The sequence below is a fragment of the Microtus pennsylvanicus genome, chromosome 13 (assembly GCF_037038515.1).
Source record: "Microtus pennsylvanicus isolate mMicPen1 chromosome 13, mMicPen1.hap1, whole genome shotgun sequence".
Taxonomy (NCBI): Eukaryota; Metazoa; Chordata; class Mammalia; order Rodentia; family Cricetidae; genus Microtus; species Microtus pennsylvanicus.
This window is the reverse complement of record NC_134591.1, coordinates 72860472-73138810: the sequence shown is the minus strand read 5'-3', so window position 1 is coordinate 73138810 and position 278339 is coordinate 72860472. Positions and strand designations below refer to the sequence as shown.

At 49.5% G+C, this 278339-nt stretch overlaps 10 protein-coding genes and 1 pseudogene across 15 annotated transcripts; 9 read left to right on the top strand and 2 right to left on the bottom strand.

The window, feature by feature from the left end:
• The first annotated feature begins 13862 nt into the window (after positions 1-13862).
• Efhd2 (EF-hand domain family member D2) lies at positions 13863-30620 on the top strand. Its single transcript, XM_075946577.1, has 4 exons — positions 13863-14251; positions 26868-27015; positions 27994-28128; positions 29032-30620. The coding sequence occupies exons 1-4, from the start codon at positions 13950-13952 to the stop codon at positions 29161-29163; spliced, it is 717 nt and encodes a 238-aa protein (XP_075802692.1). The 5' UTR covers positions 13863-13949; the 3' UTR covers positions 29164-30620.
• Positions 30621-34470: 3850 nt separating this feature from the next.
• Positions 34471-42850, top strand: Ctrc (chymotrypsin C). The gene is made up of 8 exons (XM_075946185.1): positions 34471-34537; positions 35620-35711; positions 35795-35892; positions 37192-37317; positions 39129-39265; positions 40736-40881; positions 42213-42365; positions 42775-42850. Exons 1-8 carry the CDS (start codon positions 34498-34500, stop codon positions 42787-42789), a joined length of 807 nt encoding a protein of 268 aa, XP_075802300.1. The 5' UTR covers positions 34471-34497; the 3' UTR covers positions 42790-42850.
• Positions 42851-56647: 13797 nt separating this feature from the next.
• Positions 56648-68636, top strand: LOC142834279 (chymotrypsin-like elastase family member 2A). The gene is made up of 8 exons (XM_075946576.1): positions 56648-56707; positions 57037-57131; positions 60966-61063; positions 61448-61576; positions 61897-62033; positions 64256-64401; positions 65303-65455; positions 68543-68636. Exons 1-8 carry the CDS (start codon positions 56668-56670, stop codon positions 68558-68560), a joined length of 816 nt encoding a protein of 271 aa, XP_075802691.1. The 5' UTR covers positions 56648-56667; the 3' UTR covers positions 68561-68636.
• Positions 68637-69199: 563 nt separating this feature from the next.
• Casp9 (caspase 9) lies at positions 69200-84937 on the bottom strand. Of its 2 annotated transcripts, none has more exons than XM_075946573.1 (9): positions 84581-84937; positions 81812-82211; positions 79469-79503; positions 76879-77055; positions 76424-76513; positions 76105-76252; positions 72329-72508; positions 71740-71849; positions 69200-69879 (listed from the first exon to the last, which is right to left on the bottom strand). In XM_075946573.1, the coding sequence occupies exons 1-9, from the start codon at positions 84710-84712 to the stop codon at positions 69790-69792; spliced, it is 1362 nt and encodes a 453-aa protein (XP_075802688.1). In that variant the 5' UTR covers positions 84713-84937; the 3' UTR covers positions 69200-69789. The 2 variants fall into 2 exon arrangements, with proteins under 2 accessions (XP_075802688.1, XP_075802689.1); XM_075946574.1 differs by having other exon boundaries at positions 81812-82208; positions 84581-84893.
• LOC142834249 (large ribosomal subunit protein eL43-like) lies at positions 81390-81684 on the top strand (annotated as a pseudogene).
• Positions 84938-86908: 1971 nt separating the features above from the next.
• Dnajc16 (DnaJ heat shock protein family (Hsp40) member C16) lies at positions 86909-117638 on the top strand. The gene is made up of 15 exons (XM_075946572.1): positions 86909-87253; positions 88832-89001; positions 93412-93478; positions 95111-95444; positions 100595-100779; positions 102452-102556; positions 103177-103335; positions 106080-106210; positions 107113-107296; positions 109977-110159; positions 110298-110374; positions 111572-111652; positions 111757-111855; positions 113124-113294; positions 113925-117638. The coding sequence occupies exons 2-15, from the start codon at positions 88850-88852 to the stop codon at positions 114298-114300; spliced, it is 2304 nt and encodes a 767-aa protein (XP_075802687.1). The 5' UTR covers positions 86909-87253; positions 88832-88849; the 3' UTR covers positions 114301-117638.
• Positions 117639-117912: 274 nt separating this feature from the next.
• On the bottom strand, positions 117913-130146 carry Agmat (agmatinase (putative)). The gene is made up of 7 exons (XM_075946575.1): positions 129827-130146; positions 127575-127777; positions 124471-124519; positions 122870-123065; positions 120981-121160; positions 118739-118823; positions 117913-118150 (listed from the first exon to the last, which is right to left on the bottom strand). The coding sequence occupies exons 1-7, from the start codon at positions 130108-130110 to the stop codon at positions 118077-118079; spliced, it is 1071 nt and encodes a 356-aa protein (XP_075802690.1). The 5' UTR covers positions 130111-130146; the 3' UTR covers positions 117913-118076.
• A 21316-nt stretch (positions 130147-151462) lies between these two features.
• LOC142834273 (protein DDI1 homolog 2) lies at positions 151463-195128 on the top strand. Of its 3 annotated transcripts, XM_075946571.1 has the most exons (10): positions 151463-151835; positions 160857-160986; positions 164513-164749; positions 166727-166853; positions 170815-170942; positions 177537-177665; positions 178684-178787; positions 181732-181921; positions 184777-184839; positions 187173-195128. In XM_075946571.1, the coding sequence occupies exons 1-9, from the start codon at positions 151698-151700 to the stop codon at positions 184791-184793; spliced, it is 1200 nt and encodes a 399-aa protein (XP_075802686.1). In that variant the 5' UTR covers positions 151463-151697; the 3' UTR covers positions 184794-184839; positions 187173-195128. The 3 variants fall into 3 exon arrangements, with proteins under 3 accessions (XP_075802686.1, XP_075802684.1, XP_075802685.1); XM_075946569.1 differs by lacking the exon at positions 184777-184839; XM_075946570.1 differs by lacking the exons at positions 151463-151835; positions 160857-160986; positions 164513-164749; ... (2 more) ...; positions 177537-177665; positions 178684-178787 and having other exon boundaries at positions 181848-181921.
• A 10681-nt stretch (positions 195129-205809) lies between these two features.
• On the top strand, positions 205810-257327 carry Plekhm2 (pleckstrin homology and RUN domain containing M2). Of its 2 annotated transcripts, XM_075946567.1 has the most exons (20): positions 205810-206012; positions 230749-230855; positions 231027-231136; positions 231604-231703; positions 232219-232306; positions 234805-234991; positions 236495-236554; positions 248205-248433; positions 250391-251227; positions 251365-251434; positions 251563-251653; positions 251884-251948; positions 252279-252367; positions 252937-253069; positions 253288-253478; positions 253971-254036; positions 254663-254822; positions 255040-255219; positions 255298-255418; positions 256373-257327. In XM_075946567.1, the coding sequence occupies exons 1-20, from the start codon at positions 205953-205955 to the stop codon at positions 256504-256506; spliced, it is 3078 nt and encodes a 1025-aa protein (XP_075802682.1). In that variant the 5' UTR covers positions 205810-205952; the 3' UTR covers positions 256507-257327. The 2 variants fall into 2 exon arrangements, with proteins under 2 accessions (XP_075802682.1, XP_075802683.1); XM_075946568.1 differs by lacking the exon at positions 236495-236554 and having other exon boundaries at positions 205811-206012.
• A 2289-nt stretch (positions 257328-259616) lies between these two features.
• On the top strand, positions 259617-264877 carry Slc25a34 (solute carrier family 25 member 34). Of its 2 annotated transcripts, XM_075945881.1 has the most exons (5): positions 259617-260173; positions 260809-260874; positions 260958-261110; positions 261877-262011; positions 263018-264877. In XM_075945881.1, the coding sequence occupies exons 1-5, from the start codon at positions 259775-259777 to the stop codon at positions 263198-263200; spliced, it is 936 nt and encodes a 311-aa protein (XP_075801996.1). In that variant the 5' UTR covers positions 259617-259774; the 3' UTR covers positions 263201-264877. The 2 variants fall into 2 exon arrangements, with proteins under 2 accessions (XP_075801996.1, XP_075801997.1); XM_075945882.1 differs by lacking the exon at positions 260958-261110.
• A 150-nt stretch (positions 264878-265027) lies between these two features.
• Tmem82 (transmembrane protein 82) lies at positions 265028-269401 on the top strand. Its single transcript, XM_075945880.1, has 7 exons — positions 265028-265195; positions 265283-265592; positions 265769-265841; positions 266000-266174; positions 266876-267293; positions 268471-268661; positions 268916-269401. Exons 2-7 carry the CDS (start codon positions 265505-265507, stop codon positions 269039-269041), a joined length of 1071 nt encoding a protein of 356 aa, XP_075801995.1. The 5' UTR covers positions 265028-265195; positions 265283-265504; the 3' UTR covers positions 269042-269401.
• Positions 269402-278339: the final 8938 nt, after the last annotated feature.

Genomic DNA, 278339 nt, shown 5'->3' with positions numbered 1-278339 from the left:
CTCTCCTGCACCCATAGTGATCTAAGGGATACACAGGAGGATTGCTGGGGCTCGCTGGCCACCAGCTCAGATCCTGGGTCAGTGAGAGACCCTGTCTTGGTGGAATAAGGTTAAAGTAATGGAGTGAGACACCCACAGCCTTCTCTGGCTTCTGCATCAGTGCATACACGAGAGCTCACATCAACACACATATGCACACATCAAACACACATACACACATGCACACACAAGCACGTGTGCACACATCCACACATATGCACACATCAAACACACATACACACATGCACACACAAGCACGTGTGCACACATCCACACATATGCACACATCAAACACACATACACACATGCACACACAAGCACGTGTGCACACATCCACACATGCACACATCAAACACATGCACATGTAACTGCATGCACACATATCCACATACATGCACATATCACACACATACACACATAAGTACACATGCACATATATGCACATATCAAACACACATGTACATACAGGCACGCGTGCACACACATGCACACACAAGCACACTTCCACACATATGTGCTGCCCACACACCAGAACTGAATAATTTTATTGGCCTTTGTCCTCAAATGCCACGCACTGTGCCCCCGTGTCTGCGCTCTGTGCGCTGGCACCCAGTTCGCGAGCTTCAGGCAAGGGGGCTGGAGGTTAAAATACACAGACACAGACAGACAGACAGCAACATGGGTCATCCTTGAATTCCCCAAGAATGCCCCCTTTATTGTGTTCAGGGGCAGATTATATAGAGATAGCCATGCCCCAGCCAAACCCACCAGAAACCACTCTCCTGCCATCAGGAACTCCTGAAGGTCTCGTGCTCAGAGCAGCTCTAGGCACTCAGATCAGGGGATTACAAGAAATTCAGGATCTGGGGTCTCACTGCTCCCAACACTCAAACTCCCAAACAGCAAGTTTTCATCCAAAAACCATTCTAGATCACTAAATTAAGCTGCAGTCAGAGCAGCTGTCGCATATCTGAGAACCAAAGCCTGTAAACCACACCCTGCTTCTCTATTGTACATGTGCATAGGATTTGCATGTGCTGAAGGTAAGCATGTAGGAATCTACTGGATTCTAGACTACTCAAGGGTCATATTAGCCAGGATGGTGGTACAGGTGTGTGATCTCAGCACTCAGGAGGTAGCTGGGCATGAGGATTGCAAGAGTAAAGTCAAGCCTAGGTTACATAGTAAGTTGAAGGCCAGCCTGAGCTATGTAGGAAGACCTTGTCTAAAAAAGAAACGAAGGAAGGAAGGGAGGGAGGGAGGGAGGGAGGGAGGGAGGGAGGGAGGAAAGAAGGAAGGAAGGAAGGAAGGAAGGAAGGAAGGAAGGAAGGAAGGAAGGAAGGAAGGAAGGAAGGAAGGAAATTGTGTGTGGTCGGTGAGATATGGCTCTGTAGTGAGATATTGTCCAGCATGGACAAGACTCTAGGCTCATTCTCCAGCATCACGAAGAGAAAGGAAGAAGCGGTGTGGGGCGGGGGGTGGAAGGAAGGAGAATGGAAGGAAAGAGAGAGAGACGTGGTAATATTTTTTTCTCACCTTTACAGCTGACCTCACTTCCTGACACCTGCTTTCCCCAGAGCAGCAACCCACATCAGATTTGCTGTATCATCAGCCAAAGCGGATGGTTATAGCCAATTTCCCTCCTGGCTCAACTGTAGAAGACTGATTATATCCAATCTGACTCCCTCCCAGTTCAACCATAGCAGACTGGTTATAACCAGTCTGACTCCTCCCCAACCTCTTACCCAGTTCAAGCTGGGCCCATCAGCATCAGCATTTGGAAGTGGACACTGAGATGCTTTTCAGGTCCTCAGTGAGTTGGAGATTAATGGTGATGCAATGCTATCCCAGGGCTGGAGCAGCCAGGGTTCCACTTGCATTCAGAGAAAAAGAAAGAGCAGATTCTCTGGAAGGGAAAGCCAGAATATGTATATATAGAGAGAGTCAAGGAGCCCCAGAAGCCCAGAGAGACAGCATGGGGCCAGTATAAAGAGAAGCCACTGGGAAGCAGATCCTATCTCTGCTTGGTCACTGTGTGGTCATCTCCTTCCTCTGCAATATAGGCTAAAAGCTGAACATCTTGGTTTTCCCTCCTCCCTTGCAGCTAGAACGTACTACACAGAGCTGGACATTGTCACAGATGTCAGAGTCGCGAGAAGGCTTTGCTTCTGAAAGAGAAGGAAAAACATGCCTTCAAATAACAATAGAGTAGAAAGGAAGAGGGTCTGGGGGCACCTGGTGGCATCCGTGAACTCTAAGCCATGACTGGGCTGCCTGTCTCTGGACTTTGTCCCCACAACTGAAACCAATGTAGTCAGGTGCGCGTCTGCTCCGGAACAAACCACCCGAAACTTGGCAACATAAAATACCAGATATTATGCCTCGTGATTGCACAGGTCCAGGGAGGCCGATGCTCTGCCGACTACCCTGGATGGTTACAGTGGCCTTGTTTACATGTCTGCTTCCTGACAAAGCCGTGGGTTGGGGTAGCGATTCTCAACCATGTGCGATGCCACTAATCAGAAAGAGGGTGGAGGCTGAGGCTGCCAAATACCCCACACCTCGCAGAACCATCCGCTAATGCAGAGAAGCAAGTGAGACTGTGAAACTCAGCCTAGGGAGGCCTTGGTGGGGCTTGTTGCAGCTCAGTGCACTCTCCCGTCCTCCCAGAGGACCAACAAGGCTCACTCATGTGGTGGTAGCCACGGGTTCCAGACAGAAGCTGTGGAGAACAAGTTTCAGCACGTGCCTCTGTAGTCTCTACCTGCCTTGGGTCTGTTCGTCTTCCGGTAGACAAAGCCGGAGTTGGTACAGGAGGGGCTTCACCATCCTCCCTTGCCATGTTGCTGTTATTTGAAGCTGAGCACATGCCCAGCTGGACCACAGGAGAAAGCTACCTTGCTTGGAGGTCACTCTCAGATCTAGTTCCTTCCCTACTAAAGAACAGCTGGCCCCAAGGCCTGCCTTTGGTTTCCGCTGGGGCCAGATGCCTGGGTTCTGTTGGGTCGATGGTTTGTTGGTCAAGTGCTTTCTGTGCCCACATGACGACCTGAGGTCCATCCCCAGAACCCACATAAAAAAAGTGGGATGTGGACTTCTAATCCCAGAACCATGGGGGTGGATGGAGACAGGCAGATACCTCATGCTCCCTAGCCAGCCAGAATAACCTAAACAGTGCATTCCAGGACCCAATCTCAAGTCACAAGAGAGGGGACGCCTAAGAGCTGACACCTGAGGCTAAATAATGACCTCCACACACTGGTACATACACACACACACACACACACACACACACACAGGTTCCTTGGCTGCACACAGGAGAAGCCCAGGAACATAGTTAAGTTATTTAAAGGCGTTGGAGTGAGTTCGAGAATAGAATAGAAAGGTTAGCCACACAGAAGTGGAAGCTCAGACAGCCCAGAAGTGGCTTTTCGGCCCCGTACACACACTGGTGGCTCTGAGATGTGCCAACAACGTGACCTTGGATATGCGAGTGGGTGGGCTCGGCACGACTAGAACAAGTTGTCTTCGTTCCTCCTGCTATGGCGCACATCTTCTTCTGCCTTGCTGGTGGCAGCCCGTGTGGAAGCCCGGAATCGTGACTCCGCAGCTAAGGTGGCTTCTCTCGCAACTTGGCAGCATCGCCAGTGCCTGCTGTTGCAGAAGCCAGAGTCATGAGACGTCTGGGTGAGAAAAAAAAAAAAAACCCTAGCTTCCGGATCTTCATCTCCAAACCATGCTCCTAGGAAGAACTGTGGTTTCTGATCTTGGGCAGCGGACTTAGAGGGGTAAGGAATACGGACAGGAGCCGAGGAAACCGAAAAACTGCAAACACTAACTGTGGCCCTCTCTCTCTTCTCCTGAGCAGGAGGCCAGGACGGAATGTTTCAGCTTATCAAGCTGGCCTGGTTTCCATCAAGATACACGGCTTGCATCCGTCCTCTCGGTGTCTCCGGTTATTTTGGGCCAACTCATGACCTTATGTGGCTGGCTTTTTTTCTTTCTTCCTTTCTTTCTTTTTTTTTTTTTAACGTTTTTCATTGCCCATCTGTTCCCAGGAATCCATAGCCACGCCTCCATGCCATGATGGACACATTAGCAGGTTGTTTTGAGTCTCATCTCACTCTTAGCATAAACAGTTCCCCTCCCTAAGACCCCAAGATCTGGAAGCAGAAATCTTAGCTTCTGTTTAACTGGGGTCTTAGATCGGAGAAGCGAGTTTCCTTTGACTGGTAAGTCACCTTTAGAGGGCAACAGATCCTGCTATGGGCTGGGAATGTTACTGTGCTAGCCCTCCTGGCTTTGACTTTTGCCCACTTCACATTGTAATCTATGGCTTTTTAAATTTATTTTATGTGTGTGAGTGTCTTTTTGAATGTGTGCACACCATGTGCAAGCAATGGCTGTGGAGGCTAGAAGAGGACATCGGATTCCCTGGCACTGGAGTTACAGATGGTTGTGAGCAACCAGGTGGGTGCTGAGAATTGAACCTGGGTCCTCTGAAGAGCGGTCACTGTTCTCAACAGCTGAGCCATCTCTCCAGTCCCTGATCTATGGCTTCTTAAAATGTTTATCACTTAGATGTAAACTGTTCCCACCTGTGCAGGAGCCCGTGGCGATCCAAAGAGAACATCAGATTCCCTGGAACTGCAGTTGTGAGATTCTGGATGTGGGTGCTGGGAACGGAACTCTGGTCCTCTGTGTGAGTGGCAGGTGTTCTTAACCACTGAGTCATCTCTCCAGCCCTCTGACCTACTACTTTAACTGAAGGAAATTAGAGTCATTGATGGGGGGGGGGAGGTATGTTCCAATGACAAGGTCACTTTGATGGTCACATGATCAGCTTTGTCAGGGTAGTAACTGGGCATTCTCTCAGGAGCTGTGTGTGGCAATGACCCTCTCCTGGCAGCTGGAATCTGATAACTAACGACAATAACCACTTTTTATAGTGTCCTTGGGACAGGTGACACCACAGGCATGATCCCACTCCTCCCTCTGTGCACAGCTCCTGCTTTGCCTGTGAAATGAAGAGTCCATGGTAGGTGAGTAGCTTGCCCAAGGTGGCTCAAGCGAGTGTTCGGGTCCAGACTTCTTCAGTATGCCATTTTACTTTGGGAAGTCCAGGCCCCCACTGTTTGTACATTGATTGGTGGAGACAACGTTAACCAGTGAACAAAAGCCTGTTCTATAAAAAGTCATACACGGTCTGCCACGGCGTCTCCACAAACACTATTTCTTTCTGTCTCGGGGGCAAGGAGGTACATGGATGAGCATGGCTATGTTTCAGTAAATCTTTATCTATTAAAAGGAGCAGAATTCCCAGTGCTCGTGTTAAAGTGTCTTCAAGGCTAGATGATCAGCTTGTGCATGGCCACGACCCGCTGTGTGGCTGGCCACCAGGTAGCTGCATGATGACCGTCTTCATCACGAGATGGGTGAACAGCATGAGATGGGTGAACACCACGAGATGGGTGAACACCACGAGATGGTTAAACACCATGAGATGGGTGAACACCACCACGAGATGGGTGAACACCACGAGATGGGTGAACACCACGAGATGGGCGAACACCACGAGATGGGTGAACACCACGAGATGGGTGAACACCACGAGATGGGTGAACACCACGAGATGGGTGAACACCACGAGATGGGTGAACACCACCACGAGATGGGTGAACACCATGAGATGGGTGAACACCACGAGATGGGTGAACACCACGAGATGGGTGAACACCAGTGTCTTCATCAATCACTCCCTACCTAACTTCGACAGGGTCTCTCACTTAGCCTGGAGTCGTTAGTTTGACTGAACAGGCCGGCCTGTGAATTCAGGCATCCTCCTATCTCCACCCCCACGGCACTAAGATGATAGGCATGAGACTCCTTCCCTGTTTGACCTTTTTTATGTGAGTATTGAGTTCCGGTCCTCCCACTCACATGGCAAGTCCTTTACTGCCTGAACCTTCTCGCCAGCCCCCATGGAGTGTCACTTTGAGCAACAAGTGTACCTCCAGCGGCACTAAACATGTCGCATAGCTTTTGTGCCCGATCCTCTCAAGAACTCCAGGAGAGCCAGGGATGATTATGGACACATGGATGTAATCCCAGGATAGGGGAAGCTGAGGCGAGAAGCACATCCAAAGTTCAAGGCCAACCTAAGCTCTATAGTGAGTTCAAGACCCACCTGGGCTGCCTAGAGAGACCCTGGAACTCCCAGAGGACCAAGCCCATCCATCCCAGTGCTCTGGGCAGGCACAGGCCCTAACCATGCATCCATACTGCCTTTACCCTTAGTCATCTGCACAGAAGCTCTGCCTGACCTGGAAGAGTAGGCACCCCCCTACCCCACCCCTGCACCCCACTCCCACCCAGCCTGAAGGGACTCAACCCTCAGACTCATGCACCTCCTGGTGTCTGCTGAGTCACCCGCTTCCTCCATTAATCTCTTTAGTAGATTGCTTGTCCCAGACACCGGATTACATCGCCTTTCACCTATTTCTGCTTTGGTCCACTATGTGTTAATTCTACAGTGTCCTAAATTCCCAGGTGCCCCTGCGGTGACCACATGCGGTGTTTACCAGAACCTTCTCTCTATTATTATTCCTTCTGTCTGCTGAGCAGAGAGCTACTTAACCTCTGGGTCACAGTGATGCCCAGAGGCCAGCATATCACTGCCCCAACCCCATCTGATGGGAGACAGCAAGGGAGGGGACACTTGAGAAGCTTGTGTTCAGAGGTGTCGCTTCAGCAGCTTCTCTTTCTTGGCAGTGACCTTGAGACCTAAAAGTGGGCCACTGGATGCTCTGATTGGGACATTGAGAAAACACCCAGTGTGTCTCCAATCTTGTCAGGACATCAAGGACCATCACGTTTTCACTCAACAAATACTCTCCACCCCCTGATCCCCACCCACCCCACCCCCGCATTCACTTCAGGCTAGGCTGGGTACTATGCCGGAGCTGAGGGGAAGGGTACAAAGGCGACAGGGAACTCTGGTTGGGGCCAGGGCATCAGCTGCTTTATCAACCCTCGCGATGGTTAGTTAAGTGCTGGGGCCCAAAGTAACGTCGCTGGAGAGCTGTGACCTTTCCCCTTTACTCTGTGGGGTCCCAGGGAGTCTCCCAATTCGGCTCCTACTCTATCTACACCAGGCTCCCGTTAGCCTAGAACAGGAAGAATCCCGGGCCACACCCGGGGGCCAGCACGCTTCACAAATATGTCTTGATGAGTTGCGTCGCTTTCCCAGAGTAGCTGGTGCCAGAATAAAATTCTCGATCTTATGCCCATATTCGTACCGTCTCTGGAAGGAGTCCAGAAGGGCGCTACGGTGCCAGAGGAGCTAGGCTTTGAGGTACCTTTTCCTGGTTAACATACACAATTGTCTTAAAGAATGAAAATAGCTAAGTGTTGTATAAATAAACATCTGTTCACCCAGTCAGGAGTGAATGACAACCTGAGGTGGCCATTCCACTAATTTAAGCTCATGCTACTTGAGGAACCAGTGAATTTATTGAAGTTACAGGCGTCTGGGTGGGGCGGTATTTACAGGCGCCCTGGATGACTAAGGGCCTGCTTAGCTGGAAAGGCCACCAGGTGAGGACTAGGGAAAGCTGCAACCCTGGAGGGCACCTGGAAGCAGCTCAGCCGGCCCGAGTGCCCCTTCCCCGGCAATTGTTTACTGTCCTTTGGGGAGGAGCCTTGAGAGCTTGGAAGCTGTCTTTCCAGGACTCCTAAGTCTGTTTACTTCCTGGTCTCCTGAGCCCCGCCCCCTCCCTCCAGCCAGGAATGCTCAAATCGAAGGAAATAGCTGCCCACACTAAGACGTGGGTCTCACTCAGCTTGAATTTAGACTTTAACTCGCCTGTGACTTAAAATCCTCTTTGGGGAATGGCAAGGTGGTTCAGCTGGCAAAGGTTCTTCCTGGCAAAGCCTGCAACTTCAGTTCAGTCCCCAAGGCCTACGTAGTGGAAGGTGAGCTCTGACTCCACCCGGCACCATGGCACACCCTCCCTCCACCACCACTGTTCTGATTTGCTTTCTGTTGCTGGGGTTTATCCGGCTTGCTCATCCTGATCACTATCCATCACCGAAGGGAAGTCAAGGCAGGAACCTGGAGGCAGGCACTGAGGCAGTGGGTTGGACCCTCCAACATCAATAATGGGGGGTTGTTTGTTTGTTTGCTCGATTTGTTTTTTGTTTGTTTGTTTTGAGACAGAGATTTCTGTGTAGCCCTGGCTGTCTTGAAACTTGCTCTAAAGATCAAGCAAACCTCAAACTCATAGATCTGCCTGCCTCTGTTTCCCGAGTTTCCAGGCCAGATCTACATCATCCCAAATTCCATATTCCAATGCAGAAACAGTATCAGTTTTTATAGCTGTACAGAACAAATAGTCTCATAAATCAAGGCAAGTTTAAAACACATTGGTGGGTCCATCATCAGAGAGGCGGGTACGATGAGATGGGGAAGCTTTCCTATTGGTTCGAGATGCTATCTGATGACATCTTGGCTTTTGGATGGGCTAGTAGTGGGCTAAGTTACTAGATTCCAAGAGGTTGTTAATCTATTAGTCACAGGATGTTAGTGTGGGGTTTCGGGAAGGCTGAAGGAATGGCCCACAATAAAGTGACTAGCCTTTGGACCCGCAACATTCCAACCTCTCTGCAGAACTATAACCAGTCCTTCAGTCTCTGCAGACACAGCATTGCTCCAGCAGATTGGTTCATAAAGAAATTCCTCAGCTGATGCTCCCTCCTCCCAGACTCGTCCAGATTTGTGTCAAAATGATAAAACACCAACTCAGCACAACCACCAACACCCATATATACATGCCCATACACATGCATGCATACATACACGCACACACATGCATATATAGGTGTGCACACACACATACAGGCAGGCATACATGCATACACAAATGCATGTGTATATACATACATGCATGTTTACATGCAATTAAAAACAATCACAGCCTATTTGGACCTATGCAACTAATTCTTCTTAGCAATTTTGAGGATAAAACACGGGGACCCATGCATGCTAGGCAAGTATTCTACCACTGAGCTACACCCCCAGCCCATATGCAAGTATTCTGAAATGCCACCTAGTTTCTCAAGTCAATTCAGAATCTCCAATGTGACTCCAAAGGAAAACTATGTACGTGCGCAGTCTTCTAAAGATTTCAAATAGTTTCCACTACGGCCTCCCTTTTCTCCACATAAGGGGGCCTTATCTCCCTAGCTGACGCCAGCTACTACCTTCACCGTGCCCATTGAACGGCCTCCAGATGCTGCAGGAGACTGCAGGGACTGTGACCCTCACTCTGCTGTCACCCATCGCCAGAGTAAGAATTGATGGTGTCCCTTGACTTCTAAGCATCCCTGGTCTGTCAGGGGCTTCCTGGTGACTGGATGTTTATGGTGATGAATTAGAACGCTAGCATTCCTGAGCCTCCGGCAAACTGCACACAGCTTACTCTGACCCACTCTTATCTCCACAGGCCTCACTAATCCCTCTCTTGATTCTCCAGTATCTCGGGGCTGAAGGGACCACCCAGCTCTGTCAGACTCCGGAATGTGCCCAGTGGTCATGCCCTCTCTGGTCAACCCAGAGCCCCTCCCAACCCTTTCTTGTTCCTCTCTTCTGTCTTTTCTGGGTACACAGGCATGCCCGGGGGCATATGTTTAAGTGTGCGTGCGTGCGTGTGTGTGTGTGCATGTGTGTGCGCGTGTGTGTGTGCGCACGTGTGTGTGCATGTGTGTGTGCGTGTGTGTGCATGTGTGCGTGTGTGTGTGCGTGCGTGCGAATGTGTGTGTGTGCGTGTGTGTGTGTGTGTGCGCACCCATGCACTCACATGTGTGATATTGAGTATCCCACTCTATCTTGATGTCTGATTCCCTGGAGCTCTTTTTTTTTAAAGTGTGGATGCTTGGGATTCGAACTCAGGTCCTCGAGCCTGCACTGTTCCTACCCACTGAGCCCATCCCTTCTCTTTGTCAAACTGCTGTTGTTTTTCTTAACATGGCTTCGCCGCTCCCCAGAAGACAGTTATACAAGCAAATGTGGGAGGCAGAAGAGACATGTCAACGATGACTAAGGCTGCCTCGCTCCCACTTGCGAGAGTGTCAGAATTGGCTCTCACTCGCCCAGCCTCTTGAGAAATCCTTCGCTGAGGGGGTGACTGTTCCTGAAGATCATTCTTTCTTCATGACCAGATGCTGGAATGTGCCACCAGAATAGATCTTTCCTGCTGCCAGAATCCATGCTCACCTCGAAGAAGTCACGGCCGTTGTGACGGGACTTCCTCTAATAAAGAGTCAGCTGGTATTTCCTGGAAGTTCCGTCTCCAGTCAGAGCCCATCAGTCACCTTTGCTATTGCTTTAGTTTCTAAAGCGGGGGGGGGGGGGGGGGGCGAGGATATGCTTCCAAGGAATCCAATGACCCCAAGAAGAAAGAAGGATGTAGCCTCCTACTTGTGCCTCTGGTTCGGGCAGGAAGTTCACCCAGGACTGGGAGACAGGTCAGACGGTGAAGTATTTGCCATGTAAGTGTAAGGACCTGAGTTCGATGCCCAACACCCTTTGTAAAGAGATTATTCTGTAGTTTCTAGGTCAGTGAGAAACCCTGCCTCAAAATACAAGGTGAAGAGTGCCTGAGAAACACAGCCAAAGTTGGCTGTGTCCTTCACATGTGCACACACGCGCGCACACACACACACACACACACAACCCAAGAGTTGTTTATAGGGCTTTCCACGCTGGGTAATCTCAGTCCTCAAGGGGCTTAAACCAGAGGAGTTCTGGGAGTTACAGGCCAGCCTGAACTATCCAGAGTGAGACTTTCATCTAAAATACAAACACCTCTTGGGATGGTTCAGCAGGTAAAGGTACTTAACTGAGTGCTAATCCTAGTACCATCATGAAAGGAGGAAAATAACCCTTAAGAATTGTCCTCTGATCTCCACAAGTTCAGCTACACACACACACACACACAGTATTTTTTTTAATATTTATTTATTTATTATGTGTACAGCATTCCTTCCATGTGTGCCCACAAGCCAGAAGGGGGCGCCAGGTCTCATTATAGATGGCTGTAAGCCACCATGCGGTTGCTGGGAATTGAACTCAGGACCTCTGGAAGAGCAGTCAGTGCTCTTAACCTCTGAGCCATCTCTCCAGCCCCCACAAGAAGTATTAATAAGGGTGCCCAGCCTCCTTTCTGAGGATTTTACCTATGTAAGCACAGTGGGATGTTAACTAAAGTTTAATGTACATGTGTATCTTCAAAGATTTCCAGCTCGAACCCCAGAGTTATATGCATGCTTTTCAAGGCAGCAGCCCCTTCCCATGATCTCACCACAGTGCAGTCAAACAGAGGCAAAACTGCCCCTAATTAAGACACGGCCTTGTCTGACAGAGCTAGGAGATGTGCTGGGAGCATAGTAGACAGCCGTGGTGATGGCAGCACCCGAGAAGCCGCAGCAGGAGAATCTCCTGTTTGAGGTCTGCACAGACCACATAGCAAGTTCAAGTCCTTGGACTACAAAGTGGAATTCTTTCTCAAAAACAAAACAAGACAAAAGATGGGGCTGAGCACATGGATCACATGGTAAAGTGATGCCCAGCAGACTCAAAGCCCTGGGTTCAGTCTCTGGCATCATATAAACAGGGTCCGAGGGCACACATCTTAAACTCCCAGCATATTTAGGAAGCTGAAAGATCAGAAACGTGTCATCCTCAGTTACACAGTGAGGTCAAGGCTAGCCTGGGCTAAGTGAAACCTACCTAAAATAAAGTCATAGGTTTAGGTAAACAGGCTTACCAGAGCTTTGAAGGTCACCTACCCACTTTGCAAGGACTGTTGGCACATACCTAGGCACTCGCAGTGTGATTTAAATATTCAAATCTTTGCCCCTCCCACCTCCATTCTTTGTTCCTGTGAAATCAGTAAACCCTGTTCCTTCCCTTCAGCCTTTTCACAAGCAAATGGATCAAAACACACAACACTATCAACAGGTAACTATCTTGGTTTTTAAGGAAACAAAATGGCAGGAGGATCTTTGTGAGTTCGAGGCCAGCCTGGTCTAGTTCCAGGACAGGCTCCAAAGCTACAGAGAAACCCTGTCTTGGAAAAAAAAAAATCTCTTAAACATAGCATCTTTATTAGACTTAACAACCTCACACTGAATCAAAATTTTGCATTTTCTAAACTATAGATTTCTTCGGGCGTCCATTTTATTCTTTCAAATACCTTTTCATTCTACAATGTTTCGAACGCATCCACAAATATTGATTGATTGTCTTCCTCTGCAAGTCACCTTCTGGGGTGTTCTCTGTCTCCACAGCATTGCCTTTTTAGCCTGCCCTCCTAGTGCTTTCTCTGCACCTTGTCTGTGGGAGTGGACAGTATCCGGGTCTCCAGGATCGTCCTAACATCTCAGAGAACAGACACCCCATCTGTGCCAGAGACTCTTGACTCCAGAGAATAAGGCTTTCCCAGGTGCCCCCAAAAAGCAACTTTTTGGACCCCGGTCCCAAAGGGCCCAGGTGTCAGGCTATGTGGGGCCTGGGGATCAGCATTATAGCTAGTGCCCCTGCAGTTGGCAACAGAGCACCTCAGCTTTGGGGTTTCATCCACTCGTTTGTTGAGACAAGGTCTTCCTATGCAGTCCTGGCTGGCCTAGAACTCCTGATGTAGACCAGGCTGATTTTGACCTTGCAGAGATTGCCCAGCCTCTGCCTCCTGAGTACTGAGTCTAAAGGCTGCACCACCATGCCCTACTCAAAGATATATTTTTAATTATGTGTCTGTAGGGGGAGGTGGTCCGTGCACAGGTGTGCAGGTGCATAAAGAGGCCAGAAGAGGGTCTTGAATCCCCTGAACCTGGAGTTCCCAGGCCTTTGTGACTTGCCATCTCTTACCCCCAAACCCCTATGTGGGTGCTAGGGACCGATCTTCAGTCCTCTGCAAGAGCAAAAATCACTCTCAACAACTGAGCCTTCTCTCCAACCCAGGTTGGGGGTTTTGAAGTGACCCACTAGATGACAGAGCCAAATCCTCTCTGAACTCTCCCTTTCCAGCGCCCATTCCTGAGCCTTTGGGGAGGAGGTATCTCCTCAGTGACTCCCATCAAGGAGGCTACATCAAGATCTCTCTGAAATCGCTCTAAGGTGGAGGCCCAGGCATCACCCAGAACAAGCAGCTATGTGCTGAATCATCGCGGAACAGGACGAGCCCCTTCCCCTTTCCCAGTTCTTTGGGGACCTTTGAGGACTTGGGTAGGGTGCCACCTCCTTTACAGTAACTGCCCCACCCTTGAAAGATGCCAGCCATTCTGACTCTGGGGACAATCTCAACTGGACTCCAGCGCCAGGGTCCACCTTCTTCAGATTCCCGCAACCTTATCAAGAACACCCAGTGTTTCACTACCAGTGTCTCCATGGCAACCGACAGGGTGTCAAGAGACACAAATGGTGGGGATTCCAGAGAAGGGGTTGCGGGGAGCGCCCCTCTCTAGTCCTAGAACACACATCCACCAAACGGATCCTTTTTCCCTCCCGCAGGATTGGGACACTCCCCACCACCAAAACAGGTTCTTTTCAGAGGTCTCCCGGGGACTCGGCGGTCTCCCAGAAGTCACCAGAGGAAAGCTGATGGTTTTTCACGGCGGGGAGGGGGGCGATGATGAAAAGCTGGGGCGCAGGATGCACTTGACCCCCTCCCCAGGGACCAAGAAAGACTGGGCGCGCAGCTCGGGCGGCAGGAGCCGGCCCAGGGGCGGGCGGTCCCCTAAGTCCCACCTTCGGGGCGGCGCCTGTCGGCGGGGAGTGTCAGGAAGAGGAAGAGCGCGGCCGGCTGTGCTGTGCAGAGCGGGGGCCCGGCCGAGGCAGCTGCGCGCGGGCCACCATGGCCACGGACGAGCTAGCCAGCAAGCTGAGCCGGAGGCTGCAGATGGAGGGCGAAGGCGGCGAAGCGACCGAGCAGCCGGGGCTCAATGGGGCGGCGGCGGCAGCCGGGGCTCCCGACGAGACTGCCCAGGCGCTGGGCAGCGCGGACGACGAGCTGAGCGCCAAGCTGCTGCGGCGCGCGGACCTCAACCAGGGCATCGGCGAGCCGCAGTCGCCCAGCCGCCGCGTCTTCAACCCCTACACCGAGTTCAAGGAGTTCTCCAGGAAGCAGATCAAAGACATGGAGAAGATGTTCAAGCAGTGAGTGCCCTCGCGCCCGGTTCCCTGCCACCCTAGACCCGGCCTCGGGCCCGAACCCCAGCATCCCCAGCCAGGCTCCCTCAGGACCCTGACTCACCAGGGTGGAGAACTCTGCCGCCCTTTCCGGAGGGCCACGAGGCTTCCAGACCCGCCACCCCAGCGCTGAAGTGGGTCTGGGGACCTCCCCCCATTTCCTGGCTCTGGCAATGACCCCCTCCTGGTGATGCTGCCCTCAGGATACCCCACATGGGTTGGGGACACCCGAGGTTCCTTCCAGATAATCACAGGTCCCTAGCGAGTCCCCACCAACACACAGGGTGCCTCTCACTATTAATGTTACTGAACCTACCACCCGACACCCACACACACCGAGAAAGGGCCGGTGTCTTCCCTTCCTCTTCCATCCCACTTGGACTCCCTATCCCCAAAGCGGTACAGGCGCCCCAGTGCCTCTCAAGGGGGGCCGTCCCGTTCTCGGCATCCGCGCCAGGCATATGCCTTTTACTAGGGTCCCTTGGTTTCTTTTGCTTAGCTCTGGTAGCTCTAGTTCTGGGTTGGGACTCACTCCCCCCCTCCCCCCGCACACACACCAAATTATTCTGTTTACTTGCTGTGGTGAAAAACCCTTCAGCCCTTCCCACCCCCTCCCACCCACCCTGTTGACCAGGTCCCATTTCCTTAACACTCAGGTGGGCTTGCTAGGAAAGGGCTCCTCTGTCCCTGTCCCCCATCTACAAACATGTAACTCCCCTATTATCCTTTCAGGGCAGAGTCCCCTCTGGCCTTAGACCCCCGCCATACACTGTGGGTGCACGTCTCTTCTCTCCGTACCCCTACACTCATCGGCCATGCAGTGATGACTCCCGCCACGCTTTCTGCCAGAAGGCTGCCCTCTCCTCAGCAATAGTCCCCCCCACACACTTCTCATACAATCCCTGGCACCCAACCTCTCTCTGGGCAAAAAGGGAGCCCCTTGCTCTGTGCCCTGCCTAGGGACTCCCACCCCTACCTTCCAGTTCCTATGATTCCAAGCTGTACCCTTACCAGGCTAGAAGGATGAATGCCCTCTAGACCTGTGGGCTCAGCCATTCCACATCCCACAAAATCAAGCAATGTGGCGGGGGGGAGAGAGACAGTACCCATGGGGGTAGGGATGGTGCCAGTGCCCCTCCATATGCCGGCCATCCCTACTTCCTGTCACATCACCTACGGTTCCTGGAAAGGGAACGGTCAGTCCTATAGGTACTAGACCGGAGTGCATGCCAGATGGGGCAAAAACCAGCACAGCTGAGCTCTGGGTGGCGTCCGCAGGGAGCCCTAGAGCCGACAACAGTGGGCAGGTAAAGGATTGGCAGCCCCACCCAGTGGACAGTGCCCAGACACCAACCAGGAAGCCAGGAAGGGGGCGTTCCCTACAGCCAGGGTTCAGAGAGGTTCTTCCCACTTCTCCTCCACACCCACAGCCAGCCCTCCCGTGGGAAGAGGGTTAGGTTCCCAGCCCTGGGTGACTAGAAGCCCCTGCTGTTACTATAATGCCACCCCAGACCTCTCCATGGAGGTTAAAGGCTAGAGGACACCCCTGCTTCAGGCTCCACTGAATCCACACTTGCTTTTGAACCCGAGGCCAGCTGTGACTTACAGGTAGAGCTGCCCTGTGGGGCAGTCCAGAGGCCGTTCACACGTATCGTAGATTCCCGAAGCGATAGGGTTGAGAAGGAGCTCACGCCTGCCTCCCACCAACCCCGTGACCCGGGATGGTTACATCACCCTTGCAGAGATGGAGTCCAGCCACAGACTATTACTTGCCAGGACTTCACAGTTCCAAAATGGCAGGATCAGGATTCGAACTCAGACCGGCAGCTCCAAAAGCCATGGTCTGCCCTTCAGACTTTTCTGTCACAGACAGATACCTGTGTCAGTGTCTCGAAATATACCCCAACACCCCTTTCTGTGTGTGTAGCTGACTTTCCCCCGTGTGGCCGCCACCAGCCCATTTTCCCCTACTCCTCAATCACTCTTCTCTTGTGTTTCTATAGTATTCTTATCCCCCAAACCATAGCAAAGTTTTGGGAACCCAGATACCCCTAAAGAACAAGCTTGAGAGAAATAACTTTGGTGGAGAACCAGTAGGGAGAATGGTCTGCAAGCTGTGCGCTTGCAAAGAGCCCTCAATTTCCACAGGCTGTTTTTGGGGGAACGAGTTTGATGGAGAACTTCTGTGGACTCCTCAGAGCTGCCTCCTGGCACTAGCTGCTTGCTGGGTGTTGGGAGGGGTGGCAGGGCAGGAAGGGACCAGACAACTGGACCTCAGGGGAAGGAAGTGCCACTCGCCAGAGTCCCCCTGGCTGGGGCACAAAGCTGCTGATGTTGTATTCAGGGAAACAAGGCCTTACTGTGCCCGTTGAGCCCAGCCCAGCCGAATCCCGGCTGGGAACCACCACAGAAGGCCTCTCCAAGCACAGAAGGCTTGTTCTGCTTCCACTGTGCGAGTGGCTGCTGCCTCCTGGGGCCCAGCAGGTCCCAGGATCGCAGCCAGGGCTTGGTGGAGAGCAGGGGGGCAGGGAGGAGAGGAAGTCGGTGTGCCTGGGAAGCGAAGATGGCTTTTCTTTGGCAGCCACAGCTAGGAGGTATCGTCCCTGGACCTCAGTCTACCCAAGTGCAAGGGGGAATAGGTGGTGTGCTCTTATGTTCCAGCCTTATTCCGTCAGGGTCTTGAGCCTTGATGCTCACCAGAACTTCTGTGCAATCTCTTGGTCCTTCTATTCAGTGTGGATGAGCAGATGTGCCCCTAGGTCAGTCAGTGGTGGAGGGAGAATGGGAAGAAACAGCAGCAGGCTCTGCCATCCGCCACATTGCCAGCTGACTCCAGCCCTTCTCCCCATTTTACAGACAGGGAAACTGAGACCCAGGAAAGAGAAATGGCCTGCTTAGGATTATAGGTTTTCCTGAAGGTAGGACTTAGAGATGACACTGGCTGAGTTTTGCCTGCCGCCAAGCATAGAGACCGTGTATCTTAGAGCCTGTAGCCTTTCTCTCTCTCTCTCTCTCTCTCTCTCTCTCTCTCTCTCTCTCTCTCTCTCTCTCTCCTCTCCTCCCTCTCTCTCTCTCTCTCTCTCTCTCTCTCTCTCTCTCCCCTTGCCACCCTCTCCTCCCCTCTATCTGCCCACTCATTCAGAGTTGTTTCTAGAAGCTTCCAAGGCAAAAAAAAAAAAGATGTGGAACAGACCCACAAAATTTCGGGGATGGCTACCCTTGCGCTGACAGCAGCCTCGGGAGAGCTCTGGAGGGTTCTCTCTGTAAGCTGACACCTGCCTGCCTTTCAGGCAGCCATGTAACTGTGAATCTGCTGTAGAATCGGAGGAAGGTGCCCTAGTTCCTTGTCCTGCCTGGCCCTCACTGGCCCTGTCCCTCTGCCTAGCCTCCTCCCAGCCCGCTTCATCTCACGACCCCTTGCGTCAGGCAGGATATCTTCCCTTTCCTTCTGGCCGCAGCTTTTCATCACAAGCTCCTGGGGCCACTGTCCTTCCCTCTCTTCCCTTCCTGCAGGCCTGGGTGGCCGCGGACCTAACCACACGTGAACCTTGAGCACCTTACTTAACCCTTTCTGGGCCGCTTTCCTGATCCTGATAGTGCTTTCAAGTCTCAGCCAAGTACCTGGCACAGAATCGATACTTACTAAGTTACTGGTATCACAATCCCAAGTCCAGCATATGCCCTGGCTCTGGTGGCGGTCATCAGCGCTGACACTGAGGTAGCTCGAAATGAGCCTCTGACTGCCTCCGCTTCCCCCCAGCGGAGCTACCAGGCTGTTAGGCTGGCAGCCGTCCTTTGCTTTGGGCTAGAATGACGGAGATCCAGCCCATGAACCTCTTTCCTCTGCCCAACAGACGCTCTGATTGACAGCTACATATTGCTTTGATAAATAACAAAAATAGAGAAATGAATGCATTATCACTTAATTACGTGGAAGGCAGGTGGCAGAAGAAAAGGGAAGAGCAAACAGCAGCCCTCGGAGTGGCACAAAACTGGGACACAGCCCCTTGTCACCCAGCTGGGCTGCTCTGGGCAGGGTACAGGGCCTCTGAGCCTCTCTTTCTCCTGGGCCTGGAGGACCTAGCTGGCCAAGTGCTAAGAATTGAGTGTGTGAAACCAGAAACAGCACAGACAGGGTCTGGGGACTTTTAAGGTCATGAGTGGTCTTAGAAGACAGGGGTGCTGCCTGCCACCCCACATCTAGCTTCCTAAGTTTTTGCATATGCAAATTCCAGCCAAGGGCCTTAGAGAACCTCATGGGAGTCTGGCGGAGGGCCAGTCATGGGAGGCTTTTGTATTTTTACCCTCTGAAAAGACTGCAGCCTCTTGTGGGTGCTGTCAAGCTTAAGCTGTCCCAGGTCCCTGGCCTTATTAGAGAGAGTGCCTAGGGAACTCACCTGTACCTTAAGGGGTCAATTTAGACCACAAGCCTCAAAGGCTGAGTCACTTGACACAAATCCTGCCTGTGAGTTGTGTGACTAGATCCAGGAGGCTAGTGGGGTGGGGGTGGGTGTTGATCTTGCAGAAGTCAGAGCATAGCTTGGTGGGGGTTGGGGTGCCTCAAGCCCCAGGGAGGGAGGATTCCCAACAGAGGGCCCCTTCTTTCCTCCCACTTCCCCTCTGCATCTGAGTCACCTCCCCTCCCCCACCCCTTCTGGGGACTTCCTATCTGCCCTCTTCTCTCTCCTTCACACTTTCGGTCGCCTGAGGTCCAGGCTCGGCTTCAGCTGGAAGAGTCCGGGCTCCAGGGTCCTCAGTGCTGCCAGAGGCAGGTCAGTGGCTGGTTCTGCAAGGCCAGCCCGGCTGAGGTGTTAGTGGCTTTGCAGCCTCGCAAGGACAAGTCCCCACACCCTGCAGCCACTAACTTCCTTCTGGCTGCCCGGCAGCCTTCCTGATGGACTTCTGCTTTACTAGAAGAGAGGCTGCGGAACCAGGCAGGTGTGAGGAGCTGGGACTGGGCGGACAGTACCGAGCAGGAAGTTCTTACTTGGCTGATGAATGGGGCCACTACTGACCCACAGGGTGCCAGGACACGAGTTCTCCTCTTCTATTAGTTGTTATGATTGTTGTTTTATGTATACGGGTGCTTTGTCTGCACTGGATTCCCTGGAACTGGAGTTATAGACTGTTGTAGCCTCCGTATGGGTGCCGGGAATAGAACCCAGATCCTCTGCAGGAGCAGCAAGTGCTCTTAACCACTGAGTCATCTCTCCAGCCCAGCCGGCTCCCTTCTTAATACTTTCCTAACATCCCTGCAAGATCCCCACCACCCACTTCACAGGTAGGGAGACTGAGTCTCAGAAGATTAAGGTCCCATAGCTAGTGAGTGGCAGAGGCATCGCTTCATCCTGGGTCTGACTCCGGACCCTGATTCCTCCCTCACGGGATCCATAGACCTTCAGCATTGTGCCCTAAAGTGGTCAGTTCAGAATATGCCTCTCCACAAGTCTCCCTGTGCGCAAGGGCCTCCCCAGCCTGGTGGAGCAGGCCTGTCATCCCAGCTGCTCAGGAGGCTGAGGCAGGAGGATAGAACATCCAAGGCCAACCTGTGCTGCAAAGTGGGTTCAAGACCAGCCTGGGCAACTTGGTGAGACCTTAGCATGCATGAGGCCCTGGGGTTCGTCCCCAGTACCACTAAGGAAGAAAGTAACAGGCTCCTGCCACGTCCGTTACGGGTGACTGTAGGGTGGCAGGTGATTTTGTCTGTCTGAGCTGTTCAGGAATAAGATGAATGGAGTCAGGCGTATGTAACCCCACTCACCAGATTATATTAGGCATTAAGTAACGGTCTCCACGATCACTATCATAAGTGATGATTAAGGGTGGGTGGGAAGTAGAGCAGAGACAGGAGGCTCCCACGTTGTTACCTCGGCTCAGCCTGTGGGTGGTGTCAGACTTGGGGTTAAGACAACCCTGAGCCACCACAGCCTCCAAGCAAGTAATTGTCAGCTCGGGGACTCTCGTAGGACCCTCAGGCTCTCGGGAAGCCTAGGGCTGGAGGACTGGGAGCATGGCAGCCTGGTCCCTCCCTAAATCCCCCTGACTTAGGTCAGGCAATCAAAGTCACATTCTACTCTAAGGAGAGGAAGGAGAAGTGATGCTTGTCTGGCTTTTCCCATGAGTCAGTCAGTGGGGGTGGGGACATGCCATGCTGTCCCTGCTGAGCTGTCCTTCCTGGGACCCACCTGCACTTCCCATAGAGACAAGCAGGCAGGCCCAGGCTGGCCAGAAGAGCTAGCAAGGTGTCACTTACCCTCAAGGATACCTTCCCATCTCTCAAGATAGAGAGGCTGAGGAGCCACTGAGACCCCCTCCTACACAGGATGGGGGAGGCCCCAGAATACAGCCACTTAATGGTTAGAATAGAATTAATAGGTTTGAAGCGTCTGTGGTTGCCCCTTTCTATTCATGATTACACTTATTCCTTAATAATCCTGAAAATAGATATTCATGATGATAGTGTAGCACATAGACAGGGGACCCCGAACCTATAAACAGCACCCCTTCCGCAGTCTGTCCTGTGGCCCCTTGGAGCCAGCCAGCAGCACAAGCCCGGGCTGGGTGCCAGAAGGGACAGAATGTAGTTCCCTGTGCCCCTTCCCTTTGCTGGTGCGAGAGCTGTGATAGTGGCTTTGCATCTCAGCCAATAGGCAGGGATGGGGACTGGGGGGGGGGGGAAGCAATCAATGCGATGCGTCCAATGGCAAAAGGAACAGTGAGCCTCCTGCTCTCGGAGGTATTCAAGACACCAAGCGGAGAGAAGTGCACGGGCATTTGGCCCTTACTGGGGGAGGGGGCGTGGTGAAATGACCTCCGCTGCACTATCCTTTGCAGCTCTGGAGCTCTCCCACGAAGGTCTGGAAGCATCGGGAGCTAGCGCGGTTCTTATCACATTTGTACCCCGCTGTACCCGTGTCCCCACCGACCTTGGCCCGTGTACTTCCTTTCTGTGTCTCAGTCTCCTTGTCTGTTGAAACGGGATGTCTGTACTGGGAGTCTGACACAGCACGCTTGGCCCAGGACCCAGCATATGGTAAGGTGTTCATCAAAGCCTCCACGAAGGATAACCTTGTGACAGGAGCCCTGCCTGGTCACTGGAGCCAGGCGCTGCCCACTTTGGTGACTCTGGATGAACAGAAGTTAGGGAGGGGAGAGTTGAAGCTAGGAGGAAGCCAGCTTCTTTATAGGACCACAGTTAGGCCGAAAGACAGGGTCTGCCTGGGTGGCAGCTGTAGGGAGGGTGATGGGAGGGATTTTTGTCGCTGGCATCCGGGGCAGCAGCTGCTGAGTCCTCCCCTAGTTGAGAACTATGCAGGGGGAGGCAGGCAGGAATGTGGGCCGGATGCCAGGCCCGCAGCCTCCCTCCACTGCTGGGAAAAGGTGCTGAGCTCCAAAGCCTGAGAGTTTCGTTGACAGAATTGGGTGACATTGACCCTTCTGGGCCAACCTCCCCACCTCACCTACGTACTTGAAAAACGTGAGACTCTTCCCACCCCAGTGGTCCAGGAGGAAGAAGGAGGCAGAAGGATGGGACGAGCTCAGCTGGTAGAACCCCACCTGCTGTGTGACTCTGGGTTTATCACTGCCCACTCTGGTGGACCAGGCTATGTGGATGAACCCTGAAGGGCTAACCTTTCATTTCCTGGATCCGCTGAGCTTCAATTCCTGCTCAGAAGGGCATTTAGGGTAAGTGGCCTCCCCAGCCAAGGTCTCGGGCTTCACTGGCTTGGAGGCATGGGGACAGCCACCACCGTCACCTCCCTTTCCTACAGACAGAAAGCAGGGAGATTTGGAACTGTGCAGCTTGAGGCTCCTTCTCCTTCAGCTTAGCCAGACCCCTAAGTCAGGCCTAGTAGGGGACAAGTAGGTTACAGAGGAGGGGAAATTCTGGGGAGCCCCTTTGTCATTATCCAGACAGATACACCTCCCACCCACCCCCACCCTGGTCACTTCCACCTAAGCCTCTCCTCCCAGCCCTGCACCATCAAGCCCTAAGCAGGGGTTCTTTTTTTCTTTGTTTTTAAGACTGCCCTAGCTGGCCTTGAACTCTCTTCTGTAAACCAAGCTGACCTCAAACTCACTGCAATCTTCTTGCCCCTGTCTTCCAAATGCGCACGCACCTGATCCTAGATATGTGTGTATCTATGTACATTTTATGATGCAGTACCCCAGAAGGCCAAAAGAGGGAGTCGGATCCTGTGGAGCTGGAGTTAAAGTGAAGAGCTGCCTGACCGGGATGCTGTGAACCAGACCCTGGTCTTTATGATCGAGCATCAATGCTTTGGGCTCCAGGGTGGCTTTTATTATTCCATTGTTGCTGCCCTTTTCATAGTAAGGGAGTGAGATGCTCAGTGCAGTATCTGGTGCGTGATCTTGATGACATTAACAGGTTTTAGGCACCTACTGTGTGCTGGCCACTTTATAGCAGCCTTTACCCTTTCATATCCCTAAAGGCAGGCGATAGCATTTGGTTATTATTGCCAATTAGTGTGTATTAAGTACCTGCTACGGGCCTGGCCCTGTGCTGAGTCAGCTTGAACCATCTCCCAATTCTCGCCTCAATCCCAAAATGAGTTCTTTAATCTGTATGTAGGAATGGTGGAGGTAAGGGTCGTGGGGACAGGCGGCCAGCAAGGCCACCCAGCCAGCAGAGGCAGAACTGAGGTTTGGATTCGATGTGAGCATGCAATCAAGTCTTCAGTCAGGCTAGCCCTGCCAACCCAGCCTTAGGCCACATCAGGACTTCAGGCACATCACAGATGTACATGTTTAGGGTCTTTGGGGGAATGGTCACCTCCCCCAGGACCACCTCGCACCAGGCTTCTGGCTCTATGTCACCTGGCTGAGGACTGGTATTTCTTTTGGAACTGTTGCCAGCTCCTGCATTGTCCCCCAGGGACTGGAATCTGCCTGGGTTGGAGCCCAGCCCTAGTAATTGATTGACCTTTTGATTGATGTAGACTGCGGTTTGGGGCCTGGCCTGGCCCAGTCTGAAGCTGCCAGAAACCAGGGAATCCACAGCCCGACTTGACATACAAGTTTAGATATGGTGTATGCTTCCTTTAGACTGAGTTGTTCTGGCTTTGAAAGAAGCATAGACCCTTGAATGTAGGTCCAGCTGGGGACCCAGAAAAACAAGGGACATGTGCCTCCCAAGCTGGGGTGTGAATCCCAAGCTAGTTCCCTCCTCAGTGTTCTTGCTCCCTGTCCTGACCAGCTATGATTGCTAAGCATATGAAAATAAAGTGCCTGGCACGTGGTGGTTCCTTGGCAAGATAACGAAATCTCACTGTGATAGATAGCTACCATGCAGAGGTAGCTACCCTTGAATGGACTCTTTGCTGAGGGTTTGGCATCTGTGAGCCCAGGTAGTTCTCCTGGTAACCAAGAGGCACCATGACATCTAGGTTTCTCCACTACGGCCCAGTAACATTTAGGACCCCTGACGGTTAATTTCAATTTGTCAGCTTGCCACAATTTAGAATCCCCTGAAAGGGGACCTCAAGGAGGGATTGTCTAGGTTGGCCTATGGGCATGTCTATAGGGGACTGTATTATGCTAATAGATGTGGGAAGACCAAGTGTAGGACTGGGCCTCACCACTCCCTAGGTTTGGGGTTTTATTTACATAACAGCATTATTTCCTTCCTGTACTTGGACCAAAAGCAATTTGAGGAGAAGAGGATTTATTTGGCTTACACGTCAATATCATAGACCATCATTGGGAGACAGCAGGACAGACCTCAAGTAGGAACTTGAAGCAGGAACCATGGAAGAATGCCGCTTCCTCTGGTCCCTGCTCAGCTAGCTTCCCAATACAGCCCAGGACCACAGCCCAGGGAATGGCGCCGCCCACATGGGCTGGGCCCTCAATTAGCCACCAGGGCAATCCTCTCCAGAGAGACCTGCAGGCCAATCTGATATGGGCAAACCCTTAATTGAGATTCCCTTCTCAGATGACGCCAGGCTGTGTCAAGTTGACAATTAGCGCTAACTAGGGCAAGTAGGGAAAATGAGCGGAGTAGCAGCGAGCGTGCCAGCGTGCGTTCATCCACTCTGCCCTGCTGGGTACCATGGGGCCAGTAGCTTCAAGCTCTTGCCTTGACTTCCCCAGCCTTCGTGGCTGTAACCTGGAATTGGAGAAAAAAGGCCCCTTTCCCTCCCAGCTGCTTTGTGTCAGGCTGTTTTAGCACAGCCTCGGGAAAGAGGCTAAGACAGGGTCGGACCGTTTCTTCTTAGGATGCTGGATGCTGTAGGCATCTTCGTGGGTGTTTGTTCAGTAGAACCCATGACTCCAAGAATGGGTCTGGATGGTACCAGATGTCCCTCAAAGGACACGCATTCTGCGTTGTGCTGAGGGGGAGCCCAGGCCGTCTGACATCAGAACTATGATGTGCCCTTCACTGGGGGGCTTTGTAGTGCCAAGGGGCACAGAGGAGAGGCATCCTTATGTCTTGCCCTGGGAAAGGCAAGCCCCTCATCGGGCACTCCTCTTGTTAAAGGCACGCAGCAGGTACCCAGCCCTCCACCACCTGCAGACATCCCGCGGTGACAGAAAGGGTACCCAGTCACCTTGCGGCCCTTCCTGCTGTGGATGGAGGCCATGACACCCTTGCCTGCCTCACTGCCACCCCACCACATCCTCTCTCACACTTGCCCCCCCCCAGCAGTCCCTCCGCCCTCAGGGCCATCTCGCCTGCCTGTCCCCCGCCCAGCCCTCTCACTCTGTAGGGAATCCATGGTCCCGTGTTCTCTGTGCTTCATTACTGACTCACTCAGGCATGAACTATTTATACCCCTCATACGGATGCTCGTCTTGGCGTTCCCGGCAGACACTGTTCTGCACGTGGCTGCGGGACACAGGAGGAGGCTGGGCAGAGACAGACAGATTGATAAGTGCATCAGCCTAACAGGCCTGGGATACCAGCCCAGCTCCTTTACTGCTGTGCGACCTTGGCCAGGTCAGTTAGCCTCTCTGAGCCTCTGGTTATGAAAAGTGTTAAAGTAAGCACTAAAGCTCCCACCCAAAAGGCTGTTTTCAATTCCTGGGGGCCGTTAGATGTCTCCAGTTGGGCGTGGCTGTATGTAACTGGTGAGGGATGGGCGGCTGGCTCGATCGCGTCTGCCCCCACTAAAGGGAAGCCCATAGATAAGAGGGAAGGCACTCAGTGTCTGTAACTGAGTGCCTTGTGTCAGACTGTCGTCATCTGTCCATCTGTCCAGCTGACGGCCTCGGGTACCAGAAAAGCCCCGCATGCCGCCCTGTCCCAGGAGACAGTCACCCTGACAGGAAGACCCGATGGACCTGCAAGCAAAGCCATTGCTTCAGGTGTGGGCAGCACTTTACCAGTTAGGGAATGAGCTGGAGGCCACTTCTGGTCACTCACAACACAAGGAGTGTGGCCATAGGGAAGGGACACTTAGACCCTGTTCTCACCCATCCCAGTCTCCACCACGCTGTTGGTGGCAGAGGAAAGAAGGGAAAGGCAGGGACAGGCCTCGTTATCAACTGGTTCTGTGCCAGGCTGCCCAGCAACCCCCCGCCACTCCCTGCAGGCTCCCAGAACAGCCCGTTCCTGGACACACCCAAGGCCGCTGCCCCGCTGTGACCATGGCCTTGCCTCGCCTCCCTCCTGGCACGGGACTCCACGAAGGCCACTGAGACTCTTGGCTCTGGATTCCTTCCTGAGTCGCTTAATTCAGCAGTCTGAGCACCTATCGGGTGCTTCTCACTCTCTCCCCTGGAACCTAGCATGAGCCGGAACAGAAGTCAGATCCATCAGATCCCCTTGTGAAGGGTGCGGTGTGAAAGGAGTCGCTGGTCCCATGTGAAGGGACGTGGCTTTAGTGGTGGGGCGGAATGTGCACCACAAAAAAGTAAATAGTGGGGCATGACGGCGCACGCCTGCCTGTAGTCCCAACATGTGGGAGGCAGGGGCTTGCTGTAAGTGCAAGGGCAGCCTGGGCTACATAGTGACTTTCAGGACAACCGGGGATGCATAGTGAGACTGTGTTTAAAAAAATAAGAGACCACCTTCCACGCCATCCTCTGACCACTGGGAATTATTTTGCACTCTCTGCCCGCCCACCCCACACACACATACAGGAGACAGTTGGCAGTGTTGGCAGGACATCTGGCTGCGTCGCCCAGGAGGGCTCCTTCTGTGACCATTCAACAGTGCACAGGGCAGCCCCCAGAGCAAAGAGCATCTCAGCCCCAGCTCACAAGGGCCTACCACCTTACTGGAGGCACAGATCCTGGAGGGTGAGCCTGAGACACCCCTCAAGTGCCTGTAGAGGTTCCTGGACCAGATAGCTGGATCCACGGGCATGGTCGAAGCTCTTCTTGCTTCCTGCTCACCCCACACTCAGGACGGGAGGCGGTGGCTTCCTCCCTCAAGCCTCGGGTTCGTGTGAGAATCAGCATTGTTTCAAATACAGGATGCTGCCCCAGCATGTGGTAAGGTCCCTTCCAGCTCTGATAGGAAGACACTGACCACTTCCTGGATCCCAGGCTTGTGGCCTCCCTACATGGTCAGACGTGAGGCACATCCTGGTACCCTTAAGCCTCTCTGTGTCCACAGGTATGATGCTGGCAGGGATGGCTTCATCGACCTGATGGAACTGAAACTCATGATGGAGAAACTGGGGGCCCCCCAGACTCACCTGGGCCTGAAGAGCATGATCAACGAGGTGGATGAGGACTTTGACAGCAAACTCAGCTTCCGGGAGGTGAGTTTGTCCTCTGCAGACTGCTCCCTAGCCTACCACACCTGAGCACTGGGTGGCCTTTGCTATGGAATGGCACTGTCATTGAGCAACAGACTGTGGATACCTGATAGCTATGTGAGGCTTGCGAGGCATTCTTGGCAGGTGTCCTCCTGCCAAGTGCCAGGATTATAGATGTAAGCCACCACAACCAGCTGTTTTGGATGACTTCTATCTACCCAGCTGAGTTGTAGGAAAGGCTGCGTAGTCTGATCTAGAAGGGGAGGCACCTGGGACGCATGCTTGGCTCAGAGGAAAGGGAGTGGTGCCTGCTACCAAGCTAGGTAGCCTCACATTCTCTGAGGCAGAAGCTGTGGGCCAGCCTATTTAGGAATTGGCGGGAGGGATGAAGGTCAAAGCGTGACGGCTGTGGTCCTAGGTCCTGAAGAGCATGGGTTGCGTATTTGGGGAGACGGGTGCTCAGGGAGCCCTGGCCCTTACAGCTTGCAGGAGGTCGGGGAGAGAGGAGGTGTCACGGGCTTCTTAGGGTGCCGGAGGTGACAAGAGGCCTGAGAAGAACATCAGCATGGCCATGGGAACGGGTTGGGGTCAGAGCATCCATTCCCATCTGGCACTTAAGCCTTTTGCCACCTCCGAACCATCTTCCAAACCACAGAATGGGAGCGAGCCCCCCACCCACCCACCCAGGCTTTGGGAATGAAATACAGTGCAGATTTATGCGGGGGAACCGTGGATGACAAACAGGAGAGGCAGGCTGAGCTGTGGGTGGGAGCTGGGTGTGGTCCTTAGCTGAAGGCCCTGGCGAGGTCCACCAGGAAGGTGGGACTGATGGGGACTGAAACCCAGCTCTGGCTCCCAGCCCTGCCGGTGAGCACATAGCTCTGCCTTTCTACAGAGATCTGAGCCCAGGCTTGGGTGTGGCCCGGGACTTTGGTCCACTCGTACCTTGCTGACCCCTGACCCCGCGTCTCCCCTCCACAGTTCCTTCTGATCTTCCGCAAGGCAGCAGCAGGGGAGTTGCAGGAAGACAGTGGCTTGCACGTCCTGGCCCGCCTCTCGGAGATCGACGTCTCCACAGAGGGCGTGAAGGGTGCCAAGAACTTCTTCGAGGCGAAGGTGAGGAGCCAGGGACTGCACGTGGTCCAGCTATGTAATGGCACGGCTCAGACTGGGGACTGGCTCAGTCCCTCCCTATCCCAGTTGAGCCAGCTCTTGTGGGGTGTGCAGGGCTAGGGGCTCTTAAAGAGGGAGACAGCCAGCATTGCTCCCTAGACACCCTGCCCTGTCAGCCCTACCCTGGAGGAAGCCGGGCAGGGGTGGAGGGGGTCCTCAGACCTCATATATCTGTATGTACAACACATGCATAGATGGGGGGACACATTGGGTCCAATGACTCCTGAGTCCTGCCCACCCAGGCCCCCCACCTTTCCTTAGTTCTCTTTTCCAGACTAAGACCTCTGCTTCCCAAGGCTGCCCTGCCTCCCCTCTTTCAACCTTTGATAGAGATGTCAGGGTCCATCAGCAGACCTATATGCTCACCTTAGGACAGGACATCAAGTGCGCCATTCCTGCCTGCAGAGCCCGGCACTGCTCTGCCAGTGACTATTCTGTCTCTGTCTCTGTCTCTCATTCTTTCTCCGTCTCTGAGGGACAGGGTCTCACACAACCCAGGCTGGCCTTGAACTCTGACCCTCCTGCTTCTGTCCCAGCCTGTGCTGGGATCACAGGTGTTCAGCACCATGCCCCATTTTTTTTTTTAAGTACAGCTCAAACCCAGGCCGTCATGCATGCTAGGCGAGCATTTTACCAGTTATACCTTATCAGTGTGTTATTTTACCTTTCCCCCACGAGCCCCTGGGGTCAGTCAGTGTGTGCCAGGTTCTGTGTGGAGAGAGACTGAGGCATGGAGGGGGAACCATGGCTCACGTGGACCAGTGTCGGGGAGCCTGGGGCAGAAGGTGAGCAGCTCCCAGGGGTGCTGTGGACACCGCGTCCCTGACCTGTCACCCTCGCTCCCAGGTCCAGGCCATCAATGTGTCCAGCCGCTTTGAGGAGGAGATCAAAGCCGAGCAAGAGGAAAGGAAGAAGCAGGCCGAGGAGGTGAAACAGCGGAAAGCGGCCTTCAAGGAACTGCAATCCACCTTCAAGTAGCCAGGGCCGAGGCCGAGCCCCAGCCCTGCCCAGTGTGCAGTCTGGGGGCACGGATGGGCACGGGAGACCTGTGGGAGACAGGCCTGAGTCCTGGTCTGTGTGTGCCAGGACTACTACTAAAATCTAAACTGTACGTGAATGGATCTCACTGAGGAGTCTCCCCGGTGATTGGGCCAGTCCCTGCTCCCTCCCGCTGTCCCTGAGGCTGTGACACCAGACACCAGCATCCTCTGTCTGGCCACCCTGCTGCCTGCTCTAGCCCAGTTCCAGCCCATTCACCATGCCCCTGCCTTGTCTACCAGCTACTTTCTCCACCCACCCACCCTTAACTATAGGCCGCCCGCCCTGGGCCTTGATGGCCCCTTCCTAAATAAGGACCAGCAGAGAGAGTCAGTCCTCTCCCCAGGACTCTCCCTTTCAGGCCCTTCTCTGCTGGGCGTGGAAGGACTCCTGTTTTGATGAAGAGATCCAGGTCCTAGCCCTCTAGGCTGATATGAATCTGGCTAGAAGTGGAGGGACTCCTATTTTGATGAAGAGACCCAGGCCCTAACACTGTAGGCTAATAAAAAAAATGGGGCCCAGGCAGGGTGAAGGCCACTGAATCTACCTCACAGGCTGCACTCTGCTAGGCATGTCGTGGGGACATGAGTGACAGGGCTCTGTGGGGAGGGGCAGCTATGTCCATTTCTGACACCCTACCCCGAGAACAAGCTGAGGGTCCCAAGGGGCTGGGGTGGGGTGCCAAGGGATTGGCCTTCCTAGGGACCTCAGCACTCTGCCTCAGAGTGCCTGATGTGTTTGTGTACTGGGACAAGGGCACAGGGCTGGCACCCCCTTTCACACGTATCCTTCCCTGCGTTTGTCACCAGTGACAACGCCCGCCTGTCACGCCCACCCCTAGAACGCATGGGGGTTCCCCAAGCCCACCCATCGCCAGGCAGGCCATAGTGAAGCGTGTGCTGTTCGTCCGTAGCTCCCATGTGCTTGCTCACGTGTGTGTGTATGTGTGTGTATGTGTATCTGTTGCCGTGTTGGTGAAACTGTGACGTCACCCAGTCTTAAGTGAACGGCCGTAATGGCCGCGTTTCTGCAGCGTTCAGTGTGCCACCGCTTTTGGAAGCCGATGACTTTATTTTACCACAGCTCCAGGAGTCCCCAGTTCCCCCTGTGGGACTCGCAAAGGTTTTATTTTTTCGGCCTTAGCACCCATGAGAACCAGAGGGACCGAGCCCAGCCCAGCCCAGCAGCTATGGCCCTGGCTTGTGTTTGCCTTAGTGGATATGTTTATACAGATGGATATAAATTCCCTTTGCTTTTGGCTTTTTGCATTTTATTTTTTTGCCCTCCCTCTCACCACCTCTCCCCGCTCCGCTCCCCTCAAAAGAAAACAGCTACTTCTTCATTCAGTGGTACGATTATTTTTTTTAACTAAAATGAGATAAAAGTCTATATTCTTATGTGTGTGTGGTTTTTGATGGCTCACTGGAGAGGGCAGAGGATGGGACAAGGATAAAGGTCAACTGGATTTGGGCAGTCATGTCAGGAGCCTGGGGAGGACTGTGAGGTTGGGCCCTTAGCGCCTTTGAAACACTACCAGTCCAAACACAACGTATATTAAACTCATTTCATCCTGAAAGAAGCTCACTGAAGGGCACTGTCTTTTAAAACCCTTTTAAAGAATGGGGGGTGGGTTGGAGAGAGGTTAAGAGCACTGGCTGCTCTTCCAGAGGATCCAGGTTCAATTCCCAGCAACTACATGGTGGCTCACAACCATCTCTAGTGAGATCCAGTGCCCTCTACTGCCTTAAAGGCATATATGGAGATAAAGCACTCATATACATAAAATAAATAAGTCTTTAAGTAGATAATAGATATAAAGAATAGGGAGGCCTAAGGTGGCCAGGCACACAGACCAATTGGAGCTAGCCCACGGCCCGTGCGTGCCACCTGACCCCAAATGATGACCAGGACCAGATGTGGTGCATGCCCCTCAACCCAGCCTTCTCAAGCCTGAGTTGGCCTGGACTACACTGCAAGACCCTGTCTAAAGAAACTAAGAAAATCCTCCGGAAAGAGGTTCAGAATCAGTGAGTCCCCATGGTACAGATACCCACCATGCTCAGCGTCCCTGGAGTGGGGGAGAGGCTGCAGTGGTGGCACCAGCAGCTGCCCCTGTGGCGCCCGTGGCATCCGGGTCCCCATTGCCAAACATGTAGGTAGACCGGTCTTTGCAGACTTGTGGTCAGACAGCCTAAGCAGAGTGGGGGGACGTTTCTGATTTGTCTACATTCTTCTGCCCCCATGTGGCTATGCGTGGAATTGCAGCATCAGGTGGCCCATTGCCCCTTTCTCAGTCTGGCTGACTTTATAGAATATCAAAGATGACCAGATATTAACACAACCACTCACAACCTCCTGGATGGAAAAAGTTGTCAGTTCTTCCCTTAAAGAAGAAAGCTTTGTTTCCAGAATTGTTCAACAATTCAGGGTTTCCTGGCATTTATCTGTGAGCTCTTGTCCTCTATACCCCTTGCACTAGGGATTCCCTAACTTGCTAGAGCAGTGGTTCTCAACCTTCCTAAGTCTGCCACCCTTTAACTGTGATGTATGTATGAACTAATTCTGCTCCTGTTATGAATCGTAATGTGTAAATACATGATAGCAGGGTATCTGATATGAGACCCCTGCAAAAGGGTTATTTGACCCCCAGAGGGGTCGCAACCCCGCAGGTTGAGACCAATGTGCTAGGGGGACAGACTCGGGTGGGGGAAGGCGACAGAAAGAGACCAGCTTCCATTCAAACTGCAACTGTACTAGCGACGAATGTGAACTCTGAGCCCTCAGAATCAAATCCCAACAGGCTGACTGAGCCTCGGCTGTTGGGGACCGCAGCCTTAGCCTGCCAAGACCCCACCCCACCCCCACCCATGGCAGAGCCCTACAGAGAAAGCCCGCTGAGAAATGAGGAGGCCTCAGATGACCCGTTCCCATGAGGGACTGCTCCAGAAACCATCCCTAGGGCACCGGCCTATCATGGCAGCACTGGAGAGGTAGAGGCAGGAGGATCAGGAGTGTAAACCAGCTGGGTTCCATGGCCCCATGTGGCAGGAGAGAACCAACTCCACCAAGTGGTCCTCTGGCCTCCACATGTACACTGTGGCGTGTACATGTATGCACACGGAAATAAATGTAATTTTAAAGTTTTTTTTAATCCAAACAAATGAAAAACTTCCCAAGGTCCCATCTTCTCACTACACCTCTTTACCAGGTCCCAGCCACCCAAATCTCCATTGCTTTCCCAGATTCTCCACTGAATTTGGGTTTTGTTTTGTTTTGAAGACACGGGGTCTCAACATGTAACCCTGGATGGCCTGGAAATCTCTGCGTAGACCAGGCTGGCCTCAAACTCTGAGCTCTATCTGCCTCAGTCTCCCAAGTACTGGGGTTAAAAGTGTGTACCGCCACACCCAACCCCACATTGAACTTACCACTCTACCTTGCTGATCTGAAACTTTTCCGCGAACCCCAAACTCTCTCTGAGGCCATAGTTCTGCCCTGTGGTATTGGAGGAAAACCCTCACCAGCCCTTCAGCCTCCCCCACTTAATGAAGCTCATTCAAGAGGCAACAGCTGCCACCAGGCTTGTGGAAGGAAGCAGAGAATCCAGGCCCCTGTCACTAGCACCTGTCCCTTTCCCGGGCTCTCCTCCCTCACAGCCTTCTCTGGAGGTCACAGCCCCACGCAGTCACATATCTTTAGTGGTTACTTTTCCATTACAGCCTCTGACCCTGAGATCCTAGGTCCTGAGAGCCAACAGCGGGTGCTGGGAATCAGAGATATGGTGGGAAACAGTGGAGGGACCTGATGCCTTCAGCACCCCCAGTTCTCCGGCTTCTTCTGAACATGGGATGAGCAGAGCGGAGACCTCACTGCATCCCATCCACCAAGCTCCCACCTAGGATGGAGCTCATCTGCTGTCTTCCCCAGGGGACACGTCACCCTGGCTGCCAGGGAGCTGCCTCCGGCGCACAGGGCACACACATAGCAAGTGCTCAATGAATCTTGGGGTCGTGAATGAACCCATTCATGTTTTCTATATGTATAGCTTGCCAAATAAAACACAAACACATCTGTAAAGAGACAAGTCAAGCCCTATTCCAGAGTCACAGGAGTTCCACCAGCCCCCTATGATAGCAATGTCAGCCCACTCAGTATCACAGTGTGGGCCAAGGCTAAGGGAGTCCTCCCTCTAGCCACTCCCTGCAGCAGAGCCAGAGACCAGAGGGCCAAAGTAACAGCTGCCCACCCCACCAGCTGCTCTTGAGAAAGGGCTGCTCACAGGCACACTGAAGATGCCCAAGGGCAGTGCCAAAGCCCTTGAGAGGCCCAAGAGAATGCTTTTGATTTCTTTAAGATCATCAAGAGGGGCTGGAGAGATGACTCAGTGGTTAAGAGCACTGGCTGCTCTTCCAGAGGACCTGAGTTCAATTCCCAGCCACCACATGATGGCTCACACCTATCTGTAATGAGAACTGGTGCCCTCTTCTGGCCTGCAGGCATACATGCAGGCAGAATACCGTATACATGATTTATTTATTTATTTATTATGTATACAGTGTTTCTGCCTGCATGTATGCATGCACCCCAGATCTCATTACAGATGTTGGTGAGTCACCATGTGGTGGCTGGGAATTGAACTCAGGACCTCTGGAAGAACAGTCAGTGCTCTTAACCACTGAGCCATCTCTCCAGCCCCATAAATAATTAAAAAAAAAATCAGCAGGAAACAGAAATGGCTCAGTGGCTAAGAGCATTTGCTGCTTTCACAGAGGACCCAAGTTTGGTTCCCAGCACCACACAGCAGCTCACAACCATCTGCAACTCCAGTTACAGGAGGCCTGATGTCCTCTTCTGCCCTCCTCTGGCACCAGGCACACATGTGATGTACAGCTATACATGTAGGCAAACATTCACACACATAAAATCATCTTTACATTTAAAATAATATAATAATAATAGCGATAATAATAAATCTGCAGAAAATATACAAATTGAGTCACAATCATCTACAAAGGCAGACAGCCTGGAGTTTGGACCAGTATTCTGATGGCAGATAGAGGCCCTGTGGATTCATTCCACCTTGGAAACCCCATACTTCTAGCCAACCACAACTCCTGCCCAAATTAAACAGTAATTACCAAGGTCAGGAAAAGGCCTTGTCAGAACAGGTTTGTCCCCAGGCTGAGGTCAGGTGGGGCCCTCACCCCCCCACACACACTTAGGCCTATAAATGCCCAGCCTGCCTCCACACCAGCCAGTCCTGAGCGCCTCATCATGCTGGGAATTACAGTCCTCGCGGCCATCATAGCCTGCGGTAAGCTTGGGAGTGGGGACAAGCTGCATCCAGTGGACTGTAAGATCAAGCTGGCCTTGGGGTATCCTCTGCTCCCCAAGAAAGGCACTTTGGGGTCTTGTGTGGGTTCAGTTGCTGACAGTTAAGCCACTTCCAAACTAGTAGGTGCTGGAGAAGGGAAGAACACCCTCTAGGGAGTGAGGCTTAGACCGGAGGCCTGAGCAAGGGCCCCAGAGGTGCTTCACCCTGCGTCTACTCCAGGGGGCCACTAGGCCTGCCTTTCCCACCTCTGTCTCCCTCTTAGGGTTCCTTTGCTCTCCCACTTTGGTGGCGTTCTCCCAGATTACAAACTGAGGGGTTCGATAGGCTTTGGTTTGGTTTTGGCAAGTGAGAGCCCTTTATCAGGTGTCAAGCTGAGCTCTGTAGATACAGGAGCAAACTGGACCATACACAGCTATCAGGTTTGTCCAAATTTCCATTCAACAGTGGGGGCACAGAGGGCCAGTGATGCTCGGGCTCACGTGCTGGCTGCCAGCCAGAATGCCAGCCCCATCTCCTCACCTCAGAGCCATGTCTGACTTCCTAGACATGACAGTGTGGGACTCCGTGTGGCCCACACTGAATGCTCCCCCCATGCACGCTGCACACAAAAGGCCTGCTCCTTTCACTATAGGAAGCATCCTTCTTCCTTCTGTGTGGCTTTTTTTGTTTGTTTGTTTGTTTGTTTTTCGAGACAGGGTTTCTGGGTGGCTTTGGAGCCTGTCCTGAAACTAGCTCTTGTAGACCAGGCTGGCCTTGAACTCACAGAGATCCACCTGCCTCTGCCTTCTGAACGCTGGGATTAAAGGTGTGCGCCACCATTGCCCGGCTTGTGTGGCTTTTTTAATGTGTCATGTGGCTTAATTCTCAGGAGCCGCGAAGATTGGTGTTATTCTACACACACACACACACACACACACGGTGAGGGGCACTGAGGCCCAGACAGCTAGGGGGACTCTGAGTAGAATATGAGCCACCACCACACCTGAGCTTCCCACCTGCCCCTTGTGGGGGGGGAGGCACGACACAACAGTCTGCTTACCTTCACGCCCCTCTCTCCCCAGCCTCCAGCTGCGGGGATCCCACCTACCCACCCAACCTGTCAGCCAGGGTGGTAGGAGGAGAGGATGCTGTCCCCCACAGCTGGCCGTGGCAGGTAAGCACTTCCTGAGGCAGCCACAGAGGTTGGAGGGATAAGGCTGGGGATCCCTGGAGGGCTGACGTGTGGCCCTTTTGCAGATCTCTCTGCAGTACCTCAGGGAAGGCGAATGGAGACACACCTGCGGGGGCACTCTGATCACCGAAAGACACGTCCTCACCGCTGCCCACTGCATCAGGTGAGCGGGGACCATCCCGAGACCCGAGTAGCTAAGGCTCCAGGCACTGGGCTCTGTTCGCTGCTTTCCTCTACTAACCCAGCTGCTCATTGATTTGGTTGAAAACACTTCCTGTGCACCTACTATGTGCCAAGAAACAGCAAAGGCAACAAAGCCAGCCTCCGGGGCTATTTTGTCGGCATGTTCTATTCCATTGTTCTAGCAGAAAGTAGAGCAATAGATGAACAAGAAAATATGTAACTTATCAAACAAAAAGGAGGCTGGAAAAGGGGAAGGGCACAGGTGGTTTGTGCTCAATTTAAAAGAAGATAACCCAGAACTAGGAGGGAGGGTAAGACAAAGGGAGGGAGGGAGGGAGGGAGGGAGGGAGGGAGGGAGGGAGGGAGGGAGGGAGGGAGGAAATCAAAATAGCAAAATAAGGGAGCTGGGGGTATAGGTTAGTTGGAGCTCTTTCTTAGCATATACAAAACTGTGAGCTGACTCCCCACGTGTGATGGGACCTGTAATCCCATCAGTTGAGAGGCAGAGGAAGGAAGAGTCGAGGTTAAAGGCTGTCCTGGGCCGGGATATCCTTGCATTTGAGGCCGGCCTGGGCTAAAAATAAGAAAGGGGGTGGAGAGTGAGGAAAAAGAGGGAAGGAGGAAAGGAGAGAGGAAAAAAGAAAGAAAAAGGAGAAGGAAAGAAAGAGAGATGGGTCTGGGAGAAGGTCTCTCTGAAAGAGCAAGGACACAAAAGGAGGGAAGGAGGGAGGCCGTGGCTGATCTGTGAAGTCCAGGAAGAGCCTGCCTGAAGGAGGCACCTCTCTTGAAGCTTGGGAAACACTGGAGCAGCCTCCTGCTGGGAGCAGAGTGTGAGGCCGGGATGGGGGTGCCAGGGTGTGTTTGCAAGGCTATGGGGGGGGGGTGCTGTTAGCCGCTGTTTTAGGAGGTGCAGAACAGTCAGGGAAAGCCAGGTGTGGTGGTGCTGGCCTGCCATCCTAGGGCTTGAGAGCCTTGTTGTAGGGAGGACAGAGTCAAGCAGGAGTCACTCAGGTGGCTACTGCCATGTGGAAGCCAGAGGAAATGGCGACTTGGCTTCTCCTAGTCTGCCAGTCTAGGGCGGCAAGGCCATACCTGACCCAAGTCCCTGGCTATAAGCCATAGGTCCTTTCTCTCCTCTTACATGGGGTCGATGGGAACAGACACTAACTACTCCCTTTCCCACAAAGCTCTGCTGCAGCAAGAGGACCAGGTCACCAAGGCTCTCAGTTTCTGGTTGGCCCTGCCAGAAGCCACTTGACGTCTCTTTTCCCCCTTCTAGCAATACTTTAACCTATCGCGTGGCCCTGGGGAAGAACGATCTGACAGTGGAAGATGAGGAAGGTGCCGTGTACGCAGATGTGGACACCATCTACGTCCATGAGAAATGGAACTCCTTCTTGGTGAGGTGAGTGTCAGTCCTGGGCAGCTGGAGCCACAGAGTCGAACCCCTGCACTTGGCATGCCCAAACCACAGGGTCACAAGATGGCACCCATTCAGTCCTTCTCAGTGATCAAAGATTAGGATTAAGTACACAAGGGATCTCTATCTCCAAGACCCCCACCAAACTCGTCTAGAATTCACCCAGCCAGAGGCTGAGCCAAGTGTCACCCAGAGTGAGTGCCCAGCACATGCGCAGACTGCAATAGACATCTAAGCCTCACGACAGACAAGGAACTAAAGCTCCGAGAGGTTAGGAAATATAGTCCATGTGGAGTTTGGTGATACAAGCCTTTAGCCCCAGTTCTGAGGAGGCAGAGGCAGGTGGGTCTCTGAGTTCAAGGCCAGCAGTTGGGTCTGCTTAATGAATTCCAGGATGGCCAGGGCTACCTGGAGAGAACCTGTCTCGAAAAAAACAAACAAACAGTGAGGCCACCAGTGGTGGTATAAATCCTTAAGCTCAGCACTCAAGAGGCAGAGGCAGGTGGATCTCTGAGTTCGAGGTCAGCCTGGTCTACAGAGAGGTTCAAAGATGATAGCCAGGACTATATAGAGAAGCCCTGTCTCAAAAATCCAAAAAAAAAAGAAAAGAAATATGTCCCAAATCATATAGTCCAGTGCATGTCTGCCTGGGTCACCAGTTTTCCTGCAGCAACAGAGACTATTTAAATGAACCTGCACACACCCCTGCAATTGCTTGCTACAGCTCACTTTCCAGGGGGTCATAACCTACAGTTCTGAACATTTCCACTCTGTTATGCTATCATGAACTGGCACATGAGGAAGATGCCACACCCCAGGGGACAGGTGTGCCCATTAGAAGGAACAGCTGGGCAGGTGGCTGCGTGGCTAGGAGCACCTGCTGTGTGTCTCAGTCCAGATTTCTGTTGCTGCAATAAATACCATGACGAGAAAGCATCCTGGGAAAGAAAGGGCTTGCTTCATACTTCCAGGTAACCGTCCATCACTGAAGGAAGTTGGAGCAAGAACTCAAGCAGAGCAGGAGTCAAGGCAGGGTTTCTCTGTGTAGCCCTGGCTGTCCTGGAACTCGCTCTGTAGACCAGGCTGGCCTCGAACGCCAAGATCTGCCCACCTCTGCCTCCTGAGTGCTGGGCCACAGTCAGCTGGGCCCTCTCTCATCAGATGAATCAAGGAATGCCCTACAGACTTGCCTGCCTATAGGCCAATCCTATGAAAAGTGCTTTTCTTGCGGGGCAGGAGTGGCTCACACCTTTAATTCCAGCACTTGGGAGGCAGAGGCAGGTGAGTTCAAGGCCAGCCTAGTCTACAAGAGCTAGTTCCAGGACAGGCTCCAAAGCTACAGACAAACCCTGTCTTGAAAAAACAAAAACAAAAAAAAAATTGCTTTTCTCAATCAAGATCCCTTCTTCCCAGGTGACCCTAACTTGTGTCAAAATGACATAAAATTAGACAGCATGCTGTACGAGCTTGAGAACCCGAGTTCAGATCCCTGGTGCCCACATGAGAAGCTGCGTCTGGCTGGGAGAACCTCTAATCCCAGTGCTGTGGGAGGTGCAGACATGGGGATCTCCAGGGGCAGCTGGCTGTCCCCAGGGAATAAAGTGGGGAGTGAGAGAGCAGGATACCTGACATCCATCCACACGTGCACACACACACACGCACAGTCATTTGTCCTCCAGAGTATCCACCAGCTAATAAGCCGCTAGGAGGTCTTTATGGGGGAATCTCTGGCCACCAAGGCTCGACACCCAGCACCACCTTCTACACACTTGCCAAACTTCTGCTTTGCATTCCAGGAATGACATTGCCATCATCAAGCTGGCTAACCCCGTGGAGCTGAGTGACACCATCAAGGTGGCCTGCCTCCCAGAGGAGGGTGTCATACTGCCTCAGGACCACCCCTGCTACGTCACTGGCTGGGGTCGCCTCTGGAGTGAGTACAGCCTGGCCCCGGGACATCCCCGAGGCTTCCTGGAGGAGGCGCCACTCAAGATCAGCCTGTCTCCCACGTTCTCTCTCTGCCTGATAGTTCCATAGATTTTAAACCTTTGTGATAATGACAGTTAATATTAATTACTCAGCCCAGATCATGTGACAAGCATGTCACAAGTGAATGTGTTGGGAGATACGAGGATTAAATAGGCTAGAACTCATCAAGCATTGAAGAGAAATGTGGCTCATTGCCTCAGCCACATAAGTAAGCTAAAACAAAAGGCAGGCTTGATCATGCAGGCCTGCCTGTGATCCAGAACTTAGAAGGTAGTGGCTGGAGGATCAGGAGCTCAGGGTCACTACATAGGGAGTTTGAGGCTAGCCTAGGCTACGTGAGAACCTATATCAAAATAAGAAATAAACTAACCAACTAATTAAAACCATCCTCTTAGGGGTAGGAGGCTAGTTCTCACGGCCAGCCAATGTCCAAGCAGATGTCAGCTGAACTAGATGGTTAAATGGAAATTAAAGCTATGCACAGGCTAGCTCTTAAGGACATCATGGGCAAAGAGAACCTTCAGATATATGCAGCTAAGATGGAGTTCTGGAAGGAAATGACAGTTGAACCCTCAAGATCCTGAGGCAGAGGGATCACACAGGTAAACCTGCCTCAGTACAGAGTGAGTTCGAGACCAACCTGGGCAACTCAGGGAGACCCTGTCTCAGTACAGAGTGAGTTTGAGACCAGCCCCGGCAACTCAGGCAAATCCTATTTCAGTACAGAGTGAGTTCGAGACCAGCCCCAGCAACTCAGGGAGACCCTGTCTCAAAACTAAGAGTTTAAAGAAGGCTGGGTATACGGCTCATTGGTAGACTGCTTGCCTAGCATACTCAAAGCCTTGGGCTTGATCCCTAGCACAGCAAAACAGAAAGGGAGTAAAAGTCAGACTCCGGGAAAAAAAGCAGCAAGAGAGAGAAAGACACCATGTAACAGAGCTCATGTGGAAGGTTGTTTTTTGTTTTTTTTTAACAGAAAGGAAACATAAAAAGCGGGACAGAGAGGGGGGAGACTGGTCTCTGGAGACAGGAGCAGCAGAAGAGAAGAGAGATGGGCAAGGGGGAGGAGACAAAGAGATAGATAGAGAAGCAGAGAGAGAGAGAGAGAGAGAGAGAGAGAGAGAGAGAGAGAGAGAGAGAGAGAGAGAGAGAGAGGAACAGAGAGAGAAAGAGAGAGATGGGAGATGGGCAGGGCCTTTTAAAAAGGGAACGTAGTGAATGTGCCCAGGAGGCGCCCTTAGTGGCTGCAGCTGAGAACTCCGTGAGAACTCCAAGGGCAGGCCAGTACGGACGCCTGAATACTAACACCAAAACCTGCCTTTGCCAAGTCCCAGTCTCCTGCTGGCTGGAGGCCAGAGCTACGGCTGGGCTGAGGGCACAGGCTGACTCCCTGACACGACTGCTCTCTCCCCAGCCGATGGTCCCATCGCTGATGTGCTCCAGCAGGGCCTGCAGCCCATCGTGAGTTACTCCACGTGCTCCAGGTGGGGCTGGTGGTTCCCCTTGGTCACCAAGTCAATGGTGTGCGCTGGGGGTGACGGCGTCATCTCAGCCTGTAACGTGAGTGTCTTGGCACCATACCAGGGGGCGGCCGGGAGGTGGGCAGAGCAGGGTGAGAGGGAGCCAATCAAACCCCTCCCTCCAGAAAGCCACGCCCCGAGGGACCCTGCAGGCCTAGGGGAAAGCTGCCACTCCAGCCCACTCCTCGCTGCTCACCCCCAGTGCATGGGAACAGGCAGGGGGATGGACGTGAGCGGCTCAACTTCAAGCCCCAACAGAGCCGGCAATTTGGTGGTCTGCCGAAGTGTTCTATAAAGTGGGGGGCAGGGGAGAGGTGGCTCAACGGGTAGAGGGGACCTGAGTTTGATCCCCAGAACCCACGTGGTAGAAGGAGAGGACCGACTGCCACAGCTGTCCTCTGATCTCCACACTGCCCTGTGACATGTATGCATGCACATGACATAAATGAAAACGAGAAAGAAAATGGGGCCGGGGCTGGGGAGGTGATTCAGTTGGTAGCGGTTGCCTTGCAAGCACAAAGACCTGAGTTCGAGTCCCAGAACTCACGTTGTAAAAATGCCAAGCGTGGTGGTGCAGCTGAATCCCAGGGCCAAGGAGGTGGAGATACGAGAACTCTTGGGTCTCACTGGACAATGACTCTAGGCCAGCTGGCCAGCTCCAGGCCAAAGAGAAGTACAGCTGAGGATGGCATGCAAGGGCATCTTCTGGCTCCACACACATACACATATATCTGCATGCACACTGGCACGCATACCTGCATCCTCACACACACACATATACATACATGCACACATGCATACACATGCATACATCAAAAAAAAAGAGGCCGTAGAAACCACTTCACAGAGCCGCCAAGAGACTAAATGGGTCTATAGCAGCATGAAGTAGCTTCCCTTCAGGTTTCATACATGCTCCTGAAGGCTCCGAGGTGCCAGTCCAGGGAGACGGGGTCTCGGAGTATGACCAGAACCACAAAACATCCAGGACAATGGGGGACTGTCCATTCTGAAACAGATAACCCTCTCCCCACACCAGCCTCCCTACTTTCCCGGGCCTCTTCAGGGTCCCCAGCCTCCTTGACTCTCTGGCAAGGTCACAGAAGCTTACACACAGTGACCTGAACAATAAGGGAAACTGAGGCAGAGTAGGTTGGCATCATCCCAGACCACAGCAAACCAAGAGCTAGTTGACACTTCAGAGCCTCACAGAATGACTCCAGGCAGTCCCTACGCTTTTTCTGTAGATATCCCTCCGGCTAGTCTGAGGCCTAAATAACAGATAGAGAGGTCAAGGGCCCAGCTCACATCCCCCCAGCAGCCAAAGGCAGCCCTGAGGGAGAACTGGAGCTGAGGCCTGCTGCTCTGTTGCAGGGAGACTCGGGTGGCCCACTGAACTGCCCAGCAGAAGATGGGTCCTGGCAGCTGCATGGTATCGTGAGCTTTGGCTCCTCTCAAGGCTGCAACGTAGCCAAGAAGCCAGTGGTCTTCACCCGCGTGTCTGCCTACATTGACTGGATCAATGAGGTAGGTGTCCCCTGTGCCCCTGAGCCCACTTCCTCATGTAGTCTCTCCTTCACTGGCCCACATTCAAGTTCCATTCTTCCACTCACTGAGAAACCCTAGCTGAATCCTTCTTGGAGTAGGCCTCGAGTCAGGAATGGGAATGGGGGTGTCACAGAGGGGGCATGCGGGTGGCCACATAAAGGCTTGAGGGTGTAGGGACAGAGGCATCCTGGGCAGGGCTCCCAATAGGTATAGGATATGTTCTAAGCCCACATGGACTATGCTCTGAAAAGCTGGGAGACCCAGAGCCTTTGAGGAGAGACCAGGCCTGGCCATGTCCCTGCTGGGAACCTACTACCTCGAAGCGCCTTGTTCTGCCCCAGAAGGTAGCAAGTCCCAGAGTCACTCATAATGGCTTCTCTTCCACCAGAAAATACAACTGTGAAGAGCTGGTTCCAGAAGTCTTGTGCCCCATCTCCCAGCAGCAATAAAGCTCCTTCCATGAACGCCTGGGTACATTTGTTAATGCCTTCCGGGGGTTCCCGGGTCTCTGCACACTGAAAAAATACACCCTAGACCAAGCCATAGAGACGTGTCACTCATCAGCTGGAGGCAAGCAGGTAGCTTGAGGGGTCAGAATTAAAGTCTATAGCCTCCAGCTGGCAGAGGGCTCCTCAAGGCCAGGTCACAGGAAGATGCATGGATCTCAGAGACAACCACTAATTCCTAGGGACGAGCGCCCAGCAGGTTCCTCCTGCCCAGCACAGTCGGGAGCAGCTGTTTTCTAAGTTGAGGCCACCTCCTCTCTGGTGACTCTAACTTGTGTCAAGTTGACACAAAACCAACCAGCACAACTGACCACTAGCCACCTGGCACCCAGACACATCACTGTTAAGCCACAACCTTTCCTTTCTTGTTCATCCCTGAGAGGATACATTAATAAGAACAATAGAATGTAAAATATTCCAAGTATTAAAAACCCCAATCTTTACAAATTCAAACACTTTAAAATTCAGTCTACCTAATTTCCAAAGTCTCTTTTAAAACCTAGAATCTTGCTGGGCAGCGGTGGTGCGCACCTTTAATCCCAGAACTCAGGAGGCAGAGGCAGGTGGATCTCTGTGAGTTCAAGGACAGACTGGTCTACAGAGCAAGTTCCAAGACAGGCACCAAAGCTACACAGAGACACCCTGTCTCAAAAAACCAAAACAAACAAACAAACAAACTTAGAATCCCTTTAAAATTCAACTATGGGCTCCTATAAAATCAAAAATAAATTTGATGCCAAATAAATACATTCTTACCCCAAGAGGGAAGAACCAGGGCACGGTCACAATCAAATACAATCAAAGCAAAGCAAAACCAAACTCCAATTATAAATAACTCAGTACCCAGTGTCCAGGATCCACTCACCATCTTCTGGATTCTTCCAAAGGGTTTGGGGTCACTTCTCCAGCTCCGCCCTCTGCAGCACACACAGCTTGTCTTCTAGGCTCTTGCTGGCTCCACTCCACTGCTGTCCTTGGTGGTCACCCCACGGTCAGGCATCTTCAAAACGCTGGGGTCTCTGCTGCAACTGGGCTGCACTTTCACCAGTGGTCTTCCCTGGGCTCCCTTCATGGTGCCAAGTCTCAGCTTCTCTGCCGGACCCCTTCAATCCTGGGCTGAGAGTGCATCTCTACCAATGGCCTCTCCTAAGCTGTCTTCAGGGACTCTGTTGTAAAAAGGAGCGGTGGGTGTTGTTCCCGCCTCCCGGCTTCCGGCCTCCTGGCTAGCTTTACCCGAAATAATTACACGGAAACTGTATTCATTTAAACACTGCCTGGCCCATTAGTTCCAGCCTCTTATTGGCTAATTCTCACATCTTGATTAACCCATTTCTAATAATCTGTGTAGCACCATGAAGTGGTGGCTTACGCCCGTCTGGGGTCAGAGAATCATGGCATCTGCCTGACTCTGCTTTCTTTCTCCCAGCATCCAGTTGGGTCTACTCCACCCACCTAATTTTCTGCCCTATTAAAAGGCCAAGGCAGTCTCTTTATTTAACCAATGAAAGCAAGAGAAATACAGAAGGACCTCCTACATCAGGACTCTAACCCTGCCACACGGTGCCAAGCCTTAGCTGCTCTCCATGGCCCTTCACATCTTCAAAACCAGCACCATGGAGTGACTCTTACCCTACAAGTCTGGCTGCCAATGAGAGGTTCAATCTTGGCTATGTCTGGAATACAGCTTCTGTGTACTGACTCTCAGGAAATATGTTCCTGAGATTTTAGCTCAACAATGCTGGCCTCCTCTTAATCACCATTAAGTTCTCAGCTCCAGCTGACCAGCGTCAAGCGTCCCAGCACAGCAAAGATTTCACTTCAGTAGCTCTGTATCTTGTTCATCGCAGCTGGTTCTTCAGCCTCAGCAAACCAGAACCATGAAAATCCACCCCACCCCCTGCTGCCGCCATTTTGGTTTTTCAAGACAGGGTTTCTCTGTGTAGCCCTGGCTATCTTGAAATTCACTCTATAGACCAGGCTGGCCCTGAACTCAGAGATCCGACTACCTCTGGACCCAGAGAATCTTAATTCAAAAATAACAAATGGCCCTGATCAAGTCTGTAAATTTCTCTCTGCAACTTCACAAATCAGACCGCCATCATTTTGGCTGCTCCCAATGTTCTCGTCTTCCGAGCTCCCATAGAACAGCCCACTGAGATCTCAACCTCAGTGACTTCTCTAGCCAAACTTCTACTCCTTCCACAAACCTCTGCAAAAGCCGTGACCCCCCCCCCAAAAAAAAAGCCGTGACCCCTTTGGAGGGGGTTCGCCTATCAGATATTTACATTATGATTCATAACAGTAGCAAAATTACCGTTATGAAGTAACAACAAACGATTTTATGGTTGGGGGTCACTACAACCTGATTTTTTTTTTTTTGAGACAGGGTTTCTCCATAGCTTTTTGGTTCCTGTCCTGGAACTAGCTCTTGTAGACCAGGCTGGCCTCGAACTCACAGAGATCCACCTGCCTCTGCCTCCCGAGTGCTGGGATTAAAGGCGTGCACTGCCACCACCCGGCTTACAACCTGATTATTAAAGGGTCGCAGCATTAGGAAAGTTGAGAACCGCTGCCCTACAAGCTGGTCTACAGCCTGGTTTTTTTTTTTTTTTTGTTGCTTTTATTTTTGAGACAGGATTTCTCTGTGTAGCTCTGGCTGTCCTGGAACTCCCTCTGTAGACCAGGCTGACCTCGAACTCACAGAGATCCACCTGCCTCTGACCCCCAAGTTCTGGAATTAAAGATGTGTGCACCACAACCAGCCCCTACAGCCCAATCTTATGGAGGCATTTTCTCAACGGAGGCTCCCTCCTTATAACTGTACCTTGTGTCAGGTTGACATAAAACTAGCCAGCACACTGTCTACTGGGGCTGCACCACAGCCTCTGACCTCCTCCTGAGAGCCCCTAGTTACAACTACTGATTAGTCCATTAGCTGCCCTGCTGTTCCATCAGGCATCAGCTGCTGGAGGCGGGGACTGTGATGGCCTCCCCTGCCCCAGGGTGCCACTCTCAGGAGTGTCCTTTGTTACTCAGAAAGTGATAGGGTGTAAGGGTCCCCAGGTTCAGAGAAGATCCTTGCTCTGCAGTAGACAGAACACTCTGTGCACACGAGGGTATGTGCGTGTGTGCATGCATGCATGTTCAGAAACACACACCAGGGGAACAGAAATGAGTTACCTTAACCAGTATCTATTGGCAGTGGAAGTTCAGGAGGGATTCCTAGAGGTGGTAATGCCCAAGCTAGTTCTTTTTTTTTTTTTTTTTTTTTGGTTTTTCGAGACAGGGTTTCTCTGTGGCTTTGGAGCCTGTCCTGGAACTAGCTCTTGTAGACCAGGCTGGTCTCAAACTCACAGAAATCCGTCTGCCTCTGCCTCCCGAGTACTGGGATTAAAGGCGTGTGCCACCACCGCCTGGTCCAAGCTAGTTCTTAAAATTGGAAGTGTCCTAAGAGTATTGCTGGCTGCTTGACCTGAGCATCCTCAGAAACCTTTCATGCCTGTCTCTATGTGGGCGGTGATACATGCTCAACTCTTGCTGACCCCAGGTTCGTTGCAGGTAGGGAACTAGGGGAATCGGTTTTGGCCAACAGAACATAATAATGAGATAATCTGATGTTCAATGAGCTCTGTCCCTGCGGGTTTTACATTCATCTTATCTCCCCAGCCCAGGCAGGTGAGGCTGGCTGTCATCACACACACCCGCTTTGACAGATGAGAAAACAAAGGTCAGAATGAACTAGTGGCCTTCCAGGATGGCTTAACTAGAAAGTGGGAGAGCTCAGACTCAGACATTGCTAATCTGGCTCCAGAGTGCATGGATCGGAGCACAAATGTAAGGAGAAGGAAAATCGTCCCTGTGAGGAGAACCAACACACATTGAGGTTATGCCTTGAATACAGGCTCCATGGCTGGAGCTGAGGCAGCCATCCTGTGGCCGTGTGAACTGCAGCAATACCAGCTCAGGCCTTGTTGAGCTGATGCTGCAGAGCTGAGGCCAGCAACCACTCCCCTTCAAATTTCGTTGCTGTGTGAAAAAAATTAAAATAAATCTTGTGGGGGTCCACAGATCCACTCCACCTTGACTGAAGGCTTAAGTCTGCTCTCAACCTTTCAAAGTTACTGACAAGAGGTATACTGACAGAATAGGCTACAAACAAGATGTAGGGTGTGGTTACTTGGTGTTTTGGATATTAAGATGGCCAATAGAGGTGGACCTGCTCCACATCAGCCAAAGGTCAGGGAATTCAAGCCTATTCCTGCTCCTTCAAGGATATGACAGGAGGTTTGACCCAGGGAGTGGCTGCCTACAGGATGCTTGGTCTAAGGTGTGGTCCTTACATGTCCCACCTAAACAACAGAATACGTAACTAAAGGATACTGTTACTTGATATTTCAAGTATTGAGGCAAGTAATTGTTCTGTTTGCTCTTCGTGTCATGTTAGAGCAGTCTTTTGCCTTCTTCCCCCCTTTTTGGATTGGAGTATATAAGCATATGGAAAGTAAACACTCAGTATTCACTGGATAGCCCTCACGGTTCTATCCTATGTCTCTGTGTTTCTTTCATATCTCTGTTGTTCCTATGTAATTTTTCCAATCCACATGCCCCTACCCTGGAGTGTGTGAACCCCGTGGAGGCAGCACCCCAACAGATGCCCCCCAACATGTGACTATGACAAAATCTGCATTTGTTTTAGCCACTGTCATTAATGGTCTATTTCTTTCTTCTCTTTAGATGGGATCTTTTGTATAGCCTTGGATGTCCTGGAACTTCCTATGTAGACCAGAATGGGGCATGGTACTCACAGAGATCCACCTGCCTCTACCTTCCAAGTGCTGGAATTAAGGCAAGCCTGCACAGCCTGGCTACCTCTCAGTTTCTTGCAGCTCAACACACTCCTAACGGGAAGCAGAGCAGGGAAAGGGGAAAGGGGAGGGGGTCCCCTTCCCGAGCAAAGCCACAGTGAAAGCCTGGAAGGGAACTCTAGCAGCTACTGTTGCTAAAGCATGGTGACTATCTTGAAAAAATACACTCAGTCAGCTAGTCATATTAAACAGGAGCCACAGGCCTGGGGAGCACTGAGTTCCAAGTTGGCCTCAGAGACAAGGTGAGCCTGTCTCCAAACACAGGGAGAGTCTGGAGAGATGACTCAGAGGTAAGAGCACTTGCTGCTCCTGCAGAGGTCCCAGGTCTGGTTCCCAGCACCTATTGCAGTCCACAGCTTCTGTAATTCTAGCTTCAGGGGATCCAGCGCCCTCTGCTGGACCCCACAGGCACCTGCACCCATGCTGTACACATACAGAGGAGCTTTCAGAGGAATTCTACAGAGAAACTGCTGTCCAAGGGGTCACAGATGACTACCATGGAAAGAAATGAGCCAAGGTGCTGAAGAAGAAAGAGGCCAGCGCTGGTGCTGAGGTTGAGTGCGCAGGGGATGGAGAAGAAATCCAGCTATAGGGTGAACAGTGCAAGAGCACAGGCCACTCGTGCAGCCTCGGGATTGGCTGAGTACGGTAGACTGACAGGTTCCTGGGTTCTAGGTGCCTGTGGCTTTCTGGAGCTTCAGAGGGGTTTCCCCCGAATGAGCAGACTCCAGCTTCAGTCCCATGTCACAAGTTTAAAAACCTCACAGCTGCTGGGCAGTGGTGCCGCAGGCCTTTAATCTCAGCACTGAGACAGAGACAGGCAGACCTCCAGATTCGTGAGTTCAAGGCCAGCCTGGTCAATAAGAGCTAGTTCCAGGACAGGCTCCAAAGCTACACAGAGAAACCCTGTCTCGAAAAACAAAAACAACAACAACAACAAAAAAAAAAACCCACAGCCTTGGGACTGAAGAGATAGATGACTCAGCAATTAAGAGCACTGGCTGCTCTTCCAGAGGACCCAGGTTCAATTCCCAGCACCCACATGGCAGCTCACAATTGTCTGTAGCTCCAGTTCCAGGGGATCTGACACCTTCACACAGACATAAATGCAGACAAAACACCAATGCACGTGAAATTAAAAATAAAAATTAAATAAAAACATCTCACAGCTTAAGGTCTACTTTGCACTTGGGTGAATGTAACTGCTTCATGCAATCTACTGAAGAAAGCCCTTGAGAAAGTGTCACATTTTCCGGTTTGGTGACCCCAATCCGCTTATGGTGCCCGAAATTCAAGGTCTAGGTTAAATAAATCATCTTCCCTGAAAAGTTCATGTCATAACCTCAGAATCTATGAACATGGAAGCTCCCGGGGCAAAGGAGGATTTTCAGATTTGATTTAGAATCTTGAGATGGGGTAATCCGTCTGTGTGTAAGTTTTAGCATCACCGTGAGCTGGCAGAAACAGTCTACGGAGGGGAAAGATTTGCTTTGCTTACAGTTTCAGAGCGTTGTGGCAGAAGGGCACGGCTGTGTAGCCAATATCCTGGGGAACACGGAGCACAAAGGAACAATAACAGGAACTGGGTAGGGAAAGACACAACCCTTGGGGATTTAACCCCTAAATACCCACCTCCTCCAGCCAGGCCCCAGCTCCCCCAGTCCCACCTCCTCCTAAGTGCTTACTGAAATCTTGAATCCACAGATGAATAAAACTGTGGAGGAGGCCAGAGCCTGCTTGGCCAGACCCTTTCCAAAAACGTCACAGACACGCCCAGAGGTGTGCTTCCATAATCTCTTAGGTGACTCTCAAGCCGGTCAAGACGACAGAACTGACCATCATAGCCTGGGCCCAGCGTAATAAGTGGGGTCCCCATAAGGAGGAGATAAGAGTCACATCAGAGGCTTACAGATGAAGGATGACCCTCCCCCAGGAGGTCAGTATCAGGGAGACATTAACACGGAGGAGACTCCACAAGACAAGAGATGGAGGTGGTTACCAGGAGCTGGAAAAGGTCCTGATCAGTGGTTCTCAACCTGTGGGTCATGACCCCTTTGGGGATTAAATATTAGATATCCTGCATATCAGATATTGACATAATGATTCATAACAGTAGCAAATTCACCGTTATAAAGTAGCAACGACAATAATTTTATGGTTGGGGGTTAACCACAACACGAGGAACTGTATTAAAGGGTCGTAGCCTTAGGAAGGTTGAGGACCGTTGGTCCAGATGGACTCTCTCTGCAGCTTGCAAGAGAAAACCAGCCCTGTTGACACCATGACTCGGCCCTGTGGGATAAACTGGACTCCCTGTCTCTAGAACTTAAAGATGAGAAATTGACATGGTGTGTGGTGGCTGTTACCATAGCCAACGTAACACCAGGCACCACTGTGCCTGACAGAAGGAACCTGTCAGAGTCAGGGATAAAGGAAGGTCATGAAGACTCCCTGGGGCTACTTGGGTGATAACAATATTAGACAACTTGGTTGAGAGGCCATAGACTGGTGGGTGGAAGTGAGGAGGACTGGAACTCGGGTTTTAACTGCCCCCCCCACCCCGCGCTTTGAGACAGGGTCTCTATTATATAGCCCCAGATGTCCTGAAACTCACTATGAACCAGGCTGGACTTGAACTCACAGAGATTCACCTGCCTCTGCCTCCCAGTGTTGGGATTAAAAGTGTGCACTATAACCCCCAGCTTTATCCCCCATTTTCCTCATGGTGTTGATGAAGAAACAGCATTCACCTCAAAGGAATAAAATGCATGGTTTATTTTGGAACCAAATAGGAGTGGCCATGACCCAGGAATGTAGGTTTGGGTCTCCTCAAATACCATGTTCCAACAAGATTGCAATTCCATGATCTTTTTATAGTAACAGAACAAAGAAAGCCACAAATTAAAACACTGTTCAGTTCAAACATTTTGGTGGTGACGTCAGACAGGTGGGTTATAGCAAGATGGGGGACTCTGCCTTAGGCCTTCACTGTTATTCAACAGCCCTTCGTTTCTGGTAGAAAAGTAGGATTTTGTTAACTTAATATACTCCGAACAGTTTTTATCTGTTTGTCAGGGTGCCAAGGCTAGGTGGCAGCAGGGTATTTGTTTAGACACAGAGCTGGGGCGAGGAATGGATATTTAGTAGGCTAAAGACCACACAAGATACACTTAGCTGTGTTCTGGACCTACAACCTTCTAAAGTCTCCACATCTGGCTGATCAGTCAGCCAGATACAGCTTCTTTCTAGGAACTCACACCGGGTTGAGGGGTGACTGGCTCTGGCTGGAGAGCCCTGTGCCATTACCCATGATGCTGCTGTGGGTAGGAGTGCCAATTGCTCTGACTCATACACGCTGAGAACCATCACCACCAGCTTATGTCAGCCACAGAGAACCCTGACCACTATCCCTTCTAGAAGAGAACCTCAGGCTCAGAGAGGCTTAAATCCCCACACAACTAGGAACAGGGCACCAAGATTTAAAGTCCAAATGCACAGCTGCGCCCTGGATAGCACACTATTCCACCAGGAGCCTAAAGCCACACAGACCCCCTTCAGCACAGAAGTGTTCTAGTTACCAGGGAGGGAGTGCGGGTGGCAGGGAGCAGCAAGGAGTCTAGAGAGACAGAGGAAAAGAATTACTGCTTCTCGTGGAGCAATGGAGCAGTTCAAGGTCACCCTCAACTATAGAGCAAGTTATAGACTAGCCTGGACTACCTGAGATCCCCATCTCCAAAGATAGGTAGGTAGATGGGTGAGTAAGTAGGTGGGTGAATGGATGGATGGATGGATGGATGGAAAGACAAACAGACACACACACGTAGGCAGATCATTGGGTAGGCACGGTAGTGAACGTCTATAATAACACCATTGGGGAGGCTTAGGCAGGTTCTAGGATACAGGGTGAGATCCTTGTCTAAAAAAGGAAAAAGGCCTGGCAGTGGTGGCACACGCCTTTAATCCCAACACTAAGGAGGCAGAGGCAGGCGAATCTCTGTGAGTTCAAGGACAGCCTGGACTACAGAGCTCGTTCTAGGACAGTCAGTTTCACAGAGAAACTGTCTCAAAAAAAAAAAAAAAGAAAGAGAGAGAGAGAGAGAGAGAGAGAGAGAAAGAAAGAAAGAAAGAAAGATGGGAGCTGGAGAGATGGCTCAGTGGTTAAGAGCACAGCCTGCTCTTCTAAAGGTCCTGAGTTCAATTTCCAGCATGGTGGGTTTACAACCATCTGTAATGAGATCTGGTGCCCTCTTCTGGCCTTCACACATAATAAATAAATAAATCTTTAAAAAAAAAGAAAGAAAGAAAGAAAGAAAGAAAGAAAGAGAAAAAAGAAAAAGAACAAACAGGACGAACACCTCCCAGGATCTGGGATTGCAGGTGTGTGCTTTAAGTATCCACTGGATTCTTGGTTATTTAGTGATTTTTTTAAATTGCTCTTGTGTGTATACAATATGGGAGGTGCACACAGGCCACATGTGGAAGAGGACAACTTTCAGGATTAATTCTCTCCTTCCACCTTTACACAGAAGTGTTGACCCACTAAGCCACCTTATCCAGCCTACATAGTGAGTTTAAGGCCAGCCTGGGCTAGATGAGACCTTGCCTTACACACATGCACATACATATACACACACCCACATAAACACAGGCACACACCCAACTAAACACAAACATGCATACACACAGAGGCACATACAAATACATACCTACCTAACACAGATACATACAGACACATAAACACACACATGTACACAGACATATGCAAGTGTACACACAGATATATATACATTCAAGAACATATATACTTATATACTCACACTTGCATATAGACACTAATACACATATATGCATAAACACACATGTATTCATAATACATAAATACATACATAAGTAAATACACATATGCCCACTCACACAAAGAGACATACATACATACATTGATATGCATAGAAACACATATACATGCATACACACAAAAAACACATGTATTTAAACACACACATATATCAATACACACATACATATACATAGGGAAACATCCATATACATATAAACATTCATACACAAACACACACATGCTGATACATATACACATGCATACATACAAAGACCACTTAAACACACAGAGACATACACATATAGAGATTCATACACATATGCACACACTTAAACATAAACTCATATACATGCAGAAAGACATGCATACACATAACACACACACACACAACACACACTGCTTACACAGTTCCCCTTCTGAGAATCTAAGGAAATAGGCAGCCAGAGTCAGGGATTAACATTGACTCTGAGACTGTTTGCTAAGGAACGGTGAAATGCTGCATGCTCTAGTGCCAAGCCAGTATCTCACCCCAGATGATGTTTGGCTTCAGTTGCCGAATCCGGAGACCAGAGGTCCGGTGGGAGTTCCGAGCTTCCCATCTGCTCCAGCATTGCTGGCCCCGGCGACAAGGCCAGGCCAGAACCTCCAACCAGCATGCCCACACAGAAACGCCCACGCTGAGCCCAGGCCCAGAGCCAGGGAGCCAGCCACCTGGTTTCTCAGAGTAGCTGTTCTGACGGAGTCAAGAGCTGGTGAGAAGGTCCCATCTGCAGGACTGCTCCACCTGGAGAAGCTCAAGGTCACACAGACCAGTTTAGAGCTCACTGGACAGCCAGGCTATCCCACAGTGCAGCAGTGGGCTGTGGGATAGATGGAGGCTGCAGTGGCACCTTGCTGTTCCCTCTCAGCACAGAAGCCAGGATTGGATTCATGTACAGTCCAGTCTTAGTCCCGGGAAAGTGGTCTGGGGGACGCCCTCCCTGCCGAGACTACGGATGGAGCATGTGCTGTAGGCCCCACCAGTCCCGAACCACATCCCTTTCCCTAGCAGGCCCTGGGTCCTAGGGAGGTCATGTGACCAGAGGCAAGCCCAATCCGCTTGTTGGGAAGAACTACCTTAAATTCTCATGAAACAATCTGAGGCTACAACCACAAAATGGAAAGGAAACAACCGAGCGGCAACTTGACTTGTTCCTGGGGTACAACTGGCAGTGGGTTGAGACATCTTTGGTTGTCAAAACTGGGGATGGTGTCTAAGGCGTGGGACCAACAACACTTTGAAGGCTCCTACAGTGAGACGCCAAGCATCGCTAGAGAAAAACGCAGCTGGTGGAGAAGGCACGCAGCTCAGTTAGTGGAGTACTTGGCTGTCAGGCATGAAATGATTTGGGGCTGGAGAGATGGCTCAGCAGTTATGGATGGGGGCTGGAGGCAGAGTTCAGGAAGCGGGTGCCTGACTAGCATGTTCAAGTCCCGGGCTCACATTGAAAGAGATGGAAACTGAACGTGTTTGTGGATAAACAACACCCCTCAGGAAAAAACCTGCCTTCGTTGCCCAAGGTCACCATGGCGAGCTCATGGCTTGTGCCAAACTGCTGTTTGTTCAATGGCTTTAACCAGAGAAAAACTATTTTGATATCAGAGCCAACCCCCAGAGGAGAATGCCACCTGCACTTTGAACTTTAAGGCAAAATTGACACTTCTAAAATGGCTGCTTTCACGACCCTAATGACCATAATAAAAGGTCCTCCCGAGTACAGGGCATTAGGGGTAGAACTAGAACCAGAACACAGGATTCTGCACCCAACACCCCTCATCTTTGCCAGACTCTTTTGCCCTGAGTTTGCCACCCACACAGTAGTCCCAGAACTGTGCCGTCTGGCTTGCTCACTTCCTTTCTTTCTTCCCTTCTTCCCTCTCTCCCTCCTTTCTTTCTTTTTTGAGATAGGGTCTCCCGTAGCCCAGGCTGAAGTTGCTGCATAACTGAAGATGAACACCTGATGCCCCTGCCTCCATCCACAGGAGCCCTGGAATCACAGGTCTGAGCCACCAGGATCTAATGCTCTGCAGGGCTTCGCTACATAAACAAACACCCCTGAACTACATCTGCAGCCCCTGTGGTTGCTTGCATGGATTACATGCATTAGTGATCAGCTCTGAGTCCCCCGTAACTGTGCATTAAGGAAAGAAATGAGAGCACTTCCCCCTTGAAGTCATTGAACCAAGAGTGAGTCCAGATTTGAATTTTCTACTTCATGCTCCCCGAGACTTCTATCCTTTGTCTGTTGCCTGTATGCGTGTGAATATGGGCCTGCCTGGAGGCTGTGTAACTCTCTCTGTCCCTGTGTCTGTTTGCCCCTGTGTGTGAGACTGTCTCTTCTGTGTCTGTGTGTTCTGTGTCGGGGTGTCTGTTGTTGGATGACTGTGTCTGTCTGTCCCTCACAAAGGGTTTCGCTCTCTTTATTGAGTTATTGAGCAGTACAGAAAGCATCACATGGGGGAAGAAACTGGATACATTACTGAAATATTTTTTGTTTGTTTGTTTGATTTGATTTTCAAGACAGGGTTTCTCTGTAGCTTTGGAGCCTGTCCTGGACCTCTCTCTGTTCAAGGCTGGCCTCAAACTCACAGTAAGCTGCTTGTCTCTGCCTCCCAAGGGCTGGGATTAAAGGCATGTGCCACCACTGCCCAACTTGTTACTGAAATCTTTAGCAGAGTTTTACAAGAGGCTGAGTATTTGGCGCCAATGGATTCCAACTGAAACCTGACAATAAACATCACTGTTTATCAACCAGTATCCATAAATGGATGCTCTCAACCTTGGTGTTAGATTTAGAAAGTTTCTTTCTTTCTATCTTTCAATTGTCTTTTTTTGTTTTTAGTTAGTTTGTTTCTGTTTTGTTTTGTTTTGCTTTGCTTTGCTTTATTTTTTGAGACAGGGCTTCTTTGTGTTTTCTTGGCTGTCCTGGAGCTCACCCTGTAGAACAGCTAGATTTGAACTCAGACATCTGCTTCCTTCTGCCTCCTGCCTCCTGCCTCCTGTGTACTGGGATTTACCTGTGCCCCACGCCCAGCTGGGCCTGAATCCTTTCTTAACTAAGAAACTAAGGCCCAGAAGACTGACAACTTGTCTGAACTATGGCCCTCTGAGGTCACTGGCAAGGACTTGAGTCCAGGTCTTAGGAGCTGAATTCCAGAGTCTGGAGATGGAGTTAAAAGCATATACTACTTTTGCAGAGGACCAGAGTTTGGTTCCCAGCACCCACATCATAGTTCCAGGTCCAGGGAATCTGATGCCCTCTTCTTTTTCTGTGGGTACCTACAGAACATGAACATACTCACATGAACATACTCGCAATCTCAGCACACTTGGTGATTGGAACATGACAAGTCCTTCATTGTCCTGTGCCTTCGGGATGCCCAGCAGCCTCTCTGTTCTCTATCTTCAGCTGCCAGTAGTACCTGGACCCAAGCCATGACAACCAAAAACGTCTGCAGGCATCATCAAGTGTCCTCGGTGGTTAATCCAACCCATTGGAGAACCACTGGCCTGCAACGCTGTGTGCTCCCTAGGGTGATTTAATATTTCCTTTTGAAAATGCAACTCCAAGATCAAGCAGTAGTATTCTTCCTCCCCTAACATACAGCACAGTCCCTTGAAAGCAAATAGAATCTACATCTCTGTTGGTGTTGGTGTTTGGAGGTTGGGGGGCGTTGGTGAAACAGCCTTGTGTAGCCCAGACTGGCTTCAAGTACACTATATAGTCATGGATGATCTCAACTCCTGATCAACCTGCCTCCACCTCCCCAGTGCTGGGATTCCAGGTGTGTGCTGGCATACTCAGCCCAAACCAGGCTTCCATACCTATCTTTGCTATGTTTCTCAGTGTACTTCCATGATGATAGGTGGAAGGAAATGGAAAAAGAAATATTTGGATTCCAGCCCTTTATTCCACTGAACTTTGGGAAAATCTCCACCTTGCACACACTCCTTCCGATTCTCCCGCTGATAAGTCCACTTATAAAAACGAAGCTTAGCCGGGGCCAGACCTACAGACATCCACGGAAGCACCATGATCAGGACCTTGCTGCTATCTGCATTGGTGGCTGGAGGTAACTTCTGTCTGGTGAAACTGGGACCAGACACTCTCGACTTGTCTTGAGTGGCTGTCCCCTCTCGGGTTGGCCCCTTAGTTATAGGAAGCTTGAAGCAGGGTGTGATGGCACACTCCTATAATCCCAGCCATCAGGAGGCTGAGACAAGAGGATCACAAATTTAAGGCCCACTTCAGTTGCCTGACAAATTCAAAGACAAGCTGGGAACTGGGATGAAGTACTGACTGGCGGACCTATTAGATCACCCCAAAGCAAGGGTTTCCCGCTGGGATTTGGGTATGTCCACACACACAATCCCCAACTGGTACAACCCTCTCTCTTCACAGCTCTCAGCTGCGGGTATCCCGCTTTTGAGGCCCAGCGACAAGTGAGCAGAGTAGTTGGAGGTGAAGAAGCCACACCCAACAGCTGGCCCTGGCAGGTGAGTCAACCACACGTGGGTCTGATATTCAGACAAACATGAGGACTGGCGGAAATACCGAGGGCAATCTGGGCAACTTCACCAATACAATACATTCCTGCAGCCTTGGCCAGTTTGGAGGTTGAGAGAAAGGTAACTTCTCCAGAAGACTTCAAAAAGGAGCCCCCAGATGCCCACTTCTCTGAGACACACATTTGCAATGCTTGCTGGCGCATGGGGTTACTCTGTGAGGCAGTAGATGTCTCTCCTATGCAAATATTCTTTGTTTGAATGGACCAGTCAGGGCTGTTTATGCATATTAACTCTTAATTACACTGTTACCAATGAAAAAAACTGTTTCCTTGCACTGATAGAATCATAGTGCTGTCAAAACTGAAATTTGGCACTGGCACAAATGACTAGATCTTTCATAGGACATGTGTGACCTTTAAAATGGGTATTTTTTTTTAAATCTCTTACCTGGCATAATTTGCACTTAGTTGAAAAGTTGGCTGTAGAAGAGAATTTTGTTGCTGTTGATTATTTCGAGACGGGATCATAGGTCTGTAAGACCTGACTTAGAAAACCATACCCAACACCAAACACATGTTTTTATATGTATTGTTTTTGTGGGTCTGGGTTTCTCTGTGTAGCTCTGCCTGTCCTGGAACTCGCTCTGTAGACCAGGCTGTCCTTCAACAGAGATCCACCTGCCTCTGCCTCCCAAATGCTGGGATTAAAGGCACATGACACCATTGTCCAGGCTATTTTACATTTTAAAAAAGATTTATTTATTTATTTTATGTATGAGTGCTCTAACTGCATGTACACCTTTATGCCAGAAGTGGGCATCAGATCCCACTAGAGATGGTTGGGAGCCACCATGTGGTTGCTGGGAATTGAACTCAGGTCCTCCGGAAGAGCAGCCTGTGCTCTTAACCATTGTGCCATCTCTCCAGCCCTGTTCTACATTTTTTTAAATGTCAGAAGCACGTCTGTTTTAAAATAGCTTTCCTGGGAAGCTGGAAAGAAGGCTCCAAAGTGAAGAGTACTTGCTATTCTTTCAGAGGCCCCAGTTCAGTTCCCAGCACCCACGTAGCAGCTCACAACAATCTAGAATTCCAGTTCCAGGGCATCCAGTGCCCTCTTCTGGCCTCAAAGGGCACTAGACAAAGCACATGATGCATATACATACATAAAGGCAAACACTCATACACATAAAATAAAAACCAGTAAGCATTATCTTTTTTAAAAAAATATTTATTTTCAGTGTTCTGCCTGCATGTATGCCTGTAGGCCAGAAGAGGGCACCAGATCTCATTACAGATGGTTGTGAGCCACCACGTGGTTGCTGGGAATTGAACTCAGGACCTCTGGCAGAGTAGCCAGTGCTCTTAACCTCTGAGCCATCTCTCCAGCCCCAAGCATTATCTTTTTATATTCAACTGCTTATTTATTTATTATCTATCTAGATAGAGTCTAACCATGTAGCTCTGGCTATCTTGGAACTCACAATGTAGACCAAACCGGCCTCAAACTCAGAGATCCACCTGAGCGCTGGAATTAAAGGCATGTGCCACCACTCCCATCCTAAGTGCTGTTTGTATATGTGGAAGCTCTTTCCGTAGGTCACATGAGAAGTAGTTCACGGTCCTGCTGGCGTTGCTGCACGCAGCTGCCTTTGCTCACATGTAAAATGGGCATGAGAAGCAGTAAACGGTGCCCTGTGGGGTCACAGGAGTGATGAGAAGCGACTCTTGTGCTCAGCTCAGAAAGATGTGTGACACACGGCAATGGCCACAGTATCTAAATACTATTCTATTGGAATTATCAGTGATGTTGAGAGCCCTGCCCAAGTGGTCCCTATTTTCCTGATAAAGGAACTGGGACTCTGAGTGGTCACATAACAGCCCAAAGCCACCCTGTTAACTTGGGAAGAGTCAAGATTCAAATTTGATTCAGAGTATGTAGTTCAGTTGGTGTTTGGTAGTTCTGGTTAGATCTGCATTGCCACATAAAACTTTGGGCATGGCGGTGCAGGAACATAATCCTAGTATTTGAAAGGTGAAGGCAGGAAGAGAGGCGCTCAGGGTCACCTCCGGTTATATAAAGAATTTGAGACCACCTTGGGATATGTAAGATCTCAAGCATTTTTTTAAAGCAACTGGTTTTTTTGGTCCCCTCCATGCTACAGGAAGCTATTTCTTTCCTTCCTTCCTTCTTTCCTTCCTTTCTTTTCTTTCAGTTTTTTTTTTTTTTTTTTTGGTTTTGCTTGTTTGTTTTTTGAGACAGGGTTTCTCTGTAGTTTTGGAGCCTGTCCTAGAACTCACTCTGTAGACAAGGCTGGCCTCAAACTCACAGAGATCTGTCTGCCCCTGCTTCCCCAGTGCTGGGATTAAAGGCATGTGCCACCACTGACCAGCAGGAAGCTACTTCATTAATTCTCGATAAACTCACCTTCAAAACCAAAAGCAATGGCTCAGTCCTGGCTTTTCTGCCCATGAGAAAAAAGTTTCTATCCACAGGGAAATTTTGTGTATTTTAGATTGGAGCAGAATCCTTTTGAGTATCTTTCTTCATTTTATTTATATTTTAGTTATACTTTATTTTTATGTGCATTTGTGTTTTGCCCCATGTATGTCTGAATGAGAGTTCCTGGAACTGGAGTTACAGAAGAGCTATGAGCCGCCATGTGGATGCTGGGAATTGAACCCGAACCTCTGGAAGAGCAGTCACTGCTCTTAACCGCTCCATCTCTCCGGCCCCTCATTTTGTTTCTTTTATTGCATTTATTTGCCAAGTAGGGACTTACGTATGTCACAACACTCGTGGATGTCAGAAGACAACCTGCAGAAGTCAGTCCTCTCCTTCCGTGCGGGTCCGCATGGGACTGAGCTCCAGTTGTCAGGGTTCTTCCCTGAGCTCTCTCCCATCCCTCGTGTGTCTTTCTCAACCATTGTTGGGTTTGGGGCAGTACTGGGAATTTAACCCAGGGTGCTGCTTACTGATTTCTCTTCATGGCTTGCTCATGCTGCTTTCTTGCACAACCCAGGACCAGCTGCCCTGAGGTGGCACCTGCCATGGTGGGTTGGGCCCTAAGTATCAATCAGGAAAATGCCTGTATCAATTTCTCTATAGGAAATCTGATGGAGGCACTTTCTCAATTGAGGTTCCCTCCTCTTCCCAGATGGCGCTAGCTTGTGTCAACTTGGCATAATACTTGCCAGGACAGCACGCGTGTGCATGTGTGCACTGTTCTGGATGGTGTTGTCATAGAAACTTCATGGAGAAGGTGGCATCAAGCAGAAACCAGTAGGAAGTGGAGAAAGTTATGCTAACAGATTGCAAATACAAAAGCCCCGAGATTACATATCCACCTCCATGTCCTATTTAGCGATTTTTTAAATTTATTTTGTTTATCATGGATTTGTGTTCATTTTTGTTGCTGTTTTGAGACAAGGTTTCAAGTAATCCAGGTTATCCTGGAACTTGGTACAGAGCCAAGATTGTCCTTGATCCTCCTGCCCACACATCCCCAGAGCTGAGATTATAGGCATGAACAACCACAGTTTTGTGCTATTTTTTTCTATAAAGCATTAAAATGCTTTTATAGTAACTAGGTTTGGTGACACACACCTGCAGCCCCAGCACCCAGGAGGTGAAGGCAGGAGGATCAGGGGCTCTAGGTCATTCTTGGCTATGTCCCAATAGACCCTGTTTGTTGGGGAGGAAAATGTTTTATCTTGATGGTTTGGGTCTGAGGATAGACCCTTAAGCACGGGTCTGAGGGAAGTGCCCTGCCCACCTTGCCTTCCTCCAGTGCCCTCCCACAAATGTGCCTGTGCTTCCCCCCAGGTCTCCCTGCAGTACCAGTCCTTGGGGAAGTGGTACCACACCTGCGGAGGCACCCTGGTGGCCAACAACTGGGTCCTAACAGCTGCCCACTGCATCAGGTAACTGAGCACCTTTCCCTGCTCACCCAGCTGCTCACCCTACCATCAGTGACACTCAGCCCTAGAGCAAGGATCCCTGGATCCGTGTACTATAAAGGAGCCTGGAGAACCGCAGCTAGCCTGGCTGACGCATAGGCGCAAATCTATGCCTCAGTGTTGTTGAGTTCCTCTGTCCATAGGTGACACACACTGAGTGCCTTAGGCCAGGAGGATGTAGAGGAGGGAAAAGGCCAGCAACTCCCTTCTCGGGAGTACCAGTAATGGTTCTGAACAGGGGACTGTTTCCTTCATGGCGCTCTGCACTGGGGACACTCATGGGGTGTTTGTTCACAGAGGCTAGGGAAAAGTAGTCACTGACCTGTCTTGTCTCTCTGCTCCTCACAGCTCTTCCAAGACCTACCGTGTGGTGCTGGGCCGACACAGCCTCTCCACCGCGGAATCCGGCTCAGTGACTGTTCAGGTCTCCAAGCTTGTGGTCCATGAGAAGTGGAACTCTAACAACGTTGCCAACGGGTATGTTCTATCCCATCTGGCGTTCTCAGGGATGGAGTTGGTAGTTGCACCGAGAAGGGTCAACCCAACCGTCCTCTGCCCCTTCTGTATGGAAGGGAAGGAGCTCCCTCCTCCTAGAGATGGAGCCACCCCCCGTAGCTGCTGGGGCCCATGTGGGAATGCTGGAGTTACCAGAGAAAGGAGAAGCAAAGGCTTGCGGGAGAGTCTGCTACCCTGCCTGTGGGGGGCCAGCCTGGGATGGTACATGGGAAAATGACAATGGTTGCAAACAGGCAAGCAGGAATAGCCAACACCCTTGTTCTACCTTTCTTCTGACCCAGGTATGACATTGCCCTGATCAAACTGGCCAGCCCAGTGACCCTGACTAGCAAGATCCAGACAGCTTGCCTCCCAGCTGCTGGCACCATTCTTGCCAATAACTACCCCTGCTACGTCACAGGCTGGGGCAGGCTGCAGAGTAAGTGAAAGCAAGCAGGCACCTCCAAGGCCTGGCAGGGAGAGGGGGTGGTGTCACCTCTGTCATTGGGGTGTTTGACTGCCTTGGAGGGGCAGGCTGGTGGAGACTGGAAAGGACACCTGGTTCAAATCCCAGCTCTCCCACTATTAGCTATGTGATGCAGGCATATTACTGAGCCTTTCTGGTGGCTTCCTCATCTGTAAAATGGGCAGAGGACAGCAGGAGGAGGGAGGGAAGGTGGGGAAGCAGCTGTACATGATTAACGAGGTGCAAAGCAGAAGTCCAGAGAAACACTCAAGACACGGTAGCCCCTGTGCGTGAGCTGTCGCTGTCACTATGGTGAGGTGAGAGGTGTACAGGTCACACTGTGTATTTCGTGTGGCCCTATAGCCCAGAATAACGCATCCTCTGTGACCTCGGGCTTCTGGAGATCAATGAAATCCCACAGCTCTCGGCAGAGCCTCTTCTCACTGGCTAAAGCTGAGCCAGGTTTGATTGGTTAGTGTTCTGCTCACTGGTGATTGGTTCAGGAATGTCACCTGACTCAAGCTAAGCCAATAGGAACGGGGACTAGGGAAGACTCTTTCCCAGCCATTTTCTCCTCCGCAGAGAGGACTGAAGCCCGTCTACCAAGCAAGGGAACAAAGGAGAGGCAGGGAAGTAGCTCAGGCTTCTTGGCTGTACCCGCCTAGTTCCTCATTGGTAAAGTGGAAAGTATGACAAAGAGCAAAGATGTTTGTGAAATGCTCTGGACCCCGGAAAGTGATAACCAAGGGTCAATTGCGTGCTAATTAGAGCAGTCTTGGGCAAGACCCTTAAGTTCCGTGGCTTCCACATCCTGTCAAACAGGAGTAAATGCTGCCGTGAGGACAGCCTGTTTGGAGAGCCTGGTAAAATGCAGTTGAAGGATGCTGATGAGGGCTGGGGGACAGTTCAGCTGGTAAAGCGCTTGCCTTGCAAACATGGGGACCTGAGTTCCATCCTCAGAAGCCATGCTAAGAAGCCAGGTGTGGTTGTGTGTACTTATCATGCCAACTCTGGGAATGTAGAAACAGGTTGCTCCCTGGGGCTCCCCATTGGGAGCCCTAAGCTAATGATAGACCCCGACTCAAAAGAGGGATGGCCCTAAAGCAGCAGTTCTCAACCTGTGGGTCACAGTCCCTTTCAGGGAGGGTCACATAGCAGATATCATGCATATCAGATTCATTACGATTCATAACAGTAGCAAAATTACGGTTATGAATTAGCGATGAAAATAATGTTATGGTTGGGGGTCACTACATGAAGAACTGTATTAAAGGGTCACAGCTTTAGGAATACAGAGAGAGAGAATGAAAATGAACTTTATCCTGGCCAACTGTGGCAGTGATGTGGGGTCATGAGGAAAATTACCTTCATGACAGAATTTTCTTTCCCAGCTAGAAGGCTCCAGATGGCTTCCTGTCTTAGTTAAGTAAGAGTAACAGAACCAACTAGGTGTCAGGAACATTCCAGAACAAGGAGTCTGAAGCCTGTAAGAACCATAAACTTGCCAGGCGATGGTGCGCATGCCTTTAATCCCAGTGATCGGGAGGTAAAAACAGGCAGATCTCTGTGAGTTTGAGGCCAGTCTGATCTATAGAGTGTGTTCCAGGACAGGCTCTAAAGCTAAACAGAGAAACCCTGTCTTGAAAAACAAAAACAAAACATAAGCTCTCTTTCAGAGAGTCTTTTCTGCCTCGTTCTTCTCCGCGTCTAAAAAAAAAAAAAAAAAAAGGCATCCACAGCCCACAGCTCTCTGGCTTCCATCTCTTTATGCCACAGCCTCCAAGAAAGGAGCCCATTGGCTTTAGCTTGAGTCAGGTGCTGACCCCAGAACCAATCACCAATAGCCAGCATACAAGCCAATTGAGGGCACAGTGCAAACTAACTTGGCCACCTCCACTGCAACCTTGTAAGTGGGAGAAAGTTGCATGGACCAGAAAGAAAGGGGCGAACAGAAATCTAGGCGGTGATGCTTACCCACCCACTCCACCCCTGTACCGTATGTACGGCTGGCAAGCTCCAGGGACCCTCCTGACTCCGTCCCCACCCCCACGGCCACACTTGACTCTGTCCGTGAGCACTGGGGATCCGAACTCAGGCCCTCAGGCTTTCATGGCGAGCATTTAACCGACAACCCCACTGCCTCCTTTTTACTCGGAGTCTCTGCCCACTCTCACCTTCTCTCTGGTCTCATTCAGCCAACGGGGCCACTCCTGACGTCCTGCAGCAGGGCCGCCTGCTGGTTGTGGACTATGCCACCTGCTCCAAGTCTACCTGGTGGGGAAGCACCGTGAAGCAAAGCATGGTGTGCGCTGGTGGTGATGGTGTGACCTCCAGCTGCAATGTGAGTATCCACCACTAGGTGGCCCAGTCTACAACCAAACATGGCCAGGATGTGGCAGTGGTGGGGGTGGGGGGTGAAATGTTGGGGGTATCCTAGGGTCCATCTTCTCCCTCCCTCCTAGGGCAGGAGCCTTGCAAATGGTTCTGGACCATTTCAGAACCTGACCTTTGTTCTCAGTCCCCAGGAAAGATGGTTTAAGCTCCCTCACCCTGTCTTTGCCTAACAGCTAGGAAGTCTTGAGTGTTTCCTTGGATCTCATCCAGGTCTCTACTGCCATCCCACTGTAATGGCCCAAGGTGGCCCCTTGGGTAGCTCCTATAGAAGTCTTCTTAGAGACTGTGGCACGAACCGAAGGTCTTGTTATAGGCAGATTCTTCTGAGGGGGAAGGGATCCTCACACCTACAGTCAGTGCCTGGCCTGCGCAGACCCCTCACTCCATGGTCTCCTTCGGGCAAGTCTGAGCCTCTAATACTCAGTTGCCTTCTCCAGTGAACCTGAGAAACTCAGACTGGCCTCACAGGCTTGAAAAGACAAGAGGCACAGAAAGTGCCTAGGTGCAGCTTGGGGCACGTACCTATCGTCCCAGCACTAGGGAGGGTGAGGCAGGGGGATTGCTGCACCTTTTAGCTCAGCCTGGACTACATGGAAAGAACCTGTCTGGGAGGAAAAATGTGAGCCAAGCCGGAATCATAATCCACACCTGTAATGCCAGCATTTATGGGGCTGAAGCAGGAGAGCCAATTGTGAGGCTGATCCCCAAATAAAGATATGCCAGCTCCCGTAGACAAGGTACCACAACCTGGGACCTGGCTGGCCTCAGAGGATGGTGATCAACAAGAATATACTAAGAACCCTGCCCCCTTGGGCATCCTCCGTTCACACCCAACTCTGGCTTCCTAGGGGGACTCCGGCGGACCACTGAACTGCCAGGCATCTAACGGCAAGTGGCAGGTTCACGGCATCGTGAGCTTCGGCTCCTCTCTGGGCTGCAACTACCCCCGCAAGCCATCCGTCTTCACCAGGGTCTCCAACTTCATTGATTGGATCAACACGGTAAGCACCACCAGCCCCAAGCCCGCAGTCTGCCATGAGGCCTGTGGGGCTTCCCAGGATCAGCAAGGGTTATCTCATTTCTTCTTATGGGTACACAGGTCCAGCCTTCACCCTCCAATGCAGTCAGTGGTCATATATGTTTACAAAGTCCACAAACCCAAAGGTTTGAGACCCCTACAGCCTTAGTTGTCAGCACTTAGTTCCCCTGAAGAGTGCTCCCCCATCCCCACAAGATGACCAACTGTCCCTATCTGCCCCCTTTGGACTATTCAGTCCTATGTTGGGCCACTCCCAGGCAAATGGGACCGAGTCCTTTCCTGGAAGCCCAATTTCCTTTTTACTATAACAAGCACAAATTATTAAAAGAACAGTAGGGGGAATGTAGGCAGTACAGTGTAAGCCTTTCGAGTACCAAGACCTGAGTTCAATACCCAGAATCCCTGTAAAAAGCCAAGCATGGTATGGTAGCCCATGCTTGTAATCCCAGTGCTGGGGAGGCAGAGACGGGAAGATCCCTGAGACAAGCTGGCCAGCCAGAGCAGCTGAGGACACAGGCAGCAGTTGGGGGTAGCAGCCAGAACAGTGGGAAACTGGCATGCTCAAAGGATGGAGGGAGAGGGAGTCTGGGGAGGGATGCCAGGGAGGGAAGGGTTCTGCCCACAGGGTGTATTTTAATTCACTCCTCTGTAGCCTCCCCTTTGGTTTGTTTTCCTGTAAAATGGGATTTGAACTAAACGGACTTCTCAGCAGGAACAGCAAGGATGGTGGCACTTGTGACAGAGTCCATAAAGTAGGGAAGTTGTCATTGTCTCATTACCTCCAGTTCAATCTGCAGGGAACCTTAAATTGAATTGGATTGTTAGAAAACCAGATATGAACTGGCAGCCATGCACACGGGGAGAGGGTGCTGTCCAAGCCAGCCTGAGACTGCTTCCAGGCTTGCCCACTCGTCCTTGCCAGCTTCTCAGTCATCTGTGTGCTGGTTCTGGTCGGCCCACACTAGACTTAGCCCCAGAGCATCCAAAAAAAATTGTTAAAGAGCTCAGAAATGGATCAAGGAGATAAAGGCTCTTGGTGAGAAATTTGACTGACGGCCTAAATTCAAAGCCCAGCCAAGTTGTATTTCAATTTCCATACTTGTGCTGTGGTACATACGCACATACACACATACACATACACGCACACACATGCACAAATACATGCTTCTTTTTTAAGTAAGTTAGAGAATAAAAACCAGAAAATCAAGAGGGTTTTTTCCATTTTGGTTTGTTTTGATTGTGAACTGGGGAGAGAGACATGTCTAAGTTTTGGCAGAGGGAAATCTAAACTCAGTTTAGAGCATTTCAAAGGATTCTCAATGACTGGGCAGAAAGATGCTAATGGGTTTTGTCTCGGGCAGATTCTGGGATCTTTTGTGGCCCCAGCTGCTGCCGTCAGTCACTATGCAGCTGAGCCTGGCAGCACCTTTGGGACCTAAAGCATGACTTGTTGTCCCAGCACCTGCTGTTCCCAGCCACAGCCACAGGCAGACAGAGCAGGGCAGATGGCTGCGGGTGGGGGTGGGGGCCGTCAGGAAGGTCAAAAAGGGAAAGTAAACCTTGCTGGGCACCTGAGCAGAGCCTTTGCGTTCTCAGGAGAGCAGTCAGTGTTGGAAGTCAGGGATTAGGGATGGCGGCCAGCAGGAGTAGGGAGCTGAGGAGCCAGCTGTCCCTGGAGGAGCAATGGGAGCCTCAGAGGGTCCCAGCCCAGGGCCGCACTGTGTGTGCACATGCAGCCTGAAGTCTCAAACAGCTGCAACCCTGAGGATGCTGGGAGCACCTGTCTAGACAGCCTTAGGTGATGAGCCAAGGCCAGCAAGCTGCCAACAAAAGGCACAAATGAGATCAGGCAGCCCGAGACATTCACCCTCTCAGCAGCTGTCCATTGGAAAACGTCAGCCTGGATGCTTGAGCAATCACAGCTTTATTGTTCTGTCCTGAAAGGAATATATTTCTTTATTTAAAATATTGCTTATAAAAAGAATATAGGAGTTATTAAGTAAGCAGGGGAGATCTCACTTTAACCTGTGTTCCCATTTTACAGAGGGAATCACTGTGAATTACATGCCATGTGCTCTTCTGGGTTTCGTGTGCATATAAGACAAAAATATAAAACAAAACAAAAACCTGTATTGCCAGACATAATCAAAACATTTAGCCTGGAATGGTGGCAAACACCTTTAATGCCTACATTTGGGAGGCAGAAGCAGGCAGATGTCTGTGAGTTCAAGTCCAGCTTGGTCTACAAAGTGAGTTCCAGGACAACCAGAGCTGTTACATAAAGAAACCCTGTCTTGAAGAAGAAAAAAAGCAAAACCAAACAAACAAACAAGGGATGTTTCACCATTCCGTTGTAATGCCTGCACTGCTGCGGTGAGCAGCCTTGGACAAGCCTTGGACTCTGCTGAGGGGCTGGGCTATAGCAACCGGCAGCTCCACTGTGTATGGAGACTGAATGTTAGAATGTACAGGGAATCCCAGCACAGGGGAAGGTGAGAGGGTCGGGAATTCAAGGGCATCCCTGGCTACAAAGCAACTTTGAAGCCATTGTGGGCTATGAGAAACCTCATCTCAAAAAAAAAAAAAAAGCCCCAAGGGCTATTGTGCAGCTCCATGGTAGCGTAGGTGTGAGACCCCAAATTCCATCCCAGCACCAAAACCAGACACATCCAAAAAAGTATTTGATCCGCTAATTGGTCTTGGAAACAATTAGCCCGGTGTAGTGGTGCACACCTTTAATCCCAGCACTGGGGAGGCAGAGAGAGGCAGGCAGCTCTGTGAGTTCAAGGCCACTCTGGTCCACAGAAGGACTTCCACAACAGCCAGAGCTACACAGTGAGACCCAGTCTCAGAAAAACAAAGAAACAGATTGCACCCAAAGCCACACCAATCTGTACATTTGTCATGCACTCATTAGAGATGCGTGGCCTCTGGTCCTGAGGCCCCAGCAGGACTCCAGGTGAAGATCCCTCTTTACAGGTTGGGAAAGCCATGACTCCCTGAGAATCAGCCATCAGGGTAACCTCACCTTCTCCTGTGTGTCCTGCAGGTGATTGAAAAGAACTAAGGGAAGATGGCTCTGGGGCTGTCACCTTGGAAATGCAGTCACATGGAAAGCAGTAATAAAGTGACTCTATGAATCACATCCTGGTATGATCTGTCTTATTAACCAGACGTCCTAGCCTCAGGGCCCGGAAAACAAAGCCCTGGAGGAGCATGGTGCGATGGGGCATGCTATAATCCAGTGCTCAGGAGGCATCAGGGATGCGCTACACAGAACCCAGCTCAGAGATAAACCCTACCATGTGAGCTCAAGTGGATGTTCCACAGAGCAAAGACTATCAGAAAGAAAAGAAACTAAGTCAAAGTCAGGATAGCTATAGAGACCCCAGGGGCAGCACCTTCTCCAGGGAAGGCCAGCATTTCACCATTGCACGTCACTGCCATCAGGGGACAGGTTCACTTGGCAAGGAAGACACTGGGAGACAGCGGTGGGGACTCAGGATAGCCGAGCTCTGTCCAGGTGTCTCCAGAAGGGTAATCATGGTCCTTCAGACAGGAGACTTTTCATGGAGACTCCGGGCTCCCCCCAAGTCACCTCCTGGACTCGGGCAGGGAACTTAGAAGACATGGAGAAACACTCAGGAAAAAAACCAAAGTCTCCTTTATAGGGAAGAACAGACAACAGGAGTGGGGACAACGCAGGCAAGAGGAAGACCTTTGGCCTAAGATTTATTTTTTAAGAATAAATGATACAATAAAGAAAGAACGAACCCTTCTGGAAACTTCAGTGAGACTCAGAGATCCAGGTGTTCACACTGGCCCGCTGGACTGTGGGTCTGAGCCCCAGACCCCTGTGGGCTGTTATGTCCCCTAGGGCACATGTGACAATGTCTGAAGACATTTCTGATTAGCAGAACTCAGGAAGGGTCTCCTGGCAGCTGGCAGGTAGAGACCAGAGATGGTGCAAAACACCCTGTAATACACAGGATAATCCCATGACAGGATTACACCCCCCACACGTCAGCCGTTCAGCGGCAGAGAAGCCCTTGCTCTAGAGAGGGCCTGGGGTCACCGATGAAGAGGCCAGGTGGCATCCACAGCACACTCTCCCTCCACCACTCTGCGTCTCTCACCAACCTGGAAGCTGCTAGGAGCCTGTCTGCCACACAAGGGGAAAGAGCGGCCTGTCCCAGTTCCAAAACCCTGGCTTTGCAGGACAGACCTGGTCTCAGCCACCTCCAGGGTATGAAGGTTTAGGGAAGAACAATGAGGCAATGAGCAGCCCCAGCCTCATTAAGTCCTGAAAAACAGTTTCTTCCGGAGGAAGTTAAAACAGCCAGGAATCTGCTTATAAATTCCTTTCTCAGAAACAGCATTGGCAACCTGCAAAACAGAACCACAGGGGGAATCTATGAGTTCAGTGCCCTTGTCTGAGGCCATAATTAAGGGGGAGGGCACTGAAGGGGCGGGGCCATCAGAAGGCCTCCTGGGTGGCTTATAGAACAAACAACACAGCTACTGGAAAAGAATGGAAAACTCAAGTTTTCCAATACAAAACTCAATTCCAATCAGACTGAAAGGCTAGGGGTAAGAAAGATGGCGGCGGAGGGGTTGGGAGGGGTGTAGAACAGGGGAGGGAGGGGAGGACGGGACCCAGAGACGTGTGCTGCTGCTCAGCTCCCCCTACCCTGTAGGGCCCCACTCAGGACCAGAAGTGACTCCTAGCCCCCCGGAGTGTGTACCTGAGCAGAGCAGTGAAAACCCACAGGGTCCTCGTTGTTTGGAGCATTATTTAACTGGGCAGAGATGTGTTCCATGTGTTTCTGCCACAACTCTTTAACTATGTAAAGATGTGTTCCATTTGTTTCACCTTGCCTGCCTAAGGCACCTGACTGAGCTAATAAAAAGCTGACCTGGCAAAGCTAGGCAGGGGAGGGAGAAGTGGGCCTGGTGGGCAGAGAAAATAGGGAGAAGAGAAGAGAATGAGGGAGGAAGAGGAGGAAAAGTCAGCCAGCAGGCACGAGAAGCAATGAAAGTAAGGTACACTGACGGAAAGAAAATAAAAAGCTCCGAGGCAAAAGGCAGATAAAGAGAAACAGGTTAACTTAAGTTAAAAGAGCTAGGCTGGGTCGAGTATTCAGAACTCATAAGAAGTCTCCATGTTATGATCTGGGAGCTGGTTGGTGACCCAAAAGAAGGGAGCGAGTGCCCCGAGTTCGCTGGCTGCTGCAGAGCAAGGCCCCGCCAAGCCCCTTCCCTGTGCATTCATTCTTGAGTGTGGGAGCCCGCAGTGACTCTGTTTCCATCTTGACTCAAGGTCAGAGAGTTCAAGCTTGTCAAGGCCAAATAATAGGGTGTCTTGTCAAAGGCAAGGCATGGTCACTACCTCTTTTGCTCCTCAAGGCCAAAGAACAGGATGTTTGAGCAAAGGCATGGTTACTAGATGTTTGGAGAATTAAAGAGGTGATTACACTTGTTTGTTCCTTGAACCAAGGGGAGGAAGTCTTGCCCTCCCCTTTTTGCTTTGGGTATAAAAGGGCTATGAGTAATAAATTCGAGGCTACTCCAACATTCACTGAGAACCCTCCAGAATCTATCTTCTTTTTTCTTTCTTAATTCTCACCCCCTGTTTCAGGTATCGCTTGACAAGTTGGTGGGTCCCAACAATTAGGCCTCCAGGAAGGGGACACTCTAGGACAGAATCACAGTGCTTGATGGTCAAGAGTCAATGACATTGGGCTCTAGATGGAGCTCAGTTGGGAGGTTACTTGTCTAGCATGCATGACATTCTGGATTTCACCCAGAACAACTGGGTGTGGTGGTGCACAGCTGTTAATCCCAGCACTCGGGAAGTAGAGGCAGGAGGATCACAAGTTCAAGTTCATTGCTCACTACACAGCAAGTTCTAGGCCAGCCTGGGCTACATGTGACTCTATCTAAAGAGAGCATGTTGGGGACTGCCACAGGGTTAAGGGAGAGGCACGTGGTCAGGGTTCAGGGTACCATGCTCTTGCCACTGAGCCACCCCACCTGGCTCTTAGGACACTCCGTCACCTGGGAACCAGGTGTCAGCCTGGGCACCTGTCTCCAAGGAAGCAGGGGAAGATAGCACTTCGCCAACAGGACGAACGTCATCACCATGCCCACGTTCCTCACTTGAGAGGCAAAGTGCTCCCCGACTCTCAGCCAGGGCCTGCTGCCCTGCTCTCCAGGCCTCTGCGCCCCTCAGGAAGAAGGACTCACCCTGAGGAGGAGGGACTGCAGGTCTTCAGAGCGAGCCCACTGCCCCAGGACGCCGTCCAAGGTCTCAATGTACCAGGAGCCACTCTTCTTGTCTCTCCAGGAGACAAAACCTGCAGGAGAAGACCGAACTCTGTCACCCAGCAGAGAGGCACACTCGATGGCAGGGTATGCAGGCCACAGCCAGATCCACACTGTAGCTCACAGTCAGGTGGCAAGGGCGGCCCTATCCCCGTGGCTCCCTGAGCAGCTGTGGCTCCCATCTTCTCCCAAGAAAATCAAGGTTCTGGGAAGTCGGGGGTCTCAAGGTCAAAGGATGCACCCAATTGCCCCCTTACCACCACGCAGCCAACACTGTGCTGAAGGAAGTGCCAGCCCCATCCCTTGTTTACTCTGCAGCAACCCCTAAAGGATCACTGTTCTGAAGCCTTGCCTGCTTCACCCTGAGAAGGGGCTCAGGAGAAAGGAAGTGACTTGCCAAGGCCCCGCAGGCTGTACCCAGCAGAAACAAGACTTCAGGACATAGCTGCCTCCGGGGCTAGGGGTGGGGGCATCCCTGGGAAGGTGGGATAGGATAAATGAGCTAGCTCACCTGGGAAGGTGGAATAGGATACAAGGATGTCACTGGGAGTGGGCAAACTTGACACGGCATCCAGCTGGTCACAGGTCCTTGGGCCTTCCTGGTATGGGACAGCATCTGGCTCAGAGTCACTGTCAGAGGCCTTGCCTTGAGAGGAAGTACAGGCCACCTCAAAGCCGTGGTCTTTCTGTTCTGCAATAAGCAAAAATAGACACCCAACGTCACTACACCGTAGAAGCACTATAGCAAGAGGTGCTTCTCCTGAGAAGGGAAAGGCCTGGTCCTGAGTTCTGCCAACACTGGAAGGAAATCGAAGCTGGACATGGCGAAGCACACCTACCTTGTTTCCAGACAGGGTCTCGCTATGCAGCCCTGGCTATCCAGGAACTCACTATGCAGACCAGGCTGGCCTTGGACTCAAAGATCCACCTGCCTCAGCCTCCCCAGTGCTGGGATAAGAGGCATAAGCCACCACGCCTGGCAGAGTATTTATTGTTCATTGTGTGTGGAGGTATGTGCACATGAGTGCAGTGCCCACAGTGGCCACTAGAGGGTAGATCACCTGGAGCTGCAGTTACAGGAAGCTGCCCAATGAGGTTGCTGGGAACTGAACTGGGTCCTCTCTGCAACAGTATATGCTCTTAACTATGGATACATCTCTCCAGGCCCTGGCCTTGACTTCTGCTCGCCCTGTTTAGGCTTCCCAGATAGCTGAGATTACAGGTTTGTCTTTTTTTAACTACCCTAATCATTTTATGGTTTCCCAAAGAGGAAATCCAAACTATACCAACCAGGGGGACGACAAGATGGCTCAGTAAGGACATGCATTCGCTGCCAAGCCTGGACCACACAGGTCCAGTGCCTTCGTGGATACAGGAAGCCCTGATGAGAACTGACTCCAAGTTCCCTCTGATCTCCACGAACATGCATAAGTGTGAACATACAAAGTTTTATGTGTGTGTGCCAAAGAGATTTAAATTTACACCATATTAAAACCTTTAACTGCAACTTTGTGGCAAACATATACCCCAAATAAAGAAAACCAGTCACAGGTAATCAAATCAGTGTTAGCATGCTTACCTCCTAAACCCACAATTTCCTAAGGAAATAATTCAGGTGCAGCCCATGGCCCACTATGGAAACCCCTGCATAGTGTGAGCTGAAGGCCATCACCCAAAGGGCCGTTGTCGGGAAACTGACATGGGAAAGAGGAAAGATCAAGTCAGAGAGGGACACCAGTCACATCTCTGTTACACACTTTACCCATAAAGGGACTGATCCCCCGTATATCATACAGCAGGTCCCCTCAGCACGAAAGCCCTCAGCTGCTGTGGTCAATGGTGTCACACCCACAACACCACACCAGTTACCGGCTCTGGGGAACTTTCTCAAGCCTGGTTCTGTGCTACCTCCTAACGAACGGGAGCTGACATGATGCCTCTTAAATTAGAATGCTAAATTTGAAAACAGCATCAGTAGAGTCACCAAAATCCCGGGCCTCATTTGCAGGTGTGTGAACAGGACATCCAGCCAGGCTAGGGACAGGGAAGTCACTATGTTTCCATTCTTAGGTGACATGGCACCACCAGGTAGCAAGAGCATTAAACAGCAGGTCATACTTCCTGGTGGGAACACAGCTAGACAAAGGGAGGGTAGATAGGATCTTATGTAGCCCAGGCTAGCCTGAAACCATTTTTGGTCTCTCTATGTAGCTCTGGCTGCTCTGGAACTCACTATGTAGACTGGCCTAGTCTGGAACTCACAGAGATCTGCCTGCCTCTGCCTCCCAAGTGCTGGGATTTACCTTGCCAAGGAAGGGGGGCAGTTAGGGAAGACTTCCTAGAGGCAATGACAGTACATTGTAGCCGAGAGAAAGAGGAGTTGGGGGCTGAAGGGATGGCTCGGTTGGTGGTAGCACTGGCTGCTCTTGCAGAGGGCCCCGCTGTGGTCCATATGGCAGCTTACAACCACCTCTAACTGCAGCTCCGGGATCTCATGCCCCCTTCTGGCCTCCACCGACTTCTGCACACTTGTGGTGCACAGACATACATACATGCAAAATACCCACATACATAAGACTTAAAAAATAAAAATAAAAAAGTCGCTTGATGCCAGTGGTGCACACCTTTAATCTTAGCACTTGGGACACAGAGGCAGGAGGAGCTCTGTGAGTTCGAGGCTAGCCTGGTCTACAGCGTGAGTTCCAGAAAAGCCAGGGCTATACAAAGAAACCCTGTCTCAAAAGAAAAGAAAATAAATAAAAGTCTGAAGAGTTAAGACCATTCACGTATGTGGGACCAAAACCCTACTTGCTACTGAAACCAGTGAGATTGGGAGAAGTAAAAACTGTGGCTGTCCCGGAAGCTGGCATCCCGCTCAGCTCTGTTCCTAGATCCCTCTGTCTTCCAGGGGTCCAAGTTGGAGCATCATCACAGAACACATTGGATCAGGAAAAGTGTAAACAAGAGGGCATCGCCATGACCCAGGAGCCCAGCGCTGCTTCTCCCTCCATGTTGTCCATATTCTGAGGAAAGAACCCTGGCAGCATGAGGTGACCCTGGGCCCGGAGGTAGGGTGGGGGGAGTGTGGGAAGGGAGGCCCTGGGACAGAATAGCCAGAGTTCCTAGTTGTCATTATCTAGTCTAACACACTAAACGACTGGTATTCATTTTTGTTTGCAGATGTGAGTGTGCATGTGTACGTGTGTGTACATGTGTATGTGTGTTTGAGTGCACTTCTGAGCACATGCATGTGGGGACCAGAGGACAATATCAATGTCCTCCTCAATCACTTCCCACCCGCTGCCCAGCAAGCCCAAGAGTCCTCCTGTGCCCACCTCCTGCACTGGAATTACAGGTGGGCACTGCTGTGTCTGGCTTTTCCGTGGGTGCTGGGGCTCAGACTCAAGAACGCCCCGTTTTCATGGCAGGCTGATGTGGGATATTCTTCTGTATATATGTTGCTTTCATTTATTTTATTTTATTTTTTAAATGCTGAGGATAAGATAGTATTTTTTATACTTATTTATTTATTATGTATACAATATTCTGTCTGCATGTATGCCTGCAGGCCAGAAGAGGGTACCAGACCTCATTACAGATGGTTGTGGCTGGGAATTAAACTCAGGACCTTTGAAAGAGCAGGAAATGCTCTTAATCACTGAGCTATCTTCCCAGCACCCATTATTTTATTTTTTATGTTGCTAATGAATAAAGCTGTTTTGGCCAATGGCTTAGCAGAGTAAAGCTAGGTGGGAAATCTGAACAGAAATAAAGAGAGAAAGTAGATGGAGTCAAAGAGATGCCATGTAGCTGCTGAAGGAGAAAGATGCTGGAAAACCTTACTGGTAGGCCACACCCTATGGCCACACATAGATTAATAGAAATGGGTTAATTTCAAGATGTAAAAGCTAGCTAGAAATATGCCTAAGCTATTGGCCAAGCAGTGTTGTAATTAACGTAGTTTCTGTGTGATTATTTGGGTCTGGGTGGCCGGGAACGAACGAGCAGTCTCTTTCTACAGCAAGCATTTTACAGATGGAGCTATCTCCCTGCCCCACTTTATCTGCTTTTACAGAAACTCTGGGGCTGACGTCATCCAGGTCACACGAACCTGTGATGTCACTGTGCTGAACTCCTTAGATGATGCTGGGCTTGCAGCATCTAGGTGGAAGTCCTGCTATCCACTACTGTGTGTGGAGAACCCGCTGGACACAGCGAGCAGCTAGTGAGGGAGGCAGCAGGCAATGGCTCCTTATCTGTGCTCCGGAGAAGCTGAGTGTCACTTACCGCCACCACAGGCCTGGATGAAGAACAACTTCGGCTTCCCTCCCAGGCTAGGGCAGCCAGTCCCATTGAAGATGTTCACAATTTTCTCGATGGACACGGCGCATCCATCTGTGCCATAGACGGCACCCGGGAACTGCAGGTGGCTGGCCTAGAGGACAAGGCACCCTGGTTACAAAAACAAGATTCTGGGTAGAAATCCAGAGGCCTCTCCCAAGGTTTTGTGTGTCAATATTCAGAAGGCTGTAGGTGAGGACATCCACTAACAGAGACGGAGCAGGGCTACTGCAGGGCCTGTCAAGGATCAAGAGAAGCTTCCTACCTGGCAGCCATGAGAGAGGATGACCACCACAAAGCAGTCCAGGGCACGGTGGTCCCGTTGTGCCATCTCCACCAAAGCCGCAACCATTTTCTATAAGGGAAGACAGCAGGTAAGATGGGACCTGCAGGGTCCGGCCTGAGGCCATGACACAGCACTCTGCTCCCAATTATAGAAGTTGTGATGGACACAGTCAGAAGATGGGTACCATTTGAAGGAAAAGATGCTATGCTTGGTCACCGACCATTTACTCCCCACGGCAAGTCTATGAGAACAGTTACTCTTGCTTCTAAACAGGGAAACTGTTTAGAAGAGGCGTAAGAGGTTAAGGGGTAGGCACAGAGAAAGCCAGGTCGCAGACTCTCTAAGTCTGACGCTACGCTGACCATGCCACTTCCCACAGCCCCATGGACGGAGAGGCTTGTCTGGAGAATGTCCCTCAGGGGACAATGATTTACCTTGGCAGTCAGGTCATTCTTCACCTCCACCATGAAATGCAGCCAGCGGAAGCGGTGCTGAAGCTTCTCACAGTCCACGTGGGAGCCAGTGCGCGTGCTGAGCCCCGAGGAAGGGTGGAAGTTCACATTGTTGATGATGAGGCAGTGGCCACAGGGGTCCGCAGCCAGGATGTATGCCTGCACAATGAGTTTTCAATATCATGGAGGGGGTTGTCTCAGTGCACTCCAAAGGAGAGGTCACGACCCCTGGTTCTCCACTTATATGGTTGAGTCTGGAGAGCCGGCAAAGGGCATCGGTGAGCTCTGTAACCCCCAGGACCAGCTGGACAAGTACCAGGTGAGTCCCTGCATACCAGAGAGAACTGAATGCCATCTTACAATTCAGGGATGGAAAAATCATAACCCAGGTAGGTGGCTCCTATACATAATCCCAGGTAGGTTTGGTGGCACACACCTTTAATGCCAGCATTTGAGAGGCAGAGGCAGGGAGATCTCTGTGTTCAAGGCCAGCCTGGTCTGCAAAGAGACTCTGTCTTAAAGGAACAAAACAAACTCAAAAAAAACAAAAATAAAACCAATAAAACATATGCAATCCCAACACCAGAGAGGTTGAGGAGGAAGATTGCCACAAGTTCTGAGTGAATTGGGGGCTTTATATTGAGTTCTAGAACCTCTTGGACTAAATAATAAACCCTTGTCTCAAAAATACAAAAATAGGGGGCTGGAGAGATGGCTCAGCAGTTAAGAGCACTGGCTGCTCTTGTAGAGGACTGGGTTCAATTCCTGGTGCTACATGGTAGCTCAAGACTGTAACTCTGGTTCCAGGGGATGTGACACCCTCTTCTGGCTTCTGTGGGCACTGCACATATGTGATACACAGACATACATGTAGGTGGAACACACACACACACACACACACACACACACACACACACACACACTAATAATTCCTTAAAAATAGCAAAATAAAACAAAACCCAGACACATTCGCCCCAAAGGGACTTTAAACACCGTGCAACTTGGTGGCACTGACCCAGGGCATCATGAGTGGTATATGGTTGGTTCTGTCACAGCAGTCTCTGGCCAGGGCCTGCCCTCTAATTTAAAACAGCTTTTACCCCAGGTTCAGACCCTTGAATGCTGTGGGATAACCCTTCCATATGCTATGAATATATGTTGTTCTCATTGGTTAATAATAAAAGCTGTTTGACCAATAGCCAGGCAAGATATGGTTAGGTGGAACAATCAAACTCAGGACTCAGATGAGGAGGGGCGGAGCAGGGAGTGACCCAAGCAGCCACCCAGGAATCAACATGCCAGTAGACTGGTAAAAGCCAGGGCCATGTGGCAATACATAGATTAATACAAATGGGTTAATGTGGGCTGGGCAGTGGTAGCTAGTACTACTACGACTTTATTTACATCTTCTTTAGTGTATGCTTACTTATCTTTCATGTAATAACTAGGAAACAATTTGTAAAAATATTCCAAATAAATTTATATAATTTTTTGCAATAGGATGGTGGTTGCTAATACTACTAAGACTTTATTTACATCTTTATTAGTATATGCTTACTTATCTTTCATGTAATAACTAGAAAACAATTTGTAAAAATATTCCAAATACATTTATATCATTTTTCTGCAACAGAAATATTTCTTTAAAAATCTTCCCCTAATTCAAGTGATATCAGAAAATCCTTCTTAACATACTATGGTAAGCTATTAGTTGGAATTATAATGTATATATAAGAGAATGACCAGTTATGTATATTTTGTAATATTTATTTTATACAGTTTTTTTAAATATTTATTTATTATGTATACAATATTCTGTCTGTGTGTATGTCTGCAGGCCAGAAGAGGGCACCAGACCTCACTACAGATGGTTGTGAGCCACCATGTGGTTGCCGGGAATTGAACTCAGGACCTTTGGAAGAACAGACAATGCTCTTAACCTCTGAGCCATCTCTCCAGCCCTATACAGTTTTTTTTTTAACATTTATTTATTTACTATGCATACAGTGTTCTGCTTGCATGTATGCCTGCATGCTGAAATGGGTTAGTTTAGATGTAAGAGCTAGTTAGTAAGAAGCCTGAACTGCAGGCCAAACAGTTTTCAATTAATATAAGTTTTTGTGTGATTATTTGGGACTGTGCAGTCAGGACAAGAAGCGCTACCATCGTTTACACTTGAACTTCCTCTTCCATGACCGTCCATGGGTCTGACCTCTCTATCTCAATATTCCTCTGCCTGCCTTTTCTCTCCCCAGCGCAGGCTCTGCATAGTAAGTTGCCTTGTTCCCAACATGAAGAACTACAGCAGCACCTGGGAGTGTGTAGATGGCAAGGACAGTCTGAGTGACTTGGCTGGAGTCACCCAGAGGATGCAGCCCTTCTTTAGCTTTGAACTTTGATTTTACAGGGGCAGACGGGCAGGGTGGGTGGGACAGAGTGCTCCAGCTGGGGTCAGGAGCCACGGAGTGTGGTGACTGTAACCAGACTTCCCCAGCCAGGCAGGGTTCCTCAGCTCCTGCTCAGCCACAGGGAAGGCGTGGGGAAAAGAAACTCTAACCACATAAGGACTTACCATATCTGCACGACCCTTGATCTTCTCTGGAGCACCTGAAAAACAGGGAAGAAGAAATGTGGGTGTTGGGGTTCCGCTGGGAAAGGCCCAAGGAACTGTGAAGACTGCTCTCACAGCAGGACTTTGGAATAGAAGTCAAGGACACAGCCACCATGGAAACGTGTCCCAACGACATTAAACACACACATACTTCCACCCTTGAAAAGAGCCCAAGAACGTTCACTAAGGTCTTACTCAAAAGCCTCAAACTGTGATTCAGCCACTGGTGGGGGAGGGGGCCACCCTAAAGAGAAGCCAACTAGTGATACACACAACGCCCAGAGAGCAGGAGGCTATGTTAAAAACAAACAAGCCAGCCACTGAAACACAGACCACATAATTCCACTCCTACATAAAAGGAGTAAGGGAGGAGGGGTAGGATAGAGAGACGGTTCAGCAGATAAGAGTAATGGTTGCTCTTGCGAAGGATCCAGATTCGGATCCCAGCAAACACATAGTAGTTCACATTCATCCTTAACTCCAGTTCCAAAGAATCTGGCATCCTATTATGGCCTCTGTGGGCATCACACATGCATGCAGTGCACATACATGCATGCAAAACATTCATTCATATATATATATATTCATATATAATATGTAATATTATATATATATATATATAATAACAAATAATCTGTACGAGTTCCTGCTCCAAGTTCATGCCTTGTATTACTGCCCTGATTAGTCTGGAACTCCAGGACCAGGGAATCTGATGCCCTCTTCTGGACTCTAATGGCACTGCATTCATGTGCACATACCCACATATAAGTACACATAACTTTTAACTATACAATAAAAATATGATCTTAAAGGAAGAATAACCTGCTGGGCAGTGGTGGGGCACACCTTTAATCCTAGCACTCGGGAGGCAGAAGCAAGTGGATCTCTGTGAGTGCAAAGTTAGCCTGGTCTACAGAGCGAGTTCTAGGAAAGCTAGGGCCACACAGAGAAACCCTGTATCAAAAAAACCAAAATATCTGCTCTTACGGGTCCTGGATACAGTTCTCAGTATCCATATAGCGGTTCACAACCACCTGAAACTCTTAGTTCCAGGGGATCTACTTCTGTGAGATTCTACTCTCATGTAGTACACATAAAACACTCAGGTGCACACACCGCACACACACAGAATAAATGACTTCAGGTAATTCAGAACAGGAACTGCTGCCACCTAGCAATGAAGAACGAACTGTAGGCCTGCACACCACCGCAAATGAAATGCAGATAAGATGGGCGAGAGATGTGGACTCAACAGAGCTCCTAAGATACAATTTCATTTTCACTGATATACAAGGACAAGCAAAAGGGACAGATGCCGATGAAACCAGAATGGCAATTTCCTCAGCTGCAGAAGTGGGTACTGACTGGAGACAAGGTCTCCTGGGATACCAAAACATCCTGTAATGTGATGGTGTGGGTGGTGGCAAGCTGTGTGCACACACATGCAGGAAGAAACCCTCCATCCTGGATGTATGCATTTCCCTGCGAACTGTGACCTTGTCATCTCTGGCAAATTATTTCGCTTTCCTGCACCACTGTTTCCTTGCTTACAGGGCTGAATCTAAAGGTATCCGCCTTGCGGGGTTGCAGGGAGGTCGGAGTATACATCATGCAATATGTATATGTCCTCACAGCCTCCCTACACCTCCTGCCAGGCGTGGGTACTTTCAGTCATCCACCAGAACCAAAGGCAAACCCTGAAAACAGCTCCTTCTGGAAACACTCGGAGAAACAAAGAGTAGCCACAACAAACTCTTGCTCTAAAGATGGGCTGTCAAAATTGCATCTCCTAGAGACTGATTGGAATATTCCACTCATCTCTTATGAGCACTCATTAGGACAATACTAGAGCTCTCGGGGCCTGAGCTTAGGTTCCAGAGACATGACTACATGCACCAAGAAAGTCGGGAAAGTTGGGAAATATGGGACCCGCTATAATGCCTCCCTCTGGAAAACGGTGAAGAAAATTGAAATTAGACGGCATATACACCAAGTACACTTCCTCGTTCTGTGGCAAGAACAAGATGAAGAGACGCGCCGTTGGCATCGGGCACTGTGGCTCCTGCATAAAAACTGGCTGGTGGGCCTGGACCTACTTCACTTCTGCCATCAGAAGACCAAAGGAACTGAAAGACCAGCAGAAGTGCTACTGTTGTGACCTCCCTAGCCTCTTATAAATGGGTTAATTTACACACAAAAAAGATAAATACTAAAATTCTGAATCTCAATCCACCAATTTGTACCCAGAGTCACATCCCAATAACCGTATCACACCTACCCACCAACCATTCTCTCAGTACTCACAGACATCATGGCTTCTGTCAGAACCAATGTCCACTGGCCTGGGAGTTTCTGGCCTGAGAACCTCTGGTCTGAGGCGAGCAGGCCAGAGTTCTTCTGGCCCCAGCACCACAGGTGTGAGGTTTCCCTGGGCAGGCTGAGATGTGTCCAGCTTCACTACTCTCTGCTCCTTTGGTGTGAGTCCGATTGGTCCCAGGACCACAGGCACCAGGTGGTCTAGGGGTTTAACAGCCTCTGGATCCTGCTTGGCTGCTTGCCAGCTAGTTCGCAAGAATGAAGCCAGGGTGTCTTGGCCTGTGTCCTCTAAGCAGGAGATGAAGAGAGGAAGGGCCTGCCTCCCTCGGGTCTCAAGATCGGTGACCAGCTGCCTGGCCTGATCCCGCCGAGACCCAGAGCCTGCCTGCTGTTTGGATAGAAAAACCAGACAGACACTCATTATCCAGAGACATTCATTGGCTCCCACTCTGTCTCCCACTTCTCTAGCGTTAAGGCTGGGGCAGGTGGGCAGAAACTCACTCAGCAGTGCATTGAAAGCATGTCGCATGTCCCTCTGCAGCCTTTGCTAGTCTAGTCACTGCAGTGCTTCCAAGACACCTACTGTGTGTCCAGCACTGTGCTGAGTGCTAATTAGTCCCACTAAAAGGAGGAAAACGGTGGCCAGCGGCTTGCGCAAGGTACATAAATTTTTCTAAATTTGTTTTTAATTATCTATTTCATCGCATTGGTGTTTTGCCTGCAAGCATGTCTGTGTGAGGGTGTCAGGTCTCCTGGAACTGGAGTTATAGACAGCTGTGAGCTGTTATGTGGGTGCTGGGAATTGAACCCAGGTCCTCTGGAAGAGCAGTCAGTGCTCTTAACTGCTGAGCCATCTCTCCAGCCCCAAAATCTTCTAAATTTGTTGCTAACATTTAAGTAAGTGAGGGAATTAAATGCAGAAATCAAGATTCCTAGCCTCTCCTTTTTGGAGGAAAGAGGTTTTGTTTGGAATGGGGGCAGGAAGCTTTCATTTTGGTTTGGGGGAGGGAAAAGTTCTCAAGTAGCCAAGACTGGCTTTCGACTTCCGTGAACTTCAGACTCTCCTGCTCTTGCTTTGGTTTTGCTTTAAATATTTGTGAATGTGTGTGTGTACATGTATGTGTGTGCATGTGCACCAATTGTGTGCCAGGTGCCTGAGGAGGCTGGAAGAGGGAGTCAGATCCCCTGGAACTGGAGTTACAGACAGTTGAGCTGACATGCGGGTGCTGAAAACTGAACCCATGTACTCTGCAAAAATGTTCTTAACCACTGAGGCAGCTATCCAGCCCTTGCTCTTGGTTTCTGAAGACTGGACCTCATGTAGCCAGGCATAGGTAGCCAAGGATGGCCTTGAAAACCTGATCCTCCAGTCTCTACCTCCTGAGTGCTGGGATTCCAGGTGTGTGCCACCACCCCTGGAACCAGCCTTTCCTTTCAGTCTGTCACAGCTGACACTAGGCCAGGATACTTACAGCTCTGATCATACTTAGCTGGAGAAAGGAACAAGATGAAAAGCTGCTGGGGCCTCCCTGGGCAGTTCAGCCTCTTAATGTGCCTTGTAGGCTGGGACTTTCCCTTCAAACCACTTCTCTTAATCAGCAGTGTTCTTAACGGAAGTCGCTCCTAATACTGATTTTATTTATTTATTTATTTATTCATTCATTCATTCATTTATTTATTTATTTTCAAGTCAGGGTTTCTCTGTAGCTTTGGAGCCTGTCCTGGAACTAGCTCTTGTAGACCAGGCTGGCCTTGAACTCACAGAGATCTGCCTGCCTCTGCCTCCTGGAGTACTGGGACTAAAGGCCTACACCATTGCTGCCAGACTGGTTTTACTATTAGTTGGTAGTTAATCATATGAGTCTTGTCCACCGTTTTCTATTTCTCCTTCACTGGACCAGACCAGGTTTCTGGATGATAATACAGATGCTGGAGACAGCCTTCTAGGCAGTCCCCAAGAAAGAGCCTGCCATTCATAGCCTCTCAGAAAGAAATATTCCCTTTTCAGACCTGTGGTGACGGGGTCAATTGGGACAAAGTGCTAAAGTATATTTTTTTCTTAGTTTTTCGAGACACAGTTTCTTTATGAAGCCCTGGCTCTCCTGGAACTCACTCTGTAGACCTAGGCTGGCCACGAACTCAGAGATCCGCATGCCTTTGCAAGTGTATTTTTTTTTTAAGATCAAATGTTTGGTTTTATTCCTCTATGCTACTTACATCAAATCCCTTTTTCCTCAAAAATCCTTTATACAGCATGCACTTGATACATAAAGGCCTGACAAAAACAGACAAGGCATGCTGCGTCCGGGTGCTGTTCACTTCACCTCTGTTGTCTCACTTGCTCTAGGATGACCACTATTCCATTTCACAGTCCAGGAAACTGAGGCTCAAAGAGTGTAAATGACTGGTACAAGGTGCCAGTGCAAGGCTAACGTGGGTGCCTAGGACGGTAATGGTAGAGTCTAAAAAATACACGACTACTTTATCGAGAGAAAGACGAATACTAACATAGTGTAGGTTACAGTCGCTTTAGCAAACACTCCGCAAGAAGTGCTTAGGGTTTTTCTATTTATTCTTCTGGACTCCATAAGTCCAGATAGGGGTGCCACGCCATGGTTTCCCATGATTGCGCAGGGAGCAAGGCAGGGAGAGGAGGGGAGGAGTTCGGGGACGGCGCCGTCAGCGAATATCTTCACAGCCTTCGAGCCCCCACCTGCGCCGCGGGAAAAGCTGGGAACGCAAGGAGGCGGGGCGCACCTGGATATCCTCGATCATGTCCCGCGTGAAGAGCTCTCGACTAAGCAGAGCATCCCAGAGCTCGGCGACCTGCAGCTCGCCAACCAGGCGCACCCGACATCGCCGCAGGAGCTGGCGGTCCGCTTCGTCCATGGCGGGCTGCTTGCGGGACCCCGGGTTCCGTCCGCTTCCGGCCCTCGGGTTCCGCCCCGGCACCCACGCCCCGCCCCCATACCACCCTAGCAAGGGATCCCGCCCCGAGGAGGCCCTGCGAGCCTGCAGTCACCTCGGCCTCGACACTCCGCCCTGCCCCAAAGCCGATCACGCGCACACTCGGCTCCGCCTCCCCAGCCAACTCATAGCACCCCGGCCACCCTCTCAGCCCCATCTCCCCAGGCTGCCCCATTTCCCCCCTCCCTCCTACGAGCCTCGGCCACGCCCCGCCCCTGGAGCCCCGCCCCGACACCTTCGCCACGCCCCCTTAAGCCCGCCCCGACACTTACACCTCACATCTTAAGACCCGCCCCATACAATATTGCTCCTCCCCTAAGACTCGCCCCTACGTCGACGTCCCTACTAACCTAGACCTACACCCGAGCCCTACGTGCTCCTTCGCTCCGCCCCTATGCCCGCCCTCCCGCCTCTTGGATCCGCCCCCATTCTGCGCTCAGTTCCTCCCCTGGTTTCGCACTCAGGCCCCACCCCCCATCTTTTTCTCCTTGAGGTGCTAGGGTCTAGTACCTAGTTTTGCCCTCAGCTCCGGTTCCTGCTCCCCGGCCCCGCCTCTATCAGACACCAACGTAACATTGCTCCGCCCCCTTTGTCCACCCCCACGTGACTTTCCATCCCGCCTCCCTCCCACCACCACCCCCTCCGCGTTCCTGCCACGCCCCCAGGACTCCCCTAGGGTTATAGGTTCTGCGGTTTTGATGCCTTGCGCCTTTCGTCAAAGCAGTTGTGGGATCTTCCCTCTGCCCCCTTGCACGTAGTGATTGCTCTACCAAAATTCACAACGACCCTACGTCTACAGACACTCAAAAAGGTCACCTACTTACTGGCAAGAAGAAAGCCATGTGTAGAGGTCTGGCCCACATTCAAGACCTTTGCTGCTGGTGGCTTTTCTGTAAAGCCCCATCCTTGCGGCTAATAAAACCTCCTTGCCCACTACTCCCGGTGTCGCTTTGGACTATCGTGACTCACACAGTGAAGCCCACACAGACTTCCATCTCCCTCTCCTCTCCTTCTCTCCCTACAGCCTCCTTCAGAGAAACAGGAATCTAGTCCTCATTTCTTCCAGTTTCGTCCCGCTCATTTCACGTATCAAAAGTAATTTGAGCATTGTGCTTGCCACTTTATACTCCTTACGTTATTTGTGTTGTTTATCCCTGCCACATTCCCGACGGGAAAACAACAGCAACAAAAAGCCTAGCATGAATAACTCCATATTGGTCTGTTGGGGGCTAGTGCAGGAGCTCAACCCGAAATAACCAACTTCTTATAGGTCACTTGAGCAGCAAAACCTTGGGCACGGAATGCAAGTAGAGCTCTATCATTGAGTTTCACTTATGGACAGGGGGTGTGGAGGTGGAGTAGGTTTTAGCTTTACTTTTTTTTCCACTTATTTTGCAAATATTCAAATATTCATTGGTAGCTTGTGCATGCCAACGTCTGTTCAAACAGTGTTATAGCGCTGAACAAGACAGGTAAGAGACCCTTCCTATAGAACTGACATTCCTGGAAGAGCCAAGCGACAGACGATGTAGAATAAATAAACAGGATATAGCTGGCATGGTAGTGCACACCTTTAATCCCAGCACTCAGGAAGCACAAGCTTCTCTCTAAGATGGAGGCCTACCTGGTCCACTTGGCGAGTTCCAGATCAATCAGGGAAACACAATGAGACCCTGTCTCAAAAACAAACAACAAAACTAGCACGCAAGATTAAGTGATAAAAGCAAACAATTACATAAGATCTCAACACGAGGCATGGAATAGAAAATAAATCCCCAAGAGACTTCGGTGGCTGGCCCAAAAAAATTGTCAACCTTATTCACCAGACCCCTTTCCCAGGGCTTGCTTAAGTCCCATTCTAGAACATTATTGCGTTGATAAACAGAATTTGGGCAAGTCTTTGGTCCGCACTGAGTCTCAGTGCATGGAGAGATGGACTAGAAAGCATCCCTAAGGTCGGTTCAAACTCTGACGCTCTAGGATTCTATGAATAGGGTTAAAGTGAACTGGGACCAGCGACTGCGTCCCCGTCCTAGCAACGGTTGCTAGACGTAGGCCACCTTCTGGCCACCAGTGGAAACCCCTCCCCGGTTCCCGGAGGTCTTCTTGGCATCCCGTGATGCATAGCGACTCCGCCTCGCTAGAAGGCACGTTCTGGCCTCGCTGGTCAAGATCGAGCCTTCGGACCCTGCCGGAGAGCGCGCTCCGTTCCTATAGCAACCACGCCACATCCACGTGCCTACGGTGAAGGGCAGGGGCCAAAAAACTGGCCTAGTGCGCGGCCTAAACATGGTCTTATGAGTGCATTCGGAGTGCGGTGTCTTTAACTGTCACGTGACCGCCCGAGCCTGAGCCCCGCCTCTTTCTCCTCCCCAGGTGCTCCGGTGTGGACTGGAAGCGCCGGCCCCGGCGGATTCACTGGAGCACGGATCCTGCGGCCGGTTGGGCCGGTGCCCTTTCCCGGTAACTCCTTCCCGGCGTGACGCGCGGACGCGGCGGGGCCCGACAGGGCTCGGTGATCTCCCGTCAGCTCCTCCGCGTCCTCAGCCCGCGCTGGGCCCTGGGGGACCGGGGAGCCGACAGGAACCGGGGCGGCGCGGGAGGGGGCCGCCTCCCGGAAGGTCGCGACCCGAGCTGGCACCCGAGGCGAGCTTGGTCCTGCGAGGACCACCAGGGAGCCGCCGCCTCCTGCCTTTGGGGGACACCGATGGCTACCTGTTGGCCAGTGCGTCCGCTGCACTGAGGCCAGCCCCCCTGGAGCTGGAGAATGTCAGCCAAAGAACTTCCCCACCGCACCCAGGCCTTACCCACCTTACTCTTCCCGACCCTCGCCCGTGAATATCCTTCTAGGTGCTAGTGTTCAATCCTACCCTATCAGCAAGAACACAGGTTTAGGTCCTAGAGTGGTGATGGATAAGCACCCCCAGTCTAATCCCAAAGCCAGGTGAACTCAGAACAGGTTGTTCTAAGGGAAAAACTGGCCTGCTTGTCGATTTTACTTAGCATGGGTGCAGTTCTAAACAGCGACCCGCTGTCTGTGAAGACCCCCCCCCCCCCAACTTGCATTTGTCAAAATCCACCCTCCTGAACCTTAACACTGTGAGGTCAAGATCAATGGGATCCATGAAAACAGTGTATGGTATAAAAGATCATAGCCTGTATGTGTTCCCAGTACCACACCATCTCATTAACCAAGGTTATTCGAAAACCCACATAGAACTCAACCCCTCAGCTGGGTTGGAGTTTAAACATTTCAAAGTCATACCTATTCAGGTCTTTCCTGTTCGTTGTCTTTAAGCAGAAAACTAAATGTTTTCTTAACCACTTTTTCATATCTGAAGTTTCCATGGTCAATTGCTAACCGGATTAAAGAACAACTTCTCATTTTCTTGTTTAAATGAACATGGTGAAAAAATAATAGCAGTCTTACTGAACATTACTGAGCTCAGTTATTTTTAAGATGTTTTACATTCATTTTATTTAGTGCCCAGAAATGCCACAATGATCCCAGACTGTAATTTAGTACATGATAAATCGCATGATGAATTTATGAGTTTATTTACTCAGTGAGCTACTCTGAAGCCATTAATTTTAACTTTATTGTCAGGATAGATGAAATTGTGCATTTGAGATGTAGTTTCTTGGTTATCCTTAATATATTCTCACAGTTGCTACTTATTTTAGCTCATTCATTTTCAGTGTTTTGTTTTGTTTTGTTTTTCAAGAGAGGGTTTCTCGATACGTTCCTGACTATCCTGGAACTCTCTCTGTAGACCAGACTAGCCTTCAGCTCAGATATCTCCCTGTCTCTGCCTCCTGGGTGCTAGGATTAAAGGTGTGCGGCCACCACTGCTCAGCTTGTTTCTGGATTTTTTGTTTGTTTGTTTGTTTTTAAGATCTGGTCAGCTAGATTGACACCGTCCCATTTTTTAAAAGTCTTTTTAAATTCTTACCATTATCTTTATCTCTTCACCTAAAAAAAAAGCAAGGCCGTCCAGGTTTCTGTCTCTGGAACTTACAGCTGCCTCTTAATCATTTCAGCTCTGGGAAGAAAGAGAGATGGAGGTTTCCTGGCGGTTCTGGATAGTTCTCTTTCTGACCCTGCAGGGTCTGTCCGCATTGGATTTTGACCCATACCGAGTCCTGGGGGTCAGCCGCACCGCCAGTCAGGCTGACATTAAAAAGGCGTATAAGAAGCTCGCCCGGGAATGGTATGTGAAATCAAGAACGGAAGTTTAACATATGCTAAGCAGTCAGCAGGTGGTTTGTCTGTGTCTATGTTCAGCAGACGTAGTTGTCTATAGTGTTGGTGTTCAGCTAGCGACCCATGTTCTGTCAGTGCTAGTAATCACAGAGCTTGTGCTTACTTTGACACACACCCTTCAAGAATGTTATGGCTTAGAGTCCTGTTAGGATATTATGTAATGTTAAAGTAAGATGTAACTTTGAAACCAGGGGTAGTGGTGCACCACGTTAATCCCAGCTCTTAGCGGTAGAGATAGGCAGATCTTTGTGAGTTCGAGGCCAGCATGGTCTACAGAGTGAGTTCCAGGACAGCCAGGGCTACGTAACCCTGTCTCAGAAAAAAAAGAAAGAGAGAAAGAAGAAAAAAAAAAAAAAACAAGAAAGATAGTAACTTTGATTTAAAAAAAAAGTAGTTGGGGCAACCCTTGAGCTGATAGTTCTGGGTTCTGTTAGAAGCAGAATGAGCAAGCCACTAAACAGCACTTCTAGATGGCCTCTGCATCAACTCTTGCCTCCATGTTCCTGCCCTGCTTGAGTTCCTGTGCTGAGTTCTGTGGAAGAAGTGAAATAAACCCTTCCTTCCTCTTGAGGAAAAAAAAAAGTAATCAAACTGGACATGGTACCCTACACTTATGATCCCAGCACTTGGGAGGCAGAGGCAGGAGCCTCACCCACTCTGAGTTCAAGTCCACTAGAACAAATGAATCAGGAAAGGGAAGAAACCGACAGTGATGTGATCAGCAGCCGTGCGCTGCCCTTCCTGTCACGTGATATTTATAGTAATTTTGTTGGTTTGGTTTGGTTTTTCTGAGACAAGGTCTCTCCTTTATTTTTTTTAAAAAATGTCTTCTTTTTTTATATTTTATTTATTTATTATGTATACAATATTCTGTCTGTGTGTCTGCCTGCAGGCCAGAAGAGGGCACCATACCTCATTACAGATGGTTGTGAGCCACCATGTGGTTGCTGGGAATTGAACTCAGGACCTATGGAAGAGCAGGCCATGCTCTTAACCACTGAACCATCTCTCCAGCCCCCGGTCTCTCCTTTTTTAAAAAATATTATTTTGAATTCTGTGTATATATCAGAAGAGGCTGCCAAGTACCTGGAGCTGTGAGTTGCTGATGTGGGTGCAGGAACTGAACTCAGGTCCTCTGCCTCTGTGAGAGCAGCAATTGCTCTTAACCACTGAGCCATCCCTCCAGCTCCATAAAGCAGTTCTTAATAGGTATAAGTGCTACAGGAAACATTATACAGTTCTGTTCTCTAAATCTCTAAGCTATAGAAAAGTTTAGAATAAGTACTTTGGCCTCCAATTTTAAGAGGAGATTCGAGAACCAAGTGTAATTACTTTAAAAAAAATAAAATCTTAAAGAGAGCTATCAGATTTTTTTAGGGGGGGTGGGGAGACAGGGATCTTTCTATATAGCCTGTCTGGCCTAGATCTTGCTGTGTAGACCAGGCTGGCCCTGAACTCACAGGGATCCCCTGCCTCTTGAGTGTTATGTGTACTCATGAGAACTATCAGTTTTATCTGTTGTTTTCAGGATTATCATTAGCAGAGAAGCAATAAGTGTGAAACTTTCTGAGGCAAACCTCTCTGAGGACAGCTTCAGCCCAGCCCAAGAGTCACAAGTGCTAAGCAGTTGCAGAGAGAGTGACGGGCATGGTGTTTCTGAGCACCTACTGCATGGTCACCTCTGGGTTCTGTGTCTCATGGCCCCCGTTTGATTAGCCCGTGAAAGAGGTGTTTGAACCCCATAGACAAATGGAAAGGTCAAAGCTCAGAGTTGGTAAGCCTGTATTGCCTTTGACTTTGTGATCATTTGCCCATCTGTGCATGAGTAAAGTTGAGCACGTTAGAGCTTTGGCGGCAAGGAGTGTCCAGTTGGGCAGCCACAAAGCTGCCCGAAGCGGATGAGTCTGTAATCAGGCCTGGCTCTGGCTGGCACCATTTTTCCTCACTAAACAGATTTAGCTTAATTTTAAACTAGTTGTGGTAAAGGTCAAAGGTCGTTTATAATGTTCTGAACATGTATTTGGGACTATATTCATATCGTGAGGACTCTAGAATTGGATGCTGAGAGCAAAGCGCGTTGTCCACTAATGCATGGCCTCTTTCCAGCAATTCTCTGCCAAACTGGCTTTTAGTAATATTTCAGGGCCATGCCTCGCTGTACTTAAAGCAAAATTGACAACCCGCGGTTATTTCAGAAATAGCAGCCTCTGGATGGGATGTCTAGCCTTGGCTGGACAGAATGGTGGCCTAAGGAAGTGGGACCTCCTGCAAGAATGCCTTGTGCTGTAAAAGGTGTTGTGTCCCTTCTTCCTGCTGGAGTCTCCTGGAATAATTCATGGCCGTACAAATGAACAGTGCTGGCTCTGTGCATTGAAATTGTATTTTACCTGCGTGTTTGTACCATCCTCCTGTTCTCCGCCGTTTGGGCCCTGGCAGTGTTTTCTCACTTTATTCTGTGTCCCCTCTAGATGGTTTCATAGAAACACTGAAAGTGGCGTCATGGCCCCACTTCACTCCAGAATAACTTGAGGAAGAGGGAAATGGTTTCATAGCAACACCAAAAGTGCCCTTATGGCCCCATTTGACTTCTAGAAGGAGCCTAGGCAGGGGAAGTGGTTAGCAGTCGACTATATTTTGCCAGGTGCTTTACTAAGTATTTCTTAGACCTCACAAAAATTGTTACTTGCTTTGTGAAACCATGTAAAATGACTTTTTTCTGTCAGGAAAACCATATTCTCACCCAAGAATTGTATTATCATGAGCACTTTTATTTGCCATCCGTGTTAGCAGAGTACCAAGGCCCCCAGGAAAAGCAGATTGGCGGAACATGGTTCGCTCAGCCAAGGCGCATCAAATCTGCCTCATTCTTGGCCGAAATTACTTCTTCCCGTCGTCATTTTATTCCTTTAGAGGTCATGCTGACAGTCGCTTGAGCCCATGTGCAGTACTGTCTTCACTATGAAACGGAAAGTTTGCCTGGCGTGAGGCAGCTCGTGAGTCTGTCTCACTCCCTGAACTCAACAGTGGACAGTGCTCCCCTCAGGCTGAACTTTCCTGCTCCAAGTACTTGCAACTTTGAGAGGTCCCCCGCCTTCAGGAAAGCACTCTCTATCAGTGCAGACTGCCTTCTGAGGGTCTCAGTTAACCTGTCCTGTCCAGCTGCCTCCGACACTGCCTCGGCCTCATGCAAAGCCCCTCCTCCCCTTCCTGTCCTGGACAGCTCCTTATAGCTCCTTGAGTCTCCTCATGTCAAGTCATTATTTGCAGGCTCGCACAGCTCTGTCCACTCATCCTCGAACCAGAGTCTGAGCATTAAAAGCCTTTTATTCTGGTCAACCAGAAACATGCTTTGGAGCCCCCATCCCATCCCCTTAAGTCCTGCTGTTTCCGGTGTGCCTACCTTGCATTGACTTTTTAACCTCAGTAATATTTATGCAAGGACTCAGTGGGTAAGGGCAGAGTGGTATCCAAATTCCAGTCACTTGAGCTGGCATTGGCAGCACACACCTTTAATTCCAGCACTCAGGAGGCAGAGACAGGTGGATCTCTGTGAGTTTTGAGGTCAGCCTGGTCTGCAGAGTGAGTTCCAGGACAGCCAGGACTGTTTCACAGAGAAACCCTTGTTTCGAAATAAGAAAAAGAAAGAAAGAAAGGAAGGAAAGGAAAGGAAAGGAAATAGAAGAATATGGGGTATAAAGCACTCACATTCCTGCTCGAATAAGCTGATTGAATTGTAGATGATTTATTCAGTACTTTTGATGTGTTCTGAGCCTTTTCCACTTCTCTGTGAGTTGTTTTTCTTCTCAGAATGTTTGCTAGAAGAAATTTCTTAAGACTAGTGGATGTGATTATATAAAGAGTGAATGGGTCCAGGCTTGGTGGCTCACGCCCTTAATTCCAGTACTTGGCGGGGGTGGTGGAGCAGAAGCAGGTGATCTCAGTGAGTTTGAGGTCAGCTTGGTCCACCAAGAGAGTTCCAGGACTGCTAGGGCTACATAGAGGGACCCTGTCGCAAAACAACAGCAAAGAATAAATGGGGCTGGGTATGGTCGAACAGGCCTGAGATCCCTGCTGTCACAGTGCTGAGGAATGAAGATGAGGGTGCAGATGTGTCTCCTCGGGAGCATGCTGCAGGGCTCTCTGGCGCTTTGAAAGTGTGCCCAGCTGGAGCATCTTAAGAGAAAATTGCCTGAGTTAAAGTTGCATTTTTTTATGCTCATGTGAAGCAGCTGATTGTTTCTACGTTAGGAAGCAGTGCTAAGCAAACCACCTTCCCTCGCTAGTGATGAGCTGTGTATGTAAGGTGATAAAATGATCATGTGTGAACAGTTCTCACTGTCTGCCGTCTGCGTTTCAGGCATCCTGACAAAAACAAGGACCCTGGTGCCGAGGACAAGTTCATTCAGATCAGCAAGGCCTATGAGGTACCGTGTCAGACACTCCATTGCCTCCATTAGTGCCTAAAAATGGGGTGGAGGGACTGGGGAGATGGCTCAGCATCTCAACCATGTAAGCAGGAGGTCCAAAGTTTGCATCTGCAGAACCCACACAAAGGCCTGATGGGCTTAGCAGGCCATCTGCAGTTTTAGTGCTCAGAAGGCTGAGAAAGGATTCCCAGGGCAGCTGGCCAGCTAGGCTCTCCTGTGCTGAGAGCTCTGGGTTCAGTTGAGAGACTCTGTCTGAGTGAGTAAGGCAGAAAAGGGCATCAGCTTTGGCCTTCCTCAGCCCATGTGTGCACACACATGCAAACAGAAATGCAAACACATACACAGAACGAAACAAAAGAAACACAGGTGGGCACGTTCCCCACACCTGATCCGGTCTCCTCATGATAGAGAAAGTGGCTTTGTCCCCCGCCCACCACCACCATGTTGAAGCAGGTGCCTGAACATTTCAGCCCCTGGAAAACCTGACCCACTTTGAAAGCTTTAATTAGAATTGTGCAATTACTCAGGATAGATGTCTGCTGTGATTGCAGAGTCACACACCAGTTTGCCTGGTTACACAAGGTTACAAATAACTTTAAAATACATGATTTTTGGTAAGTCTCCAACATGTCACCTTAAATAACATGGCCTAGAATACATGTAAACAGTGAGTCTCAGGCCACCTGATTTGTTGGGTAATGTGCTCTAGCCAGTAGTGCTTAGGCTGTATGAGTGACTCATCATCCTAAAACATTAGCAGATTGGAGTCTTCAAAGTTAGGTTTCAGTAAAACAAAGTCAGTGGTAAAATGGCTCGGTGGGTAAGGTTATACCTGCTACCAAGCCCAAAGACCTGTGTTCAATCCCCAGGACCCCAGTGCTGGAAAGAAAGAACTGACTCCTGCAAGTTGCCCTCTGACCTCCACACCTGTGTCCTGGCAGGCATTAGATAAGCGTAAATGCAAAAAGCTGAAGTCGGTTCATGCATGAGGCCCTGGGCTCTGCTCTTTGGTTACCTTTTAGTTGTCAAGCATACCATACCTTGGTCCAGATGACTTTAACTGCAAGGATACAGCCAGGGTAATATTCTGTGATGGATCCTGGTGATGTCATTGTCGGGTCTTATTTGTTACTTCTTTACTAGTACTTACTGAGATTGGCGGCCTTAATATCAGCATGAGTGTGGAGAGCTCAACAAATGAAATTTGAGGTTCTAATGTTTCTATTCGGAGGTTTTATGTGTGTGTGGTTTGTATTTTGTGAGCTTACATGTGTCACAGCATTCATGTAGTGCTCAGAGGAAAGCTTGCATGAGTTGGCTCTCCAGCCATATGGATTCTAGGGATGGTAAGGTCATAATCTCCTCTCTCCTTCCCTCCCGTGCCTCCTTGCTGGAGGTTGAACCCAGCATCCCTGTTATACATTTATTAGAAATGTACTTCTTCTGTCTTTCAGGCTGCTTATAGAGAAGTCACGTGGGGCTGGGGTGTGGCTCAGCGTAAAGGGTTTGCCAAGTGTGCCCAAGGCCTGACTTCAGTCAGGCCTCAGTCCGGAAAGAAGAGAAGAGAAAGGAAAGTACTTTGATAAACCACTTCCTCCTTTAGACTCCTTGTCATCTTCTTGCTTATAGATTCTCTCCAATGAGGAGAAGAGGACGAACTATGACCAATATGGTGACGCTGGTGAGAACCAGGGCTACCAGAAGCAGCAGCGCGAGTATCGCTTCCGCCACTTCCATGAGAACTTTTATTTCGATGAGTCGTTTTTCCACTTCCCTTTCAATTCGGAGCGGCGGGACTCCATCGATGAGAAGTACTTGTTGCACTTTTCACACTACGTGAATGAAGTGGTTCCCGATAGCTTCAAGAAACCCTACCTCATTAAGATTACCTCGGATTGGTGCTTTAGCTGTATCCATATCGAGCCTGTCTGGAAAGAAGTGGTCCAGGAATTGGAAGGACTGGGTAAGTCGTTTCCTTTTTAGGATACGTTTATACAGGAGGTGACGCTTGTCATGCTTTTCTTTTCTTTTTAAGACTTGTGTGTTTTGTATGTATGAGTGTTCACCCACATGTATGTGTGTGCATTACATGCACACAGTGAACATGGAGACCAGAAGAGGGTGTTAAATCTTCTGGAACTGGAGCCAGAGGTCGTTGTGAGCTGCCCTGTGTGCACTGGGAACTGAAGCCAGGTCCTCTGCAAGAGCAGCCAGTGCCCTTAACCCCAGAGCCATCTCCCCGCCCACCATTCTTAAATTTGGTGGGCTGTTGGAGAAAGGGAATCATCGGTGTACTTTCTTTTCCCAAGCCCAGAATGATTGATTTTTGAAGGATGTTTATGGAAAAGGAGATGTAGAAGCTACTTTTCTTTTTATTTATTTATTTGGTTTTTTTTTTTAAGACAGGGTTTCTCTGAAGCTTTGGAGCCTGTCCTGGAGCTAGCTCTTGTAGACCAGGCTGGCCTCAAACTCACAGAGATCCACCTGCCTCTGCCTCCCGAGTGCTGGAATTAAAGGCGTGTGCCACCACCGCCTGGCCACTCTTTTTATTTTTTAAATGTGTATGAATGTTTTGCCTGTACATATTTCTGTTCCCCGCTTGGATGCCTGGTCCCTGAGGAGACCAGAAGAGGGTGTCAGAGCCCCTGGAACTTCAGTTACAGAAGGTTGTGAGCCTTCATGTGGGTGCTGGGAATCAAGCCCAGGTCCTCTGCTAGAGCATCAACACTCTTACCCACCAAGCCATGTCTCCAATCTCTGATTTCCTAAAGGCATACACCACCATGCCAGACTCTTTTTATTATTATTACTGTTATTGTTGTTGTTTATTTGGGCAGCAGGGGAGAAGGCTGGTGCCATGGTGCTCATAGGGAGGTCAAAGGACAACTTTGAACAGTCAGTTCTCTCTTTCTACCTTTATGTGGACCCTGAGGACTCAACTCAAGTTGGCAGTGTTACATAGCAAGCGCCTTTATTACTCACCCATCTTGCTGGCCCACCACTGTCCTTTGCCTGATTGATTTAAAGCTTTATCTACGTAGTATCCAAGTCTCTCATTAGAAAGGGCAACTAGCTGAATGTCTCCACCCTAGTGCAGGGGCTGATAATAAAGCCAAACTAATTTCCGGCCCATAAGCTCAGGAACCAAAGGCTAGGACTGCTCCGAGCAGTCCTTACAATGGTGAGGATCACTTATGAGAGGTCCGAAAAGGAAAAAAAAAAAAAAAACAAAAAATTCGAACAGTGTGAAAGGACCACTCTTAAGTGGCCCAAAAAGAGAAAACAAAAAAATCTGAACAGCGTGAGGATCACTCTGAGTGGTCTGGTCACGTTTTTAGCTATGGGAAGCAACCAGAGGTGAATGTGAGCAAAAGCTGACTTGGGGAAGGGAACCTTACCATTTGCAGCGATGGAGCAGGCAGAGAATGTGTCCTCAGCCGGCCCGCCCATGGACTGGAGGGAACACCAAGAGAGCCTGGGCGAGTCACTCAACCAATGTTATTCTATTTTAAGATACGGTGTGGGGTCCCACAGCCTGTCCCACAGGGGCCCAAGGTCTAGGCGGGTCCTGTTTGCAGGGGGTGTGCGGGGCTTGTCTCTTAAAGGGACAGGGTACCCAGGTGACAGGCAGGGACCCAGATCATAACATTCAGTATGCTCAGGACCCTGGGTGCAGTCACCTGGAACCACTGTGCTGGAAACAGTAAGCTATGGAGAAAGAGAAAGTGAGTGGGATTCAAGGAATGCTGGGAGGGGTGGGGGACGACACACGGACACAACACAGTTTTAATATGGGCTGATGTAAACCTTCTGAGAAGGACTTGAAGTCAATGAAGGTGTTAGCTATAGAGACACCATTGGGCCAGGGCCAGGGCCAAGACCCCAAAACTGTAGCATCCTTGATTAGTCTAGGCTGGAGCAAGCTAAGAACAAGGAGATGGAACCTGGGACCATATCATGAGTCCATTGTCCTTTTGTAGACTGTGGTTTGATTCCAAGAAGAGGGAGTAGGTCTTTGCAGGGTTTAGACAGAGGCGTGGTGTGATTCACGTAAAAGGAACAATCTGGTGATTATGTTAAGAACAGGAAAGACCACTTTGGAGGCCATTGTAGCTGCCAACCAAGAGGGATGAAGAAGCTATGTGCTGTGGTGCACACCTGTGATCCATGCACCTGAGGAGCCAGAGGCAAGAAGATAGGGTGTTCGGGTCAGCCTTGGTTACAAACTGAGGTGGAAAGAGGGGGTAGAGGAATGCTGCCTTGGCATCTTCTGAAGAGAGACCCAGGAAGCTGGCTGGAAGATTCGATGTGGGTGTAAGGGATGACAAGGGTGGCTGTGTGGTGGGAGAAATGGAGCTGCCATGTTTGCAGTGGTGGAGGCAGTGGTGGAGCTCTGTGGGAGGAGACCAGTTTGGTTTCAGGTGTTTGACACTCAAGTCTCCCAGACACCCCAAAAATGTCTCCTTTCTGCCTGTTAATCTTGCACTTAAGAGTAGCTGGCCCTAGCCGGGTGATGGAGGCGCATGCCTTTAATCCCAGCACTCGGGAGGCAGAGGCAGGCAGATCTCTGTGAGTTCGAGGCCAGCCTGGTCTACAAGAGCTAGTTCCAGGACTGGCTCCAAAGCTACAGAGAAACCCTGTCTCGAAAAACTTAAAAAAAAAAAAAAAAAAGAGTAGCTGGTCCTTCAGATAATATGGTTAAATGAAAGAACAAGAGAAGACAGGTGTTAAGCGAAACAAGTGTTAGGTGAAAAAGATTACCCTGCATAAACCTTATTATTGCTATTCGCCTGTTTGGTTGTCTTTTCTTATTTTGTAGGTGTATTTGTGTCTAACTTGTGTATGTGAAATTCCAGAGCATGTGTGGAGTGGGCAGAGAACAAATTCTGGAAATCAGTTCTTGCTCCACACCTTGTTTTAAGGCAAGGTCTCTCTTGGTCCCACCATGCTGTGCTCCAGGATAGCTGGCCCATAGGGGTCTTGCTTCCAGTACTTTCCCTACGTGCTACAGATCTGAACTCGTCACTAGGCTTATGTGGCAAGCTTTATTACCCACCAAGCCATCTCTTGGCACCTTCTTTCTTGATAAAGAATTTGTAGCCGTGCTGGTGACACACACCTTAAGTTCCAGCATTCAGGAGGCAGAGACAGGGAGGTCAATTTGAGGCCATCCTGCTCTACATATAAATTTTAGGCCAGCTAAGGCTACATAGTAAGGCCATGTCTCAAAAAAAGAAAAAAAAATTGTATTCTTAGAATTCTTTCAAATTATTATCTTATATTAATAGGTATTTTTCCTGCATGTATATCTGGGTTTTATTTTTTATTTATTTGAAAAAGGTTGTCAAGGTTTGAATAAGAACGTCACACATTGACAGACAATGGTGGTGCACGCCATTAATCCTAGCACTCGGGAAGCAGAGGCAGGCGGAACTCTGCAAGTTTGAGGCCAGCATGGTCTACAGAGCTAGTACTAACACAGTTAAGGCTACACAAAGACACACTGTTTCAAAAAAAAGAATGCCACCATAGGCTTATATATTTGAATACTTAGTCATCAGGAGTGACAATTAGGAACGATATAAGAAATACAGATTTTTGGGCTGGATTGGATTATTAGGAGTGGCCTTGCTGGAATAGGAGTAGCCTTGCTGGAATAGGCGTGACCTTGTTGGATGAAGTGTGTCACTTGTGGGTAGAGATTTCAAAAGGCCAACTCCAGCCCAGGGGCTCTCTTCCTGCTGCCTGGGGATCCAAATGTAAAACTCTCAACTGCTTCTCCAGTACCATGTCTGCTTGCATGCTGCCATGCTCCCTGCCATGACTACAGTGAACTAAACCTCTGTACTGTAAGCTAGCCCCGGTTATTTAAATACTTTCCTTGTATAGGAGTTGCTGTGTCGTGGTGTCTCTTCACAGCAACCGAATAGTGACTGAGATGCAGGGTCTCTCTCTATAGTCGTGGCTGGCATGGAACTTGACATGTAGACCAGGCTGGCCTCAGACTCAGTGCTGGGATTAAAGGTGTGTGCCATCACACACAGCCTAGTGTGTACATCTATGCACCACATGTGTACCTGGTGTCTGAGGAGGCCAGAGAGGGTGTCTGGTCCTCTGGAACTGGAGTAATAGACAGCTATGAGTCACCATGTGGATGCTGGGAATTGAACCTAGTTCCCAATGCAGCCAGTGCTCTTAACTTCTGAACCATCTCCCCAGCCCAAGAATCTGTATTTCTTTTTTTTTAAAAAAAATATTTATTTATTTATTATGTATACAATAGTCTGTCTGTGTGTATGTCTGCAGCCCAGAAGAGGGCACCAGACCTCATTACAGATGGTTGTGAGCCACCATGTGGTTGCCGGGAATTGAACTCAGGACCTTTGGAATTTGAAAGAGCAGGCAATGCTCTTAACCTCTGAGCCATCTCTCCAGCCCAAAAATCTGTATTTCTTATATTGTTCCTAATTGTGTTGGAGGGGGTACACATGCAACAGCAAGGATGTGGAGGTCAGAGACAGCACTGTGGAGGCGGTTAAGTAATGTGTATAAAAGGAAAATGTCTTCCCAGCAGTAAGATGTGCCCTTCTTCTGTTGATAAGTCATAGGCCATGGCGCTGGGTGGGACACTGTAGCTGAGTCATCAGCCCCTTAGCCTGTTCACACATGTTTGTTTATGGGTAGGAACATGGTGTACCAATTCTTCTCTCTCTTACATTTACTTAGTAAGTGTGCATGCATGTGTGTGTGTGTGTGTATGTGCCAAAAGTGTTCAAAGGTCAGAGAGCAACCTGCCAGAGTCAATTCTCCTTTTATCTTGTGGGTTCCAGGGATGGACCTCAGGCTTGGCAGCAAGTTCCTTTATTCCCTGATCCATCTCTCTGGCCCTCTTTTTTTCTTTTAAAGCATTTTCTCATGACCTGTTCCCAAAATTAGGAAAAATAGGCTTTTGATGTTCCGGTTTGCAACTGTTTGTAAATATTACCAGATTGTGGTGAAAGAATGCTAAACAAGCTATTAGAAAATTACCTACTCCAACCCAATTGGGTTTCACTTCCCACTGTAAAGGATTCTTCTCAGCAACACTTCATGGAGCTCTTCCATGCTTTTCAGGTGTGGGGATTGGTGTCGTCCATGCTGGCTATGAAAGACGCCTGGCCCATCACCTAGGAGCACACAGCACCCCCTCCATCCTAGGAATCATCAATGGGAAAATCTCCTTCTTCCACAATGCAGTGGTTCATGAGAACCTACGGCAGTTCGTGGAGAGTCTTCTTCCAGGGAACTTGGTGGAGAAGGTGAGTGTCCGCTGAGAACGGGCTGCCAGCCGGAACCTCCCAGTCTTCACTCTGGACAGCCAGGCATTTACTGTTTCCTAATCATATTGATAAAACCTGGGAGACTGAAGCAGGGCTACAGAGCCGAAGAAAGGTCACTCTATTAACAACCAGCTCACAAGTGTTATCCCAGGAGCCTGATCTCATGCCAGGGTCATGTTTCCTAAATAACAACACAGTTAGATCACGTGATAAGATTTATGGATCATGCATTTGTTCATGTGTGTGTATTTTTCTGTAAAAATACTCAAACCAGATTTCATTGAGAAAAGATGAATTACATTTGGTTTTTATATATTTAAGGATCACAGCTACCAAAACTACCAGACTCATTAAACCAAATATTACTTCTGGAACTTTAGAAGCTGCTGAGGAACCAGTGGTGGTGTCTTGCACCTTTAATCCCAGCACTTGGGAGGCAGAGGCAGGTGGCTCTGAGTTTGAGGCCATCCTGGTCTATATAGCAACTCTGAGTTTGAGATTAGTTTGGTCTACATAGCAAGTTCCAGGACAAGTTTTCTGCATAGAGAAAAAAAACAAAACAAAAAGTAAAATCTCAGTGAGAGCCAGAGCCAGCTCAGAAGGCAAAGGTGCTCCCTGCAAGTCTGACAACCTGAGCTGATGCCTGAGGACCCACATGGTGAAGGAGAGAACCCTCTCCTGCAGGTTGTCCTCTGACCAACACATGCATGCATAGCTCATGTACCTACATGTACACAAGGTAATTAAGTGTAATTTTGTTGTTGTTGTTGTTGTTATTTGAGACTTGGGTCCTCTTCTAGAGTTGCAAGAATCTCTCTCTAGCCATTTTTACAGGGCCTGTGCTACATTGCCTTCTGTAGGAGTACAACTCTGAAGGGCTGATGGTAATGCCCTGGGTTCAATCCCCAATGGTAGAAGAACCAAGTCACCCTGTAATGAAACAAAGACAAGACTCGGGTATAGCTGAATGGTAGAGCACTCACCTAGCCTGCAGAGGCTGTAGGTTCAATCCTCAGTACTCCTCCCAAAACAAACAGAAAAGGAACCAACTCCAGAAGTGATTATGATATGGTCAGTATTCTGTCACTCAGTGTGGTTATTGTAATCTGTAAGAGTTTATAAACAAACGGTAGCTATATCTCCATTCTTCTAGTGGTTTTGTCTAATTAAGACAAAACAATTAGTGACAAAGACAGGCAGATCTCTGTAAGTTTGAGGCCAGTGTGGTCTACATAGCAAGTTCTAGGACAGCCGGAGCTACATAGACCCTGTCTCAAAAAGACAAGATGATTAGTTATCTGCATTTTTTAAATAAACAACCTCTTTATACATATTTAATTGGTCTCCTGACAGCATTATAATACAGTTGTTAAGAATTAAGTATTGGGGCCATATAATTGCCTCAGCAGTTAAGAGCACTGGCTATTCTTCCAGAGGATCTGGATTCGGTTCCTAGCATCCACATGGCAGCTAACACCCATTGGAACTCTGGTTCCAGGGGATTTGATTTCCACTTCTGACCTTTGTGAGCACCAGATCTGTGTGTGGTACACATACATATATATATAGGCAAAACATTGATATACAAAAGAAAAATAAATCTTTTTTTAAAAATTAAATATGGCAACTAACCTTCTATTTCCAATTTAAGGTTACAAATAAAAATTACGTGCGATTCCTCTCTGGCTGGCAGCAGGAGAATAAGCCTCACGCCCTCCTGTTCGGCCAGACGCCGGCGGTGCCACTGATGTACAAGGTACTCTCCCCTACCTCATGTTCCTGTCCGGGAATCGTAGCCCGTTGCCTGCTTGTCTTTTGTATAATTACATATGGAGCATCTCTAATTTAAGAATCCCAAATCAGAAACTCTTGAACATCAACTCGATGTCACCCACCCCTGACCTCATGTTGCAGGTCATAGTCAAAACAAAAGCCCACAATTACCTTCATGCTGGGTGGATAAGATGTGTGGAGCATACAGACTGTTTTATGTTTAAGTTTGGTGCTATTCCCAAGAATACTTCATTGTGGATATGCTAATATTTCAAACTGGATAAGTCTGGACCATTTCTGGTCACAAGTGTTTCAGATAAGGCTGCTCAGTTTGTGGTAGTTTATAGACACACACACACAGGCAAAATTTCAGCATAATGATTATTTTGTTTTATCTCTTGAGGAAATTAGTTGTGTTTATCTTTGCTCGGTTTTTGTGCATAGAATAAATACCTGAAGTGAATGTTTGAGGCTGAGAAAGACCTCGCGGGGATCCATGTGCTGACAGCTCACCCCCACCATTGACATACCCAGAGCCCACTTGCTCTAGAAGCTGGATGCCTCACTGTCCACTTATTCCCTTCCTCTCCTGTGCCCTCACAGTTGACGGCTTTTGCGTACAAAGATTATGTGTCATTCGGTTACGTGTACATGGGCTTGAGAGGTGTGGAAGACATGACCAGGCAGTACAACATCAATGTCTATGCCCCTGCCGTGCTGATCTTTAAAGAGCACATCAACAAGCCTGCTGATGTCATCCAGGTATGTGAGAACCCCCTCCTGTCAAGACCGCCTTCACCGCACCTCAGCCTAGTGTGAACAAGCTTTATAGTCCCAGCAGGGAAGGATCATTCTCAACTACATAATAAGTCTGAGGCTAGCCTGAGCTACAATGAGACTTTGTCTCAAAGAAAGAGGAGGGAAAGGGAAGGGGTGGGTGGAAGTGTTCCCTGCCTAGCTTGGCCGCCTGAGTTCTCCCCTGGGTCCCCTGTGGTGGAAGGGGAAAACTAACACCTAGAGGTCATCCTTTGACCTCTGCATGTGCTCAGGCACACCCAGGCACTGCACTCAGGAATAAATCAGAGAAAGATAAAATTGAACAAAGCAGCAGAGAAAAGGAAGAACTCATTTGCCATTTCATTGTACTGATGCACTGAATTTTGCTGGTTATTTTATGTGACACAGTGATGTTTGGATTTAAAAAAAATCATTTTATCTCAAATGGCATATACCTGAAATTGCAGTGCTCTGACGGCTGAGGCAGGAGAATTGCTGGTTTGAGAAAAAAAGGTGTTTGTTGGTTTGGGGGAATTTGTTGTTGTTTTTTTTTTTTTTTTTTTGGTTTTTCGTGACAGAGTTTCTCTGTAGTTTTGGAGCTTGTCCTGGAACTAGCTCTTGTAGACCAGGTTGGCTTCGAACTTACAGAGAACTTACTCCTGCCTCTGCTTCCCAAGTGCTGGATTAAAGGCGTGTGCCACCACCGCCCACCTTAAAAGAGGATGTTTTATTTGCTCAGCGCACATTCTCTCTTGCCTGCTGGGTGGTGAATGTGGCGCTGGCTGGGCATCCGGAGCTGTTAGACTGTACCTAACGTGCTTCAGTCGGGGTGGATAGACCTAAAGGCGATCTCCAGTCTTGTAGAATAGCAGTGTGCCACACTGGAAATCAGGAAGGTTCGTCTGTGGGGCAGACCCAGATGGGAAATGGCTGATAGGGACCGGAGAGAATGAGTTCATCTTAGGTATGCTGAATTAGAGCTGTCTATAGCAAAGACTGGCGGAGCTGACCCTTACACAGGTGGACAGGGACAGCTTAGGAAAGACAGGAGAAAGCTGGGCTGGATGGAAGTGTTTAAAATCTCAGCACTTTGGAGGCGGAGAAAATGAGAATTCAGAGCTAACGTAGGCGGCAGTAGAAGGGTGCTGTTGCAGTAGCTTAGGTAGCTTGTTAGGTGCTTGCCTGGCAGACACAGAGCCCCAGATCGGACCCCAGCACTGCAGAGGCCAGGCGTGGTAGTGCCGGCCTGTGATCCCAGCACTCAGGAGGTAGAAGCAAGAGGAAGGAAGTTCAAGGACACCCTCACCTAGGGAATTCCAGGCCAGCCTGAGTTACTCAACACCCATCTCAAAATTCTTTAAAGAGGTAGGAGGGCAACAGATACAGCATGGAAGGTTGTGAGTGTGTCAGTGAGTGGTTGGTTTTTGAAGATTAAAACCTTTTTTAAATTTATATTTATTTATTTTTGTGTGTCTGTTCATACTCATGTATGTGTGGAGGTCATAGGACAGCTTTTGGAAGTCAGTTCTTTCCTTCCACCCTGTGGGTTTGGGGAATCAAACTCAGTTCGTAAGGCTTGGCAGTAAGCCCCCTTACCCACTGAGCCCTCTCACTGACCCAGAATCTACCTGTCAGTTCACCCTTCTTCATCCTTGTGAGACAGCATCTGTTACACTTTCTCTCTGCTGATAGAAGGAACACAGTTGGTTCTCAGGACTGACTTTGTATCATCCGGCAGCTTTGCAAATGTGTCGTTAGCGTTTGATAGGTACACTGTGGTCACCTGAGGCTGGTGGCGGTTTCGCTGCTCCTATGTCATGTCTGTCTTCTAAACCACACAACAGAGTGATCAGTGTGCAGTTTTGTGGTCTGCATCTTCATTCTTAGTAAGTGTGCAGAGGGCTGGGATGTCACTGAGTGGGATCGCTTTTCTAGAGCACACGAAGCCCCACGTCATCCGTCCTGGCACCACACAAAGTGTGTGCCTGAGATTCCAGCATTAGGAAGGTAGACGGGAGGATCAGCAGTCCACGAGCTGGGTGGGGAGTGGGGGATGGGTAGAGCGGCACATTGATGTAATTCTAGCCCAGAAGCAGACAGATCTTTGTGACTTGGAGGCCGTTTGTCTATATAGCAAATTCCAGGCCAGCCAAGGTGGATGGTAAGACCCTGTCTCAAAAAAAGAATAAGAGCTGCCACTGTTTGGGTATTTTGTTTCATTCATTTGACCAGTATTCTACCACTGAGCCACCTCCTTAGTCCCAGGATTTATTTTGAATTGTTAAGTTTGATACAGATCCTGAATGGAAATATATTAGTGTAAAATTCAAAGGCCGGGCGTGGTGGTGCACGCCTTTAATCCCAGCACTTGGGAGGCAGAGGCAGGCGGATCTCTGGGAGTTCGAGACCAGCCTGGTCTACAGAGCTAGTTCCAGGACAGGCTCCAAAGCCACAGAGAAACCCTGTCTCGAAAAACCAAAAAAAAAAAAAAAAAAAATTCAAATGATTGACTTCTCCGAGCTGTTGACGTAAATGGTATGCAGTCACGTAGTAGAAACCTCTTGATTTTCCCCTGAGCATGACCTAGCTGTATCATCACCTCCACCTGAGTTATCCATCATCTCCATACGTTTCTTGCCTGGTGATGTTGCCGTAGGCAGGGTCTTCATAGCTTGTGAGTAAAGCCCATTGGCAGTGTGAAGACTGAGTGCCTGTTGGTGTTTCTCCAGGCTCGAGGGCTGAAGAAGCAGGTCATTGAGGACTTCATCGCCCAGAACAAGTACCTGCTGGCAGCCCGGCTCACCAGCCAGAGGCTCTTCCATGAACTCTGCCCTGTGAAGCGGTCTCACCGACAGAGGAAGTACGAACTCTGGGCTCTCCTCCTCGCTGAAGTGGGAGGGAGCAGTGGTGTCTTCCTGCAGGGCAGTTCAACTATGGTGGGTGAGGTGCCTTAGTCTAGGGTACCCATGCCGAAATAGTAGCATGGGCCACCCTATCTAGCAGATACCTGGAGGACTAGTGGGATGACTCCGCAGGTACAGGCACTGGCTGTCAAGCCTGACCACCTGGGTTTGCTCTCTGAGATCATGTGACGGAAGGAGAGAATTGATCCACACGCCCCCAGACACATACATTTTCATCTGCCTGGCATCTCATTATTTTATCATGGCCACTCTTGAGCAGGCTCCCACATGTCCCGTAGGGTTTCTGCTCCCATCCGTTCCCTTATTCTTCTCTCTGTTCTCCACACATCTACCATAAATCTCTCCAAACCCAGGCCACATCAAGTTGCTCCACCCTCTTTTCCTCTCCCACAGCACTTCATTCAAGTCTGCTCAAACATCAGGTGGCATTTCCTGGTCTGCATGAGCGTGACTTCCGCCCCATACCAGCCTCTTCTGTCCTCTTTTTCTCACTGCACTTACCAGTGCTCATTATGTGTGTGTCCATGTGTCTGGTGTCTGTTTTCCCCACTAGAACAAGGTAGGGATGTTGCCTGCAAACTCAGTAAATGTTCGGAGAATAAATAAATGAACGCTGGGCTCCCATCAGAACCTTGCAGAGGCAGCCCCTTCAGAAGGAAGTTTGGTCACCTCTGCCCTAAGATAGATTCAGCCAGCCCTTCCTGGGAGAGGAAAACAGGACATAGGGCTTCTGAAAACTTCCTCACATAGACAGGTCTCCTCTTTCCTTAGCAGCCCTTGCCAGGCCTGACCCTGACCGGAGATTGGTTCTAGGACCTTCTCTCTTGTTCCTGTGCAGGTACTGTGTGGTTTTGCTGACTGCCGAGGCTAGCAAGCCAAGCAAACCCTTTGAAGCCTTCCTGTCATTCGCATTGGCAAACACTCAAGACACGGTGCGGTTCGTGCATGTCTATAGCAGCCGGCAGCAGGAGTTTGCCAGCACATTGCTACCAGACAGCGAGATGTTCCAAGGACAGTCAGGGGTAAGCCAGGGCCCCCCAACCCTCACCCACATCCCTCCTGTCTTGGGAGTGCTGAATACAGAGTGCAAACATCTGGAAACCTCTGAGACCAGACTGGAGTCTTAATCAAACCTTCATCTTTCACTTAGCCACATCCCCATGTGGGCCCCAGTCCTCCCTGGAAAGCAGCCTTCCTCTGGTCTGGCGCCATCCCAGCTGAGCCATCTCGGCCACTTGCCATGAGGGAAGGTTGAGGTGTGTCAGCCTTTCCCAACAACTTTTCCTAGGGTCAGGTGTGGAAGTGTAGAACTCTAGAGGCCCCGTTGTCCAACTCTCAGGCCCCTGCTAGCATGCTTGGAAACCTCTCTGTCCTCACATGCTCTGCTGGCATCATCACACACACACACACACACACATCCCAGAAGCCTACGGTTCTTTCTGGAGTGAGGATTGGAGTTTGGTGATAGAGTGTTTGCCTGAAATGTGCGAGAGCCTGGGTTTCATCCCAGCACCCGGAAAGGAAAGAAATGACCACCTTCTCTGTTGTCATTCGGTTTTCATAGAAATGCTCTCTGCAAAGCCAAGGCTCCTTAACTGTAACGTTGTGTCAGATGCTGCCCTACAAAATCTGTTGAAAGAAAAAAGGTTTAGAATTTTGACAGAGGCTTTGGAAAGTCACCTTAAGAACCATTACTCTTGCTAGGTGCATCGGGGATATGCCTGTAATCCTAGCACTCAGGAGGTAGAGGCAGGATAACAAAATTTGAGCTCCTGTCTCAAAAAAAATTTAAAAAATAAAACAAGCAAAAATTAGACTGGGAGGTAGGTCCATGGATAAGAATACTGGCTGGAGCTGGAGAGATGGCTCAGAAGTTAAGAGCACTGACTGTTTTTCCAGAGGTCCTGAGTTCAATTCCCAGCAACCACATGGTGGCTCACAACCATCTCTAATGAGACCTGGTGCCCTCTTCTGGCATGTGGGCATACATGCAGGAAGAACCCTGCATACATAATTAATAAAGTCTTTTTTTAAAAAAAAAGAATACTGGCTGTTCTCAGAAAAGACCTGGGTTCTGTTTCCAGCACCCACATGGAGGCTCACAATTACCTGGAATTCCAGTTCAGGGGATCTGGTGTGTTCTTCTGGTTTCTGAGGGTTCCTGAGCGCACATGGTACACATAAACTGATACAGGCACATACATTACACATAAAAATAATAAATATATTTTAATACTATTTTTGAGCTTATTTAATTACATTTCTCCCTTCCTTTTCCTCCCTCCAAACCCTTTCATATACCCCTTGCCACTCTGCTTCAAATCCATGGCCTTTTGAAAAATTGGGTTGCTATTGCACGTATATTTGTATATACATATATTCCTAAATATGACCAGTTTGCATATTACTACCTTTATATTATGTTTTCAGGGTTGACTGTTGGGCACTGCACAACCAATTGGTGTGTTCTTCCCTGGGGAATGCCACCTCTCCCATTCTATGAATAGATTTTTTTTTTAAGATTATTTATTATGAATACAGTGTTCTGTCTGCATGTATGCTATAGGCCAGAAGAGGGCACCAGCTCTCAGCACAGATGGTTGTGAGCCACCATGTGGTTTCTGGGAATTGAACTCAGGACCTCTGGAAAAACAGTCAGTGCTCTTAACTTCTGAGCCATCTCTCCAGCTCCAGCCTTTAATCCCAGCACTTGGGAGGCAGAAGCAGGCGGATCTCTGTGAGTTCGAGACCAGCCTGGTCTACAAGAGCTAGTTCCAGGACAGGCTCCAAAACCACAGAGAAACCCTGTCTCGAAAAACCAAAAAAAAAAAAAAAAGCAAAAATTAATTAAACTATTGTAAGAAGACCAAAGTTTGAGATATCTTGAGCCTGGGAAATTGAGGCCAACCTAGGCAACATAATGAGAGCTCATCTCAAACAATATTAATTACTGCACTAAGGATGTGGTTCAGTTGGTAAAGTGCCATCTGGCGTGCACAAGGCCCTGGGCTCCCTGCCTGCTGCAGTTTAGTCGGGGATGCTGGTGAGATAGAGACAAGCAAGTCAAGGGGCTTCTTCACAAGAGCATAGTGAATTCGAAAAGTAATGGTGCCTCTTGTCAGAGCGCAGGGTCTCTTACAAATTACTGTAAACACAGGGCTGGACAGATGGCGCAGCAGTTAAGAACACTGACTGCTCTTCCAGAGGACCCAGGTTCAATTCCCAATACCCACAAAGCAGCCCAGAACTGTCTATTAATCCAGTTCCAGGGAATCTGACACCTTCATAACAGTGTACATAAAATAAATTTAAATAAATTATAAAAAAACAAATACCATAAACATATCAGTATTTGCATTTTTGCTTAAGTGCTGACCTTGTGAGACCCTTTTGTACGGCTCTGGAAAAAACTACAGACTCGTGCCTTTAACCACAGCACTCAAGAGGCAGAGGCAGGCAGAACTCTGAGTTCAAGGCCAGCCTGGTCTAGAGAATGATTTCCAGAACTGACAGGGCTACACAAGAGAAACCCTGCCTTGGAAAAAAAAACAAACAAACAAAGAAACACTGGCAAGTGCAGCTTACAGTTTTTTTTTGTTTTTTTAATGTATAAGATCTAGGTGTGTGAGTCCAGACTGAGCCTCCCGGGGTTGGGATTTCTGGCATCATTCTATCCTAATTGTTCTTCTCCTTTTCTCCCAGGTGTCCATCTTGGAGAGGCGAAACACAGCGGGAAGGGTGGTATTTAAAACCCTGGAAGACCCCTGGACGGGCAGTGAGAGCGACAAGTTCATCCTTTTGGGTTACCTTGACCAGCTTCGGAAAGATCCGGCCTTTCTCTCCTCTGAAGCTGTCCTTCCTGACCTGGCCGATGAACTTGCCCCTGTGAGCATCTCAGTTGGGAAAGATGGGCCATCAGGAGGGACAGGGTGGACAGAGCAGGGATCCAAAGAAGTTGTGGAAGGAAGTGTGGGGCCTCCCTCTGGGCCAGGTCCTGACCACTACCTGTTTCCTCTCTGGCAGGTGTTTCTTCTCCGCTGGCTCTACTCTGCTTCTGATGCCCTCTCGGACTGGTGGGAGAGCCTACTCCACAGTAACTGGTAGGAGCCTCTGGGGTTCCCAGTGACAGTTTCCTTTTCCTTTTATTTATTTATATATTATGTATGCAACATTCTGCTTCCATGTATGCCCACATGCCAGAAGAGGGCACCAGATCTCATTATAGATGGTTGTGAGCCACCATGTGGTTGCTGGGAATTGAACTCAGGACCTCAGGAAGAGCAGCCAGTGCTCTTAACCACTGAGCCATCTCTCCAGCCCCAGTTTCCTTTTTCTTGCTTTTCTTTTTAGTATTTACTGACTGGTACCTCTTGCTGGGGAGGAAGGACCACCCCAGCTGTCCTCCCTGTCAGCAGAACTGATATTGGTCTTTTCGCGGCATGTCTGCCACTCAGCGCAGGGCCTGACACGTAGAGCCCAGTGTGTACATTCACAGATATGTCCATCCATGACCCAAACAAACTTGGGGAGAAAACAGCTTATTTTGGCTTATGAGCGAAGGCAGGATCTAAAGCTGAGACCACAAAGGAACACTGCTTACTGGCTTGCTCAGCTATTTTTCTTACACTGCTTGCCCGTGGGTGGCACCACCCACTGTGGGCTGGGCCCTCCCCTGTCAATTAGTATTCAAGGCACGCCCACAGTCCAGCCTAATGGAGGCAGCTCTCCTGCTGAGGTTCCCTCTTTCCAGGTGACTCTAGTTTATGTCAGGTTGACAACTGAAGCTCACTGTGACACCCCCTGTTCTTTTTTTTTAAGATTTATTTATTTATCATTTATTTATTATTATTTATCATATATAGTGTTCTGCCTGTATGTTTGCCTGCACACCACAAGAGGGCATTGGATCTCTTTGTAGATGGTTGTGAACCACCATGTGGTTGCTGGGAATTGAACTCATAACCTCTGGAAGAGCAGTCAATGCTCTTAACCTCTGAGCCATCTCTCCAGCCCCCGATACCCTCTATTCTATCTGGGTCACTCAGGTAGACTGACATCACTGAACAGACTCTGTAGCCACCAATAGATACCTCGGTGGCAGAAAGTCCTTCCCTGTGTACAATTTAAGTTCTTCATCTCCTGCAGAATGTTTTAGACATAGTCTAAAGCCACCTTCCAGAAGGCAGTCTCCCCCTCCCCCACCCCAGAAACAGCCGGTCCTGTGATTGTATTTCCTGGTGAAAGGCTTTTGGTCTGGGACTTTCCTCCTGAGACAGCGACTGTGCCTTTGTTTTCAGGCGAGAGATGATGCCGCTGCTGTCCCTCATCTTCTCGGCCCTCTTCATACTCTTTGGCACTGTCATTGTCCAGGCTTTCAGGTAAGTCTAGGGACTATCAGCGGGAGCCCCAGTCTGCCATGGTCATTTATACCCCTAAAAAAAAAAAGAAAGAAAGAAAAATAACTTCTGTTTTCATTCTTTAGCGACTCAAATGAAGAACGAGAGTCACAGCCTCCAGATAAAGAAGAGGTCCCTGAGAAGGCTGGGAAGACTGAGCCAACTTTCACCAAAGAAAACAGCAGGTTCTTCCCATACACCACATGCTTGCCTTTGGTTTCAAAGAGTGTGGAGGATGGGTAGTGGAGAGGGTCAGGAGAGGGTCGCAGTGCTGGGGATCAAACATGAGCTAAACAAGTGCTCTCACCGAGCAACTCTGAAATAACCCAAAGTGTGAAACTCGGTGGCCAGCAGCATAAGGCCACACATAGAGTGTTTTGTGGCAGCCAGCCATGGTGGCACACACCTTCAATTCCAGCACCTGGGAGGCAGAGGCAGGCAGATCACTGTTGAGTTTTATATAGTGGGTTCCAGGCCAGCAGGACTACATATTGTGATCTCATCTCAGAAAAGAAGAAAACAGTTCTGTGCCTCATCGGGGAGTCAGACCAGCTTCAGGCTGAGGTGTATGCACAGACGTAGATGCCATGTTTTGACCATCTCTTGTACCTCATTGCATGTTTGCACATCTTACAAAATGGGAGGGGGACTCTAAAAATCCAAACCATTCTTATTCTCGGGCATTTGGGTAGGGTGTGTTTAAGTTTGTACCCTTCGGGACCAGAAATATCAGATCCCCTGGAGCTGGAGTTCAAGACTGTTATGAAGCCTCTGGAAGAACAGTAGTGCACACTCGTAACCCCTGAGCAGTCTCTTTGGCCCTTTCCCAGACATCCCGAATAAGGGAAAAAGTCACTGCTGCCCATGGTTCACACATATAGATACAGGACTGACAGACTGAGTGCCGTGTGATTTCAGATTCACCATCCCAGCGTCCGTAATGGAAACAGGAAGAGATAGGAGACCTATCTGGCCCAAGGGAGGTGGTAAATGAGCCAGAAGCTAGGGGTAGCCTGTCCCCATGATTCATAACTGCTGATGTCCTCAGGAAAGAACCAGTCTAAGTTAACAACAGACTGAGCATTTGTGGCCTCCTTCGCTCTGACATACAGCTGCCTTTGCGCCATTTGAAAAGTTCCATGAAAAGGGCTGCTGCAAGCCAGGCCACCCGTGGAGCAGGGCCACCCTGTGCAGCCAGCAGGGCAGAGTCAGCGCCCACTAACCGTGAGGCATTGTGCTCCACTGGTTTTGTTTTGTTCAGGCTTATGGAGGAGTTTGAATGTTCGTTCTCAGCCCAGGCTGTCCTCGGACTCAGCACACAGTTGAGGCTTGCCTCTCATCCTGCCTCTTCTGCCTAGCCGCTAGGACTGCAGCATGTGCTACCATGCCTGGCTTCCACTGGTTTCCACTCCCCCGCCCTGATAGTCTCTAACTCCTCTGTGTTTCTCCACAGCAAGATTCCTAAAAAAGGCTTTGTAGAAGTAACTGAACTCACAGATGTGACATACACCAGCAACTTGGTACGCCTGAGGCCAGGCCACATGAATGTGGTCCTCATCCTGTCCAATTCCACCAAGACAAGCCTGCTGCAGAAATTTGCTTTAGAGGTCTACACATTCACCGGGTAAGCAGGGTGCGTGTGTGTGCGCTCAATTGTGTGTTGTGCGGTTTGTGTATGGGATAAAAGATATTGGAAGACAGTCTCTCATTTCCCACTTGAGGGGCAGGATTTTATGTTCTTTCCAAGCCAGACATCTGCCATCATTGCAGACCTTCTTTTGACTTTTGTTTGTTTGGTTTTATTTATTTATTTTGATTTTTTGAGACAGGGTCTCTCTGCTAGCCTTGGCTGTCCGGGAACTGTAGACCAGGCTGGCCTCAAACTCACAGAGATCCGCCTGCCTCTGCCTCCCAAGTGCTGGGATTAAAGGTGAGTGCCACCATACCCGATTTGATCTGGTACTTTCTGTGTAGCCCTGGATGTTCTCAAACTCAGAACAATTCTTCTGCCTCTACCTTCCAAGTGCTAGGATTCTGGGCACACCACTCCACACACCTCTCCCCTCTCTCCATGTCTTCATGGTTCTGAACAGAGGAGTATGAGCACCCCACACACACACCCCACCACTCCAGCTCCACAGAAATGCCAGCGCAAGCCTTTCCTGGCTGTTCAACCCTGTCCAGAGTTGAACACACCTCCCCCCCCAGTAGCCTGCAGCTAGCTCCCTTCCTGAACCCCAGTCTCTCTCCACAGGAGCAGCAGCCTCCACTTCTCCTTCCTCAGTCTGGACAAACACCGCGAGTGGCTGGAGTACTTGCTGGAGTTTGCTCAGGACGCAGCCCCGATCCCAAACCAGTATGACAAGCACTTCATGGAGCGGGACTACACTGGCTATGTGCTGGCCCTGAATGGCCACAAGAAGTATTTCTGCCTTTTCAAGCCCCTAAAGACAGTGGACGAGGAGACTGTGGGCTCTTGCGACCCTGACTCCTCCAGAGGGAAACCCCCCTGTGGCCTCGGGCCCAAGCCCCTCAAGGGCAAGCTGAGCAAGTTGTCCTTGTGGATGGAGCGCCTGATGGAAGGTTCCTTGCAAAGGTTTTACATCCCATCGTGGCCTGAGCTAGACTGAGACATGGACTCTTCAGGTTTTTAACGTGCCCCAGGAACAGGGATTTTCAGGGGAGTCTAGGTTTTAGATTTCTCTTCTTGAGCAATGGCTAGAAGACCTTTTCTTTGTCACCTAGGAGTAAAACACGTCGCAGGTTTGATCCCTAGATGATACTCTTTCCTTTGGGTTTTCTCCTCCCGTATGAATGCCGCACTATTTAATAGACCGCTCATCCCCTCTTCTTTGCTCCCTGTAACATGCTCACACCACCCTGTCTTTAGGTTGGAGAAACCCAGGGCTTGACCTTGAGTCATGCCTGAACAAACCTCAGGATCCTCAAGAACCTGTCATGCAGGGTGGGTCACTATACCCCCCAACCCCCTCCCCTGTAGGCTCCTAATCTGGCGCCTGCCATGCTTCTGCCAAGGCGACAGGCCACCACAGTTTCTAGGTCCTGCATCTTCAAAAGAGGCCTAGTTCTAAGCAATTTTACATGTGACCGTCTTCTGGGAGCAAGCATTGAGAAGTATATTTTGGGGGTATCCCCCACAACAGTTGGCCAGTCAAACTTTGAAAGGAAAGGGCTGAGCAGTGGATGGGGGTGTAACATTTCCATTTGGTCTTCCCCACCAAGAGAAGGGAGGGTTGAACACTGACTGGAGTCGCATAGCCCTGTGGTCCTTCGTGAGCATCCCTTGTTCCTCATCTCTGTCCCCTCTCTACACTCCCATGTAAGCCCCATCATAGCCAGGACAGAGTCTGCCTAGCCAGAAGCACTGTAATGACTGAGCCACTGACCTGTCTCCAGATGCCTTTCTGCCTCTGTGGATTTTAGAGTTTGGATACTAGGAGCCATAACCTGTGGTCTTATTCTCTGAGCGTAGATAAGCTGCTATAGAGCCAATAGATTTAAGATGACGCCAAGAGCCAGGTGCAGGAGCCTTCCTGCCTGACTCGCTCTCGAATGAAATGCCGGGCGTGTCTTCGTACCAAGGAACCTGACCTCTCTGACAATTGTATTTTGAACATTGTTGTCCCCAAAGTGCTGAATTTTCAAGTTGTCTCTTGTGACTGTGAGCTGAGACTTGTTCCAGATTCCTGTCTGGCAGGCAGCTAGCTTCCTACTTCTGGCCTGCATTTTGGCATCTCGGCTTTATCGTTTCCTCCTTCCCTTATTGCTGCTTCCTGCTGCCAGATCAGATCCATCAAATCCAGCTTGCCTGGCTCCACGCACCTCAGGCTCAGGACCGGATCATGTTCGCCCATTCAACATGCCCTCTGTGTTTAGGGCCAGACCACGGCCACACGTGGTGTGTTCTACTGTCAAGCAAGTGCCCTTTTGCAAAGTGAAGGGCACAGATCAGGGACAGGACATTCACTCAGTTAGTATTCTCTAATCATATTTGCTTTGAACCAAGCACCTCGGATCCTGACTACTTTAAACACTGAGCTCCAGTGGTAAGTGATGAACTCTCTGAGCCCAGGACCCCTCTGTAGTTTTCAAAGAGTCTTTAGCTTTATTAAAAAATAAAGAAATCACTGCCAGGCTTCATTCTTCCATCTGGCCCTCTAGAAGTACACGCTGACTCAGTGCTGCTTCTCGTGCCCTTGGCCCAGCTAGAAAGCGTGAAGGAATCACTTGGCTCCTCAGTGCCCAGTCCTCAGAGTGTGTTTCTGGAGACTGGGGGTGAGCTGGGGTAGAACACGTGCCTAGCATGTGCAAGGCCTGAGTTCCATCCCTAGTATCACATACACAAACGTGTTTGGTTTGGATTTATTTTTTGGTTTTGTTCTGGTTTTTTTTCTCCTTTATTTTTATGGTAGGGCTCCTCTCGTGAGTATGTTGTAACTCATTCATAGATTTTTGTCTTTATATTTCTGGAACTGATAAAATTCCTTGATGTGTAATTTCTGAAAGCCAAAAAACTCCCCAGATATTTGTTCTTTTTCAAAACTGTACCAAGAAGATAAAGGTCCCTGCCATTGGGGGTGTTCCCAGCAAATTTGAGTCCGGAATGCCTGCAGATCTGATAGGGGTGGTGTCACCAAGGGTGTCATGGAGCTTTGGTTTGGTTGCTTGCTTGTTTTGAGACAGGGTCTCACTATGTAGCCCAGGCTGGCTTCCAACTCAAGGTCTTCCTGCCTCAGCCTCCCAAGTCCTGGGCTTACAGGCATGCAGCACAAGTCTGCCGTGGCAGATCCAAGCCTTCCTTCCTGAATGTTGTTTCCATTAATTGTTTATTTTTGTGTCAAATACGAGCTGCTTTTATGCTCAGTCAAATGCCAAGGTTTCTTGTCCTAATGAATGTCATATCACAGGACCCAATTTCAGTGAGACATTGCAGTTTGAGGAGGTGGGTGTCTGCCCGAGACCGCCTGCAAATCATGTTCACTAGATGGGGCATAGCGGCCTCCTTAGTCAGTCTCTGTGGAAGACTTCCTGCCACTCAGGGACAGCTGCCATTTGTCCGCTCTAAAGAATTTGCTTGCTTTCAGATGGGTGAGTCTCCTCGTTCACAGCCTTTTATGTAGTGCTAAGTCATTTGCAGCCACCACCATGTTTCCCTGGCGTTAAAATAAAATAAAATGGGTCTGACCCACTTGCTTCGCTTGGGCTAGGGATTGGAAGCAAGCACTCAGCTCTGTTTTGTTTTCAAAGTGGAATTCCATATTGGGGCTGGAATTCAGTGAGAAAGCGTTTGCCTAGCACATGTGAGCCCCTTGGTTCTGATTCCCAGTGATGAGGGAGGAAAGTCAGGCAGAATCCCCTAAATATTGTTGAAAGGAGCCAGGTGTGGTGGCACACACCTATAACCCCAGCACTCAGGAAGCAGAGGCAGGAGGATCCAGAGCTCAGGGTCATCCTTAACACGAACCAGTAAAACCAGCTTGAGCTGAAACCTTGTCCCAGCAAACAAGAGGTGGTGGGGTGGGGTGTGACACAGGCTAGAAGGCTCGGCTCTGTAGTGCACCCGAGGCCCTGAGCACCACAAAGTAAGTAGACAAGCAAACAGCGGAATAAGGAGAGGATGGAGGTGAGATGCGGTTTGTGTCCGCGCGTCTGGCATCACGATTGGAAGCAGGCAACACGGCAGTGCCGACTCTGCCGTGGTGTCTGCTAGGAAAGATGGCTGCACCTGGGAGACGGCCTGAGAGGAAGGGGAATGTTTTGCACTTTTGATACTATTAAGAACAAATAACTTATTTGGCAAATCATGTCTTTTTATGTTTACGTTTTTATTTTTCAGTTTTGTTTGTTTTTGGGTTTGTTTTTGTATTGTGAACAGGCACTAAAGCTAATGTTATTTTGTTTTAAGAATATTACAGATTGGAAACAAATAAACTATTTTGATGTGTGATGGCTCTGGGGCACCTCTGGAATTGCAAGATGATTTCATCGAGGATGCTCTGCTGCCTCTCAGGCAAGCAGGCTTGGGGATGGCTTGGGAAGAAAATTAAGGGTGGAAGGCTCATCGGTTGAGAGTGCTTACCTTGCAGAGGACTTGGGTTCAGTTCCCAGCACCCACTAGTGGCTCACAGCTGCCTGTAACTCCAGTTCCAAAGGATCCTACACCCTCTTCTGAACTTCTCAGGCTCCTGCACACATGTGGTACACATACACTCAGGCACACCCAAAGTTAAATAAATGTTTTAATGTTAAAACGGAAAGAAACACAGGCTGTTTGGGTTGACCTTCTGAATTGTCCTTATTTGTGGCCAGTGGTGATACATCAGAGAAAACGTCCTTTAGTCCGTGCGCTGCTTGCAAGTCCTTGAGGCTTTGTCGTGACACAGACTTAGACAGTTGTCACTTTGGGGAGAGCACACAGCATCTCGAACAGTAGGTTAGCTGCTAGGAGGGCCGTGTTGCCTAGGAAGGAGGAAGAAATGTTCTGGAGACTGCTTGCCGCACTGAAGCCCAGTCTCCCGGACCCTAGCCTGCTTCTGAGCCATGGCTTCTGGGCGCTGGGTGCCTGTGAACAGGCCTTCCCCCCGCCAAGCATCATTTGGAGCCAGTATGAGAATTCTGAGGGATGTCTATACTGGGGTAGGTGCTGCTCATAGCCCACCCTCGGGCCAATAGGTCTGACTGGAAGCTTGCTTTGTTTTTGTTTCAGTTAGAATTAGAGGGATGACGCCTGCTTTGCCCAGGCGTCAGCTGTAGCAACTCTACTTCCTGTAAAACATGCTTTGCAAATTCACTTCTCAAGGAAATATCAAAGGGAGATGTGACCGAGCCACCCTGTCACTAAACAGCAGGCTGTTGGCTTCCTCTCCATTAACAACACCTGGTACCTCCCAGGGGTTTTGTTTGGTTCATTAGCTCACGCTCCTTACATTTGCCTCTGGACACTGATTCTCCGTAGGGTCCCTGAGGTAAACCTGGAGACCTAACTCACCAGATGAATCTGACTTAGACCAACAGCTGCGTGTAGATCATGCTTGTCTCCGCACTCACCTGAGAGGTCATACGGTGGGGAGACTTCCACAAGATCGCAGCCCACCACGTTCAGGCCTTGACAGCCCCGGATGATCTCCAAGGCCTGTCCACGGTGGAAGTGACAGTCATTGCCAATGCAAAGCAACCAACAGTGGCATAGATAGATAACCCTCCCCTGCCCGAGACACATGCTCGCTACAGCCACGCTGGTGGACCTCCCGGGGCACAGCTCACAACACACACAGTCCCTCTCAAGGGCCTCCTGGTGTGATGGTGGTGGAGTAAAACAAGCCAGGCAATGTCATGTTTCCAAATCCTTGAGACAAGCAGCCTACAGGAGACAGTCTGAGTGGGGGAAGGCTTCCTGTGGTACAGACGCTTCAAGGGACTGGCAGAAGAGATGACTAAGCATTCTGGGCAGAGACACAGGCTAAGGCACAGGCACAAGAAAGGCACAAGCAGATGGATATTGCCCAAGGTGGCATTAGGAACCGGTACAAAGGCAGTTCCCTTGTCTAAAGTTTCCATCCTGAGCACGAAAAGCTCCAGAAATGCTTCTGACCGGACAGGGAATGGCTGTGGGCGATGCAGTTGTGTGCATCCTCCTTTTTTAGAAGATGCAGATGCGTGCAATTCACTTAAACCTTGAACAACCTGCCGTTCATACCCTTGGCTCCAAGAACGGGGTAACGAACAACGGAAAGGTCCTGTTCCCTCCCTTGTCGATCTCAGCATAGCTCATCAGGCTTGACTCCAATATGCCCCAGCCACCCGGAGCCAGTCTCTGTGTGCATACTTGATTAATTTAGCCATAAGCAGCTTGACGCGTTGTGTTTTGGCGCTTGGAATAACATATAGAGCTTTGTTCGCACTAAGCCTGTGTGCCGCTACCGAGCTACGCCGCCAGCCCCAAAGTTCAGTGTTCTTAAGAGAGGACACTACAAAATGATCCCCATGAATTGATGAACTAGAGGCAGAAAGAATAATAAAGGCTTCTCAGAGCTCTCAGGATGGTCCCATAGCTTAGGGGTAGAGCACTTGCTTAGCATGGGTGAGGCCTGGGTTTAGTCCCTAGCTACAAAACAAGAAGTTAGAAAGTCACAGACAAGCAGTGCCTGTCCACTGAGTACCCAGAACTACAGCCAGCCCTGAGAACATACTCGAGCCTGCCAACCTCATGATCTGTGAAATGAGGTTATGGTCCACAGATTTCACGCTCAAGAACCACACAGTCCAGTTTTGGTTTTTTAATCTCTTAATGTTTTAAGTAAATTTACAGTTTTGTGTTGGGCACTGTCCACAGCTATCCTCAGCCAAATTGGGCATGCAGCCCCTAGGCCATAGGTTGTACGCGTCCAGGTGCTGTGTCTTTAAAATCCTGCCCTAGTGGTGTGAGCCCTTAGTTCAGCAGTCAGAAGTCAAGTTAGAGGCCTGCCTGGGCTATATAATTCAAGGCAAGACTGAACCCCGCAGCCTTGGGTGAGCTAGCCGGGGCAATGCTGGAGAGCTTGCCCAGGTGGTGAGGATGCAGGAGAGCAGGCAGGCTGACTAACTCAGCTACCACCCAGGTCCCAATCCAGGGCGGTGAGTTGGCCCACCGCAACATCCACCCTATCTATGAACTGCAGGAGCACGTCAAGGGGCCAGTCCTGCAGATCTGAAGCTGCAGGACCTCTGCAATACAGGGCAGCGATGAGATCATCCAAGAGGAGTGGCAGAGACGGTCCAGTATTGACAGTGTAGCAGGAGCTGGAGGGCTCGACCCAGACCAGTGATTCATCGCAGTGAACATTTGCAAGTTAAGATGCGTGGGCTAAAGAATGTGCTGTGTGACTCACTGGGACACATTGCAGCTTCCATGAGATTTTTGGTGGCAGGAGGGGTTGTAAGGGCAGAGGGCAGATGTGATGACAGGGAGATGAGAGGAGTGGGGTTGGGGTACATGGTGTGAAACTGACAAAGAATCACTAAAAAGTTAAAAATAAAACACACCCTCTAGGGCTGGGAGGGTGGCTCAAGTGGTTAAGAGTGCTGCTGCCTTGCGGAGAATCCAAGTTTGGTACCCAACACCAACATTAGATGGCTTACAACTACCTGTAAATCCAGCTGGAGGAGGATCTAATGTTCTTTCTGACCCCTGGGAATCTGTACACACACACACACACACACACACACACGCACACAGAGGCATGGACAAGGGGGCAGGCATATACATAAAAAGAATACCCACCCTGGGAATCCACTGAGCAAACCCACTTACCTGACTAGGGGTGAGCCCAGCAATTTCCGGTGTCCCTGTTCCCGGGGCATAGGCAGGATCCAAGGCATCTATGCCAAAGCTGATATAAAGAGGCTTGTCTGCCATCTGTTGCCTGATCTCCGCCATCAGGGGAACCAATGACTTCATCCAGCAGTCTTCAGCCAGGACCACACGAAAGCCCTGAGGAAGGGCGAGCCAAAAAGCTGGATATCCCAGCTGACCCCATGCTCAGCTTCTCACACGCATATATCACATCTGACCTCAATTTCTAGGAGGGGAACCACGGTCCCCGCTCTACTGATGAAGTTAGGGAGCCAGGTCAGAGCTGACCTGAGTGTCAGGATCAGGAAAGAGCTTCGCTAAAACCAAGCCTGAGACACTTGGTCACTAAAGACTCTAGGGCAGTGGTTCTCAACCTTCCTGTGACCTTTAATACAGTTCCTCATGTTGTGGTGACCCTCAACCATAACTTTTTTCATTGCTACTTCATAACCGTGATTTTGCTACTATTATGAATTGTAATGTAAATATCTGATATGTGACCGCTGTGAAAAGGTTGTTTGAAAGAAGTCACAATCCACAGATTGAGAATCACTGTTCTAGATGCTTGTGTCCAGAACCTTGGTCTTGACACACCCTAAAATCAAGGGATTCGACAGTTGAAACAGCTCAGTTCGCGTAAAAGCCCTTGCTACCAAGTCTAATGACCTGAACTCAAACCCCGAGACCCACACAACAGAAGGGAACCCACTCCACAATTTGTCCTCTGACCTCCGCACTCCCGGCGTGGCACTCACACGCACACATACAATTAAATGAATGTAATTAAGAGTAATGTAAAATGTCTGGGCACGGTGACATACGCCTTTAATTCCAGCACTTGGGAGGCAGAGGCAGGCAGATCTCTGTGCATTCGAGGCCAACCTGGTCTACAAAGTAATCCTAGTGCTCAAAGGCAGAGGCAGGCAGATCTCTGTAAATTCAAAGGTAGCCTGGTCTACAGAGCGAGTTTCAAGACAACCAGGGCTACATCGTGAGATCCTGTCTCAAAAAAAGGGGGGTGGGACTGGGGTGTTTGTGTGGGAGCCTTGCACTATGTTCAGACCAAAGCCTTCTGTCTGCAGGGTGTTAGAATAAACACTAAGAAGGGGTGTCCCGTCTAGACTCAGGTTCACAACCCCATGTCTTCTAAGCCAGCAGCCTCCAGGGGTTTTAACTTCCTACTTCATTCTTCTGGGCAGCAGCAGGCCACTTCTGCCTCATCAATGTCTCTCTGAGCCAGGCACAGTGGCTCACATCTGTAATTACAATAGCTCAGGAGGCTGAGGCAGGAGGATCACCGTGTGTTGCAAGCCAGCCTAAGCTACAGAATAAGACCCCGTATCAAAACAAAAGCAGAAATCAAGTCTCACGACTCTTGCCACGTGACTCGATGCCAACTCAGTCTTTCCTCTTTCCTTGCTTTTTCTCATCTTTACTGGGGGTGGGGGAGCAACACAAGCTTGCCCATGTCCTGGTGCGAGTGTGGAGGTTGGAGGTCAAAGCACGCGCTTCAGGAGTTGCTTCTCTCCTTCCACCATCTGGGTCCCAGGGATTCAAACTCAGGCCATCAGACTCAGGGGCAAGCGACTTTACCTGATGAGCCGTCATGCCAGCCCGTATTTGTTTCTGTCCTCAGAGGAGGTCTTGCACAGCCCGGGCTTGCCGGGAACACAGTGGGGAGCTGAGGACAATGTTGGATTCTTGATCCTTGAAGATTGGGATCACTGGCCTGTGCGGCCACATCTAGCCCCAGCCCCACTTCCTGAACTCGGGTCAAGCCGCTGTGGAATCCCTCTTTGACAATGGAGAAGACACTTTGGGGGAAGAAAGAACACCCAGTCCATCACCTGGCTCCGACTGTATCGGTAGGGGTCCAAGGTCAGGGAAGAGCCCCGGATGCCGATCTGCACCACCCGCTTACAGTCCAGCAGACCCTCGTCCACGCTCCGGCGGAAAACTGTCCGATGATGGACCTTCTCCCCCAGAGTTTTGTCAGTTGTGTTGGTGTGGGCACCCACGTGCACTAGACCCACAGGGCCATGCCTGATGGCAAAACAGCAGCTCAGAGGTCAAGGGTCCTGGCATCAATTACCTGTCTTGAATCTCTTTTCTGGGTTCAGCTCACTTAGTGCCTTGAGGAAACCAGGTGGAAGCAGATATGACTGACTGGCCTGCCACTCAGAATTTCAGAGAGGACAGTGGCACAGGATGGAACCCAGCGAAGGCTGGACCAGAGCCACCTTTTCTCCGGCGAAGGCCCCAACAGGATGTTCAGACCCTGCTCTTCTCCATCAGCTCTGCCAGACACCCCAAATGAACACAGTTCACACAAGTGGGATGCTAGGGCAGCTTGAGATGAGACAGACCCCACTCACCCCCAGTCAGGATGCTACCCACGAGCCTTCCCACCCCAGTCAGGATGCTACTAACCACATGTCTTCCCACCCCACCCTAGTCAGGTTGCTACCCACGAGCCTTCCCACTCCAGTCAGGATGCTACTACCCACATGCCTTCCCACTCCAGTCAGGATGCTACTATCCACGTGCCTTCCCACCCCAGTCGGGATGCTACCCATGTGCCTTCTCACCCCAGTTGAGCTGCTACCCACGTGCCTTCCTGTTGGGACAATCTTTTGCATACTGTGTGAAGATGTGTCTCTTTCTGTCCTACCTCGCCTGCTTAAGGCACCTTCTGATTGGTTTAATAAAGAACTGAATGGCCAATATTTAGGTAGGAGAGGATAGGCGGGACTTCCAGGAAGGGATAGGAACTCTAGTAAGGAATCTGAGGCTGGAGATTCACCAGTCAGATGTGGAGGAAGTACGTATGGTACTGAGGAGAGGTAACGAGCCACGTGGAAGAATGTAGATAAATATAAACAGGTTAATTTAAGTTTGAAGAGCTAGTTTGATACAAGCCTAAGCTAAGCTTTCATACTTAATAAGAAATCTCTAGGAGCTGGTGATACAGTTACACCTTCCCACCCCCAAACAAATTCTGAAGCTCCCACCCACCACTTCCGCCCTTCTCGCTTCTTCCAACTGAATCAGTCAAAACTAACCGATATGCATAGACTTGCATCTACTGAAAAATCTAGTTTTTGTTGTCCAAGCAAGGAGAGGGCCTATGGGGGGAGGGTGTGGGGAACAGTACCCCTTGTCAATATTTGTATTTGGATAGCAAGGCAAAACGAACAGAAGGTGGCTGGGGTTGTGTATCTCACTAGGGATTCATTTTCCACATCAGGGGCCAACTGAAAATGCAGAGTGTGTGTACACAGCAGATCTAGGTCAAGGGAAAGGGCTTGATGACTGACAGACACACGTGGAGTCCAGCCTTCGTCCACAGAAACAACCCAGTGGGGAATTTCCAGTCACCCCTGCATCTGAGCCCCGAGCGGTCACATGGTGCCACCTAATAGCCGTTGAATCTTAGCTCCCGACTTACTTTTTTGCCACCGCTTGCAGTATGGGATAGGTGATTGTGTGGTCTCCACCTGCAGAGAGAAAACAGCCCACATCTACACATGCCACAGTCCCGAAGTCACTCAACACTCCCACCCTTTCGGGTACGCTGTAGAAATGCATCCACAGCTAAATGGCCATGGGTGTCATTAGAAGGAAAACGTCTTCCCCTGCCGTTTAAAGGCAGAAACTGGAGCTGGAAGATGACTCCATGGTTGAGAGCACGTGACACTCATCACTCATCCCAGGCAGCTTACAGACCTAGAACTGCAGCCCCAGGGTACCCCTTGCTCTGGCCTTCACCGACACCCGTACTCCCTGGCACACACCCACACTCAGACACATAACTGATTGCATAAATCAAAGCTTACGAGTTGTTCAGCAAGACAACTCTGACCCACAGACCTCCCTGTGACGGTGTGAATGGCCTTCGCCTGTACTGTCCGAGATGGTAGCCGAGGAGTCGAAAAACCTGTTTCTATTGGCTTTAATGCGCGCTTGCATGTGTGTGTGTGTGTGTGTGTGTGTGTGTGTGTGTGTGTGTGTGTGTGCGTGCGTGCTATATATGACGGATGACCTGTGTGTGGAGATCAGAGAACAACTCGGAAGAGTCAGTTCCCTCCTACAGTAATGGTCCAGGGGTCAAATTGAGGTCATCAGGCATACACAGCAAGGACTTCCACACCCTGAGCCATCTCTAGGGCTGAAATGTTTTAATTTTTAATGATGATTTATTTATTTTTATTTTTTATGTGTTTGTTTTGCTTGTGCATGTATGTCTCTGCATCATGTTCATGCCTTGTGCCCTCAGAAGACAGAAGAGGGTGTCAGATCCTCTGGGACTGGAGTCACAGACAGTTGTGAGCTGCCTTGTGGGTGCTGGGACTTGAATCCGAGTTCTCCGCCAGACCAGCCAGTGCTCTTGAGCCCTCTCTCCAGCTCCTAGTACTCGCTCATTAATTTTCGCACTGGGGATTGAACTCAGGGCCCCACACATGCTAGGCAAGTGCTCTGCCACACGAATCTCATCTTTTTTTAAGAAATAATTTTGAGGGCTGGCTGACATGGGTGCTGGGAACTGAACTCGGGTCCTCTGGAAGAGCATTAGCTTTTAACCACAGAGCCATCTCTGCAGACTCAGACAGAAACTGTCTGGTTGTCTTCATCTCCCTGTAACCTGCCTTTCCAGCACATTCTCCTCCTCTCTTGGTGTTTTCTTTTTTTCTTTTTTCTTTCTTTCTTTCTTTTTTTTATCTCACCACGTTTAGTGTCAGGTCCAAAGGAAACTCCACTTCCCCAAACTCTAGGGGTTAGACAAAAGCTAGCCTTCCTCAAGAACTTGTGAAACTGGTTCCCCTCTACCAAAAGGAGCCATTTTCCTTATCACTGGCAGAAGGGACACATGGCTATCAGTGGTGCCTATTAGCACACCAACGCGCGTGCTGGTCTCCAGACTCCTCAGTAGCAGATACCTGTCACACATCTCAGCCTCCGAGCTGGCAAACAGGCTCTTCTCAGCTCTCCTCACCTGATCCCCATCCCAGGCCTCTGCCACTCGTTAGCTTCCCTCCACCCAGCTCCCTATTCTCCCTATTCCCTCTCCTCTCTCTCTCTCTCTCTCTCTCTCTCTCTCTCTCTCTCTCTCTCTCTCTCTCCCTCTCCCTCTCCCTCTCCCTCTCCCTCTCCCTCTCCCTCTCCCTCTCTTTGTTTTCCTCTTTCCTCTCTGGATCTCCCTCTTTCTCTCTTTCCCTCTTTTCCGTTTCCCTCCTCCCCTTTTCTCTGCAGGACTCATTTTATCTCTGCTGGACTCCTCCCAATGCCTCTGGCTGTCCTCTCTTATCTAGCATAAAAACCCTTTCCCTTAATCTTCTGTGAAGCTGCCACGCCACCAGTTTATACATCCAGTGTTGCTTGTACATATTTAGGTATGGAAAAATGGTGCCCTTTGCTGGTACTGTCTTATTTATTTATTTTGAATCTTGTGACTGGGTCTCACTAAGTTGTCCAGGCTAGATTTGAACTCATTCTGCAGTCCAGACTGGTTTTGAACCTGTGGTTCCCCCTGCCTTAGTCTCAGGAGTAGCTAAGATTACAGGCTATCCTATTGAGCGGTTCACGTCTACGGCAAGGATTAGTATTGATAGCTATTGATCGTAACAATAGCAGAGTTTTACGAAAGTTTCGAATAGTAGAAGCCCAATAATGAGCTGACTAACTGCACAGCCCACCCACAGTGCAGTGAGATCATTGTCTCGCTCCCTGTTGACAGATGAAGCCAAGCACCTAGCAGCACAGCCCGTGAAGCAGCTGCAAGCTGGTGGGCTGAGATGTCAAACACTAGCATCCCTACTGCTGCCAAATCCGGTAACTAGGCTGTCCCAAGTTGGCAAAAATAAACGGGTACCCAAAAAAAAAAAAACAACAAAAAACACTCACGTTGTTTCAATTCGTGAACCAAAGAAGTAGAATCAAGCAGTGGACCACTGCCCTATCGAAGCAAACCCTAACCAGCTCAGATATAAAGATGGCTCAGAGGGTAAAGGCGACTGCTGCCAAGCCTGATGACCTGTGTTCGATCCCCCGGATCCACACAGTGAAAGGCGAGAACAGACTCCCCAAAGTTGGATTCTTACCTGTATGTGTATACTGTGATCATGTACACAGACACACACTAAATAAATGTAAGGGAAAAAAAAAACCTGTAACGCCAACACCAATTCTCCTAATCAAACTGGGGCTCGAAGCGAAAGCAGGGGATAGGTCACCATCCTACTTTATTGATCTTGGCTGTTGGTTGTTTTTTCTAATGCCCCAGGGCAAACGCCCCACTGGCCTTGCCTAGCTAACCACTCTTTTTTTCCCCCCAGAGACAGGGTCTTACTCTGTTAGCTTTCATGCCAGTTCTCCCAAAATATTAAATATCCTCTCCCCTAGGATTAAAACGAGTGAATTTGAATGTTCACTTTCCTTCTTTGTCCGTCTTCATAGTAGCTTCTCCTTGAAGAACAGCTGCTCACGGGCCTATATTGAATAGCCACCCTCCCCAGATTACCATGAAGCTACAGGTCCCTTGCTAGCAGCCATTACCCAAGGTCAGAGGAATGCAGCCAGCTGCTATGACGTTCTGATAGACCTCTTGAATTAGCCGGCAGCTGTCCTGGAGGTTGTAAAGATTGACATTCACGTTGCCTAGATCTGCAACCCTGAGGGACTGGAAAGGGAGGGCTCCCGTGCTGGGGTTGACAGCCCCCAGCATCGCCGATTCCTCTCGGATGCGTCGGGGTCCAAATCTAGAGAAGAAGAATCATTGACAGTCAGCTGCTGCCGCAGAGCGCTGACCCCTGCTCGCTATGCCTAAAAGGTGCTTCTGTCTCCTGACTTTTGAGACAGGCGACGCTGTGCTGTGGGATAGAGTCTATCACCACTGGCAACCAGGAGCACCTCTTCCCTGAACCTGAACCAAGTAAAAGTATGTGTGGATGTTAGCAGACATCACTGGGTATAAAACAGACCCCACTGACAGCCATTAATCTATATATGTTTGGAGGGGTTTTTTGGCATGGTTTTTTTTTTCTCCATTGTTTGTTTGACAGGGTCTTGCTATGTTACCCAAGCTGGCACAAAGCTCACTGTGTAGCCCAAGATTGCCTCAAACTCTCAATCCTCCTGCCTCAGCCTCCTGAGTGCTGGGAGTACCAGTATGTGTGTATGTCTACCATGGCAGATGAACAGAATTTATGATCATATTAAGTTTATCAGTTTTGCCCTGCTGTAACACAGTATCTGAGGTTGATTTAGCTGTTTGTTTGTTTTAGTACAAAGATGGCTCAGTCAGGAAAGCACTTATCATATAAGTGGAAGGACCCAGGCTTGATTCCCAGAACCCATATATACCTGCAAGGTGTGGTGACACCCACTTGAAAATCCAGCACTGGGGATCAGGACAGGAGGATCAGAAGGGGCTCCCTGGCTACCAGTCTAGCTTGGCCACCAGTCTAGCCCACTCAGTGAGCTCAGGATCAGTGAGAGACCCTGTCTTGAACAAGGTGGACCGTGACACCAAAGATGACTCAGTGGGCTGTTCTCCAGCCTCCACCCACACACATGCACATGAGCACATGCACGAACTAACTGTTATTTAAGGAGCTGCAGAGATGACTCATGAGTCAGGAGCCCTGGCTGCTCTTGCAGAAGACCTGGGTTTGGTTTCTGGCATCCACATGGCAACTCACGACTGTCCTTAACTCCAGTTCTTGGGGGACCCAACACTGTCCCCTTCTGGCTGTTTAGCACCAGGCAGAAATGTGGTACATACACATTCCCGCAGACATGAACATGTGTACACATCAAATAAAAATAAGTGTTTTTAAACGTTAAGGACCAGCATGTGACACACACTCCACTTTGTTCTTTGCCTGTTTTGTCTTTTCATTGCTGGGGATCAATCCAGGGACCTCAAAAGCTGAGTGAGAGCTTTGTTACTCCACCACACCCCTTCATCCCTAGACTCAAGAGCCCATCCACCACCAATTTATTATACAGCATTAGACAATTAACCTGAGTTTCTCTTTCCTGATCTTTAAAATAATGATGCTATTATTTATTCCACACATGATTGTAAGAATTAGACGAGGTCAGCTGGGCGGTGGTGGCACACACCTTTTATCCCAGCACTCGGGAGGCAGAGGCAGGCGGATCTCTGTGAGTTCGAGAGCTAGTTCCAGGACAGGCTCCAAAATCACAGAGAAACCTTGTCTCGACAAACCAAAAAAAAAAAAAGAATTAGAAGAGGTCAACTTTGCAAAGAATCCTGGGTTCATTGACATTTAATAAATGACTGCTTTTAAAATTCAAATGGATACAGTCAGATGTACTGAGCTGAACAGAAACTGTTGATGCTTGCTAATTAAGAAAACAGTCTTTATGTCTCTTTGAAGACTTTGATAGCTAGGGGTTTGGGGAAGAGACAACCAATTCCATTCTCAAATCAGTGGCCCCTGGAATTTCCGGAATTAGGGTATGCACACCTACCATCCCAGCAAGGCTGGGGTTTTAGAAACTCCTGGCTTGCTAAACAGCACCCACTGGCCTTTCTGAGCTGCCTGGCTTCTTAGGATTACAGGAGTACACAGAAGCCTCTCTTGACCACTGATGACCCCGGATATCAGAACTGACCTTCCAATCCTGTGTTAAGCCCTTGGCATTGCTTACGGAAGAAGGGAGCCGCCCCCCCCCTGACTCCAGAATGACCTGGGTGAAAAGATGCAAGCCCACGTGCCTTCTTCACTCTTGCCTACTGGACCCAACCACGTGTCCCCAGCCGTGCACACCTGCCTTACCTTGCCCCGGGCCGGTTGGAAGTCCCTGTGTCCAGAGGCACACCGATGAAGGCGGCATCCAGCCCTTCGGGGGACGACCGCAAGGGCAGGCGCATCATAGAGCAGATGCCCACCAGCTGCACCAGTGACTCGGCACTGGAGGGCTGGTGATGTGAAGCACCTGAAACATCTGAAGCCTGGCGGGTCCCGGGGCGTCCAGGAGAGAGGAGCCCCACAGAGGGACGCCACGTGACCACCCCAGACCCCAGGACCCGGGCACAACTGGAGGTAAGCAGTCGCAGCATGCCTCCTATCTAGGAGCCCAACCCGACCAGTGTGCCAGCCCCCAGTTGCAGGGCTCAAAGGTCAGGGACGCTCTGGGATCAATGGGACGGAGAGGGCCCCAGAGCCCAAGCGATTCTCCACCTGCCCCACTCCGGACTTCAGCCCCTGTATGGATTGGTCTATGAGCCAGGCTGGGGCTCCCCATTCATGCCCACCTGCCCCACCCCAGGTTTGTCACGCAGGGAGCCCCCCCCCTCACACCTGGCCTTTGACTGTCTCTCCTATTCAGAGTAATTTTGTTTTGCTTTGTCTATTGTTACTGTGTTGTTTGTTAACAAATGGTCTCACTCTGCAGCCGAGGCTACTCTGAAACTTGTGTATCTAAATTGTATCTTAGCACTAAAGAGTGCTAAGATAAAAATGCTTAACCAAAGTAAAGTTGTGTTGTTATTGTTTGTTGGTTTTTATTATTATTTATTTATTTATTTTACAAACCAATCCCAGTAGGCATTCACTAGTTTACTAAGTGGTGTATGCCTCTTCATCTTAAACTGCACCACAGAGCCATCCTGCCCCGCCACCTTCAAATATAATATGGTCGTTGTTCTCGGTCTTGACTCCTTCCTTGGGTTTCCCATCTGCCATGGCGAGCGCCAGAGTCTCCTCAGCTGCCGTTTCACAAAAGAGGCACCAGGTCAGCCCTGAAGGAGACACAGGCAGCTCCAGGAGCGGCAGAAGAAGGAGGCCACAGCTACTGACGAGGTGGTGCGCCCCCCCCACCCCTGGCGCTGCCCCCATAACTTTTTGTTTGTTTGTATTTTGTTTTTTTTTTTCTGAGACAGGGTTTCTCTATGGCTTTGGAACCTGTCCTGGAACTAGCTCTGTAGACCAGGCTGGTCTCGAACTCACAGAAATCCGCCTGCCTCTGCCTCCCGAGTGCTGGGATTAAAGGCGTGCGCCACCATTGCCTGGCTCTCCCATAACTTTCTTATGGATAGTGGGGGCAGAACATTTGCATTATATCTGCAAACACATCAGTTCCACTCTGAGTAAAGAAAATAATATAAAATAAAAATTTATTACAGCTCATGCCTTTAATCCCAGCACTTGGGAGGCAGAGGCAGGCAGATCTCTGTGAGTTCAAGACCAGCCTGGTCTACAAGAGCTAGTTCCAGCCGGTTGTGGTGGCGCACGCCGGTAGGATTTGCTGAAGGAGGCAGAGGCAGGAGGATCACGAGTTCGAGGCCAGCCTGGGCTACATATTTTTAAAAAAAAAAGAGCTAGTTCCAGGACAGGCTCCAAAACCACAGAGAAACCCTGTCTCGAAAAACCAAAAAAAAATGCATTACAGTATATATGATGGTATTAGGATGATGATACTGGCATTTAATCCAAGAACTCAGGAGGCAGAGGCAGGAGGGTCTCTGTGAGTTTGGAGTCAGTCTGATTTACATGGGGACTACCGGGCTAGCAAGAGCCACATAGTGACATCCTGTTAAAAAGCAATCAAACAAAGCCGGGCGATGGTGGCGCACGCCTTTAATCCCAGCACTCGGGAGGCAGAGGCAGGCGGATCTCTGTGAGTTCGAGACCAGCCTGGTCTACAGAGCTAGTTCCAGGACAGGCTCCAAAGCCACAGAGAAACCCTGTCTCGAAAAACCAAAAAAAAAAAAAAAAAAAAAAAAAAAAAAAAAAAAAAAGCAATCAAACAAAAAAATCCCACACAACTTTTAAATGAATTACAAAGAATTTAGTGTTGAGTTGTAAAGGCACAGCACCAACAATCCTGCTAACGTGCTGTCCTCTCCTTAGTTCTAAGGAAAGAAAGACCAGCAAGATGACCCCGTTGGTAAAGGCATCAGCTGACTAGCCTAATAAACTGAGTTCAATCCCTGCCACCCAGAACAGAGCTGACTCCTGAGAGCTGTCCTCTGACCTCCTCAGGAACATTGTGGCACACGTGCACGCGCATACAAAAATAAATGTTAGCAATCAAAAGCCACAAGCAGAGATGCGACATGTGAGCCACTTGGTGGTTTTTGGTGCATTCTCCTGTGATCGAGATTGAATGAGAAAGAAGTGTGACTTGGCTCACAGCCTCCTTGCAAAGGCCACACATGACATGATACTCTAGGATGCACCCCGGGGCACAGGGCGAAGTTCTCTGAGGTCAGTGATGAGTGTTCAATATTAGAAGAGGCTTCAAGGCCCATCCGGCTACTTTCCAAAACAAATGCAACAGTCTGTTCCTCTCAACACCCAGTTTCTTTTTTTTTTTTTTTTTTGGTTTTTCGAGACAGAGTTTCTCTGTAGCTTTGGTGCCTGTCCCGGAACTAGCTCTTGTAGACCAGGCTGGCCTCGAACTCCCAGAGATCCGCCTGACTCTGCCTCCCGAGTGCTGGGATTAAAGGCGTGCGCCACCACCGCCCAGCTTCAACACCCAGTTTCTAACATGCTTCTTTTCACCGCTTGTCTCACGGCTGGTTTTCTTTACCAGCTTGTAAATGTTTAATGGGTGCCCACTATGCGTCAGGCACTGGGTGTGCATGCCTGGGGAACGCTCCCTCCTTGTGCTTGAAAGGGTGGCCTTCTGAATGCATGCTCTGAGTTTCTCTGCCTCGCCACTTCCGTCAAGATGATTCCCTTCTCAGGAGTGATGCTTTTCTTCTGCAGATGGACGACAGTTCCTCGTGAGGAAGTCTTTCCAATCCGATGTCCTGCCCTGTCACCTCCACAAGGAGGCACCAGCTTAGCGGGCTATCACCTCAGAGGCGAAGTGAAATTAGAAAGTGGACTGAGGCCCATGTGGAACAAGAGTCCTGGTCCCGGCTAGGACCCTGGCACAACTGTTAAGAGTGCTTACTGCTCTTGTGGAGGACCCGAGTTTGGCTCCCAGCTCCCAGCTGTAACTCCAGCTCCAGGCAATCAGATGCCTCTTCTGCCTCCTCAGACACTGCCCCCCATACACATGATAAAAAAAAAGAAGTCTACTTCAAGGTTCTTCTTGTCAGCATTTAAAATAAACAAAAATAACTCTTCCCCTGCCCCCCCACCCAAAAAAGATGAGAATGTGTAGGCAGAAAGCAGCTGGTGGGGGTAACAGGCACCCACACTGGCCAGAGGTTCTGGTCAGAGCAGCTCTGACAGCCGATCCTAGTCTGTGTTCCCCGTGTCTGTCCATATCCAGCTGCAGAGCCATTTTGGGCAGAGTTCAAGCTAACTGTGGATGAATGTCTCAGTAGCACAAGGGCAGGGTAATGTCGTACATATTTAATGTCTGAGACGCACAGACACACTGGCCAGGGCCAGTGGCCATTAGCACATACCAAGTGGACATCAGCCTGGAAGGAAAATGTGTTTAAATCAGAGTTCCAAAATAAAGAAAATAACATTTTCTTCGAATCTGCGGCTTTCTCCCACCATCGTCCCCAGGTTTGCTTTGGTGGACTGTTAAATCGAAGAAACTGAATCTTTCCCACCCTCCTGCTGCTGGGGTGGCACATGACACTCTTCCAGGGACCCATACACGGAGCCTCGTGTAGTTTTCTTTATGGACCAGGACATAAAGGTGGAGAAGGCACTGTCCCAGCAAACTCCAGGCTCCAGTACAGGCTTCATGTTCTCGGCCGGCCTCCAAGGGCTGCTTTGAACCTTGTTCAGACCATGTAAGAAATGTTCTGTGAGGGGGCTGGAGAGATGGGTCAGTGGTTAAGAGCAATGCCTGCTCTTCCAAAGGTCCTGAGTTCAATTCCCGGCAACCATATGGTGGCTCACAACCATCTGTAATGAGGTCTGGTGCCCTCTTCTGGCCTGCAAACATACATACAGACAGAATATTGTATACATAATAAATAAACATTAAAAAAAAAAAAAGAAATATTCTGTGAGTGAGTGAATGATTGGACAAATCTGGAGCTCTCGGGGCGGTGCTTGCTTTAGGGAAACAAACATCCCAGAGAGTCTGAGTGTGAGGAAACACCAGTGTGGTTCAGCTACCAGTATAGACCCTCACCTGTCCCGGGATGGGGGTTCTCTAGGACTCAGCACTTCCCACTTGTCTCTGCTTGTGGAAGTTAAGACACGATGGCGTGGCAAAGCCAGCAAGATGAGCAGCTTGGGACACGATGCTCTTCTCACGGGGCTGTTATCACCAACTCCTCCTGGACTTCAACCCTTTTGTTTTGCTTTGCTTTTTTTTCCACTTAGACCAGGCTGGTTTCCAACTCCCAATCCTCCTGCATCAGTTTCTTCCATGTTCCAATGACAGGCATGTAGTGCCATACCAGGCTAATGCCTTTTGTGTGGAGGTGGGGGGATCGAGACAAGATTTCCCTGTGTCGTCCTAGCTGTCCCTGAATTAGTTCTGTAGATCAGGCTGGCCTTGAACTCAGAGATCTGCCTGCCTCTGCCTCCCAAGTTCTGGAATTAAAGGTTTAGGCCACTATACCTAGCTCTCAATAACATTTTTAAAACTGTGTTTGGCGTACTAGTCCTCTTTCTGCCACTATAACAAAGCAGCACAGCACAAATCCGGGTCTGCTGGCTTGTTCCTACAAAGGCAGCGTTTGAGAGATAACCAGGGGAAGATCCAAAGTTCAAGGTAACCCTGGGCTACAGAGTTTGGGGGTAACCTGGGATACGTGAGACCTCAAGAGGGAGGAGAAGGAGGAAGACACAAAGAGAAAGAACAGGAGGGAGTTGCTTATTTGATACAGTTTTGGAGTCTGAAGGTCCACAATTGGACCACACGGGCTGGAGAGATGGCTCAGTGGTTAAGAGCATTGCCTGCTCTTCCAAAGGTCCTGAGTTCAGTTCTCGGCAACCACATGGTGGCTCACAACCATCTGTAATGATGTCTGGTGCCCTCTTCTGGCCTGCAAACATATACACAGACAGAATATTGTATACATAATAAATAAATAAATATTAAAAAAAATGGACCACACTATCAGGTAGTCTCTTGAAGAAGGCTTCGTGATGGAAGCATCCAATGGCAGGCAGCATATGGGAGGAGTCAAATGGGAAGCCAGAAGGGAGAGTGAGGAAGGGCAGGCAGGCTCCTTTTCTAACATCTTACTCTCCTGGGAGCGAACCAGCATGCCGTGAGGAGGAGTCTGATCTCTTCATGGACGATACTCCCAAAATGACAATCAAATCCCATTAGACCCGTGCCTCTCAGAAAGCCACAGAGCCACATGAGCCTTTCGGGGACAAAGCACATCCAACCAAAGCATCATGAATACGCTTTATTGTCGGATAAAGACAAACATTGATCGTATTTGAGAAAGCATGAAAAGGAAGGCAAAAGTGATGGGGCTGGGTGACAGCTGGGTAGCAGCAGGGGACAGCGATGGGCTCAGATCGGTACAGGGGTGGCTGGCAGGTGGGGAATTTCCAGGAAGAACTGTCACAGGCTGTTCTAGTTTCACGCTGTTGCGTGGATGAAACACTCTGAACAAAAGCAACTTAGGGGAAGAAAGGTTTTATGTCCGCTTACCGGTAACAGTCCATCACTGAGGGAAGTCAAGGCAAGACTTTATTGTTTTTTAAAGATTTATTATACACTGGGGTTTTGCATACATAAAGGCTTGTGTGAAGGTATCAGATTCCCTGGCACATAGAGTTACAGACAGTTGGAAGCTGCCATGTGGGTGCTGGGAATTGAACTCAGATCTTTTGGAAGAATAGTCGGCGCCCTTAACCGTTGAGCTATCTCTCCAGCCTCCCAAGGCAAGACTTCAAGCAGGAAGCTGAAAGCAAGCCTGCTTGCTATTCCACCCATCACCTCCAATAGACAAACTCCTGCAGGCAGCCAAGGAGCTGGCTCACTCAGGACGGTGCTTTCCTGTAGAGCACAGGCACATTGCCTAGGGATGGTGCCGCCCAAAGTGGGCTGGGCCCTCCCACATCAGTTATCGACAAAGGTAACTCCTCACAGACTGGCCCACAGGCCAATAAAGCCTGAGGAATTTCCCAGCTGAGAATCCTTTCTCAGGGGAGTCTAGGCTGTCTCAAGTTGGAAGTAAAGGCTAAATAGGGCTAAGGCTAAAACTGACCTTACCATATTCTTGCTGAAGGGTGGGTGATAATGACATCATAGCAGGATGGTGGAGGAGGAGGAACTAGGCAGGCACTGAGGGTGATCAGACACCCAAGGTGGAAAGTTCCTGCTACAACTTGACCTTTACATCTGTAGTCCCAGGCTAAGGCAGGAGATCGGGACTTTCAGGAAATGCCTACAAACAGAAAGAGGGGGTTGACTTGGTTTTGTTTGTGGTAGTGGTTTCGTTTGGTTGGAGTTTTGTTTGTTTGTTTTTTGAGGTCCCAGCTGGCCTGGAATTTTCTTTTTTCTTTTTGGTTTTTCGAGACAGGGTTTCTCTGTGGTTTTGGAGCCTGTCCTGGAACTAGCTCTTGTAGACCAGGCTGGTCTCGAACTCACAGAGATCCACCTGCCTCTGCCTCACAAGTGCTGGGATTAAAGGCGTGCGCCACCACCGCCCGGCTGGCCTGGAATTTTCTATACACACCAGGGACCAAGATTACCTCAAACTCACAGGATCCACCAGCCTCCATTTCCCAACTGCTGGGTGTAAAGGCATACACCACCACGCCTCACCAATCCAACCAGCCACTTTATCCGGACACCACATATTGGCTTCCCCTTCCCTGTCTAATCTAAAATGAGCTTCCCAGGGCATGAGAAAATGGGGGAGCATGAGTTTACATACAGGAAAGACCCAACCAGTGATGGGGAGAGCCCACCATGGTTAAACATTGTTGCGGTCAGAATGGGAGGTGATACAAACTTTTCTGCACTGGTGATCTGACAGAGAAGAGAAAGGTGGACTCAGGGCAGTGGAGAGAGAAGAGCTCTCCTTCAATCATTTGATCACATGGCATGGGTCGTGTTACTGCCAGGACAGTTTAAGTGTGCACCTTTCTATCAGCTGCCAGAGGAAGCCAGAGACGCAGCTCAGTGGTAGAGGATTTGCCAATGCGCTCACACCCTCGCTTCTATCTCCAGCGTTGTGAAAAACAAACAAAACAAACACTTCTTATCAGAGGTAACAGATCCTGTTCCTGAGCCGACTTCTGGAAAGCCCCTACGGTTGGGAGCTGGAAGCCTCCCAAACCACCCAAAAAGAGCTGAGTCACCCGATTTCATCCGATCACCCAAATACGGAACTTCTGGCATTACACCATCTTTGACACGGAATCTCTCTACAAGGAACACATTTATCTGGAATTCCTGGGCTCAAGCAATTTTCCTGTGTGGTTGGTGACCCTCCTCTGGCTGAAATAAAGTTGCTCTGTATGTTTTGTGATGCTGGGGGATCAACCAGGGGCTTTGTTCATGTAGGGCAAGCTCTCTAGCTCTGAACTGTAAGGGTGTATCTTCATAGCTAATTTAGGCATGAGTTACAAGGCTCAGGAGTGGCCATTTTGCCTGGCTTACATTTGCTGCGGCCTGGAAAGAAGCAGCCTGTCAACAAACGCTGGAGGAAAATGCCAGAAGCTGCTCAGCAGCTGTTTGCTCAAAATAGCCTACCCATCCAGGCCAGCCCAGGGCCAGGTGCTGGTTAAGTCTGCTGGGGACAGGAAGCAGGGTAATAGCTGTCTCCCAGGGAGTGGCTGTAGGCTCACCAAGACATAGTCTAACTTGAAAGGGCTTTTTAACGCTTATTTAGTTATATATGTGCATGAACATTTTGCTTGTATGTTTGTCTATAAACACCTTTATGCCTGATAACTGAGAAGGTCAAAAGAGGGCACTGGATCTCCTGGAACTGGAGTTACAGATTGTTGTGAGTCACCATGTAAGGGCTGGGAACCGAACTTGGGTCTTCTGTAAGAGCAGCCAGTGCTCGTGACACCCTGAGCCATGTCTCCAGCCCCAGAAGAGTTTTAATAGTCATACAGGGTGGTAAAAATGGTCTTAAATTAGTGTAATATTTGGACTTCTGCTTCCAGAAATCTAGATGGGGAGAGAGATTTGGATTGGGCACAGTGGTGGATGCTTTTGATCCCAGCACTGGGGAGACAGACGTTGGTGAGTCTCACTCTAGGCCTTGTGAGATCCTGTGGGGAGAGACAGTGTGTGATGATTTGCTTTTGGTTCCCTTTTGCCTCGAACAACCAAATATGGTCAAGACATTGGCCATCAGGCCACAAAGGAGAGTAACATTCGGGAAATGGGCAAAGAGGAGGACCCTTCTTATTACCCCAGTGTACTGTCTTCAGGGTTTCCAGGCTAGACCACAGAGAAGGGAAACTGAGGTAAAACCCAAAGGAATCCCTTGGATCAGTGGTTCTCAACCTTTGGGGGTATTGAATGACATTTTCACAAGGGTCACCTATGACCATCTGCATATCAGATTTATATTACAATTCATAACAATATCTGGGCAGTGGTAGCGTACTCCCTTAGCGTACTCTGCACTTGGAGAGGCAGAGACAGGCAGAGCTCTGTGAGTTCGAGGCCAGTCTGGTCTACAGAGCTAATTCTAGGACAGCCAGGTTGTTACACAGAGAAACCCTGTCTCAAAAGCCAAGCAAAATAAAACAAAACAAAACAACAGTAACACAGTTACTGTTATGAAGTAGCAACAAGGACACCACAACATGAGGAACCATATTAAAGGTCATAGCACTAGGAAGGTTGAGAACCATTGCCATAGATAAATAGACAGCTGAGAAGCCTGAGAGAGAAAGGCAGCGCGGGTTCAAAGGACAAAATGGCAGGGAACAGAGAGCTGTACCCAGACACACAGACAGAAGACACCAGAGACCTCTAAGGGATTCTCTTTTAGAGTTAAGCACCTATCTGGGAGAAAACTAAGTAGTTCCAGCTACTTGGGAGGCAGATTTTCTTTAAATTTTGTATTTTGTATGTGTGTGTTTGTGTGTACCTGCGTGAGTTTATGTGTACCACGTACATGAAGGTGCCCTTGGAGGGTCACCTGGTGTAGGTGCTGGGAACTGAACTTAGGTCCTCTGAGCAATTAAGAAATCGCTAAGCCATCTCTCCAGTCCCCATTAGTTTGAGGTTTTATTTGTTATCGTGCTTATTTCTTGAAACAGGGTCTTTCTATATAGTTCCGGCTGTTCTAGAACTCACTATGGCTGACTTCAAAATCACAAGAGATCTGCCTGCCTCTGTCTCTGGAGTGCTCATGTTAAGGGTGTATGCCATCTCAACCTGCTGGTTGGTTTTTTGAGACAGGACCTCATGTAACTCAGGGCAGCCCCAAACTGGCTAAGTAGCTAAGGGTGACCTTGAATGTCTGCAGCTGCCCTCAGAATAGTAAACTTACAGACATATGCCACAATGCCCAGTTTTTGGTGTGCTGGGGATCGAACCCGGGACCCCTGCATGCTAGGTAAGCACTGTAGCAATGGAGCTATCTCCTTAGCCTTTGAAGAAGAGTACTTGAGTCCAAGAGGTGTAGCACTAGATTCATTTGCAGGAGTCAGCAATGAAATCCCAGCACTTGCCTCAAAAGGTGCAAAAAAAATATTTAAGTATTGAAGTTTTTTTTTCCTTCTGAAGTCTTTTGCTGTTGCTGAAGATCCAACCTAGGGACATAGAGAACTCTAGACAAGCGTTCTATCATTGAGCTACACCCCTCAGCACCTTTGCTCTGTCTTTTTAAATCGAAATAACATTCTTGCATTAGTTACCCTTCATAACAACCATTCATGACAAAACCGGATTTGGACAAGCCGCCTCAAAGAGTTCCTTTGGGAACATTTCCTTTGGGCTTCAGCAACCAGCCATTACCAAAGCCGCAAGGGAGCTTCAGGAAGCTACACCCAGGACTCCACCTCGTCCCTGCGCCACAGGCGATCTGACGCTTTCTATGGAAGCAGTAGGGAAAAGTCCCTAAGTGGAACCAGCCCAGCCACACCCCGGCTGCGTCCCTCAAGATCCAGAGCTTTCGAGACAGCGGAGGGCGGGACGCGTGGGATCCGCGCCTGAGAAAGGCAGCAGTTGGCAAAGCGGCGCCCCGCAGAGCTGAGGCTGGGCCTTTACCTCCGCAGCATCCGCCCTGGCCGCGGTCACCTAGCAACCGCAGCCCCATACTCCCAGACACTAGGCATTGGCCGGAGAGTCACGTGAGTAGACGGACCCACCCATTACGCGCCTGCGTTACAAGCTGGTGCTACTGCGCAGGCGCAGTGGGGGCGAAGACCTCTGAGGGCGTCTGTGGCGATAGGGATGCCTATGTGCGGTTCAAGGGCTTTTTGTGAGTCTGTGTATGGAAGCGTTTCTTTTCTTTTCTTTTTGTTTTGTTTTGGTTTTTTTGAAACAGGTTTTCTCTGTGTTGCTTTGGAGCCAGCCCTGGGACTAGCTCTTGTAGACCAGACTGGTCTTGAATTCACAGAGATCCACCTGCCTCTGCCTCCCGAGTGCTGGAATTAAAGGCTTTCGCCGCCACCGCCCGGCTGGAAGCATTTCTTTTTTTCTTTTTCTTTCTTTCTTTCTTTTTTTTTTTTTTTTTTTGATTTTTTGAGACAAGGTTTCTCTGTGGCTTTGGAGCCTGTCCTGGAACTAGCTCTGTAGACCAGGCTGGTCTCGAACTCACAGAGATCCGCCTGCCTCTGCCTCCCGAGTGCTGGGATTAAAGGCGTGCGCCACCACCGCCCGGCTTGGAAGCATTTCTTTAAGAGAAAACATGGCAGGTTTTAAAATCTGTCTCCTCGGAAAAGAAACTTCTCAGCATCCAGTTTGTTGCCAAAGGAATTTCGTGGCAAAGGGTGAACTTTAAGGACGCAGATTGCTTCTGCCTGGAAAAACGCCTGTATCTGACCTAGAGCCTGCTGGGATATTTGCTGCATTTCAGAAGTTTGCTTCTGGATCATGTTTGTTTGTTTGTTTGTTTATTTGAGACAGGGCCTTTGGATGTAACCCAGACTGCCTTCAGACCCCAGATCCTCCTGCTTTGGCCTCCCCAGTGCCGCCACATGCCTGTCCTGGAACTAGCTCTGTAGACCAGGCTGGTCTCAAACTCACAGAGATCTGCCTGCCTCTGCCTCCCGAGTGCTGGGATTAAAGGCATGTGCCACCACCGCCCGGCTTTTTTTTTGTTTTTCTTTCTTTTTTTTTTTTTTGGTGTTTCGAGACAGGGTTTCTCTGTGGTTTTGTAGCCTGTCCTGGAACTAGCTCTTGTAGACCAGGCTGGCCTCGAACTCCCAGAGATTCACCTGCCTCTGCCTCCCAAGTGCTGGGATTAAAGGCGTGCGCCACCCCGCCCGGCTGATAGTTCTATTTTATTAAGTTCACCAAAGTGACAGAAACCTTGGATTGTACCCAAAATATTGGTAGTGCCCACTTAGGAGACTTTGTAACCACTTTGTATCTTTAAAGTTGTGTCTTAAAAAAATAAATAAATAAAGTTGTGTCTTTAGACTCTTCCATTTAAACAGTTTGGCTTTATAGACAAAGGTCTCACTTGGTAGTCCAGGATGACTTGGAACTCATTTCGGAGCCCAAACTAGCCTCGAACTCATGCACCCTCAGCCTGGCTCTGCCTCCGGAGTACTGGAATGACATGTTTGAGTGATTCCATCAGGCTTCTTTGTATTCTTAGCTTTGACTTTACTTCTGCTTCTGACAGGCACAGGGCACAGGTGTGTTACCACCCCTTCTTGTCTTTGTTTTCTGATATACTGTTTAACTGTAGCTCCTGGAACTTTGTAACTTGAAACCAGATTGGTTTCAAACTTATGACCCTTGTGCCTCCCTCTGTCCCATATTAACAGCACGTGCCATACCACACCTTGTAGGAAGTGTTTCTTAAAGAGAAAGAAAAATAGAATTTTATGTTTTTATAACAAGGTGGGGATCTTGAAGTAGGCGTGTCAAGGAAAGGTCAACAAATTCCTGCTCAGATGGCAACAGTAATTCCTTTCATCCCAGAAGTTTCTTCAGAGCCTACCCAGAGATCTGCAGCCCACAACTGAAAACTTTTATTCCCTATCCAAACAAACAACCTGAAAAAAATTTCCAGCAGCCATAAAGATATTAGGGTTAGTTCAGATCTGTTCCAAAGAGAAAGTTGACTGTTTTTGTTTGGTTTTGAGGCAGTGTCTCTGTGTAGCCCCAATTGTCCTGGAACTCTACGTAGACCAGGCAGGCTTCAAACTCATCGAGATCACTCTGCTTCTTCCTCCCTGTTAAAAATAATCCTGAAAAAGAACCTCTCTGCTGACACAAAAACACTCCAATCAAACCAGATTAGACCGAATCAAAAATGCCCACATTTAATAAATGCCACACTCCCAGGTGGACTGGGACACATTGTGGCCTGGAGAGGAGCTCATGCAAACCCCTGGAGACCAGAGTGTTCCTAAATACCCTGTGGGAGTGGTCCTGACCCTCCCAGGGGAGTGGTCAGCACGTGGCAGGCTGGGAGCTGGAGTCTAAGCTCTTGGAGTCCAGACCAGGGCAGTTCCCAGACCAGGGGCTGGAGTGATACTTCCAGACTCTTTGGATATAGGGTGTTAGAGGACTGAGGTCTCACTTTTGACCAAATACTCCCAAGTGCTAGGATTAAAGGTGTGTGCTACCACCGCCCAGCAAGAGCAGGTTTTGATAAAGAAAAAAAAAAAGAAGAAGAACCTTAAGATTATTGGAGAACAAGGACGGGCAAATGAGGGGAGTCCAGGAGTAGAGGAAGGAGCAAGGAGGTTGAGTTTTCCACTGACCAACTTTGACCCGTTTTGTCGCTTTGCCCAAAGCTGATTCTTGCCTTCAAAATACCAATCTCTAGCCCCAAACATGGGAACTGGGCAAATGATGGCACCAGCTACCAGAGGGGAGCAAAGTTCATACTTTTATCTGAAATGTGTTCACAATCCAGAGTACAGGTGCCCTGGGGCGGAGGCCGCTTTAAATGTGGTGGGACTAGAAGTTTGCCAAGGAGCTGCGGGTGCCTCACCCAAGTGCACCTGATCCAGGCCAAAGAAATAGGAAGTGTACATGTAAAACCACTGGGGAGGCTGAGGCAGGTGGATCCCTGCAAGTTCAAGGCCAGCCTGATCTACACAGTGGGTTTGAGGACAACCGGAGCCATACAGTGAGACCTTGTCTCAAAAACAATAAAAATCAACAATAATCAATAACCTAATAAAATGAAGCTCTGTGTACTCTCATTTGACGAGCTAGAAGAGGAATGAGGGTCTGTAGGAAACCTGGCCAGGATACGGTTAGGAAGTGTGACATGGCCTTGTAAGCGCAGGTTCAAGGCGACATTTTAAAGATCGCTATATAATTCCCTAAAGAAAAGTAATAATTCATTAGTGTCAAAAGCATTTACAAGTCTGTGCATGGTGGCACAGGCCTTTAATCCCACTACTGGGGAGGCAGAGGCAGGTGGATCTCTGAATTGAAGGCCAGCCTGGTCTACAGAATAAGTTCCAGGACAGCCAGGGCTACACAGAGAAACCCTGTCTCCAAAAAACCGAAAGAGATGGAACAAGAACAGTTAACTTTTGATGGCTGTTCTCTGATACCCACCCACCCATCCATGCCTCCCCCCTACCCCACTGCCAGTAAATGCTTTTTAAAGTATCAGGATAAACTAGGGATGGCTGTGCTTGTCTGGAGGCAGGAGGAGGATACCGATTTTGAGGCTAGCTTGGGCTACATAGTGAAACAGTCTAAAAAAAAAATTAGAAAAACAACCAAAGAACAATTAAACAACACAATAGGCTGGTCAGATGGCTCAGCAGGGAAAAGTGCTTCCTCTAACGCTGCAGACCTGAGTTTGTCAACTCTGCACCCACACCAGGGAAGGAGGAAACCGACTCTAGCAAGATGCTATTTCAGGTCCACACGCACCCCTCGTCGTGAGCACACCCACCAACACATACCCCAACACAGAGAACTAAGTATGCTTTTAAAATTAAAGTAACTACAGCCACAAAATCTGAGTAGATGCCTTTAACTGGTTGGCTGCTTCAAGTAAAGAACTGGGCAAGAACTGAGGCAGAGATGGGAACCTCAGGGACAGTGACCATGGCTTCACCAAGGGGGCTGAGAGGACAGCAATGTGACAGGTGTGGGCAGAGCATCCGTGCTCTAGTTCAGGGAAGAAATTGTAGGGGACAAAAATTCCACTTTCCATGGTAGGTGCCTGGGGATCACAAAAATAGTAATAATATTGAAGAATAATAAAACAGAAAACATAGGCTAGTATTGGGAGGGAGTTCCAATGAACACTGAAATCGCCTGCGTTTAATTCCAATTGCTAAAAATACCCCTGACCCCAAAAGGTAGGAGTAAGATTTAAAAAAAAAAACTGCATTAACTTCAACAAGTAGTTGAAGGTCACAGGCTACATTCATAGACAAAGGTTGTGTTGCTTGCTGGGCTTGGTGGCGCACGCCTTTAATCCCAGCACTTGGGAGGCAGAGGCTGGCAGATCTCTGTGAGTTCGAGACCAGCCTGGTCTACAGAGCTAGTTCCAGGACAGGCTCCAAAGCAACAGAGAAACCCTGTCTCAAAAACAAAAACAAAACAAACAAACAAACAAACAAACAAACAAAAAACATTGTGTTGCTTGACCAAAACAAGTCACACTCACACCCTAGACCAAAACATTCTGTGGGCAAATCACTCCCTGGGTGGAATCCATTGTTATCTCCCTAAGGGAACTGGAACTTAGTTGGATCCTTAGAATTTTTGGTGGGTAGAAAGAGATCTACTTCTTTATTTCTGAAATACAAGGTCTGGATATTAGCCACACCTGTTGACAATAACCTTGAGAGAGCAGAACTCCTAGCTAAATGTAGGTGGGACCTTTGAGGTAGAAACAGACAATAACCTTGGAGGAGTTATTGTCTTGTAGAAGTAAGTTCCAACTCTCTGACCTTCGGTTAAGATGGAAACAGGCTCACATTTTTTGGGCCTCCATAAGAAACAGAAGTTTAGGTTATGTTGTTATTGTTAATTACAGAAATATGTGTGTGGGAATGCAAATCGGTGCCCACAAATCCCAGAAAAGGTGACAGATCCCCTGGAGCTGGAGTTACAGGCTGCTGTGAGCTATATTACTCCGGTGCTGGGAACCTGGTCCTCTGCAAGAGCAGTATGTGATCCCAACCGTTGAGTGAACTCTCTGGCCTAAGAGTTTAGAGTCTTAGTTTCTTCCAATTTGAAAGTCTTCCGGTCACTGTGCATATTTAGGGAAGTAAATTAAAGTCCTCAGGTCTCAGTTTCCTTATCCATGAGATGAGAAGGAGGTTCTCTGGGAACATTTCAAAGGCTGGGCCTGGAGGCACAAAAGCTCCTGAAACTGTCTTCAGTCAGGCCTCATGCTCATGCCTCTAATACCAGCACTCTGGAGACGGAGGCAGGAGGATTTAGAGTTCCGGGTCAGCCTAGACTACATAAGACCTGTTTCAGAAAGTCGGCAAGACTGCAGGCTCAAGTCAGATTGCCTCCCGGAACCGCTCTTTATGTTTTTGCATCCTTAGGTGAGAGGCTAACAGTCTCTGTCCCTTCACAGCTTCTGTACAATGGAGGTAATTAATACCCCATGGGTATTCCTCGGGGCTCAGTGACTCAACACAAAGTGCTCCAAAGAGTTCTTGGCACACAGTGAGCATTCGGTAAATGGTAGCCATCCTTTGGAAGGTGCTTGCGGGCAGCGATCAATGAATGGGACCCATTTTTGGTAAGCCGTGTTATTCTGGAGCAGGACTCCAGGTTCTGAGACTCCCTCTTCTAAACCATCAGCTCACTCCAGCCTAAATTATGGTCGAGGACTGATCTGTCATTTGTGGTGACAGGTGACAGGCATGCAAAGTCTATCTGGTAGGGTGATAGACTAGAGGCCACAGTCTGAATCAGATCCCAAGAGGCAGTTGACTGGAGTCTAAACGGGTGAGGCAGGAGAGGGACTGAGATGACTGAAGAGGCAGGACCAGGGTCCAGGGCATTTGAGGAGTGAGCAGAGCTGTGGGCAGACAGTCATAGGAGCTCGGTAGCTCTGCCCCATTCCCCAGGGAGCAGCCAGCTAGAATATTAAAAGCACATTTCACAGTTTTATTAAAGTATATCATGTACTTCATGCACTAATCACAGCTCATTAAAATTGTTGTTGTTGAGACAGGGCCTCTCTGTTATACAGCTCTGTCTGTCCCGGAACTCCCACAGATCACCTGCCTTTGCCCCTGGAGTGCTGGGATTAAAGACATGCACTCCTATGCCCAACTGAGATGGGCTTTTACAATAGATGCAGGCTGGCCTTGAATTTGCCACCTTCCTGCTTTAGCCTCTTGAGTGCTGGGATTACAGGTGTGCCCCACATGCCGGTTTAGCTGAATTGGGTTATATGCATGACAATCGATCTTAGAACATTTTCATCACCCCCCATTAAAGAAATCCTGTACCCATCAGTCCATCACTACTCAAGTCTGTGTCTTCCCATCAGCCCATAGCAACCACAAATATATTTTCTGTCTCTATTGATTTTCATTCTCAGATATTTCATATACTTAGAATTATGCCATATATCTCTTTGGTGACCGATGTCTTTCCCTTTTTATAAGATTTGTTTTGGGGGGGGTTTGGAGAGATGGCTCAGCAGTTAGGAATATTGCCATTCTTCCAATACATCCAGGATTCTGTAGAGAGACCTGTCACATAACAAGCAAACAAATCATGAACACTTCTTGTTCTTACAGAGGACCTGGGTTCGATTCCCAGAACCTACATGATGGCTCACAGCCATCCATAACTCTGTTTCCAGCGAATTTGACTTCCTCATCTGATCCCTGAGGGCATCAGGTCCATACTTGGTGCACATACATATATGCAAGCAAAACATACAAGTAAATAAAATTAAATTAAAACAAACAGACAGGGTGTTATTATGTAGCCTAGGCTTGCCTGGAACTCTCAGAGATCTACCTGCCTCTGCCTCCTAAGTCCTAATGTCTGTGCTTAAAAAGTCAACATCAGGCTTTATTTATTTATTTATTGTTTTTTCAAGACAGGGTTTCTTTGTGTAACAGTCCTAGCTGTCCTGGAACTAGCTCTTGAAGACCAGGCTCAACACCAGGCTTTAAAAAGTCAATTTTTGGCGGGGCGGTGGTGGCGCACGCCTTTAATCCCAGCACTCGGGAGGCAGAGGCAGGCGGATCTCTGTGAGTTTGAGACCAGCCTGGTCTACAAGTGCTAGTTCCAGGACAGGCTCCAAAACCACAGAGAAACCCTGTCTTGAAAAACCAAAAAAAAAAAAAAAGTCAACTTTTGTTGCTGTGAACCTGGAGATCTCAATGAAAAGGAGGAACACTTCACTTTGGCTCATGGTTAAAAGGACTTTGGTCCAGGGTCCATTTGTTTCATTAGCATGGGGACATGGTCAAGCAGAACACAGAGGCAGAAGCATGTGACAGAGAAAGCTGTTCCCCTCTTGGAAGAAGAAAGGGATAGAGAGCCTGGGAGGAGAGCATGGCATCACTAACCCTCTTCATACAATCAGGCCCCACTTTCTACCATGTTCACCATCTTCCAGGAGTCCATTTAACTGTGAGTCCAGCAGTGGATGAGTCCACGGATGATGTCATCACTCTCATGTTCCAGTCACTTCCCCTGAAGCCCACCACTGAACACGAACGAGCCTTTAACATGCCCTGAAAATCCCCTCTGCCCTCCTCTGTACTTGCCACCACGGCCACCATAGTCAGTGGTATTGGTTTTACGGTTTTAACTCACAGTTGCATTTTATTATGATCAACGGATTCTGGGAACCAGGGATTCAGAGAGTACAGTGTACCCAGGAGTTGGCACCGAGCTGTCTGGAGCCTCGGCTGCAAAGTCTCAAAGGCAGCCTATGACTCAGTGCCTAGGGCTAAGTTCATCTGGAAGGTTTTAAACTCAGACACCTGCTAGGATTTCCTGGTGAGCAGCTTTGTCCTCAGTTAAGCGGTTGCTTGGAATAGCTATGTGTTTTCTCCATGGTGGTCTCACTACGAGAGAGATTTTGGGCAGCCTCACTGCTAATTGTCTAAGAGAATCAGGTAAAATGCCATTCAGACAGACTTAAGCTCAGAAGCCATACAATGTCACTTGTCCAGAGTCAGTCTACACCACAGTTCAAACTGTCACTTGCACAGTCGGTCTACACCATAATTCAAATGTAGGGACTTTTTTTTCTTTACTTCTAAGCCACACTGGTCTCAACCTCTCTTTTTAGCTGAGAATGGTCTTGATCTTCCGCTTGTCATGCTTCTACCTCCAGAGTCTGGGATCCCAGGCATGTGTGCTCATGTTTCATTGTATGCAATGCAGGAGGGTGAAGCCAGAGCTTCAAGCATGCCAGGTGAGCGCTCTAGCAGCTGAGCCACATCTTGCTGCATCTGCCTAACTTAAAACCTATTTTAAACCTGCTCTGCTTTAGAAAGTATCGTGTATGTTTTACCTGAGACCATCCGCATCCCCTCCCCCGCTTCCCAGGCAGTGTTCATTAAGGCTTGTTGAAAGCGCTAAACATCTGCTTTCCTAGCCTCCCTTGTAGCTCTTGACACAGGTCTGCCCATTAAGACACCAGCCATAATCTGTTGCTAGGCTTCTAGGCAAGCTCCAACCCCGGACAAGAAAATGACCCATGATGTGGAGATTCCAGCTACACTGCCATCTTTGGGGAAAGGCCAAAAGAATTGTTACATCCTTAGAGGTAAAAAGTGAAAGTACTGGTCCTTGTACCGTTGAGCCACTGACTGGAGTAGCCGCCTGTCCAGGCCCCTTAGCCTGTGAGAAAATAAACCCTTATTTGGTAAAGCCCCGATAACATCTATCAATCCAAACCTGAAAAACAAAAAGGACTTCCTTTGGAGTTGTAGGAATCACACCTGAGGTGTAACAGGTTCATAGAACAGAGTCAATGATGCTGATAAGGAAGGGGGAGAGAATTTGAACTGAAATGGATGAGTAGAGAAACTCTGTTGAAATTGGGAAAGAATTGGCGTTGTATGAAAGGCTCTACATCACCGATTCATTCAAGCCAGTATCGTGGTGCATTCCTTTGATCTGAGCACTTGGGAGACAGAAGCAGGTGGATCTCTGCAAGTTCAAGACTAGCCTGTGAAAGACCCTACAGACCCCCTCCTCAAAACCCGTAGCTAGCATGCTCCCGTGGGAACGTCCTGTTTGCTTTTAAAAAGTTCTCCGGATCAGCAGCCAGCCTGCTCCCATAAGAACATCCCATGAGCTTGAGAGAGCGGGTTATCTATGAGATAGAGATAGGAAGACTGCAAGGCAAGATGTCAACAAAGCAGGTGAGCTATAAGATAGGAACAGGATGATTGTTGCCAGGCATCCATGCTGAGAGAGGAAACCATTCATGCCCCCGCCTCATTCCGGTCGACCGATAACCATGCTTTTGCTTCTGTAAACTTGCTTTTTACTCTTCCCTATAAAAAGCCCGCCCTCCAGTTGGCAGGCGCGCAAGTCCTCCAAAAGACTTGCTGCCCACAGGTACCTGTGTCTACTCAATAAACCTCTTGGGATTTGCATCTGTGCGGTCTCGGCTTGTTCCTTGGCTTTGGGGAGGTCTCCTCCTGAAAAGAGGTCCTCGTCAAGGGTCTTTCACCTGGCCTACATAGCAAGTTTCAGGGCTACATAGGGAGCCCCTCTCTCAAAAAAGGGAGGGGTCTGCTAGAGGCATGGCTCAGCAGACAGAGCACCAGCTGCTCTTCCAGAGGCTAGATCTGGTTTGATTTCCAGCACCTACCTCATTTCAGACCTGCCAGTGATTCCAGTCCCGGGGAATCTGACACCCTCGCTCCTGAATAGCACAGATGTACACGCAGGCAAAGCACCCACGCATATAAAATTTAAAAAAAAGTTCTTTTGCTTTTTGAGACAAGGTTTCTCTGTGTAGCCTTGGCTGTCCTGGAACTCACTCTGTAAAGCAGGTTGACTTTGAATTCAGAGATCCTCCTGCCTCTGCCTCCTGAGATTAGAGGCATGTGCCAGAACTACCTGGCAAAATTAATTTTTTTTCCAAGAAACGATTCATCCAACAATAACATCTTGATGTCCATGAAAATCTAGGCACAAGTTAATCATCTCCTTCAGATGACACAATCCAAGCGTGAAGGTGATTACAGCTCCCATCCTGCGGGGCACCTGGTGTCCTCAGAAATCTCATTTCCCAACTCTGTTTTGAAAGGCTCTTTGCAATTTGACTTTAATTTGCCCTGTAGTTGGGCTTTCTGTCACCCAATCCTTGATAGCAGCACTGTCCTGGGGGCCCAGTTTTCCCACTTCTGGCATTGTAAAAGTCTGCCTTCTCTGCAAACAAACTGAAGTTCTTGTGCCATTTGCAGCCAGCTTCCTATTTCCTTCCTGTTAGAAAAGGCTGCCTGTTCACTGTGGAGCCAGGAGTGGGAAAACTTGTATTTGCAGTAATCCTCCAGCCTCTGCTCCTGAGTGCTGAAATTACAAATGCGGGCCACCCTAGTGTTCCTGGAGGAGATTTTGGATTTCTACCATTCTTCTTCTTCTTTTTTTTTGTTTTTGGTCTTTCTTTCTTTCTTTCTTTTTTTTTTTTTTTTTTTTTGGTTTTTCGAGACAGGGTTTCTCTGTAGCTTTGGAGCCTGTCCTGGAACTCCCTTTATAGACCACGCTGGCCTCGAACTCACAGAGATCCTTCTGCCTCTGCCTCCCAAGTGCTGGGATTAAAGGCGTGCGCCACCACGCCAGCCCGCATGGATTTTTATCATTCTTGTGCCTTCCTCTCTACATCCCCGTATGAACTGGGCAGTCTTAAATAGGGCCTTAAAATAGCAAGGATTTACCAAGTACTTTCTTTTCGTAGGTTGGGATTGCCCAGTTAGACTCCTCAGCTGGATGGTGGATTTGCGGAGGCTGAGGGTGAGGTAACTAAGGCAGAAGGGGACTGAGTGGTGCTTCGGCCAGCACAGAAGCGGGCCCGAGCACAGCAAAGTGAGCTCTAGGGATCAGACAAAAGAAGGATCTGGGTTTCCGTCTTACATTTAATTACCAAGGCGAAAAGTTAATATTATAATGCCGATTTCCATTTTGAAAAATCTGTGTTAGAAAGATGTTTGGTTGAGTTTCCCATAGCAGATGGAGAGTTAAGGGTGAGGAGTCGTGGCTTTCTTCCATCTTTAGGTCCGCACAGTAGGTGCCTGTTGGTTGAATAACAGACCGTGGCGTGGAGTACTCCGGCTTCAGTTATTAAATCAACCAATAGGGGGTTTCCTCCCCACAGCCTCCCAAGCCCCGCCCCACACGCCGCGTGTCGCGAAGGCGGCCGCAGCCAAGGGCGCTTTACGGCAGCCGCGTTGCAGCGGGGCGGGGCGCCGGGCGGCCCGCGCTTGACGGCAGCGGTGGGAGGCAGGCCGGCAGGCAGACGGGCTCGCAGGCGGGTGGCGACGGCCGTGCTGGCTGCAGAGGGCGGGAGCGAGTGAGTCACTGTGCGCGTGTGAGGGAGGGAAGGAGCGAGGGAGCGAGCAGCCCGCGCCCGCCGCCCTCCCGCAGCTCCCGGCAGCCCACTCCCACCCCCCGCCACCGCCTGCCCTCCGCCCAGCGCCCAGGCCGGGCCGAGCCGAGCCGGGTCGGGCCCGGGCCATGCTGCTCACCGTGTACTGTGTGCGGAGGGACCTCTCCGAGGTGACCTTTTCCCTCCAGGTCGACGCCGACTTCGAGCTGCATAACTTCCGCGCGCTGTGCGAGCTGGAGTCCGGCATCCCCGCCGCCGAGAGCCAGGTACGCCAGGGGCAGCGAGTGGGGCCTCCAGCCGCTGCGGCCGGGGAGTTGGAGGGGGGGCGACTGGGGCCGAGTCCTGCAGCTGCCCGGAGATGCACCCACTGCAGCGAGGGGGACACGTGCACGGGTGGGCACCCCTCCCCACCTTCTGGCCCTCGGGAGCCCTGGATCCTCATCACGTACCTCCTGCTTCTCCGACCAGAAATACCAGTTTGGATCACTGGGAGATAGACACTGGTCTGGGGTTTGCTTATTTGTACCGAGTTCCTCCTTCAGTATGCGCAGTTTACCTGGGAACACACATATCTGTAGTTGAAAGTGAGGGGAAAAGTTTGAGACTCGCTCTGCCTCTGCCTTTGACGTCGCTAGAAATGCATGCGTTTCTGGTTAGTTTATTATTATTTTTTTAAAGCGATGGTTAGGTCAACTCAGTCTATTTGCTTCTCAGGCCAAAGCCCTCCTCCTCTCTGGTCCCCGTTCAGTTGGGTCAGTTCAAAAAAGCTCAGTGCTTTCGAAGGATATCGGCTTGAAAATGACCTACTGTCTGAAGACCTCCGTGGGACTTGGTGGCAAGGCGTTCAGTCCCTCTTACATTTTAACAAGAAAATACATCCTCGAAATGCTTTGGAGCTCTCAGTAGGCTTTGTCAAACAGAATAATAGGTGGACTGCTCTGTAGCCTTTGCACTAAAACTCTTAAGATTCTACCCAAAGTGGGCCTTGGGGCGTAGTCCAAACATTAGAAAATTGTAGACGACTCCCAAGGCCTCAGAATGTAAATCTGGATTTCCTTCTGCAGTTATGAAATAGTTCCAGAAACTATTGCCCAACTACTGCTTGTTCTGCCCTGACTTATGGCAAACATGTGTCAATATTTTGTTGAAACGTGTGATTCCTTTGCACAATGTGAACTTAGAACCTTGGCATACAACTGTTTCTGGAAGGATCTGTTTTAGGGAACAAGGTGTCACTCACATGCAGTCTGGCAAAAGGTAGGGATTATACAGTTCCCCCAATTTCTATAGAAAAATTTACCCACAAAAGCCTAGTACTCGGTTCCTGTTGGTCAGCCTCATACTCATGGCAGTGGCGAACTAAGACCAAAGAGATTGTGGGTTGGCTCTGCGATGGTGGCGCACGCCTTTAATCCCAGCACTCAGGAGGCAGAGGCAGGCGGATCTCTGTGAGTTCGAGACCAGCCTGGTCTACCAGAGCTAGTTCCAGGACAGGCTCCAAAACCACAGAGAAGCCCTGTCTCAAAAAACCAAAAGAAAAAAAAAAAAGAGATTGTGGGGGGGATATCAGCCTTTTAGAGGGTCAATTGATTGATTGATTTTTGATGGGGGTTTCAAGACAGGGTTTCTCTGTGTTGCCCTGGAAATTGCTCTGTAGATCAGGTTGGCCTTGAACTCAGCCATCCACTGTCCTCTGCTTCCGGAGTGCTGGAATTAAAGGTGTGCGCCACCGCCACCCAACGATTGGTTGATTTTTGAGTCAGGGTCTGACTGTATAAATCATTGGCTTCCATCTAAACTCATACAGATCCCTTCACTCGGTGTCCCAGGCTAGAGCTGTTTCGTTTTTTTGAGACGAGGTCTCAACTGAGGGGCCAAGGCTGACCTCAGACAACATTCGTCCTGCCCTAGGCTCCTGGACTGCTGGAGCACATGCAAGTGTGTACTACCATGCCCAGCCCAGCCTATTCAGTTTTTGAAGTCCCCCCCACATCGTTTTTTTATGTGGCTGTTTGATTACCCAAGTTAAAATTGCAAGCTGATTGGGAATAATTTTAAGTTGAATTTGTTAGTAGGACTTGAGAGTGAACAGAGGTTGACGTTTCTTTTCCCATAGTGCCCACATGCACTGTGTGTGTGTGTGAGAGAGAGAGACAGACAGACAGACACACAGAGAAGCATTCTATGCCTGGGTTATAGGTGCAGTCCCACCCCTGTGGCACTTAGATGTCAGTAAAATTTTCAGTAAATTAGGGTATCAGATTGAAAGATAATTGTAGGGTTAAAGAAGGCACTGTCATCTGCCACTTGGGGACTTTAGGGGTGCTACTTGAACAATTAGGCTAGCTCCAAATTCTTCCACTGCTGGCATCAACATTTGGTATTTACTTCCCAACGCAAATTAGTGTGCTCCAACTAGTGTTAAGCCTGTATTAAATAGCTGTAAACAGCACCCTGTTTTTCAAGTTAGTGCTGTCGGCTCTATGTAACCTGACAACGTAGTGTCTATTTTAAGAGCGGATTTTTAAGCACTCTGGGGGTCGCTTGTCTGGCTTGCTGGCTAGCCCCCACAGGCAGGAACAGGATCCGCCCCAGACACTGAAGTCACTTCCTTTCGTCAGATCTTAAACATATCATTTTTTTGTTTGGTTTGGTTTTTGTTTTATTTTCCCCAGTCATTTCTTATTTGAGCTCCCCAACCAGTTTTTCTAACTTGTCCCTTCCTCTCAGATTTCTTTTCGGCTGTTTACTTCATTGGGCTTTAGTTTTTTCCATCCCCATTCCTTCACCTGTTTCTGACTTCATACCACAGGTGTCCAAACATGTATGAATTTTACAGAGCCGCTTGGCTGCCGAGTCACACTTGCACTGAGAATGGGTTTCACTTTAATCACATGTACAGGTGAAGATGGTTTCTGTTCTAAATTTATTGTCCTCATGTAATAATTTGTATCTCCTTAAGTAAAGTGGTTCAGATCATGCTCACAGTACCTTGTACATAAATTACAAAAGTGGCTGTTGTAGGCACTATACACGTGCATATTTTCTTGTGTGGTACATAGCAGTTACAGCTATGTACACAGTTATATATGTGCATATGCTATACATCAGTTACGTTGTGTACATATATACATTGAGTAATAGTGTGCATTATAAACATGCAGAATAGAACTCAAGGATAAAATAAGGGGGGGGGTGTTGGCCCATGCTTTTAATGCCAGAACTTGACTTGGGAGGCAGAGGCAGGTGGATCTCTATGAGTTCCAGGCTAATCTACTCTACAGAGCAAGTTTCAGGACATCAAGGACTACACAGAGAAACCCTGTCTCAATCCCCTACCCCTCCAAAAGAATAAACAAGACTACATGGAAATGGGACTGAAGAGACAGTTACCGACTAAGAGCACTTGTCCTTACAGGGGTTGATTCCCAGCACCCACACAGTGGCTCACGACCATCTATAACTCTAGTTCTGTGGGATCCAACACCCCCTTCTGACCTCTGTGGGCACTAGACAATACACATAGTACAGATACATACACGTAGGCAAAGTACACATACATAAGTAAAAATTAAAAAAAAAAGTAAATAGAAATAAGAATTCTCAGGCTGTACCTGTACTCACCCAGGGAGCACTGTTTGGAGCCCCACCTTTCATCAGCATCGTCTGTGCTCTGTCTCATTATAGTAGTTCTGATGCAGTGACAGTAAATTTAGAATAGAAACCGTCTCCACTTGTGCCGTGATTAAAGCAGGACATGTTCTTCCGCGATGCAAGTGTGGGCTTGGCAGCCAGGTCGGCTTTGATGCAGACTTGACTGGGCCGACCTCAAACAATTATCATAACTTACCTTCACGTTAAATGTCTGGGTGGTTTTGAAACTAATTTACTTGTATAGGTGGTGTGGAGTACAAGCCTGTACAGAATGGAAGGCCCCTCAATGAAAGCCATGTTTAAGTGGCAGCTATCAACCGTAACTGTGATCCTGGAAATGCCACTTTTGTACAGCTTACGTGGTTTACAAAAATGCTATTTTAGACCATGGAAACCGAAAGTTTCTATTGTGGCTAGTTTTGGTGTGTTTATTTCCTTAAGTAATTCATAGTCTCCCCTCGGGGGGGGGGGCCCACCTCTGGTAAATTCTGAATAGTTGTGTTAGAAAGGTTGTAACACAGAAAAGAATAAAGAATGCAGCCACTCGCTTATTCCTCATAACTCGTAACTTATAACTGCAGTTTGGGTGTTTATTTGGTTAGTTTTTTGTTTGTTAATGTTATTTGAAACTCACAGTTCAAGGCCAGCCTGGTCTTCATTGAGGGTTTCAGGCCAGCCAAGGCTACATGTTGAGAACCTGTCTCAAAAAAAAAGTTCTTGTTGGGATGCTGAGTATGGTGGTTCACACCTTTAATCCTGGCACTTGGGAGACAGGCAGACACGGGGGAAATCTGTGAGTTCTAGGATAGCCTGTTCTACATAGGAAGTAGTGAGACCTTGTTTCAAAAAAAAAAGTCTACTGGGTTGGGGATAGCTCTGGTAGAGTGCTTGCCTACTGCACATTGCCAGCACTGTAGGAAAGAAAGAAGTGACAGCCCACCCACCCCGTTAATTGAAGGCTCTCTTTCAGAGACCAGAAAACATTTGGTGTCATGCTTAAAGGTTCTCGAGTTGTATTTTTGAGCTTGTAGCTAGGTGTTAAGGTCGGAATCTTGTCTGAAAGTTGGATTCTAACACTCCCTGGGTGTGAACACTACCTGCTGCATCAGGTCTGCAGATTTACACCTAAAAGTGTAGACTTCTGTTGTACCCTCTTCTGACTGGCAGGGCAGGGCTCGGGCTCAGGTTTTCTACACTAGTTTCTGAGGTGGGGGACAGATGTGGTAGAGCACTGTGCTCGTGCCATTGCCAGCTCGCCTTTTGTTTGGCTGGTGGGGAGACTAGAAGTTGTTGATCATATTGAGTTGGGAGGTGAAATGGGTTTGTTTGTTTGTTGGACCATGTGTCCTCTTGCCTCTGCTTCCCAAGTGTTGGGATTACAGACTGTACCATCATGCCTGGCCTGTACAGGGTGATTTACTTAAGGACTTTTTTAAAAAATATTTATTTATTTATTTGTTATGTATACAATATTCTATCTGTATGTATGCCTGCAGGCCAGAAGAGGGCACCAGACCTCATTACAGATGGTTGTGAGCCACCATGTGGTTGCTGGGAATTGAACTCAGGACCTTGGGAAGAGCAAGCAATGCTCTTAACCACTGAGCCATCTCTCCAGCCCCTTAAGGACTTAAAATGTAAAATAATCACATTTCTTAGACTTTTTTTAAAAATTTTTTTTGTTTCGTTTTGTTTTCAAGACAGGGTTTCTCTGTGGTTTTGGAGCCTGTTCTGGAACTAGCTTTTGTAGACCAGACTGATCTTGAACTCACAGAGATCCGCCTGCCTCTGCCTCCCAAGTGCTGGGATTAAAGGCGTGCGCCACCACCGCCCGGCTTAGATTGTTTTTGAGATAGGATTTTTCAACATAACTCGAGCTGTCCTGTAATTTTGTGTAGAACAGGCTAGCCTCAAACTCAGAAAGGTACAGAGATCTGCCTGTCTCTGCCTCCCAGGCTGGAGTTACCACCTCTTTTGGCTTCTGTTGCCATCCTTTTAAGAATGAGAAACTGGGGCTGGAGAGATGGCTCAGTGGTTAAGGTGCACTGGCTACTCTTGCAGAGGGCTAGGTTCAGTTCTTAGGACCCACATGATGGCTCACACATATTTATGATTCTAGTTTTAGAGAATCAGACACTCCTGGCCTCTGAGCACCAGCCATGCAAGCAGTAGACCTAGGCACATGAAAGTTAAATGCTCATACTCATAAAAAAAAAAATCAAAAAATAAAAAATGAAAAAAAAGGCCAATTAAGAAGTCGCTAGACATTGTAGTATTTTCCTGACCTTTGCAGACATCCCCCAACCCCAGTATTTCTTGGTGTTTTGAATAAGGACAGTTATGTGTGTATCCCGTACCCCATACTCAGACTTGAACCCAAGGGCTTCACATAAGCAGCCAGGCACTGCCTGTAGAGGTTTAGATCCTTAGCAGGGAAGGCTGGCTGAGAAGCCATTTCCCAAGGCTACTTTGGGGTGCTAGAAAAGAATGCCATTTTTAATGTCAAGCACATAGAGCACCCGCGTCATGTCTCTTAACAGCTGTATGGTCTCTGTGTCTTCTGATCCATAAAAATTGGACGAATGATCTCTGTTAAAATGATTGTGACACTCCGTGAGACAGTGTGAGGGTTAAGAGGGAGAATGGGAACTGGACTTGTTAGCCCAAGAGAGTTTCACTCAGTGGTAGCAGGGTGCTCTTTAAGTTTGGGTTTCGATATTATGCCCCATTGGAAGAGAATTCAGTAGTCTTATGCTGAGCTTTTCCATGCCAGACAGATGGCTCTTCTACTGAACCAAGCCTTATTCCCTAAACTGTTCTCATCTTCCTGAGTTTGGTTCTTTATACATGAACACATTTTCTAGTAAGTGTGTCTTCCTTGGGAGACGAGTCATGTGTCTTTAAATGACATTGCAGCTGACTCACTGAACCTGAGACGCTAGGGTAGGCAGGCCATGGGCTATTGGTGATCTCATCACAGTGGCTTAATTGTGTTGATGCCACCCAGTACATCTCAACCTGTGACCCAGGTTTATGGTTGTTTTCCACTCACCCTCACAAATTATATGCGGTACAATTCTCCATTGTGTTACCAAAAAGAAAGAAGAATCAGTTTGAGATACGCACTTAGATGAGTGTCATGACGAGGTGGTAGTGATGGTTGCAGTCATTTTTAGTAGTGTATAAAACTTGTAAAATTGGTTGGGCCGTGGTGGCACACACCTTTAATCCCAACACTCAGGACGCAGAGTCAGAGACAGGTGGATCTCTGTGAGTTCTAGCCCATCCTGGTCTACAAGAGTTAGTTCCAGGCCAGGCTCCAAAGCTACAGAGAAACCCTGTCTTGAGAAACAAAACAAACAAAAAAGCGTGTAAAATTGGACAGGCAAGTTCTGTTTTCTTGTCTCCAGAAGGATTCCATTTTGGAGGATTAGGTTTTCTCGCCCATATCACCGTGAGATTAGGAGCAGAATGGCAGCATGTGCTCAGGATGGCTGGTGTGAGTGATGTTAGCTGTTCATGTGCTCAGGATGGCTGGTGTCAGTGATGTTAGCTGTTCATGTGCTCAGGATGGCTGGTGTCAGTGATGTTAGCTGTTCATGTGCTCAGGATGGCTGGTGTCAGTGATGTTAGCTGTTCATGTGCTCAGGATGGCTGGTGTCAGTGATGTTTGCTGCTCTGTGCTCAGGAGCTTTGCCAAAAGCGTTATGTGGACAGGCGCAGAAAGCCTGTGGTAGACAAATTGCCTAGTAGGTACAAGGCCCTGGGTTCAGCCCCCAGCACGGAAAAAGAACTGGAAGGAATATCTGCTATGATCAGTCCTGGTGGCCTGCTGGACACAGGACATTTAACTCCTGGCCCACCTAGTGACAGGCCCCTCCTAGAGTTCCTGGCTGAGTTAGTAACCAGCTCAGGTTGCTCAGTTTGTTTGTGGCCCAGAACAGGGCAAACGCTTAGGGAGCAAGATGTGCCAAGTGTGCCACAGCGTGTCCCATGGAGTACATGAGAACGTAGGGACAGTGTTTCCATCCTCACTCCTATGTGTGCCATTCTTTCTCACAGTACACTCAGCTTCTGTGTTGGACCCATTGAAAGTATTTCTGTTAATAGGACTTAGCTCAGCATGTTTTTCTTTCATGTTAGTTTTCTCTCATAAACATGAGAGCAGTAAAACTTGGAGGATGGTAGAAGAGAGGCCTGCTAGTGTGTAGACTCCCTGCTGACTGTACTCTCTATTCCCGTCAGTTACTGTAGTCACACAATTCTCTTTCGTCCTGAATTTCTTTTCTGTTTTTGTCTTATTTTGTTTTTTGTTTTCAAGATAGGGTTTCTCTGTAAAATAGCCTTGGCTGTCCTGAAACTTGCTTTGTGGACCAGGCTGGCCTTGAACTCAGAGATCCACCTGCCTCTGCCTCCCAATTGGTGGGACTAAAGGTCTGTGCCACCATTCCTGCCTCTGAATTTCTTTTCTTTTCTTTCTCCCTCCCTTCATTTCTTTAATGCTTTGTTTTTTATTTTATGTACATTGGTGTTTTGCCTGCGTGTATGTCTGTGTGGGTGTCAGATCTTGGAGTTACAGACAGTTGTAGAGCTGTCATGTGGGTGCCGGGAATTGAACCCAGGTTCTCTAGAAGAGCAGTCAGTGTTCTTAACCATTGAGCCATCTCTTTCTCAGATTTTTAAACTTTGTTTTGTTTTTTAAACTTTATTCCTATTTTGAGAACTTGATCCTTGAGTACTGTGTTTACATCATTCTCACACACACCCGTTCATGACTTGTTTTGTGATTATTGTTGTTACATATATAATGGGTTTAGTTTTGTGGTTTTTTTCGAGACAGTATCTCACTGTATCCCTGGCTGACCTGGTACTCGAGGTAGTTTTTTGCCTTGGCCTCCTAGTGTTGGAGTTACAGGCATGTGCTACCACGCCTAGATAGCTAAAAGTGTGCATTATTTGCCTTGTAGCAGACATAGCCAGAATATGTCATCCCTACTTCCCTGGTTACTCAGAATGGAAGCTAAATTCCCTGCTATATGAATCAGCCCATCCTTTACTTGAGTAGACTTCTGGGCAGTCATTATATACCAGGCTTTGTCCTAAGCTGATGGGCAGCTGAACAAAATCATTGTTCCACATAGCATACATTGTAGTTGGCCAGATCGACGTGTAGCATATTAGTGAGGAAAGTAGTCTATTTCAAAATACATTGTGTTGTTCGGGATAGAACCCAGGGCCTTGTGGGTGTGAGAGAAATGCTGTGTCATTGAGCTCCACCCATAGCCCATGTCCAGGGTTCACTTTAAATGTGGCTTTAGAAGAGCACTAAAATAATGTTTGATCAGAAACCTAAACCAAGTGACAGGAGGAAGAATAATGGTCCTCAGGTAGAGAAAGAAACAGAGAGCATGAGGGGAAGGTAGTGTGCCTCATTGGGACAGCGGTGGGATGAGGTCAGAAGCGGCCATCAGCCAAATCCTTTGGGCCAAGTAGGAGACAGGCAGGGCTTTGGGTTTCCTTCTAGGCTTAATGGGAACACATGGAAGGGTCTTGAGCAGGGAACATGATGAAGATGAAGAAAGTGGTACCATGTTGCTTCTCCACACTTTATACCACCGGATCTTCCCTTGCAGATTGTCTATGCAGAAAGACCTCTCACTGACAACCACAGATCCCTGGCTTCTTACGGCTTGAAAGATGGCGATGTTGTGATTTTACGGCAGAAGGAGAATGCAGACCCTCGCCCTCCAGTGCAGTTCTCAAGTAAGACCAAAGCTCATCACCTTCTAATACAGTGTCAGACTTAGGGGGTGTAGGTCGCCTGCCTGCTGTATAACCTTGGGTAGGTCATTGGGTTTCTAAATCAGTCATCTCTTTAGTAAGGTAGGTATCATAATTGACCCAGCTTTACCTCATCAAGAGATGAAATGCAGGCTTAAATGATGTCATCACAGTCACTTAGCTAGTAAGTAAAAAGTGATTGAAATGGTGCTTTTTCTGCTGCTCCAAACCTGGCAGATTTAAGTGCTTGGAACATCAGGTTTGGATGCCTCCCTGACACTGCTATTAGTCTTGATGTGCCATTCGGAATGGGGAATTTTCTCCCCTTTGTAAATGTTTTTGTGGGTTTTTTTTTTGTTTGTTTGTTTATTATTTTTCCAAGTCAAAGTTTTTCTGTGTTACAGCCCTGGCTGTCCTGGAACTCACTCTGTAGACCAGGCTGGCCTTGAACTTACAGAAAGCCACCTGCCTCTGCCTCCCCAGTGCTGAGAGTAAAGACTCGCACAGCTACCACCCTGCCATAAAGAATTTTTTTGGGGTGGGGAAGGGATTGGTTTTTCGAGACAGGATTTCTCTGTAGCTTATGAACCTGTCCTTGAACTCGGCTCTGTAGAGTAGATCCACCTGTCTCTGTAGCCGAGTGCTGGGATTAAAGGCGTGCGCAACCACTGCCTGGCTTTAATGATATATTTTTATATGTATGTATGGGTATTTTACGTCTTTGTGTGTATGCTATTGCATGCAGTTCCTATAGAGGACAGAGGAGGATGTCAGATCTTCTGGAACTGAGTTTATTATTTTTAATTTTGTGTGCGTGTGTGTGTGTGGGGGGGTGTTGTACACCTGAATACAGATGCCCACAGAGATTAGAGGCATTAGAGCCCCCAGAATTGTAATTTAGCTATCTTACATGTGTGCTTGGAGCCATCAAAAATCTCTTAACCACTGAACTATGGCTCCAGACCCCACGGCTTTTTGTTTTGTTTCAAACCCAGAACAGCCATGGAACTTTCTGTGTGACCCAGGCTGTCCTCCAGACTCCTGAGGGCTGAAATTACAGGCATGCACCCACACATCCAGCCAGCTTGGTGTTCATAGTCTGGAGCCTGCATTAAGGTTTCTGTGTCTAGAATATGCAGGACTGTGTGGGAGTGGGCACATGTGTGCTTGATGCTGAGAGGGCTTGTAGCTTCCTTCAGCTGCTCTCATGACTCAGCTCCCAAGCCCTGATGTGGGCTATGTAATGAAATGTGACTTCTTTTCCCTGCTGCCTGCCATATTTTGCTGAAAATCTTCAGATAGTATTTAGCCTCCAGGTCTCCTGCCTTTAAAGAGTGTGGTACTGGATTGACAGGTATGTTGGGTGTCAGCAGACTGCAGCCTGGAGCACACTGCTTCATTCAGGCTCTCCCTGTACCAGTTCCGGATTTCAATCCGTCCCTTGGGCTCCTCCTGCTTTAGGAAGAATAGCATTTGGAGTTCGCTCATCGGTAAAAACCCGATCTTCGCTTGGGTACTTTGTGAGGTGGTCGGTACTAGAGAGTTGCCGTAGTAGTTTTGTTTGTATGTTTTATTTTTTCTTCACTGTTGGTATATGGACAACATCGGAGTTAGGTTGCTATAAGGGGAGGGTATGCCTGGAGATCTGGGTTGTGAAGTGGACAAGGTTTTCAGAGTTCTGAAGTGAATCGACTGGCAAGTGGAGATAAGTTTCTTCAGCAGATGTGACCCCACCCATGTGATTTGGTGGTTGGTGAGGACAGCAGCTCCTCAGGGAGTCTGCCATTCCCTCACCTTTTCATTGCTTAAATGTTTTGTCCCACGTGACTCTTTTCAATACACACACTGACTGACAACTGGCCTCTGTTTTAAGACAGTGACTAGTTGAGCCCACATGTGAGGCTAAAACCTTATACGTGAGTTTAAGCTTTCCCTTTTTGTAGTTGTTACACAAAGGGCTTCGGGATAGTCCAGACTCTGGACAAGGCTGGTCATTAAATAAGTTTTAGGGTTGAACATAATGTGAATTTTTTTTTTCAGGGCCATTGTCTCATTTTGGCTCTAGTTTGTTTTAGTTTGCCTCTTTTTTGGAGACAGGCTTGCCTCAAGCTCCCAGTCCTCTTGTCTCCGCCTCTAGCATGCTGGGGTTACAGGCATAAGCCACCATAGCTGTCACCTTTCTTTTACTAAGCAGAGTTATTGAAATAAAGTCCACACAACCATGATTCCCCCTTTTAAAGGATACACAGTTCAGTGGCTGTGATTATTCACAGAACTGTATAGCTCTACTCTCTGTTCAGCTCATTCATCATCTGAATCCTAGTAGTGATTCAGTGGTTTCCCTTACACACCAAAAGTGTGCTTCCTGTCCTTGTGCACTGTTCTGGTATTTCATGGCAACAGAGTCCGACATTGTGTGGGCTCCTGTGTGAAGATGAAGCTCTAGAACAGTCTAGAACCTGAGATGAAAAACTCCTCTTCATTTCTTCAGTCCTGTAAAACAATTATGCCCACTTACTTCCCAGGACCTTGTTTGTCTGGGATGCACAGATGAAATTGTAAATTCAAAGAGGTACAGAGAACCTCCTCAGATTTCCTCAGGCAGTGCTTAGATGTTCAGAATTTGACATGAAATGTTTGTGCTGTTCACTTGATCCATACAGTTTTCTTTACTCCAAGTGTCCAGACTTTTCAACAGAGTAGCATGTCAGGGGCTGGAGAGATGGCTTTGAGGTCAAGAGCACTGGCTGCTCTTCCAGGGACCTAGGTTCAATCCCAGGACCAACATGGCAGCTGGCAACTGTCTGTAATTCTAATTCTAGGATCTAGAGTAAATATATGCACCACATGTGTGCCTGCACAGGAGTGCAGAGGAGGACGTCATAGCTCTTGAAATGGAGTTAGGCATGGTCGAGAGCCACCATGTGGGTGCTGGGAATTGAACTCAGGACCTCTGGAAGAACAGCCAGTGCTCTTAACCACTGAGGTGTCTCTCCAACCCTGGATATCTTGGGTATCTTTTAAGAACCTTATGTAGAATCCTGGTGGTGGTGGCGCACGCCTTTAATCCCAGCACTTGGGAGGCAGAGACAGGCGGATCTCTGTGAGTTCGAGGCCAGCCTGGTCTAGAAGAGCTAGTTCCAGGACAGGAACCAAAAGCTATGGAGAAACCATGTGTTTCTGACCTCGTGGGCGTCAGAAGAGGATGTAGGCTGTTCCTAGGACCCAAGTTGCAGGTCATCTTGACCCACCATGTGGGTGCTGGAAACTGAACCGTGGTCTTCTGCACCTCTGAGTGGTCTCCCCAGTGAACCCTTCCCCTCTCATATTTTTCCCTATTAATTTACTCTCGCAGCACCATCTTGGAGGAAGGGCAAGGGGAAAGACAGCGTTTACAGTTACCACTTGCTGCTGTTGTCAATGACGAATGCCTCTTTTGTTGTTTCCTTCAACACTTGTTTTTATGGCATGCATCATTTGAGTAAACTTGATTGATTGATCTCAACAGACTTGCCCCGGATTGACTTCAGTAGTATAGCTGTGCCTGGTACATCAAACCCCCAACAGCGCCAGCTGCCCAGAGCGCAGGCTCAGCACTCATCTCCTGGGGAAACAGCATCATCTCCTCAAGGCCTGGACAACCCAGCCCTGCTCCGAGACATGCTGCTGGCCAACCCGCACGAGCTGTCCTTACTGAAGGAGCGTAACCCACCCCTGGCAGAAGCTCTGCTCAGTGGAGATCTTGGTAAGCGCCCTTGTGTGTCAGTAGTTGTGCCAGACAAAGGTGTAAGGCAGCTGTTTGAGTCCATTGCTGTCTGCTGTGAGTCTTGAGCAGGCCACTTGTTGATGAGAGGTGATTAATGTAATCTCAAACTGGGGTAATTGGCAATGTTTGTATTTAATTGAAATCATCTTGATCCTTAGGGCAGTCTCTTTTTTTAAAAATTGATTTATTATATATACAGTGTTCTGACTGCAGGTATGCCCGCAAGCCAGAAGAGAGCACTAGATTTTATTGCAGATGGTTATGAGCCACCATGTGGTTACTGGGAGTTGAAATCAGGACCTTTAGGAAGAGCAAGCAGTGCTCTTAACCACAAAGCTGTCTCCAGCCCCCTAGGGCAGTCTCTTTGTCCACCAGAGCCTCTGCCTCCATAGTGTTGTGATTAAAGACGTGTGCTACTATGCCCAGCTTCTTCTTCTTTCTTTGTTTTTCAAGACAGGGTTTCTCTGTGTAGCTTTGGGGCCTGTCCTGTAACTCACTCCGTAGACCAGGCTGGCCTTGAACTCAGAGATCCACCTGCCTCTGCCTCCCCCCCAGGGCCAGCCTGATCTATAGAGCAAGTTCCAGGGCTACACAAAAAAGACTATGTGTTGGGGGAAAAAAGTTTGTTTTTTAAATTATATTTATATGGCCACAGTTGGCACATGGATGTCAAGGACAGCCTTGGTTGTCGGTCCTCATCTTCCATCTTGTTTTTGAGAGCAGGGTCTCTGCTGTTTGTCACTGCACTGTATACAATAGGCTAGCTGGTCTGTGAGCTTCTGGGGGATTTTGTCACCATAGGAAGCCCTGGCATGTGGATTGTATAAGTGCACCAGCTTTTATGTGGGTTCTGGGAGTCTGAACTCAGGTTTCATCTTGAATAGGTGTCTCAGCACACACTAGAGCCGTAGTAGAGGGCAGTTCTCAAGAGCTGGTTCTCCTGCCCTCTTCGGGGAGACAGGGATTAAATTCAGATAACCAGACTGGTCCACAAACTTGTGCCACACCTGGCTTGTTTTTAGTCTTTTTAAAGTGGGATTTCATATGTTGACCTGGGGGAAAGCTCAGATATCATCCTTAAGAATATGATCCACCAGCCGGGCGGTGGTGGCGCACGCCTTTAATCCCAGCACTCGGGAGGCAGAGGCAGGAGGATCTCTGTGAGTTCGAGACCAGCCTGGTCTACAAGAGCTAGTTCCAGGACAGGCTCCAAAACCACAGAGAAACCCTGTCTCGAAAAACAAAAAAAAAAAGAAGAAAAAAGAATATGATCCACCTTGTGTGCAGCAGGGTCTCTCCTTGGCTTTTCAGCATGTGGGCCAGGGACCTCAGAGAGCCTCTTGTCTCTGCTCGGGCACTGGGACACAAGTGCACACCATCATTTCCTGCAGTTTTGTGTGGGTTCTGGGTCCTCATGTTTATAAGTTGAGCACATTTTCAGCTAGAAAGTTCCACTATGTCCCTTTTACTCACTTTCCTCTTGAATAGGCTGGCACTGTTCTGATATTTGATTTGTTTTGTCTGTTTACAAACTTAATGTATTTGGAATTATAGAGTACACTCTTTGAGGTTTTCTTTTCTTTATTTATTTTTGGTTTTTCAGGATAGGGTTTCTCTATGTAGTTCTGGCTGTCCTGGAACTTGCTCTGCACACCAGTCTGGCTTTGAATTCACAGAGATAGCATGCTTCTGCTTTCTGAATGCAGGTATTAAAAGCTTGCACCGCCACTGCTAAAATGAAATAAAAAACACTTTTTAAAATAAAAAGTAGCTGGGTAGTGGTGCTGCACACCTTTATCCCAGTCTTGGGGAGGCAGAGGCAGGCAGATCTCTGAGTTTAAGGTCAGTCTGGTCTATAGAGTGAGTTCCAGGACAGCCAGAGAAACCCTGTCTTGTAAAAACCAGAAGAAAGAAAGAAAATGTAGAGCTGAATATGTTCCTCCCTTATTTTTGTAGAGAAATTTTCTAGGGTCCTGATAGAGCAGCAGCAGGACCGAGCTCGGAGAGAACAAGAAAGAATTCGTCTGTTTTCTGCTGACCCCTTTGATCTTGAAGCTCAGGCAAAGATAGAAGAAGATATAAGGTAAGATCCATCTACCTAATGAGCAAGCTCACAGCATCCAGGTCATCAGCATTAACTAGACGTCTGCAGGCAACTTCCCCATCTCCAGGTTGAGATAATAACCTCAGTCTGTCCAGGTAACTCTCTCCTTCATAGTCCTCACATTTTGATCCAGTATTTGAAAGTGCTCTCAAATTTTGTGAGCACTTCCTGATTAGCAGACAAAACAGCATCGTTAAAGCAAGGTAGTTGACCCCAGGATGACTGAAGAGAAACCCCGTCTGCTGAGATCAGTAGACTTGCTCTGAAGGCTGATTTCAATCCTCATTAAGTCAGATCTTGAAGGCGGTTGGATTGGAGAGCTCTGCACATGTGGAGTCTTGTAGTCTTCTTTCTATTGCCCCTTGCTGGCTTCCTGCCTGACACTCTGCCAACCTCGTGTCTGTTGCAGCGGCTCTCTGCTGGGGCTGTATTAAAGCATGCAGTAAGCTTTTCAGATTGCAGATGCTTGAGCCTTCTCTCTATTCTCATGAGTCAGGATCTTCAGGAATGGAGCCCAGGCAGGTACAGAGATGCTAAAGGCTAGTCACAAGCTAGATGCTGTCTGAATAAAATGGCCATCTGCTCCCCAAACCCAATTCAATTTTTGTTGCTAATTGTGAAAATCCTCCTGTAACTAAGAGAAACAAATCTAAAGATACTCCTGTTACACTGAATAGCAGGGTGGGAGCTGTAGTTACCCAACTTGCTTGCTTTATTATACTCATAGGCTCTCCCCACACTTTGCCTACACTGGGCCCTCACGTATTTGTACTCGATAGACTAGTCCTTTATTACCAGACTGCATCTAGGACACTCTGACTATTCTCGAAATTGAAGAAATAAATCATATTTAGAACTAATTGACGGCCCTAAGCTATTTGCTCATGTTCTGTCGGTTAAGTGTTCTCTTTACATGTATCAGATAATGGTGATTTTCCCCCTCTCTTACACAGTTAGATAAGTATTCTGCCACTGAGTCACATCCTCATCTCTGCTTTTACTCTTTATTTTGAGACCCAATCTCACTAAGTTGACAAACTGGCCTTAAATTTAACGTCCTGCCTCGCCTTCTCCACTAGCTGGGAGGCCTGTGCAGCTGTACTTTAATCAGATGTTAGTGAGTGTCCGTGGACATAGCTTGACTAGCTGAGTCAGCCCAGAGAAATAAATCATTTATGTTCTCAGATTTCGGCTCTAAGGGAGTCTGACATTGATTTCAGGCGTAGTTGGATTTATCCTAGGAAACCGGGGTGGTAAGGCGCCATAGACAAACTGTGGAAGTGGAGTGTATCGAATTGAAACAGGTTGTTTCCTACAGGGGTGGGGTAAAGGAAACTGGGTGATGTAAGGAAAGAAGATTACCTGATTACTCAGAGTGCCCTACCTGGCCTGACACTGCTGTGCATCTGGGGCTGCCCTGAAACTCTTTGTATTTCTTTGACTCGGTTGGCTGGTTCATTGAATTGTGTTGTTGTTTTGAGAAAAAGTCTTACTATGTAGCCCTGGCTAGCCTTGAGCTCAGGTCTACCTGCTTCTGTGTGTTCTGTGTGTGTGAGCTGCACTTACTTTATTCATTCATTCATTTATTTGAGGCGGCTTCTCTTGCTGAACCTGGAGCTCACAGATTTGGGTAGGTTTACTGGCTGGCCAGTGAGCTCCAGGGACCCTCGTGTCTACCTCCCCACCTCTGAGATTGTAAGTAGATATTGCCAGATCTCCTCATGTTTGAATGGTAAACATACTGCAACTGAGCCATCTCCCTAGCCCCTCATATTCTTTTTCTTTTTTTCTTCTGAAACTTAACTTGGATTAGAGCAACATCAGGGGTTATATAATTAATTGTATGTAATTTCTAAATTTATAATGTGCCAGTGGATAAAGGTATATAATTATATCAAATGTGCCTTAAAATTTCTGCTTGGCACATGACACCATTATACATGACACAATATATTGTACAGCAAGTGTAGTAAGTAGCTTCCCTGTTTGCCAGACTGAATTAAACAAGAGTGCCTGGGCTTGCTGAGAAGTGTTACCATCAGTTCAGTGAGCCAGGGTGTGAAGGAAAGCGCAGGCAATGGCATTCAGAGCATGGGTCCAGCAGACTTTCCGTAAAGCTAGGTAGTTAGCTGTTTTAGGTTTTGCAGGCCATGTGATCTATTTCAGCTCTGTGCCTGCCACGTGAATAAGCAGTGACAGTGGACAGCATGTTAGTTACTTATCTACTTGCTGTGACAAGCAACTTAAGGCAAGGAGAGTTTATTAATTATTTATTCTGTTTAAGGCTGTAGTCCATGGTGGCAGGAACATGTCTCCTTTTTTATTCAGTCTTGGACCCCAGCTGTGAAATGGTGATGCCCACATTCAGGGCTTCCTCAGAAGCACCCTCCGTGACAAATCTAGACTGGCATTTCTGTGCTGATTTTAAATACAATGTAGCTGATAACTGGATTTAACATCAGATGGTATGTAGACAGTGCCTCCATGTTCTTTTTTTTGTTTGGTTTTTTGAGACAGGGTTTCCTGTGGCTTTGGAGCCTGTCCTGGAACTAGCTCTGTAGACCAGGCTGGTCTCGAACTCACAGAGATCCGCCTGCCTCTGCCTCCCGAGTGCTGGGATTAAAGGCGTGCACCACCATCGCCCGGCTCTCCATGTTCTTATGACATGTGCACATGTATTGGAATGTGGTCTTAGCAGTTCTTAGTTCAAACTTTACCTCAAATTGTAGACTGAGTTCACTATTTCCAGTCTAAAGGTATACTGTCTAGCCAGTCAGTGTGTGTATCTCAGGCTGGTCTTAAATGTAGCCAAGGGTGACCATAAAGTTCTGATCCTCCTGCCTTCAGTTCTCAGATGCTGGAAGTGCAGGTGTGCACCACCACACCTGGGGTATATGATTCTGGGCCCCTGCTTTCGTGCATCCAACTAAGCTACTTTCCCAGATAGATGCAACATTTGAAGCTCTGCTCTTGACTTGCTTAGCACATAAGCTAAATTCTGTAAGGCCGTTCATCAGCGTTGTAATGGGAAGGAATTGTGGGTTTTTTGTTTTTTTCATTTTTCAGATTAGAAAAGCCAGTTGTGGAGATGAAGCAGCCTGCGCAGCAGACAGGTGGAATACATGTGATTCTGGTTGCAGATTAGTAAGACTGATGCACCGGGATGATACTCAAATGCTCAGGACATCCTCAGTTAAAACAGGAGTACATGGGATTGGAGAGATGCTCAGAGACCAAGAGCGCTGGATGCTCTTCCAGACTTCCTGAGTTCAATTCCCAGCAACCACATGGTGGCTTGCAGCCATCTATAATGAGATCTGGTGCCCTCTTCTGGCAAGCATGCACGCAGGCAGAATGCTGTATACATAATAATTTTTTTTTTTTTTAAAGGAGCATAGGACTGGCATAGCGACACATTCCTTTATTACCAGTCCTTGGAAGGCAGGGTGGTGGCCAGGGCTACACAGCGAAACCCTGTTTCAAAAAGATCCAAACCAAACTAACAAAAAACCAAAAATATAAGAACATGGTGCACACATATAACCCCAACTCTGGAGAGGCGGAGATGAGAGGGTCACAAGTTCAAGTCCAACCTGGGCTATGTAGTAAAAACTTGTTGTAAGTATTATTCATGAAATATCAATTTCAGTGTTTGGTAAGATAGAAAGGGCCTGGGGCCTTGCTTTCTAGGAGTTTATTTTTCAATCTGTGAGCTTTTAGGGGAACATGATCATTTTATAGGAGGATAGTTTTTATTCCTGACTTAGGTCTTCTGCCAGCTCTGTCTCTCATCACCTCCTGTTGAGTCACCTGTGGGGAACACAACCAATTTTCATTCAGTGACTCAGCTGCTCCCGTTAGGGCAGAACCGTTTACAAGTGTGTTTGTGGTGTTCTTTCCGGAAATGGCGTTTTCAGTGTGCTGCTCTGGCTTGTCACAGGCAGCAGAACATCGAGGAGAACATGACGATAGCTATGGAGGAGGCCCCGGAGAGCTTCGGCCAGGTCGCCATGCTCTACATCAACTGCAGAGTGAACGGGCACCCTGTGAAAGCCTTCGTCGACTCAGGTGAGCGTGGAGCCGAGGCGCTGCTCCTGTGCTCAGTCTTTGTGTTAGTGATAGATTTCTTTTCCCAGTCATTTCTCACCTGATTTTGTGTTTCTGTGCCTCAACTGGGAGGTGTTTCTAGGTTCTCGTCCACGTAACCAGAGAACTGAAAAATAGAGACTCAAGCAGGGAGACAAAGTTGAGATTGACTGGGGGCAGGAGTGGGATCAGCAGTTAAGTTAGTGTTGCTCTTGGAGATCACATAGCTCACGAACACCCATAACTCCACCCTCTTCTGGCTTCCTGGCCATCTGTACTCACTCCGGAACCCCCTCACACACATGTACATGTAATTAAAATAGAATAAAATCTTAAAAAGGAAAAGGTTGACAGGTTAACCTTGGGCCAGATGGGTAACAGTTGGTATTTAGGACCCCAGTTATTTGCAGCTGCTTTTTGTGGGACTCAAGAAAAGGAAGGTTTGGTTGCTAAGGAGGTGGTTTGAGTAGTTCTCTATTTTGATTGATAAATTAGGTCATATGTTAATTTTTCTTACTGTATCAGATTTTAGTTATATGTGCACCCAGTTATACTAGACACAAGACTGTAAATAAGAGATTCCGCCTAAAAGATTACGAGGTGGCACTCATTTCCCTTATTGTGCATGCACCCCAAACTGCTTCTGATTGGATTGGCCCTTCTCTTGTTCAACCCCAGATATACTGGGACTACACTTGACTAGACACTGTCTAAATTTGGCATTACCAGGAATGGAAAAAACATACAGTGTTCAGAGATGGTAGCATGCGTAGCCTTGTGTGAGTGGGGGATGGGGGATTCTGAAGTTTCAGGTGCACTGTTTGAAAGGACTGGGTGCACGGTATGTTCTCCTGAAGGGACCAGGTGCCAAGTGTCTTTTTACAAGTGTGACATATACAAAACCAAATGGGAGTTCCAAGCTAAGCCCCCCCCCCCCCCCCGTGCTTGCCCGCCTCCTTAGTTGCTCAGTTAGTGCTCTGAGGTTCTTGGGCACCTTGGTAAGGAGTTGGGAGCAGTAGGGTCTATAAGGTGCTGTGAAGGGCATGGGTCTGTGTTGTTTTCTTATTGCTCTGAGAAGGTACTTACCTGTGAAAGCCTTATTTTGGCTCTCGGTTTCAAAGAATTGGGTGGGTGGGAGCATTTTGGGGAGGAGAGAGATGTGTGCCTTAGAAAAGAAGGAAGACTATGTATTGTGCAAGGTGTTTCTCCTTTTCCCCTTTGGTTCAGTCTGGGAGGCCCCCAGCACACCTTCAAGGCAGATCTTCCTCTCTCAGCTAACCCTACTTCGAAGTGCTTTTCTCAGCCACCCCGCAAGTCTCCTAGCCAGTCTCTTGTTTCTAAGTCTAGTCAAGTTGACAGTGAAGATAGGCGGTCACAAACATTTCCATCTGGTCGTTGTGCAGCACATTGCTTGGAGTGAGGCAAGTAAGGCCACATGAAACTTGGTCCCTGCCTTTAAGAAGTTAACAGTTGGGGCTGGAGAGATGGTTCAGAGGTTAAGAGCACTGGCTGCTCTTCCAGAGGTCCTGAGTTCAATTTCCAGCAACCACATGGTGACTCACAACCATCTGTAATGAGATCTGGTGCCCTCTTCTGGCCTGCAGGCATACATGCCAACAGCACATTGTATGCATAAAAAAAAAAAAAGAACCTAACAGTTAGGGTTGGAGACACTGCTCACAGGTTAGGGCACTTGCTGTTCTTTCCAGCACTCACAACCATCTGTAACTCAATTTCCACAGGCACGAATGGTTCGCTTACATACATGTCAGCAAAATTCATGCCCATAATAAATTTGGAAAATAAAATAAGAAAACAGCCTGGAGGGATGACTTAGTTAAAATACCTTGCTGCTCTTTCAAAGGGCCCAGATGCAATTCATAGCACCCACACTACATCTGAAAACTGTCTATAACTCTAGTCTCAGGATCTGTTGTCCTCTTCTGACCTTAGGTGAGCACTGGGCTTACATGTGCTGCACATGTTCTGCAGGCAGAAACACATAAAATTGAAAAAGAACAAAAGAACAGGCAAGGAGATGGATAGAGTTTGCCACTTGAGTCTTAGGTGGTCCAGATGCTAACTGCCACCTAGTCTTAATAACAAACAACTCTGCTTTTCTTCAAGCTCTCTCTCTCTCTCTCTCTCTCTCTCTCTCTCTCTCTCTCTCTCTCTCTCTCTCTCTCTCTCTCTCTCTCTCTCTCTGACTTGTTTGTTTATTATTGATTTTGTTTGTCCAGACCGGATTTCTCTGTAGCTTTGGAACCTGTCCTGGAACTAGCTCTTGTATACCAGACTGGCCCCAAACTCACCGAGATCTGCCTGCCTCTGCTTCCCCCCAATGTTGGGATTAAAGGTGTACGCCACCACCGTCAAACGACTTTTTACGTTGGCCTACAAATATATCTGTGGCCACAGGTCAGAAGAGCGTGTCAGATTCCCTGGAACTATAGTTATAGGTAGTTGGGTGCTACATATGGGTGCTGGGAATTGCACCCCTGTTCTCCTCAAGAGCAATAAGTGCCTTAAACTGCTGAGCCTTCTCTCCAACCCTAGCTCTGCATTTTAAATCCTTCAGTGTGAGTGCGTAAAGGGAATGTACCTGAGTGGTCACACTCCTTTTAAAGGGAGTGCGCCTGAGTGGTCACGTTCATCTTAATTCTGGGCATCTCTTGAGGTTGAGACGCTTGCCTGTGGTACATCCACAAACACTCGAGCACATATTGAGGTTGTCTCTTGAGACTAGGACAGTCCCAGAAGTCAGTGTGCTGATATGTGTGTGTTTTTTTGTTTTTTTAAATTTTTAATATTTATTTATTATGTATACAATATTCTATCTGTGTATATGCCTGCAGGCCAGAAGAGGGCACCAGACCCCATCACAGATGGTTGTGAGCCACCATGTGGTTGCTGGGAATCGAACTCAGGACCTTTGGAAGAACAGGCAATGCTCTTAACCTCTGAGCCATCTCTCCAGCCCTGATATGTGTGTTTTAATGATGCTGGAGAGATGGGTATCTCAGTGATTAAGAACACTTGCTGCCCTTCTAGAGAACCAAAAATAGGTTTTAAACACCCAGGTTAGGCAGCTCACAACCTGTAAGTAGTTTCTGGGGGATCCAGTGTCTTCTTCTGGCCTCTGAAGGCACCTGAATGCGTGTAGCATACACGCACACATACATGTAGATAAAAATAAGTCTTAAAAATAAAAAGATGTTGGCTGGGCGGTGGTGGTGTAGGCCTTTGGTTTCAACAGTAGGGAGGCAGAGGCAGGTGGATCTCTGAGTTGGAGGCCGACATGGTTTACAGAGCAAACCCTGCCTTGAAAAACCAAATGAGTGAACGGTGCCTGTCTAGTGCTGCATGCAGTGCATTGGCTGAGTGCTTAGTGGTAAGGCTTCCTGTCAGAGCTACAGGACATATGAGAGAGAAATGCGTAGCTCCCCAGTGCACACTAAACACTTCCTGTACACCAGGCTCTGTGCTAGATGCTTAGTACATCTTACTGCGTCCATCATACTTCAACCTCAGACATCTCTATGAGCCATGGTGTGTCCCTGCTTTACAGATAAGGAAGCCAAGCCTCTGTCCCAGGTGGTGAGGTAGTGAATTCAGCCTCAGCTGCGCTTGATGCCAGAGAATCCTTTGTCACTGAGCTAAAGCAGATGCACATTGGGTGGGTGTGCTGGATGTAGAGACCAGTTTCCCCTATTGGAGTACATGGGTGAGTCTCTAGAAGTGACTGTCAAACTGCTGCACAAGTAGAAACTGGGGTTATGAACTAAGCCAGTTTTTCCCACATTAGTTTGTGGAGACAAGGAGGACAATTCTTTCCAGACTTCCTAGACTCTTTCTGGGCCTTTTGAATCTTAGTTTCCTCATAAGTATTTTGATTTTTGTATTTTTGTGATGGTCAGAGCGAAATCCAGGGCCTTGCCTGCTAAACAAACACGACCACCCAGTGTAATACCCTAGTTACCATTGTCACCTTCCTCATGCCCACGATCTGCTAGTACCCGCAGAGAATGGGTGCTTTTAATGCTCACCGATGCATACACAGTGAATTGAGACAACAGAATTAGTTGGTGAGTCTGCAGCCAGACCTAAGCAAGGGTAAGACTCATATAAATGAGAACAGGGAAAGGATCCTTTATAGGAGGCCAGAGTGAACAGGAGACAAATTGCTCCCACCTTGAAATGCTTCTAGGTGTAGTGAGAGTGGAGCTGGGGTACTGGGAGAGAGGGCCTGGGTTAGATCCAGCACTCTATAAATTGAGCGTGGTAGCACAGACCTTAATCCCAGCATTTGGGAAGGAGAAGCAGGAGAGTTAGAAATTTAAGGCTATCAGCAGCTTTGTAATGAGTTTGAAGCTAGGGTTAGGAGGTTATGTTTCACCTCTTTGAAACAGGAGGTGGGAGAATGTAAGGCTCTGGATCAACAGGATGCAGTGGGTCCAATGCTGGGCATTGTGACTTACACTGTCTTATAAAAAGTGGGAACCTTAGCTGGGCACATGCCTGTAATTCCAGCACTCAGGAAGCAGAGGAATGTGGATCTGAGTTCAAGGCCAGCCTGGTCTACAGAGTGAGTTCTAGGACAGCTAGGGCTGTTGAGAAACCTTGTCTCAAAAAATTAAAAAGGTGGGAGGCCCTTTAAGGGTTATTGAATAAGTAAAGAAATGATTTTAAGGAGGTTATAGTTTGGGATGACCGCAGGCAGAATCAACTGGAAAAATTCTTTAACTTCGAGGGTCATATTTGCTTTAAATTATGTATGCATGGCACAGGTTCAAAGCCAGAGAAGAGTCTACTCAGGAGGGAGGTGGCTGCAAGCCAGATTAGTAGCTATGGTAAGAAGAAAGGAGGTCAGAAAAGCAGGCATTGCAGAGACCTTATTTGTGGGGTCAGGACAGTTTTAAGGGCACAGTGAAGGCAGCAGGAGTCAACATTATAGTGTGCCATAGTTGTAAGAAGGTCAGAAGGGCATGTCACTGACAAAGATAGAGAAATCCAAAGTGAGGTTTGGGATGAGCTAGAGATTTCCAGTACACAGGTGTATGAAACCAGGATTCAAGGGCGGAGGTAGGGCTAGACAAAGATGACAGAAATATCAGCCTGAGATAGAAAATACCCTCAGGTCAGGCTAGGGATGTGCCCTAGGTGGTGATGTGCTGCCGTGTAGCACACTCAGAGCCCTCAGTTTGATACCCAGCACTGCGTAACTCAGCGGGAGCATCATAGAGCATGTTTGTAATCCTAGAACCTAGGGCGGTGGCAGCAAAAGAATCCTTAGCTCTATCCTGAGTTTCCAGCTTGAGTAGCAGTGAGGCCTGTGCCATAACAAAACTATCCTACGTGCCTTCAGCTTTCAAGGGGAGGAAACCCATTGTAGGTTAATTTCTATTTTTTTGGAAAAGTAAAGGACTTTTCTGTTTTTTGTCCCCATCTACCCACCCGGCGGGGGTTGGGGAGGGCTGTGTGAGACGGGATCTCACTGTATAGTCGTGGATGGCCTGGAGCTAGTTGTGTAGACCAGACTGGAAAACTCCTAGAGATCTTCCTGCTCTGATTAATCTGCTGCTGGGATTAAAAGTATGTGCTGGTGGGGCTGGAAAGATGGCTCAGTGGTTAAGAGTAAGTCAAGACTGTTCTTTCAGAGGATCCAGGTTCAATTCTCAGCTCACAACTGTCTATAATTCTAGTTCTAGGGGAACCGACACCCATGACAAACACCAATGCACATAAAATTTAAAAAAGAAAAAAAGTATATGCCACCATGTCCAACTTTTTCTAAAGTGGCTCTAGGATCAAACCAGGTTAAGCAGGTGCTCTCCCACTGGGCTGTACTCCTAGCTGCAGGCTCTATTAGCTCTTGAGCCATAGTGTCCCATCGCTTCAAATAAAAATCACTTGGGTCTGTGTGCTGAAGTACACACTTGTAATCCCAGAAGGCTGAGTCAGGACGATTACATATTCAAGACTAATTTTGGACTACACAGGAAGTGAGACCCTAACTCAAAAACAAAACAAAAGCAAACAACAACAACAAAACGATGACATGATCTAACTGTAGAGTGCTGCTTAACTTAACATTGCTGTCTGGACACAGCACCATTTGAATTTTAGATCACTTTCAGATGCGTTTGTTTTCTGCTGGTAAAGTTTTTAGTGTCATTCTGGTACTCCATTAAAAACATACTCTTGCTGGGTGGAGGTGGCACAAGCCTATAATCTCAGCACTCAGGAGAACAGAGCCAGGCAGGTCTCTGAGTTCGAGGCCAGCTTGATCTACAGAACGAGTTCCAGGACAGGTTCCAAAGCCACAGAGAAACCCTGTCTCGAAAAACTGCAAAAAACAAACAAACAAACAAAAAAACCTCTTGGGTTTTTGTACTATTTTAGATTCTGGTATGGAAATTGAATTAAGCAGGGGTGTCGGTGCACATCTGCAATCCTAGAACATGGGGGTTGAGGCAGGAGGAGGAACATCAAGGGTTTTCAAGAATAAATCAAAGAGCAGCTAGGCAGGGAGATGTGGGTTATAATTTCTACAGTTTGATCTCTCTCTCCCTCCAGGTGCCCAGATGACTATTATGAGCCAGGCTTGTGCAGAAAGGTGTAACATCATGAGACTGGTGGACCGTCGGTGGGCTGGCATAGCCAAAGGCGTAGGCACACAGAAGATTATTGGAAGGGTGCATCTAGGTGAGTGAAGGCAGGCAGACGCTTGCTGCTTTCTGATAGGGAATTTTTAGGGTGGTTGAATTTTAAGGTTCTTTCATAATCACCTCTGGTTGATGTGGCTATACACATACAAACAAGCAGGTGTAGCTCAAATTCTAATTGGTCTTAATAATAAAAATCTAGAGTCAGATATGGGGATAAAAGCTGAATGATCAGAGAAGCAGAGCAACCAGCCACTAATTCTTACCGCTACGAAATCCTAGTAAAATAATCTTTTTTTGTTTCATGTGCATTGGTGTTTTGCCTGAATGTATGTCTGTATGAGGCTGTTGGACCTCCTGGAACAGGACTTACATGAGCTGCCGTGTCAGTGCTGGAATTGCACCTGGGTCTTCTGAAAGAGCAGCCAGTTCTCTTAATTGCTAAGCCATCTCTCCAGCTCCTAGTAAAATAAATTTTAACCTAAGAAGTAAGAGACACAAGCAAAGCCAGACTTTACTTGTGTTTCTGATTTGAAAAGTAGAAACTGGCTCTAACAGGCATTGAGAAGCCTTTTCTTGTGTGAAGGTTGACTTTAAAAGGTTGCAGATATGCTGGTTCTATTGCTTTCTAGGAAACACTTATACAAAATGTGTCAGGTATGGTTTGGGCTCCATCCTAGCAACCATGTACATAGTGTACTCACAGATACTCAGTAAACCATTTATACCAGAGAGCTGATTTCACTGTTACCGTCGTGTGCGTGTGTGTGCGTGTGTGTGTGCGTGTGTGCGTGTGTGTGTGTGTGTGTGTTTTAATCTGCTAAATGTTTGCTTTCATTACCTGCTGAGCATGGGTCCTGATAGTGGTTCTTGAAAAGCCAGGTATTGAAAACAGTAGCCCTACCCTGAATACTTTATTTGCTTCCCAGCCTGTTTCATTGTTGTGTCGTCCTTGGCTTGACGGATCCCATGGAGCCCAGCGCAGGTGATGGGTTCCTCCACTGCTGCCCCAGGCTTGTGCAGCTGCATCAGTAATATCTCCTCCTCTTATGCTTTAGCTCAGGTTCAGATTGAAGGCGATTTCCTGGCATGTTCCTTCTCCATACTCGAAGAACAGCCAATGGACATGCTTCTGGGACTGGACATGCTTAAACGACATCAGGTAATTAAGAGCTTTTGTATGTGTGTGTACATGCATGGACACACATGAGTACATAGAGGCTAGAGGTTGACAGCAGATGTCTTCCTTGGTCTGTCTCACCGTGTTTGTTTTAGCTGGTGTCTCTCACTAAACCCAGAGCTCACCAATTTGACTAGACTGTAAGACAACAACTCCAGGGGTCCTCCCATGTCCACTCCCCCAGTGCTAAGGTTATAGGTGTGTACTGTTGCACCAGGGTTATGGGTTTTGTTGTGTAGGCCTGATAGGCCCAGAGCTCACTGTATAAAGAAACCTGCCTTGAACTTGCATGTTCTTGCCTCTGCCTCTTGATCCTGGAATTATACGCATGTACCATCATACCTGAGCTGCCTGATTTGCTATGTATCTCTAGTATTTACATCAATTCTGCTAGTTGCATAGATTGACAGATTAAGAAGCATATATATATATATATATATATAATATATTTTTTTTTTTTTGTTTTTTGAGACAGGGTTTCTCTGTGGTTTTGGAGCCTGTCCTGGAACTAGCTCTTGTAGACCAGGCTGGTCTCGAACTCACAGAGATCCGCCTGCCTCTGCCTCCCAAGTGCTGGGATTAAAGGCGTGTGCCACCATAGCCCGGCAAGAAGCATATTTTTCAAACATGGAAATGTCCTTGGTAGATTCTGTTCTGTAGAGTTGAGATGAGTATCATTACAGATAGTCTGTCAGTTGGGTGTGGTAGTGCATGCCTTTGATCCTATCACTTAGATTAGATCCTAGCACCTAGAACAGAGAGGTAGCCAAGTATTTGTGAGGCCTGAGCTGCATAGTGAAACCCTGTCTCAAAACAACAGCACAGGTCTCTACTTGTAAAACCTCTAGGGATAAGCTAAATCTTGTTTGTTTTGACATTATAATAGCAGTTTTATTTGTTATTTTTACCTTAAATTTTTTTTAGGCTTAGTTTTATCTTATGTGTTTTGTTCATGAGAATGTATGCACCACATGCATGTGTGGTACACTTAAAGGTAAGAGAGCACTGCCTGCTCTTCCAAAGGTCCCGAGTTCAATTCCCGGCAACCACATGGTGGCTCACAACCATCTGGAATGAGGTCTGGTGCCCTCTTCAGGCCTGCAGGCATACAGGCAGACAGACACTGTATACATAATGAGTAAATAAATAAATATATTAAAAAAATGATTTCCTACAGGTGTTTAGTGCATACTTCTCTTGGATGTTAATTAAACAGTAGACAGAACATTGAGATTAAAAGAGTAGAGAATAGGGGGCTGGAGAGATGGCTCAGTGGTTAAGAGCATTGCCTGCTCTTCCAAAGGTCCTGAGTTCAATTCCCAGCAACCACATGGTGGCTCACAACCATCTGTAATGAGGTCTGGTGCCCTCTTCTGGCCTGTAGGCATATAGACAGAACATTGTATACTACATAAATAAATAAATATTTAAAGAAAAAAAGAAAGAAAAAAAGAAATGCTTTGTTCATTCAAGGAGAATTATCTGACAACACATTAATTTGTCATGATGCTTTATTCCTCATCTGATGCCTAACTAAGATCTGCCATGCTCCTTGCAGAACACTGGTAGTGTCTGCTGGGTAATAGACATAGACACCACAGTAGTTCATGTTGTTTGTTTTGCTAAGCAAGTGCTGTACCACTGAGTATAGCCTGAATCCCACTGTGAGTTTTTAAATAAAGTCAGTGCGTTCACACCATTGTATTTTAAATATTTCACCTGAGAACATAGGTCAGCAAGAGAGCACTTGCCTAGTGTATGAAAGACTCTCTAGTTCCAGGCCCCTAAAATCAAAAAGCCCTAAAAAATAATGTGTATTATATTAATTTAGCATTTTAAATAGAAGCAATGAATATATTTGGATAGATGGAAGCTGGGTTGTTTATTTGTCAGTTTCTTGTTATCTGTTAGCATACACTGGTATTTTCTTTCTTTTTTGGTTTTTCGAGACAGGGTTTCTCTGTGGTTTTGCTAGCTCTTGTAGACCAGGCTGGTCTCGAACTCACAGAGATCTGCCTGCCTCTGCTTCCCAAGTGCTGGGATTAAAGGCTCGCGCCACCACCGCCCGGCTACACTGGTATTTTCTAACTTTACAGGCATAAATCAAACATGGGTAACTGTTCAATTTTAAGTAGAAATAAAAACCACACAGGGAGCCAGGCGGTGGTGGCGCACACTTTTTTTGGTCTGCAGAGTGAGTTCTAGGACAGGCTCCAAAGCTACACAGAGAAAACCTGTCTTGGGGGGAAAAGGAAGAAAGCCGCATGGAAAAGGATAAAGCGAAGTGGCTGTAGTGGGCGGTACCCCTGTAATCCCACCCCTGGCCTCAGGCAGATGGATCAAGATGTCAAGGAAGGTCCGGATTATAGATGCTTTCTCAAAAAGTAAAAAAAAACAAAGGAGGACAGGGAGATGACTTGGTTATAGTGCTACCCAGGCTTGATCCGCAGAGCCCTTGATGGGTTTGGTGACATCTGTAGTCTCAGCGCTTCTACCCCAAGACAGGACATGGAAACAGAACTGCCTAGAAGCTCACGAGCTTGCTGGCCTGAAGTATGCAACGCAGCAGCAGAAACAGGAGACCAAGCAGAGACAAGGACCAGGAGTTGGAGGCCAGCCTCCACTACACACTGGGTTCATGGGCTTGTCTAAATCAGAACGATATAGGGAGATGTAGAGGCACACAGGCAAGAGGAAGGTGAGTTGGAGGCTGTTAGACTACAGCATGAATCGAGGTCATTCTGGATTACATAGCAAGACTTTGTCTTCCAAATCAGATGTAAAACATTGCTGCTTTCAGGTGTATAGTAAGGGTGTCTTTGTGTTTCTGTTTAAGCCTTCTCTTTTCCTGGTCATGTTCTTCATTGGTTGAATGTGGGGCTAAGACTCGATTCATTTACTGCTTTTCTTTGCTTTTCTTTCAAAGTGTTCGATTGACTTGAAGAAAAATGTACTGGTGATCGGCACTACAGGCTCACAGACCACCTTCCTTCCTGAGGGGGAGCTACCAGAGTGTGCCCGCTTGGCATATGGAACTGGGCGAGAGGACATACGGCCAGAGGAGATTGCAGACCAAGAATTAGCAGAAGCCATTCAAAAATCAGCAGAGGATGCAGGTATTGGGGCTGACCATCTGAATAGTGCTGTTGTTAGTGGGGTGATGGCCTTCCTAGGAATGAACCTCGTTGTTGAGCAGTAGTTGTGTTCTCTGTCTTACTCCTCTTTCCATCTCTTAATACTGTGGTGAGAAAGTAGCTCCTGGGGCTGGAAAGTAGAGCACTTGCCCAGCACACGTGCAGCCCTGGGCTCAGTCCCCGGTACCACATAAAGTGGATGAGGTGGTACACACCTGAAATTCTAGCACTCAGGAGGTAAAGGTGGGATAGTTGATGGAAGGCTAGTTTGGATATTTGAGACCCTGTCTCAAAAAGGAGGAGAGAGGATGGACAGGGGTTTGCATTGCTATAGCTCGGCAGCTAAAGACACTTGCCACGGAAGCCTAGAAACCAGAGCGCATGTGAAGGTTGAAGGAGAACACCTACTCCACAGTTATGCTCTGACCTGTCCATGCCCACAAATAGGTGCCATCATAGTAAAAGGATTCCTATTTCAGCAGATCAAGAAAAAGAACCTAGGAAGCTGGGCGTGATGGCACACACCTTTTATCCTTGCACTCCTGGAGGCAGAGGCAAGTGGATCTCTGTGAGTTGGAGGCCATCCTGGTCTACAGAGCAAGTTCCAGGATAGCTCTGACTGTTACACAGAGAAACCTATCTTGGAAAACTGAAAAGAGAAAAAAGAATTTAGGTATAATGGCATATACCTGTAATAGTAGCAGTCCGATACTGAGGCAGAAGAATCACAAGTTCAGGTCAAAACAACAACAACTAGAGAAGCCTTAATCCCAGCACGACTCAGGAAGCAAAGCTGATCTCTACCTATGTGAGTTCAGGCCATGTTGGAACCAGGATCCAGTGCCGTGTTCAAGGTTAGGTCATTCTTTGCTTTGGTGCTTTAAAGCATCCTGTTTTGTTCTTAAAGAGTTCTACAGGAAGCATACACTTTCAGAGCAGCAGTATCCCTGGAAATGCATTTCCTTTCTCAGCACGTTTATTGATTTGAAGGAAGGCATTATCACTATGACTAAAGAGTGAAAATGTTCACCAAAAGTGCTGCCTCCAAAGAAGAACCAGTGACAAGTGTAATCTTACTTTAATCAATTGTAGCACTTATGCTTGCTGAGGTCTCAGACTAAGGCCACATAGCAGTGCTTTGAATCCAGGTTCCCCTAATGCCTTCTGAATATGAAGAAAGATGAGTCTTCTGAGGAAAATGGATGAAGACAACTTCCCTGAAATTCCCCATCTATTAACAGAACAGTGACTCATGTGCATTTTCCAAAAACTGAAAAGATTTCACTTTTAAGTGAATTGTCTTGAAGTCTTGGTCAGGATTATTTATCAATGTGGCCATCTTTGTGGTAGAGTGCATGAGAATTATGAACTCATGGAATAACTTTCTGCCCAAGAAAGAGATAATATAATGTTTGAAAAGCTTTGTTATGTATCCGGGCGGTGTTGGCACACGCCTATAATCCCAGCACTCGGGAGGCAGAGATAGGTGGATCTCCGAGTTCGAGATCAGCCTGGTCTACAAGAGCTAGTTCCAAGTCAGGCTCTAAAGCTACACAGAGAAACCTTGTCTCGAAAAACCAAAAGAAAAGTAAAGTTTTGCTATGTTTCCCTAGAGCACGTGTACGCATGTAGCCTTAAACCTCTGGATCGTGTAGCTGATGGAACTTCCAGGTTGGCCTTGGTCATTGTGTGGTCCCACTTCACTATGTGGAAAGTAGGATTTTGGTTGCAACCGAGGTATTTTTTGGAAGGAAGGAGAGTTTGGAGTTACCAACAATCATTTTAATCTTCCTGGAGGGTCAGTGCCAGTGAGCTCATCCACCTCCTTAGCCTATGGACGGCAATTTGGCAATTTCGACAGGCTGCCGACATTTTAAGATAGCATTTCCCCACACAGCCACGTAATTAGAGAAACATTAACTGATGGCAGCCGTATCCTAACCCGGTCAGTAACACTTAACCTTCTGAAGTGCGCATCATGTTCAGGGTACTAAAGTAACTGCCACCTTTTCAGCATCAGCAAAGAAAAGCACAGACCAGTTTTAGAAACCACCGATCCATGGAACCCTTGCTACTAACACACGTAACCTGTGTTGATTTTTGTAGTGTTCTAACGGTGTGATTCTGCAAAGTTAGACTTGATTTATTAGGAGAATCGACTGCTTTGGATCATTAAAATCATGATTCTTTACATGATATGTGGAAGTATTTCCAGGAAGTTGTTTATCTCTAGAAAATTATCAAGATATCTTTACCCTCTGTATCCATCTACAGACTGACTATAGGAGCTGTCTGGCATGTCTGTATGCTGGTTAACTGTGAAGAAGGCAGCATCAGGGATTTAGCCACTCTCGGTTTGTCTTCAGAAAATGAGTGAGAGACAGGTGTGCTGGCACCTGCCTATAAGCCCACGCTTGAAATGTCAAGTTCTAGGTCAGTCTGGGCTACATAGCCATACCTTGTCTCAAAACAGAAAAATAGAACTGTTGAGCAGTTAGTTGGAAAGCTTCTACCCTGCCCACTGATCCTTCTAGGTGGCCGTCAGGCAGCTCTTCTGATGGATTGACTTTGCCTCCTACATCTGTGCAGAGCTGTGAAATAATTTCTTTCCAAGTACAGTTAAAAATCTGTTGATATAGAAACCTTGTTGGTTGTATTTGGAGAGAATTGAAGCAACCAGCAAGTCTTTGGGATGCCCAGGCTGTGGAAACATCCCTCAACATGGACTCCTCGCTCCTCATTTTAAGGATGGGAAGGATTGAAGACTACAGCCCTGCATGCTGTGTGGTTCTGCGTTCTTAACCCACGTTTGCTTGTCTGTTTCCTAATCCAAACAGAGCGTCAGAAGCCATGATGCATGTAGTGTGTGTGTGCTGCAGCTGGAGTGGGCCCCAGACCAGGTATTTATAGACACCACATTACCTTCCATCCAGTTGTCCTGTGCTCTGAACAGTCTCTGTCTGGAACCATTTTGGAAACTCAAGACTTGCCATCTCTGTTTCTCCCTGTTCAATCTTGTTACAACTAGCCTGTATGTACACTTTTATGTATGTTGGCATGTACATGTAGGCTTAAATTCTTGTTTAGAACGTAGTGTTTATGGGAACCGTCTAGGAGAGAGTCTTAGTGAAGATACTATGTACCCGCCACCTCTGACAGTTGAGGACACCGAGTCAAGACTGTCGGCATTATGGCAGCTTGTTGCAGATGATTTTTTAGATGTCTCAAGCCATTTTGCTTTGAAAAGCTGGAAATCCTTGTACATTGGAAGTTTATAGGACAGAGTTTTCATCTTATTGAGCAGAAATGGAAACTTGAGCCAGATGACTTACCCAGAGTCATAGTAATGGGTGGGCAGGGCATGGTAGTGCCTCCGGCATCCCCTTCTTAGGAAGTTGAGACAAGAGGATCCAAGGCTTAAGACCCACCAGCCTGGACTGTGTAGTGAAACTTACTTGGGAGGAAAATTGTTAGCAGAACTTAATTTTTTTTTCCTCAAATGGTAAGAACTGATACTTGGCCTCGTCTTCTGCTTTGGCCTGACATGACTGTAGAAGGCAACTGCTGCCACTTCTGTGCTGTCGGCAGGGCTGTGTCCGTCTGAGTATGTTCACCGATTTTATCTGGAACAGCTTTGATAATAACAAGGGTTTGGAGGCTGGTTGTGATTGGACTCATAGCATTTCATTCTCATTCTCTCTCTGTTTCTAATTCCCCTGTTGCACTAACTGTTGTGGTCTCAGAAGGATGACACACAGCTGCTCTTAGAGTATAAAGTCTCAGCCAGGCAGTGTGTCACGCGCCTTTAATCCCAGCACTTGGGAGGCAGAGGCAGGCTGATCTCTGTGAGTTCGAGGTCCTGGTCTACATAGTAAGCTCCAGGACAAATGACTACATAAGAAATCCTGTCTTGGGGCCTGAGAGATGGCTCAGAGGTTAAGAGCATGGGCTGCCTTTCCAGAGTTCTCCTGAGTTCGGTTCCCAGCAACCACATGGTGGCTCACAACCATCTATCTAGTGGGATCTGATGCCCTCTTCTGACATAAAGGCTTATGTGAAGAGCAATAAATCTTCTTAAAAATAAATAAATAAAAAGGAAAAAAAAAGAAATCCTGTCTCAACCCAGAAAAAAGATAGAGTGTCTGGCCTTGGAATCCTAACTGCTCTCTGCAGTGTTTGGAAGCCAGTTGTGCTAGTTAGTGTGTGTTGTAATGCCCGCTTAGTCTGAAGCAGGTGGAGTGCTTGCTGTAAGTCAGACCGGACAGAACTGCATTATAGGGCTAGAGAAACAGTGCCTCCCTGGCGTGCATAAAGCACCACATAAACTGGGAACAGTGATGCACACCCATAATTCCAGAACCGGGAGGATCAGACTTCTACATCAAGTCAGAGGCCAGCCTGGGAGACATGAAATCTAGCCTCAAGATTGAATGAATAAATAATTATAGTGTTTAATCAGATGAATAAAATTTTGTCTGCTTCATCTTGTTTTGTTTTTTGCTTTGATGTTCTAGAAGCTTGGCTAGAAATGAAATCCATTATTCTTTATTTTCTAGGGATCTCTAGGCATGTAAACCCCATCTCTCTTGGTTGCCCCCACTCTGTCCCTAGCATACTTGCTTTTGGATTTCTTCTGTGTCACTTAGGCTCACACTTGAAACATAAGAAAGTGCACTGGAGGCAGTGTGGTGGCCCATGCTGTATAATTCCAGCCCCCAGGAGGCTGGCATGTGAGGATCACTGATAGTTCAAGGCTCATTGCCCGCCCCCCCCCCCTTAAATATAAGAAGGGAAAAGAACTCAATGAGAATGCAAAATTCCCCAGCAATAAATAAGCAACCATGCCTGTTTGACATGATGGGACACTCCCAGCAGCCAGCATTCCAGGGTCAGGCCAGCTCAGGCTACATAGTGAGACCCTGCCTGCAATAAATACACGCTTAGGTAAGCATTTGTAGTGTGAACACTGACACAGCCGTTATGAAGTGCATGCTGACGGTTGTTTTATGTATGGAATTTAGTAATGTTTATTAGAGACATACTCAGTTCAGGTTCAATGATGCTAACTCATTTATCAGAAAGATTCGTATTTTTTTAGCCTTATGTTTGCATGACAGACCTAAATTAAAAGACCTGCTTTTATTCTATTGAGATTTCATTCTTATCAAAGAATTTAGTGGTCTAACTTTTCTTTTTTTCTTTTTCTTTACCTTAAAAAAAAAAAAAAAAACAGAGAAAAGCAGTAAAGAATCTACCTCACTGGGAATGTCATCATTGCTGACTTCAGATGGGTTCAACCATCCAGCCCCTTCTTCAGGGCAGAGTCCTGAGGTTGGTAGCCCCACGAGTCTTGCTCGCTCTGTCTCTGCTTCAGTTTGCGCCATCAAGCCCAGTGACCCCAATAGCATTGAACCTATAGCTATGGAGGCTGTGAAGGCTTCGGCTGAATTCCAGACAAACTCTCCGAAAACAGATCCTCCTCCTCTCCAGGGCCTTCCTGATCTCTCTTCCCCACCAGACCAGAATCCAGCTATGCCTTTGCATAATTCATCCGAAGAAGCATTTGTTGCAGATAATCCAGAGAAGTTTGCTGTTGGAGGAACCCAGGGCCTCAGAGTTTATCTCCACACCAGACAGGACACTAGTTTATCTCTCACAACTACTGGAGTGTATGAGCCACAGGGATTTGTGGAAGAAAAGAGTTGGCATCCAGAAAATCAGAACCCAGGTCAAGTGAATGGCCCTCAGCAACCCAGAGAACCACACAGAGGGAACGGTCAGCAGAGTGCCCCACATGACCAACAATGTCCCTGTGACACAAAAGAAAATCAACAGGACCAAGAAAACATTGTCAGTTTGGAAGCTGTGATGAAAGGAGATGAACTACAGACAAATGCTCATCTTCCAGATACAGAGAAAAGTCTTGTAGCTTCAGGGCACTATAGCTGCTCATGCCCAGAAACCCTGATGGACGTGGATACAATTGAACGGTCTCTGACTGCCGTGTGCAGCTTCATGGGCAGGCAGGATGCCAGCATCAGGAGCCCTGGTGCACCACATCTTACTTCCGATAATCCCTTGATGGAAGTGGAAGCAGTACACTGCAGCCCCTCACCTGAAAGCATGGAACATTCCGTCTCCGCTTGGGATTTGCAGCCCCCAGAAGATAATGTTGAAGTGTCTGCGATGGATAGCAAAGCAAGCAGCGCTTCCTCTTCCCCTCTGAGTGACCACGGTCAGCCCTCTGTGGAGGCAGCCGAAGAATTTTGTTCATCTGTCACAGTGGCCTTGAAAGAACTGCATCATCTTTTGGTCATTAGCTGTAAGCCAGCTTCAGAAAATGCACCTGAAGATGCTAACTGTCGGTCAGAGATGCAAGCTGAGAGCCAAACAGGTATTTTGGACCTTTCCCGAAGGGGGGCCCAGAGTGAGAATTCGACCCCTAGTGACCAGTATCCACAAGTCTCCTGTCACCAGGCCACCTCTGAATCAGAGAAGACAGAAATCATAGGCACCACACCTTGTCTTGGCATAGAGCATGAAGCGTACACTAGCTTCAGGGGTCTGGGTAATGGCTTGTTACCTGGCAAAGAAGGTGTCCCCAGACCAAGGGAGTCAGTCAGGAAGAGCTGTTCTGTCGCCATAACCTCAGCTAAACCATCTGATCAGCCACATTGCACCTCAGATGTGAAAATTTCTCCCACATTTGCAGCAGGTGAGGAGGGTACCCCCAGTCAGCCTTCCGAGCACGTGCAGAATCCAGGCACAGACGGGCCGGAGACCAGCAGTGTTTGCCCTGGAGCTGCGCCGCCCTCCCATGGATTGGACCCACCTGCCACACAGCCCTTGTCTTCTCTTCCACCCTTCATCTTTCCCACTGCAGATGTTAACCGGATTCTCGGTGCCGGCTTCACTCTGCAGGAAGCCCTTGGGGCTTTGCATCGAGTTGGTGGGAATGCAGACCTCGCACTTCTTGTTTTGCTAGCAAAGAACATTGTAGTCCCTACGTAATTGTGGGAAAGCGGCTAGACCGTACCCCATTCCCTCTGTGAAAGCTCTCTCCACACAGACACACTCACCACATACATACACAGTATATGTAGAAACCAACCCGCAAGCAAAATGTTGAGCCAGATTTTTTTTCCCCGGCCAAAGTAATTTATGATCTTTTGTCTGATGAATTTGTCTTTTTACTTGTTTAAAATTTGGGCCTTTTAAAATGTCTTGGCAGTATGTGCATACAAAAGCTTTTTATTCTCATTAAGATGATGTATTCTGTAATAAAACAGATGGTTTTGTGTATAGCATCCCATTTTAGATGAGTGAATGCTTTGAAAGCAGGAGCCACACGAACCCTGCCACCCTTGCAGCTAGGAACAGGCCAGCCGCTCCTGGCTCTGGCTGTGCTGTGTGCAGAATGTGGCTTGTAACAGGAAGCTGGAGAAGAATTCCATAACTCCTGGAGTTGTATGTTTTGGTTTGTGTGCTCAGGGTTGACATTTAAATAGGGTGAGCGGGAGGGCTTAAAACTTGGGCTGTCTTGTGCGTCATAGACTGCTGCATGGATTGATTGCCAGATACCTTTATGACGGTGGGTGGGGCATGGGGGATTCACATTAGAATGAAACATGGTGCTACTTGTATTAAAAAAGGGAAGGAGGAAAACTGATCATAATTCCATTTGCAAATGCCAAGGACTGTGAGTAAGAGATAAAACACTGGAATGTACTAGATATAGGACTTGGGGCATCTCACTGACACCCCAGCCCTCAGTGGCCAATGGTCAGCTGCCAGGAGCCTAGCTTCTGAAACACACCTGCTGGGAAGGTCTTCCCATGCTCACTCTGAGCTGAGCAAGACTGAGTTAGAACCTTCGTCCCTGGTCCTCTTGGTGCTTAGACTGGTCATTCTGTGAGTGTCCTTCATGGCAGTGGGTACAACCGAAGTTCTGACGACGGTGGCCTTGGTACAGTTCCCATCCCTTTCTTTCCTCAGGAGTTTCTTTTCTAAGCAGGATCCATGTTTGTGTTCACCATGTTGAGTTAGAGTGGGGCGGAACGCGGAGATGCGTTTACCGTGGCCTTTTTAGTGTAAGTTCTCGCCTTGTAGGTCGTCCTGTGGGCCCCACTGTGCAATAATCCCTCCGGACAGGGCTGAAGGCATCCTTTCCTGGAACATAAACTGTTGTCTCAGATGTCTGGCAGGAATCTGGAATCTTGCTTTTCCTGAAAAGGATCTTGAGGCTATCTCCTGGTTCCTAGTAAGAGTTTGGAATCGGTTTCTGGACTTAGCACTAACTGATTTGTGTCTAAAGTCCACCTCTCTCTTCTCCTCTCTCTCTCAAGCTTGTTCTTTCCATCAGAATTGAAGTCATTGAGCACAGATGGGTTCATATCTCAGGAGTTGGTGAAACTTCAGGGCACTTACAGGGGTCTGTTCTCTGGTCCATTTCTTTCTGCCACGCTGCTTGTGCGCCGAGACTCACTCCAGCGACACGATGGCAGTCACACAGTATCACGACCCTTTCTGGAGTTTGGAAGTGGTTGCTGGATGGCCTTGTGGTTTCCTTTCTCCATTAGGCACTCAACATCAGGCTAGCCGAGAAGTTCTTTGTTTCAGACAAGCACAGCCTGTCCGCCCTTTGCTTGTCGCACCAAAGATAAGTGTGTGACACTGGGAACCTGCTCCCAGGAGGCTCTTGCCCGGAGTAGCACACTGAGGCCTGGTGTTTGCTTTCAGGGGGTGGAGGTATATTTTAGGGTTACAAATCTTTGGGGCTACAGGGTGGGGTTTGTAGAGAAGGTACTGATGGCAGACAGCCACTACTACCCCCCTCCCCCGCACCCCAGAAGGCCTTCTGAACAGAGGAACTGGCGTGCAAGACCAGTGGTTTGGCCACTGATTTTTTAAAACAGATGATGGGAGAGAGCCCTAGGCGGTGTCAGATACCGGTCTGGAGAAGATTTCACTACGGTAGTTTTTAATGACTCTACATGTATGTTCGTTTTTAGAAGCAAGCTAATAGACCAGATGGTCCTTCGGAATCCTTGGACGAAGCTTAGCTCACTCGCCAAATACTTCGTTCCTTTAGGTCATTACTTTCTTTTCAGCATAGTTACTTTTGAGTTTTAAACTCTTGTCAAGAATAAATAAAAGACCAGGCATGCTGGCGTATACCTTTAACCCCAGGAAGCAGGCAGATCTCTGCGAGTTCAAGGCCACCCAGAGCTACATTAGTGAAATCCTGTCTAAAAACAGAAGGGGGGGGGGGATCTTTTGTCTGACATTAGTAGAAAAGTAAAGTTAGGAATTGACTGACTTAATTCAATTGAGCAGTCATAGAACAGGGGCCATGAAAGGATGTGACCCCAGTGGACCTTCATTGTCAGATCTCACTCAGCTGACTCCCCAGTGTTAGACCCCATCGTGCATCCTGGTGTCGAGCATGTCGGACTACAGCCATAGCCACAAGGGGCAACTCCTTTACCAAACATCGTCGGCACTTACCTCCAGTTCTCATCTCCATTTATGCACCAAAGACTTGTGCTGAAGCTGGTGTGCAGAAGGGGCTTGGTAACCAGACAGCACAGCTGCAGCTGGAGCTTTGGCCCTTCGGATGTGCTAGTTCAGGCCTTTAGACCGCCGTAAGCCTTCATCCCACAGTTCGGGCTCCAGGTTGGTAGGTGACGAGAAGACCAGTTGTTTGGCACGGAAGCTTGAGTCGGTGGTGAAGATCCCAGCCCCTCTGACTGCGGTGTCTACCCAAAGCATTTCTCTGGCAAGAGGAATGATTTCATAACCAGCTTGTGTAGTATCTGCCTGTTCGTCCCTCTCTACAGCTTTCTGTCTTTAGCGAAAGCCATAAGAATTTGTTTCAACTTTTCAGCTCATGTCTATAAATAAATATGTAAGCTATCATATAGAAGGTGATTGACAAATATTTTGCGTAGGTTGAAAAGCAGCTTCTGTGTCTACAGATGCCTGCACATCTGGCGGCTTTTCTTCCTACCGTGTATATAGTAAACTGCCTTGCAAATAGCTATGCAGGAGAGTCAAGGCAAATCTCCCTTCCTTGTTGTATGTTTTTCGTCGTTGTTCTTTTGGGTTTGTTTTTTTTTGTTTGTTTGTTTGTTTGTTTTGAGATAGGATCTTGCCATAGCCCAGGCTGGCCTCAAACTCATGGCAGTTCTTCTGCCTCAGCCTCTAGAATGCTGGGATTATAGGCTCACACCACCATGCCCTTTTCACTCAGTGCATTCCGATTGCTACCTGTGATGAGCGTGACCGATGTGGCTGAACTGGCTAGTGTATCATTCGTAGTGCTGCGGGGCTTACTGGGAGAACTCCTGCATAGCATGTGAGGTCCAGGTTTGATCCTTACTACCAAAACAGAAAAGGAAAAGCTGATGTTGGTGATGCAGGAGCCTGTGGCTGACTAGAAAGACAAAGGTCACCATATACTTCCCTCCTGGAGAATGAAGTTTTGTGTTTCCTGGGAATGAGTTCCTCTTTGACAGTGCCTGAGGGCTGGCACTGAGTGAGCTCCCTTGCTTGCTTCGCCTAATCCCCTGACTGTTGGCAGAGCCGCAGGAGGGACTTGGTGAGCCTTGGATGCACTTGCTTTTCTTTTGTGCCTTAATTGTTTTTGACTAGCAGAAGCATCACATCTTGGGAGTATCAGGGAGAAGTCAGAGGGGCAGCTCTCCAGGAGAGGGCTGGCCACAGGGTGTGGTCTCTGGCTTGTTGCCACTTTGATTCATTCTTACCCTGCATCAAACATTAGGTCTCCCCAGATAGGAGTTTCTGCATCCTGTATACCAAAAATGGTTTCTCCGTGTTTCAGAGGTTTTCTGTTATGTATTTTGTGCTTTTAAGAGAAATCAAATCTTACTACATTCTAGATAAGAAGTCAGTTCCTCCTATCAGGCTGTGCAGTATGGGCAAGAGCCCATTGATCATCAAACATTGAGTAGCCCTGAAGCCTGGGAGCTCAGCAGCTCCTGACCCAGACTGGAGCCTGGCCTTAGAAGCCTTCAGTCTGGGAGAGACATGAGGCAAGGTTCAACTAAGATCTGTTTTTACCTATTGGCATGCTTTTGTTTTCGAGAAGAGATTTAATGTAGCTCAGGTTGACCTTGAACTAGTAATCCTCAAGCAGATGGGATTAAGAGGTTATAGGCACATTTTATAATGTCTGGGTAGCCTGCTTTCATTTTTAAATATACTTGGTTGTAATTTAGAACTGACTGGAAAAAAAATCAAGGCCACAATGGAATTGGATGCTGTAAACCTAGAGTTATATTTAAAATGTTTAGTTTTGATTGTTTTGTTTAAACAATTAGGGGCTGGATGCGGTGACACACACCTTTAAGCTGTAAATGCAAGGCCAGTCAGGGCTATGGGGAGAAACTGTCTCAAAATGAGTGAAAATAAAAAATGGATTGGGGATGTGGGGGAATGTAGCCCATTGGTGATGGGTAGAGCGCTTGCCTAACTGCGGGAAGCCTCAGTCCAGCCTGGACACTGCGTGACCCGGGTGCGGCATGTGCAGGTAACCCCAGCCTGGAGAAGTAGAGGCGAGAGGATCAGAAGTTCAAGGTCATTCTTGGCTACATCTTGAGTTTCAGCTTTGGTTACGTGAAACCTTGTCTCCAAAAAGTGGGGGGAGGGTTTTGGTAGAACACTTGCCTGGCATGTACAAGGCCCTGGGTGTGACCCCCACCCCAGCACTGCAAAGAAAAAATAGTTTGAAAATTTAGTAGAAATAACTGAAAAGATGCTGAGGGATCAATGTGTAATGCTGTTGACCAGAAAGGAGCAGGCAGGAGAGGAATCAATTACCTTTCCTTCCCTGAGTATGGATGCCACACTGATTCGGGTGGGTGTGTGGCACCCTCCACCCTCTGGTGAGCATGGCACGACCATCTGGGAGAGCAGAGCTCGGCAGAGGCCTCTGCGGTGTGCTATTTAAGGCGGCCGAGTGCAGTGTGGAACTGGAAACGCAGAGCAGAAAGAGTAGTCGGTGACGGGTGGGATGGCAGGCAGCGTTGCTTTGCTCTGCAAGACATTCTCCAACCCTCTGAGATAGCCCAGCGTGTGCATTCCTGAAGCGTAGGAGAGTCGAGTGTTAGTGGTTGTTAGGAAATACACCCAAAAGTTAACCAGTAATTAAGACTGGGGCACTGGTGAGGAGGGGCTGTGTGAAGTGTGGTGGGGGCTGTCAAGTTTTAGGACACTCTCTAGGGAAATTACCAAGAAAATAGCTCAAGAACATAGGAGTTTCTTTACCTACAAAGTTTGAACCACAGATCAGGAGTTGGCGTGGAGTGCAAGATCAGATTGCTTCTTACAGAGCCGTGCTAAGTAAGCAACCTAAGACGGTTTTGAGTGGCTAATTTGGGTAAGGGGCGTTTTCCCTGGGCCTATTCAGGTGATGGGCAGTGGTCGTACTTAGAATTTGGTAGCCCACAACCTGCAGACTTAAATAAGAGTAGATCTGTGTTCTCTCGTGAGCCAGCCAGATCTGTGTTTACAGGCTCCTTGACTGGACCGTAGAGCCTGGGAGACACGTGGGCTCGCACCATTTCACCCCAGTGCTTGCGCGTGTTCTTCCCTGCCCTGCACACCTTTAGTTCTGGCAACAGACACCAGGGGAATCCTTTGTGTAAATCGAATCTGTTCTGCACACACCTGAGAGTAATTGTGCATTTGTATCCGGATCTCTTCATGGTGAGTTGGGCAGTGGCTTCAACACCTAGCAGAGCCTTGTTGAGTGGTTTCCTGCCCCACTTGGCAGGCCGTGACTGGGAAGCCTGCTTTGTATCTTGTGCCTGTGTGTCACAAGGTGTCCTGGCTTTTCTTGAAGTGAGGCTGGTTGGCCCAATCTGCTTACCAGTGGTCCAGTCACATCGCATGCTCTGAGAGGGGAAACAGAATTTATGGGAACTGTACTCAGTCATCCCAGAGTTGGTCTCGTGCCACTGGTTAGGACCTGTCTGCAGCTGAACGCACTAGATGCCTTTGAGTTTGATTTTCTTTTCCTTTTATTGGTCACACTTTGAAATATAAGTCAGCCCTGAATAATCCAAACACTTTATTTTATTTTTCTTCTTTAATAGGAATTTTCTGAAGAAAACGTGATGTGTAAAACCTTTGATATTTAAGATAATAAAGTTTTTATCATAAGAAACTGTGTTTGATCTGTTCTTTTCAATTGAGATGGCTCTTCGCTCCAGCCCTTTTTCCTACCGGCCTTTGAAATTACTTCTGCCCAGGTACTGGGGCCATGTTTCTTGCACTGTGTTCCGGAAGGAATGAGCAGCCACGAAGCTGACTTAGGTTGCTCGGGATCTGCTCCCTGTGGATCTAAGATGAGCATCTTGTATGCAGTTGGTACAAAATAGTAGACAACAATGACAGTGGGTATCAGCCTGTGGGTTCCGACCCTTTGGGGCACCAAACAACCCTTTCATAGGGGTCACCCAAAGCCGTGGGAAAACATTTGCATTATGATTAATAACCGTAGCAAAATTACAGTTATGAAATAACTAGCAATGAAAATTTTATGGTTGGGGGTCACTACAACTTGAACTGTGTTAAAGGGACGCAGCATGGGCTGGAGAGATGGCTCAGTGGTTAAGAGCACTGGCTGCTCTTCTAGAGATCCTGAGTTCAAGTCCCAGTACCCACACGGTGGCTCACAGCCATCTGTAATGGTGCCTCCTTCTGGCATGCAGGTGTACATGCAAGCAAAACACTGTATACATAATAAATCTTAAAAAAAAAAAAGTGGGGGGTTGAGAACCGGAGCCTCGCTGCTTGGTATAGTCCAGCTTTGCTGTTAATAGACTTAAAGGGCTGGGGGAATGCACACCTTTAATCCCAGCACTCGGGAGGCAGAGGCAGGCGGATCTCTGGGAGTTCCAGGCCAGCTGGTCTACAGAGGGAGTTCCACGACAGTCTCCAACCGCTACACAGTAACCCTGTCTCAACCCCCGCCCTCGCAAAAAAAAAAAAAAAAAAACCTTTAGAGATGGTTCAGCAGTTAAGAGCACTGGCTGCTCTTCCACAGTTCCCGGGTTCAATTGCAGCATCCGCATGGCAGCTCACAGCTGTAACTCCAGTTCCAGGGGAATTGATACCTTCAAACCAATGCACATAAAATAAATTATTTTTAAAAGGGGGGAAGTTGGCTCCATTGGTAAAGTGCGTGCTTCACAAGCATGCTGATCTGACTTCATATCTCAGGGCCCACATGAGAAAAGGCCAGGCGGCTCGGGGACCTCTGACCCACAAGTGCATGCTCACATACGCACACGTACCCTAGACAAGAGGAGGCAGATTGTAAGGATCGAACAGGTTGCCACGTGGAAGACACTTAGCTGATAGCCGGCAAAGAACACACTTCTTAGGTGTGAGGTCACTGGTTCAGAGACATGAGATGCCAAGTGGCGCTTGCAGAAGCTGGTGATGTCTTGCAGACCTACATTCATTTCAAGTCAAGCCAGTGGCTGCTGGGTCATGTGACCACAGCGGACTTTTAAGAGGGGCTATGAAGCCAGGTGGTGGCACTCGCCTTTAAGCCCAAGCGTTAGACCAGGCCAGCCTGGTCTACAGAGCGAGTTCTAGAGTTCTAGGACAGCCAGGACTGTAAGAAAGCCTGTCTCGAAAGCCAGAATGAATAAATCAATAAATAAATAGAGTTGGAGAGGTGGCTCGGTTAAGAGCACTGACTGCTCTTCCAGAGGACCTGGGTTCACTTCCCAGCACCCAATGGCAGCTCACAGCTGTAACTCCAGTTTCAGGGAATCATAACAATGTACATAAAGTTAAATAATTTTGTTTAAAAAAAAAGAGGGGCCGGGCGGTAGTGGTGCACGCCTTTAATCCCAGCACTTGGGAGGCAGAGGCAGGCGGATCTCTGAGTTCGAGACCAGCCTGGTCTACAAGAGCTAGTTCCAGGGGGCTGGAGAGATGGCTCAGAGGTTAAGAGCACTGGCTGCTCTTCCAGAGGTCCTGAGTTCAATTCCCAGCAACCATATGGTGGCTCACAACCATCTGTACTGAGATCTGGCGCCCTCCTCTGGCGTGCGGGCATACATGGAGGCAGAATGTTGTATACATAATAAATAAATAAATCTTAAAAAAAAAAAAAGAGCTAGTTCCAGGACAGGCTGGAAACCCTGTCTCGGAAAAAAAAAAAAAAAAGAGGCTATGAAGTATAATCTATGTGTTTGCTTTGTGTGTGTGTGGGGGGGGGTAATTCTTTCATTACATTTATTCTGTGGTGTGTGTGTGTGTGTGTGTGCGCGCGCGCACATACCAGGGTATGGGCATATACCCCAAGCTGGCTTCAAACTTGATCCTGCCTCAGCCCCTTGAGTGCTGAGGGTTAAAGGCCCATGCCAACTTAGCTAGCTAGGACATTGAAAACCCTGTCTTAAAGGGTTTCTCTGTGTAGCCCTGGCTGGCCTGGAACTCATAAAGGTCTGCCTGCCTCTACTTTCTGAGTGCTGGGATTAAAGGTGTGCACCACCACCTCTGATTTCTCCATGGGGTTCTTAAATCGCCCAGTTCTTTACTTTGCTTGAGATAGTGGAAGTAAGGCAAGCTGGGGAGGGGAGGGGACAGAAACAATCACCTGGCCACACAACAGAAATCCCAGCGACATATAATGAAGCTAGTGCCTCATAGCTGTGAAGTCTCCACACCTGTTTCCCCAGCATGGATTAAGATTGCACTAAATTCCAGGTCAGACAGCGACAGAGTCTCTTGGGAATTGACTTAACCCCATTTCTGTCACAGATCAGGGAGTAGCAGACTTGACTCCCAGCTCTGCTCCGAAACTGAGACTCCCAATTGAGACCCGCTGTGTTTTGTTCTCTGACATAGGGCTGTATGAATCATATCCTGGCCTCACCATGGCTGTGTAGCTGAGAAGGGCCTTGAGCTGGACTCCTGTGCTCCTGCCTCCCGAGTGCTGGGATTACCGGGCTGTTCCACCACCCCCCGGCTGCAGAACTGTTTGGACTTGAGTTTTCTTGGTCGGTCGGTTGGTCGGTCGGTTGGTTGGTTGGTTGACTTTTTCCGAGACAGGGTTTCTCTGCGTCCTGGTTGTCCTGGGACTCGCTCTGTAGACCAAGATGACCTCAAACTCACAGAAATCCGCCTGCCTCTGCCTCCCGAGTGCTGGACCTAAAGGAGTGTGCCACACCACCTGGGAGTCTCAAAACCCTTCCATCTCTATTTTAAGGCTCCTAAGTGATGTGCTTACTTATTCACTCATTTTAAGCAGGTCTTCTGTACCCTAGGCTGGCCAAGAAAGAGATGGAACTGAGAGTGAACCCCCTGCCTCCACCTCCTTAGTGCTAGCATTACAGGTATGCACCATCGTACTTTATCAAGTGCATGAGCTCAAACCCAGCGCCTCCTGCCTACTGGACTGGTACTCTCACTACCAACTGAGCTGCAATCCCAGCCCCTGTGTTTTGGGTTTGTTTTTGTAATGCTGAGGCAGGAGAGTATTTGCTTAGCACTAAATACCCAGCGTTGCAGAGAACAAGACTATAAACTTGCTGTGTCAGGGGAGTACGTGTCAGAGGGCCAGGACAGAAACTCACATATTCAGCTGGAGAGCAGACAATGGGAAAAGGGTGGGACATCCATTTAAGTAAAAATACAATGAAATAGTTTTGGGTTTTGTTCCTTTTTTTAAATATTTATTTATTTACTTATTTATTATGTATACAATATTCTGTCTGTGTGTATGCCTGCAGGCCAGAGGAGGGCACCAGACCCCATTACAGATGGTTGTGAGCCACCATGTGGTTGCTGGGAATTGAACTCAGGACCTTTGGAAGAGCAGGCAATGCTCTTAACCTCTGAGCCATCTCTCCAGCCCCTTGGGTTTTGTTCTTGTTTTTTAAGTTTTAGAAAACTTGTGCCTGATGGTGGTGGCACACACTTTTAATCCCAGAACTCTGTAGGTAGAAGCAGGCAGATCTCTGAGCTGGAGGCCAGCCTGGTCTGTAGAGTGAGTTCCAGGACAGCCAGGGCTACAAAAAAAAAAAAAAAAAAACAAAAAACAAAAAACCCTGTCTTGGAAAACTAAAATAAATGAATGAATGAATAAAAAAAAATAAGTAAGTTAGTAAATAAATAAATGCCAAAAGTACATGTTAAATGTGGGCTTGGCTGGTAGAGTGCCTATGGGCAAGCGCAGGCCCTGGGTTTCATCCCAGCACATCAAGTGGGCGGGCTGGCACATGCCTGCATTCTCAGCACTGGCAAAGTGGAGACTGGAGCGTCAGGGTTTCAAAGCCACCCTTGGCTACACAGCAAATCCGAGGCCAAGCTCAGCACCGTGAGGCTCTCGAAACAGAAAAAGGCGTCACAAGCAGAAGAGAGAGAAATGGCTCAGAAGAGGGTGAGATTGCTCCCAGATACTGCTGCTTTGTTCTGAGGCATTGGCGACCTGTTCTTATCTGTGAAGTCACTCCCTCCTAGAATGGTTTTCCCTCTTCAGTCCTCAGAGCACGCAAGTCTGGTCATGACCCAGATCTGTCCTACATGGCCCTCCTCCACGCCTCCAATAGCCCCTCCCTCAGAGTGCAGGCCAGAACCTTCTTAAGGTCTCCAAGGCTCCTTTACTCTTCAGTTGTCATCCGCCAGCTCCCTCCCTGGATCCAGCTCTAAGCTTCACTGGCTGCCATGAATGTGAATAAGTCACCCTTGCTCCTTCCTGCCCCTTAAAGCCTTAGCACCCTGCCATTCATTCTTTTTTTTTTTTTTTTTTGTTATTTTTCGAGACGGGGTTTCTCTGTGGTTTTGGAGCCTGTCCTGGAACTAGCTCTGTAGACCAGGCTGGTCTCGAACTCACAGAGATCCGCCTGCCTCTGCCTCCCAAGTGCTGGGATTAAAGGCGTGCGCCACCACCGCCCGGCCCCGCCATTCATTCTTCAGCCTGAAATGTACTTACCCCACGTTCCTTCCTTTTTCTCATTTCTCTCGGTTCTTTGTGCAAACGTCACCCTTGGCGGTCTGTGGCTACTTTACCCAAATCCTAGCTGCCTCTCTTTCCTGCATGGCTTTCTTCTCCTTAGACTGACCCCTTATCACGCAATCTAAAATTCTCTCCTGTATCTTGCTTTAGAGTTGTTTTATTTTTGAGACAGGGTCTCTCTGTACAATTCTGATTGTCCTCGAGCTTACCGTATAGACGAACGCTCTAACCCCCCCGTGCTGCACGCCCAGCCCTGACTCTCGTGTTACAAAGGAGTAAATTCATAAGCACAGTTATACTGCCTCCATTTCCTCATCGCAAAGGCCCCAGTGGGTTGTGTCATAGATGGGCTCACAAAGCCAGTGACAGCTGTGCCTATCTGAAACCCACCCATATAAAATAAAATAAAGTAAAAATGATAAAAACTTTAAAGTTTTAAAAAAACGCACCCCCCCCACACACACACATGCCGTATGGCAAGAAGTTGCTTGAAGGCTTTGTAAGCTAGGAGGTTTCTACCCACCCATTTTACTGACTAGCTAAAATTCGAAGGAACTGGGCATTTAATACAAAGTCAAATGCCCTAGACAAAGCTGCCTTACTTCGGTTTGTCCAGTCCACTTCTGGATACTGTGCAGCATGGGGGACCTAGAACCAGCCTGTCCCACTGTCCCCTCTCTGGTAGGGCTCAAACAGCTTCGCCAGCCTGCTGGCCGAGAAAGTGATTCCTCTAAACACAAACATAATTGTCTAGAGTCGGGAAGAAAGAGAGGAATTCTTCTCTTTTTATTTATATATTTTTATATATGAGTGTATTATCTGCACATGTGTCTACCTATCACGTGTGTTCCTGGTACCCAAGGAGGCCAGAGGGTACCAGATGTCCAGGGCTGGAATTACCAATAGTTGTAAGCTTCCATGGGGGGTGCTGGACTCTGAATCCTGTGCTCTTCTGAATCACTGAGACGTCTCTCTTTTGAGACAGGAGGCCTCCTCCAGGTAAGCCTGCAAGTTGAGGACGATCTTCCCCCCTCTACTTTCCAAGTGCGGGAACTCCAGGCTTGCGCCCCAACGGCTGGCTTTGAAATCCTTTTGTCTGTGCCACTGATGTGGAAACCAGGGCAAGTGTCTTGCCTGAGGCCCTGGCGTGAATCAGCACAGGCTCTGGGTTTTTGATGCTTTTGACTCAGAGTCTCATGAGCTGCTCACGTGATAGGGAAGTGTTGTGTAATAAAAGAATGGCTTTTCATTTCCAGCTTCGTGATTCCCAGCAGTAAGATGCCTGTGTTTCCCAGAGTCGCTATTTTTTTTATATTTTTAATTTTTTTTTTATGTGTATGATGTTTTGCCTGTGTGTCTCTGCACCATGTGCGTGCTTGGTGCCCCTAGAGGCCAGAAGATGTCTGGTTCCCTGGAAGGGCAGCTAAAAGATGTTTATGAACCCCCATGTGGTTGTGGGGAATCAAACCCAGGTCCTCCAGAAGAGTAGCGGGTGCTGAACCATCTCTTCAGGCACCCTGTTTGTGACAGGGTACCCCAAGCATGGTGCAGTGGCCTGCTCATGAACACGTGTGTGGTCTCTTTTTCAGTCAGAAGGTCCCTCTCTTCCTAGATACACACTTACCCCAGAACACCCTGGGAAGCTGGCGAGCAGAAAACACATGTTCCTCCAAAAGCTGTAAAACGTTGTTTGGGACTGTAATCCTCCAACAGGTGCGACAGCATGGCAGAAATGCCACCTCCTTCCCCGTAACAGAGGAAGTGGACAATCTCAGCACATGGCCAGAATGAAAATACCTGTTGCTGGGACAGTCTCAGTTGGTAGAATGTCTGCCTAGCCTGTACAGAGCCCTGGATTGCTATCTTTTGTGTTGTTTTTGTTTTTTTGTTTTTTTTGGCCTGGGGGGGGTTCGAGACAGGGTTTCTACGTAGCTTTGGAGCCTGTCCTGGAACTAGCGATTAAAGGCGTGTGCCACCACCGCCCGGCCCTTTATTTTATCTTTTTTAAAACAAGGTCTTGCCGGGCGGTGGCCGCGCACGCCTTTAATCCCAGCACTCGGGAGGCAGAGGCAGGCGGATCTCTGTGAGTTCGAGACCAGCCTGGTCTACAAGAGCTAGTTCCAGGACAGGCTCCAAAACCACAGAGAAACCCTGTCTCGAAAAAACAAACAAACAAAAAAAAAATAAAACAAGGTCTTACTACGTAATCCTGGCTGGCCTAGAACTCCCTATGTAGACCAGGTTGTCCTCGAACTCAGAGATCTGCCTGCCTCTGCCACCCTACCTCCCTAGTGTTGGAATTAAAGGTGTCGGCCACCACACCTGTTTGTTTTATTGTTGTTGTTTTTTAAATTATTTATGTATGGGGAGATCAGAAGAGGGAACCAGACCTCCTGAGCTGGAGTTACAGGTCATTGTAAGCCAGTAGGGGTGCTGGGAACGCATCTCCAAGTCCGCTATGAGACAAGCAAACACTCAGAGCAAACACAAGCAAAAACTACAGAGCCATCTCTCTGGCCCAAAGCTCTGATGCCATCTAGTGCCATATAAATCGGTTGTGATGGCACATACCTGCCACTCCAGCCCCCGGAACTATCAGAGGTTAAAGTATTCCTCAGCTGCAAGGAGTTCGAGTAGAGCCTGGGCTGCATGAAATACTCTTTAAAAACATACAAAAGGGGGCGGAGAGGTGGGGTGGGGATGGGATGAGGTGGGGTGTGGCGTGTTATCAAAACACTTGCCTGTTGTAAGGACACTGCCCCCTTACCCAGTTCCAGGCACTGTGACTCATTCTAATCCCATAGCTGGGCACCCAGGCGCAGAGCAATTTAGACTAATTGGTGAGTGGCAGGCCAATGAGAGATTTTGTCTCAAAGAAGGATAGTGTTGCTAAGCATGACATGGTTCCTAAGCATCACACACACACACACACACACACACACACACACACACACACACACCTGTCCTGAGTTCAAAACATGAAGAGGCATTTGTTGGAACATGGTGCTGAGCAGCTGACTTGACGTTTAATAGCAGGGAATAACCACATAGCTCATAGCTTATACTTTGGTCTGAGCAGTTCTGAAGAGCCAGGCCTGTAACTCATAGGCTGGGGCCTGTAGGAACCCTAGCTAGAAGGGATGGGTAAAGGAGTCATTCATTCAGACTAATCTTTCTTCTCCTTACCACAGACACCTCTGGGCATCTGTCTCTTTCTTTATCGTTAATGTAACATGTCCTCTGCCCTCAATCTTTTCTTTACTTGGGCAACAAATGCAACCTTGATCCCCAACTCTTTTGCCCTCTACCCAGTTCTATGGCAACTCTGTTTTTCTTGGATTCAAAACAAATTTAAAACTCCCTGGCTTCAGTTGTTCTAGAGACTCTACTTTTCTTCTAAAGGTTAGACCAAACCCTTAGGGTGGCCTGTTAGAACAACCTACAACAACATAAAACAGGTCCTGGGGTCAGAAAAACTTCTGAGTGATTCCTGGAGTTGTGATCTAGATTCTATGGAAAACACTTATTTCAGGCTGATCCTGGTGGTGTGTGTCGCAATACTTGGAGTCTAAGGCAGGAGGATTGCCTCATATTCAAGGCCAGGAAGGGGTGTGAGACCGCGGCTCAAAAACTAGTCCTGGATCTACTGGTGTGGTTGTACATATCCTTGATCACAGAACTGGGGAAGCAGAGGCAGACAGATCTCTGTGAGTTTAAGGTCAGCCTCGTCTACAGAGTGAGTTCGGGGCAGCTAGGGCCACAGGGTGAGACTTGTCTCAAAAAACCAAAGCAAAACAAAACAGCACTGGAGTTATAGGCATGGCCTAATGTTTTCGCCTAGGTTTTTGTTGTTGTTTTGGTTTGGTTGTTTGAGACAGGGTGTCACGTAGCCCAGGCTGGCCTCCTACAACTCACCTCTCTCTATAGCTGAGAATGGCTTGTTAACTCCTGATAGTCCTGCCAATAACAGCTGTGTGCTGGTCTGGCTAACGCTAGCCCCAAGCGGAATCCCAGATTCCCTTTCCCTTTGCAGAGTTTATTTTTTCCCCTTACTCACTCCTAGGAAACAAAGCCATCACCATCTTTGGTCTCCCTTTGGTGGTCAGGGAAAGGGTGGGGTCCTCTCTTCAAAGGTTATAGGATTGGTGGTGCTCCAAGGGGGACTTTGGAGGTGAGTTAGCCTGAGCAGACACTGTTTGAAAAATAAGGAGCCAGAAGTGAGAGTTTTGGTGTCTAAAGAATGGACATGTCGCTCTGTGAAGACGTGTTTATTTGGGGAAGTGACCCAGGGTAGGAGACAGAACCCAAGTGTCCAGTTGGTGAGCTTGGGGTAGGGTATGTGTTATGGTTCTTGGGCTGAGGGAGTGAAGCCCTTAGGGGCATAGCATGTAAGTGTCTTAGTTAGCTTTTCTACCGCTGTGATGAAGCATGATACATGGGGACCAAAGCTGCTTATTTGGCTTATATATCCTGAATTACAGTCCATAGAGGGAGCCAAGGCAGAAACTCAAACAGGGCAGGAACCTGGAGGCAGGAGCTGGTGCAGGGGCCATGGAGGGGAGCTGCTAACTGGCTGACTAATTAAGAAAATGCTCTGCAGGCTTACCTATAGCGACTTTATGGAGGCCTTTTCTTTTCCTTCCTTCCTTCCTTCCTTCCTTCCTTCCTTCCTTCCTTTCTTTCTTTCTTTCTTTCTTTCTTTCTTTCTTTCTTTCTTTCTTTCTTTCTTTCTTTTTCTTCTTCAAGACAAGCTTTCTCTGTAGCTTTGGAGCCTGTCCTGGAACTAGCTCTTGTAGACCAGGCTGGCCTCGAACTCACAGAGATCTGCTTGCCTCTGCCTCCCAAGTGCTGGGATTAAAGGTGTGTGTCACCACCGCCGGCTAGGAGGCCTTTTCTTAATTGAGGTTCCCTCCTTTCTGATGAGCCTAGCTTGTGTCCCTGACCTAAAGCTGCCGGGACAGGGACTGAAGGTATGAAGCCTGCTTGGGAAATGGGGCTGTTTTGGAAGTAGGAGAGCCACCAGGGATTTGCAATGACCTGAAGTTGAGGACTGGACTTCGAAGATGATCCGTTGGATGTTGGGGAGGATGGAGGGTTGAGCTCTGGAGTCAGGGCCAAGTTTGGATCCTGGAGCTTCTATGCCGTCTGAACCCCTGAACTCTGGGTAGGTGTTTCTGACTGGCCAGGCCTTGGCTCTACAGTCTCAGGCGTGCGGGTATGTATGGCGTCCCCTGTGGGCAAGGGTGAGGAATGCCAGATTTGTGATGGGGGAGGGGCGCTGTCTGTGCTGGTCCTGAGTGGGGGTCTCCAAGGAGTTGGACAGAGATCCTGGGAGGAGGGTCTTTGAATGTTGCGGGGGAGCGGGATGGGAGCAAGGAGGGAGGGGGTGACCTCTAAGGAGTTATGCGGGTTTCCAGACCTGAACAGGGAAGGCCTTGTTGCGGGGGTGGGGGATAACACGGTGTCTCTGCGGAGTTGTGCCGGAGTGGGTAAGGCGGTTGTGGGGAGGGGCGGAGAGACAAGGTCTCTGAGTCCCTGAGTGTTTGAGGTCCGAGTCTCAGGGATGCCGGGTCTAGGCGTCCCCGGGTCTATGCGATGCCGGCTCTATGAGATCCCGGGTCTGTGTGATCCGAGTTGTGTGATTCCTCCTGGGTCCCCGGGTCTCCAGGTCTCCGCGTCCCCGAGTCCCGGAGCTCGCAGGTCTCCGCCGGCCCGGGACTCAGAGGAGGCGGGCCCGCCCGGTCCCCGCCGTCCCTCTCGGCCGGTGCTGGCGCCGCCCCGACTGACATCAGTTCCTGCCGCCGCGCACAGCCCGCGTCTCCTTCCCGGCTCCGCGCTCGGGAGGCGGCGGCGGCGGCGGCGGAGCGAGGCCCGGGCGAGGCGAAGCGAGGGCGGCGGGCGCCGGGGCCCGCGGCCGGCACCACGGAGTCCCCGCACGGCCGGCGGCAGCGGTTGGCGGCGGCCCCGGGCGCCCGGCGCGGGAAGCGGCGACGGGGCGGCGGCGGCAGCGCCATGGAGCCGCGGGAGGTGAAGGACCGAATCCTGGAGAACATCTCGCTGTCGGTGAAGAAGGTAAGCGGCCTCCTTCGGTCCGGGCCCCTCCCCGGGCCCTGTCGCTCACCCCCCGGGTCGCCTCTGTGCCTAGGATCCCTTGCCACCGACCTCCCGGCGACCCCGAGCCCTGCAGGGGAAGCTGGCGGCTCCCGGGAGCACCGCGGCCTCTGAGCTATTTTTAAGAAACAAAGTTGAGGTCAGCGTTCTCGGAGCTCCCCGGTGCCCGACCTGGCCTTGCCGTGCCGTCCCTAGAGGGGCCGATGACACTTAGGGAAGGTTCCGGGGACGACCCGACACAGTGAGCATCCCCAAGGAATCTACTGCATCCACCCTTACTCAAGGCAAAGGCCGAGGACCAGCACTTGCCTGGCTCCTGGGGAGTCTCCAAGTCATCCTACTCTGGGATGACCGTTTAGAAAAAGCTCATTGCAGAGTTCTGATTGAGGACCCGAAGTGCCTAGGATTGTATTTTTGGATAGTGAGTCGTGGGACGTAGTGACACTAAGAAGCTTTGCGTTGGGGCTTGCTAGCGTTGGCCATCGCCCCAGTTCCTGATGGAATGACTACCTGCCAAGGGCATGCACACTGGTGAGGAGACAGGCCAGTCTCAAAAGTTCGGGTGTGGTGGTGCCTGTCTGTCATCCCAGCGCTCAGGAGGCCAAAGCAGAATCCTGAGATCTAGGCGCGCCTGGACCACATAGTGAGACCCCGTCTCAAAAACAAAAAGTAATAGGTAGGACCCACAAACCAAAAAGATCCCAAGCTAGGTGGTGGAATTCATAGTCACCGAAAACCTACATGGGCCATCAGAAAAGATTTATTTCTATTTAGTTTTTATTATTTGAATGCCTGCCTCGCCTGACTGGAAAATATTTAACTAGCTTTCCTTTTCTGCTCTTTTTTTTCTTAAATTATATTTTATTTACTCTGTGTATGTGAACGTGTGTATCTCCATATATGTGGGTGCCCACATGCCCAGGTGGGAGAGTGGAGGTCAGAGGGACAACTTTTGAGAATTGGTTCTCTCCGGTCATGTGAGTTCCAGGCATCAAACTCAGGTTGTCAGTTTTGGTAGCAAGTGCTCTACCCACTGAGCCATCTCTCTGGCCCTCTTCTTGCTTCTCGTTTCTTCGTTTCTTTTTTTTTAATAGTCTCGCTTTGCAGACCTGGCTGGCCTCGAACACTACCTCCCAAGTGCTAGCATTAAAGGCGCACACCATTATGCCTGGCCTCCTTTAAGGTTCCTTCTGCTTCTAGCTGGGCATAGTGGCACATGACTTTGTCCAGCACTTGGGAGGCAGAGGTGGAGGAAGGCTGCTTTCTATGAGTTTGAGGCCAGCCTGGTCTACACAGTTGGTTCCAGGACAGCTGCCAGAGCTATGTAGTGATGCCATAACTTGAAAATAAATAAAAAAGAGTTCTGCTTCTAATAAGACTGCTTAGTTGGAAGGCAGCTGGAGCTATGTGGTGATAGTCTATCTCAAAACAAGGAAGAAGAGTCCAGCTCCAGCAGTGGACACAGAGGCCTCTGCAGGCCAAGTCTCATCTATGCTCTAAGAGCAGCCATGGCAGGCCCGGTAAGGTGGTGGAGCCGGTAAAAGTGCTTACAAGCCTGAGTTGGTGTGCAAACTGAATGGCCTGGGTTCAACCCCCAGAACTCAACAGTGGAAAAAGAAGATTAAATTAAAAACAACAACAACAAAAAGTTGGAGCTGGGCGGTGGTGGCACGTGGTGTTTTTAATCCTAGCAAGCCTGAGGCAGAGGCAGGTGGATCTCTGTTAGTTCAAGGTCAGCCTGGTCTATACAAGAGCTTGTTCCAAGCCAGGCTCCAAAGAAACCCTGTCTCAAAAAAAAAAAAAGTTGGTAGAGAGATAGCCTGGCAGCTAAGAGCACCGGCAGCTTTTCAAGAGGACCTAGGTTGGGATTTCACTGCCCACATTGGGTGGCTCACTATTGCACTACTTACTGCTTGTAACTCCAGTGCCACGTGACCCAAGCCTGTTCTGTCTTTTCAGGCACCTGCACTGTGTGCACATACCCACACACAGAGACACACCTTAATAAAAATAATGAAAATAAACCTTTTAAGCCGCAGCTATGGCCTCCAAAGACTCTGTGTTGGTTGAGAGAGGGAGCCTTAACTAAGCCTTGACAAACTGGTAGAATTCTCAGAGAGAAAGAAGTAGATATTCAGGCTTGAAGGAGCATCCCTAAAGAAGTGGGAGCCCCTAGGTGATCTTCTGAGGACACTGGGAAGACAGACTAATCACAGAAGTATCAAGGGTTCTGCTGGATGTGGCTAGACTGTGCACCCTGGAGAAGCCATGCAGCCTGGCACACAGGCCAGAGGCGCATAGACCCAGGCCCGGCTTTGGATTCTGGATTTATCACTGGGCATAATGATGCTTAGCAGACCATGGAAGCTCTGTTGACATCAGCAGTCAGGCTATAATGGGAATTCAGTTCCATGGGATGACATACCTGCAATGCTCAACGCAATGTCTGTGACACACTTAGGCCGAAATACTGTCTCAGCAGCCACTGCGACCTGCGGCATTTCCTTGTCTTTTCTCCGTGTGGTAGGGCTGGACCCCAGGGCCTGTGCATGTTCTGTGAGCTCTCCACCATGACCTATAAACACAGCCCTTTTTAATTTCGTTATTTTATTTTACTTTTTTTTTTTAAGATAGTCCAGGCTGACAAAAATGGCCTCTGAGGACTTTTGATCTTTCCCTCCCCCTCCCACATGCTGGAATTACAGGTGGGCATCACCACCATGGGGTGGGTTGCTGAGGATTGAGCCCAGGGCCTCTGGATACTGGGCAGGTGCTCCACCCACTGAGCTACATCCTGAGTGTTCCTTTTTTACCTTTCTGAGACAGGGTCTAACTACGTTGCCCAGGCTGCTCTTGAACTTATGTCCTCTTGCCTTTGCTTCCAAAATAGCTGTAATTATAGACCTGGGGCACCATGACCTGCTTCCTGTAAACTTCTTAAAGAATCTTCTTAAAGGTATTTTCAAGCTGCATAGCTTTCACTGAAATTACCCAAGTCTTTCCTTTTTTTTGCCCTAGAGCAACCAATTGATGGGTGAGGCTGTATCCCAGCAAACCTTTATAAAAATAAGTAGGCCAAATTTTGGTCCCCAAGCCGTTGTTTATATATGGACACGTGGGTCTACCCTAAAAAGTTCCTGTCAAGGCGGGCTGGGGAGCGCTTTCAGAAGAGTGAGTGTGACCAGGCCTGAAGTATTCCTTGTGTATTGCAGCAGCATCTTTATGTTATAGGTTTGTGGGGTGAGTGTGGGCACCGTGAACCACATGGTGATGAAACATATTCAGGTTCGTGTACCTTCCTGTGATCCTCATTGTTTTAGGCCAGCAGTTCTCAACCTGTGGGTCGCACCCCCCACAGAGGTCGCATATCAGATATTTACTTATGGTTAGTAGTAGCAATAGCAAAATGATGGTGGTTAGGAAGTAGCAACAAAAATAATTTTGTGGTTGGGGTGACCACAACATGAGGAACTGTATGAGGGTCGCAGCATTAGGAAGGTTGAGAACCATTGGTCTAAGCCCTAGGAAGGTCACATGGGAAAAGGTCTCCATCCACCTGGAAGCAACCTTATAGTAGAAGATAGGAATTAGCCAGGCCAGGGTGGTGCACGGCTTTAATCCCAGCACTCGGGAGGCAGAGGCAGGCGGATCTCTGTGAGTTCTGAGACCAACCTGGTCTACAGAGCTAGTTCCAGGACAGGTTCCAAAGCCACAGAGAAACCCTGTCTTGAAAAAACCAAAAAACAAATAAAATAAAAAAAGAAGATGAGGACTTTTTCGTCCAGTCTTATCGAAGACTTTCAGGTTCTAGCCAGTGCTGTACAGGCCTAAGGCGGAGTGTGATGAAGACTCAGGAGAGGCTAGCTTCAGCACAGATCGCTCCTGAAGGGGAAAAATAAGATGTATTCTAAGAAAACAGGTCTTTTCTTGAGTGAGGAAGAGAGACAGGGCGTCACGCTGTAGCCTAATCAAACTCCCTGTAGCCCAGGAGACCAGCCTCCGGTAACAGTGCCTCCCTGGCGTTGCAGCCTGTGACAATACGCTAAGCAACGCGTTCCAAACCATACACACATTGCGCACACCGCACAAACAGGCCTCACACAGGCATGCACCACACACACACCACACACACACCACACATGCATGTGCCAGACATGCCACACACATGCACACACCTGAAAATACGGACTGGTGGTGTAGCTCAGTGGGAGGCTTAGCATGCATAAAGTCCTGACTGGATCCCCAGCACTGTGTGGGGGTGCACACCTGTAATCCCAGCACTAGGAGGTAGAAGCAGGAGGATCCAAAATTCAGGATAATCCTCAGCTACATAGAGAGTTCTAAGCCAGCCTAGGCTATACCAGACCCCGTTTCAAAAACAAACAAACAAAAAAAAAACCAACAAAAAAAGCCAAGACACCCCCCCCCCCCCGCCCACCAGATTTAAACAATAAAAACACACACTCAGGAGCAGGAAGGCGAGGACAGAAGGATTGCCATGAAGCTAAGGCTAGCTTAGACCCTGCATTCAAAATTATTATCCTGATTATTATTTTTAATAATAAAGCCACAGGTACTTCAAGTATACAATGAAAAGTACTGTCCTGTGTCTCCCTCTTTTTAAACATGAATTCATGAGACAATGGTTGTAGCACAGCGGCTGCTGGTCCAGTCGGCTTCTTCGCCTGCTTGGTTTGAGGTAGACTGCCGCCTACTAAATGAGGCTCTGAGGGCCTCCTTCCCCCCAGTTCCGCATCAGCCGGAGGCCCCATCACACAGAGCCCCTTCCCCCTCCTGGCCCCACTGGGTCTGGATCCAGGCTGCAGCTGTTCCCCAGCCCAGCTGAGCATTGCTGCAGCAGAGGCTGTCCTAAGGGGTGGGTTTTTCCCTGATTTTCTTTTGTTTATTTTTTGAGACAGGTCTCTACTGTCTCCCTGGCTGTCCTGAAACTCACTCTGTAGACCAGGCTGGCCTTGAACTCACAGAGATCCTCCTGCCTCTACCTGCTGGGTTTAAAGGCGCGCGCTCCCACGTCTGGCCACCTTTTAACTCCTTCCCCCACCTTTTAACTCCTTCAGATAGCTTTGCCCTGCTAGTGCACTGAAAATTAGTGAACGTCCTGGCCCACTGCTCAAAATCAATTTGTTCTGTCTGCTTCCAGGGAAAATGTTCTACAAACCCCCAATGACCTAAGTCGCCCCGGGTGAAGAGCTAAATAAAATAATAGCCACGCACACATTTTACCAAGTGAGGTGCTTCCCTTTTCCTTCTGCTGGATTGTGGCTCTGGCCATGGGGCCTTTTCTTTGGTTGCAGAAAAGGCTGCGAAGGACCCAAGGACCCCCAGGCAGGAGTCACAGTGTGCAGGCCGGCTCCGACCCTGTAGGTCACCCCACTGAGGCCTAGGAACAGATGTGAGACAAGTGTTCCCTGCTTTTCCCGAGCCCTGCCCATTCGGCTTACAATATACTTCTCTTTTTATGCGACTCTTCTGACATCAGGTTTCTATTTGAAGCCGCGTGACATTGTGGTCCTTCCCACCCCATCCCAGAACACTCGAGAGGGCTTGTCCATCCTGGCCTTGGCTCTAGCTTAGAGCCATTCATATTGAAAGGCCTGCTCCTGGGCAGATAGAAACAGCCACCTGCTGGCAGTAGTGGGCTCCGTGGCAGACCAAGGCCAGCACTCAGGAGTCGGGTGCTCCGTTCTGTGGTGGTTCTGTGATCTCCCAGGAAACCCATCTGTTTGGAACCCGGTCTGAAAGAAGGTCATAGAAAAACTGAGCATCTGCTGTCGGCTGTCACATGTCAGGTCTGGCAGCAGACTGGGTGAGGGTGCAGTGGTCAAGATGGCGAGAAAGGAACAGCGTGCATGTTGCGGGGAGGAGAAGGCTGGCCCTTCGAGGTCGCTCATGGGGCAGACCGTTTGTCCTGCTGGAGGGCTTATCTCAGCCCCACGATCCATCGTCCTGGTGTGTGTGTTGCCGTCAGAACTGACAGTACTCCGTACCCACAGGAAACACTGGGGGCCTCCTATCTGCTGCACAGTTCTCCCAGGTGGCCGCTCTGGTGGCGAAGGGGCTCCCCAGTGTGGCGTTTGGAACCTGCCCTGCAGTGCGGCTAGAACTGGCCCCCTGGTCCAGCCTAGGCGGCAGTCCTGGTGGGTGTGAGCGGATGCTCCTTGCCAGTCTGTTCTCCCACTCATCCTCCTGGCTGCCTCCTGTGTGTGAATGTCTCGAACACATATGTGAGGCGGGGGAGGGGTGAGGTCTCAGGCCGAGGCTGGAAATCACTGGTCTGTTGGTTTCACCTGGGGACCTGAGCAGAGACACACAGGGAAGAAGGCATCTGTTTCCTATAGTCTATTGTCTTCTCCAGATAGCTGTTTAATAGCGGGACCCAAGAAAGTCAAAGTAACCCATTGGCAAGGAAGAACAAGGAAGGGACTGTGCACATTTGAAATCCACACGATCCCGACTGGAGTTTGTGGAAGTCACAGGTCACTGATCAGTTTTAGCACAAGTTCTCTGCTTTTTCTTTCTTTCTTTTTTTTTTTGTTTTTTTGTTTTTCGAGACAGGGTTTCTCTGTGGCTTTGGAGCCTGTCCTGGAACTAGCTCTGTAGACCAGGCTGGTCTCGAACTCACAGAGATCCGCCTGCCTCTGCCTCCCTCTTTCTTTCTTTTTTAAATGTTTTAATATTTTAATAGTTACAAATTCTTACATTTAAACCGTTAACACATTATAGGTACACTCGCTGTGCTGTGCGGTGGGGTCCAGCTTCTGTGCAGACATCTGGTTGTCAGATCTCCAGCTGTTGAAAGGACTGTTGTTTCTCCCATTCATTTGTCTTGTCATTTTTGTTAAAAATCAGTTCACCATATACAAGTGCATTCATTTCTGCAGTCCATTCTATTCCCTGTTAGTGGAGAATAGTACTTGAAGTCCAGCGTCTCTGAGGCAGGCGTGCTCATTAGCTACTGAAGGGCCATTTCTATCCCCCTCAGTGCGCAGAGGTCAGAATTGGAGGCATGCAGGTACACCACCCATTCTCTCAATTGACACGTGTAATTCCCCTTTAAAGCAATCATATCAACTTTCTATTTCCATTTAACATCATGGGGGTAATTTTATCCTTCCTTTCTACGTATCTGTAAAAAATGTCTCAAGCCTGAAAAAGCTAGCTTCAATTTTCCTCAAAGCATTTACTTATTTGCTCAGTTATTTTATTTAATGTAAGACATCATTGTCTCCTCTTCACTGTGAGGGTGTTGACACAGGACTGCTTTCACTAGATCTTGCTCCTGCCCTGCTACAAGGATAAGAACTCTTATGCCTTCATGAAGTAACCCTAGCCACTGGCACCATGACACCCTATCAGCCCATTCCTCCTCACACATACCTATTCTAAGCATTCCAACGCCGATTAGATTACAAAAAAAAAAAAATCCAAATTGCTAACTCTGTCCCAATGCAAACAGTTAAAAACTGCTTAGTTTGTGCATATGGATGCTCCCCTTCACCAAGGTAAGAAAGTGAAAAAGAATATAGATTGAACCAGAAACATATTAAACTTAGATTTATGACATTCACTGTGGTAATAAGACTGCTTAGCGGAAATACATAATGGGTTGCTAGAAACCTAAGTCTGGAGTTCAGACAGTGTAGAGAGAGAAATGGATTTGCTTGTACCTGCATGGAGAAGGGTATGAATGAGCTTTTATAGGGGACAGATAGGGTATAGAGAATAATACAACACATGATAACAAAGTGGTAAATTTGGAAGAAGGACCAACTGTGTCAAGCCACAGGTTTATTAATGGCAGTTTTCAAAAAAAAATATGAGTTTGACTATGTGGAGGTTGTTGGTAACTTTAGGAGGAATGGTTTCAAAGTCAGTGTAGACAGGGTCGGAATGCAGGGTCCAAGTATAGAAAATAAGGAAGCAGTCAGGCATGGTGTTGTGTGTCTGTAATCTTAGCACTCAGGAGACAGAGGCAAGAAAACTTCTAGATTGAGGCCAACTTGAGCTGTAGCATATAAGACCCTATCTCAAGAAAGGCTTAAAAAGAGAAAAAAAAGAGGGAGAACACACCTATCTAAACAAGTACCTTTTGTTCCATCAGTTTTGATTGTGATTGAAAAGGCAGAAAGGATACAAGGTTGTGTACTGGAAGGCAATATTTGGAAGGTAAAGGTAAACCACTTAGTCTGCTTTTTTTCCTTAGAGGGTCTCATGAAGGTCTCAGAAAGCCCTTGTTGGCCTTGAACTCATCACATAGCCAAGGATGACTTTGAACTTCTGATCCCCCTCTCTCCACATGGAGCACCTCACCCAGTTTTATGTGTTCTGGGGCTGGACCCCAAAGCTTTGAGCACACTAGGCGAGCTCCCCTCCCTGCCCACTGAGCCACATCCCTCAGCCTTACTCAAACTCTGCATTTTGGGTGTTTGGAGGCTACTGAGAGGAAAAGGGGATCCTACAAGTGGGCTCCTTACATTTAATCTGTTCAGAACCAACTCCTGTGTCCACACCTTTCCCGTCAGCAACACCACACAGTGACAGGACACCTGCCTCACACAGGGCAGACTCAGAGGGGCAGGGTGTCCAAAGCCGTTAATCTCAGAAAGAGCAGGGTTGACCTTGGAACCAGTTTTCTGGCTCCTGCTTTTTCCCATTTCTCTATGATGCCCGCCTTAAAATGATGATCGAGTCTCTCTAGGTCGGTCTTTGTAATGTACAAACAATGGATTCCATCACGACACTCATATGTGTGCATCATTATACTTTGCTCATGTGTGTCCTCTACTGCATCTCCGCTCCCCGTTCCATGGGTTAGCCTTGTGGGCTGGCCCGCTATGACTTTGTTTCGCTAGGGATCAGCAGTGAGCCAATCCTGGGAAACGGGTACATTCTAGGGTCAAACACGAGGCAGGTGGCAGTGGGGGCTCTATGGGGATATGTCAGTCAGTGAAGTGTACAAGGACCGGCGTGTGATCACCAGAACCCACTTCAAAAGGCTGCCCATCAGGTGAGACGGTGACAGCAGGGTTCCTGGGCTTGACAGCTAGCCATCCCCGCCCATCCAGTAAATTCCAGGCCAAGTGTGAGACCTAAGCTCAAAAACCCCAAAGTGTACAGTGTTCCTGAGGAACAGACATTAGAGGTGGTCTCCTGACTTCTGCATAACTCCCTACACACAAACATAAAAAATAAGTCTTTAGTTTGTGCTTGTTTTTTGAGGTAGGGTTCCTTGACCAGGCTGGCCTTGAACTCACAGAGATCTCCCTGCTTCTGGGACTTAAGGCGTGCACTACACCTTCTGGCCATGTAAAAAAGTAAGAATTACAGTGGCTGGATGTGTATTCCAAGCCCTCTCCCCTATCCTTAAGTAACCTTGGTTTGTAACCTAGAATGTTCCTGGCTGGTTTCCTCACCCCTGCATTTGCGTTTTCAGCCTGTAATGTTATCTGACTAGACCATGGCATTGCATGGGCCTTGGACTGGAGAAGGGTCTCCGCCATGTTCTCCAGACTAACACTGTATTTAGACAGTGACCTTGGTGGCCATTTTCCTTTGGCAGCACACTGCTTGGGTGGGGGAAGCCCTCGTGAGGTCACGCAGACACAGTGGAGAGAGGAAAGGGAACTGAAAGAGAGCAGAGAGGCAAGGAAGGTGCAGCTTGGGAGCCGGACTTACAGTAGGCTTTGAGAGATCCCTCCCCTGCATCAGCATGGCCCACAGCACCGGTGACTGAGAAAACAGGCAGGTGTCTGCTAGCCTCTGCCAGCACCAGCCTAGAAGAATGGAGCAGAACCCGCCAGTGCCTGCCTTCTGGGCGTCTGGTGTTTGCCAGGGACCCTTGACCTTGATTCCTCCCAAAGGGGTTCCTCAGGACTTTGCAGTCTGGGCAGTCTCTTTCCTGGAAGAACTATTCAACTACTTAAAGAATTCTTTTGAGGGCTGGAGAGATGGCTCAGCTGTTAGGAGCACTGGCTGCTCTTGCAGATGACTCTGGCTTGGTTCCCAGCCTGCACATAATGGCTCACAACCATCTTTAACTTCAATTCTAGGGGATCCAACGCCCTCTTGAGGTTCTAGACATGCTATAGCTACATACACAGATGCAGGTGAAACAATTTATACACAAAACTTTTGTTTTCAAAAAAGAGCAAAATTATTTATTGTTTGTTTGTTTTTTAAGACACGGTTTCTCTGTATAACACAGCCCTAGTTGTCCTGGAACTCACTCTGTAGACCAGGCTGGCCACGGGCTCACAGAGATCCACCTGCCTCTGCCCAAATGCTGGGATTAAAGGCGTGCGCCACCACCACTGCCTGGTGCAGCTGGTGCTCTTAGCCTCTGACCCAATTCTCTGGCCCTTAATTATTATTATTATTTTTTTTGAGATAGGGCCCCATGTATCCCTGATGGCCTCAAATTCCCTGTGCTACTGAGAGTGTCTGAACGTCTGACCTCCTACCTCTGTGTTACAGGCGTGTGCTACCATCTCTGATGTGTGTGGTACTGGGACGTGAACACTGGGCCTCTTGCATACTCAGTGAGTGCTCTCCCAGCTGAGCTGCATCCCCAGCCCAGGCTCTTAGAAAACATATTCTGTCAGTTTACCTAAGAGATCTGCCCTCCTCAGTCACCATTACAGCCTAAACAAGGCACACACACAAACTCCAGAACCTGTTTTCCTTTTTCCCTCAGCTGCTTCTCAGAGGAGCAGCCTAGTGTAGTGTCTGCTGCTGTCCTGGGCTGCGAGCAGGGATTTGGGAGGCGGCGGGAAGGCTGTAGGATCCAAATGTTGTATGTTCAGAAAGCTTTAGTTTTACCAGTATTGGTTCAAGGACAACGCAGGTTAGGGCCAACAGACCCTTTAGGGGTGACTGCCCCCCAGAGACATCAGCTCAAATCAGGAGTGCCATGCCCGTGAGGGAACGAGACTGGCCCTGTGTGAATCTCAAGGTCTCTCATTGGTTTTCATGCAGGGTGATTTTTGTGCTCTCCGGCTCCGTGGACCACTGTAACTGTTGTCACTGGGAATCTGTTCCAGGGTGAAGTGGAGTGGGACCTTAGGGTAGAGACTGTAAAACCAGCAGACTGAGTCAGAAGCTCTGCAGGTGTTGTTGGAGCTACAGACAGCCGGGGGCTGTACGCTAATGCTGGGGAGGAAGGAAGCAACTAGAACATTCCAGCACCATGGCCCGGGTTACGAAGCCCCTTGAAACCGGTGCTTTATCTCAAGTGGGTTAGAGGCGGGGGAGCCAGCTCTGGGGTCTCACTCAGCACATGTGGCCAGGTGGTAACTTTGCCTTCTTCGGCCATAAAGCGAGGGATCTGGTCCAGGAGTTATTTTACTGACTTTGCAGTGTGTGTACGTGTGTGTGTGTGTGTGTGTGTGTGTATGTATGTGTGTGTGTGTGTATGCTCACTTTGCTTGCTGCCACACACTGCCCCCACTCTCTGGGTCTCTCGCCTTTCACATGCCATCCTACATGGGGCATTTTTACTGAGGCCGTGGGAAACTGTTGATGGCCAGATGGTTGTCATAGAAACACTTGGATGTCAGAGTTCTTCCACCCTGGCCAGTATCCGGTCCTGACTAAGACCCTGCTGTTGGCAGTGGTGTTCTGCTCCTTGGATCACATGACACAGGCATTATTGTTCTTAAGGAGCTTCGTGGGACTGGGGATGCAGCTCAGTTGGTTGGGGGGGGGGCTGTCTAGCTAGCGTAAGGCTTGGGCTGTCCGTGATGACGGACACCTCTAACTTCAGCATTTGGGAAGCTGAGGCAGGAGGAAGGGACGTTCATGATCATCCTTGGCTGCATAGATCCCCTTTCACACCCCTAAAGAAGCTTCATTAAAAGAAAAAAAAACATCTGCCTTGGTTACTTACCTTGTTTGCGCATTTTTTTTTTTTTTTTGGTTTTTCGAGACAGGGTTTCTCTGTGGCTGTGGAGCCTGTCCTGGAACTAGCTCTGTAGACCAGGCTGGTCTTGAACTCACAGAGATCCGCCTGCCTCTGCCTCCCGAGTGCTGGGATTAAAGGCGTGCACCACCATCGCCCGGCTTGTTTGCGCATTTTTACCATACACCTATATATCTGTTTGTTTTTGATAGACTAGGTGATGGGTACCAGTCTTTCCCTTCAAGACTCTGGCATCTGTGCCTGAAGATGGTCCAGACTTCTGATCAATATTAAGCTGGGCCTGGTTGCAAAAGTTTGAAATGCAATTTCATTGGGAAGCTGAGGCAGGAGGATCTCAAGTTCAAGACCAACCTGAGTTACCTATTGTATCAGTCAATGTCAGTTGCTGTGAAGAGGCACAATGGGAACTCTTACAAATCAATGCATTTCACTGGGGGCTTGCTTACTGTTTCCAAATCTCAGTCCGTTATCATTGTGGTGGGGAGCGTGGCATGGCCGTGGGGAGCGTGGCGGCAGGGAGCGTGGCGGCAGGGAGCGTGGCGGCAGGGAGCGTGGCGGCAGGGAGCGTGGCGGCAAGCACGGTGCTCAATAAGTAGTTGAGACAACATCCTGATCCATAAGCAGAGACAGAGACAGAGACATGGACCTGGCATGGGCTTTTGAAATCTCACAGCCCACCCCGAGTGACACACTTCCTCCAAAAGACCACACTTCCTAATCCGTCCCAAACAGTTCTACTCCCTGGTGACCAAGTGCTCAAATATATGAGCCTATGGGGGCCATTCATATTCAGATCTCCACATATGAAAAGTTTTAAAAGGATCAGATTTATGGAGGCCCCCCTGAAGGGACATAGTCACACTGGCTCTTTTCCATCTGTCACTGATTGGACATGTTCTCTTTTGGCCTCTTCTTGAGAAGTTTAGGGATCAGAATTTGAGGACACTCCGATTCCCAAGATGATAAATGGTTGTATGGCTCAGTCTCTGCTGGTCCTCTGAGGACCTGCGTCAGAAAGAGCAAGTGTCTGTGTACACACAGCAATCCCAACACTTGACAGGCTGAGGTGAGAAGATTACAAACCTGAGGCCAACCTGGTGCACACAGTGAGACACCCTGACTCAAAATTGCACAAACAGAAAGTCCTGCGGTCTGTCCGGTCAGTGACCGTGCCTTGAAGAGAATTCCAAACCGCAGGGCAGACATTTGCGCTGTCACTTTGGGGACACACGATTGCTCGCACACCCGGCCACAACACTGAGTGAGGGAAGCTTCACAGGTAGATCGAGGACCCCAGAGGATCGCTCTGTCTGCTCCAGCGCTCATTCGAGCTCATTTAAGCGTGACCCCCATCGACTTAATTACGTAAAGGGTAACAGGTGAGGCAGCACCCGTCCTTCATTTGCTTCTAGACCTGGAATCTGGGCTCTCTTAGCAGGAAGCCCTCAGAATATGCATGTTCTTGGTGAGGCCATCAGGAAGGCTGCTGTCCCGGGTACCTCCACCCCGGCAGCAGAAGAGAGATGCGTCTTCCATGTTGCCAGGCTGTTTCTTTCATTTTTCTAGGTTTGTACCCTCTGAGCAGGGATGAGGCAGGCGCAAGGATGGGGCAGGTTTAGGAGCCCGGCTGCCTTGTGACTGGCAGGTGTGAGATGCGCATGCGCAGCTCGGGAGCCTCCTAGCAGCTGGGCGGTTAAAACAGCCTTTGTACAGCCCGATCCATCATGCCTTGCACACTCTGCTGATGTTGTTGAAGCAGGGTTTATCCTGCCCTGTGAAGACAGGAGTAGGACCCACTTTGTGCCCAGGGCAGCCTCAGCCAATGGCAGAGCTGGAACCTGGGTCTCTCTGTGTCTAGACAGCTTTGTGGCCTCTTTCAGTTCTGACTGACTAGGACACAAGAAGAGAGGTCACCTGCCCCCATCTTTGCACTGGGTCATTTATGATCTTACACAGCTACCCTTTAACCAACCCTAAAGGGTTGCACGGGACCTGTCATGGGATTCAGTGTTTTGGTTTGGTTTTGGTTTTTCGAGACCGGGTTTCTATGTGTAGCTTTGGCGCCTGTCCTGGAATCGGTGCTGTCCTACGGCACTTGTCTATAGGAGAGGTCTCAGGGCAGAGAGTGGCACCCGCCCCATCAGAATGCTGTGCGTCAGACAGCTCTTGGCTCGGTGGTGAGTGCCACCCATGGTTCCCTGATGTCACGGGGCTGCTGCAGTCATGTGATGACCAGTCTCCCCGGGGCGCTCAAAGAGTGCATCTTCCTGGCTTTAAGGGAGTTGAGGATGAACCAGGCAAGCGCTCCCTGAGCCCAGTGCCTGAGCACACCCCCAAATGGAGGACAGAGTAATCAGCTTAGCTAGTCCAGGGTGTGGTCTGGGAACAAGGCAGCCTTAAAATGGGCAGCTTTACAGAATAGTATAATAGTCCCTCTTTGGCCCAGCTGATTTTGCTTTTTTGGTATTATTTTATTTTATTTGTCTTGTAAGTGCATGCCGTGTGCCTGCAGAGGCCAGCATAGGGAGATTGGCTTCCCTGGAGCTGGAGTTACAGACAGCTGTGAGTCACCTGATGTGAGTGCTGGGATTTGAATTCACGTCCTCTGGAAGAGTAGCTGGTGCCCTCAGCCACCGAGCCATCTCTCCAGCCCCTTGATGGTTTTAAAGTTCCTCTGGTGGGAACTTTCTTACAGTCGCATTGTCAAGCATACCAGCCCACCTGTGTCTGTCACAGGAGGCCGGCTTTCTTGTTCTACCTGTTTTTCCCGCCATCCTTTTAGCAAAACTGGTCAAAGGAGTTTTTGGTATTTGTCTCGGGGCCCCTCCTTCCTCTCTGCCCTTCCTCTCTGCTGTCTTATTTTCCTGTAATTTTGAACATGTTCTTGCCATCCATAGCACCTTCAGTGTGCATTGCCTATAGACAGTTCTTCCCACAGGGCCTGATGCCACAATTACCTCCTCTAGAAATTGGTGATAATAGCTCTGGTGGTGGCGCACGCCTTTAATTTTATTTCTTGGGAGACTGAGGCAGGCGGATCTCCATGATTTCGAGGCCAGCCTGGCCTACATAATAAGTTCCAGGTCAGCCAGGGCTACACGGAGAAACCCTGTCTTGGGGGAAAAACTGGTGGCAAATATCCCTAATGCCATCAGGGCTGGGTCACAGCTCAATTGGCCAAGAGCAGGGTTGACACCCATGGAGTCCTGGGTTCCATCCCCAGCACTGCATAAACCAGGCCTAACCAAGCCTGTAATCTCAGCACCTGGGAGTTGGAGGCAGGAGGATCAGAAGTTTGTCATCCTGGGCTACATAGCAAGTTCAAGACCAGCCTGGGCTACAAGAGACCTTGACTCAAAGCAGAAAGATCAAGAACCTGCTGGGTGTTGAGTTCCAAATTATTGCAGTCCTTTAAAAACTCCTTGTTTACTCAAAACATGTTCAGTGGCACTCCCCTACCTCTCAGCTCAGGGTTTGTCAAGGTCCTTGGCCACTGTGACCCGGGGAACCCATGGTGCCCTCTGTCTGGAAATTCTTTCCCATGGCTTCTGCAGCATATGCTCTCTGGTCTGACTTCTGTTGCCCCGCTGCTCACAGTCACCCACCCTGTCAGCTGCTGGCTGCAGCCATGTTGGATCACTTAGTGGTGGCCCTGCCGCAGGACCTCATGCCTGCTGTTCCCCTAGCACACTGGCCTTGCGTGGGACTTCCTGGGGTTGCTGAAAGAAAGGCAGTGTGTGGTCCAGGAAGGGGCCTGGGTATCGCTGTATTTCTCAAGTTCTCCAAGTGCCCTGTGGAGCGCCCTAGTCAAAGGCTGGCACCCCCTGGGCAACACTCAGAGGACCTTTCCCTGACCTCAGCATCCAGCAGGACGGTCTGTGCATCTCAGCCCATTTCCCCACCACCTCCTGGAAAGCTCCCCTTTCACGTCTCGTGGCAGAGTGCCACCTGATCTATGAATGGGACCATTCTGTGGCTGGGACCAGAAAGCCTAGACTCACCATCGCTCCCTTTCCTCATACGTGCGTCTCAGCCATGGATGAACCCCTGGACACCACTTTCCCCTCCTTCCTCTGACCCCTCCTCACTTCCTCCACCACCACGGCTGCCCTGGTCCCCTCTCCCAACCAAGCAGTAGCCTGTGACACACATCTGACCAAGTCGGCTTCTGCTGCTCAAGCCTTTAGCAGCTTCACATCAAACTGGAGATGAAGCAGGAAGCCCTTTCATGGCCACATCCCATACGACTCCGATCCTCGTTCCCTGAACTCAGCCATATCAACTTCACTGTTGCTTCTGCCTCCGGACCTTTGCTCCTGTTCTGAGACACAAACACTCGTCCCTTAGAATCCTCAGTGATCGTCCATCCTTGGAGGGATCATCCCTGGTCCAGAATGAGCAACAGGCCCATGCCCTTCTTTGCTTTAAAGTAGTATTTATCATCCCTGATGCTGTATGGAATGTATAGTTTCATATTGTTTATCCTTAGCACCAGAATGTAAGTGTTCCAGATGCCAGGACGTCATGGACTTCTGTGAAGAATGGGTTCTGAGGCTAGGGACGCATTCGGTGTCTTCTGGTTGTTTAGCATGCACAAGGCCCTGGTTTTGAGCCCCGGGCTGCCATATTGGCCTGCGATGGGAGGAATGTTCATATCCATATATACTAGGTAGTTAGTAGTGTTTACTGAACTGTATGACTCCTGAAGACTTGCGCCACCCACTTCTGGCCTCTGCTGAACTGACCTTAGGAGGCACGGCTCCTCTCACTGCCCGGCTGTCCCAGTGAGTGCTGCTTGCCACCTCTCTCAAGACCTTAGGCCATGGGCCAGCATCATTTTCTGCTCAGAGCTATGGACTGCTTTCTGTCTGTTTAACCTCTGTGGTAGCTGCTGGATTCTGTCACCGCGACACCAAGGCAGCAGAGATAGCACACACAGAACGGTGTGTTCTGCCAACTCGGAAACCTTCTGCCTTCGCCCAGGGGAAACCCTCTGATCAGCAGGGTGAGTTCTCCCCAGAAGTGAGACTCGGGAGACACAAGGAGGGAGTCACAGGTCCGTGGCTTCCAACAGCTCTGGACCATCATCCAAGAAACAGGCTCAACTCTACAGGCTTTCAAAGATTTACTTATTTTTATTTTGCATGTGTGAATGTTTTGCCCACATGTGTGTATGTGCACCACCTGTGTGCCAGCTGCTTAAGGCCAGAAGAGGGCACTGGGTCCCCTATAACTGCAGTTACAGATGGTCGTGAGCCCAAGTGAGCCCAGGTCCTCTGCAAGATTGGTCAGTGCTCTTGACCCCAGAGCTGTCTCTCGGGACCTACACTGATTTTCTTTCTTGGACTCTTTTAAAATATATTAGAAGATAATTTTCTTTCTTTTTTTTGGTTTTTTTTTTTTGGTTTTTTTGAGGCAGGGTTTCTCTGTGAAACAGTCCTGGCTGTCCTGGAACTCGCTTTGTAGACCAGTCTGACCTCAAACTCACAGAGATCACCTGTCTCTGCCTCCCAAGTGCTGGGATTAAAGGTGCCGCCTGGTTTAGAAGAAAATGTAAACAGAGTCTTCACTTTTGTTTGCTTGCTCTGTGTTGGTCTTTGAGGTAAGGGCTGCCTGTGTAGCCTAAGCTAGCTCGGTCTCCAGTGCTGGGATGACAACGTGCACCACCACACCTGGGAACTCTGACGTCAGCTCAGGGATTTTGAACCCAAGCATGATGAAAATACTTGTGTTTAAGATCTGGCTGTGCCAATTGCTAGCTGTGTGACCTCAGCTACGGTGCAGCCGCGAGGATTAAATGGTGTCTCTGAGTCGCTGTCGTCAGCATCGTGCCGCTCACACGTGTAAAGTGTTTACGAGGTCCTTTGATTTTTGTTGGTGTTTTTTGAGACAGGGTTTCTCTGTGTTGTCTTGGCTGTCCAGGAACTCACTCTGTAGACTGGCCTTGAACTCACAAGATCCTGCTGCCTCTGCTTTCAGAGTGCCGGGATGAAGGGAGTGCGCCGCCACTGCCTGGCTGGCCCTTTGATGCCTGAGGTGTTACTGTTGTCTGAAGCCTCCTGGAAGCCTTTAGAAACCGAGTTTGAAGCAGCTGAGTAACCATGGTTCCCCAGGGAGAGCAGAGTCAGCAGTAACCCGCATCTGATGTCAGGGCTCATCCTCTTACCCTGCACATAAGGAGCACTCAGTATGCGACGGACAGGTCTGATTATAGCTGATATTAGCATTATCGACAAATATCGATTGCAACCAGACTTATTCGGCATAAAAGATGCCAGCTGCACTTATAGGCTGCTCCTTATGTCCTGTCTCCTGGCTCCATCACTCTGGAGTCCTCATCCACTGTGTGCTGTCCCAGACCTAAGGCCGTGGGAGGTGGCTGCCAGCCGCCTCTTCTGGCTCAGAGAGCACCTCTGCTGCTTGTTCACCTTTGTGCCCGCTCTGCTGACCAGCTCCCGGCGGATGAACTCGAGCTGTTGACACAGCTCTTGCGTTATCGATGCATGGGCATTCTTCTTCCTGCTCTTCTCAAGATCTGTGCCTGGCCTAGTGCCAGCACCGGACCGAACCCCTTCAGATAACAGAAATTCTAAAGCAGCCTAAGGGAGTGAAGGAGATGGCTCAGATGGTAAAGCGCCTACCTTGCAAGCAGGAGGACTGAGTGCCGATTACAGGACCCACTGAAAAGCTAGACATGGTGGCTCCCAGTATTGTTACAGAGCTAGTGGGGCAGAGTCAGGCAGAACTGGAGCCTACTGACAACTAGCTTAGCTCCTGGTTCAGAAACTCTTAAACTCTTAAAAAAAAAATAGGTAGGTAGCCTGGCAAAGTGATGCAGACCTTTCTCCCTGCACTTGGGTGTAGTAATAAGGAGCGGCGGCGGCGGGGCTGCGTCCCCAACCCCCCAGCCGCCTGCTCCGCTAGCTTATGCCCCGAAATAATTACACAGACACTGTATTCATTTAAACACCGCTTGGCTCATTTCTACCTAGCCTCTTCTAGGCTAACTCTCGCACCTGGACTAGCCCATTTCTTATCATCTGTATAGCACCGGTCTTACCGGGAAGATTCTAGCCTAAGTCCATCCTGGGTCGGAGCTTCATAGTGTGCATCTTCCCTCGAGCAGGGAGCATGGCGTCTGCTGAGGCACTGTCGAGTCTGACCTCACTTCCTCTTCCTCTCAGCGTTTTGTTCTGTTTACTCCTCCCACCTATCTTCTAACCAATGAAATGGGCCAAGGCAGTTCCTTTATTAGCCAATGACCTTCCTCCATCACTTGGGAGTCTGTGACAGATGGCTCTCTGAGTTTAAGGCCAGCCTGGGCTACATAACAAGTTCCAGGATAGCCAGGGCTACATAGCAAGACCCTGTTTCAAAGATGGCTCAGTGGTTAATAACACAGGCTGTTTTTCCAGAGGTCCTAAGTTCAACTCCCGGCAACGACACCAGACCATCTATGAGATCTGGTGCCCTCTTCTGGCTTGCAGCATACATGCAGACAAAACACTATATACATAATAAATAAGTCTTTAAAAAAAGATTTTTTTTTAAATCTTAAGAAATAATTGCAGAAGATACTCACTGTCAATATCTGCCCTTTTTCCCATGCACATACATAGATGTACGCACACACAGATATGCACACACAGAGATATGCACACATATACCATGCACACACACAGATGTTCACCCACACAGTTATGCACGTACACACAAACATCATGTACACACATACACCATGCACCACAAATACACACATACACACGCACCATGCACACAGATACATCATGGACACAGAGAGATATGCACACACACACATACCACGTATACACAGATATTCACACATGTACACCACGCACATACACAGATATGCACACACAGAGATATTCACACATGTACACTATGCACACACATGCTGTGATGATTCATGTTAACTGTCAGTGTGACAGACACCATCTGGAATGAGTTTCAGCAAGGGATTTCCCAGATTGAGGCTGGCCTGTAGGCACATCTAGAGGACGGTCTTGATTATGTTAGCTGGTGTGGGAAGAGCCAGCCCTCTGTGAGCAGCACCATTCCTTAAGCAGGGGGACCTGAGCTCAAGCTAGCGCGCACACATCCGTGTCTCTCAGCCAGTGACTGTGGATGTGATATGTCACGTTCTGCTGCCTTGGTTTCCCCCACCATGAAGGTCTATGACCTAGAACTGTGAGCGAAGGAAAACCCTTTCTTCCTAAGTTGACTTTTGTCAACATAACGTATCACTCCAACAGAAATGAAACTAAAACACGTGCACACAAGTTATTTTTTTTTTTTTAAAAAAAGAACGCCTGAAGAGTAGGAACCACTGCTAATAGAATAGTTACTGAGGGCGGAAGTGTGTGCTTAGCCAGGTCTATGCCATTGGTGTGAGGGAGAATCCGGCTTCATTGTTATTGGTCATCCCGGCTAATGTTTTCTTGCCAGGTGCTGCTCACCAGCTGTGCTGAGCCTCTTGGATGCTCTTTCTTACCTGATCCCCTAAGCCAGCAGCAGGCAGCAGGACAGCCTGCCCTGCCGTGATGACCAGGGCAGAGCTGCTTGCTCTGGTGACTGCTGAGCACTTGAAATATGGCTGGTGCTACTAGAGTGGGCATTCTGTTGTTTTTAAGTTAGCTTCGATTCTGTTTTGCTTTTTTTTTTTTTTTTGGTTTTTTTCGAGACAGGGTTTCTCTGTGGCTTTGGAGCCTGTCCTGGAACTAGCTCTGTAGACCAGGCTGGTCTCAAACTCAAAGAGATCTGCCTGCCTCTGCCTCCCGAGTGCTGGGATTAAAGGCGTGCACCACCACCGCCCGGCCTCTGTTTTGCTTTTTAAAATGTGCGTTATGTCTGGTTCTGGGGACTGAGCTCAGGCTGTGTACGCTCTAAGTAAGTGCAGCCACATCGCAGCCCCCAGACTTAATTTAACGCCTTGCAACCACACAAGGCTAGCAGGCACTGTACTGGACAGCTCATCGCTAAAAGTCCCTTTAATTCATTTTGGGGGGGGTGAGTAGGAAAAGTCGAGTAAGTTTCTGAGGGTGTGCTGCTGTGCACGGGGCCAGGCTGAACACTCGCTTCCCGCCTCAGTCCTCCGCGCCATCGCGGTTTGTGCTCCTCTAGTTTACTTTTTCCTTTATTTTGCAGGTGTGTGCTGGGGTGCACATGTTGTGGCATGTGTCTAGAGTTTAGAGGACAATTTATGAGAGTCGGTTCTCTCTGCCTACCGTGTGGGCTCCAAGGATTGAGATCAGGTCGTCAGGCTTGTGCTGAGCTCTCTCACTGGCCGTGATGTCCTTTTTTTTTTTTTAATGGTTTCGTGGTTGCAGAGTGCTCTCTGAGTCATGATGTCATGTGTAGATTTGCGACTCACCTTGATACGTGCAAGACATACCTGAAGACAGCTGTCAGAGGGTATAAGGGTGGAGCCTGTATTCTTCCATGTAAACAATCTCTGGGTTCAGCGGAATTCTATTATAAATTCAAGAGTGGAGTGGGGGCTGCTGGAGAGAGAGATGGCTCAGCAGTTAAGAGCATTGGCTGCTCTTCCAGAGGACCAGAGTTCAATTCCTAGCACCCACATAACAGCTCACAAAAATCTGTACAATTGACGTATATGCAGGCAAAACACCCATACACATAAAAATTTTTCAGTTTTTTGAGACAGGATTTCTCTGTTTAGCCCTGGCTGTCCTGGAACTCATTTTGTAGATCAGGCTTGGCCTTAAACTCCAAGATCCCCTACCTCTCCCTTCCCTCCCAAGTACTGGGATTAAAGGCATGTACCACCACTGCCCAGCATATTTGATTTGTTAAAGGAAGGCTTGGGTTCGGCAAAGTAGTTGAGCATGTAAGAAGGTGTTTGCCGCCAAGCCTGAAGACCTGAGTTCAATCCCCAGATCGGATCTGTGGGGTGAGAGGAGAGACCCAGCTCCTGTAAGTTGTCCTCTGACCTCCACATGTGACGTGACATGTACATATATACCCCCAATAACTAGATGAAATGTTAAGGGGGGCCGGAGTAACAATTTTGGAAAAGAATAGCTGGGTGGGGGCCAGGAGGACTTCTGCCCATATCCAAGTGCTGAGTAAAGAGGAAATAATTACCCTGGGGGCTGATATGGGAGCTGACAACAGACAATAGACCAACAATGCAGAAGAGTCCAGAAAGGGCACGTTGACTCATGGATAAGGTGGCAAGAGGCTGGGCTGTGAGAAAATGGGTCACCCTTCCAGAACTAACACAGGTGACCCTCAGCTTCATGCTCAAAAGAGTAAACACAGAAGACAAAGGGTAGGAGTGGGGTGGTCAGAGACAGAGCTTTCCAGAAGATGTGTCTTGCTGAGTGCGGACCCAAATGTCAGTCCCTCTAAGCATATAACAGGTGGATCTCTGAGTTTGAGGCCAGCCTGGTCTACAAAGCAAGTTCCAGGACAGTCGGGGCTACACTGTCAATAACAATAACAACAACAACAACAACAACAATAATAATAATAATAATATTCTTTTTAAAGACAAGCAGAATCCGGAATCCCAGCCCTTGGGAGGCTGAAGCAGGAGGATCATGGATTTGAGGCCAGGTCAGGGAGGGTCACTGATGGGACAGTGTGATGCTACACTGAAGTGTGCAAGAGTGACTTCAGGGACTGGGGCGATGGCTAAGGGGGCAAGAGCCCTGGCTGCTCCTGCAGAGGACCTCGGTTCAATGCCCAGCACCCACATGGCCACTTAGAGCCATCTGTAATTTCAGTTCCAGGGGATCCGATGCCCTCTTCTGGCCATGTTGGGCAGTAGACATGCATGTGGTGCACAGACATACACATAAATAACACACTCATATACATAAAATAAATAATACAATTTTTTTGATTTTTTAAGACAGGGTTTCTCTGGAGCTTTGGAGCCTGTCCTGGAACTTGCTCTGTAGACCAGGCTGGCCTCCAACTCACAGGAATCTGCTTGTCTCTACCTCACAAGTGCTGGGATTAAAGGTGTGTGCCACCACCACCCAGCAAATAACACAAAATTTTATTTTATTTTATTTTATTTTTTTTTTGGTTTTTCGAGACAGGGTTTCTCTGTGGCTTTGGAGCCTGTCCTGGAACTAGCTCCGTAGACCAGGCTGGTCTCGAACTCACAGAGATCCGCCTGCCTCTGCCTCCCGAGTGCTGGGATTAAAGGCGTGCGCCACCGTCGCCCGGCTTTATTTTTTTTTTTTTTTTGGTTTTTTGAGACAGGGTTTCTCTGTGGTTTTGGAGCCTGTCCTGGAACTAGCTCTTGTAGACCAGGCTGGTCTCGAACTCACAGAGATCCGCCTGCCTCTGCCTCCCGAGTGCTGGGATTAAAGGCGTGCGCCACCACCGCCCAGCTAACACAAAATTTTAAATAACCAATTGGGAACCATTTAAAACAAAAGCCCCAGCCAGGCGGTGGTGGCGCACGCCTTTAATCCCAGCACTCGGGAGGCAGAGGCAGGTGGATCTCTGTGAGTTCGAGGCCAGCCTGGTCTACAAGAGCTAGTTCCAGAATAGGCTCCAAAGCTACAGAGAAACCCTGTCTCAAAAAAAAATAAAAATAAATAAAAATAAAAAACAAAAGCCCCAAACGCCTCCAGCCATTGCCAGCAGGCCGCTGTGCTGCTTTGTGGGTGTAGTTCGTCTGGCTGCTCCAGAAGGCTCTCCTCCCTCTGCTCCTGCCTGCATGACAAGTGAGCTGACCCTTTGGGATTGAACTCTGTCCCTGGTCAGCCAGGCGGCTGGGCTTGCTCTAGTTGCAGAGAAAAGGCTATTCTTGTTGTGGGAGCTGAATGGTTGGCCTCCCTCCAAGAGCACATGCTCCCTGGTGTGGCTGACCCATCTCGGCTGCTGCCGCCATCTCTGTCACTGCTTCCAGAGAACACTTGAGAATCCAGTTGTCCCTGGAGCTTAAACCCCACCCCGGGGCTCGGGGATCTGCGCCTTTTTCTTGCCTTTGCCATCTGGGCCACTGGGAAGGCGACAGGAATGGAGGGTTCTGATCTGGTTGCATAGAACTCAGCCACCTGAGTCACCCTGGTGAGCCGGGGATTCTTCAGGGAACCTCATCTGCGATCTCAAACTTCCCCCGTCCATCTGTCCTTCTCTCTGTCTCCCCCCCCCCCCGCTTCCCCCTCTTCTTTTTCTGTTCCTGTCTCCAGCCCGGGGAACAGTGTCTTTCTTGGCATAGGGCTTGACATGAACCTGGCACACACCTAGATCTGGCCAGGTTCCTCAGCCAGTTCAATGCCCATGTCAGCCTCTGGCAGGAAGGTCATCAGAGCAGGTGATCTGGTCTACCAGACCTCAGTGTTTGCAGAGGGCAGCTCCAAGCATGCCTATACAGTAAATGCATGAATGTTTTAAAAGGGGCTGATTGAGAATCTGTCAAATGACTTCCGGCCTTACCAACAGGGTGTGTGTGTGTGTGTGTGTGTGTGTGTGTGTGTGTGTGTGCCTGTGTATGCTTGACTTATATAGACACCATTGTATTTGGTGCCCAGGCAGCAAGTGCAGCCTATGGCCCTGCCTCAAAGCTTGGTACCACCCAACACTTGTGCAGGCTGCACCGGCTGTCTATGCAGAGCCCCTCCCGAGAGCCTTTGCCCTCTACCTCCTAGGCAAGGTCAGTGCTGAGCAGGCCCGTTGGAAGCCAGCTCTGCTGGCCATCCCAGGGCATCCTATGCCTGGAACTTCCCTCAGCAGCATTATTTCTCTTCCTTCTAGCTGCAGAGCTACTTTGCAGCGTGTGAGGACGAGACCCCTGCTATCCGGAACCACGACAAGGTCCTACAACGCCTGTGTGAGCACCTGGACCACGCCCTGCTGTACGGGTGAGTGCAGGCTGCTCTTGGGGCTGATGGAGCCAGGTTTGGGGACCCAGGTGCCCCCCTGGGAAGCATTCCCATCCTTGTCTGCCTCTGTCCTGGGGTGGGGATGGAAGGAAAGCGGCTGGTGGCTTGAGGCGGTTCTACCTAGGCCCAGCTGCTGTCCTGGCCCTACAGATTGCAAGACCTCTCCTCCGGCTACTGGGTGCTCGTGGTCCATTTCACCCGCAGAGAGGCCATCAAGCAGATTGAGGTGTTACAGCACGTGTCCACCAACCTGGGGCGCAGTGAGTAGAACCAGGGGCCAGCTGTGCTCTCCCTGTGGGGAACTTGTGGCTCAGGTCCAGCCCAGGTCAGCCTGAGGCAGCCGTCTGCTTTGTAGTGTCCAGTGGTGGTGGCGGTGACGGTGGTGGGTCAAATGCCAGCGCCTTCCACAAAGCCTCACTTTTTCCCTGTGCATGTGACAGGGTGTGGGTGTGTCGCTGATGAAGTGAAGGGGAACATGATCCACAAGAAAACTGGATTCCTTTGGAGTCCCAGGCCAAGCACATGAGGGAAGTGTGTTAGGCCGCAGGCTCGGGGCAATGTCCTTGAATAGCTCAAAAAAGCACCGACCACCAAACACCATCTTGCCTTCTGCACTCTGGCTGACCACAAGCTCGGGCCTGGCCTACAGGCTGTGGGCTGCCTAGTTCTTCACAGGCCTTTGTTTGGCAGATGAAAAGCAGCTGAGTTCCTCCTACCTTCTCCGTAGGCCGCGCCTGGCTCTACCTGGCTCTCAATGAGAATTCCCTGGAGAGCTACCTGCGGCTGTTCCAGGAGAACCTGGGCCTGCTGCAGAAGTACTATGTCAGGTGAGTGTTTGGAACACTCTCCCTAACTCTCTACCTAACACCGCCTGTCACACAGAGACAGAGGCCTAGCTTGGTATCACACACCAAGGGCCTGACAGTGATGCCAGAGAGCCTTGGAGTCTTGCTGGCAGTCTGGTGGCTTCCTCCAGCAGAGCTCAGAGTTTTCCCCCAGAGTCCCAGCTGGGCTCTATAAACAGTCTGGTGTCTGCCCTAGCCTCAGGCTGACCAAATGCCCAGTGTTTGCCTTCCCTTTTTGCTGGGGACACTCCAGGGACAGAGTGTTCATAGCAGCCACTGATCTGCAGGCCCATCTCTGGAGATGCTAGTATGCTTCACAGCCAGTAAGAGACCAGGCGACACTGGAGGAGGAGGAGGGCCTGGCGGAGCAAGCTGGGTGCCCTCCAGGGGTGGGCTGTCATGCATCCAATTTCAACACTGTAGGCTTTCTGGGGATGTTGAACCAGGCTTGTGACCAGACTCAGAAATCCTCAGGTTGTTTTTTCTGTGTCTGGCAGGAATGCCCTGGTCTGCAGTCACGATCACCTGACTCTTTTCCTGACCTTGGTGTCTGGGCTGGAGTTTATTCGGTTCGACCTGGATCTGGTGAGACACCTGGGATCTTGGTCGGGGGAGGACTTCATTTTCTAGTCTGGAGCTTGTTGGGTGTGGCTGAACTTGGCCACGCCTGTTTCTTCAGATAAAGGGCACCTTTGGGGTCCATGGGCTTGGCTGAAACACTGTTCTCTCTCATGGCTTGCTCACAGCCCTGCTTCAGCGTCTTCCAGCCTCTCTGCACAATGCGGAAACACCACCTTGCCTCAAGTGTTTTAGCTCAGAAGGGCTGTCCCCTTTATGTTTAAGACTTGAGTGTCTGAGAGGTCCAAGACAAATTCCTGCAACTCTGACAAGTGTCCTTGGCTCTGCTTCCCCGCAGGAGCTCTCAGCCCCACTCCAAATCCCATCCATATACTGGATAGACCTTCCCATGGTCACGGAGCTCACTTTCTAAGACTACCCCCATCCCTAAAGTCACAGATGGTACCAAACTCTGTATGCGCTGTGGTTTTTCCTCTGTAATAGTTTAATTTGTAAATTAGACACAGGGACTGGAGGGATGGCCTGGTGGTTAAGAGCATGTAGTACTCTTGTAGAGAACCTGAGTTTAGTTACCAACACCTTTGTATGACAGGCAGCTCACAACCACCTGTAACCTCAGTGCCAGGGGAATCTGATGCCCTCTTCTGGCCCCTGAGGGTATTGCACTTATAAGTGCACATTATCTGACACAGACACATATCAACACTTAACTATAAAACCTTAAATTGGGTAGTGGTGATGCAGCCGGCAGAGGCAGACAAATCTCTGAATTCAAGGCCAACCTGGTCTGCAGAGCAAGTTCCAGGACAGCCAGAGCTACACAGAAAAACCCGTCCTGGAACAAGCAAACAAACAGAAAAGCAAAATTAAACTAAAAAGCTAGTCTCTGTAAGAGATAACGATAGTGGCAAAGCAGGATAATATAACATATAAGAGTTTTGTTTTAGATTTTTTAAAAAACTTATGATTTGTATAGGAGAGTCAGGAGGATCCAGAGTTCAAAGTCACCCTTAGCTATGTAGCAACGTCAAGCCCAGCCCAAGATTCATGAAACCCTATTGGAAATACAACGACAAAAACCGGGGCCAGCTGGGTTGTGGTAGCACATGCCTTTATTTACAACTCTCGGGAGGCAGAGGCAGGCAGATCTCTGTGAAGTCGAGGCCACCCTGGTCTACAGAGTGAATTCCAGGACAAAACAGAAACAAGAAAAGAAAGGGGGGCAGCGATTTAGCTCAGCAGGTGAAAACACTTTACACACAAACCTGTCCACCCAAGTTCAACACCCAGATCCTACATAAAAGTGGAAGGAGAGAAGCAACTCTTCAAAACTGCCCTCTGACCTCCACACAAATCTGGTGGCGTGTATATATCCCCCCCAACAACCACCACACACACATCACGCACACAAAATAATAAAAGATAAATGATAAATAATTTTTTATTGAGACATGATCTCACTAAGTACTCCTGGCTGGGCTGGACTCACAGAGATCCACCTGTCTCTGCCTGGGCTTAAAGGCACATACCACATACCTAGCTCCAAAAACTTTTGAAAACCTATCAGTTTTTATTTCTGAAAGTTCTCATTTAATATTTCCGGACTACAGTAGCAAACCATAGACAGCGAAGCCACAAGCCAGAGGAAGTGCCTGTACAAGGACAGTGACCCCAAAGAGGCCAAAGCCTCTCAGAGGCGTGGCAAGATTAGTTTAACTGCCCCATCTGGTCACACCCTTTCCCTACTCCGGCCCTAGCAGATTGAGGTGGGACTCAGCAGTGGTAGAAATGAGAGAAAGAGAGAGATTCTAATGCTGAGAGCCATCAGGGGAATGTTAGCTGCTCCGACTCGATGTCTACGACTTTTTTCCTCCTTTTCTGCGGCACTGTTGATGGAACCCAGCCAGGCATGCATTCCTGCGCACCGCTGACATCCTATCCATCCGAGGCTTCCAAACTCTTTCCTTACTCCATGGGGCAGTTACTTCCCAATTAACTCCTAAACATCTTGATTTCCTTAAGAAAAGAGAGCATGGGGTGTGTTGGGGGGGGGGTATGTGTGTCTGTCTGTCTGTCTGTGGTGTCTGTGTGAGGGTGTGTATCTGTGTCTATGTGTGTGTATGTTGTGTGTGTATCTGTGGGATATGTGTGCGTGGTTTGTGTATGTTTGTGTTTGTGGGATGGTGTGTGTATGTGGTATGTCTGTATCTGTTTGGTATGAATCTATGAGTGCGGTGTTGTGTAGTATGTGTGTCTTTCTGTGGGGTGGGGTGTATGTGTCTGTCTCTGTGTTGTGCGTGTGTTATGTATGTGGTGTGTGTGTCTGTCTGTGTTGTGTGTGAATGGTATTTATGTGGTGTGTGTGTGTGTGTGTGTGTGTGTGTGTGTGTGTGATCCCCATCTTCCATCCTGTCCTGATTCTGGTGACTACTTGCTAAGCCTTGTTTGCTGGCTGCCCGGAGGTTCCTATCTGACGCCCCTCTCTTCCTCTTCTGTCTCCCCAGGATGCCCCTTACTTAGATCTGGCCCCCTACATGCCTGACTACTATAAACCTCAGTACCTGTTGGACTTCGAAGATCGCCTTCCCAGCTCTGTCCATGGCTCAGACAGCCTGTCCCTCAACTCCTTCAACTCTGTCACCTCCACCAACCTGGAATGGGATGACAGTGCCATTGCCCCATCTAGTGAGGGTAAGTGGCCCCAGGGTGAAAGGAACTAGGCCTGTGCCCTGGAGTGGCCTCTGGAGTCTCCTAAGACCAGCTGGGTGGCAATGTCTCTGGTGTTTGGAATTCACAGAGCTGGTCATTTCCGAGATCTTCATTTCTGTGGTAACTTAAAAAAAAAAAAAAGCAAGTATCAGGCCCTATGTACCTTCCTAACCATTCCAGAAGTTTCTAGCCTCATGCCCAGGGACAGTCTTCTGAACAAGGAGGGATCACAGCAATGCACCCACGAAACTTGCCTGAGTCAGGGCTGAGCATCACCTGCCTGGGGAAAGTTGTCCTGTGGCAGGTTTTACACAGAATCTGTGCAAGCCCAGGAGAGACAGGCAGGAGGTCTGAGGGGACATGATGGTTTCTCGGGCAGTTCCTCTAGTACCCCTCCATGGGTCAGACAAACTATAGGTGGGTCCTTTCAACTCTGATCAGTTACTAGATAACCCTGGCTTCCTCAGATCTTAGGTGTTGGCGTTCATAAACCTGGCCATTGCCCCCACTTCAGTGAGATCTAGGTTGCCTTGATCTGATCTCATTCACTCAGCCTCACCTCCTGGGAGGTGGCTCCAAGAACTCACTTGGCCCCCCTGGTCGCCTCCCTTGAGATCTGACCTTCCTCATTCTTTGTTTCTGTTTGTGCCATGGGTCACGTGTCCCACTTTGAGACTTGCTTCAGCAAGATTTGCATTGCAGGAGTTAGCAGTGTAGCTGAATGGGTAGAGTGCTGGTCTAGCGTGTATGCAGCCATGGGCTCGACCCCCAGCACTGTATAAACCCAAGCTTGTGGCTGGTGAGATGGCCTGGTGGCTCAAAAACACTTGCCACACCACACACACACCCGACAGCCTGACTGATCCTGGGAACCCACCAGGCCACACTCACTGTGACACCCGCAAACCCGTGCTTACACACACACACACACACATACACACACCCCTCAGGCATGATGGGGCACATCTGTAATCCCAGCACTTAGGGAGTAGTCAGGAGGATCAGAAGTTCTGGGTCATTCTCTACTATGTAGCAAGTTCAAGACCAGCCTGTGCTACATGAAAATGTGTTTCAAAAAACCAATAATAGTAAAAAGATTTGGACTGCTTATTTGCCTATGGAATAACTGAAGATGCCACTCAGTCTCCGTGAGTGGGCCTCATGGGGTCAGAGGGATGGACAGGCCTTGAGGAAGCAGCCAGGCCATCTGTGGATGGAGGCTATACTGTCAAACTCTAGCCAGAGGGCGGGACTTCAGCCTCAGGGCCACAGAGGGAAGGAAGGCAAGGAGACCCAGGTTCTTGTGTGCCAGAACAGACTCTGGGTTGGGAAGGAGTGGCCCTCAGGACAGCCGAGGTCACAGTTGGCTTTTAGAGAAGGTGTACCCAGTTCTTCCCCCTCTCTCCTCCTGTGTCTCCCATCTGCTGCCCCGACCTCCTTCCACTGCCCGTTTCTAATCTTGAGTTTTGTCCCTCGTTTTTATAGATTATGATTTTGGAGATGTGTTTCCAGCAGTGCCGTCTGTACCCAGCACAGACTGGGAAGGTGGGACAGAGTCCTCTGTGACCCTCTTTTCCTGTTTTGCAACGTTTCCACGCCGAGCTTGCTGCATGTTTCAGAATCAGCTCCTTATTACTTTTAACAATGCCCATGATCATAACGATGCCACCGCTGGTGTTGGAGTAGGTGGAATTCTGCAGTAGGGGAACTTGGCCCGTAGGAACCTCGGGAGTCACTAGGTGACTGTTGCCCAAACACCAAGCCACCCTCCTGATTCCGGGGCCAATCGTCATACTAATGGTGTAGATGATGACCTGGCTCACTGGAGCACAAACCTGTTCCATAAGAGCGATGCTTTGAGATACAGGTATTGTAAGCTCCCATCCACCACCCGAGCATCCAGGAGAAAGATGAAGGCTCAGTCCTTTCAGGCTGTCCCTAGTGGACTGAGATCCAAGTGAGGAAACTGCCCAGGCGTCGCTAAAGATCTCCACAGGGAGTCAGCAAAATGGTTTGGCAAGCAAAGGCACTTGCCACCAACCGTGACCACTCGAATTCTTTACCGGGAAGCCTCATGGTGGGAGGAGAGAACTAATATCCCCAAGATGGCCTCTGACCTCTGTGTACACACACACACAGCGTCCTCTGAACTCTATGTACACACACACACAGCATCCTCTGACCTCTGTGTACACACACACACAGCATCCTCTGACCTCTGTGTACACACACAGCATCCTCTGACCTCTGCGTACACACACAGCATCCTCTGACCTCTGTGTACACACACAGCATCCTCTGACCTCTGTGTACACACACAGCATCCTCTGACCTCTGTGTACACACACAGCATCCTCTGACCTCTGTGTACACACACACACAGCATCCTCTGACCTCTGTGTACACACACAGCATCCTCTGACCTCTGTGTACACACACAGCATCCTCTGACCTCTGTGTACACACACAGCATCCTCTGACCTCTATGTACACACACACACAGCATCCTCTGACCTCTGCGTACACACACAGCATCCTCTGACCTCTGTGTACACACACACAGCATCCTCTGACCTCTGTGTACACACACACACACCATCCTCTGACCTCTGTGTACACACACAGCATCCTCTGACCTCTGTGTACACACACACAGCATCCTCTGACCTCTGTGTACACACACAGCATCCTCTGACCTCTGTGTACACACACACACAGCATCCTCTGACCTCTGTGTACACACACACACACAGCATCCTCTGACCTCTGCGTACACACACAGCATCCTCTGACCTCTGTGTACACACACAGCATCCTCTGACCTCTGTGTACACACACAGCATCCTCTGACCTCTGTGTACACACACAGCATCCTCTGACCTCTATGTACACACACACACAGCATCCTCTGACCTCTGTGTACACACACAGCGTCCTCTGAACTCTATGTACACACACACACAGCATCCTCTGACCTCTGTGTACACACACACAGCATCCTCTGACCTCTGTGTACACACACACAGCATCCTCTGACCTCTGTGTACACACACAGCATCCTCTGACCTCTGTGTACACACACACACAGCATCCTCTGACCTCTGTGTACACACACAGCATCCTCTGACCTCTGCGTACACACACACACAGCATCCTCTGACCTCTGTGTACACACACACACAGCATCCTCTGACCTCTGTGTACACACACAGCATCCTCTGACCTCTGTGTACACACACAGCATCCTCTGACCTCTGTGTACACACACACAGCATCCTCTGACCTCTGTGTACACACACAGCATCCTCTGACCTCTGTGTACACACACAGCATCCTCTGACCTCTGTGTACACACACACACAGCATCCTCTAACCTCTGTGTACACACACAGCATCCTCTGACCTCTGTGTACACACACACACAGCATCCTCTGACCTCTGTGTACACACACACAGCATCCTCTGACCTCTGTGTACACACACAGCATCCTCTGACCTCTGTGTACACACACAGCATTCTCTGACCTCTGTGTACACACACACACAGCATCCTCTGACCTCTATGTACACACACACACAGCATCCTCTGATCTCTGTGTACACACACACAGCATCCTCTGACCTCTGTGTACACACACAGCATCCTCTGACCTCTGTGTACACACACACACAGCATCCTCTGACCTCTGTGTACACACACAGCATCCTCTGACCTCTGTGTACACACACACACAGCATCCTCTGACCTCTGTGTACACACACACACAGCATCCTCTGACCTCTGTGTACACACACAGCATCCTCTGACCTCTATGTACACACACAGCATCCTCAGACCTCTGTGTACACACACACAGCATCCTCTGACCTCTGTGTACACACACACAGCATCCTCTGACCTCTGTGTACACACACACACACAGCATCCTCTGACCTCTGTGTACACACACAGCATCCTCTGACCTCTGTGTACACACACACACAGCATCCTCTGACCTCTGTGTACACACACAGCATCCTCTGACCTCTATGTACACACACACACAGCATCCTCTGACCTCTGTGTACACACACAGCATCCTCTGACCTCTGTGTACACACACACACACAGCATCCTCTGACCTCTGTGTACACACACAGCATCCTCTGACCTCTGTGTACACATACAGCATCCTCTGACCTCTGTGTACACACACACACAGCATCCTCTGACCTCTGTGTACACACACAGCATCCTCTGACCTCTGTGTACACACACACAGCATCCTCTGACCTCTGTGTACACACACACACAGCATCCTCTGACCTCTGTGTACACACACACAGCATCCTCTGACCTCTGTGTACACACACACACAGCATGCTCTGACCTCTGTGTACACACACAGCATCCTCTAACCTCTGTGTACACACACACACAGCATCCTCTGACCTCTGTGTACACACACACAGCATCCTCTGACCTCTGTGTACACACACAGCATCCTCTGACCTCTGTGTACACACACAGCATCCTCTAACCTCTGTGTACACACACACACAGCATCCTCTGACCTCTGTGTACACACACACACAGCATCCTCTGACCTCTGTGTACACACACAGCATCCTCTAACCTCTGTGTACACACACACACAGCATCCTCTGACCTCTGTGTACACACACAGCATCCTCTGACCTCTGTGTACACACACACACAGCATCCTCTGACCTCTGTGTACACACACACAGCATCCTCTGACCTCTGTGTACACACACAGCATCCTCTGACCTCTGTGTACACACACACACAGCATCCTCTGACCTCTATGTACACACACAGCATCCTCTGACCTCTGTGTACACACACACACAGCATCCTCTGACCTCTGTGTACACACACACAGCATCCTCTGACCTCTGTGTACACACACAGCATCCTCTGACCTCTGTGTACACACACACACAGCATCCTCTGACCTCTGTGTACACACACACACAGCATCCTCTGACCTCTGTGTACACACACACAGCATCCTCTGACCTCTGTGTACACACACACAGCATCCTCTGACCTCTGTGTACACACACACAGCATCCTCTGACCTCTGTGTACACACACAGCATCCTCTGACCTCTGTGTACACACACACAGCATCCTCTGACCTCTGTGTACACACACACACACAGCATCCTCTGACCTCTGTGTACACACACACAGCATCCTCTGACCTCTGTGTACACACACACAGCATCCTCTGACCTCTGTGTACACACACAGCATCCTCTGACCTCTGTGTACACACACACAGCATCCTCTGACCTCTGTGTACACACACACACACAGCATCCTCTGACCTCTGTGTACACACACACAGCATCCTCTGACCTCTGTGTACACACACACAGCATCCTCTGACCTCTGTGTACACACACAGCATCCTCTGACCTCTGTGTACACACACAGCATCCTCTGACCTCTGTGTACACACACACACAGCATCCTCTGACCTCTGTGTACACACACAGCATCCTCTGACCTCTATGTACACACACACACAGCATCCTCTGACCTCTGTGTACACACACACACAGCATCCTCTGACCTCTGTGTACACACACAGCATCCTCTGACCTCTGCGTACACACACAGCATCCTCTGACCTCTGTGTACACACACAGCATCCTCTGACCTCTGTGTACACACACAGCATCCTCTGACCTCTGTGTACACACACACAGCATCCTCTGACCTCTGTGTACACACACAGCATCCTCTGACCTCTGTGTACACACACACAGCATCCTCTGACCTCTGTGTACACACACAGCATCCTCTGACCTCTGTGTACACACACAGCATCCTCTGACCTCTGTGTACACACACAGCATCCTCTGACCTCTGTGTACACACACAGCATCCTCTGACCTGTGTACACACACAGCATCCTCTGACCTCTGTGTACACACACACACAGCATCCTCTGACCTCTGTGTACACACACACACAGCATCCTCTGACCTCTGTGTACACACACAGCATCCTCTAACCTCTGTGTACACACACACACAGCATCCTCTGACCTCTGTGTACACACACAGCATCCTCTGACCTCTGTGTACACACACACACAGCATCCTCTGACCTCTGTGTACACACACACAGCATCCTCTGACCTCTGTGTACACACACAGCATCCTCTGACCTCTGTGTACACACACACACAGCATCCTCTGACCTCTATGTACACACACAGCATCCTCTGACCTCTGTGTACACACACACACAGCATCCTCTGACCTCTGTGTACACACACACAGCATCCTCTGACCTCTGTGTACACACACAGCATCCTCTGACCTCTGTGTACACACACACACAGCATCCTCTGACCTCTGTGTACACACACACACAGCATCCTCTGACCTCTGTGTACACACACACAGCATCCTCTGACCTCTGTGTACACACACACAGCATCCTCTGACCTCTGTGTACACACACACAGCATCCTCTGACCTCTGTGTACACACACAGCATCCTCTGACCTCTGTGTACACACACACAGCATCCTCTGACCTCTGTGTACACACACACACACAGCATCCTCTGACCTCTGTGTACACACACACAGCATCCTCTGACCTCTGTGTACACACACACAGCATCCTCTGACCTCTGTGTACACACACAGCATCCTCTGACCTCTGTGTACACACACACAGCATCCTCTGACCTCTGTGTACACACACACACACAGCATCCTCTGACCTCTGTGTACACACACACAGCATCCTCTGACCTCTGTGTACACACACACAGCATCCTCTGACCTCTGTGTACACACACAGCATCCTCTGACCTCTGTGTACACACACAGCATCCTCTGACCTCTGTGTACACACACACACAGCATCCTCTGACCTCTGTGTACACACACAGCATCCTCTGACCTCTATGTACACACACACACAGCATCCTCTGACCTCTGTGTACACACACACACAGCATCCTCTGACCTCTGTGTACACACACAGCATCCTCTGACCTCTGCGTACACACACAGCATCCTCTGACCTCTGTGTACACACACAGCATCCTCTGACCTCTGTGTACACACACAGCATCCTCTGACCTCTGTGTACACACACACAGCATCCTCTGACCTCTGTGTACACACACAGCATCCTCTGACCTCTGTGTACACACACAGCATCCTCTGACCTCTGTGTACACACACACAGCATCCTCTGACCTCTGTGTACACACACAGCATCCTCTGACCTCTGTGTACACACACAGCATCCTCTGACCTCTGTGTACACACACACACAGCATCCTCTGACCTCTGTGTACACACACACACAGCATCCTATGACCTCTGCGTACACACACAGCATCCTCTGACCTCTGTGTACACACACAGCATCCTCTGACCTCTGTGTACACACACAGCATCCTCTGACCTCTGTGTACACACACACAGCATCCTCTGACCTCTGTGTACACACACAGCATCCTCTGACCTCTGTGTACACACACAGCATCCTCTGACCTCTGTGTACACACACACAGCATCCTCTGACCTCTGTGTACACACACAGCATCCTCTGACCTCTGTGTACACACACACAGCATCCTCTGACCTCTGTGTACACACACACAGCATCCTCTGACCTCTGTGTACACACACACACAGCATCCTCTGACCTCTGTGTACACACACACAGCATCCTCTGACCTCTGTGTACACACACACACAGCATCCTCTGACCTCTGTGTACACACACACACAGCATCCTCTGACCTCTGTGTACACACACACAGCATCCTCTGACCTCTGTGTACACACACACAGCATCCTCTGACCTCTGTGTACACACACACACAGCATCCTCTGACCTCTGTGTACACACACACACAGCATCCTCTGACCTCTATGTACACACACACACAGCATCCTCTGATCTCTGTGTACACACACACAGCATCCTCTGACCTCTGTGTACACACACAGCATCCTCTGACCTCTGTGTACACACACACAGCATCCTCTGACCTCTGTGTACACACACAGCATCCTCTGACCTCTGTGTACACACACAGCATCCTCTGACCTCTGTGTACACACACAGCATCCTCTGACCTCTGTGTACACACACAGCATCCTCTGACCTCTGTGTACACACACAGCATCCTCTGACCTGTGTACACACACAGCATCCTCTGACCTCTGTGTACACACACACACAGCATCCTCTGACCTCTGTGTACACACACACACAGCATCCTCTGACCTCTGTGTACACACACACACAGCATCCTCTGACCTCTGTGTACACACACACACAGCATCCTCTGACCTCTGCGTACACACACACACAGCATCCTCTGACCTCTGTGTACACACACAGCATCCTCTGACCTCTGTGTACACACACAGCATCCTCTGACCTCTGTGTACACACACAGCATCCTCTGACCTCTGTGTACACACACACAGCATCCTCTGACCTCTGTGTACACACACAGCATCCTCTGACCTCTGTGTACACACACAGCATCCTCTGACCTCTGTGTACACACACACAGCATCCTCTGACCTCTGTGTACACACACAGCATCCTCTGACCTCTGTGTACACACACAGCATCCTCTGACCTCTGTGTACACACACACACAGCATCCTCTGACCTCTGTGTACACACACACACAGCATCCTATGACCTCTGCGTACACACACAGCATCCTCTGACCTCTGTGTACACACACAGCATCCTCTGACCTCTGTGTACACACACAGCATCCTCTGACCTCTGTGTACACACACACAGCATCCTCTGACCTCTGTGTACACACACAGCATCCTCTGACCTCTGTGTACACACACAGCATCCTCTGACCTCTGTGTACACACACACAGCATCCTCTGACCTCTGTGTACACACACAGCATCCTCTGACCTCTGTGTACACACACACAGCATCCTCTGACCTCTGTGTACACACACACAGCATCCTCTGACCTCTGTGTACACACACACACAGCATCCTCTGACCTCTGTGTACACACACACACAGCATCCTCTGACCTCTATGTACACACACACACAGCATCCTCTGATCTCTGTGTACACACACACAGCATCCTCTGACCTCTGTGTACACACACAGCATCCTCTGACCTCTGTGTACACACACACAGCATCCTCTGACCTCTGTGTACACACACAGCATCCTCTGACCTCTGTGTACACACACAGCATCCTCTGACCTCTGTGTACACACACAGCATCCTCTGACCTCTGTGTACACACACAGCATCCTCTGACCTGTGTACACACACAGCATCCTCTGACCTCTGTGTACACACACACACAGCATCCTCTGACCTCTGTGTACACACACACACAGCATCCTCTGACCTCTGTGTACACACACACACAGCATCCTCTGACCTCTGTGTACACACACACACAGCATCCTCTGACCTCTGCGTACACACACACACAGCATCCTCTGACCTCTGTGTACACACACACACAGCATCCTCTGACCTCTATGTACACACACAGCATCCTCTGACCTCTGTGTACACACACACACAGCATCCTCTGACCTCTGTGTACACACACAGCATCCTCTGACCTCTGTGTACACACACAGCATCCTCTGACCTCTGTGTACACACACAGCATCCTCTGACCTCTGTGTACACACACAGCGTCCTCTGAACTCTATGTACACACACACACAGCATCCTCTGACCTCTGTGTACACACACAGCATCCTCTGACCTCTGTGTACACACACACACAGCATCCTCTGACCTCTGCGTACACACACACACAGCATCCTCTGACCTCTGTGTACACACACAGCATCCTCTGACCTCTGTGTACACACATAGCATCCTCTGACCTCTGTGTACACACACAGCATCCTCTGACCTGTGTACACACACAGCATCCTCTGACCTCTGCGTACACACATAGCATCCTCTGACCTCTGTGTACACACACACAGCATCCTCTGACCTGTGTACACACACAGCATCCTCTGACCTCTGTGTACACACACAGCATCCTCTGACCTCTGTGTACACACACACACAGCATCCTCTGACCTCTGTGTACACACACAGCATCCTCTGACCTCTGTGTACACACACAGCATCCTCTGACCTCTGTGTACACACACAGCATCCTCTGACCTGTGTACACACACACAGCATCCTCTGACCTCTATGTACACACACAGCATCCTCTGACCTCTGTGTACACACACAGCATCCTCTGACCTCTGTGTACACACACAGCATCCTCTGACCTCTGTGTACACATACAGCATCCTCTAACCTCTGTGTACACACACAGCATCCTCTGACCTCTGTGTACACACACAGCATCCTCTGACCTCTGTGTACACATACAGCATCCTCTAACCTCTGTGTACACACACACACAGCATCCTCTAACCTCTGTGTACACACACACACACAGCATCCTCTGACCTCTGTGTACACACACAGCATCCTCTGACCTCTGTGTACACACACACACAGCATCCTCTGACCTCTGTGTACACACACAGCATCCTCTGACCTCTATGTACACACACAGCATCCTCTGACCTCTGTGTACACACACAGCATCCTCTGACCTCTGTGTACACACACACAGCATCCTCTGACCTCTGTGTACACACACACACACAGCATCCTCTGACCTCTGTGTACACACACAGCATCCTCTGACCTCTGTGTACACACACACACAGCATCCTCTGACCTCTGTGTACACACACAGCATCCTCTGACCTCTGTGTACACACACAGCATCCTCTGACCTCTGTGTACACACACACAGCATCCTCTGACCTCTGTGTACACACACAGCATCCTCTGACCTCTGTGTACACACACACACAGCATCCTCTGACCTCTGCGTACACACACAGCATCCTCTGACCTCTGTGTACACACACAGCATCCTCTGACCTCTGTGTACACACACACAGCATCCTCTGACCTCTGTGTACACACACACAGCATCCTCTGACCTCTGTGTACACACACAAGCTTGCCCCACCCCATAAATTAGTCAATGTGAAAGCTTCCAGCAAGGAGATTCTCTTTGAACTTTTAAAGCGGTTGAACTTCCTATGCTGCCCTCTGGGCATCAGCATTGTGGGGGCATTTTTTTCTGCCTGTGACCCATGCCTGGGCTTGGACAAATTCACACAGAGATTTCAAGGTTTCAGGACTTACTCCAAGTAGAGTCTCTGTTTGATGTGGTAAATGTTTGCTCCTTAAATCTAAGGTTATCCAACACACCCTTCCCAAAGAGCTCCTGCCCCAGCCACCCCTTCTTGCCTGAGGTGGGGTTCCCCCTGAGGGTGACCTCTGAGCAGTGGACAAGAGCTCATGCTTCCCATGGCATGTGAGCGTGAACTAGCTTAGCTTGGAGAGACATGGGCTCCAACACTGAGAGGTAAATTGTGTCGCTCAGCCAAGAAGGTAGCTTTGAGGAGTGTGTCTGAGTGCAGGTAGTGAGACCCGGAATTCCACCTTAGCATCCTTTCTCCTCTCGGCCTCTTCTGAAGCATATTGTTGGCGTTGGTTTTTACCTCTGACTCTAACCACTAACCCTTTCCTGGCACACTTTACAATCACTTGACAGGCAAGCCATGACCTCTGACCTTCCTCTCCAGCCCTGTGGTAGTTTTTGCACAGGAACTAATGGCCCAGCTTGCTCAGGCCGGGCCAGACCCAGGCAGGGTTATATTCATGGCAGCAGCGACTCTCCGAGTTCTCCAGCACCCTGGCAACTCACCTAGCTAAGGCCCCAGTGTCTCCTTGAGCCTGGAAGAAAGCAAGATTTGAGCGGGGGGGTGGGGGGTTGCAAATCCAAACTTGGGACCCTGAGCAGGTCTGGGTAGGGTGATTCACATCCTGGGGTCTGTGTTCACTCTCATGACCCCTCCATAGCAGCTGTAAGTACCAGGGGAAGCACGGGTAGAAATCTCTGCCCTGTGGGAGCCTCTGTGGGGTCAGAAGGCGGGGTTTCCTTCTTCTAACCCTTCCTGAGGCAGGAGGACTGCTGATTGTCCCAGGCCAGACAGGGCTACATAGTGAGGACCACCCCCCATCTCAAAAAGATAAAAATGAGAAAAGACAGACCTTTAAAACAAGAGAAACAAAGTACTGTGTCAGCCAGCAAGTCCCGGCACTTCCGGGGTGCTTCGGGAAGCGTGTTCCTCTCCTTCCGCACAGCTAATGCCAGCGAGATGTGCGCCGCTAGAGTACGAGTGGCCTTGCCATCACCCAGGCGGTCCCACCGGCTGGTCCCAGGCCTCAGCTCTCTGCCTGGGCAGCTCCTATCTGCCGCCAGGAAAGTGGCCCCCTATACTTGCCACGATGCTGCTCCCCGTCTGCCTAGTCCCGTAAGTTAGAACGGATGGGTGTGGAGGAAGCCAGTTAGACCAGCTCCTCACTGACAGGCAGCTCGCCCTTAGTGGGGTCCTCCAGGAGTGCTGTTGGATTTGGGGGAGAAAAGTCAGTATCCTCCCAAAAGCCTGCAAAGTGTCTTGGGGGGCAGCCCCTTGCACCCCTTCCTCTCTGCATCTCATCCTGTTGTCCCTGATTTGTCTGTCACTGTTCTCTGTGGTGTTGGGTCCTGCGTTCCCCTCCCCAGCCTATGCTTTCGTTTTCCTTGTCTCTTCTGCTCTTCTTGCTTCCTTTGTTCCCTGTTGTCTGTGGGGGAGAAGGCTTGCAGAGGACTTTCGGTATCACTTTGCACAAGAAGTGGTGTTAAGGGGTTGCTGGGCACCCCCAGTCCTCACAGGAGAGGGCTCTGAGGTTGTCCTAGGAGGTAGGCAACCTGTCTGCCCTTGGGGCCCCAGCCACCCTGGGAGCATCAGTCACCGTGGCCAGGGCTTAGGTCTAGAAGCTGTTTCACACTGTGGACCCTTAACTGAATTTGGCTAAGTGTGAGCTCTAAGGGCTCCCAGTGGCAGAGAAAAGGGCATCCCCATCATTTGGCTTCCAAAGCATCAATTGCATGTCCTATGGGTTGGGGCTGCTGCTCTTGAACTAGGACCACTGTGGTCAGGCTTCCCTGGGAGGAACTCGGCCACCTCCCCTGAGAGAAGGCATCCTCTGGGGCCCAGTTGGGAGCTGATGGGCTGTGTGTGTCCTGTCTCTTTGTCCTTACAGATGGAGACCTCACAGATACCATCAGCGGCCCCCGCTCCACTGCCTCGGACCTGACCAGTAGCAAGGCATCCACCAAGAGCCCCACCCAGCGCCATAACCCCTTCAACGAGGAGCAGCCCGAGGCTGTGTCATCGTCTGACACCACCCCTGTGCACGCTACCTCTCAGGAGAAGGAAGAGGCCCAGACCCCAGACCAATCAGATGCCTGTACAGAGCTTGAAGTCATCAGGTCAGCAGGGAGGGGCCTGGAGAAGGTGGGTGAGCACCTAGTGCCCAGCGTCCACCTCTGGGCTCGCCATGTAGTCCAGGGCAGACAGGGGCTGTCCCAAGGGCAGAGGACATCACTGAGACTTAAGAAGCATCCCCTTCACACCTTGTGTGGTTTGGGGCCACAGGGATCAGAAGATCTGTCCCAGGCAGGCTTCTGTAACCAAGTGCAGAGACAGGTGGCAGAAATAACAGAAGGGGGGACTTTTTTTGGTCCGCGACAGGGTTTCTTTGTGTAGCCCTCGCCACCCTGGAACTTACTATGTAGACCAGACTGGCTTCAAACTCATCCTCTGCCTCCTGAGTACTGGAATTAAAGATATGCACCATTTCACGGGGCCACATCAGATCTTTATTCTGGAGGCCGAGGTGAGGGTGCCACACCCACAGTCCCTGGGAGAATGTCCACATGTATCTGTCTGAGTGTGTTCTCGTGTCAGGATGGAGACACCTCTCTTTTAGGACCATGGTCCCATTCAGAGGGCTCTGCCCCGTGGCCTTAGCACCTCTCAGAAGCACCCCTTTTGACACCATTACTTGGTCAGTGTTCCCCTTGAGAGGAACACAAGCATCCATCTTGGAGTAAGCCCTGGAGGGACTGGCCTGGGCAGCAGCCATCGCTGCCTGGCCTCTGGGCTTTTTGTCTAGCCCAGCCAGGACCAGAAACCACCTTGGAGTCCGCCACCTTCCCAAGGAGTGTTTGCTCTGTTAGGTTTGTTTGTAAGACAGGGCCTCACTATATATATGTGAACCCCCGGTTGGACTGAAACTTGCCATCCTCCTGCCCCAGCCTCCCAGGGCTAAGAAGTCAGCACACATTCTGAGATCTCGTTTTGGTTCTCATCAAGCCTGCTTCATGGTTCATGTCCTTGACACATGGACAAAGTTATGCAAAGGAGAGTGGAGGGGGCGCTTGACCAGAACCATCTCAGCTCTCTGACCTCCCTGGGGCCTACTCTGAGAGCTCTCCATAGCCCATCATATGAGGAAAGAAGTCCCATATCCCATCACACCTGCTGGCCTGAGGAAGGAGCATTACTCCCTAGGGTCTGGGCTTGGGACACACACATATTCACATGCATGCACACATGCACATTCTCCCCCCCCCCATACACACATACACACACACTCTTGTTCAGGTTGGTTAAAGTACACAGGAGCTTTAAGAGACTCAGCCCTGAAGTATCTTAGCTGGGCCCTCTCAGCCATCTTAGAACCAACGAGTAAAGCCAAGACGGTAGACCCAGAAACTCGGAGTAAAGCCAAGACGGCAGACCCAGAAACTGAGAGGCACTTCGGAGCACATGGTTTATCCCCAGTGGTACCTAGGAAAGATCTGATCACATCCTGAGGGGTAGCACCGAGTACAGAGTCGTCAGTTCAGCTAACCGTGGCCTGGACAGGCGTGGCAGCTCGGCTGGGCTTGTTTTGCTTTATTTTCTTTTCTGAGACAAGGTCTCACTAAATAGCCTTGGTTAGCCTGGAACTCAGCTGTAGATCAGGCTTGCCTCAAATGACCTTCTACCTCTGCCTCCTTAGTGCTGGGATTATAGACTTGGGCTCCTGGGCCTAACTTAGCTCAGATTTTTTTTTCTGCTTTTTGTGTTTGAGATGGGTCTAGCTGTGTAGCCCAGGCAGACCTTGGATTCACAATTCTCCTGCCTCCACCTCCCAAGTGCTGGGACCATAAGTTTGCACCAGCAGGCCTGGCTGCTACCTCAATTCTATCAGCTAGAATTTGTAGACCTGCTCAGGAGTCATTCCTGCCGCTCTTGGCTGTCCCTCCTACCCATCTCTGCCAGCACCGTAGGTCTCTCACCTTGTACTGCCCAGGGCCATATACCCTCCGAACTGCCACTCTGAGCCAGCCTGTACACAGTGGGTACTAAAGCATTAACTTCCTGTCACTGCCGTCGCAGGGTCACCAAGAAGAAGAAAATTGGTAAGAAGAAAAAGACCAAATTGGACGAGGAAGCAAGCCCGCTGCACCCCACCTCTAGGCAGGGGGATGGTGACGGACTTGTGGGCACCCCAAACCTGGGGCGGGACTTGGCAGCTACTGCACTTGCCTCCCCGCAGGAGCAAGGGGAGGGGCCCAGCAGTGCAGCTGAGAGCAGTGAACACTCCGAGCTCAGCCAGATGGGCTTGTTAATCCCAGAGATGAAGGACACCTCCATGGAGTGCCTGGGACAGCCCCTGAGCAAGGTCATTGACAAGCTCCATGGACAGCTGGACCCAAGCACATGGTGCTCCCACGGTGATCCCCCAGATCAGTCCTTTCGGACCGGCTCTCCGGGGGAGGCCCCGGAGAAACCACCATTTGGCGACTTTAGTGAGGGGCTTCCAGCCCCAATGGACTTCTACCGCTTTACGGTCGAGAGTCCAAGTACTGTTGCAGCAGGTGGCAGCCACCATGACCCTGCAGGGCCTAGCCAACCGCTGCATGTTCCTGGTAGCCCTGCGACTGCTGTCCAAGAAGAGGAGGGAGGAAGAGGAGAGGGACAGGCACCTAAGTCCTTAGAGGACTCGCAAGAGGAAGCTCAGCAGCCAGAGCCTCGGGAACAGGACACCCAGTTGCCACTGGCCTGCCAGGAGCCCGTGCCTGAACCTGTGTCCCAGCCTGAACTCGGAACCCAGGAAGCTCTTTGCAAGCTCAAGCGAGACCAGCCCAGTCCGTGTCTGAGCAGCGCTGAGGACTCTGGGGTAGATGAGGGTCAGGGGAGCCCTTCAGAGATGACTCACCCCTCCGAGTTCAGGTGAGGGCTGTCTTCACCTGGTGCAGGATCTGCCAGGTCAGCAGGGATGGGAGGTCTAGCCTGCTGTCGGGAGACAGAAAGGCTTGTGACCCCTCGTCTGACCCCGCTCCTCCCGACCCTGTCCCTGTCTGTCACAGAGTAGACAACAATCACTTGCTCCTACTGATGATCCATGTCTTTAGAGAAAACGAAGAGCAGTTGTTCAAAGTAAGTCCCCGAAGTGGGGAGCCATCGCGCGACGCAGCAAAGGCGGGTTGGGACACCCACACTCCTCAGTGTGCATGCAAGTCCGGCAGGGAAGGAGCTCGAGCTGACTCCCGTTTGCTTCGACTTAGATGATCCGGATGAGCACGGGGCACATGGAGGGCAACCTGCAGCTGCTGTATGTGCTACTCACAGACTGCTACGTTTACCTGCTTCGGAAAGGTGCCTGCCACCCCAGGCCAGAGAGGGTGGGGTTGAGCTCTCCTGCCCCAGCCCCCTGCCCCCACTTTAAGCATATACTTATGACAAGGTGTCCCCAGGGAGGTACTGCTAGCTGGGCTACGCACCCGCACCCAGTCTGTCGTTCTGCTCCACTATTGCTGGGTACGGAGGGGGCTGGGGAGGGGGAAAAGACCAGCCAGGGTAATGGGTGCTGTCATCTCCTCTCTCAGGGGCCACGGAGAAACCATACCTGGTGGAAGAAGCCGTTTCTTACAATGAACTTGACTATGTGTCGGTGAGTGCAGACTCTGCAGTGGGTGGACCCGCCTAGGGATGCGGCTTCTCAGGCCACCCATGCGCAGAGCTGCAGAGCAAGGTCCATCCTGGGTTGGGCACCAACATCCAGAGGCCTCTGCACACGCGAGAGACAGGAGTCAAGTGCAAAGGTGTCTCTGATCTCTGACATCTTCCCTAACTCATGAGAGACCTCATTTCTTGGTCAGGGGCCTTCCTAGTAGCGACCCCAAACGTGTGCTTTCTCCCTTCCTGATCCCAGCCAACCCTCAATCTGGCCACGCTGCCCCTTATGCTGGGCAGTGACCAAGCCCTGTGTGGTTTCTGACAGGTTGGTCTTGACCAACAGACCATCAAGCTGGTTTGCACCAACCGCAGGAAGCAGTTTCTGCTGGACACGGCTGACGTGGCCCTGGCTGAGTGAGTGTCAGCTCCCCCCCCAACAGGACAGGGGACTCAACATCTGCCACGGGCATGGCTAGGGGTAAAAACAGACACCCAACTGTTCCCCTAAGAGCGTGCGGTCTCTTTACAGAGGCAGGGAAGTCGACGGTCACTGGCCATCTGACTCCTGTCAGCCCAGGTGACCTCAGCCCCTCAGGACCCATGGAGAGGAAAGGAGCTGGTGTGAGGTCCAATGGGAGGGGAGACCCAGGAGCCAGGCTACTGTCCTGGGTGTGCCCTGGACTACAGACAGAGAATTACATGCTGAGGTCCTAACTGTACTGACCGGAGTGGTCAGGTCCTACTGGCCAACACTTTGGCTAGTCTCTCTTTACTTTCAGAATCCAGGGCCCTTTGGACACTAGGAATGGTCAGGCCTTTTCTGGGCACCATCCAGGGATGCAGGGTCCACCACTGCCCTGATTCCAGCATCCTCAGCCCCTAGTTTCTCTTAGCCCTCTGGGCCAGGAGTTCTCAGGACAAAGTCCTGACCACCGAGGACCTGTCCCCAAAGCCTCTGACAACAAACCGCACTCCCCACACAGGCTCTTCTTGGCATCTTTGAAGTCAGCCATGATCAAAGGCTGCCGGGAACCACCCTACCCTAGCATCTTGACTGATGCCACCATGGAAAAGTTGGCATTGGCCAAATTTGTCGCCCAGGAATCCAAATGTGAGGTCAGTGACTGGGGAGGAAACTCGAGCGGCCAACGTCAGCCTGCCTTGTCTGAATAACACAAATGGTGCCCATATCCTTTCTCAGTCACCTCGCAGGGAGGGCTTTCCTCCTGGGCCATCCTCTTGCCCACTTGGCTATGTCCTGAGGTTACTTTGCTCTCACTGTCCCTGGGGCTGGGTTATGGTAAGCTGAGGCTCTGTCTGTTGCTGAACCCCAGGCATCCACCGTGACCGTGCATTTCTACGGGCTCGTGCACTGGGAGGACCCCATGGACGAGGCCCTGGGCCCTGTCCCCTGCCAGTGCTCACCCCACGAGGGCACCATCACCAAAGAAGGTGTGCTGCACTACAAGGCTGGCACCTCCTATCTGGGCAAGGAACACTGGAAGACCTGCTTCGTGGTGCTCAGGTGGGAACCCCCGCAGCGGTGGGCCCAGGGGATGTCAGGTCCCTAGCATGAGAGGCCCAGGGGCAGATGCCTCCTTTTTCCACAGTATTGTGGGGTTAGTTTTTCTGTCCAGCCAGTTCTTAGGGCACAGATTCCCAGATGCCCGAAACCCTGATGACAGACCTTCAACTGTGCCCAGGAAGGGGCAGTGTTCTCCCCAGCCACTCTCAGATTCCTTTTATAACCCCTCCCATAGAAAGCAGACCCCAGCCCGGCGGTGGTGGCGGGCCTTTAATCCCAGCACTCTGGAGACAGAGGCAGGTGGAGCTCTGTGAGTTCGAGGTCAGCCTGGTCTACAAGAGCTAGTTCCAGGACAGGCTCCAAAGCTACAGAGAAACCCTGTCTCAAAAAGGAAGGAAGAAAGAAAGCAGGTCCCTGGTTCCCAGCCAATTTATAAGGGACCCCTGGGATCTTCTCAGCCAAGCCTCACCTCACTGTATTGTGACTCTACAGCAACGGGATCCTCTACCAGTATCCTGACCGCACTGACGTCATTCCCCTGCTCTCCGTGAACATGGGGTAAGTGTCCCAGGAAAAGGGTACGGGGCAGGTGTCGTGGCTAGGTGTCCTGTCTGGAGTCCACTCTGAGTCCGAGGCCAAGAACTTGCTATCCTTCTGCCCTTCTCTCCGCTATCCAGCAGCCCCCTAGTGTCTTGGGGTTCACAAGCTGTAGGGAGCCATGGAGGCAGGATGAATGAGGAGGCACCCTTTGCCTAGAGAAGGGAGCCCCACCCAATGAGAAGCAGACCCCTGGGTCTGAGCAGGTGCAGTGAGTGGCTTTGTACCCTCTCACCTGGCTATGTTCGGGTACCCCAAGGGCTCTTGGCACTTCTGGAGATACAGGTTGTCATGCAGCCAGGAACAGTGGGACACTTCTAATGCAGCGTGGAAGGAGGAGCAGAGGATCAGAAAGTTCCAGGTTATCCTCTGCTACATAGCAAGTTCCAGGCTAGCCTGGGCTACATGAGACCCTGTCTCAAAAGAAACAAAACAAAACTGTTACACAGAAATGGTGGGGTTGCTAAGCACACATCAGTGTCCCTAGAACCAGGGCCCGGGACCCGGTGTCTGCACACCTCAGCCAGCGCCAGGGTCTCCTGCTCCAGCCTCCTCACCTGCCATTTCACCCTCCTCCTCTGGCCCAGGGGGGAGCAGTGCGGTGGCTGCCGCAGATCCAACACCACAGATCGGCCCCACGCCTTCCAGGTCATTCTGGCTGACCGGCCCTGCCTGGAGCTGAGTGCCGACAGCGAGGCTGAGATGGCTGACTGGATGCAGCATCTCTGCCAGGCTGTGTCCAAAGGAGTAAGTGTCCTGCTTGCACCGTCAGCCCAGCCTGGGAGGGCCAGGATGGTGGACCCCAGGGGACAGCCCAAGAATGAGCACAGGCTCAGGGGACTATAGCCTGAACCATTCTCCCTCCTCTTCCTCCACTGCTAAGGTATACAGTCTGATAGGGGATTCCTGGTACTGGTCACCCCGGAGAAACAGGTTGCCTCTCCCACCTATTGCCAATATCCAGGTCATACCCCAAGGGGTGGCTCCCAGCCCCTGTATCCCTTGCTGCCTGGTAATCACCGAGGACCGCCTCTTCACATGCCATGAAGATTGCCAAACCAGCTTCTTCCGTTCCCTGGGCACAGCCAGGCTGGCTGACATCAGTGCCATCTCCACAGAACTGGGCAAGGAGTACTGCATCCTGGTGAGTTGGGTGGGAACAAGGGCACAGGCCCTGCCCAAGGAAATCCATGCATGCTCACCCAGGACCTGCTGTCTCTAGGAGTTCTCCCAGGATAGCCCACAGCTGCTCCAACCCTGGGTCATCTATCTGAGCTGTACTTCTGAACTGGACCGCTTCCTGACTGCCCTGAGCTCTGGGTGGAAAGCCATCTACCAGGTAGGTACCTAGTGGTTCTTGGGGCCTGACCTCACCTGCAGGGTTCTGGGGGCAGCAATTCACAAACATTGCTAAGACACAGAAATTTAGGGCCAGAGTGGCATGTCCCGATATCAGCTAGTTTGTCAAAGCTAAAAATGGGGCCTGGTGAGACCCGACAGGAGCTCCTCTTCCCCAGAGCCCTGGAGAGGTAGTAGCTTTTGTTTTTTGTTTTGTTGTGGTTGGGGTTTTTGTTTTTTGTAGAGACAAGGTCTTGCTGTGCAATTCTGGCTAGTCTGGAATTCACAGGGAACCCTTTGCCTCTGGTTCCAGGGTAGCATGTGCTATGGCCATGTTGCAAGGAAGTCGCTTGTTGGTTCCTGGCTGCTCAGCCCTGAAATAATTACACAGAAACTGTATTAATTAAATCACTGCTTGGCCTATTAGCTCTAGCTTCTTATTAGCTAACTCTTACATATTAATTTAACCATTTGCATTAATCTGTGTATTGCCACAAGGCTGTGGCTTACTGGGTAAAGTTCCAGTGTCTGTACCCAGCAGAGCTACATGGCTTCTCTCTGACTCCACCTCCTCTCTCCCAGCATTCAGTTTAGTTTTCCCCACCTACCTGCTATAGGTCCAAAGCGGTTTCTTTATTAACCAATGGTATCCGCAGCATACATAGGGGACTCCCATATCACACCACACCCAGGGAGAGATACTGTTTTGCATGCATGTGCTCCCTGCCCGCTGTGGTTCTGGAGGAGCTATACACTGAGGTGAAGAACAGTCAAGGATAGAAACATGCCTAGTGAATTCCAGGTAGACCTGAGAGCTTGGGTTCTGCGAATAAAGCAAAAGAGAAACTCGCAACATGGACGATGTTCCCAAAGGAGTGTGTAGGGCCCTAAAGGTCTTCCATGGCTCCTGGGAACGCAGCCTGCAGCCTTTATGCTTCCTGCTTGTCCGCCACAGGTAGACCTCCCTCACAAGGCAATTCATGAAGCTTCCATCAAGCAGAAATTCGAAGACGCCCTGAGCCTCATTCATAGCGCCTGGCAGAGAAGTGACAGCCTGTGCCGAGGGAGAGCCTCCCGGGACCCCTGGTGCTGAGGCGTGGCTGGGCAGCATGTACACTGTGGTGTGCCACCATGCTGTTTCGGATTCAGGTGTCCACAGGCCTCTACAGCCCACTCCTGCCTTGGGGTGGCAGAACCACCAGTGTGGCTCGAGACAGGGATCCAGAGTGGGCCTAGACCTCTGCGTGTCCCGCCCAACGGGGAGTGACTAGAGGTCACTGGGGCGAAGGTCTGAGCCCTGTGGGCTCTGTAGACACACGGTGTTCCCTGGGCCACCATTCGAGTCCTTTCCATCTGCTCAGGGTGGCCGTGAGAATAATAGCATCCACTTAAGGGGAGCAAAGAGACCAGGAGGGCGGGCGTGCCATCTTCTTTTCCTGGGCCAGGGGCCTGGGCAGATGGTCAGGGCCCCCTGGGGGTCGTGAGTGCCCAGCCATTCTTGTTCGTTTTTGAACAGTCCTCACTGTGCAGGAAAGTGGGAACACTAGGTAGCTGTGCATGCTTCCTCTGACACATCCACCCCATGCACAGTGGCCTGCTCACACGGCCTGGGCCCGGCCAGCAGCCCTCCATGGCTGCCAGGAGGCCTTGCATGTCCACAGCCCTGCCTCTCCTCTCCCTCAAGTACAACAGAGCTTGGAGGAGCCAGGGATTCGTTGGCACCTCTTGCCAGGAGCAAAGGAGAGGGCCTGGGAGAGCAGAGCCCATGAGCTTGGGCTCTTTGACACCTGACTGACCCAGGCTTGGCTAGAGCTGGCCCTTCTTGAGGTCTTCGTTGGATCCCTCTGGGGATGGGTCAGATGGATTGGACTTTATCTTTTTTTTTTTTTAATAAAATTGACATTATATTGCTGAGACTTGTCACTGGCGTGAGATGGGGAGGGAGGGTTCCCCACTGCAACATCTTCATCATCCATTCTGTGCCCAACAAACTGCCATGCAGAATCCGAACCAGAGTTGGGCAGTGGTGGTGCACGCCTATTAATCCCAGCACTCAGGAGGCAGAGGCAGGCGGATCTCTGTGAGTTCTAGGCCAGCCTGTTCTACAGAGCAAGTTCCAGGACAGCCAGGGTTACACAGAGAAACCCTGTCTCGGGGGGAGAAAAAGAAGAAGAATCAGAACCAGGTCTGTCCCAGCTGCTTCCATGGTTCCACTGCCTGAAGGATAGAGGCCCAGAACACCCCTCCCCCCAGCCTTTCTGTTTCCTACATAGCCAAGAGTGGGAGCCTGGTGGTCCGGTTGTTAAGGAAATGCCTAGAGCCACAAAGGTTACTCTTCACAGTGGCCCTTACCTTTCCAGCCCTCCCACCCAAGGACTCTGAAGTTTTGGGTGAACCAGGCTGAGGTACTAGAAGTTGGGGATTGAGGAGGGTGTGGACCTCTTCTGTGGGAGGTGCTGTTCGAAGCAGGCTCTTCACACATCAGTCCCCCAATGGAGACCAGAGTCATGCTCGGTGACCTCTCCTCCCCCTCGTCAGCAGCACCATTCTCCACGGTCTGATTCCCTGAAATCTAAAATAGGGAAGGGAAAACTCTAGAAATGAGCGGTTGTAAAGTTGTAAGTATGTGCGTTGGGTTGAGTGGGTGTGCAGTGTGGCCGGGGTGGCTCGTCCCATTGTCCAAAGTGTCTGTTCTGATGCCGGAGCAGGATTTGTGTTCAAGTAACCACCCTTTTTTTATTCAATAATGGCTCCCAAAGAAGTTGTCCTCTGACCTTTATACACATCTATGTCCTGTGTGTATCCCCTTACACACACACACACACACACAAACATGTACACATACAGGATAGCCTAAGCTATATAGTGAGACCCTGTCTCATATATATATATATGTGTGTGTGTGTGTGTGTGTGTGTGTGTGTGTGTATGCATTGACATAAATGGGGTTGGCTGGGCATGGTCACACACCTTTAACCCCAGCACTCAAGTGGCAGAGGCAGGCGGATCTCTGTGGTCCCTGGCCAGCTTGGTCTACATAGTTCCAGGGCAGCTAGAGCTTAGAGAAACCCTGTCTCAAAAAAAAAAAAAAAAAAGAAAGAAGAAAGATTAATGGGGTTGGAGAAATTGCTCTTGGTTAGAACTCTTCCAGAGGACCTGGGTTCAATTCCTAGCACCCACCCACATGGTAGCTCCAGTTCCAGAGGATAAAACACCTTCTCTGGCTTCCATGGACATCCGGTACACACAGAGATAGATGTTGGCAAAACACCCCTATACATAAACAAGTAATAAGTGAAAGTGGGCATGGACGTGCCTGCTTGTACTGCCAGCCCTCAGGTGCTGCGGGGCAGAGGCACCTGGAGATTGGCATGAGTTTGAAGGTGGCCTGGGCTATACGCTGAGTCCCAGCCAGTCTGGAAATGAGACCTGTCTCATCGATGGGGCTCTGGGGTCCTCCTTTACATAACCTCTTGTGGAAAAGCAACCATGAAAGCTGGGCGGTGGTGGTCACACCTTTAATCCCAGCACTTGGGAGGCCGAGGGTGGATCTCTCAAGGCCAGGCTGGTCTACAGAGTGAGTTCTAGGACAGCCAGGGACACACACACACACAAACTAAAATAAAAAGCTGGGTGTGGGAATGGTGGTGCACACCTTTAATTCCAGCACTAGGTGGCAGAGGCAGGTGAATCTCTGTACCTTGATGTCACTTTGGTCTACATAGCTGTTTCAGGATAGCAAAGTTACATAGACCTTGTCTCAAAAAAAAAAAAAAGAAAGAAAAGAAAGAAACTAAAAACTAAGTGGAACTTAAAGGAAGGAAGGGAGGGAGGAAACGGAGCCATAATCTGAGGGAAGCAGACTGGAAGACTGAGGATTTCACACAGGCTATGGCGGATGCAGAGACGGGACAGTTGCTGGTCAGTGCAGGTAGCCTGTGCCTAGGGCCAAGCTGCCACATGCCCAGGGCTTTAGCTGGAGCCAGACAGGGACTAGAGATGGGACAGAGGTCTAGAGGACAAGGAGGAGCACCCTCCCCTAATTTGGCTCTTTCTTCCAGCTCCACTCTCCTTCCCGTCCCTGGTGACCTTTACTCCAGATCCCAGGGTCCAGGCCCGCCTCGCCTGCAGCAGCTGGGATTGGCCCGAGCCAGAGGGGGTGTGGCCAGACTCCCACAGCCCCAGTCTGCTGAACAACAGGTGGAGTTCCAAGACAGACCCTGGGCCTCCAGTCACTGACCAGATCTGTCCTCTAGAGATGGCACGGGGCCCCCTCGGTCCCCAGGCCTGCGGCCACACATGGGTGCAAACAGCCTAGACACGGCCACCTATGGCCTGTGCTGTGGCTGATCCAGGCAGAGATGGCTCCTGCCACGGATGCACGGGATATGGTGACCCCAACTGTGGACCTGGTGCTGGGTGCCTCAGCCTGCTGCCTGGCATGCGTGTTCACCAATCCCTTGGAAGTGGTAAAGACTCGTCTGCAGCTGCAAGGGGAGCTGCAGGCCCCAGGCACTTACCCACGGCCCTACCGGGGCCTTGTGTCTTCTGCTGCAGCCATTGCCCGTGCAGATGGCCTGTGGGGCCTGCAGAAGGGGCTGGCCGCTGGCCTTCTCTACCAGGGCCTCATGAATGGTGTCCGCTTCTACTGCTATAGCCTGGCATGCCAGGCTGGCTTCACCCAGCAACCAGGGGGGACTGTGGTTGCAGGTGCTGTGGCCGGGGCACTGGGAGCCTTTGTGGGAAGTCCTGCTTACCTGGTGAGTGTCTTCTCTGTGGCCCTGGGTTGGGCGGGGAAGGCTGGGAGGGGACGGTTTCCTGGGAATATCAGGCTCAGATCTGGAATCTGCCCTCGCTCAGACAACCCTTGCTCTTTTGGGGCCCATGCCCACTTGTCTTAGCCAGGAGATAGAGCAGGCTATGCAGTAGGTAGACCCTAGTTGTCATTTGCTTGTGATTAGTTCTGCATAGCCTGGCATATGGTAGGAATAAAAGCTTCCGCTGAGCGTGAGTTGTTGCATCCGGATCTGGCCACTTAAGTCCTCTGTCCTTGAGAGAGTGGTAGGACAGAGGCCCAAAGAGCTACTTAAGAAACTTGAAGCCAGGTGTGGCACATGCCTTTAATCCTAACACTCGGGAGGCAGAGGCAGCTGGATCTCTGTGAGTTCGAGGCCAGCCTGGTCCTCAGAGTGAGTTCCAGGACAACCAGGGATACACAGAGAAACCCTGTCTCAAAAGAGAACCAAAGTAAATATTGAGTGAACTCAAGCCCACTGAGACTACCTCCAAGCTTCAGGTGTGAACTGAGGGCTACCATACAGGAGAGGGGCTCAAACGTGCCCAGCTCATTCCCCAGTCTCTATCCTAAGGCCCTCGATCTGCTCTGGACTCCCAGGTCAAGACCCAGTTGCAGGCCCAGACAGTGGCTGCTATGGCCGTGGGGCATCAGCACCAGCATCAGGTAAAACATCTCCCCAGAACCCTGGGCTCCAGGCTGTGCAGGACCGTGGCTCTTTAGTGACCCACACCCTTTCTTCCCCGCAGAGTGTCCTGGGTGCCTTGGAGACCATCTGGCGCCAGCAGGGCCTATTGGGGCTGTGGCGGGGTGTGGGCGGGGCTGTGCCCCGAGTCACAGTGGGCTCAGCTGCCCAGCTGGCCACCTTTGCATCTGCTAAGGCTTGGGTACAGGAGCGACAGGTAAGGGGCTGGGGACGCTGTCCAGATGGAGAGGGAGGGCCCCTGCCTCTTTCACACACAGGTGGTGACAGATGGGGTCCAGAATAAAACCTGATCTTGCTGAATGTGGTGAGACACACTTACGTTCCTAAGACTTGGAGTGTTGAGGCAGGGGGATCAAGAATCTTAAGGTGGTCCTCAGCTACACAGGTTTTAAAGTCAGTCTAGGCTACCTACTACATGAGACCCTGTCAAAAGAGAGGAAGAAAGACAGGGGAAGGGAGGAAGGGAGGAAGGGGAGAAGGAGGGAAAGATAGAAGGAAGAGAGGAGGAGTCATGGGAAGAAGGCGAGAGATGGAGGAAGGAGAGGGGAGTCGCAGCTAAGGGCAATGTTTCTCAGCTGTAATCTCAGCACTTAGAAGGTGGAGGCAGGAGGATTGCAATTGGAGCACAGCCTGCTGCATAGCAATACCTGTCTCAACAAAAAGAAACAGAAGCGGGGGAGGAGGGAAGAGGAGATAGGGAAGGGAGGAAGAAAATAAAGTTGTTGGCTCTGTCACTGTAGCTGTGACCTAGCCCTTCTGTCCAATAGGAGCTAGGGGTCATCAGTGAACCCTAAAACCATGGAGGAACACAGGATTGGTGTTGCAGGCTGGGAATGGCTGGAGAGGTCTGATTTGCTCGCCTACCCAAAGCCTTCCATCCCTCGTGGGCTTGGGCTAGGAGAGCCCAGCATGGGTGAGCAGAGGGCAGTGGGCAGGGTCAACAGCCTGATCCATCCCCACAGTGGTTTCTGGAGGACAGCTGGATGGTGGCCCTGGCTGGAGGCATGATTAGCAGTATAGCTGTGGCTGCAGTCATGGCTCCCTTCGACGTGGTCAGCACTCGCCTATACAACCAACCGGTGGACAGAGCTGGCAGGGTGAGCAGGGGACGAGGAAATGTAGGCTGTGGGGTGATGGGACACACACACATACACACAGACACACAGACACACATACACACATACATATAAACACATATACACACACACATATACACACAAACACATATACACACATATACACACACATACACATACACACACACATACACACACATATACACACAAACACATATACACACATATACACACACATACACATACACACACACATACACACACATATACACACAAACACATATACACACACACACAGACACACAGACACACATACATATAAACACATATACACACACATATACACACAAACACATATACACACATATACACACACATACACATACACATACACACACATATACACACAAACACATATACACACATATACACACACACAGACACACAGACACACATACATATAAACACATATACACACACATATACACACACATATACACACAAACACATATACACACATATACACACACATACACATACACACACATATACACACAAACACATATACACACACACATACACATACACACACACATATACACACACACATATATACACACATACACATACACACACACACACATCATATTCACAACACGGTAGCATGCATGTCCTAAGTCCTCCGACTGGATTTTATTCTATTTCCTGATGAGGAAATCAGCTCAGAGAGGTCAAGTGGAGGCTGCCGAGAGGGTCAGCAGAAGGGGCAGGATCGGAATTGTGGCCTTCCTGTGGTAATGCCAGTCGGAAGTGTCAGAACCGAGATGATTGAGTGGGTTATACAAGCTGCACCCCTGCAGAAGGCTATCTGCCTGAGGGCCGAGGGCCTTGTTAACATCACAATGTTTAATCCGCCCAGGCCTGTAGGACTGGGTGTTCCTTCTGACCCCACCGCTAGACACACTTGCTTTTGTCACCTGGGACCTCTCAACTCTTGATGTGACCCTCACCCTATGTTTATCCCCAGGGCCAGCTGTACAGCGGCCTCGCTGACTGCCTGGTGAAGATCTGCCAACAGGAGGGGCCCCTAGCACTCTACAAGGGCCTAGGCCTTGCCTATCTGCGCTTGGGCCCCCACACCATCCTTAGCATGTTCTTCTGGGATGAGCTGCGGAAGCTGACCACAAGGGCCCAGCACCAGGGCACCTAGCCTTGTCCCTCAGCCCACCACCAAGCCTGGCATTTGGTGGAAGTGATGGCTGGCTTCTATAGAACTGGCTGCCCTGAGCCAGCTTGAGTCAGGCCCAGATGAGGGGCGTGAGTCGGGATTGTGGACAACTGTGATCGACCAGAGCCCCAGGACTAGTTCACCCCAAGTCACCGCCCCTTCACCCTTTCCTCTCCCCTGGGTTACCATGCTGTAGAATATTGCTGTAGTAGCACCCTCATGAAAGGGGGCCCATGGACAGAGCCACTCAGTGACACCAGCTCCTCCGTCCTCCAGCCACTGTGGGACCACACAATCCTCTCAGAGCACAAGGAAACTGAGACACCACTCTGGCTGGAGCCACACGGCTTTGTGGTGACAGACACAGGACTGTGGTTGGAGTCTGCCCACCCCAATCCTCTGCTCTCAGCAAGGGAACAATCAGAAACCCTTGGGCCACAGATCCCTCAGAAACCACGGCACATGAGGAGACTCATGGTTGAGCCCCGAGGGAGGCCTTGGGGTCCCCAGACTCTAGCTGGTCAAAGTTCCAAAGCCTTGGCAGCTTGAAAAACAAAAACCTATTTTCTTACTTTCAGAAGCCTGGAAGCCCAAGAAGGTATTGGCAGTGTTAGCATTTATTTCTGTTACTTGTGATGTGGTAAAACCAGGGTCTGGGCATGTTAGTTACGCGATTGACATCCTTAGCCCAGGGCTTACTTCTCCAGAGGCCTCTGTCCCTGACTCTGAGCTGGGCAGCTTCTTCCCAGTCAGGCTGGAGACAGATCAGCCGGCAGCCTGCCTGCCCGGTGCTCATGAAGCCCTGGGTTCCATCCCCAGCACCGAATAAACCAGGCCTGATGGCACATGCCTGTGATCTCAGCACTGCACACACAGGTAGAGCCAGGAGGATCAGGGGTTCAAGTTCATTATCAGATGCATGGTGAGTTTGAGGCCAGCCTGGGCTATGCGAGACCCAAAGAGAGGAGAGAAAGAAAAGGGTGGGGGGAGAGGAGAGAGAGAGGGAAGAACAGAGAGAAGAGCAGAGTGGGGGAGAGAAAGAGGGATAAAGAAAGGGAGAGGCAGCCAGGAGGTGGTGGCGCACGCCTGTAATCCCAGCACTTGGGAGGCAGAGACAGGTGGATCTCTGTGAGTTCGAGGCCAGCTTGGTCTACTGAGGGAGTTCCAGGACAGGCTCCAAAGCTACAGAGAAACCCTGTCTCAAAAAACCAAAAAAAAAAAAAAAAAAGAAAAAGAAAGGGAGAGGCGTGGGAATGGGGAGAAGAGACAGGGAAACGCAGTTATATTGGACAGGGCCGGCACAGGGACTGCATGTTAAATTAGAGGTAGCTACCATTGTCTCCACTGTCCCCTCCTGAGGAACTGGGGTTAGGCCTTCAGCACGAACCTGGGAGCATCCCTGAGTTCAGACTTTTATTGAGGGCTTCGCATTTGTGTACATCCAGAGGGTGCTCAGGAGGTGGGGGCTCAGATAAGAGGGTGCCCTTTCTCCGGACTACAGCCAGCCACACTCCAGGAGACTGTTGAGACACGAGTGTTTGTGAGGCCCCCAGTAACCAACGCCTCGGCCAGGCAGCTCCAACCACCTTCCCCAACCACATCCCAAGGGCGAAAAACTGCTCTAGACCGACACTCCAATAAAGTTTTCTATTTTGTGTACTTCCGCGACTCCCTTCTGCTTCCCTGACCCTGACTCCCAAACTCTCAGCTCTCAAGCCCTTTCTAGGAAGGACCCAGAAACCAGCCGCCACCTGCCCAGGTGAGGCCTGCCACCTAGTGGACCCAAGAGGAACAGTATGTCCGAGAGGCAGGCGGCATTCGGCCAGAGTCTTCAGAGGATTCCAAACCCCTCTTCCCCTGAGGACTAGAGAAACTAGACTTCTAGATCTCAGAAGGGGCGACAGAGGCTGTGCGGAAGACCCTGTGCTTTGGGAACTTGGGTGGAGTGCGGGACACACCTGCGTCTGGGAAGGCCGGGTGAGCAGAGGGACTTTCGGAAGGCATGGTGAGCTTGACGGTCCGGCGGGGACAGACAGCACTAGAGTTAACTGCTTTGCCCTTCAGGCCTAAATGAGAAGCCACCAGCGGCAGCGGGCTGACAGCACCCCCTTGATTCCTGCTGGCTGGACGGTCTAAAGCTTCTGGCTCTCCCGCTCCGCCCCCAGGTCTTTGACCCCGTCCTAGTTCCTCCCCTGTCCTGTAGAGGCACCTTTGACCGGTGATGTCACTGGGTCTGTCCCAGCACAGACCCGGCCCGAGGCTGGGGCTGGATTCCTGGAGGCTGCCATGTTCTCCCTCCCTTCCCTCTCCTCCTGGCTCCCCGGCCTCCCTTCTTTTGAGTGGGGTTCCAGTCTCTTCGACAGCCTCCTGCAAGGTGAGCGCCTCCTAGATGCGCATTGGGCTCCGCCCCCTCCTCGGGTGGGCGGGGTGCAGGGTGGGCCTCACCACCCACGTGGGGGGGCGGCTCCGCACCTAGCTGCCCCCGCGCTAACCCTGCCACCTCCCCTACGATCCTAACGCCCCCCTCACCCTCTCCTTTGTCCTGCTCAGGCCTAATCGGGGCCCTCGGAGTCTCGGTTCTCAACAGTCTCCTGAAAGTTTACTTCTTCGTGGCCTGTGTCAAGTGAGTGCACACGTCGGTGCCACCCAGCCCTACCCAGGCAGTTGGTCCCTGCGCGGAATCTGGCTTCCGCTAAGAGTGGGGCTGGGACCCTGGCATCCCTCCCAGGACCGGACTCTGAGATCCCACCTCCCAGCCCGCACCCCATTCTGCCCCCACAGTGACCCCCAGCGGCAGACCCATAAGCAGCGGCTGCGAGCGCAGTGGGCCTCACTGGAGACAGTGCACCTGGCCGGTCTGACCCTGTTCCTGACCGTGGTGGGGGCCCGGGTGGCCGCCCTCGTGGTACTGGAGTTCTCCCTCCGGGCTGTGTCCACAGTGCTGTCCCTGAGCAAGGTGAGACTGCAGGGTGGGGCCAGTCTGGGCCACTTTCTTCCTCTGCATTGGGAAGTAGGGCTCTTTTCCTTCAGGCGGAGACCAGAGATTGTACAGACTGGAGTTTGTCACCTGGAGTTTGGATTGCCAAAGTCACATCTCCATGGCAGCACAGTCGGATCTCTACACCCCCCCACCCCACCCCCACCCCGCAAAATGTCAGTTCTGTGAGCTGGCAATGTGATTCAGTTGATAGAGTGCCTGCCTAGCATGCACTAAGCCCTGGGTTTGATCCCCCTCTGTGTAAACCCAGGCATGGTGGCTCATTCCTGTACTCCCAGCACTTGAGAGAGGTGGAGGCAGGAGGATGAGAAGTTCAGGGTCATCCTTGACTATTGGGTTTGAGGCCAACTTGGAACACATGAGATCTTCTGGTCTCAAAAATAAAATAAAATAAAAAATCCTGTGTTGCCCTGGCTAGGTACCTTGTGGGGTTTGGCCCATATTGTCCTGACAGCTGTCCTGACCTGATCTCCAGAAGTGGGGAAACTGAGGCTTAGGGGAGCTCATGGTTTGTCTGTGATCAATAGTCGTCAGGGAGTAAGGTGTGAAACCAGGTCTTCAAGGCCCTGCGCCATCACCCTCCAGCCATAGATGGACAAGAGAAACCCACGTGCCGGTCTTCCCCAGTACAGCCTAACCTGGACTCCTTTCCCCTGCAGGGCTCGGGGGACAAGGAGCGGCTCCAGCTCTTCTTGGTGTGTCAGTTCTCGCTGGGCTGTGGGCTGACCTGTGGCCTGAGCTTCCTACAGGAAGGCGCCCCACACCGCACCCTGAACCTGCTGCTGAGCCTGGGGCTGGCCGCCCTGCTGGGCTTGGGTGCTCAGCGCTTCCGTCGACACGTCTGTAGCCTCTATGAGCTGCACACTAGCCAGCGCTACTGCGGGGTCTGCTTGGGCCTGCTGGCTGGCCAGCATGGCCTGCCCAGGCTCCTGGGTCGCACTCTGGCAGTGGCCTTTGCTGTGAGTGACCTGGCAGCTGTGGCCCTCATCAACCAGGACTTCCTGAGCACGTCAGAGGCCGTGCGCTTTTGGACGCCACTCACCATTTGCTATACGCTGCTGGTCATCTACATGCAGGGTGAGAGCCCCTGGGCTGGGGTCCATTCCAGTGGCCACACTCCCCTTGCCATCCCAGCCACCCTGTCCAGGGTGTACTTTACTATGGGTGTGCTGTAGGCTGCTCAAAGTAGTGTCGGGACATAGGAACTCTAAAGAGCTGGGACCTGGGCTGGTCTTGTGGTAAGGTGAAGGGGGTTGTGGGCAGGAGAAATGCCTGCCAAAGCACAGAGCAAGGGCGTGGCCATGCAGAAACACTGAGTGGTTCAGGGCTGTTATCCAAGGGCAACAGGAATTGGGGCAAGGCTGGCCAACTTCAAAATGGCCTGGTCCAGCTGGGCGGTGGTGGCGCACACTTTTAATCCCAGCACTCGAGAGGCAGAGGCAGGCAGATCTCATGAGTTTGAGGCCAGCCTGGTCTGCAAGAGCTAGTTCCAGGATAGGCTCTAAAGCTACAGAGAAACTGTCTTGAAAATAAAAGAAAGAAAAGCCTGGTCCAGCTTGGCTGGCCAGGGTGCTAAACAGGAGAGAGTGGCCCGTCAGAGAAGGGTAGTCCAGGCAGTAGGAACAGAAAGTGTGAAGACCCTGACAGGGTAGATAAGCTTGGCAGGCTCCACGTGAAAAATGAGAAGCCAGGATGCCTGACTCTGTAAGTAAGGGGAGCATGGGTCAGAGACTGGCTGAGGGTGGGTAAGTGGACTTGAGCAGAATCAAGCCTGACCTCGTAAAACAAGGCTTGGATTCAAACTCTACTCTAAAAGCCATAGAAGCCCTGGGAGCATTCTCAGCAGAAGAATGGTGTCATCTGATTGACATGTGTAGGTGACTTTAGCGGGTCAGTAGAACTTGTTCAGGAACAGAAGAGCCCCATGGATGAACTTCAGCAGGAGGGGGAGGTGAAAGAGAGTGGGGCGTGTGCCAGGCAGAAGTGGACCGGGCTGCGGGTGAACCAGACTCACGGGCAAAAGAGAAGAATCTTAAGGTCCTTGTCATCAGCTGGCAAGGGGCTCTGTCCTCGACCAGAGAGAGACTTAAGGGTGGTCAATAAGTCTTGTGGGCGCCCAGAGAGGGGAGCTGGGACACAGAAGGGCAGTCGGGGAAGGTGATACTGTCCCTGGGGAAGGCGGTTGAGAAGTGGAACAGGCTTGCCCCAGCTGACACAGGGCGCTGTCTGAGGCAGTGGCAAATATATCTCTCAGAGGAGCAGCGGCAGCACCTCTTCAGCCTCCAGGGCCAGGTCCAGACGGTACTGGTGCGCATGGGTGGCCTCTTCATTTTGTTGATGACTGTGGGCCGATGGCTGGACCTCCTTGGCGTCTTTGTCTCCCTTCTGGGTGAGCTGTGGTGCATGGCAGGTGTTCGCATCCTAATCGACCTCTGCCAGATACAGGTAGGCACCTCCATGTGACCCCAGCTTCCCACCCTGCTTCCAAGGCTCCCAGCACCTCCGGAGGCCCAAGTTTGACAAGGGCTGTGTTGACTGGGGAGAGTATGAGACCCAGGTGTCTTTTAGGTCACTAGGAGTAGGGAAGTGGAAGGGACCATTCCAGCTGGCACCCCAGGGTCCCAGGGGGTAATAGGGTCCTGATGATAATGGACCTGAGACTAACGGGGGTGTGTGTGTCCCTTCTGACCCTCCCCCAGGGCTTTCCATCCCAGAGGCCTACAGTAACAGCAGCAGTAACACCAGGAAAGGTATCAACAGTGTCAGATCCATGCGAGCCCCGGCCTTCCACACCTGCTCTGTCCAGAAGCGAGGCCCCCTCCTGACCTGCCCTATGGAGGACTCAAAGTCAGTCCCAGGCTGACCAGCAAGGTCTTGACCACAAGATGTGGCCTGGAGACTGGGTGACAGAGCTAGTCCCCACCTAGAGTTCAGAGCAGGCCATGGGGGCCCCTGCAGAAAGGGGACGGCTAGGGCTGGGGACCTGGGAAGGTGGGGACATGGAGGCCTCTGCGTAAATCCCTCTCCGTTGAAGATGGGCAGTGGATACAGTTTCATCAGACCCACCCTTCCTGGCCAGGCAGGAGGACAGCCGACAACTGTGACCTCAGAATGGCTCCCTGCCCGCTTGCCTCCCCTCCCCCACCTTGCTCCTTTCCACAAACAATAAAGTTGACTTTTTCTCAGCCTGTATTGAGGATTACAAAGGTGTAGAAAGAAAAAAGAGACTTCCCGAGACCCACAAAAACCCTCATTTAGCGGAGGTTTGGGATATGAGCCTCAAGCCTGCCTCTGCTCTGGGTCTCCTAAGGGCCAAGGACACAGGTTGAGGTTCCCTGGTTCCAGGACAAAGAATGGCAGCAGGAACACATGGTTATTAAGATGGTTGGGAGCTGGAGATGGCTCAGGGTTAAGAGCGTGTAGTGCTCTTACTCCCGGATCCTATTTCAGACAGCTCACGACTGTCTGGAGGAGGTCCTGCGGGGTGTGATGCCTCTGGCTTCCTTGGGCACTTAGACACAGACACAGACACATACACACACACACACACACACACACACACACACACACACACACACACAGAATTTAAAATGAAAAGGCATTGAGACAGTTTGTTTAGAAAGGGGAAACACATCCACATGATGGTGACTGGGCACACCTTTTGTACTCAGGAGGCAGAGGCAGGCAGATCTCTGTGAGTTCGAGGCCAGCCTGGTCTACAGAGCAAGTTCCAGGACAGTCAGGCTACACATGTTGGGTAATATTTTTGTGTACTGTGAGGATATGTCCCTGCCAAGGCGCCCTCTAATTGGTTTAATAAAGAGCTGAATGGCTAGGCAGGAGAGGATAGGCGGGACTTCTGGGGCGGGGGGGGGGGGGGGCGGGGGGGGGAAGAGAGAGAGAGAGAGAGAGAGAGAGAGAGAGAGAGAGAGAGAGAGAGAGAGAGAGAGGAAAAGCAGACAGGAAACACAGGGATGAGGTGCCATCTTTGCTGAGGTGACCAATGAGGTGAGGTGGGGTGGTAGAGTCTAACATCCACCTGCACCGAAGATGTACACCATAGTGGTCTGTCCCATCCAGGGTGGAGCTGCTCTTGGGGATCCAGCTTCCATCAGGGCCAAGATCAGGGACAGAAAGGGCTGAGTACTCACTCTTCTGCCTACCTTCTGTGTGACTATGGACAAGCTATTGCCCTCTCTGAGCCTAGCTAAAGAATTACTGCCTGGGTGCCGGGCGGTGGTGGCGCATGTTTTAATCCCAGCACTCGGGAGGCAGAGGCAGGCGGATCTCTGTGAGTTCGAGACCAGCCTGGTCTACAAGAGCTAGTTCCAGGACAGGCTCCAAAACCACAGAGAAACCCTGTCTCAAAAAACAAAAAACAAAAAAAAAAAAAAGAATTACTGCCTGGGGCAGGGGGGTGCTAATCCCAGCACTCAGGAGACAGAGGCAGGTGGATTTCTGTGAGCTTGAGGCCAGCCTGGTCTACAGAGGGAGTTCCAGGACAGCCAGAGCTGTTACATGGAGAAATCCTCAAAAAATCCTCAGAAACAAAACAAAATAAAGCAAAACAAGCATAGGGGCTGGAGAGATGACTCAGAGGTTAAGAGCACTGGCTGCTCTTCCAGAGGTCCTGAGTTCAATTCCCGGCAACCACATGATGGCTCACACTTCTCTTTAATAAAATCTGGTGCCCTCTTCAGGCAGAACACTATTCATAATAAATAAATAAATAAATAAATAAATAAATAAATAAATAAATAAATAGTTTTTAAAAAATTTTAAAAAATCATAAAACCATTAAACATTAACACCATATGTTGGGTGTTCACACTCAGAATCCTATTTACTAACCTATTTTGACCCTTTTTCTCTCCCTTCTTTCTTTTTCTGATGCCCTGCTTTGTTTTTGACACAGGGTCCCACTATGACTGGTCTGAAACTCACTCTGTAGACCAGGCTGACCTCAAATTCACAGAAATCTGCCTGCCTCTACCTCCTAAGTACTAGAATCAAAGGTCTGTGCCACCACGTCCAGGTGTCTGATTTTTTTTAATGATCTGGATATGTAGCCCAGGCTGTCCTTGAACTCACGGACTCCTCTCTACCTCCCAATTGCTGGGATTATAGGTAGGTAATACTATGCCCTGATCTTGGAGGTTAAGTCGTTTTTTTGAGGACACAGAATTTGTATTTGCATGTGTGAGGGGGGGAGTGTTGGCACTTGTATATTCTAGAGTCCTCAGAGGCCAGAAGAGGAAGTCAGATGGGAGAGGGAGTCAGATCTGGAGCAGGAGTTACCAGCATTTGTGAGCTGCTTCACAAGGATGCTGGGAACCAAACCGCAGTCCCCGGCAAAAGCAGCAAGTACTCTGGACCGATGAGGCTTCCTTCCAGCTTGGGCAGGATTTGAACTCTGGCACCCTGCACCCCATCCCTTCCCACCCCAGAGCTCATGGTTTGCATGATCCTTGCTCCCTTTGTCTGGCTGAAGGTTAGGTCTAGGGGACTAACAGGACTGCGTGTGAGAAGTTGGCAGATCCACCCAGGTGGCTCTGGAATGTGGGTCTGGTCACCTTATGTCTCAGGCAGACAGAGGCACCCATCAGGCCTGTTCTCGGCCAGAAACCCAGCAGTTTGGTTCTGTGGGGATTTCACTAGAGGAGACCTACAGGGCAGAGGTGCCCAATCTGCTAAGAGGTGTTGTGGAATATTAGTGGAAGGTGTGTTACATTTGCTTATGTTGTAGAACAGTTGTTTAATGATGCAAAGATGTGTTGCATTCTTTTATACTGCATCTTTTAAACTCCATGAAGCTGTGTTACTTTGCTTGTCTAAAACACCTGATTGGTTTAATAAAGAGCTGAACAGCCAATAGCAAGGCAGGAGAAAGGTTAGGCAGGGCTGCCAGGCAGAGAATATAATTAGGAGAAATCTGGAAGAAAAGGATGAAGAAGCAAGAAAAGAAGGGGCCAGCAACACAGCCCAGACACAGAATAAGAAGGAAAGAAAAGATATACAGGAATAGCAAAAGGTAAAATCCCAGAGACAAAAGATAGATGGGATAATTTAAGAAAAACTGACAAGAAAGAAGCTAAGATAGGCATTCATAAGAAAGAATAAACCTTTGTGTGTTTATTTGGGAGCTGGGTGATGGGCCCACAAAGAGTAAGAGCCAAAAGAGGAAAAAAACAAAAACAAAAAAAACAACCTACTACAAGGAGGCCTCTTGAACCAGAGAGCCGGCCTGGCCTGCATGGGAGTGACAGGGAGGAGGTGAGGCCTGGAGAACTCTTTGAGGATCCCAGATCCTGTTGAAGTCCTTCCTGTCTCTAAATACCACCACAGGCTGAGTGCAATGAGGATGTAATTTGGTTGGAGGACTTGCAGGAAGCCCTGGGTTCAGTCCCCAGCACTGCATAAAACAGGCACGACAGTGCGTACATCTGCAGCCCCAGTTCTTGTGAAGTGGAGCTCAGGTTATCTCCTGCTACACACCAACTTTGTGACCAGTCTGGGCTACAAGAGCCCCTGCCTCAAACACCAAAACAGAAAGACCGTGACCACCTAGAAATTTATTGGCCTCTGGTTCTCTCCTCTCTACCCAAGGCAGACCTGCAACCCCGGGCAGGTGCAGCCCAAGGCTAGCCTGGTGGTGCTGGGCAGTGGAAGTCCTGCTCAGAACAATACCCGTGCCCCTGCTGTGTGAATTGGCTTCAGTCCCTCAACCTGCCCTGTCTGAAGGAAACGACTCATCTGGTGGGCGGAAGGCCAGCATCCGCCAGACCCAGACTGGCTCTGGGTTCCGACAGAAGCCGCTGTTTGTGCTGGAAGGCATTCCAGTCTCAGCCCACAGCCTGGCTGGGAATCCACTGGCAGCATCTGGGAGAGAACAGGACTCGTCTGTCCTTTCCTTTTTATGGGCACGGGGACCATTGTCCAAACCAAAATTGGAACGTATGGGCTGGGAAAGATTTCTTATCTTATCAAATTATTTTTCTGAATATTATTTTGTGTCTGGCAAGAGTATAAAAGTTTGGTCACTCAGGCTTGAGACTGTAGCTCAGCAGTATAGTTCTTGCCTCTAATGTGTGTTCACCCCCCCTCCCCGAATAGAAAGAGCTGGGGATGTGACTACGTTGATAGACTTTGCTTCCCACACAGCATGCCCTGGGTTCAATTCCCAGCCCTGTATAAACTAGGCGTGGGTTTGCATGCCTATCATCTCGGCCTTTGGGAGAAAGAGGCAGGGTCAGAACTTCAAGGTCATTCTCTAGGTACTTAGTGAGTTTAGTAAGTTCAAAGTCAGACTGGGGTGGATGCATGAGACCCTGTCTCAAAGAGGAAAAGATATACAGGAATAGAGAAAGGTAAAAGCCCAGAAGCAAAAGGTAGACAAGATAATTTGTTAAGAAAAGCCAAGCTGGGGCTGGAGAGATGGCTCAGTGGTTAAGAGCACTGGCTGCTCTTCCAGAGGTTCTGAGTTCAATTCCCAGCAACCACATGGTGGCTCACAACCACCTCTAATGAGATCTGGTGCCCTCTTCTGGCATGTGGGCATACATGGGGGCAGAATGTTGTATACATAAGAAATAAATAAAAAAAAGAAAAAGAAAGAAAAGCCAAGCTAAGGCCGAGCATTTATAAGAAAAAATAAGCCTCTGTGTATTTATTTGGGAGCTGGGGGGGGGCAAGAGCAAAGAATAAAAGAGGGGGGAAAAAACAGAAAAATAGTGCCTAAGGAATGACCCTCCAGGTTAGCCAGTTAGCCCCCCGCCTTCATGTATGTGCCTATACACATAAACCCACACACATGCGTACTCACCTACAGGCAAAAGAACATGAACTTCTTACGAAATAGGAATGTTGATTTAGAGAAAGCACATTTAATCATTGGAGACGTGGTGCTGGGGCCCATTCGTCTGACATCTTGCTGGGCAGACAGCCAGGAATGCTTACTGGCAGGGTTTCTTGCCTATAACCTGGCTGCCCTTTGTGGTTTGCAATCCTTCTTAACCCCCATCCAATCCTAGCCCCCCGCCTCTGGGGTTCTCGCCCTAGTGAGTGCAGCCGGACAAGAACCTATTTATCTTTACACCGAACACCCCTGGGGTTTGAGAACTGGGGAGGCCAGCGGGCCATGTGGAGTACAGAATTGGGAGGACCGAGGTTGGTGTGCCAGGCCAGAAGAGATAATTCTCAGGAAGAGAGGGTCCAGGAAGTGGGACTGCCTTTAGTGAAAGGACTCGGTCTCAGAAAACAGCTGAGGACCCAGGGCAGGTTCAGGGACCCTTTCAAGAAAGTGAGACCAGAAGAAAGGCCTTCCCAGACTGTTGAAGGCTCCAGAACCTTCCTGGCCCATCCCCCACTTCCCACCTCCAGGTCTAGCCTTCTCACCAGCTCAGGGTGGGAAATGACAGGCTTGGGCAGGCTTGGCCAGAGTCAGCTCAGGTCCCCAAATCAGAGGGGCAGCACCCAGTCTTTATCTTCACAGTCAGGACAGACGATGGTCCTGCCTGCCTGGGGAGGCAGGTGGACACTGGCTTGTGGACCGACTGTGGGACTTCATGCTTGGGTCACAGCTGAGTGCCTCCCAGTTCCCAGGCGTTTTGATCTACAGTTTTCCCATCACTTACAAGAAGGCCACAGGCATGGGTTGCAAGAGAGGAGACTGAGGTCGCAACTCACCATTTGCCCAAGGTCACAGGCTGCCAGGGTCACTCACAAGCTGCAAATGGTGGGGTTGAGTCTACCTCCCCTCCTTCGTCTTCCCCTCCCTTCCCTCTCTTCCCTTTCCCTACTCTTCCCTTGCCTCTTTAGAACATTTTCTCTTTATTTTGTTTTACCTACATGTACACCCATATGCACACCATGTGTGTGCAGTGCCCAAAGAGGTCAGAAGATGGCACCAGATCCCCTGAAACTGGAGTTACAGTCAGTTGTGAGCCACCACATGGGTGCTGGGAATCGAACCCAGGTCCTCAGCCACTGTTCTTCACCCCTGAGTCTTCGTCTTAGCCTGTTTGTTCTTTTTGGGGTTTTGTTTTGAGACAAAGTCTCAAGTAGTCCAGGCTGGCCTTAAATTTACCAAGTAAATTTACTCATGTAGCCAAGGTTCACATTAAACACTTAATCCTCCTGCCTCCACCTCCAAAGTGCTGGGATTCTAGGCATGTGCCACCATGCTTGTTTTTGTTTAATACAGGATCTTACTTTATGATTCAGACTGACTGGGATCTCAACAATGTAACTATGCAGGACCTCCCAAGTACTGGGATTACACACATGTGCTACTTACCATACCTGGCTCAGAAATGTAATTTTAACTGGTTTGTGGGGAAAGTAAGATTAAAAAAAAATTCATTGAGAGGCCGGGGATGTGGTTCAGCAGCAGAATCCTTGCTTTTGGTGTGTTCTTGACTCTGGATTCAGTGTCCAGGGAAGGGATCAGAAGTTCAAGGTCATCTTTAGCTACAGAATAAGCTGGAGGCCAGTTTGGGATACTTGAGACCCTGCCTCAGATCAGCAATAAAAAAGAATGGATTGGGTCTAGCCCTCCTAATATGGGTCTCAGGTGTGGCTAGATCCAGCTTAAGTGATGACATCAGTTACCTGTCAACCTTGTTTTCCTCTGCTACCCTCTGCATTGGTCCAGGAGGAGGTTAAGAGTGTGTCGGGGTAGTTCGGGTACTCATTTTGGATTAAACCATGATTGGCTAAACCTGGGCCATGTGCATATAACCATGGGAGTTGCGGCAATCCTACTGGTACCCCAGTCTCTGAGAGTAAAAGGAGGGTCACCGCAGAAGAAGGCAGGTGTCCCGCCAGCATTAGGGAAGGCAAACCATCTCCTATGATCCCACACGCCAACCTTAGCACTTATTTCTCAGGACAGTATTCCCCAAATTTCTGTTCTGTACATGCATGGGTCCCAGCTGAAGGCTTCCTAGGTCCCAGGCACCTTTGTCTTAGTTCGGTTCCTATGACTGTGATGATTCACCATGGCCAAAAGCAAGCTGGGGAGGAAAGGGTTTATTCACACTCCATGACTGAAGGAAGCCAGGGTAGGAACCCAAGCAGGGTAGGAACCTGGAGGCAGGAGCTGATGCAGAGGCCATCGAGGAGTGCTGCTTACTGGCTTTCTCCCCATGGTTTGCTCAGTCTGCTTTCTTACAGAACCCAGGACCATCAGCCTAGGGGTGGCTCCACCCACCATGGGGCTGGGCCGTCCCTCATCAATCATTAATTAAGAAAATGCTCTATAGGTTTGTATATAAGCTAATTTTTTCTTCTTAGATTTATTTATTTATTATTTTTTTGTTTTTGTTTGTTTGTTTCCGAGACAGGGTTTCACTGTAGTTTTAGAGCCTGTCCTGGAACTAGCTCTTGTAGACCAGGCTGGCCTCGAACTCACAGAAATCTACCTGCCTCTGCCTCCTGAATGCTGGGATTAAAGGCGTGCGCCACCACCACCCGAGATTTATTATTATTATTATTATTTTATTTTTGAGGCAGGGTTTCTCTGTAGCTTTTGGTTCCTGTCCTGGAACTAGCTCTTGTAGACCAGGCTGGCCTCGAACTCACAGAGATCCACCTGCCTCTGCCTCCCGAGTGCTGGGATTAAAGGCATGCGCCACCACCACCAGGCCCGAAATTTATTATTATGAATACACTGTTCTGTGTGCATGATTGCCTGCCAGAAGAGGGCACCAGATCTCATTACAATAATGTGGTTGCTGGGAATTGAACTCAGGACCTTTGGAAGAACAGTCAATGCTCTTAACCACTGAGCCATGTACAGCCCAATCTTATGGAGGCATTTTCTTACTTGAGGTTCCCTCCTATCAGATGAGTTTAATTTGTGTTAAGTTGACATAAAGCTAGCTAGTATAAGCCAGGCATTTAATCCCAGCACTCTGGAGGCAGAGGTAGGATGATCTCTGTCAGTTCAAGGCCAGCCTTGTCCACAAAGAGAGATCCAGGAAAACCAGGGCTATACAGAAAAACCCTGTCTCAGAAAACTCCACAGCACAGTCCTTATAGTTTTCCCATCACTTACAAGAAGGCCACAGACGTGGGTTGCAGAGAGGAGGGTGGGGTCTAGAGAAGCCATTTGCCCAAGGTCACAGCTTTCCAGGGTCACTCACATCCCTGCCGCCATCTGGGACCCCTCCAGGCCTCACTTACTGCAGCCCCAGCCATGCACTTGTGAGGCTGTGTTCAGGAAATCCAGGCTCCTTCAGCTTCAGTCCAAGCAGATAAGCTGGAAGATGGGGGAAGTGGTTGGGGAGACCAGGGTCCTCCTGGGACTATTTGCCAAGGCTAGACCCCCACACTTAATACAGATGTACAGATAGACAGCACCAACCTGAGGCTGGGCAGTTGGTTCTGACTTGGCCCAGCAAGCTCACCAAGGAGAGGCAGCTGAAGGGACATTCCCCTCCAGAGGTCCCTGGCCCAGAGTGCATGCCCTCAGGGAGCCTGAAAGCAATGTGGCCATGTTTCCAGAGAGGAGGATACTTCTTGCCCTCCAAACATTTGGTCCCTGTTCTTGGATCTTGCTGGACTGTAATTGCCCTGGGCAAAATATTCCAGAAAGTAGGTGAGAACAATGCCGGAATCCCCAGACCTTCTATTGTAGGGTGCCGATGGTCAAGCCGAACCCCCAGACCTTCTATAGGAGGGTGCCGATGGTCGAGCCAATCCTCGGTGTGCCCTTTCGATGACTGTGGCTCTGACATTCCACTAAGAGAAGTCTGCCCCTTCCCTGTGGCGTGTGGCAGCAGACACCTTTAACCCCAGCACACAGGAGGCAGAGGCAAGTGGATCTCTCTGAGTTCGAAGCCAGCCTGGGTTCAGTCTAGCCAAGGCAACATAGGGAAACCCTAGACCCTGTCCAAAATGGGCAAAATGGGGGGGGGTGCTTGTTCAAGGTCAGCTAACACTAGACTATTAAGAGTTTGTTTTCTCTATGCCTCTGTAGTCCCTCGTCCCAGTTTGACCGAGACCTCGGAGAGGCCTTCCCATTTCCCACCTCTCGGTCTCCTTCCCTTGACCTTGTACCTTAGCACACCCCACTACTTATAACTGTTGTGTTTATGACTTCACCCTCGCACTTCTTTGAGT

Bases quoted from the DNA above. Each gene is read 5' to 3' on its own strand.
- Efhd2 (XM_075946577.1), top strand. From the start codon at position 13,950: ATGGCCACGGACGAGCTAGCCAGCAAGCTGAGCCGGAGGCTGCAGATG. The intron at 27,016-27,993 runs GTGAGTTTGTCC...TCCCCTCCACAG, and splicing joins GCAAACTCAGCTTCCGGGAG to TTCCTTCTGATCTTCCGCAA. The intron at 28,129-29,031 runs GTGAGGAGCCAG...CCTCGCTCCCAG, and splicing joins AGAACTTCTTCGAGGCGAAG to GTCCAGGCCATCAATGTGTC.
- Ctrc (XM_075946185.1), top strand. From the start codon at position 34,498: ATGCTGGGAATTACAGTCCTCGCGGCCATCATAGCCTGCG. The intron at 37,318-39,128 runs GTGAGTGTCAGT...TTTGCATTCCAG, and splicing joins TGGAACTCCTTCTTGGTGAG to GAATGACATTGCCATCATCA. The intron at 40,882-42,212 runs GTGAGTGTCTTG...GCTCTGTTGCAG, and splicing joins GCGTCATCTCAGCCTGTAAC to GGAGACTCGGGTGGCCCACT.
- LOC142834279 (XM_075946576.1), top strand. From the start codon at position 56,668: ATGATCAGGACCTTGCTGCTATCTGCATTGGTGGCTGGAG. The intron at 61,064-61,447 runs GTAACTGAGCAC...TGCTCCTCACAG, and splicing joins ACAGCTGCCCACTGCATCAG to CTCTTCCAAGACCTACCGTG. The intron at 62,034-64,255 runs GTAAGTGAAAGC...GGTCTCATTCAG, and splicing joins AGGCTGGGGCAGGCTGCAGA to CCAACGGGGCCACTCCTGAC.
- Casp9 (XM_075946573.1), bottom strand. From the start codon at position 84,712: ATGGACGAAGCGGACCGCCAGCTCCTGCGGCGATGTCGGGTGCGCCTG. The intron at 79,504-81,811 runs GTGAGTACTGAG...CCTGTTTTTCAG, and splicing joins TGACAGAAGCCATGATGTCT to GTGCTCCAGAGAAGATCAAG. The intron at 69,880-71,739 runs GTGAGTCCTTCT...TCTGTTTTGCAG, and splicing joins TGCAGTCCCTCCTCCTCAGG to GTTGCCAATGCTGTTTCTGA.
- Dnajc16 (XM_075946572.1), top strand. From the start codon at position 88,850: ATGGAGGTTTCCTGGCGGTTCTGGATAGTTCTCTTTCTGACCCTGCAG. The intron at 107,297-109,976 runs GTAAGCCAGGGC...CTTTTCTCCCAG, and splicing joins TGTTCCAAGGACAGTCAGGG to GTGTCCATCTTGGAGAGGCG. The intron at 113,295-113,924 runs GTAAGCAGGGTG...CTCTCTCCACAG, and splicing joins GAGGTCTACACATTCACCGG to GAGCAGCAGCCTCCACTTCT.
- Agmat (XM_075946575.1), bottom strand. From the start codon at position 130,110: ATGCTGCGACTGCTTACCTCCAGTTGTGCCCGGGTCCTGGGGTCTGGG. The intron at 127,778-129,826 runs GTAAGGCAGGTG...CTTCTTCTCTAG, and splicing joins TCCAACCGGCCCGGGGCAAG to ATTTGGACCCCGACGCATCC. The intron at 123,066-124,470 runs GTAAGTCGGGAG...TTTTGCCATCAG, and splicing joins CTGCAAGCGGTGGCAAAAAA to GCATGGCCCTGTGGGTCTAG.
- LOC142834273 (XM_075946569.1), top strand. From the start codon at position 151,698: ATGCTGCTCACCGTGTACTGTGTGCGGAGGGACCTCTCCGAGGTGACC. The intron at 160,987-164,512 runs GTAAGACCAAAG...TGATCTCAACAG, and splicing joins CCCTCCAGTGCAGTTCTCAA to ACTTGCCCCGGATTGACTTC. The intron at 164,750-166,726 runs GTAAGCGCCCTT...TTATTTTTGTAG, and splicing joins TCTGCTCAGTGGAGATCTTG to AGAAATTTTCTAGGGTCCTG.
- Plekhm2 (XM_075946567.1), top strand. From the start codon at position 205,953: ATGGAGCCGCGGGAGGTGAAGGACCGAATCCTGGAGAACATCTCGCTG. The intron at 248,434-250,390 runs GTCAGCAGGGAG...CTGCCGTCGCAG, and splicing joins ACAGAGCTTGAAGTCATCAG to GGTCACCAAGAAGAAGAAAA. The intron at 251,228-251,364 runs GTGAGGGCTGTC...TGTCTGTCACAG, and splicing joins ACTCACCCCTCCGAGTTCAG to AGTAGACAACAATCACTTGC.
- Slc25a34 (XM_075945881.1), top strand. From the start codon at position 259,775: ATGGCTCCTGCCACGGATGCACGGGATATGGTGACCCCAACTGTGGAC. The intron at 260,875-260,957 runs GTAAAACATCTC...TCTTCCCCGCAG, and splicing joins GGCATCAGCACCAGCATCAG to AGTGTCCTGGGTGCCTTGGA. The intron at 262,012-263,017 runs GTGAGCAGGGGA...GTTTATCCCCAG, and splicing joins CGGTGGACAGAGCTGGCAGG to GGCCAGCTGTACAGCGGCCT.
- Tmem82 (XM_075945880.1), top strand. From the start codon at position 265,505: ATGTTCTCCCTCCCTTCCCTCTCCTCCTGGCTCCCCGGCCTCCCTTCT. The intron at 266,175-266,875 runs GTGAGACTGCAG...TTTCCCCTGCAG, and splicing joins CAGTGCTGTCCCTGAGCAAG to GGCTCGGGGGACAAGGAGCG. The intron at 267,294-268,470 runs GTGAGAGCCCCT...TATATCTCTCAG, and splicing joins GCTGGTCATCTACATGCAGG to AGGAGCAGCGGCAGCACCTC.